The following is a 288,358-nucleotide window of genomic DNA, read 5'->3' on the forward strand; positions in this document are numbered from 1 at the left end:
GAACGGACTCTGACTTTCGCATCTGACAACAATAAAACAAACGATTGCTTCGTCGAGCGGAGGAAGGACCGTTTCGATTGTCCCTATTCTTGTTCCTCGACGGATTAGAATTTTCAAATAATAAATGTTTGCTTCTAGGATCTAAAAAACATGATATTGAATGTACACTTTCACAGTTGGCATATATATTAAATCTACGAATAATAAACTCTTTCAAAATTGTTTTAAATTCTTGAACTTCGTCCATATCACTATCATTTTGTTTTAAGTGATTATTTACCAAACTGTGAATTATAGGGAGGACTAATGATATTGTTACGTTTTTTTCCGCACATAATTCAGTTGTTGCCAAATCAAATATGAATGGTGATTAGCCTTTGAGTAATTTGTGATAGGGTCTTAGCTAGCGCGTGGTTGAATGATTGTGCAGGAGACTAAACAGTCCTGTTGGCGACTAATGGCTGATGGCTACATTGGGCCTCCCAGCTATCGAGTGTCGTATGACTGTTTAAAAGAAGAGCGAGTGTTTAGAGAAGACAAGCGGCCCGGCGCCGCATTGCTAAAGAATAAGAATATTGTTCCTAAAGGATCTGGCCACGGAGTGGGGAAGGCTATGTCTTTTGGTAAGAGGACTGTGATGAACCCCACAACACTTACCCCAGAACCGTTGTAGTAAGCGTGTCTCGAATCTTTTAAAACGTTAACTTCTAACATATATTTTAAAATGTAATATGTATTTCTGTATTTTTCAATAAAATAAAGATTTTAGAATAAAATTAATTCTCTATGCATTATTAACCTGTGTGACGTTGCGCGTAGCGCCGTCCCCGGGTATCGTAGTCGGTAACAATTAACAAGAAGGACCGTACGGCCCCCTTGCGAACACCTGCTGAAAGACGTCTCCTGGGGGAAATATCGCGTATTGAGAATCATCGCTAATTTCGGGTGCCTCCGTGCCGAGCGCGCACGACGTTTCAGGGCCGTAGAAGAGACCTGAGGGACCCTGAGGCCGTCCCGTCCCCTGGCCGTGCAGTTTCGGATTCAGGCGCAGTAACGATACCGGATGCTACAAGGGCCCTCCACCCTCGGAGTTGAGGGACTTGCCGCCTCCGCGGTGGATCAAGGAGTCGAGGAAGATAACCACCACCCGAAAGATGGTTCCGCGGCGCCGCCCTTCTCGAGAGGCTCAAACGGAAGGCGAGGGTGGAGGCGAGCCCGGAGATCGTTGCCCAGGCGGCCAGAGCCAGGAAGTCCTGGGGGAGTCTCCACATTGGCGGACAAATGCGGATCGTCACCGGAGAGGAGCGGGGCCTTGCTCCTCGCCTGGGCCAGAGCGAGTACGCGGAGGGGCTGCAGCGCTCTCGCGGGGGAGGGACGTGCCGCGAATCAAGGGGGGTCGCATGCGCGCGTGCCGAGTGTCTTCACTCGTTGTCGAAACGGCTTAGGAAAAGAGCGAAATTAGGGTAAGCCACTTGAATTATCTTGGTTCCAAATTTATTGGGCACGGAGTGCCGCTAGTGCGAGGTGCGACTCGGGTTTTCCTCCAGGGCGTCTGTAATACCGCGATAGAGTATTCACTTCTGATTTGTAACGCTAATCCGATCATTCCGATAGACAGCATTGTAACGGGCGAGTCCACGTGTGCCGAGGTGTTCGGACACGTGTTTGTTCAACACCGACCACCTGTGGTCTTCCTCCGTGCCGTCTGCACGGTGCCGAAATTATAATAAACATCTGTGGGAGACAAATTGCGTTTCGTTTCTGTTGTCGCGAAAGCCCGATTTTCCTGCGTTTCCGGACCACGACCCGTCCTCTTCCGCCGAGCTAGCCGAGAATAGCCGCCGTACCCGTTCTGCAAGTGTCGCATAGTGTCGTTCGATTTCGTATAATCGGCACGAAAGTGCCTGGCGCCCATCCGGACAATCGGTTCTTTAGTAGAGCAACTCGCAGGGCGGATACGGCGAAGTTGTCAGGTTGTTCTGCCTCGAGCTCACGACAGCTCGACGCAGGAAGATTTCTCGGATAATCATCCTAAGGAAATAAAACAGCTGATATCTGTTATGTAATGTACCGTGGATATCTTAACTTTCTATTATTGGTAGTGTTGCCAGTGTCGATTTGCACTTTAGTACATCTAGATATCTAAAATAGTAGGAAAATTAACGTAAAGGTAGGAAATAAAAAAAAGACAATAGAAAAAGGAAACCTTTACTACAGGAGGGTTCAAATACTATACTTTTAATCTTCTTACTTAGAAGAAATTTTAATTTTCAGTAAAGTACGATTTAGGTGTGATATCAAGCTAAGTACGTTAATAGTACGATAGTAGGTAATCAAACAGTATATGTTTCATACCTAAAAGTACGATCTGGCAACACTGATTATTGGCACTGATTGTTTTATTAATAAATATTTGCTATAAATGCTAAATACAAATACTTTTAGTTCATAACGAAGATTCAATTTCAGTTTATTCGAGTTCGGTACAATTCGGCTCAGTTCGGTTTACTTCGGTTCATTCCAATTCGATTCGGTTCAACTCGGCTTAATTCGGCACAACAGTCTTGTCTGTCTCGTGTGTCGGGTAGCCGTAAGATACACGGGTAGCACGGGTAATTTTGATATATCCGGGTATCACGGGTAATTTTGATATATCCGGGTATCACGGGTACTTTTGATATACCCGGGTATCTCACCCAGGTACCCGAGTATCTCACAATCAATAGCTCTAATACCAAGAAGAGAATGTAATATTAAATGGTGCTAAGCCTGAAGGAGTAACGGTGGGTGTAGGAGGAAATGGCAGACCGAAGAAAAGGAAAAGTCAATTCCCTGTTTCAGAGCGGGCCGAGTTCAATAAAAAAAATCTTTTACTTCTAAATGGCTGTTATTATTCCTATCTTTTATTACTATATTTTTCTGAAAAGTCGAAATTCTTGTTCCGAAAGGAACTGACATATATATTCATACTCCATATATGTTAACAAAAATTGAGTACCTACAAAAATTATATAATACATATGTATATTTATGAATAACTGAAAATACGTTACATGTTCCTTACTTTACTTACTATATCATCAATCTACTTAATAACTATTTAAAAATTACATATAAAGAGAGACAGGTAACAGTATACATAAATTTAAAGGAAGATTAATGCTGTTGAATTTGGAAAAATGTTTTACAGAAACGATACATGTTATTAATATAATATTTTTACAGTAATACCTCACAACAATACTTCACGCAATATGAATTATATTTACTTTTACACTGTGACAAAATAATAAAATTTAATATTACAATTGTTTTACTTCTGAAGGTATTGTTCTGTACCTTGTACTTTTGGTGTATACTCTTTCCATAATGAAAGATCTACCTTTGGAATGCGATTGCAGCTCACGATAGGATTACTGTAACGAACAGATACTTTTTAATGCATGGTATAAAGTCATTGAATAAAATAAAAACGGGGAACTTACGTTGCAGATACGCCGTTAAATGCTCTTAGCTGCATGTGAGTAATGTGATCGCCATTATCACATAATAGCCTGGCAAAACTGGATTTTCGTATTTCATTCAATTGTTCTGGAAAAAAAAAACAAAAAATGGAATTGAATAAATATGGATTATAATATTTTAGCTTGATTCAAGCCACTGACCGAGTCGGACATATTTATGATGTTCAGCGAGTCAATTCTGTATATGCCGCTCAGTCTTCATAAATAAAGTAATAAAAAATGATTTGTTAAACAAGTAGAAGTGCACAGTGTAGTATCGATGCCCTGGATAGGGGTCTGCAAGTAAATGTATCAACGAAACTGTGAATGCTCCTGACTTCAGGAATATAAATGATTCAAGAAATTGAACGATAGTAACACCAACAATGGAATCTCCAACACATACACTTGTGACACAGTTTATATCCTAGTAAAGAACAGGCAATTGTTATGAATGCGATCGAAAGTACTCCTGTTAAAGGTTACACTACACCTATTGCTAAAGTTATCTCACCGACAAACATCAGATTTATTTCAAGAATATCTAATAACAGTTTTTCATCTTTTTCTATAATCATTATTTAAGTATTTGTCCTCCTTTATGTTAGCGGCAATGCATTTCTTTTAGAAAGATAGAGTTGGAAGAAGGATGACCGAACGGTGCATGGTCTTTTATGGATTTATGATAGTGTCCTAGGATGCGTATGACCCGAAGGGTAAATTAGTGAGACTAAACAGTCCTGGCAACAAGCAACGGTTGATGACCATGTTGGGTCTCCTAGCTATCGAGTGTCATTATATTGACTGTTTATGCTTGGAAAGTGTGTCTAGTGATAGCAAGCGACCCGACGTCATACTGCTAAAAAAATAGGAACTCTGTTCCTGGAGGATCTAACCATGAAGTGGGGAAGACTATGCCTTTTGGTAAGAAAACTGTGATGAATCACATGGCACTTATCCTAGAACCTTGAACGAGGAACATTCTATCGAGTTTTCTAACATATATATTAGTAATTGTAAGACCTGTAAATATTCACCTACTTCTTATTTTATTATATATTATATATTTTCATTATAGCCTAGACAAACTCTAATGTATTCCTTTGTTATTAAATTAAAAACGAATGCAATTAGAATAAGTTCCACATTAATTACGAACTACCGCGCATGCCTTAAGGAGGTAACTGATAGACCTATCTAGTGCATCGAGACCGCTCCTTAGAAGCAGCGACCATCCTCAATGATTAAGGTGATTGATGCCCCTTTTAGATCCAAGCGCTTACGTAACCTATAGAACAAATATATTATCTTTATATTATCCAGATATACTATCCTTATAATCTTATAAGACAATTCTAACGAGGGATGATCACCAACCCGGAAATTAACGAAAATATGAGACTTTGGGGATACATAGAGCACATGCAGGTATGTAATATGCAATTTTTCCTGTGGAAATTCATTCTGAGGAGGTAACATCAATTCCTAAAAGTTCGCTAATTTTCGATTTTTTTTATAATTCGTAATTCATGGGAGATAGAAAAAAAATGTTTAAGACAAAATTTGCTGTATTTTATTAGATCTATCGACTAGTCAAATATTTTGCAAATGTTTAAATAATTAAAAAAAGGTTATATATAAAACTGGTAATAATTTGTTTTAGAATTCATTCTTTCAGAGGAACTGTTAGTTGATGGTACAGGTAATTACTTAACAACATAATTCATTTTTTAAATACAAATACAACTTCAATTGTGTGCGTTGTATTCCTCAATACAATCGAGGACCTCTGGATACCTTTGTATTATACGTAGGCTGAGCTCTTAATTTCATAGTAGGCACATATATCAGTTGGATATATAATATACAGGGTGTCCTAAACTAAGTGCGGGAGCCGGAAATGGGAGATTCCTGGAGTGATTCTAAATATCATTTTCCTTTGCAAAAATGTCCTCCGAAACTTTGTTAACGAGTTATTAACGAAAAACCCCGACCAATCAGAGAGCGCGAATAGAGAACGCTAAGCCGACCAGCAACAGGGTACAAGTCACGCGGAGCGTCTGCTACTCACCCTGCTTGAAGCTTGGACAAGAAACTCAAGATCTTTACGTTATTGCCCAATTTCTCCTAAACTATTGGATGAAAAATTATGAAAAAAATCAGAGACACGCTGGCTTTTCAAGTTCCTAGGTGGGTTTTGTCTCTGCTAACTGATTCTAGTTTTTGGTTCCAACTATCTTGTTTTATTTGAATAATTTTGTTTTGAATTAGTTTATTTAGACTATTTTTAATTTAGGCTCCCAGTTTTTTTAACTTTTCTTGTAAATCTATTTCTGGATTTATAGGTTGATTAGTTCCAAGTCTGGTGTTATTGTTTTAATATAAGCTTTTGTTGTGGTTGTGGATTTACTGACTGCTGAGTTTAGTGATTTAGTTAGACTATTAATTTCTTGATCTATCTGTTGCTCAGAGTTAATGATGTTATTAATTTTGTAAGTCGAGCAGATGGCTTTGTACATTTCCCAGTTTGTGTTTTTAACGGTGAAGTTGGAGAAGAAGACAGAGTTGCTTGTAATTTCTGTGAGAATTGGGAGATGGTTTGAGGAGAGTTGGTTGATAGTTTTTGTGTTTACTATGGATGGGATATTAGTTATATAGAAGTCAATATTTGTAGGTATTTTTCTGGGAGCTTGATGAGAGGAGGTGTCGCTGTAGATAATGTTGTAAGTATTATTTTGCATAAGATTATAAATTAAATTGCCTAACCTGTTATTTGTTCTGTTGTTCCATAAGGTATGCTGTGCATTAAAGTCTCTTCCTATAAGATATAGCGAGTTGTGGCTAGTTAAGTTATTTAAGTGATCGTTTGTTGGGATTGACTTAGGAGGGCAGTAAACTGCTCCAATAGTGATTGCTTGTTTAGTATGTAATTTAATGAATAAAGATTCTATTGGTCCAATCTCTGATTGAATTATGTTTTCATATTTTAAGTTCTTGTGTAGTACTATTGCTACTCCTCCTCTGGATTTATTTGTTGTATCTTTTCTAATTGTTTGATAGTTCCTTATTTTGAGAATGTCTGAATTAATAAGCCATGTTTCAGATATTAACATTGCTTCAATGTGGTGAGTTTCTAGAAACAGAGTTAATTCTTGGATTTTGTTTTTGACACTGGTGGCATTCCAGGTACAAACTGTGGTTAGTTTTGTATTATTTGTATTATACATTGTAATTCTTGATTATTTCTGCAAAAACTATTGTTTGTTCAAGAATTGAATTAGTATTTTTTAATCTATTATTAAATTCTTTGGCTAAAGCTAAAATTTTTCTTAGATTACAGATGTTTAGTTTTTGTATTTTACTAATTGTTTCTGTTAGTAGTTTGATGCTTTCATTAGAATTATTATTAGTGTCTGTGGGTTCTAGATTAGTAATATTATGATTTACCGCTTGTGCATAAGTCATTGTTGTTTTCATTGGTATTGGGTAGAGAGACGTGATTTGATTAATATGTCTGTTTGGTAAGTTTGGAAGTTGATGATTTTGCAATGTTTGTGTTTTTGCAATATGGCTGCTTGTTTGTGGCTCTATTGTTTTTTCTCTTTTGTTTAAATAATTGATTAAAGAGGGGCATTGATTGTAATTTGCAGGGTGATTGCCTTTACAGTTGTAGCATGTGGCAGGTGAGTCTGGAGTTTTTGTACAATCTTTTGTAAAGTAGTTTTTAGTACATTTGAGGCAGTTTGGTGCTTTGTTGCAGTTTTTTGCTAAATGTCTAAATGCTTGACATCTATAGCACTGGATATAATTTTTATTTGAATTATATTTTCCCCAATAAACTCTTGTATGGAATAAGTGACTTATTTTGTATACTTGTGCTAGGGTTCCTGGCATGAAAGAAATACGAAATATTAATTTATTGTTTTGTGAATTTTTAATTAGGTTAAAACAGTTAGTGGGATTTAGTCCTTTTTTCTTTACTTCTTCTATTACTTCTTCCGGAGTTACATCTTCTAGTCCCTTTATAACTAGTGTTAATGTCTTATTTTCAGGAAGAGAAAATGTATGAAATTCAATTTGATTGGATTCGCTGAGTCTATGAAATTTTGATATGTGTTAATATTTTCAAATTGAATTTTAGTTTGTTTTCTTTTACATTTGATTTCATATTTATCTCCAACTATTTTTTCTACAGATGAAACGAATGTTTTTAATCTTGTTTTTCTTTCTGAGTGTAAATAAATTGGTGGTGGTTTCCTAATTGTCGTTGATATTTGTTTTTCTGAAGTTGAATTGTATGAATTTGATTCTATAGATTGATTTGGTGGATTTGATGCATTATGATTAGTTTTGTTATTGAATTGTTGATTGTTTTTGCATTTGTCTAAGTCAAAGCATTTCATTAATAAACCGAATTTGTTCCTTACCGGAATCGTGTGAATAATGGTTTCTTCCAGTTTTTCTTTTGTTTTGAGATCTTCATCAGCTGAGAGTTTATTTGCGTTTAGGTTGTATAATAATAATGAATGGCTTCTACTTCTGTTGATAGAATATGGCTCTTGAGCCCTCCTCGCCTGATGGCGGAGGTTTTTTACTTTTGACGTTGAATACCCCACTGTTTCAGTGTCCTCTTTTCTAATTTCACTGATTTTCACTCAGGTATAGTGAACACCTCTACAATTCTGTACTAATATATTAGCACCAATGGATCGATGTCCTAACTACACAAATGCTCGATTCGCAATTTGTGTGCAAAATGTCGATTTTTTGTCCATAAAATCTTTCAATCCGCTCTGTCTACCTTGGCTGTCGCGGCTACTTATCAGTTCCGAGGCCTGCGAATCCTATTGCGAAATCGCAATTCGTCCGATGGCCGCCTTGCGGCCGCAACGGTAACTAACAGTGTCACGGTTCCGCAGGAGTGGGGAATTTACGGCCTTATAAGGATATGTTACAGTTTGCTTATGATAACATTCTAAATTGCTAACAATAATGAGACTCCTATTACCAATGCTGTTAATCATTGGAACAATGGGAAGAGAAAACGGCTTTAGAATGTGTCAAACGGAAATTTCAAAAAGTCACATATTTACAATTGGATGGGTGAGTTGTAAACGGTGTACTGTTATATTAAAAAATTGTTAAAAATTTCTGAATATGTTTACGATAATTGTGGGGCCACTATTGTAGCTCATGTCATTATTCATGATTTTGATCTTCAACAGTAAGTTGTAGAAGCTAATGAAAAAATAGGATTGAAAGATTTGAAGGCATCTCGACATTGGATCTGGAATTTTAAGAACACTTATAGAATAGTTTCAAGAAAAATAAACAAATTTATTACTCGATCATAGGATACCGATACCGTGCAACTAAACGAAATTGCTTTGACTTTTGCTGATAATGTAAAACCTCGTATTAGAGATATCGGAAAGGATGGTACATTCAATGACGATGAAAGTGATTTTATTCTAGAGTTACATTTCGTCCGTATTTTAGCTATACTAGGAACAAAAACTGGTGCAGCAGCAGTACCAGTACTACAGCTATACTATATTGCCTATAACATCATCTCCTGGAAAACTACTGTGAGTTATTAGTATTGGGTACTGATATGTTACATTTAGTATACCATATACAGGGTGTAACAAAAATGTTGCAGTTCCTTGAAAGAGGTGTTTCAGGGGGTGATTTGAAACAACTTTTTCCTTAGCGAAAATGTAAGATGAAGCTTCGATAACGAGTTATTAACGAAAAACACCGGCCAATGAGAGCGCGAGTTTGCCGCCCGAGCGGCCTTGGTAGTGTTGGGTACGCGCTAGACGCTACGGTTGTACTCCGAACAAGAAGATTGGCATACATCGAAGGAAATAGCATTAGTATGAAAATTGAAAGCGACATAACAAATAATACCGAGTCCTTTTTTTGTTTATCGTTTGAAATGAATAATTAATTAAAATCGAGGAAAACTACGTGCAACGTAAAAACACGAATACAGAGATTTTTGTTTAAAGAGAATCAAGAATAATTACAATTACTTGATGTGAGAGGATAAGGAATACGTAAATTTCCTAATCGCATAACGTATAAACGAAAACACAATGCAACAAAAAAATGAACGGAGAATTGGAGAATTAACGTTGAAGATAAAAACGTTCAAAGTAATTTATTTGATTTCTGCATTTCGCAGATCCGACCGATTATTATTCGTTATGATTCAACTGTTGATCGGACAAACTCTTGGCTCAGACTTGTAATATTTCACATTATGCACCTAAACAAAGTGCGCAGAGAAGTTTAGGTTCATACGATAGTAGAAAAAATACGTAATATTAAATATATTATCTTAGAAACACTTTTTAATATATCTGGAAAGCAAAGACCGACCGCTAGGTACATGTATAAGAAAAGGTTATTCAAAATGTGATTTCTACAACATGTTAAAAAATCGCCGAAATCAATGAGGAAGCAGATTTTGTTAGAACTTGACCCAAGTACATTAAAAAGAAATATTTGTCGCCTCAGTGAAGTAAATATTAAATGATGAGTTTTTTATCATTTCTATCTAATAACTATGTAACTAATTAACAATGTTGTACTGATGATAGCAAATGGCCCTTTTGCTACTTCTGGGACTCCAAATCAACAACAATAATCAAGGAAAAAGACACAATTTACTTCGTCACCAATATTAATTGATAATTTACCATAATATTTATCAGATTTTTCCGATTAAAATGACACCAAACATGATAATTTTAATTATATTTATTCATTTAGTAAGTGATAATAATTCAGTATCTTCTACTTTTTAAATAAGTAAATATGATCCAAATTTTGTCACGAGTAGTGTTCTTTTAATACAAAAAATCTCACAAAAGTGATGGTAAAAACTTGATAAAGAAATAATTAAAAACGAGAAAGTCAATTTTGCTCCTGCAATCGTAAATTTTTTATCTTTGTCATATGCTTCCACTCTCAGTCTCTTGTTCTCTTTTACTCGCTTTGGTTTTCGTCGTTTGTCGGAAACATCAAAACAAAAAATATTTTATCTGCTTTGACAAATCTGAAACTACAAATACGATGGTTTCATTTTTATACAGAGTGTTAAAAAAAACCATTCAATATTTATATGGTATATAGAATACACTGCACTGAATAAAAAAGCTTTAGTAAACATAGGTCGAAAGGTCAATCGGTTTTGAGATATAAACATTTTTGTTTGCTAGTATCATGATTGACTTACTTGCTTCCATCGCATGCGATGTTTACTTTAGTGTTTATAAACCGCGTTCTGAATGTTCTTATTCAAGTGCCGACAGTAGATTTCATTGAGAATCAGTCAGTTGTGGATCGGCAATTGTAGATATTACACAGTTACAAAGTATCGTGAAAAGTTCAGCGTATTATTGAATGAAGAAATGACAGATATGCATTTTATGTATGGCTGTGCAAATGGAAGTACTTTATCTGCACGACGTCTTTACGCGGAAGAATTTCCTAATCGAAGGATTCCCTCTCACATGCTATATCGGCACCTAATACGGAGAATCGTATTTTAAGGATTGTAGAAGAAAATCCCGGAACCAGCGTAAGAAGAATATTCGCTGCCACAGGAATCGGTACTACTCTGGTCTGGAGGACGCTTCATGAGCAGTTATTCTATGCATACCATATTCAACGGGTACAAGCCTCACTCTACCGGACTATCAGGCAAGAACAGAATTTTCACAGTGGCTACTCACAAAATGTGTTGTGAATTCGAATTTCGTATCTTGCGGTTTATTTACTGATGAAGCTGCATTTACGCGAAATGGAATTACAAATTTCCATAATAATCACGTATGTACGGAAGAGAATCCTCATGCATTTATTCAAACAAATCACCAACACCGTTTCTCGTTAAATGTTTGGATGGGAATTGTGGGAAATCACCTTATTGGCCCTGTAATACTCCCAAATCAGCTTTCAGGAGCTGCTTATTTCAACTTTTTGGTGAATACATTTCCTCAGTACTTGGATGATATACCTTTGGCAGAAAGATTATCGATGTGGTACATGCATGATGGGGCACCACCTCATTTTGTGTGTAATGTAAGAGACCACTTAAACATAGTGTTCGATTAAAGGTAGATTGGACGTGGTGAACCAGTTGCATGGCCTCCTCGATCCCCCGATTTAAACCCTTTGGACCTCTTTTTATGAGGATATTTAAAAAGCCTAGTGTATTCCTCGCCGATGAATGATTTAAAAGAATTACGTAATCAAATCCACCAAGCTTGTCAAACAATTCGACAGAAATGTGGAATTTTCGAGAGAGTTCGCGACTCTGTAAAACAAAGACGCTGTAAGCATCGAAAATTTAGTAGTAAATCAATTATGATAATAACAAACAAAAATGTTTATATCTCAGAAACGGTTGACGTTTCGACCTATGTTTACTAAAGCTTTTTTTAAATATTGAATGGCTTTTTTTGAACACCCTGTAGATGCATTATTGTAATTCCTGTTTCCCATTCTTTGATGTCTATCACGATCTTCATGCTAGTAATTGTATTTGGTAATTTTCCAAGTTTTAAACAGATTTGATCAATTTTCAAACTTTTATTGTTTACAATTTCATTATTCTTAATTTTTGTATCATTTTGATGTCAAGAAGCACCTTTTAAATTTTTTCCCATCTGCTATCAAACGCTCTATATTATAACGCTTTATATTGTTATTTTGAAACATCGATTTTTTAAAAGTTCGTATGACATTAAAATAATTGTAATTGCTTTTTTACTGGTTTATGTTACCAACAAAATAATAGTTATGTAAAAGTATCAAGTTTTTACTGAAAAATTGATCGTTATTAGTAGAGAGCAGTGTAATTAACAGTAATACTAATGTTAAAATTTCTATTGAACAGGTTTATAATATGGTTTCCTCAAGAATTCCGCTATTTTGGAGCAGTGTTTAGAATTGTTCTATTAGATATTACAGATGAGCGAGGAATTGGAGCCCTGAAATTGACGTCGGGCAGGGGACATCCTCGTTCTCTATAACGATGACCGTATCATAAACCGTTGTTACAGTATGCGCAACCGCTCAGGTTGATCGCGATACCATTATATCCTGAGTTTTTCGCGCTTCTGCAAAGTGGATATTTGATTCAATACGTTGGGTGCGGAGTCGGTTGTTGTGGGCTGACACTGATCTTTCCATTTGAGTCGGTGTTAGTCCCTAGAGACTGACATTGTACTTTCCGTTTAGGTGTCGGTCTCTGTGGACCGACAATATCAAACATATAAAATAAACTTATAAAAGAGAATAGACCAGAATGGCGTTAAGGAATGTTATTTGTTGTTTACCTCCGTATGTCGTAGCTTAGGCTGAGTTCTTTCTACCGGCCGAACTGGAAGCATAGCGAAATTATCTCCGCACCCAATGTATTAACTACGAGTGTATTTTGGGCAGAGTCGCACCCATAGGAAAAGTCGTATGTGATTGGTACACTGACACTGCCAGAATTTAGTATTTAAGGTCATAAAAGGCAACACCTAATTCAAACTAAAAACGAAACCTTAGATCTTAACCTTAAACCTTAGATCTTAGGTGCAAAATTAAATCGTCAACCCGACACTTATTGTGAAATCGCGAGTAATGCATCAACAACTTACCTAAAGTAAACGCTGATTCGTAATCACCTCTTTCAAACCAATAGCGATCACCTACACGTGTTCGATGAAATTGTTCCTGAAGTATACATAAAAATGTTGGCCCAGTAAGTGTGCCTGGAACATGGCTTTCTAATGAGCCACCAACAGCGAGATCCACGTCATCAGGGCTTGTATACAACATTGCCAGTTTTTCAATATGCTGTAAACAAACAACAAAATTTTCTAAATCGTATGGATATATGTACAGGGTATTTCCAAGCAGGACATTTTTTGGAGGGTAAATTCCAGACACGAAGACCATAAAAAAGTTTATATTCACATATGTCAGGAAACGTTTAGTTTTTTAATTATATGGTATTTTATATTGCGTACGGTGTGGTACTTTCCTTAAGACCTATTACTATCTATCACTCGTTCAAGGACCCGGAATATCCCTGCGCCTAGTAGGACCTTAAAGAGGTTATCACTCCATGCAGGCAAGAAATGGACAACACTTTACGCAATATAAAATAGCATGCAACTAAAGTAGTATAGATTTTCGAGCATATGTGCGTTCAAACTTTTTTCATTGCCTTTGTATCTCGAACCTATTGTGGAAAAGTGTCTTATGATTTTCTTAGTTTTTAGCGAATTTGAGTCGGCGTTCTACGCATCACACAATGGCGTATAACTAAAAAAATAAACGTCTCCGAACATATGTTCGTATGAACTTTTTTCATTGTGTAGGTATGTAGAAAAAGGTGTCTCTAGGTATGTAGAATCTACCCTCAAGAAATGATCCATATGTTTGGAAACGTATAAGTATACATAGTGTAACATGTATACGTATCAATATTTCGAGGGGTGCCAGGATACCCAGTTTGATTATAAAATATCCTATGACATAATGTCTGTTCTGCTTTCGTTTTGCAGTAATAATGCTTTAGAGTTAACATGTCCATAGGATAAACTAAGAGTCAGAGGATTCTGTTATTTTGCACATACATTAAAGGGGAACAACACTTTAACCGTCGAAAAAAAGCATGTTTTTTACGAAGTTTTTTAAAGACATATATGCTCTATTGAATATATTACTCAGTGGAAGGGTTAAAAGTACATATTTTAGCTACTAATTAAAAATTTTTTCATTACTAAATATACATAGTTACTCATGCTTTAGTTATTACTATAACACACTGGAGGCTGAATAGGACTTCATAATTTTGAAATTTTTTCGTATTCAATTCATCTGCGGGAAAAGATTCAAACAGTTGTTCGTAAGACTTAAATTTTGAACGTTCTAAAAATATTCGTCTCGTAAGTTTTACGATATGTTTTTGAGTCTTAAATTTCGAATGTTCTAAGAACATCCGTACTTCAGTATATTATAGATTATAAAATATTGTTTATACTGAAAATCTTATTTCATTAAAGCGACAAGTAATATACGATAGGCAAAACCTTACACTTTCCACCGGCAGAACTTTAATCTTTGTGGCTTATCTGTTGGCAATAAATCTTTTACTCGATGAATACGGTAAGACCGTTGACCATCTTCTGGTCGTATCCGGTCGGTGGTTGATTTTGAGATGGTATGTAGTTCTTCAATTTGTCTCACACTTGTATGTTTTTCTTGATTTTCTTGAACATACTGAAGGATGAGGTCCTCATTTTCAGTAGAACGCGCAGTTCTAGGTCTTCCTGCAGTAGAATGGTCTGACCGGAACGTTCTATTCTCTCGTAAGTTCCTTATAACCCGAGATAAGATCTTCCACGTGATGGATACCCTATTTGGGAATTTTCTGTTATATTTCCGTACTGTCCCAGAAACATTGCAGTTACACTGCGCGTATACGACAAACATGTCGTAATATTCGGCATTCGAATACATTTTGCGCGTTAATATTTATGGCTACACGTACACTTAATTATTTACACTTAAACTTAGTTTTATAATGTCTTGAAACTGTTTTTAAAATGTCTTTGGTGGCCGACGGGGAAATTTGGTGGAACGAATTGGAAATAATTCGCCACATATACAAAGAGATAACTAAAATTCGTTTACTCTTATTGTTTGTAAGTAAATTAATAGGAAATCATCATGAACTTTTTTTAATTGTTTTTAAAGGCTGGTATCAAGAACGTAGAAAGTGTAAAACTTGTAAGTACATCATCTTTTACATTCAAGTTATATAAATTCGAAAAGTAATTTTTATCAAACTGATTTACTTTTGCAGATCAAATCAAAGTTTACGCTCGAAATATTTCGTATGTGACTCGTGCCGCTCAATGCCGCTTGCGGGTGACTTGCACCAAACCATAATAGCATTTTAGAAACGCGAGAATAAGATATGACATTTGCCTTCTCTCTCGTCTTTCTAAAGCTATCCGAAGTGATCCGCAGGGCCGAATTCACGTATGTACGGTTCGTGTAGTAGTGTGTATAGTGGAGGGGGAATCACAGTGTGGCTCCATCTCGCATTCATGGCAACCACATGTCTGTGGATAATATTATTTCTGTAAAAAAAACTGTAACGGCAGATACCGACCACGACATCTCGTAAAGTCACCTGACTACCCTAGGCCCTTAAGGGCCTAGGATCAGATATGTCAGGGCGGTGACATTACCGACAAAATTAGGCAAAAACAGAGGTTTACGCGCTGTCGCTTTACGTCCTTATATTGGAAGGTTTTGAGATGGAAAAGGACTCATTCGATAGAGGAAGGTTCAATCTAGCCCGCTCTGGTCATTATTTAATCAGCTTCTGCTGATGTTCAGTAATATGAGTGTTCAAAGTAAAGCAAAAATCGACAAATTCACAGTCATGAAATCTAAGTATTTTTAGCTAATTTAGGGATTGTTCTGAGCGAAATCATGACCAGAGCGGGCTAGATTGAACCTTCCTCTATCGAATGAGTCCTTTTCCATCTCAAAACCTTCCAATATAAGGACGTAAAGCGACAGCGCGATTTTGCAGTGCTTTTTGCGAGGTTAGAGATAAAACAGAGTAAAAAAGTGACAAGTTTAGTTCCGCTTGAACAGACCAGGCGGCGCCTAATCAGGAGGCCCGTGCTGCCCTGAGTTGGCACGCGAGTTTCGAGAATTTGACGTACCACTACACATGCAACTATACGAGCTGCGTGTTTCGTTCATGTCCCACAAGAAGTCCCATGAAAACTCATTCCGAGTGACATTGTAAGGTTCGAACAGAAAGTGAGCTCGGCGGTTCGGACCGCTTCGGACGGCTTCGGAAAGATTCGGAAAGAAGCTTGAAACGCTTAGGTCCAAGTCACCGGCAAGCGCAACGAGGCACGCGCAATCTTTTTGATATAGATATTTTCACGTTTCGACTCGAATGGAGTTTCTTCGGTCAGATCTCCAAAAATTTTTATGAAATTTTGAGGGATGAGTTTAAAGATCAAACGATGACATTCTCTGTGTATTTTGTATGAAAAATTAAATTAAAACAAGTTGATATACAAGCTGATACAATCGAGAAAGAGCGATTCTACATGCAATAATAAACTAAAAATAAAGAATATAAATTGTTTATAATATTTATATGTTCTTAGGTCTGGGTTAGGTCTGGGTTAGGTCTGGGTTAGGTCTGGATATAAACAAAATAAAAGGAGTCATTGCTAAAAATACATTAATTTAATATGTTTACTTTTTAATTATAATAATTTATAATTAAATTTTTCCCTCCGTTACCGCCTCTTCCCCCAGGGCAGGATCGCAGTTGCTGCCGCGACCCCGACTGCGGCTTCTCCCATACTTCCGCTTGCAGATTTTCTTTTTAAAGTCCCGAAATTACAATATGAAAAATAGACACATGTTATTCACAAAGTTTACTTCGTTCTTGAACAAAAAATGAATAGATAAATTACTTAGCGCTTTAGCATAAGATCGCCTATGATCTACGTATCTTTTGTCGTCATGCCTCCTCTAAAGCTAGCGCCGACGCCGACGCCGACGCCGACGCCGACGCCGACGCCGACGCCCACACCAACGCCGACTCCGACGCCGACGCCGGAGTCAGTGCAAGCTTTAGAGGAGGCATGACGACAAAAGATACGTAGATCATAGGCGATCTTATGCTAAAGCGCTAAGTAATTTATCTATTCATTTTTTGTTCAAGAACGAAGTAAATTTCGTGAATAACATGTGTCTATTTTTCATATTACAGTTCTGGGATTTTAAAAAGAAAGTCCGTAAATGGAAGTATGGGAGAAGCCGCGGTCGGGGTCGCAGCGGCAACCGAGATTCTGATGATTATTATAAATATATTAAATTAATGTATTTTTAGCAACGTCTCCTCTTATTTTGTATATACCCAGAGCTAACCCTGACCTAACCCAGACCAAACCGGAAGGAGAAACGAATTGGAAATAATTCGCCACATATACAAAGAGATAACTAAAATTCGTTTACTGTTATTGTTTGTAAGTAAATTAATATGAAATCATTATGAACTTGTTTTAATTGTTTTTTAAAGGCTGGTATCAAGAACGTAGAAAGTGTAAAACTTGTAAGTATATCATCTTTTACATTCAAGTTACATAAACTCGAAAAGTAATTTTTATTAAACTGATTTAGTTTTGCAGATAAACCAGAGTTTCCACTCGAAATATTTTACGAGTGACTCGTGCCGCTCAATGCCGCTTGCGAGCGACTTGGACCAAACCACAATAGCGTTTCAGAAACGCGAGAGTAAGATTTGACATTTGCCTTCTCTCTCGTCTTTCCGAAGCTATCCGAAGTGATCCGAAGGGCCGAATTCACGTACATACGGCTCGTGTAGTAGTGTGTATGGTGGAGGGGGAATCATAGTGTGGCTCCATCTCGCATTCATTAGGCAGCCACATGTCTGTGGATAATTTTATTTCTGTAAAGAAAACTGTAACGGCAGATACCGACCAAGAAATCTCGTAAAGTCACGTGACTACCCTAAGCCCTTAAGGGGGTACGACGGTAGTCACGTGACTTTTCAAGATTGCCAGGTCGGTATCTGCTATTACAGTTTTCGTTACACAAATAGTATTACCTACAGACACGTGGCTGCCTGATAAACGTAAGGTGGAGCCTTTCTATGATTTCGAATTCGGGAGGTACCTTAGAAAATTTCCCCCTCTACTATACATACTACTATACGAGTTATGCGTACGTGAACTCGACGCTTCGCGACCGACTTCGGACATTTGCGGAAAGTAGAGAGAGTGCGAATATGAGTCTTACTCTCTCACTCTTGAAACGCCACATTCAACTGTTCAAATCCCTGCAAGCGGCACGAGCCACGCGCGATGTTTCCGATTGCTAAGATATTTTCTGTGATTCAATATAGCACTGAATCGTGTGAATGTAGTGGTATTTATCAAACGACACATGTTATTTGTATGTGTATAACTTTTACAAGTGTCACATTCTAAATACCACTACATTCATATTATTCATTGTTTGCCCACATCGATGCCTTTCTCGAGATAGACCCTTTTTCCAAATATCGTTTTTATATTAATATGAAGATCACGCAAATGTGTGCGTGTACATACGTATACGTATACATATACAGTAATGTGAGAGTCACGCTCGGGTCTGGTCGTGGCTCTCGTCCGTGACTGGTAGTCGATTTGGCTTCCTTTGCTGTCGGTCGAACAAGAGCTGCGATTAGACCCGAGCGCAGCGTCCGCATCATCACTGTAGTGGATTGGAGTACTTTTCGTAGCATTCTGCATATCTCGGCGACCGAGAGCAAAGGAACCCGAATCGTCTACCGGTCATGGACGAGAGCTGCACTCGGGTCTGGCCGCGACTATCGAATCGAATAGACTACCTGTAACATTACTGTATACGTGGATGAACGTGACCTTTCTTTCTGCAAATCAAGTTTCATGTATCTTTGAAAATAATAATCTAAAAGATAATTTGTTATAGCCAATAAATTTTCCCCCTTATACCATGCAAATTTCATGTAAACAGTTTTTTTTATATCTTAAACAGTTTAGGAAAGAATGGACTGTACAGTGTTACGCGGGACACCCTATATTCTATATGTATACATAGGTGGTAACGCGCTGGGCTACGAGCGAGCGATGCGATGCGCGACGCATGCCGAACATGACCAATTGCTACTCGAAATCGCGACAGCTAATCGACGATATTGAGATATTTCAATTCCCTACGCGTGGCTGGTAGTGTATCTAAATGCACACAACTGTCTTGAATATACATGTGATCTACTTTATTTGTTTCTTCAATATATATATAATCTAACTGCGACATCAGACGTGTATAGGATCTCAGTGATCTCACAATCTCACTGCCTAACCATAATGAAATGATGAACTTCAAAATGCACGGATCCTATACCTGTCATCTATGTCTTTACCATTGCTCGAGTTCGAATCCCGTTCAAATCTGCAACTTTCTTTTTATTCTACAAGTCATTTTAATATACAATTCCAATCTTTATGTAAATTTGATTTTATATTATTTTGGCTCAAATTATTATTTTATTCCATAAAAGACTGGTTGTAAAAATATGAGAACAGTGCAACTGTATTCTATGGCTATCTGTGTGGCTAAAATATGAATTATATTTTCTACAGTATTTTATAAAGCAAGTAATATATGAAACGAGGAATTCTAAAGTTAAAAAACTAAGAAGAAACGATGTATGAAATAAAAAAGTCACAGATTTGAACCCGCATAATAGCAAAAGACCGGCTCCGTATTCTTGTCTTCACGGGCTTTCATAAATATGTCTGGGCAAATGAAAATATTGCGCGCGGATTGTGTCGTTTGTCGGCAACTTGGACAGTATTTTAAGAGCGAGAGAGTAAGGGTCACTTTACATTCGCATTCTCTTTTGACTTTTCGAACATGTCCGGAGTGGCCCGAAACGCCGAGCTCACGTACACGTGACTCCTAAGGTGGTGTGTGTAGTGGAGGGGGAAATTTTCAGCATCCCGCATCGCCAATTTGGGTATCACAGATTCTGATTCCACTTCGGCAGCCTTTCAAATTAGACGTCGTCTGGTTCGCAAAAGCCCAACTAAATTTGTCACATTTTTTGCTCTGTTTTATCGATAACCCAACCGAAAGCAATAATGTGGTATGGTTTTATGGCCTGACACTTTTCGTCCTTGTATGAGGACATTTTGAACTGGGAAAGGGTTCATTCGATAGAAAAAAGTACAACGCAGCGCAGTCAACTCGCGATTTCGTTCAAAACACTCTCTAAATTACATAAAAATGCTTAAATTTCAATAGCTGTCAATGGTAGATTTTTGCTCTACTTTATAACACTCGTATTACTAAATATCAGTAGAATTTCGTTAAATCGCGAGTTGACTGCGCTGCATCCAACTTTTTTCTTTCGAATGAACCTATTCCCAGCTTAAAATCATCTCATATAAGGACGAAAAGTGTCAGGCCGTAAACCCCTGTTTTTGCGTAATTTTGTCGGTAATGTCGCCGCTCTGACATATCTGATCGTACCCCCTTAAGGAAGGGTGGTCTGGTGTGCTATGAGTGAAAAAACCATTAAATCGTGAGATATTTGCAAAACTGTCACTTCGGCAACCATGTTGCTAGTTTACAACAGCGTCTATTTCATGCTTACAGTTTGTAATTTTACATTTTTTTCAACGTATAGTGAAAGATGATAACCAACATATAGTGGTTATTGGAGTTTAAACGGACCAGACTACCCTGTGGTGAAGTCTACCCGTAGGTTCTGTACCCGCGAAAAATTAATTTATGCAAGCGTAGAGACGTAAAGCGTAATTTGTGAAACCGTTATGACTTTCTTTGCTTGTGTGAGCGCACGCACACAGCTCAAACCATAAGGAGTCAGCCCCCTTAACAACAGAACTAACACTGAAGGACTCGTGCCTACGAGCGCTTTAACATGTATTGAAGACCTTCTGAAACAAATACGTTTGAGTTGCTTACTTTCACAAGCAACTGAATTCTCTACGTCAATGGACTATATCTATGTGTTTGTCTCACTGATATGGACGAATTACTCTTCATTTTGAAACGTGGCGCTAATATGAAAGCATTATTAGTGCAAAATGAAATCAGATCGGATACTATGTTATAGGACATGTTGTGCTACAGCTAGGGTATCCTACCACCGCTTAAAATATTGAAACGTATTGTATATTTTACGCTACAGACGTAGAGGTAGACGTAGACGTAGACGTATATGTATACAGAAGCTGTTTCTGAACAGCACGGTATAACTTTAGGGGATGATTTTATACATCAAAATGAGATGAAAATTAAAAATAACATTTGAGGCTTCGTTTGTTAGTTATGAGCGTCTAAAAATCTGTTGGAAATCACGAGAAATGAGTACACGCGGAGGCCTGGAACAGTGGTTGCCTGGACGGTCGCATACCGTTGAACAGGTGATCTTTTCCAAGATTTTATTGCGGCGTCTCGTATATAAACGATTAGCTGTTCGACGGTGAATGACCTCTCTCCTCCCTTGCGACAGAGTTACATTGCCGTGCAGACAATCGCCGCGTCAGGTCTCACACACATAAACGTATACAATATGTGTTATGTGTTATGCGCATACAATGTAATACAATAATTAAAAGGTAAACCCTTAATGCAAATAATTGTCGTGACACATTCTAGCCAACATAATAGCCAATAAGTAGGATAATTCGAAAATCTTCCTGCTTGGAACGTAACAATACTGCAATTTGATTTAATACTTCATTGTCCTTTTTAACGCAAAATAATTTCGTTAGGCTGAACCAAAAATCCATTGAAATATGCTTGGCGATGAATACATTAAGACATGCATATGGGTAAATTAATAGTTTTTAAATTAAGTTTGTAAATTAATAGTTTAAATTAAATTAATATTTTTATTTCTATTTTTATTAATTTTTCATATATATCATTTTGTAACGAGATAGTATTGGCGTGTAAATAGTGATAAGTAAACTAACGTAAAGTCGCGCGGCGATACGACACGACGATGTGACAATCCAGGTAAAAAGGATCCGCTCGCGTACAAAGGTAGCGCGCTGCACCCTCATTGGTTGACACTAGGTGCGAAAATAGGTATAAACGGCGGCAATTAACACAAAAACGAGAGTCTTAACGGAGCAGACGTGGAGCATGGCACTCCGGTCAACTAAACAGGCCAAAATCAATCCTCCCTAGAGGAAGACTAGTCACTACGCACGACACCTCTAGGTTTCTGCAACCCAAAACCGTACAAGCAGATGTAGAGACGGCTCTTGTGCGATTTCCCTTCCATAAGCAACCTATCCTCAACCAAAATCGGGATCATATTTGTCGCGTCGCGGACGTTCTTTTACCTGGAAAAAGCGAAAGACTAAAAAATATTCTTTTCTGAATCGAACTCATTAAAGTTAAGTGATTTGTGTACCACCAAGTGTAAAATGTTTGTTTAGGTGTTTCTGTTTCTGTTTTTTTTTTAATAAACTAGGTTAAAAAGTGTTTACAATTTTTATTATATAAAAAGTCTTAATATATTATGTTGTATCTCTTATGATTTAATTTTTATAAAGTTTTAAAGATCGGAACTATTTGTGAGAAGGAACATAGATAAAACACACAGAAAAAGTGTAAACCAAAAGACTATTGCCAGTCAACTGTTCAAGATGATCGAATAACTAAAGAAGCAGGAACCGTTCACAGTAGAAGGATTTGTATTTATGAGGATCTCAAGACATGTTAATTAAATCAAATTGCAGTATTGTTATGTTCCGAGCAGTAAGATTTTTGGATTATCCTACTTTTTAACCATTACGTTGGCTAAAATGTGTCATGACAATTCTTTGCATTAGGAGTTTACCTAATTTAGCATATTCTGACCTTTGAAGTTCAAAATTCAAAATTATAACTATTGTACACAATTATATTGTATGTGTTTGTATGTATGAGACCGTGTGCGAGTGTTACGAGAGTGTGTATTCTCTTGAAGCTTCAAAAATATAAATGCAAACACCGTTGTTGAGCCAAAAAGCGTTATATTTCAAGATACGAAATTTACGAGTTCTTATGCACCAAACTGACTATGGTCATATCAGGCGATTAACATTTTCTATCGCGAATTGTACACTTTCTTGCCTGTAAAGCCTTTCATCTTTTACAAAGTGGACGTGCGAACTGGGGGCACCTGCATCTTGTCTTATTCGAGACAGAAATGGTTGAGTTCGGGAAGTGAATGTGATACATCGATATATTTTACAATCTAAAATGTAAACTTTTGTTGTGCTCGTTGGTGCTTAGTTTCGGTATCCATATACAGTATGTCCCACGAAATACTGGACAGTCGATTATTTCGTAACCTATTAAAGATACCAAAAAAGTTTTTATATGAAATTGAATGGCAAGAGGGGGCTGATTTATTGGCCGTAACAATTTTTTTTTATCATTATTGTTTACAGAGATATGAAAGTTAAGTTTGGTTTTTTAAATGGGATTATATATATTTTTTTTGATCAATAGATAGTACGTTTCAAGACGAATTCAGCAAACTTTAATGTATACACCTTTTTTCAAATACTTTTTAAGATATTACGCGTAAAAGTTTACTGATTTTCGGTAGAAGAAAATCAGCGAGACCAGGAAGCACAGTAGGGAGTCTCGACTCTCGACCACACTTAAGATGCTACTGGTTAACACGTTGCGTGCGGGGGTAAAAAAATGGTCGAAAAAGGTTTGTCCGATTGTATGCTAGCGCGCGGCAGCACCGCCGGATCAATAATTCTGCGGGGAAACGGGCTCAACTCGATAGATCTACCCTGTCGCGCGTCGAACGTGTTAAACGTGCCTCTTGAAACTGATACGAAGAGACTGTGCTAGGAACGGCAGGCCTAAATCTTCCACCGAAAATCAGTAAACTTTTATTCGTAATATCTTAAAAACTATTTGAAAAAAGGTGTATACATTAATGTTTGCTGAATTCGTCTTGAATCGTACTATCTATTAATCAAACAAAAAATATATAATCCCATTTAAAAAACCAAACTGAACTTTCATATCTCTGTAAACAATAATGATAAAAAAAAATTGTTACGGACAATAAATCAGCCCCCTCTTGCCATTCAATTTCATATAAAAACTTTTTTGGTATCTTTAATAGGTTACGAAATAATCGACTGTCCAGTATTTCGTGGGACATACTGTATAGGGTACCTGAGAATAAGTGTAAGTCCCTAAAAGGCGTGATTCTTGGTGTAATTCTAAGCAACTTTTTCCTTAGCGAAAATTTCCTCCGAGCGTTCGTTAACAAGTTATTAACGAAAAACATCGACTAATTCGGGAGTGCCAATAGCGGACGGACGGCCGTCCAGCGACAGGGCACAAGCTACGCGTAGCGTGGATTACTTGCTATGCCCGAGTTTTGTACAAGAAACTCAAGATCTCTACTTCATTGCTCAATTTCTCTTAAACTAATAGATGGAAAATTATGAAAAAAATCAGGGACACGTTAGCTACCGCGACAAATATTATAGAATTTTTTCAGATTTTTCAAAATGCCGATTTAGTGAAGTAATGCCATAGTAAAAAGAATAAAAATCAATGTTTTCGTAGTTTCTACGGATTGTACGTTATTTTACTGTGTATCAAAACATTGACAACTGTACAATAATACTTATTTCATAATGAATGAACGAAAATTGGACGTATTAGTTGCTGTAATCGATAAAAAGTATGGTGTTGGGTGGCGCGCACGCTCCTGTGCGACTTGGCCGCGGTTGGCGACACGTTCGCGAGTCTCATCATGGTGGCCTCCAAGCACGCACGCGACACGCGTACTGTATAATTATTTGTAGATGTTAATATACGGTTTGAGTGAATAAACAAGTGTGCATTAAATTAATCGGACCCTACTCCCGAACCTGCGGATACCCAACGTCCGGAAACATTGATTTTTATTTTTTTAAGTATGACAGACCAAGGCAAAAAATATTTAAATAAATTGAGATTAATAATATGACTCTAGTAATATGAGTAATTACAATCGGTAAAACACCCATTCGGAGAGGAATTTACCTGCTGCTTGAACACTTGCTCTATTGGGTCACTGTTCCGATCCCGATCATTGGGGGATGATGCCCAGGTAGCGCTGATCACAGGTATATAAGACCACAAGATGTCACCTTGTATTTACAACACTTCGCGATCACTACCCCTGATCACTTCACCAAACAAGCACTTGACCTTTTAATGACCGATAACCGATTATTTTGAAATGTTCTGCGGCATTTCATACATAAAAACAAGATGTTACACAGTTCGGCGGCGAAATTACGTTCGATACTGGCGATTTTTTTCAAAGTCTCTTTCTTTGTGCCCTCGCATCCCTCCAGCGCGACTTCTCGGGGTGGAGCTTCGTCGAAATACACGAATTTGATTTGTTAGTTGACGCTAACAAGGTTGGATATTCCTCGATTACTTTTTTTAGTGGAGGTGGAAGTCTCTTCTTCGGGTCGAAAAAGTCGCAAGCAAATTCATGGGGCAAAATTAAGGCACACCGGATTTGCGTAGGAGATCGTAACGAGTGTCTCGCAGATGTAGCCGTTTATGATCGCAAGCATTGCTCTGCCTAGTTCGAAGGAGCTATCCATACCCGAGACTGAAGGCCGTAAGGGTTGCGTCGCGCTTACTGTTGAAGTCCTTTCGATGCATGCGAGCGGATGAAATATGGAATTAACCATTGTTAAAAAGCAAATTGGGGAAACTCTTTTGCCCTTAAACTTTTGATCAACGAATGTGTGGCAGAGATTAACTCGTCACCGCATCAAGGGTTACAAATACATCATTTTTATTCGAATTCCTTTAACTGTTTAACTATTTCGGTGCCTGCGTTCTGCGACCGAGCCTTGCTTTTTATCACGCTGCACATGTAGTGACCGTACATTTATTCTTGTATTATTACTAGATAAACCTTCTAGTTTATTGTTTTTGTTTGCCCTGCTACCTTTCAAAGTATTTTTATGAAACAAAATCGAAAAAATAAGCAGATATTCGTTGAAATATTCCGAACGAAAAAAAATGTGGATAAAATTTTCTTATGGGAAGGCTAGGAAAATGATTTGGGGAAGATAGAAACAAGCATCGGATGATCACTGTGTGTATACAGGTCGCAGGACTCTGATATTGAAGTAACTAAAGAATGAGAATACAATTGCCGTATTTTCCCCTCATCGACGAGTTTGGCTGTGTGTCCGAGACATCCGTTGATCAAATGCTTAACATTGCGACTTTTTCGACCCGAAGAAGAGACTACCACCTCCACTAAAAAAAGTAACCGAGGAAGATTCAACCTGGTTGGCGTCAACTAACAAATCAAATTCGTGTATTTCGACGAAGCTACAGCCCGAGAAGTCCTGCTGGAGGGATGCGAGGGCACGATGAAAGTGACTTTGGAAAAAATCGTCATTATCGATCGTAATTTCGCCGCCGAACTGTGGAACATCTTGTTTTTATTTACGGAATGCCACGGCATTGCGAACATCGCGCCGCGAAACGTGTTAAAGTAATTCACTACCGTAGGGTTTTCAATTCGATACGTTTCGCGGTTGTCGGTCATTAAAAGGTCAAATGCTTGTTTGCTGAAGTGATCAGTGTTAGTGACCGCGAAGTGTCATAAATGCAAGTTGGCTTCGTGCGGTGTAGAATACCTGCGATTAGCAGAGCCTGTACTGTACGGTACCGGGCATCATCACTGAATGACCGGAATCGGCACAGTGACTCAGTGGAGAAAGTGTTCAAGCAGCAAGTTCGAATGAGGGAGTCATATTATTAACCTCAATTTATTTAAACATTTTATGGTTTGATTCCTCATAATTAAAAAACAGAAACCGGTGTTTCCGTAGTTTTTATCGATTACAGTAACTAATACATCCAATTTTCGTTCATTCCTTATGAAATAAGTATTTTTGTATAATTTTCAAGGTTTTGATGCGCAGTAAATGTACGATTCGTAGGAAGTACGAAAACATTGCTTTTTATTCTTTTACTATGGCGTGTCAAGTTAAAAACTGTGAAAAATATTTTGAACATTGGTAATAGTGACATTTATGTACTGAATTAATATGATCATAATCTGGTTTGCTACAATACTAAATCGGTATTTTTGAATTCTTTTTCCTCGTTTTTTATTTTTGACAACTTGGATAATTAATTTAAAAATCAGAAAAAATTTCATAATATGTGTCGCGATAGCTAACGTGTCCCTAAGTTTTTTTGTAATTTTTATTCCAATAGTTTAAAAGAAATTGGGCAATAACGTAAAGATCTTGAGTTTCTTATACAAGGCTCGAGCACGGCGAGTAGTTAACGCTACGCGTAGCTTGTGGCCTGCCACCGGACGGCCGTCCGTCCGCTATAGGCGCTCTCTGATTAGTCAATGTATTTCGTGAATAACTCGTTAACAAAGCTTCAGAGAACATTTTTGCAAAGGAAAAGGTTGTTTAGAATCATCCCAGGAAGTTCCCCTTTTCGGCTTCGCCACCTTACATGGGACACCCTGTATACGATATAAGAAATAGGATGTAATATTTTACTTTTTGAAATGTATCCACGTGTTGATTGATTTGAAATTTCGTTTATGTAGATATCGAAAAAATACCTTCAACGGTATATAAGTGTCTTTGTGCATTTACCTCTATCAGTTTTTGGTAGCATTTGCTCAGAAATGCATGGAGTGCTAGCGATTAGTGCAAGAAGCGTGAACGTCGAATAAGATTTAATTCACGTAGTCAGTACAATTCTATTTGTATAAATCATCGAAGCAGAGAATTTGAATATTAAACATGGAAGGATCTTCTTCACGCATTGACTCGGTTTCGAGAATCTACAGTAAAGGTGGAAGGCTTTGGGAGAAGATCTAGGTATTTAACAACACCAGATATTGTAGGATATCCTCGACGAGTTTTTCAAGAACCTATTATTCGTTTGTCAACAAATCTCCACATTGAACGTCTGTGTTAATGATCGTAACACAGACCCATATTTCTAAAAATCCAGTTCTTATTTTGTGATATTTCCGTTGTATTTGCGGTTTTCCTGTAAATTCTACGCGAAGATTTTCCAGTAGTGTATACAGTTTTTCATGTGTGGATTTATATGTTTACAAAATTGTCATTCTTGATTTTCGTCTTATTTACGTGTCCAGAATCATCCCCGAAAGTTACGCTGTATTGTTCAGAAACACCTTATATATGTATAATGACTAGGCTTACTTTGAACCGATTTTGGAGTTTGATTTGGAACTACATCTCAGGAATAACAACACAACGTCTTCGTATTAACTTCGATTTTGGTTAACGATCTGAATCCTTATATAGATTTCTTTGACTTGGGTTTTATTTTGTTATATAATTCACTATTTGATATTATGTTGAGTGCGTTATATTCAAGATGTCCCAGAACTGGTGACATAAGCAGAAGGTCAGTGATTCTACATGCAAAAATAAATAAAAAATATGCAATAAATTTTCTTGATATCGTGCTTCGTTTTCGAAAAATTGAGTTTGAATTATGGTACAAGCATATGGAAATAGTTTTAGGTTCTTGAAAGGTCCCTTTTTGATCCTTGACCCTTTCTATGTCTACTCCTCAAACGCCTGAAACTATAGTTCTTAGAACCAGTCGTCCTCCTTGAGCGATATTTTATAATCGTATCACTATCCCTTGCGCTCGTACATTGGGTCTCACTAGTACCAAGGCACGGTTTCCTACTGACAAAGGTTGTAACGTGACTCAGTAGTGTTTCCCACTATCGTGCTGTCAGTCTTCCCCTTTGTCTTTTGAGACTTGAGGCTCGGTATCTTCCACGGCCTGTTGTTTCGGCAACAATTTGATAAAGAGTGAGTTGATTTGTCTTCCAAAGAAGAGTTCGGCTGGAAACTTGCTCTCTGGTTTGGATGTACAAGGCGTAAAGCGGTAACTATACCAAAACTCATGTAGTTCCTTCCACCAGTTTGAAAAGTTCTTTGTAATCACTGTCTTCACCGTGTCAACCATTCATTCTGCCTGACGGCTAGATTGTGGGTGGTTTACTAGCGAGAATAGCTGGGAGATGTGAAGTTCCCTGCTGAGGTGGTAGGTAACAAAATAATAAGTCTTTCCGCAAGCGTACCACACTCTTTTAATACTCAAAATACACGACGTGAGCACACGTTACAAAAATGGGTAAACAGCTCGACATCGACGTTGAGCGTTCAAGTCTCGGTCAAGGAATGTCTGACACTCTATCCTTTCAAACTCTTGGAGGCTACCTACCCCCAGCAGGACCTCGTCCTTGCAATGCGCGCGGAAAAATTACTTGGCGTGAAAACGCAGGCTTATACGCATCTGGTTACCAGATGGGTAACCTCAGCAAAAACTCCTCGCTGCAAGCCTTCGGGAAAAACCCCGGTCGACACGCCGCTTCCCAATCTTATGCTAGGGAGAATGGTAGTGTCAGTCGCTACACTGTAAAAGCTTTCAAGGACAGTAGATGTGAACTGTGTTCTGTGATCGGTATAGAAAATTTCCAGTGGTCTTCGACGGATCTAAATTGCTCTAATAAAAGAGGACTAAGCATTACTTTTTTGATATTTTGTAACGTTCGCTCGTAATGAGTGCTCAAAATCCAATGATAATTCCTCCGTATTGAATCTTTCAGAGGTTGTTTAAGCCAACGTAAATGAGAAATGGATTTCCCGTAGTGATTCACCATCTCTAGCAAGCACTAGACTTTCCGATGTTCGAGGGTCTCGGCTCTCGGTTTCGGGATTGACTGAAGTACCGGTAGAATTTATAAAAAAAATTTTGGTGGTGCTGAAGGTGCATTTCTCCGATTGAAGTTTCCAATTCACTTCCTATAGTCGACTTAGAGTAACGCGTAGACGTTACTCAATACGTGTTCTGCACGTATTGACCATGATACAAGTATATGGTCGATATATGCGTGTATACCTTTCAACTCCGATATACTGCTATCAATAGCCTGCTGGAAAGTAGCTGGAGTTGTCATTATTATGGTCGCTGTTTCTTGATGTCCTTTTTCGATTTTGATTTGGAAAAAAACGTCGCTAAGATTCAACAAAGTGAAAAAATAATATCTATAGAATTTAGACATAATAATGTCAGCAGTTGGTAGTAGATATTGTTGTAAGAGCCGATTAATGCCAGTTGAAAAGTCAGAACATAGTCGTATTTTGCCATTGTGTTCCTCTACGATAATAATTGGAGATGCCCAGGTTGAACATTCATCACGTTCGATGATGTAAATTAAGCATTCGAGTTTTTCTTCTAAGTGTTTCTCCATTGCCAGAAGTATTTGCTGAGGTGGCAATTGTACAGGATGCACGTTGTCTACCAGGTTGAATTTTACTTTAAATGTACGACATATTTCTAATCCACTGGAAAAGAGCTCTCGGAATTTACCGTGGAACGCTGTCTGGTGTTCAAGGTTGTGAATTCGAATTATGGCGATGGCATGTTTTGGGTACGGAATGTTTCATCGGTGTGGTCGCTGCTGCAGTTTCTGTGCATGAGTTTCCCTACTATACTGCGTTCACTGATGCAGAATCATAGCATTAGTCCTGTGGTAGCAACCACAGATTCAGTTCGTGGATGGCATTCAAGCCCAGAAGATTCACAGCCGTGCGAACTGCGATGTGAATGTCCACTTGTGTCTGGCGATCAAAGAGGTGAATCGAGGTTCGGAATTTATCCACAATCTTGAGTTGACTGCCACAAGCGTACTTCATGAATTCACCTGCACGTAGATTTGGCGATCCCAATTGAATTCACAGTGAAATCTGTCCCATATAAAACTGCAAGCGTAGAGCTTTATTTAGTAAACGGCACAAAACATAAATTCAGCGGCAGCTATGCACAGATGTGGCTGATTGAATTAGTAAGTTATTATTTTTAAGGGTAGCTTCCTGGTTAATAAAGCTTAATTTGTATACCTAAATGAGATGACCAATCTTTTTGCATTTTCCTTGACGATTTGCAGAATTTCAGGTGAAGTTTACTAAATATTTAAACGTTTATAGTTAACAACCTTTAGTTTGAGTTAGCTCTAAGGTAAACATCGAAGTTTGCAAAACTAATGTAAATTGAAAGAAATGTTTGTGCATAATTTGGAATTTATTTACCAGATAGTTATATTAGAAAACTTCGATGAGACAGTCTGATAGTATATTCGAGCGTTTGCGAATAAACAAACGAATCGATAACAGGCCTGTCCAGCGTGACGCCAGGTTCGGTCGTAAATTAACGACAGGCCCTTGAAGGAGTACAGCTCGGGGGAGAACGAGGACTTTTCTCGAAGGAAAAGTCATTCCAGCGATATCCTCGAGTTCGAGCAGACCTCAAAATCATTGTACCCAGCGCCTTAAAAATACACTCATCGTAAAATTCCTTACATTTCTTATTTTCTTGCATTTATCAAGAAATTGTTAATAAAAGTTGTCTTTTTTTGTTAATAAAAGTACATCTTAACACAGTAGCATATGGCAAAGTCGAAAGAATAGTGCTTCTTAAATTTTTTTGTCTAAAACAGGAAAACTATATTTAAGAACCTTACTAAGATAGATACGAAGTTATATCGAAATATTGTGAAATGAATGTATTAGTTTTTCTGTAAAACTATTCTCATAGTTTTTCTTAATTATTAGTGAAAAAAGATATATGAAACAAATTTTTTAGAAGTTCTGCCGCTTTAGTTATTTACAAGAATATCCTATATTTATATTGCCGTTATCTGTATTAACATTTAGCTTTTCTTAAAAAAATTGTTTTTCTAATTTATAGACTATTATACTAACATATTGTCATTTATTAATGAACTTCCATTTGACTGATATAGGTAGTTACATTTTGAGTGTGGTGTCACTCCCTGTGGATTGACAATGACCTTTCTGTTTGGGCGGCGTCAATCCCTAAGGACTAACATTGTACTCTTCGTTTAGGTATTGACACCTGTACCGATAGTGTCGAACTTATAAGATAGACTTATGAAAGAGAACAGAATAGAATGGTTGCGTAGAGAATGTTATTTTCTGTTTATACTCTGTATGTTCTAGCTTGCGCTGGGTTCTCTCTGCTGGCCGAACAGAAAGTATACCAAAAGGAGCTCCACAACCAACTTATTAAGAACTATCTTAGCCACAGTTTTATTCTGCTTGTTTTTCGCCTTAATTTCGTCATATGGACATCCAAAACCTTCTTTTGCACATTACACAAACAGTGTAAAATCCCATTTAAAAAAGATTAATGACGTTTAAAATGTTCATAACGTTACTACTTCTATAAAAAGCATGCTTACTGTGTAATTAACGCTCACGATAATAATCCATTTTCGTCTGTAGGACATTTCACAGCACTCATGATTTCAACATTTGAAATAACAGTTGTATGCAATTATAATACTCTTCCTTGTACTTACCGAAGGAGAAATGTAGTCCAAGAAATCAGAGAAGCATTTTGCTCTAGGCAAACCGCAATATTCACGAGCATTATTGTAGGATGCTAGACCATGATCACGATTTCTTTGAATATCTAGTGCTCGTAAATCAGATCCATATTTCTTTTCACCTCTAAAGAGATATTTCGCAACCTGAAACAAATGAAAGATTCAGCATTTGTCATACATTTTTTTGACTAAAATTTATTTAAAACATATCACATACCTCCACATCAAAGAATATATCGCTAGCTTTTTGTGGTTGATAAGACATGCCTCTCATGAGATCATCCATGTTATTGAATTTTTCAATAATACCTGGCTTATTCAAATAATCACTCAGTCTCAAGGCACTCTGCACGAATCGGTTTTCATTCATTAGACTGAAACATATTTTGATTAATAATTAATTTGAAACTTTCATTCGTACATGTCTACAGTTAGTATTATAATTGTTTGTTGAACAATGACTAAACTTACTGAAGATGACCAGCAATAAGACTGTGGAAGTATCTGAAAGCTGCGGTCGTATGCTCGTTCAAGACACTTGGATCTACGTCTGGATCATAGTCATTTACGTAGTTCTTTGTCTGATATAGAATCCCATTTCCATAAGTAGTCTGAGTGCCTAAAACAACAAACAGTATCATTTAATATATCTTGTATTATTTTAATTTTTTTTACATCGATCATTTTTTTCACTCGATGTCTGGGATTTAATTCGTAGGATGCGATCCGTGTAATTTTAATGGGATAGTAGTCATCATTTTGCTGTTTTGGAATTTGTTTAAAAAATACAAAGCATTAAATTTTACAAATTTTGCCTCTTTTTGTGGAAGTGAATTATATTTAAGAATTTTTATCTACGCTATTTATCGTAATGTAAGTGGTTCAATTTTTTTTTAAATTGCAAAACAATCTTTCCGAATACATTTTGTCCTGGTTGAAAAATTATTTTCAGAACGTGGAGAATTACAACCTAGTACTTATTATTCAAATACGGTATCGACGTCGAGTTATAAAATATTCTATCGTGCAGGCCTGTAACGGTGCGCACTTTTTCTATATAACTGCGAGGGAGCCTAAAAAAAAAATCAAAAAGATTCATAGTGATTTGAATAATGTCATTTGTGTAATTCACGAGCACATGAATGTAAGGGATATCATGGTGCATAAATATAAGACGAGTATGAGGGAAAACATACGCATATAAATGTGTCGCGTGATTGATACTTAACGAATTCATGGGAGAGAACGTATGAAATCGGAGCGAAAGACGAATGAAAGAGATAGATGGATGATGTAAAGGCAAACAGAAAGTAGACGTCAAACGAACAATACATGTATAAATTATTTTTTACAAAAAAGGCGTATTATAAATTAAATCACGACACAGTGATTTAAAAACAGTAATATTAATAATTTTGTAAATACTACTAATATCTAAATAATGGTCTAAAATAATAAGTGCACATATATATGTACTATATCAATCAGTACATGTGAACATATAAATATTATTATTTTTAATATTCCAAATACAAATATACATATAACGATGTATAGTATTATATAAGTGCGGTAAACAAAAGTATGGTTTACTATCGTAGTCTTCACAAAGTGTCGTCACTTTTTATAAGAAAATTAACAGCGTCAACAAAAAGAAGGTTCGTGTATGAGAAAAAGGCTTGGCAAACGAATGTCGGTTTTGTTAACGTATAGAATCCCACTGCAGTTCAGAAATCCTACATATCGACCTGTTGCCACGTGTATTGTCCATGTTGGCTGAAAGATATGACGAAAATCAACACCGATCGCTGCCGAGAGTGAGGAAAACGTTTCTGACCCCTGTGCCTCCCCGTTAGCCTTTTTCTCGTATAGAGACAGTACATTACTGATTTAATCAGACGGATTGAGGATTGGGACCAATAATAGTTCTATATTAGGATCTGGCGATAATAAAACAGACTAATGGTTTTTAGATCTGTAAGATGAAAGAGAATTCATAGACATAATTCCTTTACTAGACGTTGAAGTGGATGCAAGCTTTAGCCATCGTGGAACTATTATGCACTTTAACATTTCAACATTTCATTCATAACAGCTTTTACAATATTTCTAGACTTTACATGCTCCTTCTTTTTCTCTGATTTCATGACGTAATCTGACGTACTCACTGACAATAAGTTAGATGCATAACTAGTTTTTTCCTAAATTCAACCATGTTAACTCAATTATTATGTGTTATATTTTTAAACAATACTAGTGCATTTACTGTTGATCTGTTAAATAAAAGTTCCAATGCAACTAAAATATTTTTACAGCGTCTCTTAGAGAGATTAATTGATATTAACATTAACAAATAGATGTTAACATTTATAATTTATCTTTCATTAATTGTTTTCTTTATAAATAAGTACTTTATTTATAAAGATTAATTAATAAATAAAAAAAAATTTTTTGAAAATTTATTCTAAAGTTAAATGCATTACCAACTTTTTAAAATAATTTTATTATGAATTTATACTATTTTATTTATTTGTTACAAATATAATAAAACGTGACAAAATTATTGTGTGAATCGTTTGGAAAAAGTTCGTGTAAGCCCGTATTTGAAAATGTCTGATTTATTAAAAGAATTTTCAGATAGTTAAAAATCATAATAACTAGAAGAATAGAGATTTTAGGCTTTACAGGAACAGTGTCGGCTTTTTGGCTCCCTAAATATGCTATCTATATGTCATAATCATAAGTATGTCATTATCATAAAGTATGTCATATGAAGTGGGGACTATACCAAGTTGTAATTAATAAACTTTCGGCACACTTTGTATTTAATTTCGGATCGGTATTGCCATACGCAGTGCTGCACTCTTATTTCATGTACAGCCTCTAACATGGAGCGTGACATGAAAATGGTAACGGAGTTCTAGAGCTCACGAGACATGAGGCAAAAAGAAGCATTGCATACGTCCAGTCTAAAATATAATAGAGTATAGAGTATAAAGCATAAGTGTCTATAAAAGTAGAAAATATAAAGTATAAACATCTATAATAATGATTTATATTTAGATACCCTCTTTACAGAACCAACGTACCCAAAATATCTACATGTTTTAATCTATATTACCGTTAAAAAAAAGCGCTTAAGCGTCTTCTGCGTTTGAACGAATGTTGCCAGTGCGAATGTGGCGTCGTAATCGCTTAATTTACCATTTCTAATTTACAGATCACAAGAGTATTAATATATGTTTCGACATGGATCGACATCTAGTTGCAATTACTTACTTCTAATTTTATAAAAGACACAAGTAAGAATGTTTAAAAGTGGAGCTATAACGAGCCTATGTCTCGTCCGCGAGAACGGTTGTCGGTTAGCATATGTGACCTACCAAAGGTGTCCTCGGTAGAAGATTCCGCTCATAACAGACACGGCAAAAACGGCGTATGACTCTTTTCGGTTATTACAGTTGAAGTCGATCGGGTGACGACCTGTATCAGCTATTCGAATTTCAGGCCCGACGTCGAGTGGGCATGGAAAGTAATAATACATCTACCGAAGACTTTTCTCTATCTGACAATATTAATTTAACTGATACTTCAGCTGCATCGACAACATTTCAAGGTGAATTGAACGACGTGGAAGATGTGAAAGTGGGTTTCCTGGATGGGACTTTTTTTCAAGAAGTTCTTGAAAAATCATCTAGCACAAACATTGTTGCTATATGTAAAAAATGTTCGCCAAACTACATCGAATTGGAAGAATTTAGAAACTGCTCGTCCAATTTTGTTGCATATTTAAAAAGGAAACACGGAAAAGATGTATTAGAAGAATATCAGGCTCGTTTAAAAAAAAGAAAGACTTGTGCAGCAACATCAAGACCATCTACATCGATACAAACATATTGTAAATCAGGAAGAAATTCCTACAATCAAGTGTTAGAAAATTCGGATACGCGCCGCAATATTCGAGAAGTTTCGAGGGCCTCAGCCAGCAGCGGTTTACCGCTTAGCTGGTTAGCAACAGTGACCAGGCCCCTCGCGGGGCAAAAACCCACAGAGGTCACGTCATCCCTTAACGGCGCATAGTGGGGCCAGTGCGGAAAAAACCCTAAAATCTGATAGTTCTATTTTAGTGTATCGATCACTATATTTTGATAAGCAATGGTCCAAAGTATCTATTTGTGCAAATAGATATGTCTTTTGTACATTAGTTATGAAATAAAATTAAGTAGAAGTTACCCTTCCGTATCATAATAGCATAAATTGCTATTTTCTTTATAATATATACTTTCATTTTGTAGTCATTACTGTGCATGTAACGTCGAACTATTAAGAAGTAACATAAAAAAAAAGTATCAAGAAATATTGAAAAACATCGAAGTTGTGAGGTTTTTTCCACGATTCTTATGTGAACGGACCCACTGTGCGGCGTCGCGGGAGGTATAGACGGACCTTCTTGCGAGGACTACTTCGAATCAACCCTTCAAGCTGAGCAGATCTATGTGGAAGCATTTCGCGTACTTTTGTATTTGCGTTCGATTGCATTATACTCCGAAACTGTTCCATTAAGTATCCGTTTGTGAATTCAATCTCGATCCGCTACGCCACATCCTCACCTCGTTTCGAATTATCTTACACAAGAAAGATTTAACGAAGATTTGATAAAATATTTTGCACATTCCATGATACCTTTACGATGTATTGATAACTTTATTAAAATATTTGAAAACCTCAAAATCAAAGACTATAATTTAAAAATGATAAGTCGTAGAACGCTAGGGCGTTACTTATCCGATTATTATAAGACTCAAATGCAGGAAATAAAAGAAGAGTTAGATAAGGCAAAATACGTATGCACCACAATAGACATATGGTCTAGCCGCAGACAAAGTTTCTTAGGAACAACGGTACATTGTATCGACTCGGAAAATTTGAAGAGGAAATCAAGGGCGCTAGCATGTCGTAGATTTACTGGGGTGCACGACAATGAGCGCATAACTGAACTATTGCAGGTAGATATCATAATTACCTTAAATAAATAAATTTTTTAAACTATGTTCAACATCTACCATTAAAAAATATTGGTCACGAATGACTATTATAAACATTCTGAAAAACTGAGGATCCTGGAAAAAATGGTTCGCAGATTCGTATTCATTACGTCGAAATCTATAAGAAATGTTCATTGAAGTTTACAAAATCGAAAAAAAGTCAAACTTTGTCAAACAGTGTTATTAATTACAGAAAATAATTCGTAAAATTAATTAAAAATTTTGCAGTAATTTCTAGTAACCAATATAAAATTTGCAGTAATTTCTAGTAACCAATATAAAAGATCACAATATTTTTGGTTACTAGTTATTATATAATTCTACTCTGGTTACTTATAACTATTACGTATGGAAAGCTTTTTTTATTCGCAATTCAGAAAAATTAAAAATTAATATTTTCAGTTAACGCTTCTAACAGGACGATAGTTGAAATGGCACGTACAATGGTGACGGAATCAAAATTACCAATAACGCTGTGGGCGGAGGCTGTAAATACAGCAGTCTTTCTGAGAAACAGATGTCCAACCAGAAAATTGAATGCAACACCATACCAGAAATGGACAGGTAAGAAACCATATTTTGGATTTTTACGAATTTTTGAAAGCACGGGGATCGCTCTGGAAAAGAAACCCAGAGTAAATAAATTTACACCAAGGGGTAAAGAGTATGTTCTAGTTGGATATGATCAAGAATCAAAAGCATACAGACTATGGGAACGTGGAACTAACTATATCGTAAAACGAAGAGACGTGAAATTTTACGAAGAAATGAAAACTGTTAAAGACAAGGAAAATGATTTATTTATATGCCCAATTCAGAACCAAATAGAGACGACGGAGATTGAACAAGAACAAGAAGAAAGGACTGAAGAAGAACAAGAAGAACGTACGGAAGAGGAACAAGAAGGATCATCTATTAGAAGAACGCGGGGTCGTCCTAAATTATTGCGAACCGCAAATCGAGGTAGGCCTAAGAAAATCTACCACCAGGCAGCCAACACAAGCGAAATAGAATACAAGGAACCAATGACACTTGCACAAGCAATGAAAAGGAGTTATGACTGACCGCCATAGAAGACGAATACAATTCCCTCAACGGCAATAAAACTTGGGAATTGGTAGACAAACCAAAAAATACTAGAATTCTCACGAATAGATGGGTATTTAAGCTGAAGAAAAATCAAGACGGCACAACTAACAAGTTCAAGACAAGATTAGTAGCCCGTGGAAACGAACAAAGGATAGGAGTGGATTTTAATGAGGTATTTGCACCAGTAGCACGGTACGAAATAATACGAACTCTCCTGGCGGGAGCAGTGGAAAATAAAATGCACGTGCATCACATAGACGTAGTTACCGCATACGTGCAAGGAGAATTAACAGACACCGTGTACATGCAACAGCCTGAAATGTTTGTGGAAGCAGGCAAAGAAAATAAAGTCTGTAAGCTCATGAAACTGCTCTACGGTCTCAAACAGGCAGGAAGAGACTGGTATCAGACTTTAGATAGCTTCCTAAAGGGAATCGGTCTAACCAAATCTTTAGTCAATCCGTGTGTTTATATAGATAACACTAAAAATATAGTATTAATCATACATGTCGACGACATATTAATAGCATTAAAAGATCTGCAAGAACTAATAAATATAAAACAGTTATTGAAAAGGAGATTTAAAATAAACGATTTGGGCAAGGTAACGAACATCCTTGGCACGTCCATTCAAAGGGAAGGTGATACTGGTCAGATCAAGATATGTCAACGGAAATATATAGAAGAAACCTTGAAGAAATTCGGCATGGAAGATTGCAAACCAGCAACCACGTCATTGATAGCGAACAAAGTGTTCAGGTAAGAAAATACGAACAGGGAAGACATGTCAAAGGTCCCATATAGGGAACTTGTAGGAGCATTAATATATCTGCCAAATGCCACTCGGCCGGATAGCATTTGCCGCAAACGTCCTCAGCCAGTTCAGCGGAAACCCGACTACTTACCATTGGAAAGCTGCGAAGCACGTTTTACGTTATCTAAAAGGTACGATAAACTACGGAATAACTTATTCAGTTGTAGGTTGTTACATCCGGCCTTCACCTGGTCCCCTTCCCGTTGTGAATAAGCGAGAAATGCTGATGCATTTCACAACATTGTTATGCGAGCGAGTATAACCGACACCGCCGATCTGATGTAACAAAATAACACATAAGCGTTTTCCTTTTGGGTATTACGAAGAATGACCCAAAAGGAATATTATAAAGAGCAGGCGAGCCAATCGATCGGGAGTCTTTTTTTGGAGTCATTTAGAGTCGTTAGAGTCCTGTAAATCAGGCTCAGCCACCCCGAGATCAGAGCGAATCTCTGACCATCGCCGCGACGCGAGAACTGTAACATCGTAACAGTGAGGGTGTTCGGTTCGCGGGTAATCAATATACTCGCGACACTCGTTTTGCCACTCGCCAAATTAATTTTGAGTGGCTGTTTCAAATTCCGGAGACCTCGTCAGTGAAAGGTTACAGCGTAAAGCAGTGAGTCCGTACGATGACTCTAATTGCGGTGAAGCTCAGACGGCTCTGACTTCTTGTCGAAGACTCGAATGTATCTCTTCGAAGATTCGAATGTTTCTCTTTTCGTTTTTTCCCGGAGTCCGTTCTTCATCACCCTACATTCCCCAAAACGCGCGACTTTTGAGGGCGTCACCGAATTTGCACGACGAAACAAATCGGCATTGATTGGCCTTTGGCCCAAAGAAGGGAGATCTTCCTAGTCACCCTGACGGGGCAAAGGAACCGCCCTGATTTCCTCGCGACGAAAGTGGAGGAAACGTTTCCTTCAGGTCGAAGGCCGCGAAAATTGGGAAGGAAGAACGAACCCCGGAATAGCGTGGCTCGAGCGGGCCCACGCGCGTATTTTCCGAATGTTTTTATGGCCGTATTGTCCCGCGAGTCAGCGTCAATCCTCTGAGTCCGAAAAGGATGAGCTGGCGAAGGCACCGATTACGGGGCAATACGGCCCTCGATGGTTATTGTTAGGGAAAAGAACATGCCGTTCGACGAAAGTCCCGAAATTATACTGTAAAAATATGCCAGATGTGGAACTTCGAAACGATGCGAAAAGAACCAAGATTTCCACATCTGGCAACAATAAAAAACAGAGTGTTGCTTCGTCGAACGGAACAGAGGGCGTAACGCGTAGCAACGGTAAATCGCGTAAAGAGTCGAAGGGAATAGTTAAGAATTCCGCGCAGTTCGAATCCGCCATCTCTTGACCGCGTAGAGTGACTCAGCGAAGTACAAAGTAGGGAAGTGCGTGAGACAAAGGAACTAGCAACGCGAAGCAACCCCGAGCGACCAGCGACCGGCTACACAGGCGAGGTGGCGTCCGCGACTTTATACACACAAACATAGAAGGAGTTGGTATGTAAACAACGAACCGCCAAATACATTTACAATTGTTAAACCCAAACAAGCGATACAATTCACTCTCCACCCTCTCCTTACATTATTTATAAGAGAAAGTTTACTCAAGGTGTGCTTTAGCACTTTAAAAGAGCAAGAACCCCTAAGGTTGATCTCTGCCGCTCGAGATGACCGCCGTCTAGTTAGGACGTAACAAGGTAAACCAATCGAGGTGTACGTTGGCGCTGATTGGGCAGGAGACGAAAACGGAAGGAGAAGTCGCTCTGCTTACGTAAGCATGTTGGCGGGAGTTCCCATCAGCTGGGAATCCAGAAAGCAGAGTCCGTCGCTTTGTCAACGATGGAGGCGGAATATGTTCGCTCTCAGAAGCAACAAAGGAGGCAGTATGTTTGAAAAGACTGTTAAAAAGTATGAACTTTAGTAATTTAGTGTACGATAAAGTTACCATATTTTGCGATAATCAAAATGCAATTCAGTTGTACAAAAACAGTATGTATCACCGCAGAAGTAAACACATTGAAATTCGCTTTCATTATTCTCGAGAGATGCAAGAACGCGGTGAAATAGATGTAAGATATATAAGTATAAACGAAATGATGGCAGATGTATTGACAAAGTCATTGCCAAAGAATAAGTTAGAAGTATGTGTCAATTTATTAAATGTAAGGAATTAAATTAAGCGTTACGTAAAGACTGAGCACGATATTTTGTATTAGAAGACATCTACTGCGTGAATCAATTGAACGGAGCACTTTGAAAGGGGGAGTGTCGGAGAATGCGATTCAAAGTGCGCGGTCAAACATTCCGTGCAGGGGCCTTGCAGCCGGTCTTTTGTTTTTCCTGAGCTTCTTCCGGTGTGGTTTCTCATCCGAGTCGCATGACTCTCATAAAGTGTGTTTTATTTCTATATTCTTTTAACTGCAATACATTCCAGTTATATTCCAAATGAGTTCACTTATTACCGCCTAAACCTCCCACAACCTCAACACTTGTTTTCATTTAAATTTGTTAAACTTGTTTTCTTTTTAACTAAAAATAAATTTTTACTGAATAACTGTTTTCTAAAAGATGTTTAAAATAAACATTACTTTGGATTCCTGGTTGCAAGAAATATATACCCAGCACATTGCAAATCCGTGTAAAATAGTTGCTACCACAACTGATAATGGAAGCAATTTCGTTAAAGCCTTTAAGAGATTTGGTGTTTATTCTGATTGCATTCAGGAATAAGACTGCATTGACTGTAGTAATAGTGACGCGGACAACTCCGACAATGAACTGGACTAAGCATATTTAAATACTGATAGTGACGAAGAGATGACAGTTCCTAATTCTCAGGAAGCAAGGTTACTCTTATATTTGTGATGCTGTTCGCATACATTAAGTTTAATTGCAACTGTAGACGCGAACAAAGTGCTACAAGGTAAACATGCACCATTATATAATATTTATCGACAGGTTTTGAAAAAATGCAATATTTTATGAAAAGAAGGAAGTCGACCGAAATTTACAGAAATAATTCAAGATATACTGGGACATGCACTTAGTAAGCCTGGTGAGACTCGTTGGAATAGTCTGTACGGTGCTTTAAGAGCGATTCTGCTCATCAAAGACAAATCTGCTGTACTGCACAAAGCCTTAGGCCTAAAAATTACATAAAGGAACAAGAATTTGACTACATTGAGTTTGACTACATTTGTCGTGTGCCAAATCTCTAGCTCACGCGTTAGACATTTTTGAAGGAGAAAACAATACATACTATGGTATTTTGATACCAACTTTATTGGCTCTTAGAAAAAATTTGCAGAGATTGAACAAAAAGAATTTCGTGTGTTGCAAAAACCTTCATGAGCTTTTTATAGAAAGTGCAGAAAAACGATTCAACCATTATTTTAATGTATCAAGCCATAAAGCAGAAAATGCAGTAATAGCAGCGTTATCGTATCCACGATTCAAATCTAAATAGCATTTGTGCATAGATCGCAGAGATCATGAAAAATTATAAAACTTATTTAGCATAGTTGTCTCCAAAGAATTTAATACAGAAACAACCAATATGGATAAAACTCAAAGTAAATCACTTGAAGATAAATTTTATAATCTTGATTCGGACTCAGATGGTTGCGACTACAACCAGTCAAGATCGAAAGCCAATCTTTCAATTGCTCGTTATTTTGCTGAGGAAGGTTGTGAATTACAGTTATTAGAAAGCTACCCAGAAATAAAAAATGTTTTTTTAAAATATAACACGCCACTACCTTCCTTGGCGCCCGTTGAACGACTTTTTTCGTATGCCACTATTACCAATAGTCCGGAAGCTAACAGAATATCAGATGCGATGTTTGAAAAAAGAGTAGTATTAAAAGCTAATTTAAATTCTGCAAATAAAGAAATAAGTACATAAATGTATTGTACAAGTTTGTTTCCGTTTTTTCTTTTTTTTTGAAGATCCTAATATTCTTTTTGTGGTAGTAAGTAATTGGCAGTAAGTAATAAAGTAATTGTACTTATTATAACAATTACAATGTATTTCTTAATTCAATTACTATTACAGTTAGAATGTAATTGTGCAAAGCAATTACTATTGCAATTACAATGTAATTTGTAATTGAAGTAACAATTACATTTTAATTCTAATTTATAATCTGTAATTAGATTACATTTCGCCCAACTCTGCCCTGTAGTCCCTTGGTTCTGAAGTCAATAAACGTCTGTCCTTTTCAGGACAGACAAAAGAAATTAAAGTCTTACGATTTCTTTGGTTAACCCGCCTTCTTACCCAATCCAGACCTACGTTAGATACCCTTGAGCGATCCTAACAAGGAAACATGATCTTTTGTTCTCCTAGATCAGTGATGGTCCTGATGAGAGCCCGTGGATATCTGGCAATGCCCGAATTCGCTCGGGAATGGCCTAGCCCGAATGAATGTATAATGAGAGGTGTAATTTATGTCTGATTACGCAAGTTAACTGTTTCGATTGCTTTGAAGTATTTACTTTAGTTGATGTTGTTCGTATATTTCGCGCATATTGTTCTCGAACGTTCTATGTTCGTGCGACCGATTCCGCAGCGCTGAAAATTTTTCGCGAACTAACGTTTCCGTGCTGATAGATCGCACTAACGGAGACCTATTATACGGAGTAGTAAACTTACTGTGTCTCTAATTATTACAAACCTCTTGCTTCATACCCAGAACGACTATCTGTTCTTCCTAGTACTGATTCCACGACCTTTGTACGTCTAACTGCTTCTATTCTGAACGACAATTGGCCCCGCTTTCGAGCCGTGCAACGAGGAGTTGCAAAATCGAACAGGAATAGATATAAAATTTTGTGATTGAACGTTTACATAATGTTATAAATTCTAATAGTCATGTAATTTATAACGATTCTATACGTATGTTATTTTAGTTAAACTTAATGAAGAAATCTTACCTAGAAATATTGGTAGCCACTCATAATATGTAATGTGTTGCATCTCCGCAATTGCGATTCGTCGTGCTTCTTGGAATATTGTTTCATCTGTCCAATGCGGATTTATACGAGCTAGGGCATCAGCAATGCGATTATGTTCTCTAAGGAGTATTATTTGTAAAATTATCAAGTGAGGGCTCTGATTAGCTCGGTTATCACCTGAAATAATAATAAGTTACATCACTGCAGATTCTTGTTAATTTGTAATGTTTGATTGAAGTATGCGGGTGGTCATATTTTCCATTAACCCCTATACTGCGTATTTAACTTTTCAGACGATTCCTAAAAAGTATGAATTTTAAACAAAAAAGCTTTTAATTTTCAATTTTTTTTTTTACATTTCACACAGTAGTATATATATTGTTTCAAAAATAAGGACGAGTGGATTAAAGTCGAGATTCACAGTATAAGGCTTAAAGCTATATTCAGAAAACACCTTTATCGTACGCAAAATACTTGTACATGAATGTTACTATCATCTCTTTAATTAAAGGACCTACCATGTTATACACTCCTTTCAGTAAATACTAGCAATTAGAACAATACATTGCATGAATTACTTTGTTTAAGTATTGTGAACTCGTAATATTCACTATACTCGTACTTTCGAAGTCTCTGAACTGTTTATTAGGTCTATTAATTAAATCTTCCTTAGGCTTGCTTTTAATTGCGATTGCAAGAGTACTTATAACGTATTATGTCTTTCAATTTTGTCATGATATTTAGTGCTTTTGTCTTTAATTACGTCTACGACTTGCAGTAAATTTTGATCGATGTGTAATATCTATTTCAAAACGTACCATAATGTGTTTCTGATTATGCATAAAATTATTTATTCTCTTCTCTATATTACATATATGCATCCTCATAATCACTGATAATTCTATTATACAATAGTATTTTGTTTTCCAAGGATGAGTTAATAATTTCAGTAAACCAATACCTTTCTTTTGTTTTTAAAATCTGTTTTCGTTTTCTAATATGTACACAGTGCGTAACAAGTATAGGTTGAAATGTTCTAAAGAGTGGTGGATTACGCCAATTGGATCACAAAATTATCCTATGATATATTGCCCGAACTGCCTTCATTTGAAGTACTAATCCTTCAAAGTTTACATGTCTTTTAGGTAAACTAATAGCCGAAGGATTTTGTAATACATTTTGTTGTATTTCTGACGGATTAAGTTTAAAAAAAGTTTTAAGAAGGTTTCACACATAGTCGTACCGTGACGACATGGCACAATGTCGCCGTAACAGTATTGTTCTCTAGTTTTGGAATGGATGGATTCACTCTGGGCCGTACTTTTTCCGTCAGTGTCGAATCCATGTCTGTATTGAGACATCGCGTTAAGCGCGTATGGTGGTCACGTGATTTTTCGAAATTGACAGGTCGGTATCTGTTGTTAGCGTTTTCGTTATAGGTATAGTATTACCTAGAGACACGTAGCTGTCTAATGATGACGAGATGGAGTCACTCTATAATTCCAAATTGGAAACGCGACTTAGAAAATTTCCCCCTTCGCTACACACATTACTACGCCAACCACGTGTACGTTAGCTCACCATTTCGGACAGTTGCAAAAAAATCGAACAGAAAGGAGATGTGACCCTTACGGTTTTGCTCCTGAAACGTTGAGGTTCAACTATTCAAGTTGCCAGCAAGTGTCACAAGCCAGGCACAATCTTTTCATTTTCCCAAAAATTTTCTCTTTTCAATTTGTAAAAGCGAGCAGTGGCGGATCCAGTCTTCAAGAGACCCGAGATGTTTCAAATTTCTCGAGCCCCATTAAAATAAATAGATTATGTAGAATATGTATTGCTTTATTTGTATGCAAAATTAAGTACACACAAAATTAAAAATATTTAGATCAAACATTTGAAAAGATATCTGTTTCACATTTATTGCGATAATAATCTAGCTATATAATCCACGCTCTAGGTATTGAAAGCTAACAATAATTCCGTAAATTGGCGTAAACTATCATCCGATTTGCTTTAAATTTTTGGCAGTGATTACTAATACTATTCTGTTCGTTTACGTATACGGAATTTCTGGTTAAATGACGTACATTTTTATTGTCACATGGGGGGTCCCTATCTTATAGGTCCCGAGACAATCACCTAGTGCTTTTGCGTAAATTCGCTACTGATGCGGTTCCCAGAGATTTTTACTACATTTTAAGGGATGAGTCTTGAGATCAAGCAATAGTATTCTGGGCCATATCTCTATGGTGTGTCTTTTTATTAGCAATTAAAACATTTTCCTTATACATGTACTTAGAAAATAATTATTGTTTCAAGGAAAGCTGTTAACTAGCTAATCATTTCTTTTTAAATTACAAATCCTGCGTTCGATACCTTGTATGGAAAGGATTTTTTTTTGTTTTTAATATTTCAATTGCATATAATATTACTTCACAAATGCTGCAACTGAGGTATACAAATTTTCTATGAGGTATACAAATATTTACAGAAAATTAAAATAACGTGGTGTTCTAGATTCATCCCTCAAAAATTTCATACAAGCCTCTGAGAATCACACCAGGGAGTTTTCTTTTAACTGTAAATTAAAAAGTGAAAACATTTGAACGATCGAAAAAATCGCGTGTGGCTTGTGTTGTATCCGCGATTTGGACAATGTTTTTGTTTTAAGATCAAGAGAATGAAGTTCAGTTTACATTCGCCTTTTCTTTTGACTTTCCGCAGTTGTCCGAAGTGGCTCGAAGCATCAAGCTCATATACACGTGACTCCTGTGGTGATGTGTGGAGCGGAGGGAGAAATTTTCAGTAAGTCACATCGCCAATTTGGGTATCACGGATTCCGATTTCACATCGACAGCCTGTGGCGACGTGAAACGCGATCGACGCGCCACGTAGCGTAGTTAGTAGTAAGTAGGCTTAGCTAGTAATAAGTGGAGTTAGTTAAAATCTAAGTCACTAGGATAATTTAGTTTTAAGTAGTTGGTAAGCCTTTTTGTAAGAACGCGCAAAAATACCCGCAAAGCGGCGTGACATTCCCGCTATTACGCTCGACACAAGTAGTCACAATAAAAAATGTTCAGCCTAGGAAAAAATTTATTACGTTTTCTTCTTCTATCCTCTCTGAGAACGTGTGCGTGTTCCATGTGCAAACTACTCTCCGAATTAAGGAACGCCACAAGCCTTCCTAATTAAGCGCCGCCTGGTTCGCAAAAGCCTAACTAAATTTGTCACATTTTTATTCTGTTTTATCGATAACTCACCATAAAGCAGTACTGTGGTAAGAGTTTACGCCTTGTAACTTTTCGTCCTGATATGAGAAGATTTTAAACTGGGAAAGGGTTCATTTGAAGGAAAAAAAAGGAGTTTAACACAGCACAGTCAACTCGTGATTTCGTCTAAAACACTAACAAGGAAGGGTTTTTAGGTGTCCGCCTCCGATTCTTTTGATTTTCAGATATGTTATAGAGGACCAAACAGTAAGAGACACGTATTTTTTTTATATCGGCCCGTTTTCTTATTTAGGGGGTGAAACTATCCCTCAAAGTTGATAAGATAAAATACGAGAAATAGCTTAAGTTAGTTACAAAATTATTATCACACCTGACATATATTTAATTTATGGCATATGCGGGTGGGTGAATAATGTCCCTGTTGTCAGTCACCCTTGTCACAAGGTAAACTACCCCTAATCGTTTAAATACACATTTAGGACTTAAAACCAGCAAGAAGATTATTAAAAGCTTTAAGAAACCTTGGATTTTATACTAATAAATTATTGCATGATATCAAATTACTGGTTTTATTACCTCCGACCCCTACTGAGGGGTGCACCACCCCTGACTGATGAACTACATTTGTCTTACTAGGAGCCGATCAAATTCAAGTAAAGATTATTTCTTGAAAATTTAATTCCAAATGCTAACGATTGTTAGATACAGTCTTGCTTATTGAGAAAATAAAATAAAATTACAAAACTGTAAACAATAAACACCAATAAGTATTCTGTTATTTGTTTTATTCAGTTGTCTTCACAAAGATATAAAAATCTATTTCAGTATGCTTGGTATAGAAGTGACTACACAGAAAATAAATTAGGCGATTTTGAGAATTCTGTAGATTTTGCTTTCGAACAGAATACGCAAATGAAGTGTGCACTATGTAATAATATGCCGATAGTTCGATGCTCCTGGTGTCAAAAAGCATTTTGTTTTAAACATTTTTATCATGAATACCACTTCTGTGACAAATATGAACCATAAAATTTCCAGTATATACTTAAACTGAATCATTTCGTGAACTGTATATGTACATCTTGCAAATAATTCAGAATAAAACAAATAACAGAATACTTATTGATGTTTATTGTTTACAGTTTTGTAATTTTATTTTATTTTCTCAATAAGCAAGACTGTATCTAACAATCGTTAGCATTTGGAATTAAATTTTCAAGAAATAATCTTTACTTGAATTTGATCGGCTCCTAGTAAGACAAATGTAGTTCATCAGTCAGGGGTGGTGCACCCCTCAGTAGGGGTCGGAGGTAATAAAACCAGTAATTTGATATCATGCAATAATTTATTAGTATAAAATCCAAGGTTTCTTAAAGCTTTTAATAATCTTCTTGCTGGTTTTAAGTCCTAAATGTGTATTTAAACGATTAGGGGTAGTTTACCTTGTGACAAGGGTGACTGACAACAGGGACATTATTCACCCACCCGGATATGCCATAAATTAAATATATGTCAGGTGTGATAATAATTTTGTAACTAACTTAAGCTATTTCTCGTATTTTATCTTATCAACTTTGAGGGATAGTTTCACCCCCTAAATAAGAAAACGGGCCGATATAAAAAAAATACGTGTCTCTTACTGTTTGGTCCTCTATAACATATCTCAATTCGATGTTTAAATTCTCTATCTCTTATCATTTCAGTACAAATTTAATCTTAATTATTATAAATTCACTGATAATAAAACCACTCTAAATAACACTGATAATCAAACACAATAATTAAACACTGAAACGCTAACAATATATTACACTATTCCATTGTAGTAGCCTAAAAAATGAAAACTCGTTGTTAAAACAATTCTGACTCTTCTGTAAGACTCATCCCAACATCAGTTAAAGTTACGTTTACTTTCTTTATTGTCCTCCCCTTCCTTGAAGAATGTCTCCAGAAGAATATGCAAGATTGGTAACTGCTTATCGTCAACTCAGCATTCAGAATTTTCGAAAAAACATGCGAAGAGCCTCCAAAGGTCAAAACTACATATTTTAACAAGAACACGTGTAAGCGACCGTTAATTTCGATCACGTCTTGTATGAATTTTTTATTGCATAGTCTACTATAGTGGAGCAGTGGTATTTATTGTTAATGCCTCAGTGCTTATCATTAGTGTTTGACTATGCATATTATTTAGAGCGACTCTATTATTAGTGAATTTGTAATAATTAAGACTAAATTTGTGCTGAATAGATCGTGTTCTGAAAAATAAGATAAAATATTTAAACATTGAATTAGTTAGTATATGTATTATCCTCCACAAAAACATTAAAAATGCAAAATTTATGCCAAGTACTTGAGCTGCCTTTAAACCTTACACCATTTAAATTTTATTTTATAAATTTATCTATTTTAGCTTACAGTGATGGAGCGTGCAATTTTTACACAATAAATATCGGTGTATCTACGCTGGATTTTGTTAAATAGTAGTAAATTAAGTATAAGTTTTTCTAAAATATTTAAACACTGACAACATAGTCAGATTTAATTAATTTGGGAATAGATATAACAGGGCATGCTGTAAGCTAAAATATTAGGTAATTGCGTACCATATCTATGATTTCATAAGTTTAAATGGCGCAAAGTTTTTTGAAAGTTCAATTCCTTCTATAATAATCTTTAAAAAGCTTAAAGTCACCTTAAATACTTGGCACAAACTTGACATTCTTAATATTTTTGAGAAGGATTTCACAAATTTTTGTAAAGATATCTACATACAGTGTGTGTGTTTTATCTATGAATGCTTCAATATCTGGATAAATATTGATGATACAGAAAAATAGTTACGATAAAACTTGCAGGGATCGAAGGGGCTCATACGGTCCTGTATCAATTTGACCCTGGGTCACCATGATGTACAAAGTCCGACCGAGCAACCACGCCGCGATATACATGTACATCGGGTAACCCTAATGCCAGCGGCGCATAAGATTTCTCATTTAATATCTCCAGATTGGTTAGCGCAAAATACATGTGTAAATACTGTTTTGAAAATGTTGTAACGTCAGCTATATGAATATAAAATAACAAATATAGTGTTCCATTAAAAAATGTACCCGCGACCTTCATACAGCTTTTCAAGGCCATCACAAGGTCAATTTGATATAGGTACCATATGTGCCCCTTCGAATCCTGCAAGTTTTGTTTTAACTATTTTTTTGTATCATCAATATTTCTCCAGATATTGAAACGTTCATAGGTAAAACAGACACACACAAAATTAGTTAAACATAGTCAATAGTAAGAAGAAGAACAAATTAAGATGAAGAAGTAATCTGTTATGGACTAGTCCTTCAAAAAGTCATAGCATGGTCATGGCACAGCCATGGCACGACTATGTGTGAACAAATCTTTAAAGGTCAAAAATGCTTGTGGAAAAGAGCGTAGGTAAATACCCTCAGATGAAGTGCAGACCAAAAGAATGCTGGCATTCAGCTGTTTAAAATTACCTAGCAATCAAGTAAGCAGAAACCGTTTACAGTAGGAGTCCCGGTGAAAAACTAATGTCTATGAGGATCTTAACACGTGTTAAGGTGAGATACCCCAATAGAAACAATCAAAACACGTGCATCTTAAAAAAAAGCTGTTAAACCTTATAGGGTAAACGTTTTTTTCTATATGTAGCATGTTTTAATGAATTTTTATACATTTTTCTCACACATAGAAAATAAGTAATATAACAAGTACCACCTCCGAGTAACAGTAGCCACTACAATACGCTTTTAATATAACGCCTTCTGGGGTATTAGCTGTATAAAGATTCATTTAAACGTGGTACATATGGAAAGAAACGTATACCTAAAGAGTTCAACAGCTTCTCTTTATAAAATTCCCGCAGATGCACGTGTTTTGAACACTTCTGTATAGGTATATTTACCCTTGTGGGCTTCCCTCTAGGTCAATGGACTCTTTCAATGTCTCACCGACATGCGTGAGCTACTCTTCATTTCGAAATATAGTGCTAACTTGAAAGCATTATTACAGCAAAACGAAAGCAGATCAGACACTATGTTACAAGACATTTTGTGCTTGAAATGGGGTAACCTACCACTCCTTAAAATACTTCAACGTACATTTGTTACACCCTGTCAATTCAAACGTTAATTAATTATTAAATATTAAGTATTGAATGTTAGATTGAAATAAGTTTTTATTTAAATAAATTATCGTATACATTTCAATACTCTTGAAATATATATCAAGGTCATTATTATGAACATTTTTCCTCTATCTTAGCCTTATCGTCTTAGCTTTTGAGCTATGGTACTACCATTACATCTTTGCGTGTTGAGTTTTACGATTCTTCCATTTTCAGTTTCTTACATTTGTACCTATTCTGCGTCTTAGCTTTAACGTTCACTTTACCAATTTCTTGTTTATTTTTTACTGTTCCTCAAGACTTGTTCAGACCTGATCATTATCAGGCACATTTGGCGATCAGGCTCGGACAGCCCTTGAGAATAGTTCTAGTTCACACTTTCTCTACACTTTTCTCTGTTTTCCGTTTTCCCCTTTCTTTCCGACCTTCTCCTATCTTTCTCTTTCACTATACCTTTTTCTCATTTTTCCTTATTGGCTAGAACAACCCACATCACCATTTTTGTTAATTCGCTTATTTTAGTCAATAAATTGAGCGGGTGATTATCTATGCATCGTCATTTATATATCAACTACATATTGTCTTTTGAACATTTGACATAAATTCAAATTAGGTTTAATACAAGTTTAGTTTATTTATCAGTTGCGTTCAAGTTAGATTCTTTATGTGCCAGCTATGATATTGCCATTACGCCTTTGCCGTAATATTTCTGTCAACAGAATGCACGTGTTTCTGAACTATTGATAGACCAACGCTGAACCGTCTTTCTTTCCCCATTAGGAGAATATTGAAATATCGCTAATCCATGAAATGTATGAAAACGTCTTGGAAAGTATAGAATGTATATTTCATTGAAGTTCGAATTGTATGGTTAATATATACATATATGACTCTTGCCCATGCGTTGAAGTTTTAAATTTCCTTATTAGCAAATATGTACTAATATTTCGGTAATCATTTAAATAAGGGTACATACTAGGCAAAATTTTAATTTACCGTTTTCTTTAGAAAGCAAAAGTACAGGGTGTCATAAAATTATATATCACGATCACCATAGCGTGATTCTACACCTACGATTTGGTGGAAATTTACATAAAAAACGCCCCGCAAAATTAACCTTGACCTTGAAAAATCAAGATCAAAGAAACAAAATTTTTTTGTTTAATCGTGTTCTACTGGTCATAAGGACCAACTTTGTGAAAGAAATCATAGGTCGCATCTCAACCGATCTCTTGTTACATCCGGCCTTCACCTGGTCCCCTTTTCCGTTGTCAATAAGCGAGAAATGCTGACGCATTTCACAACATTGTTATGCGAGCGAGTATAACCGACACCCCCGAGCTGATGTAAGAAAATAACAGATAAGCGTTTTCCTTTTGGCTATTACGAAGAATGACCCAAAAGGAATATTATAAAGAGCAGGCGAGCCAATCGATCGACGGTCTTTTGTTGGAGTCATTTAGAGTCGTTAGAGTCCTGTAAATCAGGCTCAGCCACCCGGAGATCAGAGCGAATCTCTGACTATCGCCGCGACGCGAGAATTGTAACATCGTAACAGTGAGGGCGTAACGCGTAGCAACGGTAAATAGCGTAATGAGTCGAGGGGAATAGTTAAGAATTCCGCGCAGTTCGAATCCGCCATCTCTTGACCGCGTAGAGTGACTCAGCGAAGTACAAAGTAGAGAAGTGCGTGAGACGAAGGAACTAGCAACGCGAAGCAACCCCGAGCGACCAGCAACCGGCTACCCAGGCGAGGTGGCGTCCGCGACTTTATACTCGCAAACCTAAGAAGAAGGGGTTGGTATGTAAACAACGAACCACCAAATACATTTACAATTGTTAAAACCAAACAAGCGATACAGTTCACTTTCCATCCTCCCCTTCCCTTATTTATAAGAGAAAGTTTACTCAAGGTGTGCTTTAGCACTTTAAAAGAGCAAGAACCCCTAAGGGTGATCTCTGCCGCTCGAGATCACCACCGTCTAGTTAGGACGTAACACTCTTAAAAAATGATGTTCCATTTCTTATAATTTTTGCAGCTTCCTTATTTGTAAAATTTTTACATCCAGCACCCATACATAAGTAAATAGCGTACTATTGACAAAACAGCGGTGAATTATGCGTTAGCTCGGGATATATAACGAAATGCTTCCCCTTGTTCAAACACTCATTTGGTCGTAGTCAATCAAAATATTTCGCATGACAACATTCGGCGGGTATCATTAGTAAGCTATCTCGTTGGATATGAAATTATCAGAATCATGATACTCCTATTTCCCTAACTACAGAATGAAAGAACATTATGAACAAAGAAGCTGCAAACATTATAAGAAATGCAACATCATTTTTTAAGAGAACGGTTGAGATGCGACCCATGGTTTCTTTCAGAAAGTTGGCCCTTATGACCAGTAGAACACGATTAAACAAAAAAAATTTTGTTTCTTTGATCTTGATTTTTCAAGGCCAAGGTCAATTTTGCGGGGAGATTTTTATGTCAATTTCCACTAAATCGTAAGTGTAGAATCACGCTATGGTGGTCGTGACATATAATTTTGTGACACCCTGTACATTGACCGCAATATGTTTATAGAACTAGTAGATAAGCTGCGACCATGGGGTAAGGCGTATATTCTCACAAATGTGTATGTGTAGATAGATTTCAGTGTAATAATACCGACAGTTTTTTGCAAACATCTCGAAAATTGAAACCGGGCAGTGATAATATGTATAGGAAAAATTATTCAAAATAGTGTCCTTGAGAATATATTTCAATATCATCGAAATCAGTTGGGCGGCACCTTTTCTATACCCTTTCCTTTTATATGATTACCCACTATACTAACAAGTGAAGTAGGTTCTTGAACGTGCCATTCAATTGAAATACGATAATTATTTTCAATGGAGTCAAACACAAGACTGATTGAAAACTTTTATATGTTTTATCGCATGTTTCTCAAAGAAGATTCTCAAATGTTTTGTCAAATGGACAAAAAAACCTATGGACTTCTAATGCCACAGGAAACAAAGTAAGAAACAAAGTTGTGGTGCTGGCATAATTAAATAATAAAGTAACATCTATTTGTAAATCAAGTTTTCAATATAACATCGCTGTTATGCAACATATACAGGGTGTTGCAGCGAACACCGTACAGTGCGTTAATTCCTAAAGTATTAGACATAAAAAAAAATAATTCATGCAGGATTGCATGCTTCGAAGGGGCCAATTTATTAGCGAAGGTGAATTTTTTATAACATTATTATTACATGAGATATGATAGTCAAATTTGGTTTCTTCAAATAGGACTACATATTATTTTACAGATCAGTTGACAATGTGTTTCAAGACGAATCCAGCGACGTCTAATTTATGTATTTTTTTCAATTAATTTTCGAGATATTGTGCCTACAAATTTAGTGATTTTTGTCGGAAGAGAACCTTTCTGACCAGCAGGTACTACGGGTGGTCTATTATTCCCTTCCGATGGCGCGTGTTAAGCATTATCCCTTGAAACCGATACTAAGGTTTTCTTCCGACGAAAATCACTAAATTTGTAGGCGTAATATCTTGAAAATTAATTTAAAAAAGTACATAAATTAGACGTCGCTGGATTCGTCTTGAAACACACTATCCACTGATCTGTAAAAAAATATATAGTTCCATTTTAAAAACCAAACTTGACCATCATATTTCATGTAATAATAATGTTACAAAAAATTCGCCTTCGCTAATACATTTGGCCCCGTCGAACCATGCAATCTTGTATAAACAATTTTTTTTATCTCTAATACTTTAGGAAATAACGTACTGTACAGTATTCGCTGGGCCACCCTGTATATTTATCATTTTAACACAAAACCAAGTCAGAAGAAAGATGTTCAATAGATATCTTAACTTAGAACCTTAACTTTGCATATTAATGTCTCTGGCATGAAGGGAGCGACATATTGTATACACAACGTACGTTTATCTATGATAAATTAGACTTACTAAAAGTTTATCGATAAATGAATCGCACAGATTTATTCAGTAGAATAAAACAAAAGAATATCAGTTATGTTAATATCTTAAAGCCTTACCAGTTTTATAGCAAATATCATTAGGAGTAGTAATATCACATAGCTGACTCTTGTTCACTGCCTGAGGTGGCCATTGTTTATTGCCTCGGATATCTACGTTTAAGCGACCTCCAAGTCCAGCTCTCAAGGACATTGTCATTTCATTACTAGATCCATATACAAGAGAGAGATCCAGGAAATGTGTAACGCCGTTTACCTGAAAGACAATTTAATATTATTTATAAGATACGTCATAGCACTACAACTATTATGTTTTTGTGTAGTTATTAAGAATATGAGTGTCACAAATATGGAATTAACGTGTTGTCGTTGTGTGTGATTCTTCTGAAATATTTATGTAAACTTTCTGTAGTTCTCTCCTACATTCAAAGCGCGTATGGATTGGACAGAAAATGAATGGGAAGATGAACACATTAATCCTTTCTATTCCAAAATCTTATAGCGAATATTTTGATTTGCCTTATGGATTATACAGGTTTGTTGCTATTCAACAATACGCTTCAATTTTCTACAAACTGCGTTGCAGAATCATCTAGTTAAGACAAGTTATCGTCGAATTTTGCTGCCTCCCTACCAGGTAAATCATTCGTTGTTCAGTGGCAATGATCACCACTGCGATTCGATCAGGTCTCATTTGCCGTACACCCCATGCGATCGTTATTATAAAACAGTTTGCCTGATTACAGGCGGACTTTACTAAATTTTTAATTTCTTTGTTCCATTCGATGAAGCAACAATCTGCTTTTATTGTCGCCAGATGTAGAATCTTATTTTTGAATCTTACAAGAGCTTCAAACATTTGTTAAGGACTAACTTCTACCGTCATAAATTCATTTTTTTTTTTTTTTTTTGACTAAGCGCAATTAAGTTATTGGCGCGTAGGTTAGGTTTTTCTGCGATCTGACAATTAGAAAACTGAAGCTAGGTCCGAACCCATAGGAATCGCCCTAGTCCCTGATTGGTTCGGCTAAACGACAGGAAAATATATATAAATTTGTACAAATATACCAAAAGGAGTCTACTTGAAACAGCGAAGCAGCTCTGTCCAAACATCACGATAAAGTCAAGATTCAATTAGCCTTCCTTTCTTAATTGAAACTAAGAAAGCGAGGATCAACGAACAAATCCAACGTCACACACTTCGTTGATTATATCGCAACATCTTATAAATCGTTAACGAAGACCTAAACACTAATTCATCATTCTTGATTTTCCTCTTATTTTTGGTAAATTTTTCACTTTTCTAATACTCGAAACGGGTGAAAATGAAAAAATTCTCAAGGTTGCCACAAACTTCTGTCGTTAAGATAGGAATAAGAATTAGGAAATTTGTTTTGAAACATTAGTCTTGTAAACATTTGCTGTCTAAAGTAAAGAATTTCCTATTGAACAAAGTTACAAGTGGAAAGGAGTAAAAGAAAAAAATATTTTGAATGTTATCATATACTAGAGTTGTGAAAATATGCATGATGTGATTTTGAATACTTGCGTTTTAGATATATGTAGAATAGAATTCAAGTATACTAAATGAATTACAGAAAGTGCAGTGTACAAGAAACACTTTTTTTGTCCACTTAATTGATTTTCGTAAAAATAAATAACATTGTTAGGAAATATCTGTGTAGGTACATTTGCATTGTACAGGCGTACAGTCGAACAGGTGTGTGAGGTACAGTGTATAATGTATGGTATACATACATGTAGTGTGTGTCGCGAGTCGCGAGCACAGTTACTATCCGTTAGTCGCACCAGTCCCCTTATCTTTCTGTCGCTCGCCCTAGTTGTGCTGCGGAGCCTACCTTCGGTTGTCTTACTTTTCTACCTAGGAGCAGGTAGGGAACCTAGCAGGTGTTCTTTTGTGCTATTCAACCCTACGGATGCTTTAGCTGGCATAAGTATACGGTTCTTTTGAAACACTCGCTAGCATTCCCCACGCGGTACGCATCAGCGTCAGTGGGACGAGTGGGGCAGGCTCCACAGCACAGCTCGGTGAGGGACGAAAAGGTAAGGGGACTGGCGCGATTAACGGATGGCAACTCTGGTCGCAAGCAAAGCACATCTGTACCTCGTTACCGAAAAGTATAGAAGTATATTAAGTTAGTTATTCGAGATCTACAAAAGGTCCTCATCATTTCGTTCCAAACTATTTAATAATTATTAACAAATATGATAGATATTGACCAGCAAGATCAACATTTTTCATATGCTGATTGTATTTTACTATGCACTTAGACCTCCAAACATTTTATCCAGTTTTTTTTATTTACTTTATCAGCCTTCATGAAATCACCATGGTGTATCGTTAGTACCATTCGGACATCCCGTTTATACTTCCATTTGAGAGCTACTACTTCACCTTTTGGCCAAAAATTAGATACACCTATTTTCGGTTTCAAATTATTTAGTTCCTTTGGAAAACCTCTATTTCTTCGTATTGTACTACAAATGCAAAAAGTTTTCTTCGGTAAGCTTCCAATAATTGTAATTATGTATTGTAATATAAATATTGTAAATATGGATTTACATGGATAACTGAAATTACATCTAATAGATTTACATGGAATTTACATCTTATAGATTTTCATGAAAACCGTCTTTTCTAGACATCATTTTATACACAGTACAGCTGAAAGTTGCAAACATATCCACTATTAGCCTCAGACATCACTCTAATTAATATTCAATATTTTGTAATTTTATCCAGACATCCGAAAAGGTCAGTTTTTCGCATTAAGATATCATGGTTTCATCAAAGGGGAGTTTCTGTTCAGGTTTGTACAGTGTTTGTTATGTACTGAACAGGAAATTTTTGATCCGAACTCAATTTTTAGACATTAGGTGTATGCTAGACCTTTGACGTTCCAAATTCAAAATTTTAATTAATATATCATGCGTTCTTTCCTTGGAATCGTTGTGTAGGGCAATAAATACATGGCGTGCGTACGCACGTGCGTGCAGGCATGCGTAAGTTCTTCTGAAGCCTCGGGAATGTAAACTTCAACATCCTTGTTCAAGCGAAAAGCGTTATACCTTGACATTCGAAACTATGCGTTCTCATAAGCCAAAATGAATGAATCCAACACGTGTGTGATTTACATCTCAACCACGAATTATACATGTCAATGCCTCCGATACTCGTTAACATATATTGTGAATTGTTCATGTAAGCTACGTCTGTATCTCACAACATTGGAGACCGTTATAGCTTCTTTCGAGAAGCGTTCTGTAATGCGTTGTTGTGTTTTTAAAGTCGAAAGAGAACCTTTCAGCGCTCAATTTTGAAACTCACATAAAAACTGTACACAGCGCACGACACGACAATCGCGTGAGTGACGATAATCACGCAACGAAAACGCCGAAATTTTGCCGTCGGATTATGGAGAACCATACGAATTGTTATATTATTTATAATAATTATTGACCGTCGATGGTTAATGGAGCAGTAGGAAGTTTTAACACATTGCGTACACTTTCATTAGTTTGCAATTTCTAAATAATTCTTATTCATCGACACCTTGACCTTGCCTGGCCACGCCAAGTTGAACACAGCATTTTAGCTGTGCATAGTGGTGTCATCTTAATAAGTGCAGTTGGAAAGTACCGAATCTTACATTGTGTTATACATTGTCACCGTTACACAGTGCTGGAAAGCACATTTATGTACTTGTAACACATTTTGATTTCACATCCTTTTTTATATTGTAATTATTATCTTCTATTTTTTTGTGATTCATATCATATGTACTTGCAGCTCGTTTTGATTTCACATATTTTTTTTATACTGTAATCTTTTATTTTTTGTGGGGATATGTACTTACAGCTCCTGTTGATTTCACATATTTTTTTTATATTGTAATTTTCTTTTCTTTTGCGGGGTCTTCTATTTTTTTGTGGTATTCCTTTTTATCCTCGACTTTTTCATGTACTTGGCGTAATTTTTGTACTTTTGTGAAGTTTTTTGTGAGGACTTAGAAATCTTGTAATACTTTTTTGAGTAGAGATTCACTCATAGAATAAGATGTACTAGGAGTGAATGGACGCATTGATTCTACGTAAAATCACGTAATTTATAACTTAACCTCGTAATGACCTAAAGGGCCTAGCCGAATAAGGAGGTCAAAAGTGACCATAAACCGAATTCCACTTGCATGAGTTATTCGATAACTTATTACAAAAAACTAATTTATACCAATTTTCAATCCTCTATCTCAATCTGTGATGTAGTAATGGGGGTAAACAGAAAATCACGTTTCCTGGAAATTACTCACACCTTATTGAATAAAAAATTCTTCCTGTCTTTTGATACCGATGGTTGTGTCGTAAACCCACGAGTACGACGGATACCTGGCATTGAATTAGTTCGAATTCTATTTTGTGACTATTTTTATTTTTAATCTTTATTTTTTAAGCTTGAGATTTTTATATACAAATACCTTTAGAGGGTGCAGAAACGACTAAAAAATATTTTTAAGGAATTATTAATCATAGTTATTATATGTATAGTAACCAGGAACAAGAGTTGAAATGACGTGAATCACGTCAGCGACAACCAGGAATAGAATTTAAAATGACCAGAATTCAGATCAGCTGTAATCAGGAACAGAATTTAAAGTAACATGAATTCACGTCAACGATGGTGAACATACACTTGTACCCAATATTTAGAATAAAAGTAGTATTATCATTGGATGTATTCTTATTTTTGGTTTGAAGAGTCAGATATCAACTGGAATGTGTACTCGAAGTTCCTATTTAACTCATTTTGATATATCTTTGAAGCAAGTGGATGTTTAAAAAAAGCCGTTTATATAGTTGCATCTGTCATTCAAACATATGCAATTGCCAAGTTTCGTACCTCGGGATGTTTCTTTATAATATGCAGTAATAATAATAATATTGTGAACATTTGTTTGTATATACATATTTATTAGATAATTAAATGAGCAAATAATTTTTGTATCTAGTGAGAACTAATGAAAGCTATGATTTTGGTAAAGAAGTATAATTTACATACCTACATTTAACTTTAATTTACATAACATTTATTTCAGACATTCTATTATGTACCTTCTGCGTTTAATAAAATATAAATTATTGATTTATGATTGTCGATTGAAAAATTGTCTATAATTACTGATTTATTTCAATAATAGTTAACCGATTAATGATTATAATTACCACGATTACTTCAATAATCGATCATAGAGATAATCGCAACATAATTCGATATACCTGAACTTTGGTCGTAAATTCTAGTTGACCGTATTTCTATCTTTGAAGAATGTCAGCTGACCGAACCAACGTGATGCTACTCCGAACCGTTTCTTCCTCTCACGAATGTCAGTTAAGACAAAGTACCTGATCAGTTATAACTGCTCACAAATTTCTGTTGACCAGAAATCTCGACCGTTTCTTCTAGTCAGAAAATACCTGTTGAGAGGAAACGCATAACCGCTCCCATCTTTCAACAACCCCGAGAGCAACCCATCGTATCATTTTCGTCTGCTCACTGACCTGACTGTGACCGTAACCGTAATTCTGTCGGTCTCAACTCCTGGATTTATCTGCATATTTTCATGCAGATTCAGCGAATACTGTCCATCTTTGTCGACTGCGAATGTAAACGAGAAGGACAATATAGCAATCTCCTAAGAGTAGTAAGTAATGTGAAGTATGAAAACCTCGTTTCGGCTGCTAACAGTAGCCGACTTAACTAACTGAAAGAAAGATGTATAAAATTCGTATAACCTTTCTCTGAAGCCGAAGTACGCGTTTAGCATTCGCTAAATGGCACGACTTAGCCACGTGCTTTGTTTTTTCTAAGACCGATCATAAAAATCGACCGTTTCGACTGATTTACGAGCCTGTGCGTGCCGCGCAGTTGCATGAATGTCCTACCGTAAGGATCGCCTTGTAAGTTTGTTATCGTGACAATCCGTTTCTTTAGAAGTTCTCTTATCAGCTTAGCCGTTATTAAATTTTAATCTTGTGCTTTTGGAATGTTGAGTCGTTTTATCTCTGATGCTACTTCACTTCGTTTAACAACTTCTATCGGTAAGCAAAGTTGCAGCAGAGCTTCCAAGAATTGCTCAATGATATTGTTATCCGTTACACTTGTTTCATCATCTGGTTTGAAGCCTCGACGAATTGGACTACATACATCTTTAAATATCTGTGTCTTTTCTGACCTAGAAATTATCTATTCCTCAAATCTGAGAAATGAATTGCTTTGGTTTTTTAGGTTTTTGATAAATTTCCGTAATGAGTATTTTCCGTACGATTGCGAATGCAGAGTTAGTTTTTTAATGTATTGTCGAATGTTTTCATTTAAATAACTGTACTGGAGCTTCTTTAATATTTTGCATAATCTATTGAGTTTGCTTTTATCATCAGGAAATCTAAACATTTTCCACCTTTTTCTTGCAACCCTCTTATTAGTTAGTTTCTTTTCTATTTTTTAGCGTATATTGAGACCTTATTTCTTGATCGTATATCAGGAGTAGATTGCTATGTTGAATCTTGAAAGGTTCTTGTTAGTTTGTGACGTTGCGCATAGCGCCGTCCCCGGTTTAGTGCATTTTGTGAAATCAGTGATAAGAAAGACCGTACGGCTCCCTTGCAGAACACGTGCCGAGAGACGCCTCCTGGAGGAAAATATCCTGAATTCAAATTGCGGCTAATTTCAGGTGTCTGCCTGCCGAATGCGCACGACGTTCCAGGGCCGTAGAAGAACCTGAAGGACCCCGAGGCCGTCCCCGTGCCCTGGCCGTGCAGTTTCCGGATTCAGGAGTCGTATCAACACCGGGTGGTAGAGGGGCTCTCCACCCCCGGAGTTGAGGGATTTGCCGTATCCGTGGCGAAACAGAGGAGCCGACTGAAAATCTGGGAACTACGAGTACATGAATGCTCCCGCGATGCTGCCCTTCTAGAGAGGCTTCAGAGGAAGGCGAGGGCGGAGGCAAGCCAGGAGATCGTTACCCGCGCGGCAGGAGCTTTAGGAAGTCTTCGGGAAGTCCACACGATACCAAAGAAATGCGGATCATCGCCGAAGAGGAGCGGGGCCCAGCTCCTCGCATACGTGCCTAGACCATAGCAAGTACGGCGGGGACTGAAGCACTTGCGCGAGGGACAACATCACAAGAAGCCACCTTGCATTTACAACACTTCGCGGTCACAAACACTGATCACTTCACGAAACGAGCACTTGACCTTTTAATGACCGACAACCGATTATTTTGAAACGTTCTACGGCATTCCGTAAATAAAAACAAGATGTTACACAGTACTGCGGCAAAATTGCGATCGATACTGACTATTTTTTCCGAGGTCTCTTTCCTCGTGCCCTCGCATTCCTCGAGCGTGTCTTCTCGGGGTGTACTTCGTCGAAATACTCGAATTTGATTTGTTATGGTAGAATTAATTTCAACAGGCGGCTCAGGGTCACTCAGCCCCTCACGAGCCTTTCTGGTGGGACAGAGGAGTGAGCTCACGGATATTGCTCACGCGCGGCAAGTGCGTCCGCGCGCACGGGAAATTGCCGCGGTTGGGGAACCCACCAGAAGGGCGCGTGAGGGGCTGAGTGGCCCTGAGCCGCCTGTTGAAATTAATTTTACCATAGTTGACATCAACGAGGTTGAATTTTCCTCGGTTACTTTTTTTAGTGGATATGGTAGTTTCTTCTTCGGGTCGAAAAAGTTGTAAACAAATTCATGAGGAGAAACAAAGACATATCGGATTAGTGTACGAGACCATAACCAGTGTCTCGCAGATGTGGCCGTTTATGATCACAGGTATTGCCCTCCAAGTTCCAAAGAGCCATCGGTACTCGAGACCGAAGGCCGCAAGGGTTGCATCGTGCTTACCGTTGAAGTCCTTTCGATGCATTCGGACAGATGAAATATGGAATTAGCCATTGTTAAAAAGCGAGTTTGGGAAACGTTTTTGCACTTAAACATTAGGTCAACGGATGTCTGGCAGAGACTAATTCGCCGCCACATCGGGGGTTAAATACATCAATTGTATTCGAATACCTTTAACTATTTCGATGTCTGCGTCCAGCGACCGAGCTTTGCTTTTTATCACGCTGTACATGTAGTGACCGTACATTTATTCTTATTGTTTGCCGTGCTATCTTTCAAAATATTTTTATGAAACAAAATCGAAAATATAAACAGATATTCGTTGAAATATTCCGAAGGAAAAATAGTATGGATCATATTTTCTTATGGGAAGGATAGGAAAATGATACGGAAAAGTAACTTATCTTATATTTTCAATTTAAACGGCAAAACCAGATAAACGGTTTGCCATTGTATTAAATTTAATTTCCAAGTGATTTATAAAGGAGATTCTGATTTTACATGTACCTAAATGCATTGACGTGCACGTAAAAGATCCGTCTAATCTTTAATACATAGGTAAGCCTCTCCTATAGGTCGAAAAGGTTTATAAAAATTGGGGAAGAGAGTAACAAACATCGGTAACTAAAGAATGTGAAACCAATTGCCGTATTTTCCCCTCATCGATGAGTTTGTCTGTCGGTGCGAGACATCCGTTGATCAAATGCTTAACATTCAGAAGCTTTCCCCAAATGACGTTTTAACAACGGCCAATTCCACATTTCATCCGTCCGAATGTATCAAGAGTATTTCCATAGTACACACGACGCGACCCTTGCGGACTTTAATCTCAGGTACGGATGGCTCCTTGGAACTTGCAGGGCAATACCTGTGATCATAAACGGCTACATCTGCGAGACACTCATTAAGGTCTCCTACGTTAATCCAATATACCTTTGCTTTTCCCCAAGAATTTGTTGGCGACTTTTTCGACCCGAAGAAGAGACTATCCCTTCCACTAAAAAAAGTAACCGAGGAAGGTCCAACCTCGTTGGTGTCAACTAACCGAGAAGTCGCGCTGGAGGGATGTGAAGGCACAAGGAAAGAGACTTCGGAAAAAATCGCCGCTGAACTGTGTAACATCTTGTTTTTATTTACGGAATGCCGCAGAACGTTTCAAAATAGTCGGTTGTCGGTCATTAAAGGGTCCAGTGCTCGTTTAGTGAAGTGATCAGTGTTAGTAACCGCGAAGTGTTGTAAATGCAAGGTGTCCTTTTGTGGTGTTGTACCTGCGATCAACGCTACCTGGGCGTCGTCCCCCAGTGACCGGGATCGGCACAGTGACCCAATGGAACAAGTGTTCAAACAGCAGGTGAATTCCTCTCCGAATAGGTGAGTTTTACCGATAGTAATTACTCATATTACTAGAGTAGTATTATTGATCCCAATTTATGTAAACTTTTTCTGCCTTGTCCGTCATAAATAAAAAAATAAAAATCAATATTTCCCTACTTTTTACCGATTGCAGCAACTAATACGTCCAATTTTCGTTCATTCATTATGAAATAAGTATTCTTGTACAGTTTTCAATGTTTTGATACACAATAAAATAACGTTCAATTCGTAGAAACTACGAAAACATTGCTTTTTATTTTTTTTACTATGGTATTACTTTACTAAATCGGCATTTTAAAATTCTTTTTCCCCGTTTTTTATTTTTTACAACTTGGATAATTAATTTAAAAATCTGAAAAAATTCTATAATATGTGTCTCAATAGTTAACGTGGTCCTAATTTTTTTCATAATTTTTCATCCAATAGTTTAGGATAAATTGAGCATTGACGTAAACATTTTGAGTTTCTTGTACAAGCCTGGAGCACGGTGAATAGCAGACGCTCCGCGTAGCTTGTGCCCTGCCGCTGGTCGGCCGAGCGCTCGCTATTTACGCTCTCTGATTTGTCCGTGTTTTTCGTTAATAACTCGTTAACAAAGCTTCGGAGGATATTTTTGCAAGGGAAAATGTTGTTTAGAGCAATACGATTGGTGCAATAGGCCCAAACGCAGAGCGCGATTTAAGTCATGTAGTTAGTTTAATTTTATTTACAGAAATCATTAAAGACAGAAATTTGAATGTCAAACGAAGAAGTTTCCTGGTGCATCGACTCGGTTTTCGGAGAGTCTACGCCTTCAGTAAAGTTAAGTTGAGTTTTTCAAGAAGTTGCAATTAGTTCTTCTACGAACCTTCACATCGAACGTTTGTGCGACTATTTGTGATACGTGCCGAGTTTTTCTACAAATTTAGTCCTTTTCTTGCGATATTGCCATTATGTATGCGGTTTTCCTCCAAATTCTACGCCAAGAGTTGTAGTAGTGTGAGCAGTTTTCTTGTGTGTGTATTTGTACCAGAAGATTAATTAGAGGATAGACGTATTAACCTTTTCTATCTCATAGTGAATATTTTGAAGTAGTCTATGGATTGTAACGAATAGACAAGATTATTGTTATTCACTGATATTCGTCAATTTTAACTCAACTTTGGATCCTGTAGTCTTGTCGAGTGTCGTAAAATTTCGGATCAGTTGTTCGACGGTGAGCAACTTTTCCCCTCTCTTACGCCAGTGCGATACTGCTGTTCGGACAAATACTGCCCAAGGCCTCCGCACAGGCTCATTTCTGGTGCTTTCCATCAGATTTTTAGACACTTATAATTAACAAAGGAAGCCTTAAACGCGAAATCGTTATTTTTTATATTCGTCTTATTTTGGTATCTAGAATCACCCCTTAAATTTATCTCGTGCTGTTCAGAAACATCCTGTATATTACATAAATGTCAGTATCATATTTGCAAAATTTCATAGTTCCAGTCAACAGTCTAAGCAATAATATTTTTTTAATACAGTAATGTTGCAGATGAGAGCCGCTCTCGGGTCTGGTCGCGACTCTCGTCCGCGACTGGTAGTCGATTCGGCTTCCTTTGCTCTCGGTCGTCGAGATAATTGATACACGACCGGAGAAGCAAAAAAAAGGGTCTCGCTCGACCGTGGATGCTCGAGCTCGATGCCCGAAATCAATAATGTCAGAAAAGACAAGGATAGCATTAGGGATTTAATAGGAAAGATTGAAGTTCTTTATTTGCAAACAGATTTTCACGCAACACCAATCGATTCCTCGTGCTCTCTCGATAAAAATGATATCAAATACATGATTCCTATTATTTATAATAAAGATATTTAAATAATAAAGGTTGGAACCCTGCGACGGTTACGGAGAATCGTCAAAGTTACTTTTCTATCAGTTCTTTACGAGCTAAAAATGACAGTAAATGAAGATTTGGCTAACAGAATTTATGTATATTATATTTAATCGATGCCGGAAAGAAGATATTGAAAATAAAAAAATAAAAATTTCTAAACATTTAAAACGGAACTTATATACGTTTTGTGTTACGCTTTCATTTTCTTAATAATTTCAGTCATTAAATAATTAAACACAAAAATATGAGGGAATACTAGGGAGTTAGCCCTACGACGAGAGCCGCGTTCGTCGAATCGACTACCACTCGCGAGCGAGAGTCGCGCTCGGGTCTAGTCGTGCCTTAGAATCGACTACCATTCACGGACGAGAGCAGCGCTCGGGACTGGTCGTGCTTAAAATCGACTACCACTCGCGGACGAGAGTCGCGCCCGGGTCTGTTTACGAGCATGACCTTTCGTTCTACAAACCAAGTTTTATGTATCTTTGTTAAAAATAATCGGAATCATGTCGTGTTTGACATCATTTTAATCGGGAGAGCACAAGGAATCGATTGGCGTTACTTGCGTGAAAATCCGTTTGCGAATAAGAAACTTCAATTTTTCCTATTTAAATCCCTAATGCTATCGTTGTTTTTTATGACGGCCTTGTTCTCGGGCGTCGAGCTCGAACGCGATGATTCCAAGAATTGGTTTCTCGGCGGGACGTATCAAACGAGGTAGTGGGGATAAACCACAGCTCTCGTCCGTGTAGACGAAACGGCGTACGTCCGCAACATTACTGTATTTGCAGACCTGTGTTGCAGCCCTCAATCGAATCATTACTCTAATTGAAAATATTTTACTTAATCCTAATTGTAGATAGGAGTATCAGAATCAATATATTGTAGCTTAATTAATGTACTTTCTGTACTTATACAATTGAGTGTTCGACTACTTATCTTAAAGCAATTGGAAAACCAACAGTTGAGTGTGAAAAGTATTAGATTCCCAATTGTTAAAACAAACTGCGTTTGTTTACTTAAATATCGGGTCGTTCCTTATGGCAGTGATTAGTGCATTAACTAACTTAGTATATAAGCAACACATATTGTTTGTCGTATACCAGAACTTGTTTAGACGTAATAAGTTACAATGATGGTCCAACCTAAATACTGATCCGAATTCGGCAGTCTTCTGTGTAAAATTTCTACACGAATATTTACATAAGGTAATTCTTTGTTCACATGCTTGGTATGTATTCGTAAATAATGTAATAAATGAATGAGTCAAGCTATCAAGAGCAAAAGGTAACAAACCTGTTCTGCTGGATTAGATCGTGGTGGACAGCCATGGTCCAAATCGGTTAAGGTACGAACGAAATTGAAACATTTTACATTAGTGCCACTATAGAAGGGATCATTTTGAGGAATGATTACGGGATAACACTGTCCGTGATGCAGATGCTCCTCCATTAATTGTCCCTCGTTCGTGCAGCACTGTGTTAAAGGTGACCCTATAATATAAAAATAAATACTTTATTGCAAGTTTGGATAGAAGTGAGTATACATACATATGCTATAGGTACTTCTTTCTTAACTCTTATGGCGGTATGACCTATAAGTGTGGCTGCGATCGACCGCAACGTCTAAACGCGCACAATGCTTTTTAATACAATTGTGACCTACTGTGTTTTTTCATCATTTTTACGATGTATGCATTGGCTGCAGTGATCAGTCGTAGATCATTACTTGAAAATAAAACTTAGTACAATTTCAAAACCTTTATTAGGTTTTGCCGTTTAAATAGACATTTTAAATAAATTATTTTTTCATATCATTTTCCTATCCTTCTTGTGGGGGAGGTATGATTCATATTTTTTCCATCATAATATTTCAATTAATAGGTACCTATTTTTTCAACCTAGTTACATTAAAATATTTAAAAACGTAACGAAATTCGTGTGATGGTTTAAACGGACTGGATGGTCACTATGTGTGGTACCATAATAAAATGCATGCCAATCGCAGGGCCCTGAAACTGAAGTAACTAAAGAATGAAAATGCAGTTGATGTATTTTTCCCTTATCAACGAGTTTGTCTGTGCAATACATCCGTTGACTAAACGTTTAACGTCGAGGAACTTTCCTCAATTCGTATTTTTACGACGGGAACTTTCATACTTTCACTCTTCCAATGAATGAAAAGGTCTATAGAAGTGATCGCGACGCAACTTTCGCGGCCTTCGGTCTCGCGTACCAGTGGCTCCTTCGAACTTCCAGGGCAATACCTGTGAACATAAACCGCCACATCTGCGAGACACTCATTATCGTCTCCTACACTAATCCGATATGCCTCTGCTTTCCCCCATGAAGTTGTCTGTAACTTTACAGCCTCTACGAAAAAAGTCTGACCGAGAAAAACCTTCCATCCATCAAGCCAGCTGACACAAGTCGAATTTGAATATTTTGAAGAAGTGGCACTCCTAAGAAGTCGCACCTAGAACGATGCAAGGGCAGGAGGAAAGAAACTTCGAAAAAAATCGTCAGTATCGATCATGATTTCCGCCGCCGAAGGATATAACCTTTTCTTTTCTTTTGCCATGGAGTACCGAGGCACCGCGATAGCCGCGGAACGGACGTGCCGCGAATAGTACCCGAACTGACCACCATATTGCAGGTCCACATTGTTTTCAAACGTAGGAACTATCTCGTTCCAAAATATTTTAGGACCGTGGGGGTTGTAATTAATGAAATGATCAGTATTGGTGACCGCGTAGTGTATTTCTATGGCGCTGTATACCTGCGATCAGCAAGTTCTACTCTACCGCTGCTTTATCCCTCAACGACCGGGATCGGCAGCGTGACGCAGTGGAGCAAGTATTCAAGCAGTAGGTGAATTCCTCTCCGAATGGATGAGTTTCAACGATAACAGTATCATGTCTACTTATCTATAGAGACGCGTTTATAGAGACGCGGCAGCGTTTCGACGCCAAGTCCATGAAAACCGAAAATCGATATATATATATGTCAACTGTCGCTGCCGTGTATCTTTATTCGTGAACCGGCAATTCTAACCTAACCTGAAACTTATTTCATTAATATCTCATCACGCCTGCAATAATTTCTACATTTAAAGGCACTTTTCTTATGTAAACGGCATATAAGCTTTCGAATAACACCAAATTCAATAAAATCGGTCACATATAACAGAGATATATTATCATGAGAGATATATTATCAGAGATATAATATCATGCTATGAGTTCTCCAGAAACGCTAACAAAATTTTTCTTTATCAGTCCCAAATTTTCGTCGACATAATATGTATACGCGTTGCACGCACACATTCAGCCAAAAGGAACTAACACATGACGTTTCCTTCGTCGACTCTTGGGATCATTTGGCAGAGCTCGGCAGCCGTCATTGGAAAGAGAACCTACCAAGTGTCGAATGCATTTCGGACGCATCGGCGTAGAGGTTATCTGTAGTAGAAGGTTATAGAACGGAGAAGCATCTTCATTTACATAAGTTTCTGGAAATTTGTGCCATGCTTGTGCGAAATATGTTGTAATAAATTGCAGCCAGAATTTTCAGTTAAAATATTATCATTTGATCGTTTTAACTGCTTTCAGGTTGTAATTAACTAGTTGATAAATTTTTCTTCTGTGATTCTTCATTACGTTTGTTGTCATATAAAGCAAAATTATCCGAAGGCTTTTTACACATTTAAATTTATACTCTGTAAATTTACAGTATGTAAATTTAAAGTAATGTTTATTAATGCATCACTTGCATGCATATATCTGGAAGAAACACCTATTAAATGAATTACCACATGTCTAAAAATGTTTTCCCAAAATTTCATTTCAATATCTCAACAATCTAGGTAATTTATAATATTCATTCAAAATAATCTGAAGTTATTCCCTATGCAAATTATCTTTGTAAAGAGAAGTGAGATCCTAATAAAAAACTTCAAAAAAGTAAAAAAATTGCGTCAAGTACATGAAAAAGTCGAAAATGAAAAACGTACCATCAAATATATATGTCGGCGCGAGTGGAATCAGCACTGTTGTTGTTCCCGGTCAATGGCAGGGAACCAGGTAGCTGATACCCAAAACAAAGAAGGACAGTAACGCACCGTACACCGAAGCAAACGGGACGTAAAGAGGCATCTAGTGCGCTGGATTTACAACGATTAGTGTTTAGGATTATTTTGTGCGTTTTTCGTGTTTTCCTCCAATAGTTCTGTTTCTTTTTCTAATTCGTTATTAAACTTATTTGTTATTAATTATTAAATTTGTTGGGTCAAATTATAAAGTGTTGAGTCTGTTTTGTCTTTATAATAATGGAACCTACTCAAGGACAATGTTCCCATGCATCAGCTCCTCGAGGTGAACCGGGAGTAGTCCCAATGCAATTTACTTCGACATATATAAAGAAAAAGATTATGAATCGCAAAAAAAAATGGAAGATAATAATCAATACAAAACAAGATGTGATATCGAAATGACCTGCGAATACATAAAGGTGGTTGCCAAGTCTCAAATGACATTTAAGACACAATATAAAATTCCGTGTTTTCCAACTACGCTTAGGATGACACAACTCTGCACAGCTAAAATGCTGTATTCAACTTGGCGTGGCCAGGCAAGATCAAGATGTTGATGAATAAGAATTATTTAAAAACCGCAAACTAATGAAAGTATACGCAATGTGTTAAAGCTTTATTTAAATTGATGAATTAACTGTACGTCTATCAAAGGCAAAGTATTGATGTCTATAAATGATCTTAGAATTATTTTAAAACGCAATATAGTGAAAATGTACTCATATCGTCAGAGTTTTAAATTGACAAATTATCTGAAAGCCTTCGAGAAAGAAGGTATGGATGTTGATGATCTGAGAATATCTTGCCTGGCCACGCCAAGTTGAACACAGCATTTTAGCTGTGCAGAGTTGTGTAATCTTAAGCGTAGTTGGAAAGCACGGAACCTTCCATTGTGTCTCAAATGTCATTTAAGGCTTGGAAAACACCTTTATGTATTGGTTTCACATCTTTTTTTATATTGTTTATTATCTTCTATTTTTTTGTGATTCATAATCTTTTTTATTTATATGTATTTGATGGTACTTTTTTTCATCCTCGACTTTTTCATGTATCTATCCTTACTCGGTGGAAACGGCCCCATATTATCTGCAGAGATTACCACCCAAGGTTTTGTGATACTTCGCATACTCATGAGGCCCATCGGAACTGTCTGCTGTACCTTTGTTTGTTGACACGTGAGGCATGCCCGAACGAAATTAACCACGGTTTTATTAGTCTTGGCCAGTAATATCGTACAGTGATTCTACGATAAAATTTTTCTACCCCTAGGTGTCCCGACTGTGACTCCTCGTGAGCCTCTCCTAATATTTCCTCTATTTGGGGAAGGAGTAGTACCAATTTCCACGCATTCAGATCTTTATAGAATGTTTGGTCTATTAATACATCCTGACGGTAGTAATATAGGCGATCCCATTCTAGTTTCCACCGAGGAAATCGATTTGGATGTTTCTGAATTTCTAATACGCGTTTTGGATGACCACTCCTTGGATGACCGCTGGTTAGCGGCGCACTCTCAAAGTACAATTATCGTAAGGCAACTTTTACTCCTCCGTGGTACGGGCTCTACTCCCGTGTCCACAAAAAACCCCCATGTGCCGAATAGGTGCACACGTAGACGCTGTGTTATGGGGCATAAACGATTATAGGCCGCCGTTATCAGCCATCGGGACTAGCACTGCATGGTTCTCCCACTAGCGAAACACAGTTTTCACTGCACTTCGTTCGAGGCAATCCGCTTGCCAGCCGACAGATTCTTCACTGTGAAGAACTGTCGGTAATACAATCCACTGATCTACCTTTCACTACACAGTGAGGTATTGTATCCTCCTCCCAAAAGGCACGACTGCTTGTATCCTAGAAATGGGTCAGTCGACTCTAGTGTGAGTTAATCATACTTAAATGGTGCGGTTCCGCTGATTTTTGTTCTAGGCGTTAGAGACATTAGGACTGCCGACGGACCATGTACCATCAGGAGGCCAAGGACGAGAACTTCAGCCCGCTTCATCCCCCCTGGCTCAAATTTTGAAGTTAATTCAATAATCGTGAAAAAAAAAATTAAAAGCGTAGGATTTCTTTTGATTAACCCCACCTTCTCAACCAATTCGGACCGACGTTAGATCACCTTTAACGATCCTAACAATGATTATAATGAGAATCTTAAAGGTTTGTGAATAATAGAATTGTGATTGTCTTTTGCTGGGGTCATATTAATATAAGATTCGAAGTTGTGCATTGGATATTGAATTTTTTTAAATTAACGCGAAATTCAGTGATGGAGAAGGTGCCTTCCAATTTACTGATTTGTATGCAAAGATATGTGAAAAAACTGAAGCATCATATGTACAAAAAATGGGGACCCAATTGGACGATACTATTGATTTGGATTCCGCGACGAGCGATAGTCGCGTGGCAGCAGACAGTGCACACGTTACCGATTGATATTTTCTCGATTTGTTTGAATCGAAATCTGTTCCGATACGTTTAATAGACGGTTTCCTCTACGAAAATGTTCATGGAATCTGATGCTGTGTAGTAAATTTGTCCTGGACGAAGGATTCTTTGTAAAATTACGAAAATATAGCGTAGAAAGTGCGCGCGACGGCTTTCTTTTAACTTTCATGGCTATTTGCAATCATTTGAAATAAGGAAAATTAAAAAGTGCCTGCACTAGTCGATTCAGGAAATTCTCTTCTATTTCTTAAGGCACTAAAATACTAACGACACAAACCTCACTAGTGCAACAATAAACCCAACAAATAACTGCTATGATAGAAGTACTAACAAAAATCGTTAACAATCACAAGTAAAATGAACCATCAAATCAAATTAGCTGTGTGGAATAATAATAGGCTACAAAAAAGACTACAAAAACTTAAAATTTTTATCTACACACATAATATTGATATCATGGCAATTTCAGAAACTCACTTTACAAATAAAAATTATATAAGCATTCCAAATTATACAATATACGATACTAAACATCCCTCTGGGAAAGCACACGGGGGAACTGCCATCATTATTAAAAATAATATCAAACACCACTTCTACAGTACGACCACATACGATTATCTACAAGCAACAACAGTAACAATAGAGACTAAAAATGGAGAGATGTAGATATCAGCTGTCTACTCACCATCAAAACATAAACTTACCCTAGAGCACTATGAAAACTTTTTTCAATCCTTAGGAAATAGGTCTCTAGCGGCAGGTGGCTATAACACAAAACATAGATACTGGGGATCGAAACGAACATCTCTCAGGGATAAAACATTGATGCACGCCATAGAGAAGATAACATTAACTCGACTATCTCCTGGCGAACCCATCTACTGGCCAGCAGCAATGGAAAAAACACCGAACCTCATAGACTTTGCAATAATCAAGGGCCTAAATAGGACGCACTTTAAACTACAGTCAAGTTTGGAGCTCAGTTCAGACCATACATCTATTCTAATAGACTACCTGCAGAAGCCACCTTACATAGAAAAACCACCCACACTATACAATAGCACTACAGACTGGAACATTATCAGATCAATAATTAACGAAAAACTAAATTTTAATATTCCACTTAAGCAACCAGAACACATAGAAAACGCAATAGATTGCCTAACACAAATAATTCAAGAAGCAGCTTGGTCATCTACTTTTCCCATTAACAAGAAAAATACCGGCCTGCCATACCCAGATTATGTGCTACAAAAAATAAAAGAAAAAAGAAAAGCAAAATCACAGTGGCAAAGAAGCAAAACCAAAGAAAATAAAAGACAGTTGAAGATATTCACTAAAAAAAGTTAAAAAGTTCATACAGGAACACTCTAACAAAGAATTGAACAAATAACTCTCCAACCATTCACTAAACGAAGAGACAAACTACTCACTATGGAGGGCGACGAAAACATTAAAAAGACCAACAGTATCGACTCCTACAATAAGGAAAAATTCTCTAGAACAAGCGTCGACGTTCGTAAATAATTTACACCAAACATCCCAACCAAATGTTTTTCCAACAATAGTAACAACACCAAGCTACATCATCCACGATTAGAGACAAAAGAACGCAATACTCAATACCACATAAGAAGAAATCAAACGTCTGATCTCAACCATAAAAATCAATAAAACCCCAGGCTTTGATTTGATCAACAATAAAATAACACTGTACAACAGCCATCTGGACTTGTAACATTCAATACTCGTTTCTTATAGATTTTTATGCGCTGAATACGAATCTGCAATCCGTTAGTCACCATCACCCTCAGTTTTCGAAAAAATCGATTTTGAAAATAAACGCAATTTTTAAACTTTGAACAATTATTGTGTTTAAACGGTAATAGTTATACAGTTGATTTTTATGTCAAATTATTCTATGAACATTCCCGAATAAAATAATATACATTATTACTGGCTTATAAACATTTAAATATGTTTAAACAAAGATCAAAGGCAAAAAGCCACCCGAAATGCACCATAAATTTTGTGTAATTTGAAATATTAATTTTAAATTAATCAAGACAGTGCTATCTATTTACAAGGTGTATTAGTTCCTAATGTATTAAACATACAGAGAAATCGTTTATGTAAAATTTATTATTTTAAGAAATTAAATGGAGTTACATCATATTTTATGATGCTTATTACACAGTCCGTTATTTTTTAGCATTTTGCAAATGGAATGGTGAAACGGAATAAATTTCGTTATGCGTTTATTAAGTTAAATTGTAATTAATTTGCATTAGATTAACACAAGTTTTTTTACACTTTTACAAATTTGTAATTAATACACCTTGTAAATAGATAGCACTGACTTGATTAATTTAAAATTAATATTTCAAATTACACAAAATTTATGGTGCATTTCGGGTAGCCTTTTGCCTTTGATCTTTGTTTAAACATATTTAAATGTTTATAACCCAGTAATAATGTATATTATTTTATTCATGAATGTTCATAAAATAATCTGACATAAAAATCAACTGTATAATTATTACCGTCTAAGCGTAATAATTGTTCAAAGTTTAAAAATTCCGTTTATTTTCAAAATCGATTTTTTCGAAAACTGAGGGTGATGGCGACTAACGGATTGCAGATTCGTATTCAGCGCATAAAAATCTATAAGAAACGAGTATTGAATGTTACAAGTCCGAAAAAAAGTTAAAACTTGTTGTACAGTGTAATTAAAGAATTCCCGGACAAGGTCATCAGAATGATTACGATAATTTTCAACGCCGTACTCAATATTTCCCAAGTACATGGATACTGGCTGAAATAATAATGATACCAAAACCAAACAAAAATATCCATGAACTGTCCTCGTACAGACCAATTTCCCGTCTACCTATATTATCAAAACTATTAGAAAAAATGTTGTTAACCAGAATTAAAGAGACAATCAACAGCAAACAACTAATACCAGATCACCAGTTCGGTTTCAGAGAAAAACACGCTTCAGTTGAACAAGTACATAGACTAATTAACCAAATTACATCTGCTTTGAAAGAGAAGAAATATTGTACATGCCTATTTCTAGACATAGAAAAAGCTTTTGACAAGGTCTGGCATGAAAGTTCGCTGAAAATCATAGAACAGCACTTCTTATATGCAACTTTCCAACTACTAAAATTCTATCTCCACAACAGAACATTCTACGTAAAAATAAAAGACTCATACTCAGACATACAAATAATAAACACTGGAACATCACAAGGAAGTATACTGGGACCAGTACTTTACAGTCTATACAGAGCCAACGACATCCCAACTACAGCACATAGCACAACATATACATTTGCAGATGACACCGTAATATTAGCAACACACGAAGACCCCCAAGAAGCAGTCAAGCACCTACAAAACCATATAACCTTACTAGAAAAATGGCTAATCAAACGCAAAATAAAAGTCAATAATAACAAATGTAATCATATTACTTTTATGCTCTGCAAAGGACAAACACCAAAAATCACACTTTACAATAACGAAATACCACAAACAAAAGTAGTCAAATACCTGGGACTCCAACTATACTCAAAATTAACTTGGAAACAGCATATACACAAAAAAATAGATCAAATCAGAATTAAAAAAAAGGAAATGCACTGGTTAACAAACCGACGATCAAACCTAAGTACAGAAAATAAATTACTAATCTACAAAGTAATAATAAAACCTATATGGACGTACGGCATCCAATTATGAGGCACAGTAGCCAAAAGTCACATCGCTAAAATGGAAGCAATGCAATCAGTCATCTTTAGACCAATAACAGATGCACCTTGGTATATAAAGAATGAAGAATTACGCAAAGATCTTCAAATACCTACTGTACAAGACGAAATCAGGCGATTATCCGACAGCTATAAAATGAGAACAGCTAAACACCCAAACCCGATAGCTAGTACACTGTACACTGACCGTACTGTTAGAAGACTAAGAAAGAAATGCCCGCAGGACTTACAAGGGAACTACCCGAAGTGATAATCTCCGATTTTGATGCAACTTTGTAGGTCGGTAGAGAAGCCAAAAATATTCGGCACCTATTTTTTTATTTCGGCTATATTCGATGTTAAAGGGGTGAAAACAGCCCCCAAAGTTGGGAGTAGAAAACATATTTGGTCTCCTATCTCGAAAACTATTAGCTATAAGAAAAAAGTGTAAATTGGGCGATTACGTATTTTTTAGCAACGAATCCATTTGCATAAATAGTTTTTAAAAATACCTATTTGTTTAAACAATATATTGAAAAATGTCATATTTCTATTAATTTTTCAGGTAAAATGTTAATCGATTTTCTCGCAAATTTATGTGTAGATACTATGTATCAAAATACAAGATACGGATATTTTGGAATTATGAATTTTTGCCTTATAAATAAAATAATTACATTCACAGTTTATCCGTGTTTTTTGTGGAAACGAGCTCTGAAACGAATTGTTCCGGGAAAATTATATATTTGTATGATGTTTTCACCATTATGTTGTAATATATGTTGTAAATATTTCATTAAAACGTTAGAAACCAATGCACAGCTGATGATGATCAGCACGAGCGCGGCGAAAAACTGTTGACTGAAGCAAAAATTATAAACTTATTTGCACTGCTGTTTACGTTAGCTTGAAAGGTTCCTATTATTTCTTGAAATGTTCAGATTTCTATCGTCGCTGAACTAATCATGGGGTCGGAGCAAGTAACTGTCATAAAAAGAATAGAAGGCTTAAAGCGTCAGTTATCTGTAACACGCTCAAGACTTTAAGCCTACAAGTATGAGGGCAATTGGACCATAATCAAAGGCTAAATTTGTTTGGGCCTAATATCGTTTACGTTTGTAAAAATCTCACAGGAGGACTGATTTCATTTTGGGATTTTTCAGTGTGAGCGATGTTATTTCCTAGCTTGTTTATTTCTCATTTATGAAGGTGGAAGGCCCAAATTACCTACTTCAAACATTTTTGACATATAAAAGTATACACTATGAATCCCTTTTTCACATTTCCTTGTTGGACTTCTTTTAATGAACTATTTACAACATATATTACTACATAATGGTGAAAATATCATACAAATATATAATTTTCCTAGAATAATTTGTTTCAGGGCTCGTTTCCACAGAAAACACGGATAAAATGTGAATGTAATTATTTTGTTTATAAGGCAAAAATTCAAAATTCCAAAATATTCGTATCTTGCATTATGATATATAGTATCTAAACATAAATTTGCGAGAAAATCGATTTACATTTTACCTGAAAAATTAACAAAAATATGACATTTTTCAATATATTGTTTAAACAAATAGGTATTTTTAAAAACTATTTATGCAGATGGATTCGTTGCTAAAAAATACGTAATTGCCCAATTTACACTTTTTTTCTATACCCAATAGTTTTCGAGATAGGAGACCAAATATATTTTCCACCCCCAACTTTGGGGGCTGTTTTCACCCCTTTAACATCGAATATAGCCGAAATAAAGAAATAGGTGCCGAATATTTTTGGCTTCTCTACCGACCTACAAAGTTGCATCAAAATCGGAGATTATCACTTCGGGTAGTTCCCTTGTTAGTAACACCAACATAAGTACTCACACAAATGTATACGCAGCTACAATGCTGCTATTTCAGCGGAAGTAGCGCCCGCACGTTATCCTAAATGGATCCAACCACTCGCTGAATGCTCAACAGGACAAATTGCGGGAGCTAATAGGGGTTATTAGAAAAAAAAAAATTTCTTAAGGCAAATCCGAACTTTCTAGCATTCCTAGTTTTTATGTAATATCTCATTTTTACCCATAATACTGCTATTTTACAAAAAATCGTGTTTTCGGAAACTGATGGTGATAAAGCAATTCCGCTTCCTGATTTGTATTTAGGATAAGGAATTGTACAAGGCTCACTGGATATTACAGATCCGAAAAAAGGTTTAAATTTGTTGAACAGTGTAACCACTACCACGCTGGTGACAAATGTTATATCAATCCTTGATGTCGCTACAATGTTTCATCAGACAGATCGCGATTAGTGCCTTTGGTATTTTCGAAGAAAAATGAAATAAACAAGTAAATAAAGTATTAAGAATCTGTCATAATACCAAACAAAATTCGTTCTCATAAAAAATCAAAAATTTACCTGATTGTGGTCCTACAATGCTCATAGACATATCGTGAGTAATAAATTGCCCCCATTGCATCGCAGCCAAGGTCCATCTTGGATCGTCGACATCAAAGTTAGGATCCAGTGTGTAGCTGATCAAACGGGGTAATGGTAAATCCGCTCCAGAAGACGACTTCGTAGGCGTTTGAATTCCTGTACAAATTAAATTAGACATTTAGTAGTACCTATATTAGAAGACGTATTAATTAATTAACTCACTCATGTTAAATATCTAAAAGGTAATCAAGAATATCTATCCACTATTGCGTTTATTTCACAAGACACAATCGCCCTTCCGTAGTTTTTAATTATTATCAAAGAAGACGCTGAAATCTTTCCGCTGTAGAGGTTTCGTTTCATACGCACTTAGTTTGGGACATCCTGTATATTATAAATGTCTAAAAATCAAGTGAAATTCGCCACAAATGAGCCCGCGTGGAGACCTCGAAAAGTAGTTGTCCGCACAGGAGTGTAGCCCTGACGTAATAGAGCGGAGAGATCAGCTATTCGACAGTGACCTCTTCCCTTCGTTGCGTTAGGATTACACTGACGTGCGGACAACCACAGCTCAAAGTCTCCATGCTGGATCATATTTGACGTTTTCCACCAGATTTTCAAACGTGAAATCATTATTCTTAATTTTCGTCTAATTGTGGTGTCTAGAATTACTCTTTAGAGTTATGCCGTTCTATTCAGGAATACCCTGCACGAAATATTCGAATATTTGCAACTTGGATAATTAATTTAAAAATCTGAAAAAATTCTATAATATATGTCTCAATAGTTAACGTGGTCCTAATTTTTTTCATAATTTTTCATCCAATAGTTTAGGAGGAATTGAGCATTAACGTAAACATTTTGAGTTTCTTGTACAATACTCGAGCACGGTGAATAGCAGACGCTCCGCGTAGCTTGTGCCCTCTCGTTGGTCGGCCGAGCGCTCGCTATTCGTGCTCTCTGATTGGTCGGGGTTTTTCGTTAATAACTCGTTAACAAAGCTTCGGAGGACATTTTTGCAAAGGAAAATGTTGTTTAGAATCACCCCGGGACTCTCCCATTTCCGGCTCCCGCACTTAGTTTAGGACACCCTGTATATTCATCTTACTTTGGTGTCTATAATCATCCCTTACAGTTATGCCTGTATTGTCGAGTTATAGAGATTGTATTCAATGACTAATAATTTGCAAACTTCAGAAGCTCAAAAAATGGCAAATAAAGCTTTTAGAGATCCATTATTTGTTGTACATATGAACATATACCAGCAATATGTATAAACGTAATAGTGAAACAAATTTGAAACAAGAAATAAATGGCAATTTGTGTTTTGTGTACCTGTGCTGTTATGCATTATTATTAAGAAAAACTATACTTTAATTTTGGACTAATGTATTAATGTTATACATATTTTCAGCGCAAGTTATATATGGGTATGTGCATATGTACAGGATGTAAAAAGAATCATGGTCACATCTTCTATGTATGAAAGTAGATCTCTGAATTGGTGGATATTTAAAAAAAAAAGTTGCCGCAAAATTGTTTACAACAATGAAAAAAATTGTTAAACTTTTTGCGTAAATATGTTCTACGTTCGAGCCATGGTCCGAGAACGCACCGTTTAGGCGCTATAAAATTGTTAACATATACGCAGGAATGAGAGTGCGCGGCGCCACTCACACAGAGCACAGCGCGTATTCGACGCACTCAGAAACAAAGGGATCAGCACGCTGTTCACTGACATGTGTTACGCATCGTTCTACACCAACACGTTACTGTGCGTAAGAGAGAAACAGACATTTCGGTAATTGCTTGATGCACACTTGCGTGACCCTGACAATGCACTCGAGGCATGGACGAATTAAGGTATCAAAGTCGTTGTTATATAACTATCAAGTATTTCATACTCAAATAAGTTCACCGATAAGCAGGCATTGCTGCTATTGTGTTGAATTAGTACGCGTGTATCTAAAACTATGAGAAATGTTCATTTGAAAAGAATTTTGAAGTCTCAACATTTTATTAACGGAGGTATCCACTTGCCTGACAATGAAGTGTGCTGCTTGCTCTTACTCTGTACAACATTTCCTCGATAAATGTGAAAACCTCGGATCCGGTGAGTCACATTTATCGCATAAGTACTGCATCTTTTATAGCTTCCCGAACGTAGAAAAAGACAGTTAGTCAGCGAGAGAGAGGGACTGAGAGTCGCGGTAGTTCGACGAAGATTAATGCATAAGCAACAATTTTTTAATTGTGGTTCTTCTCTGGGTTATATTTACTTATGTTATACAAATAATTCTAGGAAACCATACGTTTTACATACGCTTTCCACATTCCATAACTAAATGTGAGGTGATATACGTGAGTAATATTGCGTTTGCACATATATATATATATATCAAATAAAATAGTTTATATTCAAAAAGGTCTGTAACTTCACAGAAACAATGCTTGTATAAGAACAACTTAACACGTCGTTTCACAAGGACACTTATTATTGTCAGCGTTTTGTTAAAAGTTTCTTTGCCCGATATGTACATATTAGGACTTTAATTTTCAGAGGGGAAGTGGGACACAACATATAGAAAAACTAGGGGTCAGCAATACTTTATTGCATGGCCTGCTCAAGGGCCAACTCAACGTCGCAACTAGCCCAACATTTTCTCTGCGCATATCAAAAGTCGCCACTGTTATTTCAAGAACAGAGGTCTATCTATACTATTAAAACTGAGCTCTTTGTTTGTGTCGCATTTAACAACTCACGACACGATTTTTTGGTGAGAAAGCTACAAATTGCCTGTTTACATTTACAAAGTTAATTATCTTAGTGGTGACAATAAAATTTTCACATTTAACGCGTAGGACTTTTTCAGATTTATCGAGAGAATACTGTATTCCGCAAATTTTGGAGCATACTTATAAATAGATCAATTAGCTTTGATTTCAATACCTTCTTTAAATCAAATGAATTCATATTTTTAGGTGATTTTGTAATTATTGAGTTTTAGCGCACCCTGTATAAGCAGAACAACTACTTCTACTTTCAATACTTTATTCAAATCAAATGGACTCATGTTTTTGGAAATATTTCTTGTAGGTTTAATGCTTTTCGTACTCGAAAATCACTGTACGTTAACTGCTGCGTGTTCTAACATTTTATATCTTTTCTTGGAGATTTTCAATATCTACAAATCAGATCGTGAAACAACCGTTGATGGTAAGAGGCATTTGTGACTACACATTCACTGATCAAGGTTTAACGTATTTCAGCTGTTCGGTGTATTGATGATCATTACATATCTGTTCTTTTAAAGGACCAGAGAAACAAATATGCATGAATGTGTGTGTGTCGGGGAAATGCATACCAAAGAATTAGCGAAACGTCTGTTTCCCTCCTACGCACAGCAACGCACTAGTGTAGATCGATACGTAGTGTTCACTAGTGGACGGCACGGCGCGGCGCGGCTAGTCTCTACGCGTCCGTGTATGCTTGCGCGCGCTGAGCCGTGTGTAAGTAACGCCGCTCGCTATCATTTCTACGAATATGTTAACAATTTTATAGCGCCTAAACGATGCGTTTTCAGACTATGCTTGGTTTTAGACTTGTTTTCTTCTCGGCACATAGATCACATTTATGCAAAAAAATTTAACAATTCTTTTCATTCTTACAAACAATTTTACAGCAACTTTCTTTTTCAAACGTTTACCGATCCAGAGATCTACTTTCACCTCGTAAAGCAATGATCATTAATACTTTTACACCCTGTGCATCTGAGCCTTAAAGTCAAAATGAATAAGTGACATAGAAAACAAGTGGACTTAATGCACTCTATCTCTGGGGTCCAAATGTTTAGACATATACCTATGCACTGTGATATGGCACTAGTGCAAGTCACAAAGTGGAACCTTTCCTGGAGCAGGAGTGGCTTTTAGTGCGAACTATCAGGAGTATAATACGAGACTAACGTCTATTTTTAAATGCGAAAGGCACTTATCGGAAGAGATTCACAAAACTAGGAAAGAAGCCAGAAATTAGTGACCTCGACGTGATAAGGCTTACAATTAATTTGGAATGACAATTATTCACACCTCTTTTAAAGGAAACACTCGCAAAGGAGCAGAAGTCATAGATGATGAAGAAGTGATCTACTTTTCACCCTTGATTCCGAAAATCCTATCTGTAAATTCTACGACGATACAGAAGCACTGTCTTTCTGGAAAGAAAATCCCGTCCTATAGTTCGCCTAAGTGGAGGCTGCCTTCGAACTGGCAAGGATCAGAAGCTACGACACTAAATATCGACAAATCATGGCACAGCTAGACCAATCAGTTTTACCTTTTATCGCCAATGTATTAATAACTGCTCCACCCGAGAGAAAATACGAGACAATAACAGCGAGGATAATAAGTACATTCGACGAATCGGCAGAATCCAAACTAAGACGGTTACATTAAGGACGGAGTCTCGATGATGAGAAACCAACACACTGTCTTCAACGGTTAAAAAATCTAGCTGGGAACCAAGTAGTACTTCGATCCTTGTTCTTAGAACAGCTTTCCGAAAATATCCGGAAGATCCTGATAATTAACGACACATCGGACCTTACAAAATTGGCGCTGCAGGCCGATAAAATAGAGGAAACTTCTTCCCTGAATGTAGCAGCATGCAAGTATTAAGATCGCCAGTGGAATCGTCTAAGATCCAATTCATAAAACAGATCGAAGCCTTGCAACAGCAAGTCTCCAAGCTGACTACCATAGTGGAAGCCTTAACTATTCGAGGGAGACCGACCGAGAGAAGTTTCCGACCAAACTGATGAACACGATCGTGTTTTAGGGGTGGCAATCTCATCCAACGAAGATCCCAAGATGGCAGTAGTGACCAGAGCAATCTTTGTTACTTCCATCGGCACATCGCAGAAAAGTCCTATAGCTGTACTCCACCTTGTAGTTGGACAGGCAAAATCCGGCAAACAATTAACAGGAAAATTAACATCCCGCCTCTGAATCGTGACGGCTTCCGATAGCTGCATAGGAAACTGCCGTCTCGTAATTAAAGATAAGTGCGGTAATTTAAGTTTTTTAGTTGACACTGAAGCGGACATCTCCGTGTTACATCTAACAGAAGACTTATTGACGGACTGACCAACCTACAGACAATAGGACAAATCAGTACGTTGACATAACCGTCATTTACAACCGTTGACAAGAACAACTTGTACCAAGAACTACTCCACGAATTTATTAATGTAACACGGACAGTGTTCGGACCTGACAATTCAAAACATAATGTATGCCACCACATACTCATCAAAGGCACATCGCTTGCGGAAAGGGTTTGTAGATTGGCCCTCGAAAAACTAAAAACTGCACGGGCAGAATTTAACTATTTAATCGAACAAGATATATGTCAACTTTCTAACAGCCCGTGGACCAGTTCTCTGTATATGGTACCTAAAAAGAATAGTCAATATAGAGTATGTACCGATTACAGAAGACTGAATAATGCGACAATTCCAGACAAATACCCGAACATTCAAGATTTCTCGCAACGGCTATACGGTGCGACAATTTTCACAACATTAAATCTAGAAAAAGCTTATCATCAAATTCCCATTACACCTGAAGACCGTGAAAGAACTGCCGTTATCATCCCTTTTGGCCTGTTTAAATATCTAGTAATGCCATTCCAGCAGAGAAATGCAATGCAAAGTTTTCAACGATTCATACATGTCGTACTTTGAGGTTTGGACTTTGTATTCTACTATTGGGAAAATATAATCATTGCTTCTACCAATGAGGAACCACGTAAACAACACATAACAATTGTATTGGAGAAACTACAGAAATCCAGCATTTCAATCAATTTGAATAAATATGTTTTCGGAGCACAATCGGTACGGTATCTGGGGTATCTTATTGATGCCAAGGGAGCCAGACCCGTATCTGACAAGGTTCAAGCAATTCTTAATTACAAAGAACCGGAAAGTATCTCAGAATTACGCCGATTTTTGGGAATGATAAATTTCTATCGTAGATTCGTAAAAAATGCCGCCTCCATACAAGCACCACTTTACAAATACTTAATAGGAGCAACTAAAAAGGAGAAACATCCAATAGTTGGACAACAGAGGCGGAAGAAGCTTTTAATGAATGTAAAACCTCATTAGCGGAAGCAACGCTATTGGTACATCCAAGAGAAAACTTCAAGTTAACTCTGGTTACAGACGCTTCTGACCCTGTAATGGGTGTAGTGCTATGACAGGAAGTGAACGGAATGTGGGAACCTCTAAGTTTTTTCTGTAAGAAGTTCACACCTCAAGAGTTACGGTACAGTACCTATGACAGAGAGCTAACAACCATTCATAAAGCCATAAAATATTTTAAACACTTACTGGAAGGACGTAATTTTACGATTTAGATAGATCATATACCTTTGGTAAATGCATTTTTACAAAAATCAGACAAAGCATCACTGCGACAGTTACGTCAACTCGACTTTACCGGAAAGTTCACGACAGATATTACTCACATTCCGAAAATGAGTAATAATGTTAATGATGCTTTATTACGGCTGGACGTTGTCAGTATCCCAGTCGCGATAGGCTCGAAGGAACAAGCCGATCAACGAAAACTAGATCCCGAGTTAATACACATCTTAGAAGGAAAAACAACACTACACCTTAAACAGATAAGAGTTGACAAGTCTGAAGCTATCATATGGCATATATTGCCAGGCTTCGAGTGATAATATGCGACCACATGTTTCATCAATTTTAAGAAAACAGATTTTTAACAACGTACATAATTTAGCACATTCAAGCGGCAGCACAACCAAAAACTTAATTAGTAAAAAATTTGTAGGCTTAAAATGAACAAAGACATTCTGCACTGGGCCAGAACCTACATACAGTGCCAAAGAAGTAAAGTTGCTAAATATATCATCAATCCTCCCCAGAATATAAGTGTTCTAGAGGGTAGATTTCATCATGTACACATAGACATAATAGGACCACTTGAACCCACAGATGGATATAGGTACTATCTTACTATGACCGACAGATTTTCTCGATGGTCTGAGGCAGTTCCAACATAAAGAAGATTTGAAAACTACTACAGCAGAAATACTTTACGGAACTCCTATCAGGTTACCGGAAGAATTTTTCATTGACACACAGGCACTAGACGATTTTTGCATTCACACGTTCCGAAATTATATTACATGAGACAGATAAGACGTAAACACAGTAAAAAACAACATTTCATTTCCAAAAATTTATATGAATGTAGAGTTTTTTCAGTTTTCTGTATAGATCTTTTAAATGTTCCAAATTAGATACCAATTGAACCATATTAGAGTTGAGTCCAAAAGGTAAAAAACTGATAACCGACTTTTGCATGTATGGATGTGCGCGTGTGCATGCATATGTGCATGTGTGTATGTATGTTGACGTCTATTTTGCTGTATATCATCTATAGGATGCTACGTGCTCGTTCGGTCGCGCCGTGGTCAAACTGGAACGGCCGTACAAAGGTCTACACGCTTCTTACGCCTCGAATTTGAAATGAGCGCCAAGTATCTTTCGATACCGATGTGGAAGCGTGCCTCCCTGTTTCTTACCGCGGCCCGAACTATCTACTACTGCAGAGAAGGGTTAGGCTTTTCCAGGCGAAGAGTGAGGACCAGTTATGGGACTTCGGGTTCTTCACGCTGAGAACACTAGTCAACACTTGGTCTTTCTGGTTTAAATAAAATGATATATTTGAACGCGTAACGCACAGGGGCTGGTTCGCACTTTTCCACGCGGGTTGACCCGCGACTGAAATGTACATTGTCGGCATGTTTAGATAACCGTTCACGTGGCCGCAGGTACGATTGTTCGCAGCCTGCAGGCCGAAGGCTGCCGTTCGCGAAAACCGTCCGTCATCCTAACCTTGCACGTGGCCGCTAACTCGACATGCGTTGCAGTCCGCAGGCTAAAGATAATCCGCACGCAATGACCTTTCTCCTGCCACACGGTCTGTGGCGATCACCAGGAATCGACTTTTAAGCAGTATCGCACACGAAATTTCGGGTTCCGGATACGCAGGGGAAAGCAGGGAAGCTATTACCGTTTGTAGCCTCATTGGCGTCCAGCACAAGACGAAGGATGAGATCGCTGCTCGCTGTATAATCTCGCTACGCGGCACTTCCTTACTTTCTTTTGCATTTCTAGTTTTAAGTTAAAAATACATAAATTTGTAGTCTTACCGTCACCATAGTTTGGAGGCAACAAACGGCCGAATCTCGTATTTGCCATACCCCATGTAGGCTTTTTAAGATTGTTGCAAGAACCATCTATCGACCGATATCGCGAATTTTGACAAGCTTGTGGGTAAGAGTTGCCACATTGAATTAGTTCATCAATCGTGCTGGTTATGTTCTTCCCAATATTGGACCTTAAACATAATTCATAATACATGTGAAGATATGATAGAAATAATTATATAAATAAATGAAAACATAATTATTAATTAACTAACATAATATTAATCTTTCGTTAATTTCGAATGCTCTTTTATTTAAAACACAATATACACAAAGTGAACTATAAATGCTAAACGACTGCTGTCTTACTGTCGAAATCTTTTATCTATTTTCATTGCCATTATATTATTAACATAATATTAATTTTACTTCGTTAATAAGGTACATAAAACTATGTGGCACAATCTTATGATTAATTTTGTAAGCAGATCTACATAATCTAGTAATAACGTTTCTGGAATAATTAAATTGAAACTGTTTGTTTTGGAAGTTGGAACAGTAACAACATAATGATACGACTATTCTTTCCAATTTTTTTCAGATTTTTTGGCAGGGTGCGCCGTAGTTAAGTAGCTTAGTCTCTTTCAGTAACATGGGGGTTTTAGTGGGTAAAAATTCCACCCTACCCCGATCACCTCCCGAAGGTGGTGTCTTTGGAAGATTTCCCACACGTAAATAAAATAAATAAAAAAAAAAATTCGGAACTCTGTGGGGCGCGAAACCGCGTTAAAAAAGTATGCAACGGTTCCCCACTCAGACACTTTTTTTTTAAATGTTTATTGATTACATTGGTACAATCAGAGTTCAGAGATTACAACAAACATTTAAAAATAATCTTACAATAAAATTAAATTGCGTAAATTTAATTGATCGTGTGCAAATGATTCTCTTAGATTAACTAGACTATAGTTATATATAACTTATTATATAAACTTTAACAAATTGTAACAGATAAAAAAAATATATCAGTCAGTAACTTTTTATCATTAATAATAAAATAAAAACGTGGGGGAAAAAAGTATATAAAAAAAACCCTGTAACTTTCTGTATTGCTTTTATATCTATACTAAACTTAAAAACTACAACTTACAAAAAAAAAGAAAATTAAGACTAAGACTATTTACAATGGGATTCGCATTATCCTATAGTATATTGATTGACTTAAATAAGCTTGATTCTTTTTATTATTGAATATGAGCATTCGTTTGCCTTATTCTTCTCTCGTTTAAAGCCATGTTATGTATGCTATTAGGTGATAGCCACCAGTAACTTTTAAAATTCTTTGACTTGTTGGTACTATTGAAACCAAATAAATTAAGGAGATCGCTAGTGTAGATTGTGAACAGTATAGGGGAATTTACTGTACCCTGCCGTAAACCTTCTGTAATACTAAATTCTAAAGACGAAATTATACTACCGTCCCAAGTATAAAATAGTTTATCTTTAATCATATTCCAGATTAAATATATTAGCCATTTAGGGAATTTTTTTTAACTAATTTGTACAAAAGCCCATTCAGCCATACGGAATCGAATGCCTTTTCTATGTCTAGGAGTGTTGCACCTATAATTTTACTATTTCCTATTTGTAAATTGATATCTGATAACAGTTTGTGAATTGCATGTGTTGTGGAATGTTGGTTCCTGAAGCCAAATTGATAATCTGGTATTATATTGTTTTCATTACAATGATATACTATTTTGTTATTAATTACTGCTTCATATACTTTACTGAGGCTAGGGGTTAGACTGATTGGTCTATAACTGGAGGGGTCGTTAGGATTTTTATTCTTTTTTAGTATGGGTAATACTTTAGCTTTTTTCCATATTGAAGGGAAGAAGTTCATATTTAATGCATTATTGAAAAGAATAGTTATATCAGATATAATGTTTTTAGGGAGGTTTTTTAAAACTAGTGGAGGGATGTTATCCAAACCACTAGATGATTTGTTAGGAAGATTTCTAATTATATGCTCGACTGATGGTATAGTGCAGAAGGGGTTAAAAAGGGTGTCAGTTATTGGGTAGCTTGATTTATTATTATCATTAAATTGAGTAAATGTACTCAATTATGAGTAAATGTACTCTATTATTGTCTCTTGCAATAGCAAATTCTATTTTCAACTTTGTTGCTGTATTATCAACTATCTGTTTTAATTTTGTATTTGTATTTAAGAATCGAGGAGAATTAATTTGTTCGTAAAAAGCTCCAATTATATTTAATTTATCTTTAAGATTTGAAAAGATAAAGGTGTTGGAAGTTTCATGAGCATCTGAAATTTTACATTTACTTCTATTAATTAAGTTAATGTCGTTTTTTTGTATATGAAGGTCATTAATTCCATCAAAATGTTTATTTCTGAATATTCTGTTAATTCTTGGGAAAAAATTATTTGCATCACGGTGGTTAATTTTCTTAAGCATGTTGGTCCAGTGTTTTTCAATTGAAAGTTTGAATTCATTTTGTAAAGCTTTATTTGTTTTTTTATGAGCTTTTTTTGCTCTGTTACGTAATGGAATACAACTTGATGGATTCATTAAATGAATTTTATGTAATATGGAAACTAGCTCCCGTTTGGCTTTTTGTAATTTTTTGATTTTATTGTTAACATATTTTGATGTGTTATTTTCTGTTTTGAACTTTGGTATTACATTATTCATAGGATTCAAAATGATTGAATTGATTTTAAATAAGTAGTCTTCAATTTCGTATTTGGATAGATTGCGATTGTCAGGTATTTCCAGATTATATGAATTAGCTAATTTATCCGTAAATTTGTCCCAATTGGTGGCTTTAAAATTTAGTTTGTATGGATATATAACTGGTTTATATATAGGTAGCCATTCTTTACCAATATCAAATTTTAGAGAGATGGCGGAATGGTCACTGTCGTAAGGTAGTACTTTCGCTTTGAAATTGGGTTTATTCCTGTAAATTAATCTAGAATCCGCTAAGCATAAGTCTAGAAAAGTCTACCCACTCATACACTTTACTCACTGCGCCACGGCGACCGTTGAAAAAATGGTTGATGTTCCTGAATATGAGGCGCCCACATGTGTCATTAATTGAGCCATTTAAAAAATTCTCATACTTATCCATTATTCTTTACAATGTAAAATGTTAAAAATCACATAATACACTTACTATGTAAAGATGATGAAAAAATCAAATATATTTGTCACGGTTTTGCCCGAAATACCCCCAAAACTTCGGTTTTTGATTTTTTAATTACGGCGTACCCTGCCGAAAAATCTGAAAAAATTGAGAAGAATAGTCGTACCATTATGTTGTTACTGTAAAAATAAAAAAGTGGTCATTTTTAAAGATCACTACAAAATCTGCATTTTTCAGTATTTTTTCAGTTTTTCCTTCTTTTATGCGTAGCATTCGCAACCGAAAAATCTAAAAAAATTCTCCAACATGTATCACCATATCATCCATGTTATTGAATTTTTTCAGAATTTTCATATTGTGTTAAATAGGGAAAATGGGGCAAAAACGGTATTTCTAATTTTCCCTATAACTACCTCCCCGATTGAGGTAGAAGGTTGAAAATTGGCACAGAATGTTTTCTTTTGATACTCTATCGAATGCCACATTTCCGACAAAAATCGGTTCAAGGGCACTATTGACCCCCTTATCCTGCTAGACCCTTTTTATGAAATTTTGAGAGATGAGTCTAAAGATCAAACGATGACATTCTGTGCGTATTTTGTATGAAGAATTAAATTAAAACAAGTTTACGTACAAGCTGATACAATCGAGAAAAGGGATTCTACATACAATACTAAACCAAAAAAAGGATATAAATTGTTAATAACATATTTATTTTTAAATTAATTATAATAGTTAATAATTAAATCCCCCCCGGCCACGACAACGGTTGCCGCTGCGATCCCAACCGCGGCTTCTCGGGCACAGGCATACACAAAGCTGCAGAATACCGATTCAAGGAGAAGATAAGTCTCGTTGACCAAATAAAAAATTTAAAGGTAGATTTGAAAAATGTGCCGAGCCACGTTTTCGGTGAACACAAGGAGTGTCAGAAGTTGTCATATTTTTGCAACAAATACTTTGTCCCCAATAAAATCAATTACGTTTCGCAACTGAAAGAAGCGGGTATTTATCAAAGCATTGAGGAGGCGATGCAGCCACTCTTCGCTCAAGCTTAAAGTTTGTTATATGTATACGCTAAACAATAATGCTGTGGAAAGCTTCAATAACAATATTGCTAAATTCATCGGAAGCAAGAGGATTAACTTTGGACGAAAAGATTCGTACCAGGGTAGAGTCTCCCCTGCCGTCCTCCAATTTAATTCAAAAGAGACGAAGAGCCGTTTGAGTGCCGCAATGGGCAAGGAACCGAAAACCATCGTAAAGATACTAGAAGAACGACGTAAACGTGCATTGCAAATGGGAATGAAATATACACGAGAAGCGAAACTATACTCCTCGCGCTATAAAAATCAGTCGTACGACAAGGATTACGGCCTTAGTGCGGAAAAGCCAGACATGGAAGAGACAGTGTACTCTTCTGAGCGTGAGAGGCACATGGTAACACTCCGCGAATGGCAAAGGATGCGATACAAAATCGAAAGGAAACTCGCGATCAGACGAATAATAAAAAAATGGATGGCCTATAAAAAGAAATTATTAACTGCGTCTAATTTCGGCAAGATATACCGATTACGAAGGGACACGCCGCGAACAAATACTTTGAAAAGTATAATGTATCCGCAAGTACAGAATCTACGTTCCCTGGAATACGGAAAAGAGAACGAGGTGAATGCCTTGAGGCAACTAGAAGTAAAATCGAGAATCCCTATTCTATCGTGTGCCCTCTTTACCGATGCTATTGTGCCTTACTTGGGTGCGACGCCCGATGGTCTCATGGAAGATGATACTATCGTTGAAATTAAATGTTCAGAATCGGTAAAGGATTTATTGCCTACCGAAACAATACAGCAGCTTTCTGCGATACGACGGACTTATCGGGGTAATGAGATGAATAAAAATCATCATTATTATTATCAAGTGTAAGGACAATTGTACATAACGAATAAACTAAATGCTCTATTCTGTTTATGGACCTCGAATGGAATAAAAATAATAAAAGTACAAAGTGACGAAATTCTGGGAAACATAGGTAGAAGAAAAATTGAAAAGGTTCTACGAAGATTGTATGTTACCAGAAATTGTGGATACTAGGTACAATAGGAGCCAGCCGATAAGACAGCCTCTGTACGTAAAAGAAGGAACTACACGTACAACTGAACAACAAAGTACATTTAGCAATGGGTAAGAAAACGTATGAAAATATTATAATTAAAGGTTCATGTGGTATTGCGACTCCGCCACCGGACGAGTGAAAATCAGTACATATAAGATACTGTCCGATTGCAATTGAGAGTCGCAGTCGCACCCGCGAGTGCGAATCAGCGCGCATGAAGTATTGTTCCATGGCTTCAAGATATGATTGTACATATTTGCAGATAAATGTATATGGAGAGTAATGAGGACCGTTTTTGACGGGGGTGGTGGTGGGTTTTTTCACAGTTTCCTACTAATTTTTACTTTGAGCTGTTTCTTTCTTACTTTACTTGAAGGAAAAACGATTTGGAAATAATTCGCCACATATACAAAGAAATATGTAAAATTTACTTTCTTTCTAGTTTTATTGTTTGCAAGTGAGTTAATAGGAAATCATTATGAATTTGTTTTAATTGTTTTTTACAGGCTAGTATCGAAAACGTAGAAAGTGTAAAACTTGTCAGTATATTATCTTTTGTATGCAAGTTGTATAAACTCGAAAAGTAATATTTATTAAATTGATTTACTTTTGCAGATCAAACCAGAGTTTGCACTCGAAATATTTTGCAAGTGACTCGTGCCGCTCGTAACGCTACCGTATCATGATGCTTTAATTTAACCAATGCTAAGCTATTTATCGAATCATACGGAAGAATTAGTATACGCAGAAAGTACTCTAAATATTCTGCAATTAGAAGAAATAATTCAGGTTTTATAAAAATTGAAACATCAGAGCACCGTAATATTTGTACATGATTCTCTGATTGGAAGAAGAAAGATTTGAATGCATCAACAATGATGGCACTTTCAAAAATTCATTCTGTAATATAAATGGTAAATATAAAATACAATTATTAATAAATGTATTATCAGTACTTATTATGGCGTTGGCACTGCTTATTTTTCCACACGCATACCAAACAAATCTTTAAACTCAATTTTCTCAGAAACTAAGTATCTTATAAACAATTTGTATTTTTAATTTTGGGTTTACTATTACATGTAGAGTCGTCTCTTCTCGGTTGTATCATCTTGTACATAAACTTGTCTTAATCTAATTCTTTATAAAAAAATACTCATTGGCACGAGATATTCCACAGAATGTCATCGTTTGATCTTTAGACTCATCCCTCAAAATTTCATAAAAATTTTTGGAGAATTTTTCTCCAAAGAATTTTCTTCCGAGTCGAAAAGTGACAATATCTGTAATATCAAAAAGACTGTGTGTGGCATGTTCTGCTTGCCGGTAACTTGGAGCTAAGCGTTTCAAGCTTCTTTTCGAAACTGAACGAAGCGATCGGAGCTCACCTACTGTTGGTGTTACAACAGTATTTCTTGGAATGACTTTTCATGGGACTTTTTGTGGAACATGAACGATGCACGCAACTCGTACAGTGATGTGTGTAGTGGAGGGGCAAATTCTCAAAACTTGCGTGCCAAATTTGGGTATCACGGGCATCTTGATTAGGCGCCGCTTGATGTGCACAAGTCAAACTAAACTTGCCACTTTTTTACTCTGTTTTATCCCTAACCGGGCAAATAGCATTGCCAGAACGCCATGACACTTTTCATCCACATATTAGAAGATTTTAAGCGGGTAAAGAGCTCATTCGATAGAGGAAGGTTCAATCGAATGCGCTTTGGTCACGATTTCGCTCAGAACTATCTCTCAGAACATTACCTAAAAATGGCTGTGAATTTGTTGATTTTTGCTTTACTTGAAACACTTACATTACTAAACATCAGCAGAATTTGACTAAATCATGACCACAACGCTCTCGATTGAACCTTCCTCTATCGAATAGGCCCTTTCCCAACTCAAAATCGTCTAAGGACGAAAAATGTAATGGCGTAAACCTCTATTTTTGTCTAATTTTGTCGGTAGCACATTTCGGCAATCTCGCGATGACGAGATATCGTGAGAGTCTCGCCACATTCCCATGAATGCACCAACAGTATACATATTTATAATCTGCATTTTATATTATTTGGAATACTTTCGTGAAGTTCAGGCTTATTTGGTAAGTGGAACGCGTTAATTAAACGAACTTTTAATTGTTGGATCCTCCTATTTGTTGGCTCGATCTGTATACAAACATTTTCACTGCACCCCAAATACAAAAGTCAAGAGGATTTTAAATCGAATAGTAGCGGAGGTTACGACTTCGGTGCAGATCTTCAACCTATCCAACGTGATCCAAACATAATTATTTAAAAATTGTCAAAATTATCTACTGAAATATGGTAATACACCATCGTGCATAAAGTAAATGCAACGACGTCATCCACGAAGTATGATACGCCGCAATTTGCACTAAATAAGCAGTTCAGAAAAAAAGTGCGACCAATAATTTGATTTCTCACAATTTCAGCCCAAACATTGATTAGAAAGCGACCTTGGTTAAAGTTCTGTATTGCAGTGTAAGGCCCGCTGTAGACAAGCGTTCTTTTTGCCGCTGCGGCGACTTGCTGCAGCGTATTGTAACAATAAGGACAATTTCAAATTCTCAATTGTGGAAAACAATTGTGCAAAAAAACGTTTGTCTGCAACAGACCTTAGGATTCCGGTAACTTCATAACTGAGTGTTTTGCCAGCTGTGCAAAGCTTGGTGTGAAAAATTACTCTCATTTGTAAAAAGCACGTTTTCCAGAAAAGATGATATTTTCTGTAATTTTCGAAGAATCCAGCGGTGATACTTTCTCCTTGCAACATGATCGTTTGCACTCGAGACGATTTGCCGTATATTTGGAGTATTCCTTACAGATAACTTAAAATTAATTCACATATAAATTAACATACAAAACTATTATATTTTAGTATTTTACGTATCTTGTAGCCGGAGAGCAGGGAATTGAGAAACCCAAAAATCATATAACCGTGCATTTATTGGTCAACGATCCGCAACGGAATGCCTCGCCTTTGTCGTCGCGCTTGACTCCTGTGTTTATGTTTGACGCGCTTCTCTCTGACCTTCATCCAAAAAACAAGGATAGGCGTGCACAGTTGCCTTGTTCAACGTCGTCCCTACAATCTTTACATCTCAAAGAAGAACATTTCTTAAATATTAATCTCTATATTGTTGCTTAGTTTGATATTTTATAAAACAATTACCAAGGTGCATCCCTAGCTTGTCAAGGCAACTATCGCAATAATATGTTGTTTAATGTCTTTTTCTGGGCATATTTCGTAGAGAGATCTTGCAATGCTTCCTAATTCCTGTTAGAATGACATGCAGTTTTCCATTCAAACGGATATTATCGAAACTGAAGGTTGAAATAGAAGCTCGATCAGGAGTCAGTCGAAAATTTCTTCTCAATTGGTCAACTAAAGTTTTAACATACCGCAGATGACTAAGCGGTTGGTCTTTTGTCTGTTTGTTTACTATTTCATAAATAATATACGAATTAATTAAACATATTTCTAAGCTCCAAAAAATAGCTTACGCCATCATTTCGAGGATTGCGTTAGGAAACAGTATGTTGAGGCATATTGATCCGCACGATCAATACCGCCCATATATTTTATGTATCTTGTTATAACATTGGATTTTTTTACAGTAACTTCAACACCACTTAGTAGAATCCTTTTTACAGAAGTCATTCCTGCATTATTTCAAATGGTCAAACATGTGACGATCCTTTTGCCCTTCCATGCTAGAACTAAGGTATTACTTTTGCGATATGCTACTGTAGATTTCTTGTGAATTTGTGGTTTTTTAATCAGGTTTGGCAACTCTTTCGTATTTGTTAGAATCGCCCCAGCTCAATGACATTTCAGTTTGCGTAATTCTTAAGCCAAGGTATGTCTTGTATAATACCGATCCGTGAACATATGATGTTCCTAAGCACCAGGAATTTTATCCAATAACATCTTGTAAAGGTGTAGTGGAATTCTGGTTGATATTATAAAATCAGGCTTTATCAATTTCTCTGTTGTAAGAGCTCCGTAGTAGGACACCATATCACCAACATAGCCAGTATTTGAATCTGCTATCGTAAAAACTCTAATATCCCAATTGGTTGATTTCTTCGGGTTGTAGGTAATGAATGAAATCCGACCTTCGAATTTGATAGTGGACTCATCCCCACAAATCTATTCATCCGGTGTAAAATAATTCAAGAATTTTGAATTTATGTACTCAAGGAAGCAACTTACTGGCTGTAAACGTGTTCTTGGATATATATTTTGTGTCGAAATTATTTTCAAATGAAGCATCCAAAAAAATCTGGCTGAATTTATCTCCCGTAAATATATTTGAATAAAACAGAATATAACTTACATTATTCCTTGACCAATACTCTTCAAATTTGCCAACAGCATGGTTCCCATATTTATTATTACTCCAGTAAATGCCCACATTTCTTCGATAGTCACACTGTACCAAGTTCGCTATATCGAATACGATGATAGTGTCTTTCCTTGTAACTTTTTTCTAGAGCAATTATTTGTTTCAATAACTATTTCATCCATGAGTTTGGTAGTAAAAAACAGCTTTAAAAGATCCAATGGTTCTTTTATGTCTGAAAATACTTGCTGTTCTGCAGGTTTTTTGCCGGCTATGAACTGTATTCTCAAAGGTATTTCTTCGGATTTTGTACAACTAATCCATTCAGAACTGTATGATTGTACGTCTTCTGCGGTATCACATTCACTATCTATTATCCTGATTTTTCGTCTTCTTACACCACTTACTTTATCACTAGCTTCATCACTACTTTCCTTCTCTCTATCGTCAAATACTCTATGTATAGATATAATTTCGTTGTTTAACGGCGAAAAATCAAATTCATTTTCATTTGAGATGATTTCTTTACCACATTCGATGCTTATAGAGCTCAAAAAACTTGAAAAAAATATTCCTATTGCCACGACTGCCAAGCTTAGACTGATGCCGAAAACACAGCCCGATCCGTGATCACGGACTAACTTAAGATAAGAAAATCGAGTCATTCTTACCTCACCGACAATCATTTTACCAACACGATTTCACCGGCACGCAGAAACATAAATAATCTATAATACTGTATTGGTATCAACACTATGAGTTCCAAAGAAATCAAACCTAAATAAACATCGTCGATGCTTGACTTACTGCGTCAAACCTAGTAGTGACCGAGAGTCACCTCTCGAATTACTGTATCAAACCTAGTGGTGACTAAGAGTCTCCTCTCGAGTGCAAAGGATTAATTCGAAATGCCCGAACTGTTTAAATCCGATGCAGCCAAAGACCTTCTTCTCGAATTATGCGACACACTGTTTCATGTAAAATACCGACATAGCGAGCCATTGTGCGTATATCCATTAATGGATGGGATCATGCAAGTGTAATCACACATTCTTGTATTCGCCAATGTATACTCTTGGGTGCACCAGCCTCCAGATAATTCCTGAGACAATGTAATACAGATTCTTCATCTCTAAATCGACGACCTAATCTTTAAAAATCTCGTTGATAAGGAACTTGAACTTCTTTGCAATATCTTCCGCTACGTTTAAGCCAGTCTTTATATATTTGACGAGCCAAAGCATAGTTATTTAAAGATTTGTCAGTTGCACGAAGCATGCCAAATATTTCTATATCGCACCTTTATGAACACACACTGAATACTACAGCAATCACACATACACCAATCCCAAGTTGGATAAAGACCGAAATATATTTGCAAATATGAAGAACCATAAACTGATCGGGAAGGAGGAATAGATAAGCTAAACTGTGTTTATATGACTTCAATGCTTTAGCAAATTGTTTACATTTTCGCTGTGCAAGTTTCTACATCTAATGCACCGTAATGAAGTTAGCAATATGAGTCTATTGTGAACAAGATTCAATCCACAGATGCTAATAATTAAATATTAATTTCTGATGATATGGATGCAGGAGAACATACGGTTCTTTTGGCAAATTTGATGATTGTAATGAGTAAAACACGATACAATTAAAAAAAATTTTGGCTGCTACCCACGATAAAACACTTTTGACACCCTGTACGGTAACATTATATTCTTGTAAGATGTTAGGAGAGTAGAGTAGTCACGTGATATTCAATACTGATAGGTTGTCACAGAAATAGTATTACCTACAGACACATAGCTGTCTCATAAAGGCGAGATAGAGGCACTTTATGATTCTCAATTGGGAATACAATGTACAAGAAGAATACACTATGAGTCAATAACCGATTTCGATGAAATAGAACGTAGTATATCTACATATGTGGTATAAATAGACACATGTCTGAGCCTTTCAGCGAATAGATCCTAATAGTGAAGTTGTCAACGTTCAAAGTTTAACAATAATACTTTAATAATATTTCGGTAATATTTCAATAACATTTCGATAATATTAAAACTAACACAAATTTATACTAGGACAGTGAAACGAGAAGAATTGTAAATAGCGCCAAAATAAAGAAATGTGAGAAAACTCGGATACGCGCCGTAATATTCAAGAAGCTTCGAGAAGCTTCGAGGGCCTCAGCCAACAGCGGCCTACCGCTCAGCTGGTTAGCAACAGTGACCAGGACCCTCGCGGGAAAAACCCACGGAGGTCAGGTCATCCCTTAACGGCGCCGCGGGAAGATAGGCAGGCCTTTTTGCAAGACCCACTTGGAGTCAACCTTTCGAGCTGTGCAGATCTACGTGGAAGCCTTTCGCGTTCTTTGTATTTGCGTTCGATTGTATTACACTCCGAAACTGTTTCATTGAGTATCCGTCTGTGTATTCAATTTCGATCCGCTACGCCACGTCCTCACCTCGTTTTGTGAGATTCGTCTTACAGAAATAACTCTTCATTTCAATTTCAAAGCACGTATGTGGTGTGCATGAGTGGAACTGACTATTGGCCCTGGGACATATTCATTTTCTGAAGATGGTGTCCGTAAGGTGTCGTCTTTGGTTGTGCACACATTGCCGAAGTCAGAGAGCGAAGCAGCCCATAACGTTGCCTATCATTTCCAACAAAATGTTATTCACATCTTGTCAAATTCGCTCCTTCAAATCTTCTGTTATTCTTGGTGGGTTATCTTTGAAACGTAGCATTTCGTTGGAAATGCTACGCAACGTTATGGACTGCTTCGCTCTCCGACTCCAGCAATATGTGCGCAACCAAGGATGACATTTTACGAACACCATTTTGAGGAAATGAATATGTCCCAGAATCAATAGTAAGTTCCACTTATGCACACCACATATGTGCTTTGAAATTGAAATGAAGAGTTACTTCTCCACTTTTCTATTTTAGCGCTATTTACAATTCTTCTCGTTTCACTGTCCTAACCTCTATATAAATTTATACTAGTTTTAATATAAATGTCATTGAAATATTACCGAAACATTATAGAAATATTATTGCTAAACTTTGGACGACGAAATCTCCATTATTAAGACCTAGTTGTTAAAACACTCGGACACTTGTCGATTTATTTTTCACGTAGATACACTATGTTCAGTTTCATCGAAATCGGTTATTGGTTCATGGTATATTCTCCTTGTTAGAAAATTTCCCCCTCAACTACATATACTACTACATAAACCACGTGTACATCAGTTCAGCACATCAAACAGCTGCGAAAAGTCGAGAGAGAAACGCTGAGATTCAACTATTCAAATTGTTGGCAAGCGACACGAGTCATGCTCAATCTTATTAACTACCCAAATATTTTTATTTTTGGATTTATTAATAGGGGGCAGTAAGTCTTACCCGAGACGTTACTAATTTTTGGAACGCTATTAAAATAAATAAATTATGAGCAATATGTATTGTTTTATTTTTATGCAAAATTAAATATACATAAAATTAAAAATATTTAGATGAAATATTTGAAAAGACGTCTGTTTCACATTTATTGCGATAATAATTTAAGTATATAATCCATACTCTAAATGCTCAAAGCTAATAGTAACTCACTAAACTATCATTTGATTTGCTTCAAATATTTGATAATCGTTGCTAATACAATTCTGTTCAATTGCACCGTTGCACGTACGGAATTTTTGGTGAAATAATGCATACGTACTTTAGGATCTTGTCTTACAGGTCCCGAAGTGACCGTCTATGCGTGAATTCGCTTCTGATGAGACCCCCAAAGATTTTTATGAAATTTTGAAGGATAAGTCTAGAAGTGATGATGTTTTGTGGAATTTCTCTGTGCATATTTTTTATGAACAATTAAAACATGTCTATATACATATCTTTAAAAATTAATAATAGCATTCTCAATGAAGGGTACCTGCGGATGATAATTTCTTTCTAAGTGACAGATTCTGTGTTCAATACACCCAGTATGGAAAGAACTTCTTTGTCTTCTCAATATATATTAGTAAGAATCAAAATCTCGGCTGGAGTTGGATTCGTTCAAGTTTTCCTGATGGGCAGAATTGTAATATGTACATACATATATGTATGTGGCAACAGCGTGACGAAACTTTCAATACGTTTTGGCAACTAAGCCTTTCTTGCGTCTGTATTCGTGTATTCGATGAATACGCCATTCAGCTGTCAAATTCTATATTACATTTACCGACTGATCTGTATTTTTATCGATGCTGATGGTAATATGACCAAATTGATTGAGATATACCATTAACGCTTCTAACGGCAAATCGTTGAACTATTTTTGTGTCAAAACGGGTGCATAACGAAAATTACACTTTACGCCTTCAAGAAGTGTTAAATTGAGGAAAATCGCATTTCCACGATATTGTGCTAATTTAAGGAAGGGTGCTCTGGTGTGCTATGAGTGAAAAAACCATTGAATCGTGAAATATTTGCGAAAATGTCACTTCGGCAGCCATCTAGCTAGTTTACAACAGCATCAGTTTCATGCTTACAGTTTGTAATTTTACAGTTTTCTCAACGTATAGTGTTTATTGGAGTTTAAACGGACCAGAGCACCCTGTAGTGAAGTCTACTCGTGGGTTCTGTACCCGCGAAAAATTCATTTATGCAAGTATCGAGACGTAAAGCGTAATTTGCGAAACCGTTTGTCTCTCTCGCTCGTCGCGTATACGTGTATGACTTTCTTTGCTTGTGTGAGCGCACGCACACAGCTCAAAACACAAGGAGTCTGCCCCCTTAAGTAAGCAGTGGAAATTCCTTGATGAAACACAAGGAAAATAGTAGAAAAAATTCCAGTATTCATAGATATGTGTTGAATATGTATTTATGAAAAATATTAAAAATATTACAATGTTTGTAAAATACTGTTATGTGCAACATATGTACATACATAAAAAAAAGCAAATGTTCTTTCCAGACTGGGTATCGAATCTGGAAAGTGTCACTTACAATGAAACTATCATCCGCAACTACCCGACCGCTTGCTTTGTGGATTCTCTTAACTTTTCCACATATAGAATGTAGCAGGACGTGTGATACGATTATGCAGGGCGCGATTGTACATATAAAAATAAACAGAAGGTAAAGAATATAGTTTTCTTATGAGATACTTAATTTTTGGTAAAATTGAATTTAAAGATTCGACCGATGTATTGTGTCCTTGACTATCATCGAGTTACATATATATGTACATGTACCAAAGAACAAGCGGTGCTAATGTCATTATTATATGTATACCTTCCCAGTTGTAGCACGCGTCCTGCTACAGTCTTTGCACATGTTTGATTTAATTGATACTAAGAAATACGCATTAACATGAAATATTTCGCAATGCAACTCTCCGATGATCAAACCGAAGAGTCTCCTTCTAACTGTAAGTTGGAACGGAAAAATATTTGAGCAATCGAAAAGATCGCACGTGGCTCGTACCGCTTGCCCGTGTCGCCCGAACCAATTGGTTCGTTAAGGAAAAACTACTCCACCTGTGTGCCTTAGGCATAGGCTCTGCGCTCCTACCCTTATCCTGTTACACGCCATATCTACGAAACACCCTTTTCCACTAAGAAAAAAGGCCCCAACGATAATTCATGACTCCCCTGATCGTCCCACGATACCATTTCCTAGAAATCCCGTCCTTTCCCAATATTCCTGGACCCAAAGATAAATCATTCCCTTTTTTATAATCTCTTACACAATCTCTCAATATCAGTTCTCGAGAAACCCGTTTTCCCCGAACTACGAAGGTCCCAAAAGTTTCCACCCCTCCTAGCGCACACCCTTAAATACCGGCCCTCAACGAGGAGCAGGGCAGTCGTGAGCAGTCTGGAACATGGCACGAAAGTACCAAGAGCGCCTCTCTGTAAGAACCAACGAAATAAAATACTGAAAACGGTATCCAGTCCAGTTTTTTGGAGCACCTTGACGACACCCACGACTTAGACAACATTTCAGTTTCAGGAACGAGAGAGTAAGGTTAACTTTACATTCGCCTTCTCTCTCAACTTTCCCAAGCTATCTGCAGAAGTTCGAAATGCCGAGCTCATGTACACACGGCTTGTTCGATTGTGTGTAGTGGAAAGGGAAATTTTCAAAAACTTGCTTCGCTAATTTTATTATAGATTCCGATTCAACAGCCCTTGTGGCGTTCCTTAATTGGGAGAGGAGTTGCAGATGGAACGTGCACACGCTCTCAGAGAAGGTAGAAGGACAGAAGCAAACGTAATAATCTTTCTTCGAGGCTGAACACTTTTATTCGCTACTTCTTGCGTCGAGCGTAATGGCGGGAATGATCCCGCTTCACGAGTATCTTAGCGCATCCTTACAAAAAGCTTACCAACTACCTAAAAACTAACTTATCCTAGTGACTTAGTTTTTAACTAACTCTACTTAGTACTAGCCAAGCCTACTTACTATTAACTACGCTAGGTGGCGCGTCGATCGCGTTTCGCGTCGCCACACCCTAACTAGACGCCGCGCCGCCTCGTTCACACAAGCCCAACTAAAGTTATCATGTGTTTTGCTCTGTTTTATCGATAATCCGGCTAAAAGCAATGCCGAGACATTACAGGAGCTAACATTTCATCCTTATATGAGAACACTTTGAGCTAGTAAAGGATTCATTCAAAAGAAAAAAGTTCAATGCAGTATACTTTGATCATGATTTAGCAAGATTCTGCTGATATTTAGTAATACGAGTATTATAAAGTAGAGCAAAAATCAATCATTCACAGCTGTAAAACCCAGTTTTATGCAATTTAGAGAGTGTTCTAACCCGATCAGAGTGCGCTCTATTGAACTTTCTTCTTTCGAATGAATCCTTGCTCAGTTCAAAATCTTATCATATGAGGACGAAACGTTAACTCCTGTAAACCCATATTTTTCCCAAATTTTGTCGGTAGTGTCACCTCTCTGCCATATCCGATTCTATCCCTTTAAGGGCTTAGGGTAGTCACGTGACTTTACGAGATTTCTTGGTCGGTATCTGCCGTTACAGTTTTCTTTACAGAAATAAAAGTATCCACAGACATGTGGCTGCCTAATGAATGCGAGATGGAGCCACACTATGATTCCCCCTCCACTATACACACTACTATACGAGCCGTATGTACGTGAATTCGGCCCTTCGGATCACTTCAGATAGCTTCGGAAAGACGAGAGAGAAGGCAAATGTCAAATCTTACTCTCGCGTTTCTAAAACGCTATTGTGGTTTGGTCCAAGTCGCCCGCAAGCGGCATTGAGCGGCACGAGTCACTCGTAAAATATTTCGAGTGGAAACTCTGGTTTATCTGCAAAACTAAATCAGTTTAATAAAAATTACTTTTCGAGTTTATGTAACTTGAATGTAAAAGATGATATACTTATAAGTTTTACACTTTCTACGTTCTTGATACCAGCCTTTAAAAAACAATTAAAACAAGTTCATGATGATTTCATATTAATTTACTTACAAACAATAACAGTAAACGAATTTTAGTTATCTCTTTGTATATGTGGCGAATTATTTCCTATTCGTTTTTCCTTCCGGTTTGGTCTGGGTTAGGTCAGGGTTAGCTCTGGGTATATACAAAATAAGAGGAGACGTTGCTAAAAATACATTAATTTAATATATTTATCTTTAATATATTTATCTACCTATCTTTTGTCGTCATGCCTCCTCTAAAGCTTGCACCGACTCCGGCGTCGGCGTCGGAGTCGGCGTTGGTGTGGGCGTCGGCGTCGGCGTCGGCGTCGGCGCTAGCTTTAGAGGAGGCATGACGACAAAGCGTACGTAGATCATAGGCGATTTTATGCTAAAGCGCTAAGTAATTTATCTATTCATTTTTTGTTCAAGAACGAAGTAAATTTCGTGAATAACATGTGTCTATTTTTCATATTACAGTTCTGGGATTTTAAAAAGAAAGTCCGTAAATGAAAGTATGGGAGAAGCCGCGGTCGGGGTCGCAGCGGCAACCGTGATTCTGATGATTATAAATATATTTAGATATATTTAAATATATATAAATATATTTAAATATATTATAAATAATTAGATTATAAATAACGCACGTTCGCCCGCTGGAGTCGAGTAGGTTGCAAGCGACGACGCGCCCGCCACAGCAGTGCGACTCGACGCAGCGTCAACTTTCGGCAATTTTCACAGGGCCAATTTTAAAATGTCCATCTTTTTGAAAGTTTGTCCATCAAGGGGAAGGATCAAACTATATTCTCCTTTTTTTTTCAGATTTTTAAAATCGCGCATCATCTTAAAAACCTGCATTTGTTTAAAATAATTGCAAAAAAGATGATTAAAAAACAAGTTTTTTTAAACGAAATAATTTTTTTTACAAACTTCAATGTTTTCTCTATAAGCACCGTAAAGCTCATCTCCATCCGCTTACTAGTTCAATAGCTATAATTTATTAAAAAAAAGGTAGCACTTAACTTCAAACAGCTGTAAAATCGACAATTTTCAAAATTTTGAAAAATCCTTTAGGGTACGTTTAAATATCGTTAAAGACTACAACATATTCAAATTTGAGCAAATTACAAGAACTTGCTCCGAAACGTGCCCGATTTCGCGTGGAATGACCCATACGGGATATTCTATTATCTTATATACATATATTGTATAGTAAACCACTAAAATATAATATTAAAAAATAACGAAATTGTTGACGCCGGTAATAGACTTGAATGAATTAGGAACATAAAACATATAACGTATCTCATCAGTGACTAATGAATACTAAATACTGAGACCGAATACTAAACACCCAAAAACAAAAGAATATCTAATACAACTGCAATCTAGCTAGAATATCAGACGTGTCGATGTGCCATCGTGCCATCGTGCCGGCAGATAGAATACTCCAATACGATTCAATGACGACATTTGTTTACATTGTACCTTTCTTTCAACAAAGTAAAAGATTTAGTAAATCCACAAATTCTTACTTTATTATTCCATAACTGTATTACAATACAATTTCTTCAATATAATCACTCTAACAAATATTTGCTGGTAAAGTGAAAACATATAAAAGTGAAAATTGGAAAAAAAATAAATTACCGTCGTCCGTCAACTTCCACGTAAAATTCAACAGAAATAGTAGCACAAACTTTTGTAAATGACTGTGTTGAACTTGTTACAAAGAATGATTGACCGTTTAACATTTTCGCAAATTGAGATCTTGGAAAAATAATAGACTCCTCATTACAAACAATAGATCGTTCGATAGCAAGTAATCCTATTATATCAGAGTCTACTATAAATAGAGTAGTAAAAGTTAGAAATGAAATACAAAACGAAATAAGAAATAAATTAAACTATCTAAAAATTGATAGAGCAACTCGCCATAGCATATCATTTATAGGCATTAACACTCAGTAGGTACATGTTAACTGCTAAAATAACAATTCGCACATTTGGTTTTAAACAATGTTTGGGATGTAAAGCCGTACGTCGACGGCTCGTCGCCACAACAATATAATATCACTCTATGTACTATTTACACTAAAATGCAGGTGCAATTTTGCATTTAGTTCGTCAAAATTGAAAACGGATATTCTAATATAATTGAAATGTTTTTATCTATCTTTCCTTAATATTGAGAAACTAGCTGTAAATGCTCCTTATGATAATCGTGTAGCAAGTAATGTATGCAACTGAGATTTCTTTTTCTTAATATTTCTTATACAGCAATATATACGTAATAAAAACTTTTTCGTTTCATTACAAGTGTCTTGCTCTCGGGTTTTACGGGTCAACGTTACATGGGTGTCCTTACGTTGCACGTACCGCACTACTTTAAAAATCATTTACACGCGAGTAATCGCGCTGCAATCCGATTACATGCTGGCACTGGCTGTGCACGGGCATCCGCGCTTCTCCGCGTTTCTCTAAAAGCAGTCTTGTTATTTCTGATTTGTCGCCACTCATATACGAAATGTTTCAATCTACCCACTCTACCAATAGTCATCTGAACTTGCGTTCTGTGATTCTCTGATTCTGTGCCCTTAGATTGAGGAGTTGTTTGGTCTTTAACGCTATCCGAGGATGACTGTTGGTTTAAATATTTTATGTTCCTGCCTAATAAACGAGTGACCTCCTCGTCTGCAGGCTTTTTTAATTTCAAGTCTGTCTTGATCTAGGAGTGGTGTGATTCTTAGTGTGATTCAAAGGTAGCTGGCTGTTCTTTGATTTCTCTGGACATCTTTTCTAAAGTATTTGTCACCTTCTTTTCTAATAATTTGTTTCTAAATGGAAAGTTGTATGCCAATTGTGGCTCGACTATGTAGTTTGTGGCAATTTCTGTGTTTAGATTTGAGACATCCAACGACATTGATATATGTATACTGCTAGCATGTACAGGATGTCCCAGAACTGGTGGTATAAGCGGAAAGGGTGATCCTACCTCAAAAGAATAAGACTAAAATATAGGATACAATTTTTTAATATCATGCTTCATTTTCGAGAAAATTGACTCTAAATTTTAATCGAGTGCAAACGTGATGAAGTACAGTTTTAGACATTTGAGAGATAAAGGGAGAAAGGGTAATGCTTCTAGCTTACCGGAGAGCCAGTCACTAGTCAGACCGAAAATTTCCCCCTTACACTGTGTACCCGTCACGTACCCAAAACTGTATTTTCATATGCTTGTATTCGATCATAGTTCAAACTCATTTTTTTCGAAAACGGAGCATGATACGAACAAAATTTATTGTGTGTTTTCGACTTATTTCTTCATGTAGAATATGTATACATATTTATAATTCTATAGTCCCTATAAATTATTAGTTTTGTTACATCACATTCAAAGTATTGGAATGAAAGAAATGTTTGGAATACGAACACAACTGTATCGAATTTCACTGTTTAATAAATATTATTAAATGGCAGAGTAATAATAGGCTCATGCTCTTTCTGCAACTCTACACAGTTAAACTTTTGCCAAATCTGTAACAGTTCTTCCTAACTAAACGGTTCGCGTGCAACATATGGTGTGTTCCAAAACATTTTCTCTTCCCAGCAAGCATAATACGTTTATGTAAAAATAATTAACATTAATTTTCAATATTATGAACCATTTTGCAAACGGGTGTTTCCGCAGATGTTTCCCGATGCAGAAACGCAGATTCATTCCTGTAAGTCATGACGATTAATTTTTTCACACTGTTTGAAATCGTGGTTGTTCGAAAAGATCTTTCAGGTTTTAAGTAATTGCACGTCATGTAACAACTAATACTGTTCTCGATAGACCACTCTCTAATGAAGTGAACACAATTTTCAAACAATGAGTTTATTTAACTTAGAACAAATATTACAGAAAACAATATGTTATTGATACTACAGCTATGACTTTCTACCGAAGTATGTGTCTATCTGTCCATCTCCATCTGTCTATCTAATCTCTACGTTCTTGACATCTTGTCTTGTAGAACAACTTATAAAAAGAGCGAAAACATGGACTCTGAATCGGAGCATTGCTTCTTTGTGAGAGGTTAACGGCCATTTTAGGCAACACGCGCCTACTTCTAACTAGAACGTGCATACTGTACTCCGCTCAGAAAATGTTCTCCAGGATGGTAGAGAGACAGGAGGGGCCTCTCGGTCTCCATTGTATATGTATGTGTGGCTGCGTATGCGAGAGGCAAAAGTATATGTGAGACTTGTTATGTCTTCTTTTACTCTGACCAATTAGGTCTGCATATCTTCCGGGAATCATCTCTTGAGTGGAGTACAGTACTTCGGAATGATGCAGCTGCCATACCTCGTGGAAATGAACGCTAAGTCCTGTGGAAATAACCACTAAGGACCGTGAGGTGATGTCTCCAAGAGAAGGCCCAGAGTACTTATGTATCGCGAAGGTCGTTTAACTAAAGACTGCCCTCAGGTTTACAATACGTTTATCGCTATTATGTACGGCAGTGCCGTCCAAGCAAAGACTCGTGAGATCTGTGACCTCTCCTACTCCCGTTTCCGTCGTCAAGTAAACCACGCGACGTTATGAAGGCCAACATAGTATGTTAGTGTCCCTGCTTACAAGAAAGCTCAAATACTACGAATGTTAGTGGAGCAACAGAACGATTGGAAGGGGAAGCAGGCGAGTGAGGGATCCTCACGCTAGACAGAGCTGATTTACGGGGTTCAGGACTCTATAGAAGCACACGTGTTTGTCAGATCGAACAATAAGGCGACTTCTAGGGTTCCTAAATTACAGGATAAAGTAACTAAATAACTGCCAATAATGAATATTATTCCTTTTTCAAAAATAGTTTGCTTTGCTTGTCCACATTGTAAACTACATATGGAGATATCTTAGCAGTACCCTGTACATAAATATTTTCGATGAAGTGATTGACCTCAGTTCTCTAAACTTCAGTACCTCTATTGTCTGAGCTAATAAGAATAGATGGGTATGCAAATGGGCCTCTGTTATCGGAACTATTCAGTTATCCGACCTGCTTCGTCATCTCACATGTTCAAATAAACGAAGTTTTACTATATACGAAAAGGAAGTTGATATTTTTATACGTACACAGTACCCAATAAATTTGTTAGTAGTCCCGTTCCTTCCAAGTCCAATAACTGCTCGTTTGATCCTAAAACTAAAAAAAAAAAAAAAAACAATAAATATACATTAAATTTGATAACACATGATTTCAGGAAGATAAAACAAGAACATTATATAGGGGCAGCTAGCCGAATTTGGGCCGGCGCACAGTGATCTAAAATCCCGAAAATGTGGCGAAAATATGAAAGCGTCTTATGATTTTTGTGAAAATTAGTATATCAGGGTTTTTGAGGTTACTGATAACGAATCTAAAGTCAAAATGATAAAAAAACAAAATAGTGAACTCAAAATGCCGATCTAGTGTAATAAAGAAAATACTAGAATCAATAATAGTTGGTATTCTGGGGTTTTCGAAGTTACTGATAATAAATATAAAGTTAAAATGACAAGAAACAAAATAATGGACTCGAAATGACGGACAAATATGTTAAAAAATATCAAAATCATTAAAAACTATATCTAATTTTGATTTATATTATCATTTCACTAATTCAATAGAACACACATTTCAATAAATGAATCAAAAATTTATTGACGTTAACTTTTATTATTATTTGCATAATTATACATAATAAAAATGAAATTGTAAATTCTCATATGTGTGCATATAAATAATTTTATTTAACATGTTTACAGCATTTATACAAAGAAATCGAAAGTATCTCTGTCCCCATCGTTATTTTCGAGTAAATCATTTGCTACTGTTCTTTCACTACGGCTATTTATATTTCTGGATCATTTAATAATTCTCTAACTTGTACTGGGAGACATTTAATAGCCTTCTTGATTGTATGTCTATGTCTGGTGCTTGAAATAACAGGATCTGAAGAAAGTATCAATCTATGAAATACATCTTCCAATTTTTTTATCCTAGATGTCTTACGGGAAAAGTCTGCGCGATATTTTCTGATGTCCTTGTTACGGGCTTCCAGAGGTTCTTCTGAAAACTGCCTAATTGGAAGAAGTGCATTTTCGATGTACTTGAAATCCGTGTATCAAAATTTTGTGGACTGTTGTGGGCATTGGATACCACGCATATTTTTTTATATATAATTTTACCGTGTTTAGAGCATAAATGTTAAATTTAGAGGCATTTATTTTAAATCCACAGGATAGCGCAATAAGGATTATATGAAATCGCTCGATTAAATTTTTGTCGATTCTGACGCCTTTCCAGTGTAGCGACTAGCACTACCATTCACCCTATCATAAAATCGGGAAGCGACGAGTCGGCCGGGGTTTTTCCCGAAGGTTTGTAGCGAGGAGTTTTCGCCAAGGTTACCCATCTGGGAACCAGATGTATGTAGGCCTGCGTTTCGTGCCAGGTAATTTTTCCGCGCGTATTGAAGGGACATTCCTTGACCGAGACTCGAACCCGCCAGGTCGCTGTCGAGCTATCGCTCAGTTTTTTTTCTTGTACTTGTTTTTCACGTCGTAGGTTTGACGATTAAAAGAGTGTGGTATATATTTACGGAGTGAATTATTATTTTTGTTACCTACCACCTCACCAGCATTGGCAAAGAAACGGCGAGCAGTGTTACCGTCATTAGTGTTTCCGGGTCCTTGTTTCGGTTTATCAACTATAAGACCCAATTCTGATTTAAATAAAGATTGAATTAATTTCTTTCTCTCTTCTAGACGTATCTTATCTTCTTCTTTCCGCGCCTGCCAATTTCTTATTTCTAATTTATAAGAAAGATGTATAAGCTTTGTAAAAGTTAAACTGTAAGAAATACAACAAAATGTATTAAAACTTTTTGCTCTATTTCTGCTCGTCAATACATCTGTAAAATTACTGAGTGCTTTAATTACACTGTTCAACACGGGTCTGATTTTGTAAGCGTGAATAAACATTTCTTATAGATTTCGACGTGCTGATTACGAATCTGCAAACCGTTTTTTCACAGAACATACAGTTTTTGAAAAAATCAATTTTGAAAAAAATGACAAATTTTCAACTTTGGGATTTTTTTCTGCTTTTACCGTAGAAGTTATTTAGTTCCTCTTTGCACGAAATGATTCTGTGGACTCTCCCGAATAAAATAATATAAATAGTTATTAGATTATAAACATCGAAATAGGTTTAAATAACAATTAAAGTGAAAAGGACACCCAAAACGCACCCATTTTTGCTGATATTTTTCACTTTATTTTAAAAAGTAAGGGTCTAGGAGAAAATTTGACTATACCACGCGATAGAGCAAACCTTTCTACTAAGGAAAGCATCAGGCGAATGTCCAAAATTATTTTTGTTTTCAATATAGAAATAAAATAGTTTGGCGAAACGTGCGGCGGCGACAGTAGTACTCAATGACGTCAATGCGTATAGGGACCGCTGAACGGCAGGCGGTAGGCGAGACGTCCTCCGCGCGCTCCGCTGTCATTGAGTACCACTGTCGCCGCCACACGTTTCGCCAAACTTTTTGTTAGGTTAGAGATAAAACAGAGTAAAATACTGACAAGTTTAGTTCCGCTTGAACACAGCAGGCAGCGCCTAATCAGGAGGCCCGAGCTGCCCTGAGTTGGCACGCGAGTTTCGAGAATTTGACGCACCACTACACATGCAACTATACGAACTGCGTGTTTCGTTCATGTTCCACAAGAAGTCCCATGAAAAGTCATTCCGAGTGACATTGTAAGGTTCGAACATAAAGTGAGCTCGGCGGTTCGGACTGCTTCGGACGGCTTCGGAAAGATTCGGAAAGAAGCTTGAAACGCTTAGGTCCAAGTCACCGGCAAGCGCAACAAGGCACAAGCAGCCTTTTTGATATTATAGATATTTTTAATGAGATCTTCAAAAATTTTTATGAAATTTTGAGGGGTGAGTTTAAAGATCAAACGATGACATTCTCTGTGTATTTTGTACGAAAAATTAAATTAACACAAGTTTATGTACAAGCTGATACAATCGAGAAAGAGCGATTCTACATGCAATAATAAACTAAAAATAAAGAATATAAATTGTTTATAATATTTATATGTTCTTAGGTCTGGGTTAGGTCTGGGTATATACAAAATAAAAGGAGACATTGCTAAAAATACATTAATTTAATATATTTATTTTTTAATTGTAGTAATTAATAATTAAATTTTTGCCCCCGTTCCCCCTTCTTTCCCCCCGGCCAGGACCACGGTTGCCGCCGCGACCCCGACCACGGCTTCTCCTGTACTTCCATTTACGGATTTTCTTTTTAAATTCCCGGAATGCTAATATGAAAAATAGACATGTTATTCACGAAGTTTACTTCGTTCTTGAACAAAAAATGAATAGATGAATTACTTAGCGCTTTAGCACTTGAATGCCAAACAAGGCATTCAGTGCAAACAAGAGGCTAACGTGTCTCTATAAGGTGTCCCACATAAGGTGGCGAAGCCGTTAAGTGAAGATTCCTAGGGTGATTTTAAACAACCCTTTCCTTTGCAAACATGTACTCTGAAGCTTTGTTAACGAGTTATTAACGAAAAACATCGACCAATCCGTAAGCGCCTATAGCAGACAGAGCACAAGCTATGCATAGCGTTTACTCACACTGTGCTCGAGTCTTCTATAAAAAACTCAAGATCTCTATGTTATTGTCCAATTTCTCTTAAGCTATTAGATGAAAAGTTATGAAAAAAATCAGGGACACGTTAACTATTCCGATACATATTATGGAATTTTTTCAAATTTTTAAATTAATTATCCAATTTATAAAAAACAAAAAACGAGGAAAAAGAATTTAAAAATGCTGATTTAGTATTGTAACAAAACCGAATTCATGATCATATTAATTCAGTACATAAATATCACTAATACCATTGTGTAACATTTTTTTTCACATTTATTAATGTGATACGACATAATAAAAAATCAAAAGCAATGTTTTCGTAGTTGCTACAGATTGTACGCTACTTTACTGTGTATCAAAGTATTGAAAATTGTACAAGAATACTTATTTCATAAGGAATTAACAGATATTGGAAGTGTTAGTTGCTGTAATCGGTAAAAAGTACGGAAACATTGATTTTAATTTTTAATTATGACAGACCAAGGCCAAAAATGTTTAAATAAATTGAGATTAATAATATGACTGCAGTAATACGAGTAATGGCTGAACTTTACTTTGGGGAAACAAAAATTAATGGTTTTTTTTTATATATTTTAATAATATTGGACGAGCGGAATCCAAAAATGCAAATTTTAAGTTTAGGAATCCAGCGGTTGAAAAGTTATGCGTATTTAGAGGTGAGTATTTTTAAACTATTCACTAGCTATTTCGACGCCATATTGGCTTGTACAGGCAGCTTAGCCAATGAGCGGAGCCGTTGGATATGAGCAATTGCGCCACTGATATCATAATAGCGACCATTTAGGCAGGATAATTCAAATTTCGATGTTCAAAGTTTTACGAGTGATTTGATTTACGTGGTGATACCACAATATTCCCATGCGTTTGAGTTTAAGGTGTTCATTGCTAATTTCTTTGATTTTGTGTATTTTCGATTTTAATATAGAATTTCTTGTAGAATAGTAGTTTAGTATAGTATTTTAACATTTATAGTGTTGTAGTTTTTATAGTATTTCAGAATTATTTATAGTATTTTATGATTTATATTAGTTTTTATTTAGTATAGTAAATTAGTATAGCATTTTATTAACGTATTTTAAATATCTTATATATAGTATTCTAACGTTTCATTCATATATTTATAGTATTTTAACGATTCACTCATTTTATTTATAGCATTTTAACGTTTATATTAGCTTTTATTTAGTACATTCAAGTAGTATAGCATTAATTTTATTTTATTGTTACGTATTATTAACTTTTGCCTACTTTCCGTGTTTTTTTCTTTTTTATTAACTGTAGTATACTTTATATTTCTATTTTCTTGCAATTATTTATTTTTTTTCTTTTGTAATAATGAGTGTTGGTAAATGGAATTTATCGAATTTACCAAATTCAAAAGAAAGTGCGATCGCCTGGGCTCGAGAGCATGGATTGTTAAGGACAGATAAAAATTGTTCTGTCCATCGAAAGCCGATGAAATTATATAAGTCATCGCAACACGGTGCTGGGCGGTTCCTCTGTTCGGTTGGAAGGTCCAGATGCAAACAATTTACAGCCACAGTTGATTCCTTTTTTGAGGATGTCCGTTTGCCTTTTGATAAAGCGATAAAGTTAGAATTATTTTTCGTGATTTCATCAAATTAACGATTAAAAAATTTAGAAGATTCTTAAAAACGTTTTTTTGTTTTTGTAATGCTCGTTTTAGATTGATGTATTGTTTCACGCGAGATTTTTCGTACGAAGATACTGCCCACGAATTGTGCGACTTCACAGAAGAAGATAGTACCAATTTATCATCTGCCACTATTTCTGCGCGGTATCAATATTGCCGAGAAATGGTTGTAGATCATTTCTCAAAAATTCAAGCAGGAATGCCTAAATTGGGAGGCATTTCCGAATCTGGATCTCGTATCATTGTTCAGGTATCTTATATAACTGTTCTATAGTACTTTTTCCATTTCTTTTCTTAGTTTTTATTCTGTAGTGACACATTGTTAATTTTATATTATTGCATTTATAAAAGATTGACGAAGCCAAATTTTGAAAAAGAAAATACAATCGTGGCAGAAGAGTGGAAAGCCACTGGGTATTAGGTATAGTCGATACCAAAACGAACGATTGTCGAATGATAGTCGTTGAAAATCGAGAGGCATCGACTTTAATCGACATCATCGATAGACATGTAATTGCCGGCAGTGAAATACACACGGACAGTTTTAAAAGTTACGCGGGACTTACTGCCCGTGGATATATCCATAAAACGGTAAAACATAGTATTGAATTTGTAGGTAAGGGTTAAACTAAACTTCGTGTTGAGGATCAAAATTTTTGGTAATTATTTAGAATACGTGCCTCCTCACCGATTTCTTTGAAACTTTTTTATACCATGTATCTTGATACGTGGATTAATTTTTCTAAATGAAGTAATTGTCGCTCTCTTTTCGTTTTCGAGATATAAATTTGTATATGCTTGAAAATTATGGTGGCAGGCCGAGGGTAGGTAGCAAAAAGGGGATTTGAATTGGGTTAGAGCTAGGGCCAGTAAAAGAGATGTTTCGAGTTGGTTAGAGCTAGAATCAGGAAAAGAGATGTTTTAAGTTGGTTAGAGCTAGGGCCAAGAAAAGAGATATTTCGAGTTGTGTTACGTCCCCGTAACTTTTGACAGTAATTACCAGAGCCCATTATCTACGCATATATACAGGGTGTAACAAAAATGTCGCAGTTCCTTAAAAGGGGTGATTCAGGGGGTGATTTGAAACAACTTTTTCCTTAGCGAAAATGTAAGATGAGGCTTCGTTAACGAGTTATTAATGAAAAACACCGGCCAATGAGAGCGCGAGTTTGCCGTCCGAGCGACTGCGGTAGCGTTGGGTACGCGCTGGGTGCTACGGTTGTACTCCGAACAAGAAAATCGGCATGCGTCGAAGGAAATAGCATTAGTATGAAAATATTTGCATAACGTATAAACGAAAAAGCAATGCAACAAAAGAAATGAACGGAGAATTGGAGAATTAACGTTGAAGATAGAAACGTTGAAAGTAGTCTGCGTTAGATTTAAAAAATAATAATCATTAATGAATTAAATGCAATTGATCTGTAGTTTGTAAATCTGTGTCACTGGGTCACTGTACCGATACTGGTCATCGACCGTCGGAATGGTTTGGGTTAGGTTTGGGTAGAATTTTTCCAAAGAAGCTCCTTGTACCCCCCACGTAGTTTTAGCACCTCAGACCTTCCTTGTTCGGACACTCCGAGATCATGTCTCCTTCGAAACCAAAGCAATAAAGCCATAAATTACCTAAACGCGTGCCCTAGCATAAACCATTTCGACGGTCGATGACCAGGATCGGTACAGTGACCCAGTGACACAGGTTTACAAACTACAGGTGAAGTTTGTCCTCTTCTTCCTTTATTTTTCGTTGTATTGCTTTTTCGTTTATACGTTATGCGAATAAGAAATTTACATATTCGTGTTTTTACGTTGCACGTAGTTTTCCTCGATTTTAAGTAATTATTCACTTCAAGTGATACACAAAAAAAGAACTCGGTATTATTTATTATGTCGCTTTCAGTTTTCATACTAATGCTATTTTCTTCGATGTATGACGACTTTCTTGTTCGGAGTACAACCGTAGCATCTAGCGCGCGTACCCAACGCTACCGCGGTCGCTCGGGCGGCAAACTCGCGCTCTCATTGGCCGGTGTTTTTCGTTAATAACTCGTTAACGAAGCCTCATCTTACATTTTCGCTAAGGAAAAAGTTGTTTCAAATCACTCCCTGAATCACCCCTTTTAAGGAACTGCGACATTTTTGTTACACCCTGTATATATATATATATATATTTCGTTCCCTCATGAATTTGTTTACAACTTTCTCGATCGGAAGAAAAGATTACCACTTCCACTAAAAAAAGTAACCGAGGAAGACCCAACTTCCTTGGTGTCAACTACCAAATCACGTTCGAGTATTTTGACGAAGCTACACCCCGCGAAGTCGCGCTGGAGAGATGCGAGGGCACGAGGAAAGAAACTTCGGAAAGAATCGTCAGTATCGATCGTAATTTCGCCGCCGAACTGTGTAACATCTTGTTTTTATTTATGGAATGCCACGGCATTGCAGACGTTGCGCCGCAGAATGTTTCAAAATAATTCACGATCGTGGGATTTTTAGTTCAGTGTGTTTCGTGATTGTCGATCGTTAAAATGTCAAGTGCTTGTTTGGTAAAGTGATTAGTGTTAGTGACCGCGGAGGGTTATAAATGCAAGATGACTTCCTGAGGTATTGTATGCCTGCAATCAGCAGGACTTAGGCTGTAGACTACCTGTGCATCATCCCCTAAGGCCCAGAATCGGCACAGTGACCCAGTGAAGCACGTGTTTAATGGGTGTTGAATGGGTGAGTTGTACAGATAGTAATAACATGTCTGCTTACTGGAATGAGGGAGTCATAGTATTAATTTCAATTTATTTAAACATTTTTTGCTTTGAACCGTCATAATTAAACAAATAAAAATCAATGTTTTCGTACTTTTTGCCGATTACAGCAACTAATACGTCCAATTTTTGTTCATTCATTATGAAATAAGTATTCTTGTACAGTTTTCAATGTTTTAATACACAGTAAAATAACGTACAAACCGTAGGAATTACGAAAACACTGCTTTTTATTTTTTTTACTATGGCATTACTTTACTAAATCGGCATTTTTAAATTCTTTTTCCTCGTTTTTTATTTTTTACAACTTGGATAATTAATTTAAAAATTTGAAAAAATTCCATAATATGTGTCACGATAGCTAACGCGTCACTGATTTTTTTCGTAATTTTGCATCTAATAGTTTAGGAGAAATTGGGCAATAACGTAGTGATCTTGAGGCGTAGTGATCTTGAGGACTGGACGGCGTCCGTCCGCTATAGGCGCTCTCTGATTGGTTCATGTTTTTCGTTAATAACTCGTTAACAATGCTTCAGAAAACATTTTTGCAAGGGAAAAGGTTGTTTAGAATCACCCCAAGAATCTCCCCTTTACGGCTCCGCCACCTTATGTGGGACACCCTGTATACACACCTAATACATAAGCTTGGCATGGAATTATTGGTCGAGAAAGGAGATTACTGGTCGCATCAACGAGGATCCATGCGTCAGGGTTAGGAATAGGCCGATAATGATGTGAGATGCGTCAACCAAGCGAGAGGCTCGAAGGAAGCGCCGCGTAACGAAATTCTGATGAGCGCGGAAGTCTCGTTCTTTTTCCTACAAAAGACGCTGAGAGGCACCGGATATACGGTAAGCACTTCTTTTCAAACTTCCTCGAGAGTCCATTAGAATATCGTGCTCGTAAAGATAATCACTGGACTCCTGGTAGTCGTCACGGCCTAGTGGTAGGAAGCTAGTGAACAGGATTATCAACAACCTGCGGACGCAAACCATATCATGTTCGTGCTATTCACGATGTTCCTTTCGGGATTTTTGTCTACGAAACCTTGTCACGCGGATGTCGTACTTGACGTAACCACGTCGTAACTCGTACGTTTGAATTCGCGACCATTGAACGAGTAATGTTAAGTTTATCGTCCCCGCGGTCTAGGAGCCGCGGGCCCCGCGTGTAACCTACGTCGTATTTATTGCACAACGTTGCTGGAAATACACCATCTTCTATCAAATCAACTAAGTATTCACTGGCATTATCGCCGTGAGAGTATCCGAGATCCGTAATCGTTCCTAACCTTGCACTTGAAAAACACCCAGCCCCTCTCCGCGTCTTTACCTAACCCAGGCCGTACAAAATTTCGGAAACACACTTTTCTCTCTGGTATCACACAATACTTGGCGCCCCATAAAAATTAACGACGTGAGGAGCATGCGGTACGAGATCGCTGGATCGTCGGCTGTGAACACGACTTACAGCGGGCAATCACGTTACAATATATAACCGATGCTCGGTCTTAGTTGCAGAAATATTTAAAAAAAAAAAACTGTTGCTGCTACATTCACTTATACGTATGCATTAGCAAATAATTATTATTAGATTGTAATATTTATAAAATTTAAATAAAAAAAAAAGGGAGAGCTGAAAATGCTATTAATAGAAGAATGAAAGACTATTATCACATGATTATTTGATAAAAATTATTTTTAACATCCCCAAACGTTTACAAAAAGTTACTAGAAAAGAATATCTAACAAAGTATAAAAATTCATAATTTATAGTAGTAATTCCCTAACAATGATTCGAAAATCACAAGAATTATGCATTTGCGATGTTATCTTACATTTGTTTCACAATTTTTTTGCAAGTTTATGAATCACAATCCACAAACCAACTATGTTACGATAAAATAACAATTTCTACGTATGTATTTCCAAGTTTTACTACTACAGATATGGACTAGTGTACATAACTTTCGTATAACTTAAGAATTAAAGATTATGGCAATAAATGTAACATTCAGTGTATTTGCTTATCTTCGTGAAAACTTTGGCTCAAAGACACTCCTACTTGTTAGCATATAAAATTTAATTATTCTTACCATGACTTCCTGATGACTGGTATTCACCATTCACTGAGATTATTCCTTGTAGTACCAGTGTAACAAGGAATATTGGGATACAATGCTCCATTCGTCTTCTCATATTTCTGAAAACACAAATAATCCCATTAAAACATTTGCGAACTTTTTTTATATTTTAATATATATTTACTGTCACTAGTCAGAAAAGTTTCTAATACTTACTGAATTAACCTATTAAGATCCAAAGTTAAGTAAACATAGTGTTACTGATAAACATAGGTAAATATATATCTACATATTATATAGGTATTATTTTAATAAGACAAAAAAGGTATTTTATATCGATAGATATTATTTTATAGATGTCCATTATATGAAGATGATTTACAAAAAACTGGTGTATTCTATTGTTACAAATACTTCAATTTTTACAGTTTTCAAAACGATGTAAAATTTACAAGGCGATTTTCTCGCCAGTGAACTCAAAGGCAGTGGCACCGCCTAAACAGCGCCTAAAAATTTCATCTCTGATATCGAGTGTAACATACAATGCTGACATAAATTTGTTCTACTTGTTTTTATAACGATTTGAAAACAATTTTTATACTTCTCAGTCATGCAAGACTTCTTATAAATACAATACAGTAATGTTGCGGACGAGAGCCGTTTCGTTTACACGGACGAGAGCTGTGGTTTATCCCCACTACCTCGTTTGATACGTGCCGCCGAGAAACCAATTCTTGGAACCATCGCGTTCGAGCTCGACGCCCGAGAACAAGGACGTCATAAAAAACAACGATAGCATTAGGGATTTAAATAAGAAAAATTGAAGTTTCTTATACGCGAACGGATTTTCACGCAAGTAATACCAATCGATTCCTTGTGCTCTCCCGATTAAAATGATGTCAAACACGACATGATTCCGATTATTTTTAACAAAGATACATAAAACTTGGTTTGTAGAACGAAAGGTCATGCTCATCGCGTTACGTAAACAGACCCGGGCGCGACTCCCGTCCGTCAGTGGTAGTCGATTTTAAGCACGACCAGTCCCGAGCGCTGCTCTCGTCCGTGAATGGTAGTCGATTCTAAGGCACGACTAGACCCGAGCGCGATTCTCGTCCGTGAGTGGTAGTCGATTCGACGAGCGCGGCTCTCGTAGTAGGGCTAACTCCCTATTATTCCCTCATATTTTTCTGTTTAATTACTTAATGATTTAAATTATTAAGAAAATGAAAGCGTAACACAAAAAGTATATAAGTTTCGTTTTAAATGTTTAGAAATTTTTATTTTTTTATTTTCAATATCTTCTTTCCGACATCGATTAAATATAATATACATAAATTCTGTTAGCCAAATCTTCATTTACTGTCATTTGTAGCTCGTAAAGAACTGATGGAAAAGTAACTTTGACGATTTTCCGTAACCGTCGCAGGGTTCCAACCTTTATTATTTAAATATCTTTATTATAAATAATAGGAATCATGTCGTATTTGATATCATTTTTATCGGGATAATTCTATTAAATCCCTAGTGCTATCCTTGTCTTTTCTGACGTCTTGATTTCGGGCATCGAGCTCGAGCGAGACCCTTTTTTTTGCTTCTCCGGTCGTGTACCAATTATCTCGGCGACCGAGAGCAAAGGAAGTCGAATCGACTACCAGTCGCGGACGAGAGTCGCGACCAGACCCGAGAGCGGCTCTCGTCCATAACATTACTGGAGTAGCTCTAATAATATTCTACATATAGTAACTTTTTTAAAGAACTGGATGGCTAATAATTGAGTAGAGTTTCTTTTGATTCTGTAACTTCACCAAAAAATAAAAGTGTTTGAAAACATAAAAATCTTTAAAAAGCATACGATAGAACTAAAATATAGGGAAGTGTATGTTTTGTGACGTAATTTCAATTTCTGTTACTTTTTTAATTGCACATTATTGGTTTGTAACCTATCTACTAATAGAAAACGTAAATAAAAGTAAAAAATAATATCATTTATACTTTATATCATGCTATAAATACTATGAAAAAGAGAAAACTGTTAATTCGATCAGCTAGTAAATTATCTCAAGGAAGCAAAGTTAAAATCTAAAAACGGTTTCAGAAAGAAAAAAACAAGAAGATTAAGGCATAATTATTTTATATAAGGTTTACGACATGTTGTCCTCGACAAAACAACGACAGCGGGCCAGAGTGGCTATTCCATTGTCGACTTTCTTGGGTTGAACACTAAACCATTCGATTTCGCTACCCTCAACACGAGGGCAAGTTTACTGGAAGTAATTTTTACTTTCCATGATTCTATTTGAATCTATGTGAAAATGGTATAAATAAATATTAGTGTTAGACAGAGTGTATAGTCATTATCCTCCACGTGTATCACCTCAGTTTTAAAAGTTATCTTTAACTAAATTCAAGATAAAATGTTAATCTGATAGTTAAGATGACAATTATATTAATTTCATTTGTGTGTGATCCGTGACTGTACCTATATTTTTTATGTCGATGTATGTACTAAATTATGTGAGTATAGCAACGTAGAAGCCAATAGGTTTCTATGGGACGATTATTGATTTATATGACATTTACTACATACCATATACTATGGACCAAATAAATAATATAATATGTTGTAGTCACTTAAATGTAAGACGTTCCGAGAACGTCGTGTATACGTGTGCGTAAGCGATACCGTGAATCCATGGAACGACGAAGATTGCCGAAGTCGTTGACGACTATCGATTGGTAATCAAACACGAAATTTGTAACAAACTAACTGCGAAAACGGGAAGCATGGCGTAATTTGAAGCATGTGCCGTGACAGTTAATAAAACGATTCAATCTACTGAAGAGATCTCTCATCTTTTACTTCGTATCTCCATCAAACCTCCTACAACATACTCAGAAATGGGATCGATGCATGGAAGTTTATTCTAACGGAGTAATTAATGAAACAAAATTTCATCAGAACCGACGACATCAGGAGCTATCAACGAAAAGTGATCGGGTGACCTACTACACTTGTGCTGCACAAGGTCAACTGGTTAATGGTTGTCAACAGTCTAAACGCCAGCGAAGTGCGTGTTTTAGCTGTTGCGTCGTTGATCACCGTACGAAAAATCGTTTCCGAAAACAACAAACTGTCGATAATGTTGACAGTTAAAATCATCTGCGCCGCTGATCACTCCTTATCTTGTCTCGGTAAAATATGATGTTGAAGATAGAGGTGGTAACATCTGTATCTATGACGCCGTTGTGGTGGTAGATTTAGAGTCTAGTTAGCCTAATCAAAGTCAGTTTCATCCCTGTACATTTGCGTTTAGCTGTCCCTGTCGAAGAGACAGAGGATAATGGTGCACATGAGATTTTAAATATTGCTGTGATGAATGATACGTCGAAAGCGTCTGATCAATTGGATTTAGCAAACTCCCTAAACACGTCCGACATAGTTAGAGTACGAGAAGCATATGACAAGGTTTTAGAGGTGCACGTCAAGCCTGTTCCTATCGATTTCGAGACGCACATACAGTTAAAGCACGATAAATCGATTTGTTTCCGTCGAAAGAGATTAGCGTTCTCAAATCAGCAAAAGCTGCACGTGATGTTCGAGGATTTGTTAAAGAAATGGACCATTAGACCGGGTAAATCAGAATACGCTAGACCTATAGCGTTGGTTCATTAAAAAAATGAGGAGCTGAGACTATGCGTAGACTATCGCGAGATAAATAAGGTTACGATGAGGTGTAATTTCCTCACCCTTTCAGTTAAAGATCATTTAGACAAGGTAGGAAATAAAATATTTTATTTCAGTAAATTTATTTTAGTAAACTCGACCTAAAGGACTGGTTTCGTCGTGTCAAAGTAGGGGAGATGTCAATTAAATATACGCCTTTCGTAATGTCCTCAGGACATTTTAAATATCAGAGAATGCATTTCGATTTGACAAACGCTCCGCATGCATTTCAACGATACATTGAAAACATTTTTAAACCCCTCAACGAGCAAAACGAAATCTCGTTATATATCGACAACATTATAGTCGTCACCGAAAGAATCGGGGAGCACCTCCGAATGCTGTGCGAAATATTTTGGATTGGGCATCGATATAATTTAAGGAGTCTAAGGTTGAGTAAGTGTTCATTTTTACATCGAAAAATAAGCTGTCTTGGGTATTCTATAAGCAGAGAAGGCATACGGCCTAGCAGAGAATATGCGACGACGATAATGAATTATGCAACTCCGCATACTATGAGACCGGTACACCAATTCGTTAGACTAGTCCGCTGTACCTAATTTGTCGAGAATGGCTTGTGGTGACGCGTTAGACGATGGAAAAGCGATTTTCTCGGCGAGCTGGCAACGTCGGTTTGACTCGTAGGCCCTAGCGCAGGCCATGCAATAAACCGCGTGGGCCATGTGTTTTTCCTCCATCGCCACATCACTCTACGAACAGAAAATTCGAGGTCCCAAGTTTTGGGCACTGCTAATGAAAAGGCAGATTGCTACGAAGCGTCTCTTGGACGGTCGTTTTAGCTGTGGCTCGCTTGCCCTTCAACATCGAACAAAATAAAGTATTTTGTGCCTAATCTGTGTTGATTATTCCTCGCGTAGATCACCTCAGGCTAAACCACTGTATGACATCATAAAAAGCAATAAGTTCAAGTTTGAAAGCGAAGAATACGAGGCATTCAACCTGCTGAAGAAGCAGTTGGCTACCCAATCGGTCCTTGTCATATACTCAGCTAGTACAAGTAACTGAGTTACACTCTGACGCGTTCGCGAGCTGGTTTGGGACGATATTATTGCAGAGGCAAGTGGACAAAAGGTTGCAGACCGTGTCATAGTTTAGTCAACGGACGACACTGTCCGAATCAAAGTATCATAGCTTCGAATTGGAATATCTCGCAACCGTTTATACCTTCAAATGTTTTCACATTTATTTGTTGGGCAGATTATTTAAGGTTCTGACCGACTGCGATAGCTTCCGACTTACATTGAACAAACAGAACATAAACCCTCAAATTGCGCGGTAGACAAAGTTTCTGCAACAGTATGACTTTCAAATCGAATGTCGTACTGGATCCTGCATTAAACATGTAGACGCGTGGAATCAATGTCACATCATTTTGGTCTTAGAGGGTACTAATTTCGAATTCACCCCCTCAATAAAGCAGAACCAAGATACCGATATTAGTAGGATTCGGGAACGATTAAGGTCGGATTTCCTTTGCGCATTTAACTGCCGCGATTAAACGCGGCGAATAATCGCAGAGCACTGCTCAAATGGGAGAAGTATGGTGCTGTTTTCCATTAAGCGTTTGCAACCGATGCGTTTAGGTAAAAATGACCAGTCAGCCGTCCAAACGCTCGCCATAAGAACCCATGCTATTCCCAAACGTCAGCGACGCTGCGTTCCGCATCTGTTTTCATTTAACAGTTTGGGACTGGTGCCTTGGGACAGAATGGTTAGATTTCGTCAAACGCAATACGATTGGAGGCACACTGCTTGTAGGAGCAGTGTGGCGTTCAATCGCGCGGCGTTTCATCATCGCAGTGATGCAAAATCCCAAGTAATAACAAGAGACTTACAAATTCAAAGGATATCAGATTGTTTTTTATATTCTCTTTTCATAATAACACGGCTTATTTAAAAAAAAAAGAAGGTAAATATATCATAGCAGCTATTTCTGATGTGTGTGTAAATATTTGTCAAAGTTCGTACGTTTTATGTCGAATTTGCGAATCGATTTTGCAGAATGTTTACTCTAAAAAAAGAATAAAAGAAGTTTGTGTACCCGTAATTATAAGTAAGGGCAAATAATTAGTTACATATTGTTCTTTTCATTCAGCAACTTATTGAAAAAATATTAGTTAATTGTTGCATCCATTATTATAGTGAATCTATTATTATTGCGGAAAATTAAAATGAAAAGTGATATCATTGAATTAAATAAGAAAATAATTTAAAATCTGTACGTTAAAGAGTCAGTACGTAATTTAGAATTTACTTCTGATGCTTGAGACTTTATAATTTGTTACGTTATAAGTTTAAATATTCACATTCTACATACATATGTATATTATTGAAGAAGGGAAGAAAGAACGGAACAAGTGCAATACATATACATCTAGCACCTACAAAGGTACGCATTACAACCGGGTCATTCCACGCGAAATCGGGCACGTTTCGGAGCAAGTTCTTGTAATTTGCTCAAATTTGAATATGTTGTAGTCTTTAACGATATTTAAACGTGCCCTAAAGGATTTTTCAAAATTTTTAAAATTGTCGATTTTACAGCTGTTTGAAGTTAAGTGCTACCTTTTTTTTTTTAAATTATAGCTATTGAACTAGTAAGCGGATGGAGATGAGCTTTACGGTGCTTATAGAGAAAACATTGAAGTTTGTAAAAAAATTATTTCATTTAAAAAAACTTGTTTTTTAATCATCTTTTTTGCAATTATTTTAAACAAATGCAGGTTTTTAAGATGATGCGCGATTTTAAAAATCTGAAAAAAAAGGAGAATATAGTTTGATCCTTCCCCTTGATGGACAAACTTTCAAAAAGATGGACATTTTAAAATTGGCCCTGTGAAAATTGCCGAAAGTTGACGCTGCGTCGAGTCGCACTGCTGTGGCGGGCGCGTCGTCGCTAGCAGCCTACTCGACTCCAGCGGGCGAACGTGCGTTATTATTTGGAATCAAGGCGACTTCACCCAACATTACTCTACATTATCTCCGAGCATTTGCAAGGTTTAATGCAATCAATAAATATTGGTAACTCAATCTTCGTCTTATTCTTGAAAACATAAATATAATCTCTTAAATCCTAGCTTTCATTTCGAAGATTTTGGTATTAATGCAGAATGGCACTTTTTTGCAACTTCACATGGCAAAAATGAATGTGAACTCGTCAATAAGTATCATTGACAAAGAGTGAGTTACCAATATTTGCCGCCTTGATCGCAAATAATAACGCACGTTCGTCCGCTGGACACGAGTAGGCTGCCAGCGACGACGCGTCCGCCACAGCAGTGCGACTCGACGCAGCGTCAACTTTCAGCAATTTTCACAGGGCCAATTTTAAAATGTCCATCTTTCTGAAAGTTTGTCCATCAAGGGGAAGGATCAAACTATATTCTCCTTTTTTTTCAGATTTTTAAAATCGCGCATCATTTTAAAAACCTGCATTTGTTTAAAATAATTGCAAAAAAGATGATTAAAAAACAAGTTTTTTTAAATGAAATAATTTTTTTTACAAACTTCAATGTTTTCTCTATAAGCACCGTAAAGCTCATCTCCATCTGCTTACTAGTTCAATAGCTATAATTTTTTAAAAAAAAGGTAGCACTTAACTTCAAACAGCTGTAAAATCGACAATTTTCAAAATTTTGAAAAATCCTTTACGGTACGTTTAAATATCGTTAAAGACTACAACATATTCAGATTTGAGCAAATTACAAGAATTTGCTCCGAAACGTGCCCGATTTCGCGTCGAATGACCCGCTCGCAGGAGTCGTAGGGCCTGACCAGATGAAACGCTTGATCTGCGATTGACCTAGTGTAAGTGTACATATTGTTGTATTTAGATTTTAGATTATGTACATATTACTCAGACTTTGACCGAAGTCGGTCAATCAGTCAGACCGAACTGTAGACGTTTAAATGCGAGACATTTGCATTTAATGAAATGATGAAGATTGCCGACAGTTGTCGATCGTCAGTGGAACACAAAATTTGTAACAAGTTACAACGGCGAAAAGAGTCGTTAAAAACATGGCATAATTTAGAGCATGTGCCGTGCAGGTTAATAAAACGAGCCGAACTACTGAAGAGACCTCTCATCTTTCATTTCGCATCTCCACTAAACCTCTTACAATGTGATAATAACTGAAACGGTCGAGCAAACTGATAAATATTAATTAATTTATTAAATTGACCAGACATTATGTATAAAACTGTATTCCCTTTGAGCAATCTAATTGTCATGTAAATGCTGTACTTTTTTTATTATGATTTCTTTCTTTCTGTGAACTATTTCAAAGTATTGTAACACCTTCAGTACATGTTGATACATACATTGAAGAAAATATCGTCTTTCCTATTGACGCTGCACTCAACATGTTAAGAACAGCACGTTCATATTACACATCTATACGTTCTATGAATAAAATAATATGTGGTATGTGGAAGTGCAATTTTGCGGTGACAATGACAAAAAACGCGATGTTGCGACGCACGACGACACGCAGTGACAACCAATGAGCCGTTAGAGTTCTTTCACACGGTGATTCGTGAATCGCGCTTTAGATTATATATTCGTATTTCAAGAGTTCGAATTTTGAAGTGCTGTAAATAATGGGTTGCACCAGCAATATCTGGAAGAAAATTCAAACAGGCAGTAAAATTATCACTCAAAAATGCAATTTTAAAATTTCTATTCTGAAAGGTTCATGGTTTGAGCATTTCCACATCTTGCTAAACGTAGCATGCCAGTTCATATCAAGTTATTTATACCTTAATTCACCGTGTTATAATATATTAAAGAATCAGTTCGATATAGTTGATCATACCGTCGTCAATTGGGGCAATTTTATAGAAAAGCCATTTTTCTGTGATGTCTTGATCACCGTTTTCAGAAAATTGGAGAACCTGGTAAAATTGTAAAAATCGATGAGGCGAAATTCGGTAAAGGGAGGTATCATAAAAATCGATACATCGAATGTCAATGGTTATTTGACGGATTTGAATGAGAAATAAGAGAAATATTTATAGCTGTTGTACTAAATCGTAATAGCGAGACACTTCTGAATATTATTAAAGAAAGAGTATTAGAATATTCCACATCTTATGGTTAATCACAGTTATAATTTTGTAGATTCTCAGATCTAGTCGAGTAAAACTCTTTCTTGAACTAAATAATCGGCACGTTTCAAAGTCAACAACTTTTTTAACACTTGAACTGTCCTTTTTTGAAACAATTTAAAGATGGATAAAATAAATTGTTCAATAGTATACAATTGAATTTCTCGTAAACAAATTGAAGATCTCGCATCAGTGCCACGGTCGCGTACGTGTAAACAGAATTCACTGTAATAATAGCAATAGTTTCTTGCAATATCTCGAAAACTAAAACCGAGGGTTAATTATTTTTCAGATAAAAGTTGTTCAGACTCTCACTTTGTATAATGTACAACATACTCCAAAATCATTGGAATGGCTCCATGCATTCTGTAGTTGTTTTAAATTTTATGTTTTCTATCACAGAACTAGCAAAAACACTTTACTTTTCCAAGCTCCCCCAATTTATATCTCTTTCTAATGTTGAAAATAGCTTTTAAAAGAAAGGAAAAAATAAACGCACGTAGAGCCCAAAGTCACTAAACTGCAGAACCTAATACTCTATTTATAAAACATAATACTGTATTTATCATTTCGTTTGAGTGTTGCGTGCCTTAGAATTTTTATGCTTAATTTGTGAGTGACGGGAGTTTCGAGATTTGAGTGACAAATACACTTTTTAATATACTATACAAACATCAGACAATTGCAACATGAATGTCACAGTAAAGGTGCAGCGAAAATTAACCTTTGTTCGTAATTTTCACGTAATTTTCGCGTAATTTTCACTTTTTCAAATCTCAGGATTATCTTCCTTTCCACGACACTTTTATAAACGCCTACACATTTTTTAAACACCCAATCAGAGTTGATTTAAACCATCCCCTAAAGAAAGTTTCATCTAATAGAAAGTATTCTTCTTTTTAGTGGAGTTATATAATGTTACGGTCTCTAAGTCAGGTGTATAAAAAACATCTTCTCTTGATCACAATACAAAATTGTTACACATACAAATGTTGTTGTATACATTACATGAAATAAAAAATTATACGAAATTAAATTGACGTGTAATAGTGTATTATACATATGCAACATGTGGAATGTGAAAATAAAATACAGAACATTCCTTGGGTAATTGAAATATCAATGATAGTAATATCGGCCTCACACTTAGGTAACTATCTGTATCTGCTATTATAACTTCGATTATTGTAATTTTGGTCGCTGAAGGGATATTTCAAATTATACATCATTTCTTCTTCTGTTACTAAAAATTTCGATCCTATATTTGTGTAAAGTTTTATATTGTTCAGAATGTTGAGTTTTATAACATATTTTGTGACGAGATGTCAAGTAGAACAGAAGTGTATAAATAAAGTAGCTTTAAAATTCACTTTCTTTGAACGAATTCAGTTTAAAAACTTGATACAATTAAATTTGTTGAACAAGCTACTACAAAGGTATGAAATCACGCACTAGGGTGTTTTATATTAATAGATCATGCATTTAGTTGTTTGAGAATTTTATTGTATACAGGAATAGAATAAACTACTACACCAATAAAATATTAAAAAGAAATGATAGCTATACCTTTCATAAGTAAATTTTTTTCTACTAATTCAAATGTAAGTCAGTTGTTTTTTGATCAGTTTAATTTTTACAAGAGCAAGGCATATTTTTACAACCGTTTTCTTTAGGTTTCTTCATATATACATATAGATATATAGATATAGTATAGATTTAATACACGTTTTCTTGTGTTTTAACACAAGATGTTAAGAAAAAATAAAAAAAAAAAACAAGTTTTTTTAAAAACATCAAGTAGTTGAATTCGGTTTGGACTCTGGTTCCCACAAAAAATTTCCAAAGAAATTGATCCACAAAAAATCTTCAAAAACATTAATCCACCAACAAAAGCATCCAAAGGATTTTAATTCCCCCCAAAAGTAATGTAGGCACAGTTTTGATATTATACTTATAACTTTTTGATACGATTATTAATAATACCTGATTACTCATGGTGAACCTCTCCTCAATAATTTAACATTGCATTAATTTACTTTTTGTTGTGTAACAACTTCCCCCGTGATAGGACATGCTGTTATAGTAGTCCTCGATTTTTTAATTTATTGTTATATTATCGTTCTTACATGTATCAACTTTTATTATTAACATTTTTCTCCAAAACTTGACAGATTTGGACAACTTCCTCGCGGTGTAGCAGAAGCCGGCTCTGGCAGCTCATTTTTCGTGTATGGTGATACTTAACAATATGACAATCGTTAAAAGCCATTACACACTGCATCAAAAGAGTAAATCGCTATCAAAGTTTATGCACGTTTTTGGTCTGTACACTGCTACATCACGCGCCACTCAAATATTTGAAGCGAGACGCTACCGCATCTCCTGCTATTTGTGAAGATTACACTTCAATATCTGCTGTTACAATAGTGGATCAAAGTTAATTTTCTGAACTACAAATAGGGTAATCATACTTATTTGTGGCGCATTTATTATAAACTATATGTTTGTATGTTTATAAAGATTGAAATGGGACAATTTTTAATGTTTTCCAACATATTTTTCTTTATCCGTCTATTAAAAAATAAGTTCTAGTAGATATAGATATTTTACAATTGGTTCTAAGTATTTCAAACATATCAAAGCTGATTTATAGTTCTCATTAAAAAATCATGTTTCTTGAGTTGTGCAAATTTAAGATACATGTACAATATATGTACTACTTACATGATATGCAAGGGATATGCAAGGGAGAGGGATCGACTGTCATGCGATGCTTGCATCGGTGTTAAAGCCTCCTTCAGATCAGTTAAGTTACTTGAATTCAAGTCACTTGGATTCAAGTAGCTTGAATTCAAGTAGCTTGACGTCAAGTTTGTGTTCGTACAAGTCAAATAACTTCTTGTTAGAGTAGCAATAAAAAATATGTAAGTTTAGTTTTCTGTACACTTGGCGGCGCTGCCGAACCTGGGAGTTCACCCATCTTGTTTTAGTCTTTTCCGCGTGCTTGAGCTTCTTATGTTTTTTACAAACAATATGTGTATTATTGCCGGACCATGCTACGCATACAATAAAGTGATTTTGCTGGAAACCGTGTAATCGAGCTGCTCCCAGTACCATCCTTACCCATAAAATATAACACTTCTCAATTGTAACTTGAATTCAAACTGTCATCTAAAAATAATAAAAATGGCGTCGGAAGAGGTGGTGCATGCTGGTTATTTGATATTTTCCAAACGAGACATGCACTTTGGACAGCTTCTTTCATGTTCACATATTTGTCGATTTATTTGAAGTTTGCCCTGTATGGTACAGTACACATCATGGTATACATCAATTAATGTGTATTTTAAGGTAAGGAAAAGTTGAAAAAACGTCAACTTCACTTGAAACTTAAAAGGATATTTCAAGTCAAGTAATATAACACTGTTCCAAATCACTTATGTTCAAGCCACTTGAATTCAAATAACTTGAATGATCTGAACGTGCTTAGACAAAATAGAAACGTAAGGGGCTGTTTCAATAAGTAAAGTCAAATAACAGAGTCACATTGGACGAGCTACTTAAGGGCCTAGGATCAGATATGTCAGGGCGGTGACATTACCGACAAAATTAGGCAAAAACAGAGGTTTACGCGCTGACGCTTTACGTCCTTATATTGAAAGATTTTGAGATGGAAAAGGACTCATTCGATAGAGGAAGGTTCAATCTAGCCCGCGCTGGTCATTATTTAATCAGATTCTACTGATGTTCAGTAATATGAGTGTTCAAAGTAAAGCAAAAATCGACAAATTCACAGCCATGAAATCTAAGGATTTTTAGCTAATTTAGAGATTGTTCTGAGCGAAATCATGACCAGCGCGGGCTAGATTGATCCTTCCTCTATCGAATGAGCCCTTTTCCAGCTCAAAACCTTCCAATATAAGGACGTAAAGCGTCAGCGCAATTTGGCAGTGCTTTTTGCCAGGTTAGAGATAAAACAGAGTAAAAAACTGACAAGTTTAGTTCCGCTTGAACACACCAGGCAGCGCCTAATTAGGAGGCCCGTGCTGCCCTGAGTTGGCACGCGAGTTTCGAGAATTTGACGCACTACTACACATGCAACTATACGAGCTGCGTGTTTCGTTCATGTCCCACAAGAAGTCCCATGAAAAGTCATTCCGAGTGACATTGTAAGGTTTGAACAGAAAGTGAGCTCGGCGGTTCGGACTGCTTCGGACGGCTTCGGAAAGATTCGGAAAGAAGCTTGAAACGCTTCGGCAAGCGCAACACGGCACAAGCAGCCTTTTTGATATTATAGATATTTTCACGTTTCGACTCGGAAGGAGATTATTCGGTGAGATCTTCAAAAATTTTTATGAAATTTTGAGGGATGAGTTTAAAGATCAAACGATGACATTCTCTGTGTATTTTGTATGAAAAATTAAATTAAAACAAGTTTATGTACAGGCTGATACAATCGAGAAAGAGCGATTCTACATGCAATAATAAACTAAAAATAAAGAATATAAATTGTTTCGCGATATCGACCAACCTGACGCGAAATTACGAAGAAACAGTAATCATATCTATAGCCGATTTGAATAAACATTCAAACCTTCTCGGCGACATTGGCTCTGAATCTTAACATGACTTTCTCCTCCATGTCATAAGCTAACCTCATGTGGTGTACGAATCAAAAAGATCAGAGTCGAACCCCATCAGGGGTTCCAAGCCATCTAACGTACCATACCCTAGGTACCACCGGTCACCATGACCACATATCTCAAAGATATGACCCATCGTAGGGTTTTCTGAGCCAAACATGGCTCGTGCCTGGGGTATTTCCGGCTCGCTCTGATCAAATACTCAAAAAGCACGCTCAAACATGAGAATTGAAGTCGTCAACGTTGACGACTCATGCGTGCACCACAGCTGCTGGGTTTTCGGCTAGCCTACATGGGAAATGTCCAGCGAGCTGATTTGCTGAACAATTCAGTATATTTTCATTAGATAAACCCCAAACGTTTACTAATTGGTCACTTAGGTCAAGGCCTACCTCGCTGGAATATGCTCTGCGGCTCTTGCTGACGGTTTGATATGGAAGGAGAAAGGCGAAGTTATTCAAAAAGGATACTTCAGAGTATTCGTTCAATTATTATTCGGTTATCTTTTCTGAATCGACATCGTTGAAGTCGCGAGACGTCCTCAGCTTCAGTTTCAGTAAATTCTGTATAATAAGCCTTTGGAGCCTTACAAACAAAACTACAAATCCAATTGTACAACCAGTGAATTGAAATTATATACATTTGCAACTAATAATCGTGTTGGAACAATTTAACATCCTTCTAGCCCTAACCGGGAAGAAGGAATTTACGCAACTTCACAGTGGTGGTAACTCGCGTTACAATTTAAAATAACGCGAAGTTCAACGTGAAATTGTGCTAAAAAACATTGGTCCTTCGAGCCGGATTTCAGTGCAGTTCAGTGCATTAGAAACGAAGTTAGGTGCAAATTACTGCCATAAACTAGACTGAATATTACAGTGTGGACAATAAACACTGAATCTTAGTGGGTGATAGTACACGGATCACAGCTCATCCAGTACCAGTAGAAGTCATTTACAACTTATTTCGTCAGATATTCTACTACAAGGGTGGTCTCGATCCAACGGTTAGAAGGAGAACAGAGGACTTAGATACCGTTCAAACTACAACATTATCATCAACTTGACAACGACAAGGTAGGATCGTTACTTTATATTATCCTCCTTTTCTCGTCTCATTCAAATCACAATGCCGAACACTTCCGCAAGTTCAAGTCAAGCGCTAACCGCTACACGAGCGCCGAATATTGGTACCTTGCGACGAAAACGTGGTCACATCCTCGGGCAGATTTCATCACTATCGACCTTCCTCGATTACTATGAGGATTCAGATTCACGCGATATCTTTCTATTGCAAATGCATTTGAACGGCCTAAATGAGACATGGAAGAAATTCGACGATATTCAATTCAGCATCGAAGAACTAGACGAGTCTGAAGAGGCACGTCGATATGAAATCCAAAATAACTATTATGCCGCAGTAGCTAGGGCAAATCGGTTGTTACATAATGAGCAGTCAACGAGTGCCACGACATCTGGTACCAATCCTTCACCGGCATCGACTACACCGGCACCAATGGCCATTAAATTACCGGAAATGCGTTTGCCGACGTTCGACGGAACAATTGAAGGATGGTCATCATTCTACGATCTCTTCTCGTCAATGATTGACCGTAACGAAGATTTAACACCTGTACAAAAATTACAATACTTGCGATCAACCCTAACCGGCAAGGCCGCGGCTTGCATTCAGGCTTTGAGTACTACCGATGCAAATTACAGTGACGCTATCGAATTGTTACGTGAAAAATTCGATTGCCCGCGCCGTATTATTTTAGGACACTGCGACGCATTACGAGATATTCCAAAACTCACCAAGGATACACCGGAAGCATTGGGCGACGTAGTAGACACGGTGAATCAACACCTTCACGCGTTGATAAACTTGGGTGAAAATATAGCCTCGTGGAACAGCCTTCTGCTGTCGATTATTATATCAAAAATAAATGCAAACACCGTGTGGCATTGGGAATTAACTCTAAAGGATAAGAAGAAGGTACCAGCTTATACGGAGTTATTAGAAATTTTAGAAAAGCGAGCAAATTGTGCTCTCACATCGAGCACAAGAACACCTCCCTCATTCGAAAGAGTAGAAGCTGGATCTTCAGGAAAGTCTCGAATTCACAAACACCGACCATCGCGAGGCCACGCGTTTTTATCAGCACGATCCCATCATCACCCGTATGATAATCGTAGAGCAAAAGAGAGGCCACATATAGCAAAATCAAATAAACAATGTCATATTTGTAAGGACGATCATTATATTTGGGGCTGTGAACGATTTCATGGATTATCGGTCCAAGAGAGGATCACAGCGTTAAAAAGAGCATCATTATGTCAGAATTGCTTAAGGGATGGTCACAGTTTGATCAATTGTACAAGCAGTACCTCCCGCATCTGCCATCAGAAGCATCATACCCTACTCCATCAAGCAAATACAAATCAAGAACCCACACCTCGAAGATCCACAGATTCTTCTCGTCCTAGTGAAACACCACGACAAGCAGATTGACTAGCACTGGAATCGTCAGCACGACGAAGAATTCATAAGGCATTTATTGTCGATTCACTCACGCAAGATATCCTCGTGACCGCTCAAATTTACGTTTTAAACAAATATCACCAACCTGTTCCTTGTAGGACACTCATTGATACCTGTGCCTCAACAAATTTTATGACTGAAACTCTTGCCAAACGACTTGGCATTTCTTTAGGAAGTTGTTCAATCCCGATAGGAGTCCTGAACACCATGACGACCATGTCCAAACACACAATAACAACAATAATACAATCAAAAACCAGCAATTATAACCGGACATTGACGTTTCTGACAATACCAACCATATCCTCATTGATTCCGGACCAACCCATTGATCGCACGCACATAAAAATTCCTAAAAACTTACAACTGGCGGATCCAACATTCCACATACCAGCACCAATTGACTTATTATTAGGATCAGGAGTGGCACTTTCCTTATTAAGCGTCGGACAATTAAATCTATCACCTCCCTGCGGTCCAGACTTGTTTTTGCAAAAAACGAGATTGGGGTGGATTATCGGGGGGAGTGCCCCAGTTTCCAGACCCACGCGAGACATTGCTTGTCATACGGTCACTACTATATAAGACGATTTGGCGCGATTTTGGGAATTAGAAGACGGACCCCAGATTCAACGTCTTTCAGAAGCCGAACGGAGATGTGAGGAGCATTTTCAACGGAACGTACGAAGGAATGCCGACGGCAGATACGTAGTGGCACTTCCATTCAACGACAAATTGTCTCAACTTGGAGAGTCAAAATCAAGGGCCTTAAAACGTTTCACAGCATTGGAACGGAAGCTTCAGAACGATCAAAATCAGTTCCAGGAGTATCAATCGGTGCTAAAAGAATACTTGGACTTAGGACACATGTCGAAGCTGCAAGATATCGATGAGATAGGTGACGGTTACTATTTACCTCATCATGGGGTCACGAAGATTGCAAGTGACACCACGAAATTGCGGGTTGTATTTGATGGTTCCGCAGCAACAACAACAGGCATCTCACTCAACGACACTCTACACATCGGACCCAAAATTCAGCAAGATTTACTACATATTCTGCTTAGATTTCGAGGTCATCGTTATGCATTGATCGGCGACATTGAAAAAATGTACCGTCAATTTATTGTCCGTCCGGAAGATCGGAAATACCAAAGGATCATTTGGCGCGACTCTAATGGAAATTTAAAAACTTATGAATTAAATACAGTCACCTTCGGATTATCCGCAGCACCATATTTGGCTATTCGCTGCCTCTCACAATTGGCCCAGGATGAAGGACATCGATTTCCCAACGCGGCTCAGATTCTGAAACGAGACTTTTACGTGGACGATCTAATTACAGGAGCATCAACCACTGGAGAAGCGTTAGTCTTGCGCGACCAGATGATCCAACTATTGAAGTCAGCGGGATTACATATACGACAGTGGGCATCAAACCATAAATCACTCTTACATGGATTACCCGAAGAACACATTAACAAAACGCTTCACCTGGGGGAGTCGTCTACTATAAAGACTTTGGGAGTTTTTTGGGAATCCACCGATGACGCAATCCGATATTCCGTGAAGGATAGCAAATCAACAAGGTCCATCACCAAGCGATCCATTAGTTCGGTCATTGCTAGAATTTACGACCCATTAGGTCTCCTCGGACCTGTTATTATACTAGCTAAGATTCTGCTACAGAAGATCTGGACTATGAAGATCGACTGGGATGAGTCGTTGCCAATGACCATACATACCGAATGGTTGCAATATTGTACTCAGTTGCCGCTCCTAAACAATGTCACATTCAACAGAAAGACAATCATCAACAATCCTGTATATATCGAGCTACACGGTTTCTGCGATGCCAGCGAACGAGCATACGGAGCTTGTATCTACATCCGATCAAGAGATGCAAACGATCGCTACAGGTGGAACTCTTATTGGCAAAATCCAAAGTAACTCCACTGAAGACTCAGTCAATTCCTCGACTGGAATTATGCGGAGCATTAATACTCTCTTCATTGGTCGCTACAGCAGAGAAAGCTTTACCGTTCAACATAAACCGTACCGTGTATTGGACTGACTCCGCAATAGTCCTACATTGGTTACAGACATCCCCACATCTGTTGAAAACCTTTGTAGCTAACAGAGTATCCGAGATACAAAATAAAACGAACATCACTAATTGGCGACACGTTCCAACTGCAGACAACCCAGCAGACCTTATCTCCAGAGGTCAATCACCTGAAGAGTTCTTGCGACCATCGATATGGCACCATGGACCAAAATGGTTAAATAACGATGAAACACATTGGCCATCCGGAAATATACCGTGTCTAGCCAGTCTTCCCGAACAGAAAACCATCATATGTTTAACAACAACCATTCCCGATATTGGAATTATTGAACGATTCTCCTCATAGGGGAAATTAATTAGAATCGTCGCACGCTGCTTTCGATGGAAACGAAAGAATACAGCAACAGGAGAGCTCACAGCATCGGAGTTAAAATATGCTCATGATGTTATGATCAAGCTAATACAGCGAGTTCACTTTCCCGAAGAAGTGAAGAATCTATCTATAGGAAACGGCCATACCTTAAAAGGCAGAATACAACGTCTAAATCCATTTATAGATCCGGATGGGCTTCTGCGAGTCGGAGGCCGGTTAAAAAATTCATTAATGCCATTCAATCAACGGCATCCAATCATTCTTCCAAAAACGCGAGCCACCGCACTCATCATCGAAAATGAGCACCGTGCTCAATTACATGCAGGTACTCAGGCAACCCTGTATGCTATCAGACGACGGTATTGACCTATTGATGGCAGAAATCAGGTGTGGAAGGTTATCAAGAATTGCATCCGCTGCTGCCGGGCTCAACCGCCACCCGTGGATTATATTATGGGTGACCTACCGGTAGCTAGAGTCACAGAATCGCGGCCATTCACACATGTGGGAGTCGACTACTGCGGGCCATTCTACATTAAGGAGCGAAAACACCGAAACCGCAGTCGGGTCAAGGTATATGTGGCAGTTTTCGTTTGTCTTGCTGTAAAGGCCGTCCATTTGGAGCTTGTCAGCGATTTATCCACCGAGGCATTTATTGCCGCTCTTAAACGGTTCATCGCGAGAAGAGGGTTTTGTGCAAACCTGTATTCGGACAATGGTTCAAACTTCATTGGGGCAAATAATGAATTGCGTGAACTGCGTTCATTGCTACAATCAGACGATCATCAAAGAAAATTAACTACATTCCTCGCTGATCATTGCATCAATTGGAATTTCATTCCTCCATTGACACCTCATTTTGGAGGACTTTGGGAAGCAGCAGTAAAATCGTTTAAACATCATTTAAAACGTGTAGTAGGCCCGGAACTTTTCACATTCGAAAATTTCAATACCTTAATAATTGAAATTGAAGCCATTTTAAATTCTCGACCGCTTACTCCAATGTCCTCTGATCCAAATGACCTTCTGGTCCTCACTCCCGGTCATTTCTTAATCGGTGATTCGTTAACAAGTCTGCGTGAGCATGATTTCAGAGACGTTCCAGCGAATCGTTTATCCAGCTGGCAACACATCCAGAAGATGAAGCAGCACTTCTGGACTAGATGGCATCGAGAGTACCTGAATGAATTGACCACTCGCAGCAAATGGACCAAAGGAACTCATCCGATAAAGAAAGGCACAATCGTCCTGCTCAGGGAAGACAACGTTCCATCTCTACACTGGCCCCTTGGCAGAGTCATCAAGGTCTATCCAGGTGCTGATGGCATCGTTAGAGCTGTCACAGTTAAAACCGCAACCAGTACACTGGATCGAAGCGTAAAACGACTGGTACCCCTGCCCAATCATGCAGACCAGGCTGAGCAGAACGATTAACGATATAAATTACAAACATATAACAGTACACATATTCAGACATCTATATTTACAGAACAAATAGTTGATCGGTGCCCTCTCAACGGGGGGAGGATGTTTCGCGATATCGACCAACCTGACGCGAAATTACGAAGAAACAGTAATCATATCTATAGCCGATTTGAATAAACATTCAAACCTTCTCGGCGACATTGGCTCTGAATCTTAACATGACTTTCTCCTCCATGTCATAAGCTAACCTCAAGAATCAAAAAGATCAGAGTCGAACCCCATCAGGGGTTCCAAGCCATCTAACGTACCATACCCTAGGTACCACCGGTCACCATGACCACATATCTCAAAGATATGACCCATCGTAAGGTTTTCTGAGCCAAACATGGCTCGTGCCTGGGGTATTTCCGGCTCGCTCTGATCAAATACTCAAAAAGCACGCTCAAACATGAGAATTGAAGTCGTCAACGTTGACGACTCATGCGTGCACCACAGCTGCTGGGTTTTCGGCTAGCCTACATGGGAAATGTCCAGCGAGCTGATTTGCTGAACAATTCAGTATATTTCCATTAGATAAACCCCAAACGTTTACTAATTGGTCACTTAGGTCAAGGCCTACCTCGCTGGAATATGCTCTGCGGCTCTTGCTGACGGTTTGATATGGAAGGAGAAAAGCGAAGTTATTCAAAAAGGATACTTCAGAGTATTCGTTCAATTATTATTCGGTTATCTTTTCTGAATCGACATCGTTGAAGTCGCGAGACGTCCTCAGCTTCAGTTTCAGTAAATTCTGTATAATAAGCCTTTGGAGCCTTACAAACAAAACTACAAATCCAATTGTACAACCAGTAAATTGAAATTATATACATTTGTAACTAATAATCGTGTTGGAACAATTTAACATCCTTCTAACCCTAACCGGGAAGAAGGAATTTACGCAACTTCACGGTGGTGGTAACTCGCGTTACAATTTAAAATAACGCGAAGTTCAACGTGATATTGTGCTAAAAAACATAAATTGTTTATAATATTTATATGTTCTTAGGTCTGGGTTAGGTCTGGGTTAGGTCTGGATATATACAAAATAAAAGGAGACATTGCTAAAAATACATTAATTTAATATGTTTACTTTTTAATTATAATAATTTATAATTAAATTTTCCCCCCCGTTCCCGCCTCTTCCCCCCAGGCCAGTTCGCAGTTGCTGCCGCGACCCCGACTGCGGCTTCTCCCATACTTCCACTTGCGGATTTTCTTTTTAAAGTCCCAAAATTATAATATGAAAAATAGACACATCTTATTCACGAAATTTACTTCGTTCTTGAACAAAAAATGAATAGATAAATTACTGAGCGCTTTAGCATAAGATCGCCTATGATCTACGTATCTTTTGTCGTCATGCCTCCTCTAAAGCTTGCACCGACTCCGGTGTCGGCGTCGGAGTCGGCGTTGGTGTGGGCGTCGGCGTCGGCGTCGGCGTCGGCGTCGGCGCTAGCTTTAGAGGAGGCATGACGACAAAGCGTACGTAGATCATAGGCGATCTTATGCTAAAGCGCTAAGTAATTTATCTATTCATTTTTTGTTCAAGAACGAAGTAAATTTCGTGAATAACATGTGTCTATTTTTCATATTACAGTTCTGGGATTTTAAAAAGAAAGTCCGTAAATGAAAGTATGGGAGAAGCCGCGGTCGGGGTCGCAGCGGCAACCGAGATTCTGATGATTATTATAAATATATTAAATTAATGTATTTTTAGCAACGTCTCCTCTTATTTTGTATATACCCAGAGCTAACCCTGACCTAACCCAGACCAAACCGGAAGAAGAAACGAATTGGAAATAATTCGCCACATATACTAAGAGATAACTAAAATTCGTTTACTGTTATTGTTTGTAAGTAAATTAATATGAAATCATCATGAACTTGTTTTAATTGTTTTTTAAAGGCTGGTATCAAGAACGTAGAAAGTGTAAAACTTGTAAGTATATCATCTTTTACATTCAAGTTACATAAACTCGAAAAGTAATTTTTATTAAACTGATTTAGTTTTGCAGATAAACCAGAGTTTCCACTCGAAATATTTTACGAATGACTCGTGCCGCTCAATGTCGCTTGCGGGCGACTTGGGCCAAACCACAATAGCGTTTTAGAAACGCGAGAGTAAGATTTGACATTTGCCTTCTCTCTCGACTTTCCGAAGCTATCCGAAGTAATCCGAAGGGCCGAATTCACGTACATACGGCTCGTATAGTAGTGTGTATAGTGGAGGGGGAATCATAGTGTGGCTCCATCTCGCATTCATTAGGCAGCCACATGTCTGTGGATAATTTTATTTCTGTAAAGAAAACTGTAACGGCAGATACCGACCAGGAAATCTCGTAAAGTCATGTGACTACCCTAAGCCCTTAAGGACCTAGGATAGACTAGGCCTAGGCCTAGAGTGACTTTGCAAGACTTCTTGGTCGGTTTCAGTTGTTACAGCTTTCGTTACAGGAATAATAATACATAGAGACATGTGGCTGCTCAATGCATGCGAGATGGAGCCACTCTGCGCTTTCTACTCCACTACCATATGAGTCGCATATGTATGTATGTGAGCTCGTCCCCTCGGGCTACATCAGATAGTTCCGGAAAGTAGAGAGAGAATGTGAATGTTAGCCTTACTCTCTCACTCTTGAAACACTGCATTAAACTGTTCAAGTCCCTCGCAAGCGGCACGAGCCACAAGTCATAACCTTCACTGTCACTATTGTTCATATATTTTCGTTTTCAAACTAATGTTAGACGGGGATTTTTCATGAAACTCTCAGAGATTCTTATGAAATTTTGAGGGATAAGTCTGGAGAACATACGATGACATTCTGTGGAATATCTTGTACTCATACGCGTTTTTTATGATCAATTAAAACGAGTCTATAGACATATGTTTAAAAGATACTAGATTTCTCACGGAAGCCGATTAGATAACCGCGGGTGATAATTTATTTCTAAATGGCAGAGCCTGGATTCGATACTCAGTATGAGAAATAAATTTTTTCTGTCTTTTAAATATTTAAATTGTTGCACGTAAAATTATTTCATAAATACTGTAATTTTTCTATACAGATTTTCATTCATAAATACATATCTAATAAGTATATTTGAACATTTTTTACAACGAGTACATATTGCATGTATATATATGTACATACAGGGTGTTATACATACATCCGATGCGATCGATATCGTAAGACAGTTTGCCTGATTCCAGGTGGATTTTACCGAATTGATAATTGCTTATAAATAATTAACGAAGCCCTAAAACACTAAATGATTATTCTTGATTTTCGTCTTATTTTGACCTCTAGAATCGCATCTTAAAATTTCTTCTACCTGTAGCCAAACATCCTGTACACGTACGTGTAGATAGGTTTTACGGAGAACTAGAATTAGGTATAAGTATTTGAAATAAACACTAAACAATTTAGCAATGCAACAAGTAATATAAGTAACAACATTTTCGTAACGGTTATTACACTTTTAGATGAACCTGTCGATATATGACGACCTCACCCGATTTTGATGACCTTCAAATATGTTATAAAGGACAACGTTCTGAACAACTTTTTCTTGTATATACATATAATAAATACGCGATCGGCTTTAATTTCCAAGATATTCGCGAAAAACCACCGCTACTACCACACTGAATTTCGTCTTCACGTTTACGTGCGTGACAACGTATACGTGCGGGAAACGTATGCGTCAGTGCAACTCGAACACTCGACTGTTTTTTCCGAGAACACAGCGCGGCGCGACGCAGGCCAGCAGCCGACAAAGTTGAATGTAAGTGGTATACAGTAATGTTGCGGACGAGAGCCGTTTCGTCTACACGGACGAGAGCCGCGATTTATCCCCACTACCTCGTTTGATACGTGCCGCCGAGAAACCAATTCTTGGAACCATCGCGTTCGAGCTCGACGCCCGAGAACAAGGACGTCATAAAAAACAACGATAGCATTAGGGATTTAAATAGGAAAAATTGAAGTTTCTTATTCGCAAACGGATTTTCGCGCAAGTAACACCAATCGATTCCTTGTGCTCTCCCGATTAAAATCATGTCAAACACGACATGATTCCGATTATTTTTAACAAAGATACATAAAACTTGGTTTGTAGAACGAAAGGTCATGCTCGTAAACAGACCCGGGCGCGACTCTCGTCCGTGAGTGGTAGTCAATTCGACGAGCGCGGCTCTCGTCGTAGGGCTAACTCCCTATTATTCCCTCATATTTTTGTGTTTAATTATTTAATGACTGAAATTATTAAGAAAATGAAAGCATAATACAAAAAGTATGTATATAAGTTCCGTTTTAAATGTTTAGAAATTTTTATTTTTTTATTTTTCATATCTTCTTTCCGACATCGATTAAATATAATATACATAAATTCTGTTTATGTCATTTTTAGCTCGTAAAGAACTGATAGAAAAGTAACTTTGACGATTTTCCGTAACCGTCGCAGGGTTCCAACCTTTATTATTTAAATATCTTTATTATAAATAATAGGAATCATGTCGTATTTGATATCATTTTTATCGGGAGAGCACAAGGAATCGATTGGTGTTACTTGCGTGAAAATCTGTTTGCAAATAAGGAACTTCAGTTTTTCCTATTAAATCCCTAATGCTATCCTTGTCTTTTCTCACGTCATTGATTTCGGGCATCGAGCTCGAGCGAGACCCTTTTTTTTGCTTCTCCGGTCGTGTACCAATTATCTCGGCGACCGAGAGCAAAGGAAGCCGAATCGACTACCAGTCGCGGACGAGAGTCGCGACCAGACCCGAGAGCGGCTCTCGTCGGCAACATTACTGTATTCACGAAAAACGTACCTTAGAAAGGCAATTACATTTTACAGCGATTAAAGAGCTAGATCTGAATTAGATCTAGGTTAGTGGTAAATGTGCAAATTAGGGTATGATGCAAACGAATTTGTACCTGAGCTACTCTAAATATGTTGTGCCCTGCGTGGTGGCTTCGCAGGACGAGGGGCGGAATATAGCGGTTAAAGGATTAGAATCCACCGGGTGATTTCAACAAAACTTCGTTTATTGAGCAAAGAGCTGAACAGTTCAGGAGATTACAGTGGTCGCATCGACCTGTTCTCGGTCGTGGTTTGCTTCAAACTCCTCGATTTCCAACTGTCTCGAATTCTGCTCGGCGTTTTTTTGATGAGGTCGCACATTACCATATATGGTTCTGTTAGCAACAACGTTAGGATGTCGATGCTAATTTAGCGGAACGTGCTTAGCAGAACGCGTGTCTTCCTAGAGCGTTCTCGGGTGACGCAACTATGTTACATGGATGGACGTTGTCTGGTACAACAATATTGAAAGTTATAGCTCGACACTCATTTCTCCATAGCGCGCTTTGCGCCCAAAAATATATAACATCCCCCTTTTCCATGGCAAACCATCGAGCGTAAATAGTATTTTCCAAGTTGAACCTTTACTTTCCCAGCAATGGGGATGCTCCGTCCCTGGACCCTTGGCTACCGGAAACTAAGGCTGAGCGGCGGTTATATGTATAAGAAAAAGTTGCTCAGAATTTCATGTTTTATAACATATCTGAGTTTCGTTAAAATTGGTGGGGTGTACCTTAATCTGCACATTTACTGGGTTAGTTTCTTTGGAAAAGTCTGAGGAGTAATACATGGGAAAAATTACAACCTAATATTAAATTAATTAATAACTCGTTTCTAAAGTGATGACAGAAATGATGACAGGTGGCAGAACACCGAGAATTAACAATAATTTCTAAGTTGAACCCTTACTTTTATGTGTGCGTGTGTGTTTGGCGCGCAGGGACATCATTACTACTTTAACGTACTCGCATCATCGCCGATGTTACTGTATAATAACGTTTGAAATTTGATCACTTCTTCAAAAAATGCATCAATTCTTTCACGTCGGTTATATACCTTTTGAACAAATATTCGGCGAGATATGATGTTAAATCCTCTTCCTTGCTTCCATATTTTGCAATACTCTGACGTACATCATTCCATGTTCTCTGAATTGACTGTGTATCGGCATCTATATTAAAGCAACTAAATAAGTAATTTCTTAGTACTTACAAAGACTTCAAGCTGATACAGCAGTAATTAATTACTTGTTTCGGGATCCACAATATTGTACGAATGATTGACTGTTAACTGTTGATACCCGTCGTCAGTAAGCCACTTATAGGCTTTTCAACAATCTAAAATGATTGTAGTCACTGGAAGTATTCATTCCTTAATAAAACTTAACAGCCTATCAGCACTTCGATTGTCAACGCTGACAAGGAATACTTTTTTGACTCTCATGCGTATCCTCCGAAAACCTACTTTCCTTTTAAAAGGCGTCCTCGTAGGTATTTTCGTTTTTCAAATTTGGCTTCGCCAATTTCTACGATTTTTCCGGGCCCTCCGGTCTTTAAAGTGTTATTTTCTGACTACTTTACACAAACCTGTTGCCCAAATTGTTTATAAAAAGCGAGAAAGAACTACAAAAATGACACAATGCTTGTAACTTGTACTTTTGTTCACGACATATCCAATACACTAGAACTAACTATTCTGTGCGAACTACTCCAATCAACAATGGTGTTACGAGTCCAGACGAGTTACGTAAAGTAACTATGAAAAGGCTCGATTCAAAGCTCCTTCCGTTGACCTTTGACTTTGCCTGGAAGTCACCATGTAAGGGCCGATAGGCATTTCCGTTGCACCCAATTAATAGATTTCTTTGAAACTAATATCTTTCAACTTTTCTCGGAAACTCTGCGATGCAGCCGAGTCCCCACCATTTTTCCCATATATTTTTTACTATAAAAAGGCCAAGAAACTCGGTCTAGCGGGCTCATTCGTAATCCAGTTCGAGTTTAGTACGCGGCTTAGACTGGAAGCAAGATCGAGCATTAGTTCTCCTTCGAGCAGAATCATAGAGTACAGTACGTAAAGTAAATTCACTGTAACGTAGTCTTAACGACGCGTCCCCCGCATACCTGTGTGTAATCTAGAGAGAGAGGACTTAGTTCCGCGACACTTAAACTCATCAACACTTGTATTCCTTTAAGTTAAAATTAAACTTGTAACAATACATATTTTTATAAGGTTTGTTAAATTGGACTTAGTTCAATCAACACCTTTCCTAAATCCAATAAGAAGCGAACGCGTAACGATCTCACAAATATTATATCTTTATCGCTCGAGATATATTATAAATTTGAAAGTTACGAGGCTATACTAACATCTTCGCAATCCTTCCGGAGGTCCCTTTCGTAACCTACAAGTAGCACCCGGTGTTGGCCTTTGCGCACTGGTTCGTCCACATCCGTGAGGTGGCTCCCAACGAGTGCAAAGTTACCCGTTGGTTCGTCCACGAAAAAATAACAATATTCCAAAAAACCCTGACCCTCGGTCAGACTATCTAGCCCTCGGCTTATACAATGGTATGTGTTTCAATACCTAAATCGTGACTCATAAAACCAAACCGTGACGGTACAAGCCATAGTCAGTCCACAATAAATATTACTGCTGTAAGTAACGACAAACGTAAGTTCAAATCCACGTACTTACTTTTACATTTTGAACAAAGTTACATCGAATTTTTGTTCTTTTTTTCTTGTTCTTCGTCACATAAGATGCACAAAAACAGTGAAACAAACTTTCGCGATTTACTGTGCTTCTTTCCCACGTTGAAAACACTTTATAGTACTTTTGGAAATACCTTTTTCTAAAAGAAGATCTACACCCTTTCCTTCAGTATTCACTTCATGAATAAACTCTGTAAGCAATTTCATTTTGCTTCTACCAAACATAGTGCTATACGATAGACTAATGCATTCGACGCACTATTAAAAACAGTGAAACACAGTACGCACCATTCGAAATAGTAGAGCGACGTATCACAGAGAGTTTAAAAGCTAGTTTAGACACGTCCAGTAATTTAGTCGCATAGCAAATAGCAACAATGTTGTACTAAATTACTCGATTATATTAAATTTTTCACACGCGCAGATGGCTGGGGGTGACCTCGTCTCTAGACTTACTGCAAAAACTAACTCAGATCTACTTGAAATGTAACTACTATAAAATCTAATCACCTTAACAATGTACAGAAAAGATTTGTTCACGAGTTATATATGTATGTTGGTTTGTATCAGGTTTCCAAGTCGCGCTGACGCATACGTTGTCAAGCACTGACACGTGCAGACGAAATTCAGTGTAATAGTAGCCGCGGTTTTTTACGAATATCTCGGAAACTAAAGCCGACCGTTTAGTATATGCATAGGAAAAAGTTGTTCAGGATATTGTCCTTTATAACATATTTCAAGTTCATCGAAATCAGTGAGAGTGTCATACATCGACAGGTTGACCCACTTTTATTTTTCAAAGTTGCTTGTAAAAGTTCAAATATATTTTCTAAGCATTTGTATAAAAAAATTATAGCATTTGTGAAATCATGTTACATACTACCTAAATATTAAAAAAAAAAGAGAAAAGTTATTTTCATACTGTGTATCGAATATAGGACCTGTCATTCTTTAAAAAACTATAATCCGCAGCGTTTGTAACTTCAAACTGGGTATCTGACGATATGATAGAGATGATTGATAGCGATCCGAATTATGTCGTGTTTGGTATCGTTTTTATCGGCAGAATATAAGAAATTCATTCGTACTACTTTCAACAAAATTCAACTAAAATTAGAATTTTTAATAAGTAGCAATAAATATTTTTGCTAATAACAACAATCTGAAGGAGAGTTCCTTGAGTCCCCTTGCCTGTTGACGTCGAACGTATGTCGCGCGTCGGTTTATTGTCCGGCAAGCGAAGGTTTATGACTTTGCCTCAAAGTATCAATTTTGTTATTATGTGCGTTATGATTATATGAGTGATTCAGGTGAATTTCTTATGTTTTGCGGATTAAAATGATATCAAATTCTATGTAAATCGGATTATTTCTAATGAAATTAAGTTAAAATTGTGAAAATCGTTTTTTATATATAATTTCTTTATAAATCATCCAAACAGTGTTGTGTTTGCTACCATTTTCATCCAAAAAATATAAGGAATTGATTGGTAGTGCTTGCATCGAAATATTTTAAGAAATGTAAAGTTGCATACTTTGGGTTGCTAAGATCTATTCTGATCTTTAGCTTTTATGACTGCAGTGTTCCTCGAGTTTCGGGCTTTTACTGAGGTAGCTCCCCTAAGGTCAGCTAACCTCTGAAGTAGGAGGGATGTTGCAGGTGGAAATAGCTGTTACGATTAGGGTGCAGTTATGCGTTACACTATTGTACTAGTCACGTGATCTAACATTTAAAATTGCTTGGTAACGCGTACCGCCATTATTGTATATTGGTAGCATAAAACGTTACTGTGATATAAATTGCTTTAGTCTACGTTTCCTTTCTTTTTTTTGTTTTTGTTTTTGAATATCAATCAATTATTGTTTTAGGACACGTAATTATAGTATTAGAAATAAAGTATTATATAATATGAAAAACAAGTATTGGCCTATAAAAACACAGCGCAGTATAATCCCTATTAATTTAATACTTCTGTGCATTAAGTGTTAGTTTTTTCTCTTGTATTTTTTGGAAAGTAATATCTCTAAAGCATGAATAATGAGTAATCAAATTTATGTATGTATCTAATTTTATTGCTTCTTTCATTATACTTGAATTAGAAGAAGTCCGCGCGGCGTTCGAATTTTAAGCGGCACCACTTATCGTCCACAGGCAAATGGCGGCGACAATTATTCCGCCCTTCTCTCTGACTTCCCCCTCTCATTCAGAAGGCTTCTTCTTTCAGATACATGATCACTAATAACTGTCATACGTAACCAAATACATTTTAATTACTCACAGTGATTATTACTACTCAAAATAATCTAAATCAAAATATCAGTTCTTACACCTACTAAAACATTTTAGCTAGAATTATAATAATTTCAGAAAACTGGTTTATATAACACTAAAGGTAAAATACATTTACATACTCACTAATCCTAGAACGTATATTTTGAAACTGCTTTACGTTTATACAGGATGGACGGTAAATCGCAGTACAACCGGGGTGAATTCTACGTAAACAAATAAGGAAAAAATATGCTATACAATTTTTTACTTGAGGCTTCGTTTTCGAGAAAATCGAATTTGAAGTTTGCTCAACTACGCAATGCGATTTACTTATCGTGTATTCTATTACCTGTTGTCTCTGACCGTACTATAGTTTATAGAATGATAGGATAATGTAGGAAATACCCAGATAGTTCGATGTCTGACAGAAGTGATAGTTTATCAGATTCCGTAACAATTCATTTCGTTTCGTTTGTTGCAAATTATTAAAGCAAGGTATTTTTTCAAGGTATTTTTATCGAGAGTATGTTGACATGTGCAGCAAGCGACAGCTGAAAGTGACTTATTTGTATCGTGTTATGAAAATCGTAGTTGTAGCTGTCGATTGTCTAACAGCATTGAAAAAAGTGGCCTATCATCATTAACGTTTATGAAACACTAACATGGACAGAGATAACCAGTTGTAGAATACACGATAAGTAAATCGCATTGTGCAGTTCAGCAATCTTCAAACTTGATTTTCTCGAAAACAAAGCCTTAGATGAACAAATTGAACACCAAATTTCTTTCTTTTTTTTTTACGTAGAATTACCCTCTCGTCGGTTGTATTATGATTTTCTACCCACCTTGTATTCGTTCTACTTTATAAAGTATACATTTTAAGTTAACATTTTCACGTTACTTAAGACAATTACGTGTATTTTGTAGCCAGCGCAATGTTATGTGCCACCATATTTTAGTGCGCATTAGTAAAACTCTCCCTCCCCTTGTTGAATCCCAATAGTGCGGACTTATTACAACGAATACCTAGAATACTTGAAAGAACCGAACATAATTATAAAGAACATTGGCGAAATATCTTCTTTCATTTTCAATGAAAGTTATCAGGTGTGTAAGGAAGGAAAAAATATGGGACACGTTCTTTTTTAGCTGCGGTAGTTCAAATTTAAGTAATGAAAGTACCGTCCAAAGTAAAAACTTTAAAAAGTTATAAATAGCACCGCTATATTAAAAAAAATCACTTTTTCACATTTTTTTTGCACAGTGTATCTTCTTAAAAATTCGCCAAAAGTCTGAAATTCATTTCCTTTTACTTCATTTCTTTTACATCTGTAAAATTGTAAAGTCTTATTGTTAAGATTGTTAATTTAGAATATGAATATGTTAACTTTAAGACATTATTATTTCAATGATATTATGTTACAGAACATTCTGTGTTCCGTTTGAGCTCCTTTACCACTCTTTAAAATATTACGTACTACATATATTGTTTAACACCCTGTATGAGAGGTTTACGTAAGTAAGAGTACGTGTCACGGTGGTAAATATACATTTTGTACATAAGAACTTAGGTTCGATTGTATTCTCATGAAATATCAGTTGTCTCGAGTGTATTGCAACAACGTGAATAAACAGAGCATGCCACGGTTACACAGCTTAAGGTCAGAACACTCGGGGCGCCAAGTTGCCGCATTTGTATGTTTTTCCTTGTTTCCCACAATTAAAAATTGGGAATTATCCTTGTTGCTACAACGCACTGCGGCAAAAAAAACGCTCGTCTGCAGCGGGCCTTAAATCGTTTTAAATTTTCGTTACCAGTATCACACGATGTCAAACTTTGCTAAAATTCTACATGCATGCGTAATGAACTTTCTTCAATAACTAATGTAACAATAAATCGGCATTAACTCGTTCGCGACGTGGCCGCACCGTGGGGCGGGCCTGTATGCGGGACATTTCTGTATGTACCACCGGTGGCTCATCCCGTCCCATGGGACAGACAAGAATGTACCACCGGTGATACACCACATCGCGAACGTGTTAACAAGTGCTGCATATTCAATATCACATTGTAAATTTAATAAGATACTCTCGTGTACACGCATTCGCAGACAGTATGTTCGGTTTAAATGTCTACACGCGATTAATTCTCTAAGTATTAAAAATACAAATAAATGTTTTAGACAAAAATTATATGGTATTAAAGGGCGTATATGGTGATAACATTAATTTGACCTTGACATAATTTTGGGAGAACTCTGTGGAAGTCACATTTAAATTTTTATACGGAACTCTATATTTTTCACTGCATATTCTTGTAGATGATATCGAAACGTTTTTAAAACACTACCTACTCATGTATTTTGCTTAAACTATTGTTAAGTTATTAATTTTTAAACTTGACGTGCGAGCGGCATTAGCGTTTCCCGATACAGGTAGGCTGCTCGGTTCGACTTTGTACATTATAGTGGCCTTAAAAAAAGCCGATTGAGAGAAAAAAGTGATAGAGGATATATGTACACATTAAAATAACGACCGTAAGGTGGTTAATCCGACCGAGTAACATTCCCATGGTGTACATCTAGTAATAGCAATGCCGGCGGCGTGTCAACTTTAAAAATTAATAACTTAACAGTGGTTTACGCAAAATACATGTCCAGGTAGTATTTTGAAAACGTTTCGATGCCAGCTATAATAATATTCTATTTAAACAATGAAATGTAAACTTTACAGGACTCTTCAAGGTCAGCTCAAGGTCAAATCATTGTCATCACCATATTTGCCCCTTAATGTCATACAATTTGTCTGAAACATATCTCTGTGTTCTTAATACTTAAGGAACTAATCGCGCATAGACACTTAAATCGGACATGCTATATACACTAAGTAAACCAACGCTGTTTACAAGCAATTCGTCAATATATGTATGTTACTTATTCATCTGACTAATTGTGAGAGTTTTTTACAATAGTTGTTCACGAAAGTAGATATACTCACTACTGTATGGCATCAGGAAAAAGATACCTTATGCTTTAACATACACATATCCATATATCCGTCACCGTTCCGTTGTTTAAAGAAATCATTGCAAAAAATATTTTTCATTTTTTTCGGAGTTTACATTTCATGGCCTCGAAATGATCTTCCAAAAGTAAAAAGAAACAAAAAATTGTTGTCTGTCAAGATTTTAGAGACGAAGATAATGCACGGGAACTAGTAAGGGTAAATAAACATGTTTACTAACACGTTAGGAGTGATTTTTGGCACCACAGAGGTCTAATCGTCGTCAAATAATGTGTCAGTTTGTTTATGTTATCGTTAGCGATGAGTTACTCAAAGCAAGAGAAAATCGATATGATTCTGATTTATGGCAAAAGTGATCAATGTTTAAGGCAAGTTCTTCGATTGTACCAAGAGAAATTGCCTGAACGCAATTGTCCATCAAGTAGTACATATGAAAAGATGGTTAAACATTTTTGTGAAAAGTGTGATATCAATACAAAGAAGCGTATGAGAACTCACAGCGTTACAAATGAATTAAATGAATTGAATGAATTGAATACGAGATTTGTTCTGGAAAAAGTTGCCGAAAGTTCGCATCTTAGTAAACGACAATTGGAACGTCAAACTACTATTTTTAAAACAAAATACTTTACCACCAATACTTCAAATAAAAATTACATTCGTATTATGTGTCTCTTTATCAGGATCTTTATGAACAAAATTTTGAAAATTGCATGAATTTTTGTTAATGGAGTTTGTAGTAGTACGAAAATGATGAATCGTTTTTTGAAAGGTTGTTCTTTACTGACGAAGCATCTTTCACCAATCATAATCAATTAAATTTGAAAAACAATGTATTATTGGTCATTGCGAGATCCACGGTGGTTAAGACAAGTGGTTAGACATAGACCTTAGACTAGAAATGTCTGGTAAGGTACCTTGAAAAATCAAATAATTGGTCTTTATAATTCAATGGACAAAAATATTCTTGCAAGATGAGCTATAGATGCTTGTACATGATCTATCATTAAACATTCTTGGAAGAATGTAGTATCAGCACGACAGTTGTCCGGTTCATTCTACACGCGTTGTAAGACAAATTTTAGATATAAAATTTTCAAATTGTTAGATTGGCCATAGTGACGTGTAGCGTAGCCACCACGTTCACCGGATCAAGATCAGACAACAATTTTTCGTTTGCTTCTAATTTTCTACGTCAAAGGTCATTCCAAGGTCATGTACTGCACATATCTTAACGTATTTTTACATCAGCTATACGACGCAATAAAAAAAGTTATACAATTATATGTAAGAAAACATCGATAACCTTGTAAACTCCGAAAAAAATGACCTTGGACACAAATATTTTTACGATATAATAGTACTTTCAAACCATTCAAATAGTATATAAAATATTTTTTATACCGCCATAATTGAAGGAGATATTTAGGTGGCCTTATTTAGGCGGACCACACTGTATAAAAGAGTCTGGAGTTAAGTGCAAAATACAAAATGTAAGCATATTCGATGCTTTATCCTATGCAACAACTAAATACAAGTATTTTATAACTTGATAATGCATTCGTCATTAGAATAGTTTTTGATATGGTTTTTATCCTTCACTGATCTAGAAGATACATATGAAATGGGATCACTCAATTCAATAATGTTGTTAAGTCCTTTTCAAAAAGAGATTAAACTAACTGTAGGTATATCATTTTAACGTAAAAAAGTTTTTTATTTATCTGATTGATATACAGGGTGTTTCTGTTAAGTTATGCCACCATTTCTTAGGCATTTCCGGTAGTGCAATTCAAAAATGTTTCAGACAAAAATTTATCAGTACTCTGTTGACTACATGTTCGCATATTCTGAAATCTCAAAAAATGCTTTTTTACGTAAAAAAATCAAGCAATATGTATTGTCTAATCTACCAAAGAATATAGGTTTCCTTATATACTATTCACTTTTTAATGTTTACTATATTAGGAGTTCAATTTAAACCTGTAAATCAAAATTATTTGTTAACTACCCGCTCTAAAAAAATGCTTCCGACAGGAATTGAATATGATTACATTTAAAAAGTAAATTTGACCTTCATCTGTCCTCTATTTTAATAGTTTCAGAAATATAAATTCTAACGTGAAGGCAGTTGTCATAAAAATCGGCAGAAACTGTAAACTTTAGAGGCTTGTGTTTCTTGACATGGCTTGAAAAGTAATTTCAAAATTATCAAAATGATGACTTAACCCCTCTTTAATTGCACATGGATTACAGTATATTTTAATATTATCAAAATCCCTAGCATCGAGGTACAAAGCGATTGAATTAGTGTGAGATGGCTCTTACCCATTTTTCAGAATAATCCTATCTGATTTCAAAATTAAAACTACGTCACTCAGTTCAATTTGACAAGACAGTTTCAATGCATAAATAACCATACGATTTAATATTATTTTGACAGTTGTTTCCATAATTCACAGTCACATGTGAGATACTTTAAGATATTTTATTTAAAAAGAAACTAAGATGATCATGAAACTTTAAAAAACCTGAAATTCTTAAAAAATTAAATTTAAGTATCATGAAAAGTTAGAAATTCATTTGAGTAATAAGTTGTAGATAAACCCATTCTGCATTTCTCCACTGCCCATATCACTCGGGTCATTCCACGCGAAATCGGGCACGTTTCGGAGCAAGTTCTTGTAATTTGCTCAAATTTGAATATGTTGTAGTCTTTAACGATATTTAAACGTACCCTAAAGGATTTTTCAAAATTTTGAAAATTGTCGATTTTACAGCTGTTTGAAGTTAAGTGCTACCTTTTTTTAAATAAATTATAGCTATTGAACTAGTAAGCGGATGGAGATGAGCTTTACGGTGCTTATAGAGAAAACATTGAAGTTTGTAAAAAAAATTATTTCGTTTAAAAAAAATTGTTTTTTAATCATCTTTTTTGCAATTATTTTAAACAAATGCAGGTTTTTAAGATGATGCGCGATTTTAAAAATCTGAAAAAAAAGGAGAATATAGTTTGATCCTTCCCCTTGATGGACAAACTTTCAAAAAGATGGACATTTTAAAATTGGCCCTGTGAAAATTGCCGAAAGTTGACGCTGCGTCGAGTCGCACTGCTGTGGCGGGCGCATCGTCGCTTGCAACCTACTCGACTCCAGCGGGCGAACGTGCCTTATTATTTGGAATCAAGGCGACTTCACCCAACATTACTCTACATTATCTCCGAGCATTTGCAAGGTTTAATGCAATCAATAAATATTGGTAACACAATCTTCGTCTTATTCTTGAAAACATAAATATAATCTCTTAAATCCTAGCTTTCATTTCGAAGATTTTGGTATTAATGCAGAATGGCACTTTTTTGCAACTTCACATGGCAAAAATGAATGTGAACTTGTCAATAAGAATCATTGACAAAGAGTGAGTTACCAATATTTGCCGCCTTGATCGCAAATAATAACGCACGTTCGTCCGCTGGACACGAGTAGGCTGCCAGCGACGACATGCCCGCCACAGCAGTGCGACTCGACGCAGCGTCAACTTTCGGCAATTTTCACAGGGCCAATTTTAAAATGTCCATCTTTTTGAAAGTTTGTCCATCAAGGGGAAGGATCAAACTATATTCTCCTTTTTTTTCAGATTTTTAAAATCGCGCATCATCTTAAAAACCTGCATTTGTTTAAAATAATTGCAAAAAAGATGATTAAAAAACAAGTTTTTTTAAACGAAATAATTTTTTTTACAAACTTCAATGTTTTCTCTATAAGCACCGTAAAGCTCATCTCCATCCGCTTACTAGTTCAATAGCTATAATTTTTAAAAAAAAAGGTAGCACTTAACTTCAAACAGCTGTAAAATCGACAATTTTCAAAATTTTGAAAAATCCTTTAGGGCACGTTTAAATATCGTTAAAGACTACAACATATTCAAATTTGAGCAAATTACAAGAACTTGCTCCGAAACGTGCCCGATTTCGCGTGGAATGACCCACTCAAAATATTAAAATTGAATAGAAAACGTTTTTACGTACTTGATTTTTTCATAACAAAATACCAAAATTTTATCAAAATTTTAATTCACCAATACTATACATCAAGTTTGTATACTTTTAGTTACTTACATTTGTAGACTTTAATTAATAACTGCACAGAAGTACGAATTATGAAAGTCCTGAGAAAAATATCACAAATTCGAAAGAAATAACTGTATGGTAAAGGAACTGGATAACTACTCTGAGTCCCTATTTAATGCTTGAGTCATTATATACGATACATGTTTTACGTCAAACTTCTATTCAGACATTTAGTCTGCCATAAATTTCTCGAAGTCTTTGTACATCTATTTGTCTTCTGAACATTTGTAAAAATTCAAAAAAATTGACAAGGTGATTATAGACGTTAAAATAGGACAAGAACGAGGAATAATAAACTTGTAACAGAAGACTTGTTAATAAGCGAACTGTAAATATTAACTACAAATATTTAAAGAAGCAATGGTTGACATAACTACTAATGTAAAGGCACTCGGTCTCATACAGCTGCGATGAAATTCTATGACACAAACAGTAGTTCTGACAATACCGAGTGTTCAGAGCAGCTCAGCATAACTTTAAGGGGTGATTCTAGACACAAAAATAAGACGAAAATCAAGAATAACGATTTCGCGTTTGCATTTAAGGCTTCATTTGTTAGTTACAAGCAGTTATAACTATTTAGTTATAAATAATATTACGTTGGTAATTCGTTTTTTAAAAGTAGAAGCTGAGTTTACAGAAAAAATCAATGTCATTACTGAAATATTAACCAATGCGCATAGGCAGTCGATGGAGTAACTTATTTGAATTGGTATGTGCTCAAGGCGAAGAAACTTAACTATTGCAGACGAGTCGATGTATGACTAACATCAGGAGCTGCAAGAGATTTTAACCACAGACTTCTATATAATACTCTAGACTATTAGCTTCTGCTGTGAGACGTCCCATTCGCAGCGGAAAGTTGCAAAAGAAACGCTAAAATTTAAGCGCCCATTCAAGTATGTATTTATGCTTAAAGTCAATTTTTTACAACCTGGTAAAATGTTGAATTGGATTAGATCTGAGTTCACAGTCATAAAAAAGATCTTCGCCCAATTTCAAGATAGCTTCCATGAAGAAACAAAATATCGTGGCTAATAAAGTTTAACTTTCACTGTACGGGTATAAATCGAGCGTTAAAGGAAAAAGATTGTCAAGTATAAACTACTTCATTCCAAAATAATTAATATGTAATATGTGCGAGCTTAAGATAACTGATAAAAATTGATGCCGTACCAATGTCGAGTCGGAAGGGTTAATACTGCTATCGTGTTGTTCTCATATGTGGTCACCATGCCGAACCCATGAATGCTAAACATTATTTTATACGCTTACAAATTTTTCTTTACTTGTTGCAATATATAGAATAAAAAACACGCAACCAGCTCGAAGTAGCTTGGTGAGTATGGATACTAATTTCGAATATAGTTTCTTGACCTCCTCAAGGATTTCTATAAGCGACGAAAGTAGACTTACGTTTTTCCGAAAAAAATGGTACGAAATGCGATATAACTTGAATTATTTATGAAGAAATTATATGAATAACTTCATAAAAAATAATTTGATTTGCATAATGTTTGCTGTTATTGTAAAATAGAGAGCAAAAAGAATTAATCTCTGTTACTTCCGTAAGAATACAACGCATAATAACAAAGTTGATATTTTGTAACGAAGTTATAAATCTTCGCCTGCACGGCCCTGAACTCTGAACCCGCCTGATGCTCGACATCGACGAGTGAAGAATCTCACAGTATCCTTGGGCCTGGGATCATTAGTGTAACGATCTAGCTCATCATACACAGAATGTTCACAGTTAAAGCGGCTTACCTGTGAACACAGAATGAGATTCGTGTGAAGCGTGGGTCACTTAGTCCTGATCAGCCGAGTCGAAAACGTTTAGAGATTCTTGTATACATCTTTCTGTGTTATAAAATAAAATAATTTGAGAGCGAAGTTAAATGGAGTAATTTTCTATCATACGCCTCACTGACAATGAGCAAAATCTACAATGTCCATATCCTGAGAGTCCAGTTTACTTTTTCGCTGTCCTTCGTGAAGTACTCTAACAAAATAATTAGTGCAGCCTTTACGGTGCTGGACTTTACTATCAAATCTTCCCTCAAATTCAAGAACCTTACCTTATGCCTTATATTATATTTCGCTCTGGTGCTCCCACACCATACATTAGTTTTTCAATAGACCTTCGCATCGAACATTTATGCAAATATCCGTGATACGTGCCGAGTTTTCCTACAAATCCAGTCCCTTTCTCGCAATATTCCCATTGTGTGTGCGGTTTTCCTCCAAATTCGACGGCAAGACTTCTAGTACTGTGTACAGTACTTTCGTGTGTGGATTGGGACTTAAAGATTAATCGAAAGATGGACATGTTGACCCTTTCTACTCCAAAATTTCATAGGGCGTGTTTTGACTTGTTTTCTGAATTGTAAAGAGTACACAGGTTTGATGTTATTCAACGATATCCTCGTATGGTATTTCAATATTTGCGGATGAAAGAATCGTGAATTGTGGATATGTGAAGTGAATAGACAATTTACATGAGGGTGGACATATTAACCTTTTATATCTTATAACGTATGTTTTAAGTTGACCCATAGGTTGCAATAAATAGACAAAATTATTGTTATTCAATGATATTCATCAATTTTAACTGAATTTTAAATCCTGTAGCCTTGTCGAGTGTTGTCAAATTTCCGATCAGCTATTTGACGGTGAGTGACTTCTGCCCTTCCTTGCGTCAGTGCGACACTGCTGTTCGGACAATCACTCTTCGAGACCAGATTTTTAGACGCTTATAGCTAACAATTTCAAATGCCAAATCATTATTCTTGATTTTTGTCCTATTTTGGTCTCTAAAATCGTCCCTTAAATTTATCTTGTGCTGTTTAGAAACACCCTGTATACTAAACTAACAGTCGAAGGATTCTATAATTTTGCAGATGCATTGAAACGCAAGATTGAGGAAAAACTTATAAAATATGTTATAACTGTTAAACCGTAACAGATACAATAAAACGTAGTAATACTTCTTTGCTCTGTTTTTGCTCGTTAATACAAATCCTCTGACCCTCTGAATCCTCTGATCTTTAATTTAGCACAGATGCAAAATGAAGAAAGTTTAAACATTGTGGCACAGGACATTTTGTGTTCCGTTTGAGTTCCCCTGCCACCCTTTAAAAATTACTATGTACAGTACTTTCTCAATACATGTGAATTTCTCGGGTCTGGGAAATCACATTTATCGCATAGGTGCTACATCCTTTATAGTTTTCCAAACGTAAAAAGAAACTGTTCGTCGGCTGGAGAGAGGGACTAAGAGTCGAGGTAGTTCGGCGAAGATTAAAGGTCGCATATCGGTATTATTAATGCATGAGCAAAAATTTTGTTGTTATGGTTTTTTTTACGTAATTTTTTTAATCATATTCGCGATATTTTTCAGATTAAAATAATACCAAACACGATATAATTTATGTTATATTTACTTATGTTATACGTATAATTTTAGAAAACCATATACTTCATGAACGCCTTCCCCATTCCATAACCAGATGGAGATCTGCTTCAATACGAAATCGGCATTTTTTTACAATTTTTTGGGTTTTTTATTTTTCACAAATAGAATTTTTAATCTAAAAATCTCAAATAATTCTGAAATATGTGTATTGACAACTAGCATATCTCTGATTTTTTTCAGAATTTTTTATCCAATACCATTGGCGTAATTGGCCAAAAACATGAATTTCGATTTCCCCATTACTACCCCCCCGGATGAGATACAGGGTTAAAACTTGGTATAAATCATTTTTTTTACATAACCTATCGAATAGCTCATCGCAAGTTGAATTTGGTTTGGGGGCACTTTTGACCTCCTTATTCGGCTATACCCTTTTCATTTATAAATAGATATCTAAAAAATATATTAGAATTTTTCTCTAAAATAAGTAACATTACATGTATATACATATACATACGTATATAGGTTTTACGGAGAATTAAAAGATTGCGCGTGGCTCTCGCCGCTTGCTCGAGACTTAGACAGCGTTTGAGTTTTAAAGGCGAGAGAGTAAATTTCACTTTAAATTCGTCTTCTCTTTTGACTTTCCAAAGCTGTCTGAAGTGGTCCGAAATACCGAGTTCACGTACACGCAGCTGGTTTGGTAGTATGTGTAATAGAGAGGAACATTTTCAATAATTCACGTCTCCAATTTAGGTATCACAAATTCCCATTTCACATCGGCAGCCTTCTTCTTAATTAGGCCCTGCCTCGTTTACATAAGCCCAACTAAACTTGTCACGCACTTTACTCTGTTTTATCGATAACCCAGCAAAAAGTAATGATGAGACGTGGGTTTACGAAAGCAAACTTTTTGTTCTTACATAAGAAGCTTTTGAGCTGGGAAAGAGTTCATTCGAAAGAAAAAGAATTCAATAGAGCGCTCGTTAACTCGTGAGTTAACTCGTGATTTCGTTCAAAACGCTCTCTAAATTACTTAAAATTGCTTGGATTCTACGACTGTGAACTGTCGATTTTTACTCTACTTTATAACACTCGTATTAATAAATATCAGCAGAATCTCGTTAAATCACGAGTTGACTGCGCTCGTGAGCCCTTTCCCAGTTCGAAAGGTTCTTATATAACGATGTAAAATTAGCTCCCGTAAACCCATATTTTTTCCGAACTTTGTCGTTAATGTCACCTCCCTGCCACATCCTAGTCTACCCCTTTAAGCTCTCTGTTTGTGTCGCATTTCATAATTCATGACCGATTGTTGGTGAGAAAGCTACAAATTTCCTACTTACACTAACATTCATCGTATTGAAGACACGAATTTTACGCCACATTACATACGTTCCAGGCATAATATTATTTTAAACTTTATTAACTTTATTAACTTCTATGTTTCTAATTTATTAACAGCAATAGTAAAAGATAATAAGTTATGTCTTTATAAGTAAATCTAATCCGAATTATAACATATTTGATATCATTTTAATCAGAAAAATACCAATTTTTCTGAAAAAACATGTTAAACGTTGATTAAATGTCAATTTGTAACTGCGATTTCCAGAAAAATGTTATTAAAAACTGCGTGCAAAAAAAAATAAGAAAAATTTTGCCTAATCAGAGATTTGAAGCTTTCACGGCCCGGCGTCATACAATTCTCACTGTTGAAGCTTTCGAGTGTAAGCCGTGTGCAATAAACAAGACACTGTGTCTTTCGACCCTCTGAAGAAGCCAACTGCAATGCTAGCGAAACGTCGGGAAATCTCTTCCTCTTGAACACGACTTACACCCGAAAGCTTCAACAGTGAGAATTGTAAAAATGTTGCCGTTGCATTAGTATTGTCTCACACGGATATTCGTTCCCGGACTCTATTTATATTGTTCGGCGGTTGAACTTTTGTGCCGTCACTGCCGCCGCATTAATCGCTTCACTGGTTTCAAAGTTAATTATGTTAAGGGGGCAGACTCCTTGTGTTTTGAGCTGTGTGCGTGCGCTCACACAAGCAACGAAAGTCATACACGTATACGCGATAAGCGAGAGAGACAAACGGTTTCGCAAATTACGCTTTACGTCTCGATACTTGCATAAATGAATTTTTCGCGTGTACAGAACCCACGAGTAGACTTCACTACAGGGTGCTCTGGTCCGTTTAAAGTCCAATAAACACTATACGTTGAGAAAACTGTAAAATTACAAACTGTAAGCATGAAACAGACGCTGTTGTAAACTAGCAAGATGGCTGCCGAAGTGACATTTTCGCAAATATCTCACGATTTAATGGTTTTTTCACTCATAGCACACCAGAGCACCCTTCCTTGAATTAGCACAATATCGTGGAAATGCGATTTTCCTCAATTTAACACTTCTTGAAGGCGTAAAGCGTAATTTTCGTTGTGCACCCGTTTTGACACAAAAATAGTTCAACGATTTGCCGTTAGAAGCGTTAATGGTATATCTCAATCAATTGGGTCATATTACCATCAGCATCGATAAAAATACAGATCAGTCGGTAAATGTAATCTAGAATTTGACAGCTGAATGGCGTGTTCATCAAATACACGAATACAGACGCAAGAAAGGCTTAGTTGCCAAAACGTATTGAAAGTTTCGTCACGCTGTTGCCACATATATGTATGTACATATTACAATTCTGCCCATCAGGAAAACTTGAACGAATCCAACTCCAGCCGACATTCTGATTCTTACTAATAAGGGAACATCGCGAGGTGAAAGTCTCCGATTTTGATGAAACTTTGTAGGATTGTAGAATAGCAGAAAATATTCGACACGTATTTTTTTTTATTGCTTCTAATTCATCTAAAGGGTGTTAAAACCACCCCCAAAGTTGGGGGTGGAAAACATATTTCGTTTAATATCTCCAAAACTAGTGCGTATAGCAAAATGATATAAATGGGGCGATTGTGTATTTTTGAACGACGAATCCATTTATTTAAAAAATATATTAAAAAATAGTATATTGTCGTTGTTTTCACTGACAACATGCTGATCGAACGTTTTGCAAATTTATATGCAAATACTATGAACCAAAACACAAAATACGGCTAAAATAGAATTTTGAATTTTTACGTTATGAACAAAATAATAACATTCCTAGTTAAACTGCATTTTGTGCGAAATTGGGCCCTGAAACGAGTGGTTTTACGAAAAATATATACCCCTATAATGTTTTTGTCATTATATTATGATACATGTTGTTTATTGTTCACTAAATATATAAATTATAACATTGCTAATGAATACTCGCAACGTCTTGCACTCGTTGCAAACAGTACGAGAGGTTCAGTGTGAGTGACTCTTGATCGATGAAAATGTAGCAAGTACAGGTGATTTACAAATCATTATTCTTCAATAATTATTATTTACTATAAACAAACAATTGGAATTGTTCCAGAAGGTATAGTTTAATCCACTAATTTTACAAGAAAGTACCCTAGTTGAGTGTGAATTAGGCATACTCTCATAATCTGTAGATGCCTGGTTCGAATCTCGTAGTAGCTTTTAATTTTTTTTGTTTTCAATTTTTATTTTAAATAATTCTAATTTTTGTATACCTTTTCACAGATTACAATTATACCACTCATAACATTTTTATTTTTAAATAAAAAAAAATTAAAATAATTTCGTTTGTTTATTTCTTAAAAAGTATGAATGAATGATTGAATGAATAGCATGAATTTAATGAATTATTTATTCTATATATATAAGTTTTAGGATTTCACATATTAGTATATATATATGCCCATAATTATGAAAGTGGTCTAAATTGTATATTTCTTATTTTGGGATATTGAAAGGATTACATTTAAATAAATTAGAAAATATTTTTATATTACGTAACATTATAATTAGTCTTGATTAATGATAATTAATTATAAATGTGAATTTTGTGTGAATCTCATACGAAAATGTTGTTTCTTAGACCACTTTCATAATTTTGGGCACATATGTATTGCTTCATTCGTGATACTCTTTCTTTCTCGTTCGCACCGTCCTTTTCTATATTCCGTATGAAGCAAAATATCGGCTCAAGGCGTATTCAGTAGAGATTTACTGATGCATAAAATTGTAATTGATGTGGCAACAGCGTGACAGAACTTTCCTACGATGCGATTTGGCAATTATATCTTCGCACTTCTCATTTGTAATTGAACAGGATAACGCTAGATGCCACATTATCAAATGTCGCATCTATAAATTATATGTTTTCACTAATGCCCGTTTTTTCGCAACAGCGCTTCGATCGATTCGGAGTAGGCTCCGAAGGAGTCTGCCCCCTTAATGGTGGAGATAAAAGTTTCACATTTAACGCATAGAACTTTTTTACATTTATCGAGAGAATACTGTACATTATTTGCACCTTGTATAGAGTTAGTATTTATTTTGATCTCTGTAAATTCAAGCATGAATTAAATTAAATTAATGGATAATAGTACAAATGGCGTTAATGTAGTAATATAGTTTCTTCTAACGTATTTATCTTTTGTCCCATGAATTCGCATCTGTTCAAAACTCTCTATTCATGGTTGTAGCATTGGTGTGCTCACCAGCACTCGTGCAAACTACAAACTTCTATAGAAGTGCACATTCACTACTGCAAAGAAAGTAACTAACTGCTGTTACAAAGACAATTCTAGGATATGCGCTTTGTTGACTTGCAGTCTTTTTATCAAATGATATTCTCGCATTCTCCACTTACTCGCAGTGTAGGCCAGAATACATACACAAATGTATTTATGTGAAGTAATGAAATGTTGAATATATCCCTTGATTCTTTACTTGTTATTTAAAAAAAAGATCGACAAGATGGATACATGTATGTACAGTATATCACTCTATTTCCCTCTAAAAGTAGGTGTTTTTATCCACGCAAAATAGCATAATGGTAGCTAAAGAAATATTTAGAAAATGTATAATTACTAATAATCTTGTATTTCTTACTGTACAATATGGCTGGGCCCACTGGAACATAAAATGGATCGTATTGAACGCATGTGTATCTACATGTACAATTAATTCTAGTCACATACAAAATATACAACAATGTTATCCTCTCCTTAGAAACTAATCAGTCATACTCCGTACTTTAGTAATAGTTTAATCATAATCATATAAACAGATTTGTAGAACGGTGAGTAAAATAGAGTTAAAATTGACCTTAAACAAAATAATTTGTCACTTTTTTCATTTAGTATCTGCTTTCAGATGTAATTTGAAATTTTAACAATTGATATCCCACAACTTCGACAAATCATCTTAAATGAAGATCTTATTTCCCAACTTTGAAAATATCCTAGTCACGTCATAAACAAAATTTTACACTTAAGAACTAATACAACACTAGTAATATAACCTTAAAAAAACATACTACCTAAAAGTAGTCTTTGTTTAACGATTAAATTTTTATCACAACTGTTTTTATTTTAGCCTGAACAGGTCTAGTATTCTTTGCAAGTGAGAAAAATATATCTACCAAATGTATTGCTGTTTTTTTATAAGTACATATAAAATCATTTCTCAGATAGTTTCTGACATTCTTGTTCACAATGCGCTAAAAATTTTCAAACTTATCTAATATGTTATTTCAAGCAAATCTGTTTTAACATCCATTATAACTTATTGCTCGATATGTCCAATTTTTTTGAATTCAATCTCTCAAATTCACTTTTGCCGCTTCGTTCACCACTCATTTCACATGTTTGCACGTACCTTCAACTCTTTCATTTTTAAAAGAAATAAACGTTTCATTTAACAAATAGCTAAATGTTATTACAGAAGATTTTGTTTTTCAATTTACTGCATTAAAACATTTTAACCCAACGTTGTGATTTCTTCATTTATTGTAAATATAATAGTCTCACGGCAATAATAATTTGTGCAAAATTTAATATCAATAACGATAAGATAGATTGCTTACTATGAAAACTTGATTTATCCTTTTTAACATCTAATTTGCTTACAAAAATGTAATGCTTATGGAACAGTTTGTTGCTTTGTATTGTGTGGATTGAAGTTAGCACTGAACTAATTGTTAAGACGTCTAAAAGTCTGATATAATTTCGTTGTATTCATTGTTCAATACACAAAATTATACCTTACCGCACATTAATAGCATTTGAATAGCGTAGCACTAAATGTAAAATAAAAAACATATTTACCTATTAAATTTAAAAAACATGAAGATACTCACGCACTAATTCACGCACTAATTTATGAAAACAAACTCAGTAACCTTTCCTTTGTAATAACAGAAAAAAAATGGATGAAGAAAAAAAGCTAAAATATAAAAGATATCAACGTTCACTGTATGAAGGGGCAAGAAATAAAAGAACGGTGAAATAGATTAATAGCCTCTTTTAGTTGCATGATTTCATGAATGTTTGCTAAAAAACATGTTAAACGTTGATTAAATGTCAATTTGTAACTGTGATTTCCAGCTTCATTAAGCATACGTTTTTGCATAAAAGAAACGATTTCATTGTTCACGACACAACACTGATTACTTTAAAAAAGACTTCATTTCGCATGTAATTGTCTATCTTCTTAAGACCCTTTTTTTGAATTTGTTCGTTTTCCTCTGTAATCGACTATGTATAGTACGCCTAGTTCCATAGCATGGCGTTTAATCGACTAGTCACGTTTGTACATGCACCTCTTTATCCTTATTTTCATACGTACAGTGCATACTATTGTCTTTGAATTCCTCTTCATCATGCCCATGCATCATCCGTACTAGCATACGCACATTCTCAGCAAGAACCTCTGTTCTTCTCTCGGCAATAAAAGACACTATCAGAACTTGAGTTAACTCGAGTCGACTACTACCATTTCGTGTGAATATGGTGTTTTGTCGACCTCCTACGACTTTTATCACGCCCATACTGCGACCTGGGCGAACCGATGCGGCAATGTGACCAGCCAATTAGAAAGGAAAGACAGTTCAACGATAAGCTTTGGCCCTTTCTGCCCAGGCAAATAAATCCACACTAGGGATGGCTTCAAAGTCTGTGCAGGAACTTAGCTCATTCCTGTAAGAAAATTTAACATTTGTATGAAACCTTTTCATTATTATTATTATTATTATTAGTAGTAGTAGTAGTTGTAGTAGTATTATTATTTGAAAAAAGATAAAAGAAAGACTACAAAATTACTACACTATATTTACTGAGCTTTTTTCGACATATGTGTAGACATCTTAATTCTGTTTAAACCGTCGAAAACAGCTCCAATTACAATACAAAAGACATCTACTCTGCTTGCGTTTTACAGGAGCCCAGTTTCATATCAATACGTGATATATTAAATGCATATTGCAGTCCAATTCATTTTCTAACAAAAAACAACAAAATTGTATAGGAACACAAAATCTAGTTACCTATTAAGATTCGCATAATACACATTTTATTATAATAGTATGCGACTAGTAATCAATTACAGATAAGTTGTATTTATAAATAACTTCGATTTGACAATAAATCGTATTTTGTAAGATGCGTAGAATTGTATAAAATAAGTAAGAAATAAATAAATTTTACTTAATATTAAACACGTTTCTTTCGAAATAAATTGAACAGTGTTATGCGTCAATCACATGATACGTTACCACGAAGTTGGATTCCCATAAAACGTAAACGAACTAAGTGCTCTTAAATATACAATATTACAGGAATATAGAATACAGACGATAACTCTGAATGAAGTATAGAAATACTGTAACATCTATTCGTACTTGTTTTTTACGTTTCAAATACCAAATGTAAACGTTACATCATAAATAATTTGAATATGTATAAATGGCATTAACTACAACTCTATCATATTTCTATTATACCACGCAATGAAGTTATGTATTTTAAATTGAAATAAGAATTTCACATATATTAATTTACCCTATTTGTGGTCTGAGGAAAACATTTGGCTGCATGTGTGTAATATGATTTCCATTATCACAAAATAGTCTTGCCAATGTTACATTACGAATTGCTGCCAATTGCTCTGCAATAGAAAATAAAATAATAGCGATTAATGACTTAGAAAATAAAAGAAATAAATAATTGGTAAAAAAAGAAAAACAACACAGCGATTACTAATAAAATTGTAATGAATTCACTAAACTAAGCTTTAAATTAATAAATCATATCAAATACTAATAATACATGAGTAAGTGCTTACAATTATTAATTCTAGAGATAATTAAAAGTTAAATTAATGTTAGAAGAAATACTAAAATTCTGTACTGAAATATAACATAAGTTAAAATTATTCAAAATTCTTCTCTTACCTGGTGCGAAGGGATATGGTTGATATGCAGAATCATAGAAAAATCTATCAGTCCGACGAGTTCTTGAAAATTGCTCAAACATCAAACAACGGAAAGTGGGTCCGAGTAATCCATCGTCTAGTGGTCTCTCGGCCATACCGCCAATAATCAGATCAACGTCATCAGGATGAGCATAAATTTCACGCAATTTTTTGATTATCTATTGATAAACATAAAATTATCATATAAAAATATAATAAGTAAAAGTTATTAAGAGTTCTATATGATTATTTCGGTAAGTTAGGAAATGTTAAAAACTTATCGTTTATATATTCACCTCTAGGGGAATGTAATCTAAGAAGTCGTCAAAGTTATTTGCAGGTACAAGACCACAATATTTACGATAGTTATTGTAACCAGGTAAACCATGATCGCGGCCTCGTTGGATATCTAAACTGATAGCATCTAAGCCTAGACTATTTCGATCTGCTGCATATAATTTGCTTGTTATCTAAACGTAAATAATTAGTTTTACATTAATTTTTTTTATCATGTTTCTATTTACTCTTAAGACTAATATAATTGTTCCTCATATTGTCTTCAAAAGATAAATATAACGAGTGCTTACATCCGAAATTATGCTAGTATCCATCTTCTGACTGGTTTGTGTGGCCATACCACGAAGCAATCCGTCGAATATTTCATCCGTTTCAATTACGTTCGGTTTAAAGAAGTACTGTGCTAAGAGAAGCGTACTATTTGTCTGACGTGCATTATCTGTCAATCTATAAAAAGGAAAACTTATCACATTTTACAACCTAAATAAGTATTTAATGCTACTAAACTAAAAGAATTCTAAATTTCTTTAATTGATACAGTACACGTGTATGTATATTATCTCTATAACAATAAAACCCGATGCATACAAGCGATATTTCGACGCGCGATCTCGTTGCGATTATGTTTTACTTTATTTTCCCATTGACAAACAACGAAAACAGGCATCCGATTACGAAATCACGCGTCAAAATATTGCTCGTGTGCATCGGCCCTAAGCCCTAACCTGTGGAATCATTTTATGTGTTGCTGTATTCTCAAAATTTACAAAGATTAAATTAATCACTATTTTTATCTTACTAATAATATACGCAAAACATAAAACATTAATAGTTTCTTAAGATTCACAATTAAGTTTCTTTTTTCGTTCTTTGTTATCAATTCTATAAAATCATTCAAAAACATTGCCTATTTGTCTAGAGTAGTATGTTCTAACTTTTTAATTTTCAGTGGCAGTATAAAACGGATATTTTATAAATTACCTTAACTTTCCTTGCATCAACGAAGTCAAGAAACGTATGGCTGCTGTTGCGACCTCATTGCTAACTGCTGGATCATCCTCAGAATTGTAATTACGACTATAACTACTTCCAATAGTGAGTCCAACAGCTCGAGCGTACGTTTTGCCCAGTAATATAGGCAACCATTCTTTATAAGTAATATGTTGAATTTCAGCAATTACTATACGCCTGGCTTCTTGAAATAGTGTTTCATCCGACCAATGAAGATTCAATTTAGCAAGTTTATCAGCGATGCGATTATGCTCGCGATGCCAAATAGTGTGTATCACAGCCAGTTGAGGTTGTGTGTTTACACGATGATCGCCTGTGAACATTTTATTAAAATAATTTATATTATTGCAACCAAATTTGGACAAGGCACACTCCAATAAGTTAAAAAAAAAAACATGTAATTACCTGAATTGTAACAATTTTCCATACACATAGACGAGGTTTCCAAGCCGTCAATAAGTAAGTAGTGTTGTTCATTCTCATCACCCTTAGCCTTAAATGAACGAACCTTTAAACGACCTCCTTCAAATTCACGAAGCTCGCGTGATTTCTTTAAAGTTGATCCATAAATCATTGAACCATCCAGAAAGTGGCTCACCTGATTCATCTGTGGATTAAAGATTACAATGACGTCTTCTTCATTGTACATATGGAACTATCAAAGAACCTCACTGTATATGATCATTTTCTATTAATTTATAGGTACAATTTATTCATACATAAATCTGATAAACTATATTACTACTTAATTAGTACTACTTAATAAGTAGCGCTTAAGCTACTTAAGCTGTAGCGCTTTGCAATATTGTACATAATCAAGAAGTTATATTTAAAGCATCGGGTAAATTTACTAACTTGTTCTGCTGGTCCAAAAGTACACTCAGATCTGAGAACTGGCAACGATCTCACATAATTCATACAACGAACATAATGTTCACCATAAACAGGATCTTGATCAGATACTATAATAGCAGCACAATCCGGGTGGATATGTCGGGGAGATAGAGGGTTTCCATCTGATCGACAACATGTAATTGGCTTTCCAGATGACACTACAAATAAAAACGGAATCAATTTCTTGTTATTCTATATCTCTAGTATTTGCACGTGCAATTTTCATCTCTTATATATCAGAGGATATTCACTTAACTAATACTCAAAAGTGGTTTTATTATACAGTAAAATCTCGATTATTCGAACCAAAACCTAACGAAGCTGTTCTTATAATTAAACTGCGATTTGTGTACAAAAGGGTCGTTTATTGTGAAATTATTGTGAAATGTATCATATTGCACTAAACATTAATATTTTGACATTAATATTAAGCAAATACGAAGTCTCTAGAATCAACATTTAACAATTTTCTTTAGTATCTCTTCTTATCATTGTGATATTTTCTACAAATGTTCTAATCCAAAAAGTACGGAGGATTAATCGAATCGATTGATTAGGGTTCTGATAATCATTTTGTATTTTACAGACAAAGTTAGAGACCAATAAGGTAAAAACTAATTTAAATTAAAATTATTTTTCAGAAATTTAATCAGTGTACTTAAAACCTTAATTTATATCTAGTCCTAATAAATAACTGCTCAAATTTCCAATCTTCTATTAACAGGAATGTATTACTATACTACTACTTTTATGTTTCTGTTTAACGAATACGCTTGAATAATGTTTCTGATTATATAGAATTTGTTAAATTTATCCATGTATACCTAACAGCAACAGAAAATAATTCTTACCTTGAAACCCAGTATTTCATATAAAGAATTACACATTATATAATTATCGAAATAATCAATTAACTAGTTCCTGTTCTAAAATCTGTGTTGCCTCTTCTACATTCAATTATTTATTGGTTTTCATAATTAAGACGAATTTATCTGATTGCATTTCTTAATCTAATTTAACAAATAAGATTTGATTGCATGGTTTTATGCTTTGTTTTCATGTAAACATTAGTAAAGACTTACCCATTTTACGCATTGGAGTGTAAGAGAGATCATTTGCAATGAATTGACCCCACTGCATTAGCGTCAACGTTCTACTGATATCTGACTTATCATTAGGCATTGACAAAGCCACACTTACACTCCTGGCACCTGGTAGCGGCTTTTTCGTTTGCCCGATGCGTCTCGGCTCTTGAATTCCTAGTCATTGAACGAAACATTAAACATTTGAATGCTATACTATTTCACATTGTCAAATCGGAGTAAATTTTTACTACATTTCATGAAATATACATTGAAAAACATGTCCAATTGATCATCTATTTCGCTCTACATAGACAACTTCATTCGTTTATTTCTATTGAAGTAATATTCAAACGATGAAATGTGAAACAAGAAACACAAAAATTTCATTTCGCGTTATGAACATTACATATTTACATCTTATTTGTAGTATTTAGAGACTCAATAAGTGACAAAAATACTACTGCGAACTCGATTACTCCGATTTGCACGAGACATTTGTGCGTATAAATAATATCCGTGCAGCGCGAGAGCAAGAAACAATTCGCGTGTTCTAATCGTGAATGCTTGATTTGAAGTATCCCTGATACGAATTTCTAGCCTAACGGTACCTAAACCTGCCTCAATATGTCAGATACCAATCAATAACTACTTTCTACCTAGCATCCAACAACGATTGATTTTTAGCCCCGAAAGAGAATCTTCGATCGGACTTTAGACGACCTTTCTGATGTTGATTGAATTCTAGATCGATCAGAAAATGACAAGTGACTCTCGCACTGCAACGCAGGAGTATAAAATGCTTTCTGTTCTACTTCAATATAACGTTCTGATGCGTTTTCGACGGAACATACAGAGGACATATTGGCAAATTAAATCTCATGTCATGGATTTATGCTTGCTTAAACGATCACGTCGAGAACGCTCGCAGAAAGAATTAAATGACTTATCTAAGTGGCTGATGAAGGTGCCCAAGTGAGAGAATCGAAATGGGAAATCACTGTCTCACTGTTTCTTGTTCTATTCTGTGTATATTGTAAAATCCACTTTCTGATCTCGAACATTTTATTATATTTCAACTTCGTTCAAATCAAAATTTGATATATTTATATATTAATCTGACAAGAAATCTACGTATCGTGAGTTGTAATTGGGATCACCGACCGACTCCCAATATCTATTCGCCTCGGCTCGGACACCTTTAACGAGACCCGTATACCGCAATCAACAGAAAATAGCTGAACTAGTGTTACAATAATAAATATGATACGTTATTAGGTATATCCGAATTAGTTTACATACACATTCTACTGCTGGATAGAATCTCCCAACCGGGGCACCCTATTGTAGGCAGTATTATTCACTGCTACACTCAGGCATTTTATGCTCTATGTGCCTTATCGCACAACAACTGTAATGCAAATCACAGAATATAATTTGTTAAGCCAATCAACGGACGTTTTTAATTTTTTTTATCCATTAGCGCCCAGGGATCAGAGTGTGTTCGTCTTCGTACATATTTTAATTGTTTTGCTTGAGTATGTGTAACGTGTGTACATAAATAATCTGATTCTAATGTTTTAAATATGTGTCATTGCATTTGCTTACAAGGTATCAATGTGAGTGGATTAGGTAGGTTAGTAGGTTGAGGTTTATAACCCGTTTGCAGCTTTAAGCAAAATCGGAATTATTCTGAATTCAGAAGAAGAAGCAATAGTTTTTCTGTACGCATCTGGCCGAGTCTGTGAAGACTTTAAGAAAACATGATCGACATATGAATAAGGTAACCAGAGTTCTCAGTTCAAAATTTAGGATGGGCACCTAGGTCCAAGAGCCGATAAATTTTGTATAAGAAAATAATGATTTAAGTATAATTGTATCCTCATATCTATACAATAGTATGTATGTATATACACATACACATATACGCGAAACTATAAATATAAACTATATAAATATAAATATAAACTATTATTATTACATATAATAAATATAATAATACAATAAACTAAATTGAGCATACTCTTTATTTTTGAAATCACAATGATATAGGAATTTTGTTTACCTGTTGATCTAAAAATTCATTTATGATGAAATATTTTCTATAATTCATAATAAACCTTAACAGAATGCATATGTAATCCTATTTAAAAAATAGGTGCCCCATTTATCGGTCGAAGAAGTTAAGAAAGAAGATCAAAACTAAGGACATCTGTTCATTTTACATAGAAAACTTGATGAGGAAGTATTTTCGAGAACTCTGTCTGACTGTAAAAATAGATGATTGCTGAAGATTTCTTTCGAAAAAGGCTTGTTTTATTACGAGGAAACAATTAAGGAAAGTCAAAATTATTAACCAACATTATTGTGAACAGTAAAAAGTAATTAAAGTTTCAGGTTAAACCTAATGAAAATTGTATAAACAGACACAAATAAAATGTGCAAGGTGTCCTAGAATCATAAATTGAAATGAAATAATAGAATTTGTAGAAAGAAGAATCTTAATATTCTTTGTAAATGTGACACTGCTTTGAGGTCTAGAAGATGAGCTGTTTCTTAATTTCTTATGTCACTTGTAAATAAATATCTACATACGTGTATCTCGTATACACATACACTTCCTACAATATACGGAATATAATCAATGTCAAGTAATTTAAATCTATCACCTTAGAAGATTTAGATTATTGTAATATGTCTTATGTCAAATTTTCTGTTGGGATAGATACAAATTCTTATGCGAATGTCTCACACCAAAGATCATTGGACACGGTTCTTCTACATGTATGTTTAGTGTCTTTCATTCCCCTAAAATACGTTGTATTTGACTGTGACATCCCAATCTGAGTTTACATAGGAACTTAATCTCTATTTCAGTCGAAACCGTTTGCGTAACAAATATTCAAAATAATTCAATATGAAATACTAAACCTCTATGAATACTATTTACATTAGCAAATCAGGCTTGGGCATTATTTAAATAAAATATGAATTTAATCAATCATTGTGGTGAACTAGAAGTTAATTCATTTAAATAAAATAGCAGGTAATTTCACCATAAAAAAGTACGTTAACTTTTATTTGATCTTAACTCAAGAGTAAAATTACTTTTTCTACGTTATTTTGGAAATTAAAATAAGAGAGTAGTCGAAATAATTCTTTATTTCAACCTCCTGTTTTTTTTTGTTTTTATTTCAAATAAAATTCACCCAAACCTGCAACAAACTAAATAATCTGAATAGTAATGAATATAATTTAGGACACTTTACACATATTTCACGCTGATATTATAACAATATCATTAGTATGCTGTACAATTGTGGCAGATCTAATATATCCAATTTACGTGAGAACATGATTTGAATAAAAAATAATATCGCGCTAATGTAGAAAAACACTGCAAGCCAATGTTAAAAAGCAACTGTATCAAGCATAATCAGAAAATACTACGTATCCATGATGTTCTCGACAATTGGTCGCGTGTGCTTCAGATAGAGAGAAGAGTTAGGTAGGGAAAGTAGAATCACCAAAAATATGAGAAAATGAGTAACCCAACAAATAGAAGGAGCAGGATGCATGAGAGGACGAAAGGGTAGCGCCAAACGTTTCGAGGCTGCAAATAATTGTACGATTATTATTCCATATATGTATACAACCACAGAACGCGGTACATATCGGGCCAATATGACTTGGATTTCTTGTTTTATTTTCGCTTGTTCGAAAGCCCGTGAACGGAATGTTAGACTGTAGACCTGACAAGCGACCGTCGTCGTAATGGGTCGATGTAAACCGGTCACGAGTTAAGCAGGAAATCGAAAGTTTTTCGACCGCGCCCAGGCAAAACGAAACTAACCGACAAAGAAGAAACTCGGATGACAGAAACAGATGATCGCGAGTTTAGAAAAACTGGGACAAAATGAAGAAATTGAATCCTCTCATTTAGCGGTCACACGGTAGGAAGAATCCTTACCGTCGAAATACTGGGGGAAGAGAATTCTCGTGTATGCGGTCATCGCACTACCCCAGCTTGGATTTTCGATGTTATTACAACTGCCATCGATGCTCCGATACTTGGCTCTAGGGTTGCAGATTGTACTTTGTGATGACGAACAGGCCGAGCTCAACGGTGTACCCTGAAGAGGCAAAGTTGATATATAACGAGCACAGTCGTCCTTCTCCAGGCCGAATCTGTAAAAAACAACAATCATCATTCGAAATATTGTTAAATTTACGGTCTATTGTTCACCATGCGTACATTATGCACTCCGAAAATTTGAAAGTACTGAATATATTTGAGAAAAAACACTACCATCGGATCATAGAACATAGTTTATTTTGAAATTTATGTTATTTTTAATTTATGTTAAATTATTCAACGCTTTTGAATCTAATAGACATATTTAAAAAGCTTAAGATGTATAATTGCAAACTACCTTCTTTTTAGTCTATCACATATTGTATAACTAATAATGAATTTCTTTTCTATTTCTTTGTAACTAAAAAATATGAAAACTGTCCAGAGCTAACTATGAACACTTGAAATGATTAACCTATGAAGTGTTACTGAGTATCTTGCCACAAATGAATGTCACACATGTGTGACCTTTGTTCTGGAAAGAAGTTATTAATTGACAAGACATATACTCTAGTGGATATACAACTTTATCGTTTATTTTCTATGTATAAAATATATGATGGAAAGTGTTGAATTTTCACTTATTACGAGACTTACTAAAAAGGAAAGATGAAGTTAAAGAAGACTAAGGTGAAATTAACGAATTTATAATTGTAATAAAAATATGAGTTAAATGAGTTAATTGTTATAGTACTGTATTTAGTACTATAAATATATTATTATAGTACTATATTTAGTACTATATTTAGTACTATAACAATTAATTAGTATTGTAAAGGTAGTATAATTACACATATATAATACGCTTTTTATAACAGTACTAATAAAAAGAATACTATATTCAAATAACTTGATTACTACTATGATTCTCCTTTCACAAGAGTTTCAACTTAAGAAATTATTTTGTTATATATAAACAAAGGCATCTTACTTATCACAGAAAGATGATTTATTTCATAGATTAATAATTAAACGTTATTACATTAATACATTCGACCCTTTAATAATAAATATTTATAAGTCAATTGTATTCTAAATTGATCATCATCAACTATATAATAACCCCTATCGTTTTTTTACAGTGTTAAAATCAAATTTCAAGTTTCCAAGTAAAAAGAAAGAAATTTTTCAAATTTCAAAATATGTGCTTTAGTAGGTAATCAAAAGGTTAAATGCAAATAGACTATGCTTTACCACTTTAAATGGGTTTTAAATGTTAATAAACGAATGAAATGATATTAATTTATTGATATCTACTTGAATTTTAAAACTTCTTTCATAGTACTTATTTACTTTCTTGAACAGGATCTAAGAAAAAATGAAGCATTTGCTGTAATGATGTAGGACTAACATCATCTGTTCAATGAGTACTGTTATTGCTGTTCCGATTACTAATGTATGATTGAGCATCAGTCTACCTTTCGGGTGCCCAATACTGATATCCCAATAGTACATGAAAACTTCAATAAATTCTCGTCTATTATGCAAAAAAGCATTTATATTCGATTAAATGCTGCAAATAAAGAATAACGAAAAAAAACTCAATTGATATACGCAATTACAGAAAATTAATTTGTTACATAGTTTCTGTTAAAATTCACAGGAATTCCACAAAACTAGATATCAAGCTTAATTTCGTTAAAATAATCAAATACAAATTCATTGTTTTAAAATATATTTCTCTAAATTATTCAAAGTAATTGTATTTTTATATATTTATATCGAAAAGCACTTCATTATTTTCTTTAATAATATTCAAAATGAAAACAGTATATTTACGACATTGAAATGATAGAAATATTACTTATTACTTTGTAAAAGACATTGTAAGAAGATATTCTGGAGTAACGTATACAATCTTTACGCAGACACAGTAAAGGGATTTAGCCAACTTCGTATTTCAAATACTTCGTATCTACTTTACATACCAAAAAAATGTTGAGACATTTAATGCTGTTGCATAATACAAATAAGTAAATAATTTTCCTTTCGTACAATTTCCATTTTGCTTCCTTTTTTCGGAATCGATCAAATGATGGTAAGTAGAAGGCATTCCTTCTCTGAGAGCTCATTTTGGAAAAAACATTAAGCGCTTAAAAGCAATGAAAAATGTTCATATAAATAAATTTACTATTATATTTTAACTTTGTTTTCATTCGCTTTAGCAATCTATTAGCTTATATTTACCAACTTTTAATATTAATAATCTGAAGGGTGCAAATTCATTACAATTAATCATAAATATAAATAACAGATTCTGAGTGTTTGAAGATAAATAGTAGAACTAATACATCTAATATCTATTTATATGATACCTCTAGATCGTTCCTAAATACTAAACACACTTCTAAAATGGGCTCTTCCGTTAAAGGAACATCCTGTACCGTTAAGTCAATTAATCCTTTCAGACGTTTTATTCATCAATGTTTTAAGTTTTGTCATTCCATCTATTAATTCTATTATAGTGAATAATCTATTTCTGAAAGATACTGATATGTTTCTATAATATGTCCTAAGATTAATTTGTTAATAAAGCATAAAGTTTCAACGTTTTAAACATTAAGTCAGTTCCGTTTACTGATTTTCATATAAATTTATACTTTGAGTATTCTACTACGAAGATACTTCATTGAATGTTTTGACTTCTATATAATAAATCAATTACTCTTATTATACCTTTTATTTTCGTCCAAGTTGATGTTGCGAAACAACCATGGAAAATTATTATTTGTCTTCTATTTATATTTCAGATGAAATTAATATTTAAAAAAAAAATTGCATTTTTTCTTTTTGCAAAGCTACGATTGATGTGAAAGGATTAAAAAGACCAGTAGGTTCGACTGATACCTGCAGACCTAACTGTATTACCTGCGGCAGCTCTGGTGAAGAAGATAGGACGAAGCTTTCATCGCCACAATGGCATCAAGGCTTCTCTCAAAAGCATCCTCGGAAGGATAAGAATCAAGGAATTGCTTTCCAGCCGGCGTGTGAGCCTTCAATTCGACGCCAGCATTCACGATATTCCTTTCGAGGGTGCTCATACGAGCGACCAAGTTTCGCGCGAATGTGATTGAGTTGTTCAAGACTGCCTCGTCAATGTGAGGGAAACGCCGATTTTGGAAATGACCTGTGTCTACGACGACCTCATAAGGGTAGTTTGACATCGGCAAACCTGAAAGGATACCTTTAAAAACGTCGGTAAAAAGGATTCAATAAAATCACTTCATCGCGTTGATGATTCATAACTTTAACTAAGAACGGGGTATTTCAATACAAGTGATACTAAGTAATTCATGGGAGACGAACAGTATTGTAATATTAAAAAATATAGTTATAAATTGAAAAAAAAAATAGAAGTACTGATTGTTTAAAGTTGAGATACGATATAATATATCTTAGTATAGAGGTTTTATTTGTGAAATATGCATGTCTCCTCTACTAATTTCTTATTTCGTTTAACCTTCTGAAATAGGCAACTGGAGCCTTTTACAACCTAAGCAAACGGCTAATGTTAACCATTATCAGACGTCAGATCCTTAGACCTGAATTGCATAGTGTCATGTGGTGACATATGTCCGATAAAGATTAAGTGTAATGTATGAAAAAAACATGGATTATGATTCTTCATAATTATTTGTACCACCGATTAAGTTTTCACGTGAAAAACTAATTTTATTAAAAGTTATCATCATTTTTGTTTATGACGTTTTTCTAATTGTTTAAACAATTGATTAATATTTTACCATTTGTTAGATATAATCGAAAGAAATAACTTTCGTCTCAAAAGTTTTTTCCTATCTCGCATAGTTCACGAGTTATAAAATAAAATCGAAAAACAGCCAAATTTTCGAAGGGTAGTTTCAACCCCTTAGAATGAATTTGGGCAGCAAAAAAAAATTGCGTAATAGATATCTACACATGCTGTACATATACCCGAAGTTGCATAATTTTTTTAATTTCCGGGTTCAGAAATAATTTTAGTTTAATTGAGCTTACTCGAAAAAAGTAGCAAACCGAAAATAATAATATTTAATAAACACGCAACAGGTGACATTGGTCAGTTTAATCAGACGTGCAAAAATTATATTACTTTGTAAGATTACTAGACAATAACCTCTAAGAATTCTTTATGGGATGACAGATGAAGATGGGATAAATACTACAATTTTAATATTTTACACAATTTGCAAACAAGTAACAACGTTCTAGAAATTCTTTTACGTTACTGTAGAAATTCTTACTATAAAGTATTAAAAACTGAGAAAAATGATAAATTTGATAACTACAGACGATGTTTGCTACATTCATCGAGAATGAATGGGAAAATTGTTGTTTTCATTATGTGAGATGGTTTTGTGTGAAGATGATCTGTATTGCGACGTAATAGAGACTTCAATAAGTATCCCAAAATTTTTTCAAATATTTTGGAAGTCTGGAAGAGTCAAAAATTAGACGTGGACGTAAGCAACCCAGGTTGTCCACGGAAGGTGCAAAAACATTTTCGCCCATTTTTAATAATAAAAGTCTATAAACGATAAGTGTAAATCTTGGTATCAAGAAATTGAAGTATAAGTTAAACGAGGAATATCAGGGATTTTATCTTCTTGAAACTTGAGTACCTTTAACTTGAAACTTGAATACCTTCAAGTTGAAGTTAAGTCATTTATCTCAATCACTAGGCTTGCTATTAAAAGTACCTATATTAAATAACAGTAGTACTTTGAGAGCACTAGATTATAAAAGAACTTTCAAATGTAGTAGAACGTCGATTACCTGAATATTGTTTAATTGAACAGAGTCATCTAATAAGGGTTGAAACTAAGTTTAAAAAATAAACATGTAACATTGAAAGGAAAAATATGTTTTAAGATTCTCTTCAGATCTATTCTGATATGTATTTACTTCTAAATGAAAGATCAATGAAGATGCATAATACATAGTTATACTTCATTTTAAAATGTATTTATTCGATTATCCAAACACCGCATTTGCCAATAAATTCAAATAATCGAGGTTCTACTGTGTAGAAATGGTTATGGTTAAGTGTCTTTTTCATCAATAATGGAAAAAAAGAGGAAGACGATGTATAACTTACCTGTGTAACTTGTGAGGTAGTTTTGCAGGGTCACCGGCAACTTATAGGCTCCAATAGAGTGCGAATTTCCAAGAAACCCCATGGTCTGCAGGGAAACCCAAAGAATTGCTATAGTAGCTACGGAACCCGCCATTAAGCCTCCAGCTACACAGAACAAAATGATTACTCTTCGTTTGTAGTCCATGGAAAAATATTTCTGGGGAATGATTTAACGCATACATTTCGACGTCCCTCAGCTGTTTACAAAAGTGATTAAAGGGAGCACACTTTTCTTCTTTTATCGTGGAAAGATATGATGAAACAGTCATGTTTTGGATTCGTCGGTCCAATCGCATTTCAGATAATGCATGATACAAGAGTGAACCCATAAAAATATTTCTTAAAAATAACTTTTCTGCGTTGTAAACTGTGTAGTGTTTTATTCGGTATAGATTTTTACAAACTGTGTCCTGTGATCTAACAGCAGAGTATGACGAGTCTTAAAAATTTTTTTCTTAAGAAAATAAAATAGGCAATGTCGAATCCCATAAATAGGTGTGATAAGTGGTAAACCCTAGTAGTATGCAGTAGTAGTCTAGTAGTATGTACAGATGTGTCAGTAGTTCTACTTAGATTTTTAAGGTAAAAACATATTATAGAACAGAATACTTTTCTAAAACGAACCAAATAGTTTTATGGATAACGTCATTAAACTTTATTTATCTACATAATTGACTTTATTTTCTACTTTTTTAAACTCATCGGGCTTTTGTTTTTTGGCACAACTTTTGTTTTTGACAAAACAAAAAGATTATCCGTTTATGATTGTGGAGGGATATCCATTTTCAAATTGTATGGGAGGAATGATCCACTTTTAAAAGTTTTATTTCACCAGTTAAATTTATAATGTTTATCGAAAAAATGTTAATGCAATATAAATTAAATTCATAGTAAATATGTCAAATACATTAAACTAATTAATACCGAATAAGATACAAAAATATTGGACTGTTTATTTTTATATTTATTAAAATGAAGTTCGTGTTAGTTTATTCATTTTGTTTATTACTCTGCGTATACACTTGTTTTACTCTCTATATTCATTTTTTATAAGATATAACAGCTGTTCTGAATACCTTAAATTAGATTTTTTATTATAAGTCACAAAAGAAAAATTCAACAAGTTCAGTTTCAGGCAAATTTATCATCCATACTATACATGAAAACACTGACTATTAAAAGTGATTAATCTATTAAGCTAATGGTGACAATAAGTTTTTTCTATTGCGCTGAAACTAATATTTACTAATATTTAATAAATTTGAAATCGTAAAATGAACTTAATATATATGTTAAATATTTGTTCAAGATGTACTATTATATTGTATGGATAGGGAGACAGTTTTATCATTTAAAAACTGACTTTCGTTCTGACATCTAGCAATGAAAACCAGTGATATGAAGTGGTGAAAAATCAAAAAAGGAAAATAATGTACAGAATAACAGAAACCCTTACAAACTTTGAATCCAGGAATTCAAATCTTAACTCTTAGCCAGCGAACGTTGGTCGAAAGTGACTGTATAATATTAGAACTGTAGAATATTATCCCGAATTCCTGATTTAAATAAAAGTGTATAAAAATTTTGAAGCCGGTAACAACATCCTTTTTATATTGTTTTGCTCTGTTTGATAATAATTGACCAATGTTCACAGTAAACAACGCAGTTGCATGAATGCGTAATAACTTCTGTGCGCCTGCGCAGTGTATATGCGCACGCGCGCGCGCGTGTTGAACTTCATAAATATATCATGAACACTTTCAAATACTTATATTTTCTTAAACAGATTAATATGAATTATTACTGTGAACAGAAATACGATATATGTGAACGTGTTTAAATAAATATGTATATTAGCTATATATAAAATTCGCATTTAGGGGTGCCAACTTCACCAGCCTTATAGCTAAGCACTTAAAAACGAAAAGCGTTTTATTAACAAGTAAAGTATTCTCTGTAATAAAAACTGTTCTATATACTCCCATTTATTTAAAAAAATCACGTAATATAGCGTTCAAAACAGATCGCTTTTTTATTGTTTATAAACAAATCAATAATGTGTATAACATGAAAATATAATGATTACTTTTCGAGAATCATAACATCAAACAATTAATTATAATAAGAATAGGAAATAAGTAGGTATACATGTATAAACGTCAACCATGTTTTCTAATTTTTCAACACAATCTATATAATTTTTTGGAAGTTTTAAACATCACTCAGTAATAATGATAAAGCTGTAATATCAACAAATCGTGACCTGGACTGGGTTTACTACGTCGTTATCGCCAGTGACGTATCCAATCGTTGTAATTCTTATTGAAATAGAAACAGGAGTAAAAAATAATGTTATTTCTTTTTTGAAAGAATATAAATGTTTCAAGTGCTAAAAGTAAGTATACTCAAAAAATAACTTCTGATATGCCAACATGGTGGACGAATAAAAATATCCAAGAAGACATTCAAGATTTCTGAAAAATATTATGTTTTGACGATCTTACAATATTTCACTTAAAAAATTTCAAAATATTAATAAACACTGAAGTTTTAAAATAACTAAGCATTTCTCATATCCATTAAACGAACTACTGACTGTAATTTTAATATTTATAGCAACCACTGTTGGGCCACTTTTTAAAAATTATTTCGTTTAATCACGACTTGAAGACTGAAATATTTAAATATATTTTAATATTTTATCAATCATGTTTATCAATCTTTTCATGATCTGATTTTCAGATCAAGTACCATAGAAGAGTGCTATATGTGAACGGACCGGAAGCCAAATTGCGGAGCTACTAGAAAACGTTCTGAAGAAAACGCAGACGAATTCAGTTTAAAGTCGAAAAGCTAACTACTAAAAGAATGGAGGTAAACACGGATGAATGGAAATGAATCTGATACAAAATCAGGGGGCTGTAAAATGAAGGTGAAACTCATATAAATTCAGGAAACCACAGAATAGATTAGATTTTGTGGACGAATCCAATGTTAAATCAATGTTACTAATTGAAACGTGCAGATGAACTCGATGCAAAATCAAAGTATCACACGAAATGTAAAGCCTTGTTATACCCCTTCAATTTAAAATACGTACAACTCAAGCGGTAAAATTGTATAAGTAGTATGGAAACGGTTGATTGCAACTGTAAAAATTATTGGTCATAATTATAAACTTAAAATAATTTACTTGATTTTATAATTGAATACTATCAGGTATATTACAAAATCAGTTGTTCATATCACTGTAAATTGTCACAGAAAATAATTAAATGTAAATTTAGCACTTATGAGCGAACTCGTGAATTCTGGAAGACTAGGTAAAAGTTGAAAGAGAACTTTAACTCGATCTCACTGAACACAACCAGCTCCCAACAATATAATTCTACTTTAAATAAGATTCAAGTCAACGGGCTTGTATATTCCACAATACGAATGGAGATTGGATACAGTTTTCATATAAGAAAATTTTCTATAAGTAGGAAAGTTACGTGTGATAATTAGCTCTTATTACTTAAGAGAAAATGACTAAAAGGAGCCCTGAAACAGTTTTCTTTGCTAGACGCACGCTCGAAAATTATTTGAGGAAGAAAATAAAAAATATTCTCCATATTTAACAGGGAAGTATATCATGTTGAGAAACCGCAGATTGCAAATAGCGCTATCGTTCACGCGTTCTTTCTGCCTTGTACCACGACCTTTGTGCATGTTCTCCACGAGTTATTTATAGCTGAGCTAATAGTTCCCGTAAAATATGGTAGACTACAATTTCCGCACGTAATCGGATAGATCGTTATGGTCAAAACCTTAACATATGTTACGGCATGATGTGTCTCGTTTAATAACGAGATATAGTTTAGCCGGTCAAGTTGTATCAATTAATAATTAACAAGTTACGAGACTTACTAACATTTCCTGCGGCTCTCTGATTCCGCATCAGATTCGTCCGTATGCTCTTACTTTCAAAGAAAACTATATTCTACCTAGTGGCTCCTCGATTTATTCAAGTTCGTCCACGAAAGTTAACCTATCCAGCAGCTATTTAATTTTACATCAGATTCGTGTGCATCCTACAGCTACCTGTAATACAAAGTTCATCTGTACATTATCCAACCTCCTTACAGGATCCTGGTTTTGCATCAAGTTTATCTGTTTGAACTCGCCAACCTCCTCGACAGCACCTCCTATATGTTGAGCTTATATGTAAAACTGAACCTGGTGACTTCCTGATTTCGCTTCAGATGCGTTCACGAAACTCACACTCCTGCGGCTCACTAATCACAGGTCAGTTTCGTCCGCAAGCACATCCATCCTCAGAGGCTTCCTGATTTTACATCAGGTTCGTCCTCGTCTACAATAATCCCAACGGCTCACTGATCTCGCATCAGTTTCGTCCGTTGTATTGCCTGTTACTTCAATTACTATATTCTTTGGAAATATATCTATCTTCACCGGCCTCTCGCGCTGCTCGCGTCCCATTTCGCAACAAGAATCCCATGGACAGATTCAGATTTCTCCAAATTCAACGAATGGTATGTAATTTACATTATTTTAGTAATAGATGTTATTCTACATATAGATGTTATTTATTTGTTTCTGTATTTCAAATCCTACAGTCATAATTAACATAGGATTAAAGTGGATCAAGAGTATACGAGCTAACGAAAAGGGCAGACAATCAGCCTTGAAGGAGAAACAAATAAAGACTTTTGACAGAAACTCTCTGTAATTTTGTTAAATAGTTCATACAGCTACAGTTTGTAACTAATCCTAGAACCGTTCGACGTCTTCTTCAGACACATACGAATGTTAAGCAAATAATACTGAACCGGAAACCTTCATTGGCAGCAACATGTAAGTAGCACCGACTAAGCTTTGCAAAACGATATGTATTTACACTGAAAGAAGTAACAGAGAATTATATTGTTGCAGATGAGAGTCTAAACAGTTTCGACTATTACTACCACCACACACAAAAAGAGAAACTGATAAAAGTGCGACGTCGAATGAATGGGTGTTGAAGTAACACCGTATTCGTTCAAGGTCAAATAAATGTCATCGTTTACCGTTATTTAATACCAGAATAAATGAAGAAATATGCGGTACGAATTGTTAACACTGATTTTATTTCTCAGCAGGACAAAACTGCAGTAAATCTTTAATAATTTTGACAGTATACATTTTTAATCTTTAACAAGTTTATCATTATAAATTTTTCAGCCAGAAATATCATATTTTTGCACTGGTCAGCATACACTCCTGATTTGAATATGACTAAAACCTATTTGGAACGCCGTGTCTGAGCAGTTTATAAAGACAATTAACATTTTCAGAATATCAATGACTTCAAAAAGTATTTTAAAACTAACAATTGAGGCAATCGAAAGTAGGAGAATATCCACACACTACTAAACAACAAAGAGTACTGTAATTTCTTTGAATTTGTTAGCAAATAAACATTTCTTTTTTGAAAATATACTATCATTTCGCCAACCTTATCTCACATATTTTGTTGATACATATAAAAGTTAACAATAAAGCTCAAGTTTACAACAAAATATTATATTTTGTCAAATTTAAAGAATTATGAATTCATACATGAGTACCTAATAGTAGCATATGTACGTTATATTTTTGTCCATGAGTTTACATATTCCAGCATGTACTAGAGCCGGACAGCTTCAAGTGAAGCTGACGTCCTTTCAACTTTTCCTTGCCTTGAAACACACATTAATTGATACATATCATTACGTATACTGTACCACACAGGGCAAGTTTCAAGTAAATCGACAAACATGTGAATGTCAAGAAAGCTGTCAAAACTACATGTCTCCTTCGGAAAATACATAACCAAATAACCAGTATGGATTACCTCTTCCGACGCCATTTTTATTATTTTTGCTTGACAGCTTGAATTCAAGTAACTTGATTAATTTGAACAAAGCTTTAAGTACAAAATTCTAGAAATAACGATGTTCGGAGACTATACGTCTTTATTTCTTAATTCATATTTACGGATTTCATTCCAAATTATCAAAATTTATCAATTTGAGAGAATAGAAAATGCATTCTTACACTCATTGCCAGTGAAAAAATTTCGATGAGGAAAACACTTAACCATACTTTATGCATACATACATAGCGTCGAATAACGTTACAAATACTCATGTGAATTGGCCAACTTTGATATAACCAAGACAGCGAACTAGATTGTTAGTAACAAACTGTAAGGGATATTTTTACAATGAAACAATAAAATGTGGATATTTAAATTATTTCTTGTAATAAAACTGATTGATCAAACATATTTAACATAACAGAATCAAAATTTTTCTTTCATCGAACAAATATTTTCTTCTTTCTTATCAGGCAAAATTATTTGCATGTTAAAAATAGAAAAGCAAACGACTTACTCAAGTAAATAATAAGCTAAATTAGAGAAAACTTTTTTAAATTCTCGTCTCTTGCTTGTTTCGTAATATATCTGGAATAATTTATAATTAAATTAAGTCTGTTCTCTTGGAACTAAAGAAGAAACTTCTTATCGTTTCATTAACAATATTCAAGACTATTACTATTTTTTTTTAATTAAAAAGAAAAAGTTAATGAAGCTTAATACTTTTTGAATAATTTATTAATGTTCAATTTGTTTGAATAATTCTGAATAACTTCAACTCTCTAAAAAGAACTAAATTCCGGGGCTATAAATTATGTACGCTCTGATTTAGAAGCAATGATTAAGGTTATACGTATTATGTATATGTTATGGATTAAATCATCAACGCATTGTAAATAATAACAAAAGAAATCGGCCAAGAATTATAAATAATGACCTATCAACCACCTGATGTCTACACTACATACCGTGTATAAGTATGTAGACATTTTCACGTTAATGCAATATAAGCAAAATTCTATAATATAGTTTCAACTACAAATCTCATCTCAGACGATCACATAAAATTTACAAATACTGATGAGAATAATATTTGACACGAGTTAATATAAATAAAAAAGTGTAGGTATTTCATACATTTCAATAATATTAAACTATCTAAATATTTATGCGCGGTAGTGTGTATACATATATCAGTTATAATTAAATTTATTATGTTAGACTGGACACATCTCATAAAATTGAATACTTGTTACGACGAAGAAATAACTTTAAAAATATTACAATACTAGCACTGATAACGGATAACAAGTAGCATTTATTTTGCATGCGCATGTTGCATAACCGTTTAAAGCATTTAAAAGTCTTCAAAAACAAGTCATGACTCAGCTTTAAGATTACCAATCTTCGTAAACAAGTTTTTTTTCCAGAAAGTAGATGTGTACACAATCATATTGTAGTTCGTTACAAAGACCATACAAATAAATTGGGAGTTAATGTTAATGTAAATTGTAGAATTTTATCTTAATAAAATTAACACATCATTTAAAACTTAATTTTAAATATAATCCCTCATACTTTCATAATTATACAATGTTTATGTTTAATCTTTGCATTTATTTTTAACTGTGTCAATAAAATAAATTAAAAGAAAGACATTAGATGGTTCCTTAACTATTTTGTATCATTTGGTGATAAGTGGACTTTTCCAATAATTTTGTATCTGTCAGTGCATAATATATTTTATTATTTCGCATAACATACCGTATCTATTTATTTTCGTTATAAAAGCCCATATTCTTTTCTTATACAAAAAGAATGAAAAAATAATTTTAAAACATTTAATATACCTATACATGTTACATGTACTGTAATGTAATTTATCAAATATCAAAACTATTCCACCTTGTGACTCAGGGTAAGCAATACGACATTTAAAGAACCGTTTTAAATATCAGTATACAATATTTTTACTTAAAAAGTTGTACGTTTGTAAAACTTAGTATTCTTAGTTTACTTGACATATTATTTTAATACCATATTAGCTTCTGTCCGTAATCTGAATATTACTTCCATTTAATGAAATCTGTAGGTACAAGTAGATAATTTTTTAAAATCGAGAAAAGTAATTGAAAATTCAGTACCTTTCCGCTTGTATCACCAATTTTGGGACACCGTATACGTATATGTAAATGAAACTGCTCAAAATATTGACTCTGATAAAATTGTATTTACAAATTTTGTAAATAATTAGGCCAAATTAATTGATTCAGCCTAAAAATTATTGTGATTTTTTTTTATATATTTTATTAGCTTGAGTTAAAGCACATCCAGATACTGTGCACAAATGTACAGTTATGAAAATATTAAAAGTGTCTATTTCTTCTGTAGTAACCTTGTGTTTATTTGATTTGTCCATGTGGATTTGTTTGCCCTAATATCTTAAACTGGTTTTTTCAAACGATTAATGCTTTGTCGGAGACTGAATTCTATAGGGTAGTTTTTCCAAAGTAATGCATATACTTGACGTGCTTTTGTTTACCTTTTCAAGGTTTGGGGGGGGGGGGGGGGGGGGGGGGGGATTTAACGTCTTTTTGTGACACTGAATAAAGGTTTGATTATTGTTAATTAAGCTGATTTTAGTCTAGAGGAAAAATTCTACGCACCTTCTTGAATTAAAACAGCTTATTTAATAATGTAAGGAATTGTGTAATTTGATTCATGAAATTTCGTAATACAATATATTCTTGAATAAGAAAAGGATCCAATGTTGCTAGTCATTAAAGAGAACATAAATTGAAGAGTTGCAAAGTACGCAGTTGTCAGTAACTTATTAATTTCGTAAATGGCTGCAAATTAAGTACATTTTTCTTTTTCCTTATGTGTAAATGGATTAAGCATTGATTTGTGTTAAAGTAATACATATGCTAAAACACTGAAAGTATACAACTGGTTTACGATGAAAAAGTGATTATTATTGCCATAAAAGTAATACATAATTTACTGAATATTATTATTCTGTTTAAGCCTATACACAAGTAGGAAGAACGACTCTTATTCTTTACCGATGCGCACATATATATATGTATATATATATATATATATATATATATATATATATGATACAATATGTTCAATATGATAGTTATTATTATTTAAACTACTAAGAGTGATGCAGTGCTATCTGTTATCAGTGTTTCAGTGTTTGATCGTTAATGTTAAACTATCAGTGTCATTTAGAGGGTTTTCATTATTAGTGAATTTGTAACAATTAAAATTAAATTTGTGCTGAATAGAACGTGTTCCAAAAATAGGATAAAACAAAAGAAGATAGAAGGTTTAAACATTAAATAAGTAAGTAAATACGTTATCATCATATCTAATATTGTAGTTCACGATTGTTAATTATACCATATGATATTGGAAATATTGGAAAGAAAAAAAAGCTACTCGAGTTATAGACTTGTTAGGTCAATGCACCTTACTAAGCTTCCTGTATTGGAGGCTTAGAGATGTCCTGTATTTGGATAGTATGAATAGGCTTCGAATGCCTATTCGTGCTGTTCGTGGTATTTGCAAGTATGAATGGTTCTCATATGATACTCTAGTTCCAGAAGGCCCTGCCTTTGTCGCTCAGCACGTGATATGTCTTTCACATAATATTTTCTGTACTTTCAAAATGTTGGTAGTTCGAGGGGATCGTGTTTATTTAACTAGCGATACGACAAATGATACTATGTCTTGAGGATTATAATGGTTACTCTATTCCTGTCATTTATTAAAAACAATGTGTTCTTTGCATACCACAAAACTAAATGAGTTAAAAGTAAATATTGATACATTTTGCTATTGCATCGTAACGATGTTCAGTGACATCTGTAATGCCAGTTACATATTAGCTAGACGCAAGTTTAAGTACTCGATTTTCAAATACATTTTTTCCGAAAACCAAGTCGCCAAAGGGGATATGTTATTCTTGAATTTGGTTTTATTTCGAGTCATAGAATTTCTCTAATTTTATTTCTACCATGAACTATAACCTATCCTACATAATCGATAAAATTGAATAGCAGATTATAGAGATATAAGTCATCGTTATGACATAATTTATATATACATATGTGTATACAGGGTGGATCAACTAAATGAGATCATTTTAATATCTGCTTTATTTACTGTTGTACTGGAAATCTACGAGTATTAACATGTACAATTGTATTTTTAACTAAGTAATATATTTAAGATGGGTACAACAATAAAAAAGACTATGAAGACTGACTAATACATGTTCTATGTACTATCGAGAGTACATGTTCTCTCTCGCGTTTCGTATTTCCGGGTGTATATTGATTGGTTTTTTTATGGGAAGATGATAACTTAGCCCTTGGCTTATGAGGGAAATGTCAATACTAATCCTCATCACCGATTTTTATGAAAGGCAGAATTATGAATCTACATATACAACAATCATAGCCAGAATTATAGCCATAAATGACCAGCCAGTTATGAAAAAAATAAATGTAAAGTTTGGAAAAACCGCTTAGGCAGGTATACTTGAGTAATAGAGCAACCGAAGCAACAGCAATAGTAGAAATTCCTGTATCCATTATTTTTTTCATAACTGCCTATAATTCCGGTTACGAATGTTGTACATGTGAATCTAGTTCTGACAGTATTACATCAATACTGACATTTCCCTCATTAGTTGCGAGCTGAAACTAGAATTTGAACTCTAATTTAGAAAGTGTGCACAACCACTGACCTCAGTTGTTTTAAATGGACATCTCTTATCATATTTATTCTTTATGAATCAAGACTAACGCTAATTACACTGTTCGACAAATTTTGACTTTTTTTCGATTTTGGAAACGTGAATAAACATTTCTTATAGATTTCGACGTGCTGATTACGAATCTGCAAACCGTTTTTTCCCCAGAACGTACAGTTTTTGAAAAAATCAATTTTGAAAAAAATGACAAATTTTCAACTTTAGGATTTTTTTGCGCTTTTGCCGTAGTAGTTATTTAGTTGCTCTTTGCACGAAATGATTCTGTGGACTCTCCCGAATAAAATAATATAAATAGTTATTAGATTATAAACATCGAAATAGGTTTAAATAACAATTAAAGTGAAAAGGACACCCAAAACACACCCATTTTTGTTGATATTTTTCTATTTATTTCAAAAAGTACGAGTCTAGGAGAAAATTTGACTATACCACGCAATAGAGCAAACCTTTCTACTAAGGAAAGCATCAAGCGAATGTCCAAAATTATTTTTGTTTTCAATATAGAAATAAAATAGTTTGACGAAACGGGCGGCGGCGACAGTGGTACTCAATGACTGCGGAGCGTGCCGGTGGACGCCTCGCCTACCGCTGCCATTCAGCGGTCCCTATACGCATTGACGTTATTGAGTACCACTGTCTCCGCCGCGCGTTTTGCCAAACTATTTTATTTCTATATTGAAAACAAAAATAATTTTGGACATTCGCTTGATGCTTTCCTTAGTAGAAAGGTTTGCTCTATGGCGTGGTATAGTCAAATTTTCTCCTAGATCCTTACTTTTTGAAATAAAGTGAAAAATATCAGCAAAAATGGGTGTGTTTTGGGTGTCCTTTTCACTTTAATTGTTATTTAAACCTATTTCGATGTTTATAATCTAATAACTATTTATATTATTTTATTCGGGAGAGTCCACAGAATCATTTCGTACAAAGAGGAACTAAATAACTACTACGGTAGAAGCATAAAAAAATCCCAAAGTTGAAAATTTATCATTTTTTTCAAAATTGATTTTTTCAGAAACTGTACGTTCTGGGAAAAAACGGTTTGCAGATTCGTAATCAGCACGTCGAAATCTATAAGAAATGTTTATTCACGCTTACAAAATCAGACCCGTGTTGAACAGTGTTATCCAACAGTTGTATGAAAGAACTTTTCCGGACAAAGTTGCATTGTTTTAAAGGCCACTATCGAAACAACTTTTTGTCAAATATATCATAAAGGAAGCGATTTTGAATAACTTCTTCCTTTGCACATTATAGGTCGACCTTAGTTTCCGAGATACTTGCAAAAAACTTTTTGTACTGCACAGTTGAATTGTACCTTACATGTATACCTTATCGACAGCGCATACGTGAGCTCGACGCTGCCGCTTATCTATTGTTTCTATAAAGACATCGTGGTAGTGGGCAGGCAATATATGCAACGGGTGTTCAACTCCTTTGTCAATCGACATATCGTACCAAACACATTGCCTTCGGAGAAATTCACCATTTTGGAAGCGCAGGCTTTGCTTCCCTCTGCACCCCCGCCCCGTAAAAGGGCCTAAACCCAGACCAATTCTGATCCGTCTTTCTTTTTGAGTTAGGAGAATACTGACATGTATGGAAACATTATGGAAAATATGGAATGAACATTTCGTTGAAATTCAACATTAAAATTGGCAAAGTTTAATCTTTTGGTTTATCCGTTACATAAATTGCCTGCCAGCTGCTGCGACGTGTTCACAGAAATAATAAATAAACGGAGGCATTGAACTTACGCATACGTTGTCAATAACGTATCCATATAGGGTACAATTCGACTGTGTAAAACAAAGTTTCTTGCAAATATCTTGGAAACTAAAGCCGATCGTTTATTATGAGCAAAGGAAAAAGTTGTTCAAAATCACCTCCCTTATGACATATTTGAAAATCATCAAAATCATTGAGGAATCAGTACATCGAGATCTTGACCTAATTTTTTTTACGAAATTTTATCAGTAATTTTTTAAATGGAACCGTATATGTTTCGGATATCCTTGTAAAGCTTGAAAAAACAAATTCAATAACCATGGTGACCATACCATTTAATCATTGTACTTCAAGATATATGCTTCAGAAAGTTAAAATCTCTTAAAGATTCTCAACAGACGAGGGATTATGGATTGGAAATGTTCATCTGACCTTATTTTATTAGATTTTTATTTATCAGATAACCTAAAAAATGTAGTTTACCATAAAACATCAACAACTGCGCAGAACATGAAAGAAAGAATTGTACCTGGATGTGCATTAATAACGATATATAAAATAACAAATGTGCGTGAAGAAATAGTTCCAACAATGCATTAAAGCCAACTGCCACCACTTTCAGCATCTGTAGCCTTACAAATTGCTAACAAAATATAAAAATAAGTATGTTCGCTTCTAATAATAGCTAATCTAAAGTTTACGTTTGAATACGAAAGTGTGACTCGATATGCCGTGTAAATCCTTACGAAATTTTAATACTTAGATGAAAATATCTCGAGATAAAATGATTAAACTAGTATGACTAATATGGTCGTTGATTTCGTTTTTTCATGTTCTAGAAGGATATAAAAAAAATACACGGTTCCGTTTAAGAAACACTGACGATTTTGATTCTCGTAAAAAATTGACCTTGATAAAAAATTCTTTCCAGAATTATGTGTCGCTTAAAACAGTGCAACTTTGTCCTGAAAAGTTGTTTTATATAATACATACGGGTCATTCCACGCGAAATCGGGCACGTTTCGGAGCAAGTTCTTGTAATTTGCTCAAATTTGAATATGTTGTAGTCTTTAACAATATTTAAACGTGCCCTAAAGGATTTTTCAAAATTTTGAAAATTGTCGATTTTACAGCTGTTTGAAGTTAAGTGCTACCTTTTTTTTAAAAAATTATAGTTATTGAACTAGTAAGCGGATGGAGATGAGCTTTACGGTGCTTATAGAGAAAACATTGAAGTTTGTAAAAAAAATTATTTCATTTAAAAAAACTTGTTTTTTAATCATCTTTTTTGCAATTATTTTAAACAAATGCAGGTTTTTAAGATGATGCGCGATTTTAAAAATCTGAAAAAAAAGGAGAATATAGTTTGATCCTTCCCCTTGATGGACAAACTTTCAAAAAGATGGACATTTTAAAATTGGCCCTGTGAAAATTGCCGAAAGTTGACGCTGCGTCGAGTCGCACTGCTGTGGCGGGCGCGTCGTCGCTAGCAGCCTACTCGACTCCAGCGGGCGAACGTGCGTTATTATTTGGAATCAAGACGACTTCACCCAACATTACTCTACATTATCTCCGAGCATTTGCAAGGTTTAATGCAATCAATAAATATTGGTAACTCAATCTTCGTCTTATGCTTGAAAACATAAATATAATCTCTTAAATTCTAGTTTTCATTTCGAAGATTTTGGTATTAATGCAGAATGGCACTTTTTTGCAACTTCACATGGCAAAAATGAATGTGAACTTGTCAATAAGTATCATTGACAAAGAGTGAGTTACCAATATTTGCCGCCTTGATCGCAAATAATAACGCACGTTCGTCCGCTGGACACGAGTAGGCTGCCAGCGACGACGCGCCCGCCACAGCAGTGCGACTCGACGCAGCGTCAACTTTCAGCAATTTTCACAGGGCCAATTTTAAAATGTCCATCTTTTTGAAAGTTTGTCCATCAAGGGGAAGGATCAAACTATATTCTCCTTTTTTTCAGATTTTTAAAATCGCGCATCATTTTAGAAACCTGCATTTGTTTAAAATAATTGCAAAAAAGATGATTAAAAAACAAGTTTTTTTAAATGAAATAATTTTTTTTACAAACTTCAATGTTTTCTCTATAAGCACCATAAAACTCATCTCCATCTGCTTACTAGTTCAATAGCTATAATTTTTTAAAAAAAAGGTAGCACTTAACTTCAAACAGCTGTAAAATCGACAATTTTCAGAATTTTGAAAAATCCTTTAGGGTACGTTTAAATATCGTTAAAGAGTACAACATATTCAAATTTGAGCAAATTACAAGAACTTGCTCCGAAACGTGCCCGATTTCGCGTGGAATGACCCATACAGCAGATATTTAGATGATCCTATTTAGTTGGTCCACTCTCTACATGTATTTTACAATAACGAACAGATAATGCAGTACGCAAAAATGTAGATATTCAATAAATATTTCAACCTTCAAATTCATATTATGTTTCTAAATACATACTTTAATTACTCTAATAGTAAACGACTATTTTCTAAGATTACTAAAAACAAATTCAACATTTAAGAAAAAAAGAAATATTACGTAGCTAAATATTTATTTTCTATTTTGAAGCTTTCATCAAATTAATTAGATTTTCTTATTTCATTCAGGGAACATTATATTTGTCGAACAAATTACGTTTTTAAAAAATAATAGTATAAGATTTGGAACAATTTCCCCCCAAAATGTTGAGTAAATTATTTACGTGGGGAAATTTTATCGTAGTATTTATGAACTATACTCATTGAGTTCTTACAGATTTTGTGATATCTTTCCAAACCAATATAATTTTTTCTGTAATTTTGTGCGACCACTACTACTCCATTTACGCGCTAAGCTATATAAATATATACATATTTAGTTGAGGGGTTAGGACGCTTTGACGCGTTCAAAAAATACTTCTACTTTAAGATAACAGCAGAAAAAGGTACACATTTGATTAATATAAGTTTTCTTGGGTTATTTTACAGTTGTATGAATTATAAGAAAAAACAATATTAATTTTGTTTTAAGTACTATTAGATTTTTAACGGCATCGTTCTGAATCACTTTGTTTTAAGATAGCCTGACGGTGTGCAAAATTCCTGCCAAACAGAATTACCTGGAACAAAAATTCAAAAATGCTTGAAACTAGAGTATATTCTCTAAGCATTGACGATTGAACATTTCCATTTTTGTCAAAAATATCAAAATGGTAGCTATTTGTATTTGACCTATTGAATTTGTACAAAAAATTTGTATGTTTTTTGTTTACATTTCCCGAAATTATTAAAAATTTTTAAATAGCGATCGTCAATACCTAGAGAATATACTCTAGTTTCAAGCATTTTTTGAATTTTTCGTTCCAAGTAATTCCGTTTGACTGGAATCTGCACGCCGTCAGACAATCTTAAAAAAGAGCGATTCAAAGCGATGCCGTTAAAAACCTAATAGTACTTAAAACAAAATTAATATTGTTTTTTCTTATAATTCATACAACTGTAAAATAACCCAAGAAAACTTATATCAATCAAATGTGTACTTCTCTTCTACTGTTGTTTTAAAATAAAAGTAATTTTTGGAACGCATCAGTGCCCTAACCTCTTAATCCACTTACAAATTTAGCTTAAACAGATAAAAAAATATTTTAACTTTCATTTCGAAGTTTTTGTACCTTTTAGTTAAGATTCCTCAGAGAATTTGTTCATAGAGAAAATATTACAGGTACGTAGGATATAATCTTATACAAACAAAATGAAGAAAGCTAATATTACAGGTATTTACCGGACACGTGATCCATAGGCTTCTCCAATCCGTGCATAGTATAGGCCCAGCGATTGTTGTCGACTGGCGCAACAAGGAACATTCTATATTCGTAAAGGCGAATTATCTGCGTTTGCAGTAGAACAGTATAGTTTTGGTCATTTACTGGCACATTTACAGTAAATTTCGATCGACCTTAACACGTGAACACGAATTCCCGACTAGTTACTTTACAAACCGAGTTTTCCTTTCTGTAACCTAACTTTCAAGATCGAGAAGCTCAACCACAGTAGGAGTTTCTCTTCACGTGACGATAAGAATTTTATTGAAGGCTATTTGATATAAATGCAATCACTTCTGCCAACACATCTAAGCGAGAAAACAAATACGTTCACACGCATATGAATCGCGAAATCTGTTGACTAAACGATCCAAAAGAACACGTTGAAGATAGCAGGGACAACTGAACGCTGAGCAGGCAGCCGTGGTATGGCCTGCCCCCCCCCCCCCCCCCCCCCCCCCCAGTAGACCGTCTACTGCCCCTCTTCCTTCGCGCTCTCCACTGCCGTCCCACTCTTACGATGTTCCATCTCTTTCCTTTCAATGCACCACACACATCTTCGTACACTAAACCCGGTACATACATGCACATTTTGGATGTATATTAATTACGCTGTACTCAAATAGCATTTTGAAATAATACAAATTAGATGGGGCACTACACGTTATACTACTATGCGTTGTTGATAAATTCTTTTATTTTGATATTTAATGATTGTGCAGACGTAAATACGAAATTTGGGATTCGTCATTAACTCATAGGTTATACTGCACATTCAGAAACACGCAGAGCATGCAAAATACTCTTCTAAACCCTATGCCATCCTAAGTACTACTTACGTATATCTATGTATATGTATAAGTATATGTAAATACTTCGATGGCAATACGATTTAGCGGCACTGCATAAAAGTTGTGCATGTATTGTGCGTAAAGCCTGCTACACACATCCGTTTTTTGAACGTATAGTAGCTGTGCGGTGTCGTAATGGTATCTACAAGGTATTGAAGAATTAAAATTGTGATAAATGCACGCAAGAAAGATATGCGTTGCCACGATGTTGCCAGAGACAAACCGCAATTCCAGTACTGCATGACTGCACTTTCAAAAAGACGAATGTATTTAGTGGGTCTAACAATAAGGCTCCTTGCAGATGAGCGACTTTTTGGCGCACAATCGTATGTCTTTTCTTGTTTTCAAATCAATGCACATAGTTCAGAATGTATCGCAAAATGTCATTTCGATACCGCATTGAAATCGTGCGTCGGAGAAACGAATGTGTGTATCCAGCCTAAAGCTACGCCGTGATGTTCGATATATGTTGATTCCCCCATTCGTTTTCTTTCTCCCTCTCTTTCACACAGTCATACGCATGTTTGCTCTGATATTCTTAGATTTCTTCGTTCTTTTTGCGCTCTAACGTTTCGTATACATACAATAAACTCACATTATGAATTTCTTGCTGTTAAGTGTAAGATTTTCACCGGTGTTTATTCAAATACAATTATAATAAACCTATCATATACATATTACGTATCGTATCATTTGTTACAAAATAATATAACATATAAGCTACTCGTTATTTGTTACGCATTACGTACAGTACCGTTGTCTCTAATATGTACTGGTTCTTTCTCTTCATTTTTAACCTCCTTTTACCCTCTTGCTTATTTGTATACTCATTTATCTTCTCTTCTTTTTTAATCTTTATATTTTCAGATTATTTAATCATATCCTATATTTAAATAAGTCTCGCTTTTTTTATGACAATATTTATTTTATTTAATTCACGTTGTGAATATCTTTTTCACTTGCTCAGTCACGGTATCTTATAACATTTTTCTCTCTCTCTCTGCTTCACTCAACATTCACGTCTCTTTCCGCTTCAATACTAGCGTACCCCTCCTTTAGATGTGCTACTTCTTTTGCTCCTGGTCAGTTACATATACTTGTCCTTCTTGTTATGCTCGCAGAGTAACTCCTTACACATTCGCACTTTACTTCAGCCCCACTATTGCGTTTGCTACGGACTCATATATTGCTATCTTTATTTAACTAGTAGTCTCATCGTCATTCCCATTTTTACCTAGTGAATCTTGCATCAAAGGCGCAAAATCTCCCAGCTCTGTTACCAGACCGCAATTCCTTGGATTTTGCGCGTTTCCCCACTCGCGCATCTCGCTTATACATTCACGGGTCCTAGTGTCAGGGAAGGGGGTTTACCTTATTTCGCCGAGAGAAAAAAATATTCTATCACGCAGTGAGCACGTGCTCACACAGGCGCCTCACCCCTCAGTTCCCGCTATGTGTCACATATGGCAAGCGTGTTCTAGAATATCTCCAACCGATTAATCGTTGTATGATTGTCGTACGATTGTCGTACGATTTTTTATTTATTATAAATAGACTTGATAGGTTAAAAATATGTTGAAAACTGTAAACTTAAGAAATTTTATTAGATGTTGAATTGAATGCTTCCTCCTTATATTTCTGTATGTTAGAAATTTAGATTTATTTAAAATATTAAGCGATGCTATACATTTCATATGTTCTTATTAATGGAACCTACAGTACAATTTCTTTATATTGTAATAAAATGCAGAAAGATTGAAAAAGTGCATTCACTAGTCCAGTCAAAGATATAAGTTTCTACTTACAAACACTATAGAATTACACTTCCTGGTTGTCCTAATCAACTAATAAATACAAATGCGTAAAACTATTTCTAGGTTATGCATCATTCGATAGTATTTAATCTTATCTTATGACATTTTGATCTAACTCTAAAACTTTTGAAGATACATACAGTTTGTCCCAGCTCTATCGAACACACAATAAAATAACAATGTGAGAAACTAAGCTCCACCTTTGAATGTTTGTTGAATAAGAATACTTTAGTTTTAAGGAGTAAACTTACTAATGAAGTTATTAATAAATTATATATATATATTATATTATATATAATATATAATATATTATATTATATATATATTATAAATTTGAATACAAAATGAAAATTAGAATAAATAAGACAAGATTACTTAGAACGTTGGCCTTGACAACATACGTTAAGTATCCCTCTATTAAAGATATTTGATACTATACTCAAATATTCGTTAAGTGTTTTAAACTATATTTAAGAAAAAATATAAATTATTAAACACTGTGCTAATAAATTAAACGTATTTATAAAACGTGACCTTATTAAGTGTTTGAGTTTGCTTGATTATCAATTCAATGGAAATGCTTTTCCAGTTTGTTGTTGGAAAAAAGCGACTTTTTTTGCTTCTTTTAAACAACATCAATTTAAAAATGTTTTGACTCTATGAAACTATCAAAAATGATGGGAATATAAATTTTTGTCGAGAAATGTACACAACCGTAAAACAATCATATTTCGTAAGCGTTCATCAACTGCCACATAAATTCAACCATCATTATGTGAATACTTCATCTTTGAAACTGAACTATAATGGTACAATGAGTATCGGGCACGTTATTAAGTAACATTTCGGATCTTGTTAAAATTTAAGTATGTTATAGTTTTTAGCGGTATTTAATCCTTAAGATAAACTATGAAACATATGCTGAAAATTGAGCCTCTGTGGCAATATTGACCCGCGACCCTTGTAGGGTTAAAAATTCTACTTCTACTACTAATTGTAAAATAGATAAGTGTTAATATTCTTTTTTAACCTTACGGAAGTCATAGTTCAATATTTTTTGTGTTCGTAACGTTTTGTAGCTCGATATTAAATAGTAACATCACAGAAATTGTTCGATTAAGTGACTGTTAATATTAAAAAAATAATTTTAAATCCTACTCAGTAAATACCATTACCTAAATAAGTAGTAAAGACTACAATACTATTCAAATTTCTGTGAAATCCGAAATGTAACTCTAGAAAGTATGATTTCGAGTGGAATAACCCTACGGTAAAGTACATTAACAATAAAGACTGGAATATCTCTGACTGTAACAAAACCTTAAACAAAGTAAAATACTGTTATTATAGTATACAAACAAGAACAGAAATTATGTTAAACTTTACCCCTCAAATGTTACAGTTAATCAGTGAAAATGTAATCCACAATGGCATGAATTTTCTGCTATTAGTATTAGCATATACATATACCTACAATACGTCATAATCAGTACACGAAAACAGACCGTACAGCATAACCATTATTTACTAGCAAAAAATGTTGCAGTTTCGCGAAATTATATCAGTCTAATATAATCAGGGAGTCGAAAGGCTGGAATTGTAACCGGCATTCTTGATCAGTTCTAACCTCTCAGCGACTAGTAACTGTAATAAGATACAACTGAAATTCTGACCGTAAAAGCGTTAGAAGGTTGATTGGAAATGCTAACTGATTAAGTTTTGCTCAGGAGTTTGTGACCGCTTGGTGAAAGACCAATTCTGAGATTTTGAGAGGTTACAAGAGAAACATTCACGGTCAGGGTTTGGACCTGGAGTCGACCTTTATAATCGACACAGCTGGGCTAGGCCGTTTACATTTCAGCTCGATACAGTGGGGGTCATAAAAGACAAAAGAAAGATGTAGTCAAAAAAAGCAAGTTCTTTATTTACTATCGTATTTTCTCACAAATAACACCAATCAATCCTTGTGTTATCCTGATGAAAATGGTATCAAATACGACATAATTTCGATTTATAATAATGATATCTAAAATCTGATTTATAGAAAGATTTGTGGTAGGGCGAGTAAGACTTTTCCTTCTGCAAATAAAGTTTTATGTATCTTTATTATAAATAATCGGATTCGTGTCGTGTTTGGTACCATTTTCATCAGGAGAAGACAAGGGATCGGTTGATGGTACTTACATACAAATCTGATAACAAATACGAAATTTGCCTTTCTACATTTCTTAATCCCTATTCCTATCCTTGTCTTTTATAGGCGTACAGTTCGAGTTCGAAGATTCTTATTATTTGTTTACTTCATGGCACAGAAAGAAGGAAGTGGTAAGGATATATGTATATCATAATACAATAATGAAAATCCAAGAATATATGTATTTTTTCAAAACTACTCATTGCATGTCTCAATTTCGCATAAAATGTGAACCGATTGTTTTATTTTGTTTACAACGTTAAAATCTAAACTTTTATTTCATCCGTATTTAAAGTTTCAGCTTATAGAAAAGACCAATCAATATTTATTTGGAAAAAAGTACGAAAATATGCTATTTTTAATGTACCATTTAAACAAATAAATATTTTTTAAAAACTGCTTACATAGTTACATTTGCCGCTCAAAAATATGCAATTGCCGAGTTTCGTAAAAACTGGAGATTCACACCTGAGGGTGTTCCTTTATGATATGTAGTAACAATAATAATATTGTGAACATTTGTTTGAAAATACATATTTATTAGATAATTAAATGAACAAATAATTTTTTTATGTAGTGAGAACTGATGAAAACTATAATTTTAGTATAGAAGTATAATTTACATATCTATCTTTAACTTTAATTTACCTAATTCTCATTTCGAACATTTTATTATGTACCTACTACAGTTAATAAAATATAAATTATTCGTTTATGATAATAGATTAAAAAAATTATCTATAATTACTGATTTATTTCAATAATGGTTAATCGGCGAATGATTGCAATTACCATGATTTTTTCAATAATCGATCACAGAAATAATCATAAGATAATTAGATACAGCTGAATTCTGGTTGAGCGAATTTCTATGTTTGAAGAATGTCAGTTGATCAAATTAACTCGATGCTGGTTGAGAGGAAACTCCTCATCTGACTATTTCTTCCTCTCCCGAAAGACGGTCTAGACCGGAGACCCGACAAGAGTTTTGACCAGTTATAACCGCTTACGAATTCCGGTTGTCGAAAAATCCTAACCGTTTCTTTTGGTCAGGACACACGGTTCAGACGAAACCCGTAACCCCTTAAACCTTTCAATAACCCCCAGAGCGAACCGTCGTGTCATTTTAGCCGGCACACTGACCTGACCGTGTCTCGACTCCCTGAGTATACTATAAGCTTAGAAGTCGATATATTTAACATAAACATTAGGATACCCAAAAACTCTCATAATCTAGTTACATGTCTACACTTCATTCCCGCGGTGAATTGACTTTAGTTATGATGTACATATACGACATAATCGATTGAGGGATAAAGTACTCATAAGCGCTCGATGCAAGTTACAGCATTTCCATGCTCGGCCATAAGTTCAGATATTAACGCCCAAAGAATCAATACTTTCAAGGACAGTAACGTATTAAATTCATACATATTGTGTATGCACATATTCGTGTTTCAAATTTAACATCATTTTTCATACGTGTAGCTTTAGACTTGTTCATGACGGAATATTTAACTTATTTTTTGAAGATTCAGATTCTTTTCAAAACAATCAGTATAGAAAATACATCTACTTAAACTAGAAATCAAATTGGCTTTCTTCGATTTAAGAAATTCGAAGTGCGGAATGTTATGGATTCATTCGTCTACCTACTTGAAAATACGAAATTTCGTAGATTGTATTTCAAATCCTGTCTACCTATGAAACTCTTAACACCTCAGTCTGCAGAAGAGCAGTATCATATTTGACTGCTATTGTCGGCCTGGAAAAGTATTGTCATACTGGAGAACCATTAAAGTCTATTCGCACATATCCGTCCGTTTGCTTTTGAAGCTTGATACAGACAAGCGTCTTTCGCTGCATAATTGTACGCCTGTCTTTGTTATTTTATACAAGAAAAATAAAGATACAAGTCCCTTGTCTGCATCGGGCTTGAATCCGGTGCACACCGCAATATATATTCTGTTCTGACTAAAATTTTTGAATGTTATAAATTGATGGAAACATTATCCATTTTTGGACAAACTCAACTTGATGTTTGATATGTGAAAATAGAAGATTCACCATTTAAAATGACTCTAAAGAGGTTAATGTACGACTTTCTTTCAAGAAGTGACAGTAATTAAAAAATGGATAATATTTTGATCTAGTATTTGATCAATTTCGTGAATCATTGTTTTCATTACACTTATGTTATGAAAATCTCATTTGTAATTCACGAAGAATTTATTCTCAGAAATCTAAAATTCATTTAAGAAACATGCATGATTAAAAAGAAAAGTCAAAGTTAGTTTTTTTAATGGTTTTGGAGATAATTCATTTATGAACGCATTTTGCATAAATATTAATGAAAGCTGCAATATTTTAAGGGTTTGTACTTTTTAAGTAATTTTGAAAGTAGAAAACTGATACTTGAACTTCCCTCTCTTAATTGCACGTGTACTACAACGCGTTTTAATATTGTTGAAATCATTAACATTGTAGAGCAAAAGTAATCGAGTTGACGTGAAAATGTCCAAAATTATATTATATAAAATCGTTCGCAATCGGTCGCATTGAAATCGTACGAAATTGAAATACCTACATATGCATATATGTTTTTCAATACAATTATTAAAAATATTTTGAATTATGTCGTGTTTGGTATCATTTTCACCAGGAAGACACAAAAAATATAGTAGTGATATTTTCATAAAGATCTAATGAGAAATATATGTAGGTACCTACATATTTATTAGAAGATAGCCCTCTGCTTCTTTTTATAACAGTCCCCCGTAATGTGTCTTTCGAGACATTCGATTTGAGAACCTATCAAGGTCATAAAAAAGGGTCTACTTCACCCAATTTCATGAGGCTTTTCGTAGGTCTGCGGTAGAAAGTAAAAGTATCGTTACCAACAATATTTAGCTTTTCCGAGCGGGAACGGACGGACAGGTGTAGAACGGAACGAACCAAGTGTAAACTGCTCCATTTAAAAATAAGCCAACGGTATTTCTGTTTGCTGGATAGCACCGGATGGAACGGAAGAGAACTGATGTGCAAATGGAACCACCCGTCCTTTTTGCCGGACGGACACTAAACGTCAAGTGCGAACCGCTCTATTTACAAACGAGGAAATGATATTTTTTCACCAATGGAGTGGGACGAACCAGATGGTGACAAATAGGTGCGAATCACGCTTTAGTCGTCTCGTAAAACGTTGGGCCCAACGGTTTTCAATACGCCTTCGCTTTAAGTACCTTGACAAGCAGACTCGCTATTTCGTGTACGGAGTCCGGAGCTACTTTTTCTGTGACGAGTAAGACTCATCACTCCACGTTGAAGAGTTAATAGTTTTATAGCACTCTTTCCAAGTATCTCAGTACTTTTCCACGGTTTTAATCAACATTTCTATTGTATGCAGAAATTATTTACCAATACATACAGGATGCCCCACTTTAATCTCCCCAAACAAATATCTCGAAAGATACGAGAAATATGTAAAAGTGTTTCAGACGAAAGTTGTTATTGTCATACATTTGACCTTGCGATGTTGCTGAACGGGTATGCAAAGGCCAGTGCCGAATTTTCAAATTAACAGCTTTATTGCATATTATTGTAGTTGATATTGAAACGTTTTCAAAATACTGCCTAAATAAGTCTTTAGTATAACCTCTGACAAAAAGTTTCCGATCATATACACTAATATAAAATTCACAAAAATATTCGCATTTTAGAGTTATAAAACATTCTCACATACAAACAAAATAACTGGGGAACGGAGATGGGATCTAAATAAAGTAAACAAGTAAAATAAAATAATGCAATGTTTTGTTTATTATTAAAAAGAAACAAGAGAGAAAACAAAGTGTTATGTGGAAAAAGTTTCCGATCAGTGCAAATCTTGATGAAAGTTTCCAGTCATAGTTACATTAATATTTTGTTACATTACCACGTGCTCATATAACACTTTTAATATGTTAGAGCGTTGACCTTCCCTCTTGTTTCTTTTTAATAATAAATGAAACATTGCATTATTTCGTGCTTATTTACTTATCGTATTCTATGTAACATACAAAGACATAACCACAGAACAGATGTAGCCAATGCGATAGTCACTTCGTTCGCCGTTTGACGACGACTTATTCTGAAAAGAATGTAAAATTCGAAATATGTATTGGTAAATTTGTCAAAGTTGATCGTGTTAATGTGTACCATGCTTGCGCGTCCTTCAGATCAGCGGAGTGTGCAATAACATATAAGACATCCACCACCCTATAAGGATCCAATGAGTTGACCCAATGAACAATGGTAATCTAAACGTAACTATCTTACATTGTATGTTTTTAGGATAGTTACGTTTAATTATTTTTGTCCACTTGATCAACTTACAAGAGGGTCGCACAGTCGTGGAAATCACTTTTTAAATGACAATACTATACTTATAGCAAGTTATAGTATATACCTAGTATTAAATGACAATACTATACTTATAGCAAATTATAGTATATACCTAGTATTAAATGACAATACTATACTTATAGCAAGTTATAGTATATACCTAGTACTAAAAAAGTCTATTTGGTTTCTGTCCACGGTGCCTTCGTTTCTGAGATAATTTGGTTTAAAGTTTCTTAAGCTTGATACAAGTCATTCTGTTATACTCAGTATTCAGGTGTATGATGGATAAGTGGGTATAGTCATTGGTTATAATGTTATAAAATCAGTGGTGCTGGCATCGTTTCCTTCTGGATGAATGGTTTTTTTTCCTTCAATAAGGTTGTTATAAGAGGAAAATGTGTTTTATATTTTTCATTTAATTTTAATTGCCTTACACGTGAATTTTATAATAATTAAACTAATTATCAAAATAATAAAAACCGGTAACTACGGTTACCAGGTAATGATGGGAGTTCGAATCTCAATTTCAACGCGATTTGAAGCTTTTCAAGACAGTAAAGATTTAAATCACTTTGAACATGATTCGAAGCTTAAAGTTCTTGAATGTCTTAAAAGTCTTAAATCTTGAGTCTATAAAATTTCAATACGTCTAGAAAGTCTTGGATGTCTTGAAAGTTTCGATTAGTTTAAAAATCTTGAAACTTTCAATTAATTTTGAGAGTTTAGAGAGTACTTATTCATTATTTTACATATATTTTCGACATATAAGAAGAATCAAAGTTATTTCCTATACCGCCTACAGCTATTGTTGTGAAATAATTTCTCCTCAATGTTTGCTAAATCGATTGAAGTATTATTACATAAACTTACTTTAAGATGAGTTATTTTAGGATAATGAAGATGTGTCACAAAAGAATGTATCGGAGATTACCTAACATTATGTAACTACACCCTTCTTTTTCTTAGCTCGGATTTTTAGGATTAATAGAAAAATATAGGAAATAAGAAAAAATGGGTGTGGTAATTGTGGACTGTGAGGCATGGCTTGCTTACTGATTAAACAGCAAATATAGTTCTCAGAAACTATTGAATTTCTTAAAACACTGAAAGGTATCAGGACTTTCGAGATATCTAGACCTTTCAGGACTATCAAAACATTCAGGACTGAGGCTATTCAAGATTCAAGGCTTATCAAGACTTTCAAGAGTTCTAAGCTTTGAAACATGTTTGAAGTGATTCGAAGTTTTCGTCATATATACAAATTTGAAACGACACGAAGCACTTCAATTACTATGACTGTCACCGGATTTGTACCACGGACGCTTACGTATACCCAGTTTAAACGAATCTGGCAGCACCGACAATCTCTGTTTCTTACTTTCTTTCTTTCTATAAGAAAGCAAGAAGGAGAGAGAGAATACAGTGCGACCAGAATAATTTGAGTTGGCTGTACAAGCAGAATTCAATGTAGTAGTGTCAACAATTTTTTGTGAATATGTCGAAAACTAAAATTAACCACTGCGCCGGTTATATGTATAGGAAAAAGTTGTTCATAATGTTCTCCCTTATAACATACTTCAAATCCAGGAATAAATATCTTTTCGACAAATTCACCGAAAGTTCTGTGCAATACATTTATATTAACAAAACTAAACAAAATTACACAGTAAAGCGAACTTTTAAATAAAAAGGTTTCCATTTTCTTTGGCCCCTCTTCTCATTTCTCAATCTTTCTCAGTTGTTATCTGAGCAATACTTTTTAATTCATCAGATGAGTAAGGATAATGCCTACAATACGCTTTCGTTTCACCGATATTTCAACATAGGCAGCATAAAATTTACTAATAGACTGTGGTCTGTAAATGCTAAGTAATAGGTAATTAAAAAATTTGTAAGAATTGAAAACAACATTTTTGCATTTGAGGCTACGTTTTTGACAAAATTAAGTTTGCCGATTGGGCAAGTGTAAGTACCCATATTCGATTAAATTGTGTCCAAATACATTCAGTCAAATTCAACGTGGATGTTGACAACATTTAAATATATGTCAATACTGCATTAATATGTTTTCAAGGATAATATTTTGCGTATTCAAAATTATTGATTCATTTAATAAAAATCCTGCTATAATAAATACAGGTTCACACGTAATTACTTCAGTCACATCTTAGGAGATGGCCCTTGGAAAAAAAATGGATCAGATTGGTTCCAGAGACTATCTCGTGAGCTCTGAACAATACACGGTAGTGTATACCTTTACGTCACACTGAATTTGTTAGCGAATATGAGTACCCGCAATAACATTAATATTATAACTATAACATTAGAACATTTAATATTGGTTTGGAAAATCAAGGACAAGAAATCCAGGTTGGCAGTTGTTCGTAAATCACTCTGTATACTTTTAGAATACAACATATTTCGATAACATTTTAATGACCAATGCCGATTACGATTTAGTAACAATGTGTGTAGTAAAAGAGGAGACGAAAATCATTTAAGTACGACTGAGATACAATACTAACTACTCTGCAAGAATGAAATGGGTACATGGAAAGTGTTTTCTAGAAAAATGTTTTTTGTTGCCTTAGGTTTTAAATACACTACGTATTGTGTGAAAAGACGACGCGACGGCCAGAATTTTTATGTAACTATACAAATGACTAACTGTAAGTTAAGTTTTGCACGAATTTATAATTTCGAATAAAAAACTTGATGAACAAATTCTTTTGCACGGAGCTATTATCACAAAGTCATTATCAAGCAGATAATTAATGATTAACAAAATGTTATTAGAAAGCTAGTCATCTAATATTATTACTTGTAAGCTGACTTCATTTGCTGACTTTTGACATGTTTGATATATTAAACAAAGTTATTTGTATTCATAGTAGAACTCTTTTCATAATATTGCAAATAAAATCCTAACAAGAAATATAATTCAATTGATGCCAAAATCTCACGGATATTTTTTATATAGGCTAAAAATATATATACAAAGATCATAAGTATATAAATTAAAAATGTTAATAAAAGTCGATCTAATCTTGAGAGGTCAACAAAGGAGGAAAAAAGAAAGAAAGAAAATAAGGGCAAGAGAATAAGAAAACCTTCTATTTAAATAATACAAAATGAATGGTAATAAATTAATCCTCGCCTAGTCAACGCCGGGTTATTTTTTACCCGGCTGTGGCTTGGAGTTGTAACAGTCTCAAACAGTCGGCTTTCTGCTGGTTAATGGTAGATAACAATTGCAAAAAAATTATGATAATGATGAAATTATAAGCGAAAACAGTTACCCATTACGTTTATGACAATTTCATCGATTATACGAAATAAAAAAATAATTGAAGCAATAACTTTTACAATGACCAACCAGCAAACGCTGTTTCCTTGCATTGATTACTTTCCTCTCCACTGCAAGGCACTCATAATCTGGCAGCGTTATGAAACAGAACATGGTTGATGTTTCCAAAATAATATCTCTTTTTACTGTATATTTAGTTTTAAACCAAATATATTTCATCATATTTTTGTATTTTTCAGTCGAAAATTAATAGTGAATCAGGGACTGAAATTTTATAATACTATTACGTTGTTAAAGCGAAATGGTAATGCCCATGAAAACTATATGGTGAGAGATCTGGCAGAAACTTTTTAGAGTTAGAAGAAAATATTAAGAGATTGGGTGATTCCTGTAATCCTTAGAGGAATTTGTTACATAACAATGTTCAGCCTTTCCTTCATTTCTAGGAAGTAGAATTCAGGCTAGACATCATGAATCATCATTGCAGATTTTACACCGTATCAAATGCAAAGTACGCCAAATACCCTACTCATTCCAAAGGTCAGGATTAAGTGATTTCTCGATCGCTTTTCGCAATGATATCACAGTGACTATGTATGTGAAATGAAAACAAGAATGTGAAAAGTCGACGGATTACGCATATACTAGCATAAATCAGGAAGCTCAAGAAAACATTTTTAATAACTCTGAACTTTCGAACTATCGCTTTCGCATTAGAATTTTAACATACGCGTGTAATGTCTACAATCATGGATGCCGACACTATTTCTTACCTAAATACGATTTCTTAAATCGCTCCACACGCAAGTTCTCGTACAGGAATGTAAATACGTCCACGCCCATTTTTCCGTTAAAAATTGAACGGATGGACTGTTGAAGCCCTTACGCCAATGAGTTCAGCTTTCAGTAAAATCAGCGGACGGCTCCGAGGAAGCGTATTTTCCGTGGGATCGATACTTAATGCTTTTTGATGTGGTTTAAGCAATTTTAACTTCTACCGACTCCGTTTTCGCTTTTCATCGACCAGTTGGTATAGAAACCGAACAATATATCGGAAGATAAAAACAAACTGATAATCGATAATCAATGAAACGAACTCGAAAAGTAGGCGTAAGAACGAAGATTCACAAACTGAGCGAACTTCTTACGCCATCAACCACCCGAATTCAACTCTCCCTGTGAGATTCTCTCTTCTCTGCCTAAATATTCTTTCGTTGTACGCATGCGCATGTTCCTATAGAACTACACTGCTATGCCCTTAGACCATATGTACTACTAGACACGGTATGTATACAGGGTGTAACAAAAATGTTGTAGTTCCTTGAAACGGGTGATTTGAAACAACTTTTTCCTTAGCGAAAATGTTAGATGAGGCTTGGTTAACGAGTTATTAACGAAAAACACCGGCCAATGAGAGCGCGAGTTTGCCGCCCGAGCGACCGCGGTAGTGTTGGGTAGGCGCGTTAGATGCTACGGTTGTACTCCGAACAAGGAAGTCGTCATACATCGAAGGAAATAGCATTAGTATGAAAACTGCAAGCGACATAACAAATAATACCGAATCCTTTTCTTGTTTATCAGTTGAAATGAATAATTAATTAAAATCAAGGAAAACTACGTGCAACGTAAAAACACGAATAGAGTCTTTTTGTTTAAGGAGAATCAGGAATAATAATTACTTGATGTGAGAGGACAAGGAATATGTAAATTTTCTATTCACATAATGTAGAAACGAAAAACCAATGCAACAAAAAATGAACGAAGAATTGGAGAACTAACGTTGAAGATAAAAACGTTGAAAGTAGTCTGCGTTAGATTTAAGAAATAATAATCATGAATGAATTAAATACTATTCACCTGTAGTTTGTAAACCTGTGTCACTGGGTTACTGTACCGATACTGGTCATCGATCGTCGAAATGGTGGTTTATGCTAGGGTAGAATTTTTCCACAGAAGCTCCTTCTATCCCCACGTAGTTTCCTATCGTTCTATTATGAGTTAACTCTCACTATAACAACAAGGTTGAGAGAGGAAAAAATCAGTATCCGCCAAGAAAACACGAGCTTTGCAGAAGTGCACAATGAACGGACCATCAAGCAGTTTTACAAAAGCGCTCACTCCAGTCTTTTACTCCCTACGTATCCAATGCTTCGAGACAGAAAACAGACACATCGTGCATCGGTCCAAAAGGGTTCCTGAAGAAGAGAAAGTCTTTTCCGTCCCCGAAGAATAAAAAAAAAAATTTTAGCACCATGTGTCGAGTTGTCGCTGCTAGGACCAGTCTAACCACCTTAGCAGAGATCAGGGGCACGCGTTTAGGTAATTTATGGCTTTATTGCTTTGGTTTCGAAGGAGACGTGATCTCAGAGTGCCCGACCAAGGAAGGTCTGAGATGCTTGAAGTACGAGGGGGTTGAAGGAGCTTCTTTCGAAAAATTCTACTCTAGCATAAATCATTTCGATGGTCGATGACCAGGATCGGTACAGTGACCCAGTGACACAGGTAAATTGCATTTAATTCAATGATTATTATTTTTTAAATCAAACGCAGACTACTTTCAACGTTTCTATTTTCAACATTAATTCTCCAATTCTCCGTTCATTTTTTTATTACATTGCTTTTTCGTTTATACGTTATGCGAATATTTTCATACTAATGCTATTTCCTTCGATGCATGCCGACTTTCTTGTTCGGAGTACAATCGTAGCGCCTAGCGCGTACTCAACACTACCGCGGCCGCTCGGGCGGCAAACTCGCGCTCTCATTAGCCGGTGTTTTTCGTTAATAACTCGTTAACAAAGCTTCATCTAACATTTTCGCTAAGGAAAAAGTGGTTTCAAATCACTCCCTGGATCACCCCTTTCAAGAAACTACAACATTTTTGTTACACCCTGTATAGTGTGTGTATTGAAAATCCACGATCTCGGCTAAACAAAGATAACTGCCTAAGTGTGACGTCACACTGGGCAAAAGATAATCATTCAAAATGGCTGACACGGCATCAGATGCTTACACGCTACTGGACGCTATCGACCCTCGCAATCCACGTGAAGCTACGAGCAGCTTATGTGAATCTAGTTTTGAAATAATTATTAATAATGGTTCGAAACTATTATCTTATCAATACATGTATGTATTGTTTTTATTACTACTTTCAACTAAAATAAATTATAAGAAAATAATTACAGATTGAACATTATCAACATCTCAATTAAACTTTAAATGCATTTTGCGAAATTATAATTCCCAAAATGTGCGTATTTCATATTTAATCAATTCAATATGTTTTCTGAAAGTTAAACATTTTCACATTCTCATTAATGTCGAACAGTAAGACAGTTTAACATCTTCGGAACATCAGTGTGTCACTCTTTCGAAATTACACATATGTCATGCTAGCATACCTTATATATCTTGCCACTGTATGACGTCATGTATATAATTTTATCTTTGTCTAAAGAAAGTTATCTGAAATCGTGTCTATAAGTATACATGGTCTAAAGCAATGTGTACACGAGAGGCAAAATATGGTAGAGTTCTACAGGAAAGAGAGATTTGCTCTACCACACGCGTTTACACGAGACTGTATCTCTACCATAAATTCGCTCTACGTGAGAGTCTGTAGAGAGTCTGCATTCTACCAGCTTACACAGCCTACTCTATTTTCTTGTCTGGTAGATATATGGTAGAGTGTTAAACGACATTCATTTATTGATTTATATAATAAATCAGTTTGATGTCAGTTTTTCTTGAGTAAAGAACCGTTTAAAATGAGTTCCCAAGAAATGGAAGTTGCAGCTGCTACTATTGTGTATTTGTTAATACTTAGCCGACCACGCGCGGGCAACGAACTGTACGATTTCCACCACGCTCGAGCAAACCAAACTGCCAAACGGGTAGATCTCTGCGATTGGTCGGCTAAGTGTTAAGTGAAGACGAGGAAAAGAAGCGAAGTCGAAAGTGTTTGGTTCGCGAATGGATTCAGAGACGAAAACATTGTGAGTTTTATGAACAATCATTAAACGAATTGAAGGCTGAGGATTCGAAGACTTATAAAAACTTTTTTCGTATGTCGCATTTGGGTTTAACACATCCCATAACTCTGGTTGTGATTCAAATAACTCAATCTTGTCTGATCCAGGATGTCTGATCTTGCGACCAAACATATTCACTGCATCCCCGACCTCTTTTTAAAGACATTCTTTTCGATTAATTAACAAAACTACTGAATGTTAGCAGTGTTGTCAAGAAAAAAAACACGTAAAACGAATTAGAGCCCTACCGAATTATGCATCGAGATGTAGAGCCGATGTAGAGACAAAATTCCTCTTCTGAAAGGTGTTTACACGGTAGAGAAATCTCTTAAAGAAGACTGTCGTGTAGAGACAGTGTAGAGCTCGACGACGGTGCATCTCTACATGGTGTTTACACATCTCTACACGTCTCTGCCGAGATTTTTCTCTAAATTCTACCATTTTTTGTTTCTCGTGAACACGTAGCTTAAGGCTGCGCCGATGCACATCAGTAACTAAGTAATCAATGATGTATTAAAATAACAACGGCATTCAATTGCTATTTTATGCATACACAGGATGAGAATTATAAAGTGTTACAGACGAATATAAAGATATAAAGTTATTCAACACCGAGGGGAATATCATGTGGTGGGACTTTTATTTTTCTTGGTGGACAAAGGTGCGGTGAAGGTCACGACTATATATACTTTTATTTTTTTCTAGTATTGTAGCTTATATTAAGACGAATTTGAAAACTATCTACAGAAGACCATTCAAGGTCAAACTTGCAGGGAAATGCCGAAAAGGTGATGGATGATGATACATATATATATTTCTATCTTTCTTAGAAGTCAGGGAATATATTATCATCGAGCATGCTCAACGATAATCGCGTATTTCACTTTTTGTTACTCACAGTTTCTAACTTATCTCTGTCCTTTCGATGAAAACGTAAAGCGGAAAATCCAAATTGCCTTTTACATGCCTGTACACTACGTTCAACGAGATGCAAGAGAGAGAGCTATATATCTCCATCCTTTCATTTTGGTTTTACTGCATATTTCTTAGGCCCCATATAGTCTTATATATATATGTATATGTATATATATATATGGTTTCATATTTTCTCAATTGATATAATACGAAATTAATTATTTGTTTCTAAAACTTTCAGAATAGGTGCGTACTTGCAATTTTGATTGTACTATTACATATTTAGATTTCTGGAATAAGTCACGTTATTTCGTATGGAAAAGCGTAGATTCTTTAGCAAGCGACTTTTTAATTCCGACTACTGTCCTATGAATAGGGGAAACCGGGGCATAGTAAGTTTTGGGACAAACAGAACTGTGTGGAAAACTTGTTGACTTCGTTAAAATTTATGTACGAACAGATATATAATAAACTGATTTATTATTATGATAATTACATACGTTAAATTATAATACTACTTTTATTTTATAACTAAATAAAATAATAAATTTTCAATACCTCCAAATGGTAATTTTCTGGAAATCCGTTTTTTGATAAATAAGTTTCTTATTTAAAATTTCTTTTATGTATGTAAAACAGCTAAAAAATTGTAAAGTTAATCAATTTATAATAAACATGTACATATTCAGGAAAAACTGAGGAACCTACTGAAAAATGCATGAATAAAATATGCAGTAACTTAACCTCTGAGAAAAAGCATTGTGTTTTATGTGGAAGCATTTGCAAATCAGTAAAGTTTTTCACAGTATAATTAAAAACATTGCCAAAGTGTAGATATAATTTTGAATGAACAGTGTAATAGTTTTTTATTTCATTTATTTAATATACACGGAGTAAAACCTTTAATGTACATGACAAAATAAAGTAATACAGTCTCGGAGTAGGTTATGGTATTAGAATAATTTGATCTTTCTTTGTTTTAAAATTTATATAACGTATACATAACCTTAAATTATAATCAAACATAATCTCTGTTTAGCTTGTCAAAAGCTTTATAACGAATCAACTTCTAATATGAATTGAATTCAATAGCAAGATTCAATGGCTAGCCATGTAATCTGGATCGGGCAATTGAAAAATGATCTAATCAAAGTTGTTAATACAAACATATCTTTTAGTAAGAGATATCATCAAATTCTGTATTAACACTTTGTTAGAGGTCTAGCTTTCTGCTAACGTGCTTTTAGATATTAAATATCTAAATAAACGTAATTTGTAACAACTCCATCCAAAACAACTTATTCATCATCACCATCCTAAATTACAAATTCGTATAGAACCAGATTTATAATTAATCATCTGTATAGTAATTTAAAAACTCTGGTCTTGTTATAACCATTAAACAGTTAATCCATTTAAAAACGAACAGCTTTGTTACGAGCTGGAATTTCTAAGAGACATTGTACATCTGTTTCATTCTTACTACACAAAGTATTCGGTCTCGTATTTTTTAAGTTTTTAAATTATTTTTTGAGAGTTTTAAAATTATTATACAGGTGATTTATATATATAAATCATATTTAAATTTTATATTTAAAAAATTGGTTATAATAATCGATAGTTAAACTTAACACTTGTGCGAGTGATAGACTGACAGTTCACATAAGCTATTAACATTTAATTTCACTGATTGCTCAATTAATTCCTGTGAAATATTATTTTTTTATATCAAAGACTATCCTACATATATTTTCTAATGTCTCCTGTTACTCTTTGTTCGATTAAAATATAAGGAGCAACAAAAGTAACAGCTTTCATTGACGTAAGTACTATCTATATTACATGACCAATATGTATCAATTCAATTAATATAAGTAACACAAAAAGTAAGAATTCTGGAAACATCTGTGTGCTAAATAGTACGGTGTAAGTAGAACTTCTGACTAACAAAAAATGTATCTACTTTTAATTTGCGCGCTAGAGTTCCATGCATGCAATACGGTAGCAGAGTTAAAAATATTATTTCATTAATACCTGTTGGCTTGCTTTGTACTTCACGGTAGTGCAAGGAATAGAATGAGAACGAATATCATCACTTTGTCTGTTACTCGTCAATCTGTTTCAACATGAAAGTCAAAAACCTAGTAGTGGGGATAAATCTTCTCCTGCCAGAGGAAAAGGGACGGGGGCGACTCGTAGTAAGATTATACAAAATGGTTATGTCACGCATGTATCACGTGCTTGCTCCACCAGTCAGCATCTTTCCATCTTTACCATTTCTCACTTTAAAGTAATTGTGTTTCTACCTCGCTGTTTTTTTCAATGTCTGTACTGCGTAACTACAATTCACACACGAAAAATGTAAAGTTATGATAAATTATAATGTCAGAGGAAAATCTCGCTACTTTAGAAATATAAGCAAAATTTATATTCTATCTATATGCGGATGTTGTAAATACACATATATATATGTATGTATGTAATGTGATATGTCATTAGCACATGCAACTAGACGCATATATTTTTTAATACGCGGGCATCGCATTTGGAATTAATGCGTTTTTATAATGTGAATCTAACTTAACTAAGTAATTAAAAAATATGTCCTAGGATGTAAATTAAATTTTTAAAATGGAACATAATTTATAGTTACTACTTTTGCAGGAAAAAAATAAAATGTTTTGATAGCATTTTTGAACAAAGAAATAAGAAAACAGTGACCAATATATCCATAAACATGAAAATAACGGGCGACATTTCCAATTAGGTAATATTTGATTTTTTTCTATGGAAAAATGAGGTGTAGAAGCTTATTTGTGTTTATCGTTTCGAATAAGGGTTAAGTACATTTGTTTTCTGTGTGACTTACTATTAGTACCAGAGACAAGAATAACAATCATTTCAACAACTCCGTTATTAATTCATTAATTCATGTGAACGGTTGTTATCATTAGATTTTAAAAAAATTTTTTAAAAAATGCAACGATGAAAAAATTTTAATTTTTTAACTGTATTAGTTATACATAACCGTTATAAACGACTAAACCTTTTTTTGTTCCGAATAATCATTATAAATGATAGATATTTTTTTGATTATAAATAATTATTAAGCATGGTGAAAATAATTCTTGATTACGAATAACTATTACGGAAATTATTTTTGGTTACCAATAACCATTACCGCTGGCCAGAATTTAATATTAGTTGCGAATAACTGTTATTCTACTCATCCATAACTGTTATTCGTCACCAAAAACAATTTTCGTTATCTACGTATAATGATTATTTGGAATCAAACAAATTTTAATCGTTTATAATGGCTAAGCTTGATCATTATCACTTAAAGAAACATATAATTGTTATACTGTAACTCTCTAAAATTTTGATTATAACAATTGTGATTTCTGCTTAATATACTTTGGGTCTGAACTCTGGAGTTCTGATGTAGTGCAGTTAGAGATTATCTGTCATAAAACGATATAAATATGATACAGAGGTATGTAAGAAAATACGGCTTTTTCAATAATCGTCAAGTCATGAGCGATGGCTTGGCGCTCCATGGCGACAGCGACGGCCGGTTGTTCTACCGTGGTAGCGACAGCATGGCCTTTTGCAGGGAAAACCCCGGGAAAAACCCACGGTAGGACCTGACCTGGCAACACCGACCCGTAGGCTCAACGCTGGGTTTTCTGCAACCAGGACGCGTCCCATTCTTGTGCGACCTTGCGAACAAGTCAGTTCATCAGGAAGCCCTTCGCGAATTGTATTTGCGCTACCTTTGCGAAATATAATTAGTGCGCATCATCCTCTCACACAAACTGGTGAAAAAAGGAAGGAAAACCACTAGCATGACGAATCGAGAGACTGTCCTAGCATCGTCTTCCTCATTTCGTATTCTGGGTCTGTTTGTACGTTTCAGAAGCGTTTGCTTGACATTTTAACTCTGAGTTAAAGTCATGAACAGGACTTGCGTATTGTCTCAACCGGCAGGCGGTCTGCATCATTGAAAGTTAGTTTTTTAAACGGGAATATATAGTTTCTGCACTCCTTTCACCCGTTTATTTTGCCGCATCATTTACACCTTCTGAGCTTCCAATACTACGAGTATGACCTTTCTCCCAATGTAACGACAATCTTCAATTCATTATGGAACGGAAATTAATTATAACAAGTGTAAAAGGTTTGCATGTAGAATCACTTTAACTGCTTAATGTGAAGATATAGAGGGTGTTTACACAACTGGAACTGGCTACAGCTCTTAAAAGGTAAAAGATAGAAAAAAATTTCATTAGATAAACTTAAACAGTATTGGATGATGCCTGTTTCGGCGTATATGTTTATTCCGAAAGTAGAAGCATTTCAAAGATTCTAAGGTCGTCTATATTTTTTTCTAGGAAACTATACATTCTTTGTACATCATCGGATGCCTCTCTTTATCCTCTATAAAAAAGGACACTTAGGTCGAAACTTAATTCGTTCAGACGATATTCTAACTTTGTTGTCCTTATTTCACATTCGACAATTACCGTCTTCATCATACTTATGAACGTCATTTGTTGACATACAGAGAGTTTGATATTATGTATTTACGTTAGACACTTGATTTTTTTTAGACCCCGTGACTTTCTGTAAACTTAAACTTTCTGACATGTGTTGTTATTAACAATTTCGTCATGCCTGTAACATCGACTGACTCGATACTATTTGGAATAGTTGCTTTTAAGAAAATGTAGGAAATGGTCTGTTTTCTTTTTAAAAAATTGAAAGGTTGGAAGTTTCAATAAATTTTTATTAATTTCAGTTTCAATTAGAACAAATGACGTTCATGAGTATGACCAAGACGGCAATTGTCGTACGTAAACTAAAAAAAATTAAGTTAAAATATCGTCTGAACGATTTAATTTTCAACATAAGTGCTCTAATACTTTTTTATAGAGGATAAAGAGAGGCGCACGATGGTATGCAAAAAATGTATAGTTTCCTAGAAAAAAATATAGACGACCTTAGAATCTTTGAAATGCTTCCACTTTTGGAATCTAGAGACGCGGTAGCGTCTTGACGCCAAGTACATGAAGAAGAACACCCTGTATATATATATCGACTGTCGCTGCCGTGTATCTTTACCCGAGAATCGGCAATTTCAACCTTACCTGACACTTATTTCATTAATATCTCATCACACGGGCAATATTTTCTAAATTTAAAAGCATTTATCTTATGTAAACCGCATATGAGCTTTCCAATAAGACTAAATTCAATAAAATCAGTCAACCTATGACAGAGATATCGTAATATCATGTCATGGATCAGTCGAAAATTGTATGATTTTTCTTCCGATTCTTCTTATGATTCATATTCTTTAGGCAAATTTTCAACATAATACGTATACGCGTTACACGCACACATTCAGCCAAAAGGAACTAACACATGTTTCGTTCGTCGACTCTCGGCATTATTCGGCATGGCTCGGCGGCCGTCATTGGAAAGAGAACCTGCCAAGTGTCGAATGACATTTCGGACGCACAAGCAGAGAGGTTATCTGTAGTAGAAGATTATAGAACGGAGAAGCATCTTCATCCGCACAAATTTTCGAAAATTTGTGCCATGCTTGTGCGAAATATGTTCTAACAAATTGCAGCCAGAATTCTCATTTAAAACATTATCATTTCATTGTTTTAACTGCTTTCAATTTCTAATTAACAAATTGATAAATTTCTCTGCTGTAATGCAACAGAAATTTCAAATATTGATATAATAAATATTTGAAGAAAAATTACGATATAAATGTATGGTTGTTACAACAAATATAATTATACAAGTACTACTATCAGTATAAATTGTGTGGTACACCTTGCACTGCCCAAGATGTTAAAAAAATCATTTAAATTTCAAGACATAATAAAACATAATTTCACAGGATGGGTAAATCTGACAGATGCTTGCAATAATTGTGATAGCTCAAATACAAACATAATGAAGAAAGTCAATACAACTGCTTCCAAACAAATTCTTATTGCAAAATTACTTTTGTTCGATCACAATAGTAGTGGAACAACAAAAGTGGAAAATTTCTACATCAAAGCAATACCTACTATTAAAATACAAATGGAAGATCACTGTTATAAACTTAAGGCAGCGATTTTCCATCGTGGTAAAAGTATTGTCGATGGTCATTACACGAATAAGGTAAGGGGTAAGGGCACAACGTGGGTATCCGTTGATGATTTACGAATAGAAAAGCAAGCTTGGCCATGAAATGCTAAAGATAAATACATATTTTACTTCGAAAAGTGTTCATTGTGGTTGTTATTACTAAACTGCGGATGTTTATGCACGATAAATATGCAAAAAGCGTTTTGTATATTTTACTGTATAAAGTATAATATTAAAAATTATCTGAGGTCATTCCCTATTGAAATTATCTTTGTAAAAAGAAGTGAAATCCTAACAAAAAACTTCAAAATAGTAAAACAACTACGCCCAGTATATGAAAAAGTCGGTACTGTATCACAAAAAGATGTGAAATCGAAATGAGCTACAAATACATAAAGGTGCTTTCCAGCAATGTGCAAAGGCGACACTATGTAACGTAATGTAAGATTCGGTGCTTTCCAACTAAACTTAAGATGACACTAGCTAAAATGCTGTGTTCAACTTGGCGTGGCCAGGCAAGGTATTCTCAGATCATCAATACCATATCTTCTCTCGCAGGCTTTGTTGGATGACCAACTTAGGTAACTATTTAGTATTACTGACTCACTTGAAAGATAACTGCGATCGGGCCCAAAACAACTGCGTCAGCCCTGTATTGACTGACAATATCAGAGTCCAAACTCCTGGAGAAAACTGAATTAGTCATCATGTAACTAAGGGCTAGGGTCATCCTTTCCCCACCGCAACACTGAGATATAAGGCGTCGTGAAATTGTAAAAAGGGCTCATTCCGAACTCACCAGCTAATTAAGACAGTTCTCATTTCTAATCCTGTACCTACGGTGTACTCACACGTGTCCGAGTCTAAGTTCCTTGTAATTGTAGGTCCGTGCAAGTCCCGAAATATATTTATTATAATATTATTAGAGTATTTTACTCGCCGGGTTCCCAACAACTCTGACAATATGAGTAGATTTTCATTGTGTTGCATTTAAAAATATTTCTAAGGTCATTTATCGACATCAATACCTTGCCTTTCACAGATGTGCAACTAACTCATCAATTTAATTAAAGTTTGAACACATTGCGTGCACTTTCATTAGTTTGCAATTTCTAAATAATTCTTATTCATCGACCCCTTAAACTTGCCTGGCCACACCAAGTTGAACACAGCATTTTAGCTGTGCATAGTTGTGTCATCTTAAGTGTAGTTGGGAAACACCGAATCTTACATTACGTTACGTAGTGTCGCCTTTACACATTGCTGGAAAGCACCTTTATGTACTTGTAGTTCATTTCGATTTCATATCTTTTAGTGATACAATACAGACTTTTTTATGTACTGGGCGTAGTTCTTTTACTATTTTGAAGTTTTTTGTTAGTAAACATATACGCCGAAATACGCATCATCCATTACTGTTTAAGTTTGTCTCATGAAAATCTTTTCTACCTCTTACTGTTTAAGAGTTACAGCCTGGCCCAGTTGCATAAAACACCCTGTATTATTTTACAGCCATATCTGATTCTGGAAAGAATTTAATTGGTTGAAACTGGATTGCTATGCCGCCTCCTAAACGCAATAGGTACTGCAGCACAGGTCGGAACGACCTGTATCATTTTTCGTGTCGCCAAATGAATGAAACTACAAAAAGTATTTGTGAAAGACCCACCAAGTGTCAAATGACAAAAGTGGAGCCCCCAGGAGTTAAGGGATTTTCAAGGGACTTTTACACTTGCAAGTACTATAAAAAACACGAATGGACTGTGAATGTCCATTCATGAGATGTGATCGTTCGAATAAATATTGTGAAAATTCAAAACGCAAGAGTAAAGTCCAGTACATCAAAGCATGATAAGACCCGTCCTTGAGATCGTCGATCCAAAAGTCGATCAAGAAGACGGAGTCCGAGCCGTGAACGGAGCAGTATGAGAAGTGGGGGTTCGGATCTTGCACGTCTCGCAGACGTATTGTCAGGAATGGTCAATGCTGGACCTAGACGACTAAGCAATAACCATTATCTGAACGAGCAATTTCTACTAGAATTTGATCCAGTCGGGAAGACTCTGACAGCTTCGGACTGAATTGACAAAATCAACGACTGTGGTCAGGTATACGATTGGAACAATAACGTAAAGTTGTATTTAACGGGATGTAGATTGAGAGGCAATGCGAAGCTGTGATACGACTCACGTAATCGTATTTGAATTAGGATGTGTTTTAACTCTTTAAAGTACACGATTTTAAAGAAAATAAAAACCCAAGTTGCGCCTTGATGACAACAGTGATAACAACTTACTAATGCGTTTTGACTTGTATAAATTTTTGTTTTCACTTATTCACATATTTACCGTTGGTTCATAGCATTGTCGACTGAATGAAAAACTTTAAATATTAAACTGCATGACTATGAATAACTTTAATTTTTCGAAGTGGGTTAAAATATATCCCATCATGCATAAAAAGATAAGCAAAAGATGGGACATGTTTTAATCCACCTAACCCTAAAGAGTTAATTAAGCAGTTTCCGGGTGAAGAGAGCTTCGGTCGTCTATTTCACAAGGTAGTCGCGTATAAAAGTAAACTCGGTCAAGATTTGTAAAAGTATTGTTTCAATAAGCTCAAAAAGATAAATAGATTGAAATTAGACGTTACCGAGAGTTAAATAGTTGATATAATTCCAGACGATATCCACGATGAAATCATTCAGATGACGATATTAATAGCTAAATTAGGTACTATAGCTGCACTTAATCAAAGACTTAGCATTTTTCCGACAATGAAAAATAAGAACTTGAAGGAATCACGGAATACCGACGCAACTAGGGGCGTTAAATAGTCTAATTCTCAGAAGGCAAACGATCGTGATTCATTAAAAAGAGATATACCAAAAGTGTCACGTTTTTAAGAAAATGGGTCATTTCTGACTGATCCACAAAAAGATAATAAACCAGTTCTTAAATGTTCATATTGTAAAGACATCGGACATAGGCATGACAGATGTTTCAAAACACAAAAGGAGGAAGTAGTGTCGAAAAAGCATTGACTAGGAAAAGCCGAAACGCCACATTTGTTGAAGGTTGCTCAGGTGACGAAGTTGTTGATAGAAAAACTGATTAGAAAATGCAACATAAGTGACGTGTTAAAGGAAAGGAAATTACAGTTCGGTCAATGCAACTTGAAACTGAACAAACCGACAGTATCATGTCAGCGTTTAATAATACTGCCGGAATACCAATAAGTCAATCACGAACAAGGGTAGATATACAGAACATTCAGTATGAAACTCTTATTTACATTAGACCAGATGAGCAACTTAGTAAGGAGATTCTACTAGGTCGCAAAATATTGAGGGTGCCAGGTGTGGAATCAGTATGTAACGCGACCAAGATTAGCTTTTTCAAGAAGCCAGAATCAAATACGGAAATAAAGCAGGTGAATTTAGTTATGCGAAAACGTAAACCGATACAACGGGATGATGTAGATTGTGAATGGCTATCATTGGACGATGAAACCTGTTGATTAGAGGTATTGAACCAATACCGACCATGTGTTGCCCTTAATGTCAATGAGTTGGGACCTGCAGAGGTAGCGGGAATGAAGATAGATCTTACAAGCGGCGAACCAATCATCCGCCGGTCGTACCGACTGCCCTACATGGAACACGAAGGAGTTAAATCAATTGTAACGGAATTAGAGGCTGTATTATACGTGAAAGCACGTTACCCTACGCGAGCCCTATGTTGCTTGTTAAAAAAAAACGGGAAACAATCGTATGTGCGTAGATTATAAAGCCTAAAAATAAGGTCACAAAACGTATGAAATATCCACTACCTACATATCACTGACGACCAGATTTATCACTTAGATGGAAAAAAATATTTCGTAGCCCTTGATCTGAAATCCGGATTTTACAGATCCCATTATATCTTGATGCGGTTGAGCAAACTGCTTTTATGACTTTCGATAGGCATTACGAATTTTTACGTGTTACGTTCGGCTTTGTTAATGCCCCGGAATATTTTCAGAAGACAATGATTTCAATTTTTCGCGGAATGAATGCCAACATTTATATAGACGACATCCGTCGCGTGTGATACGATAGTAGAGGGGTTTGAATCCTTAATTAAGGTATTAGAGATATTATGAACAAAAAAATTCGCGATAAATGTCTCCAAATGTAAGTTTTTAAGGCGCAAATAGATTACTTAGGTAGGGAAATTTCTAAAGACAGAGTGAGACCGGGGCTACGAAAGGTCGAGGCAGTTACGAAAGCAGAAGCACCCAGGGACGTGACATGAGTACAATTCCTTGATTTTTCGGGTTTCTTTAGAAAATCGATTAAGAACTATTCGAAAAAAGTAGCACTCCTGACTCAACTACTGTGTAAAAACAACTTGTGGATATAGGATGAGGAGCAAGAGGATTCGATCGCAGACATAAAAAAAGCGTTATCATTACAGCCGATTTTAGTTATTTGTAATCCATTATTAGAAACGGAAGTGCATACCGTTGCGAATAAAATTGAGCTGGGGCCTATCTTAATTCAGAGGTTAGGGGAAAGACATCAGGTAGTGGTATACCATAGTCGAAAGATGAATTCTGCCGAACAGAGATATCATTCATATAATTTAGAAACGCTAGCGGTGGTCGACGCAATGAAAAAGTTTAGGGTATATCTGACAAATATCAAGTTTACTATCGTTACTGATTATAACATAATTCGAACCACCGCATCGAAGAAAGACCTCAATGATAGAGTTGCTCGATAGTGGAACTATTTGCAGGACTTCGACTTTGATATTGATTATCAGCCGGGGTCTCAGGTACCTCATGTAGATTACCTGAATGTTTAGCTAAATTATTTGTGTTAATTTAGTCAAGGTTCCTGAGTTTAAGGGGGCAGACTCCTTGTGTTTTGAGCTGTGTGCGTGCGCTCACACAAGCAAAGAAAGTCATACACGTATACGCGATGAGCGAGAGAGACAAACGGTTTCGCAAATTACGCTTTACGTCTCGATACTTGCATAAATGAATTTTTCGCGTGTACAGAACCCACGAGTAGACTTCACTACAGGGTGCTCTGGTCCGTTTAAAGTCCAATAAACACTATACGTTGAGAAAACTGTAAAATTACAAACTGTAAGCATGAAACAGACGCTGTTGTAAACTAGCAAGATGGCTGCCGAAGTGACATTTTCGCAAATATCTCACGATTTAATGGTTTTTTCACTCATAGCACACCAGAGCACCCTTCCTTGAATTAGCACAATATCGTGGAAATGCGATTTTCCTCAATTTAACACTTCTTGAAGGCGTAAAGCGTAATTTTCGTTGTGCACCCGTTTTGACACAAAAATAGTTCAACGATTTGCCGTTAGAAGCGTTAATGGTATATCTCAATCAATTGGGTCATATTACCATCAGCATCGATAAAAATACAGATCAGTCGGTAAATGTAATCTAGAATTTGACAGCTGAATGGCGTGTTCATCAAATACACGAATACAGACGCAAGAAAGGCTTAGTTGCCAAAACGTATTGAAAGTTTCGTCACGCTGTTGCCACATATATGTATGTACATATTACAATTCTGCCCATCAGGAAAACTTGAACGAATCCAACTCCAGCCGACATTTTGATTCTTACTAATAAGGGAACATCGCGAGGTGAAAGTCTCCGATTTTGATGAAACTTTGTAGGATTGTAGAATAGCAGAAAATATTCGACACGTATTTTTTTTTATTGCTTCTAATTCATCTAAAGGGTGTTAAAACCACCCCCAAAGTTGGGGGTGGAAAACATATTTCGTTTAATATCTCCAAAACTAGTGCGTATAGCAAAATGATATAAATGGGGCGATTGTGTATTTTTGAACGACGAATCCATTTATTTAAAAAATATATTAAAAAATAGTATATTGTCGTTGTTTTCACTGACAACATGCTGATCGAACGTTTTGCAAATTTATATGCAAATACTATGAACCAAAACACAAAATACGGCTAAAATAGAATTTTGAATTTTTACGTTATAAACAAAATAATAACATTCCTAGTTAAACTGCATTTTGTGCGAAATTGGGCCCTGAAACGAGTGGTTTTACGAAAAATATATACCCCTATAATGTTATTGTCATTATATTATGATACATGTTGTTTATTGTTCACTAAATATATAAATTATAACATTGCTAATGAATACTCGCAACGTCTTGCACTCGTTGGAACCAGTACGAGAGGTTCAGTGTGAGTGACTCTTGATCGATGAAAATGTAGCAAGTACAGGTGATTTACAAATCATTATTCTTCAATAATTATTATTTACTATAAACAAACAATTGGAATTGTTCCAGAAGGTATAGTTTAATCCACTAATTTTACAAGAAAGTACCGTAGTTGAGTGTGAATTAGGCATTCCCTCATAATCTGTAGGTGCCTGGTTCGAATCTCGTAGTAGCTTTTAATTTTTTTAGTTTTCAATTTTTATTTTAAATAATTCTAATTTTTGTATACCTTTTCACAGATTACAATTATACCACTCATAACATTTTTATTTTTAAATAAAAAAAATTAAAATAATTTCGTTTGTTTATTTCTTAAAAAGTATGAATGAATGATTGAATGAATAGCATGAATTTAATGAATTATTTATTCTATATATATAAGTTTTAGGATTTCACATATTAGTATATATATATGCCCATAATTATGAAAGTGGTCTAAATTGTATATTTCTTATTTTGGGATATTGAAAGGATTACATTTAAATAAATTAGAAAATATTTTTATATTACGTAACATTATAATTAGTCTTGATTAATGAACATTTATTATAAATGTGAAATTTTGTGTGAATCTCATACGAAAATGTTGTTTCTTAGACCACTTTCATAATTTTGGGCACATATGTATTGCTTCATTCGTGATACTCTTTCTTTCTCGTTCGCACCGTCCTTTTCTATATTCCGTATGAAGCAAAATATCGGCTCAAGGCGTATTCAGTAGAGATTTACTGATGCATAAAATTGTAATTGATGTGGCAACAGTGTGACAGAACTTTCCTACGATGCGATTTGGCAATTATATCTTCGCACTTCTCATTTGTAATTCAACAGGATAACGCTAGATGCCACATTATCAAATGTCGCATGTATAAATTATATGTTTTCACTAATGCCCGTTTTTTCGCAACAGCGCTTCGATCGATTCGGAGTAGGCCCCGAAGGAGTCTGCCCCCTTAACGTAATTTCGAATCTTAATAATAAACACAAGTTGTTATCACCCATTCAAGCAGATTGTCATTTTTTGTCGAAATTTTCATTTCCTTGCCTTCAAGATCATCCGAAAGTCATGATATACTAGATTGTTAAATTCGTCTTGAAACGGGTTATAAGACTGTTAAGTTAAAAATACGAAGTGCCATTTAAGAAAATGGTGGTCTTGACAATAATAATACAAAAAAAATTTTTCGAACTTTTTTTATTGCAACGTATAGCCAATCAAAGACTGATCTACTTTTGCTTAAAACATTTTTTTGTCAGATTATCGCAAGTACTTGAAAAATCCTGAAAAGTGTTACGTAGGACACCCTCTATATTGTAAACGTAGCTTAAGGCACATACGACGACACTTAGTGTAACGCGCTCGGTTTAGTAACAGTTTTTTCTTTTCCTTTTCTTCTGGGTCCAGCGCTCGAAGTGGCTAGACGTATTTGGATAAAGTTTAAAAACCTGTGGCACTTTTATTTAATCGAACAGTTTGATTTCCGATTATTTCATTTTAGTTTATTAATCTTGTACCTCTGTAAATAGTTGAGCAAATATATTGTAAATAGTAAAACGAAGAAGCTCAGTATAATTTTTCTGCATATCTGGAATTCTCATATGTAGGAACACGCAAGTACTATTGACACACACACTAACTGTGTAGCTGAAGCCATCTAACGACAAAACTATGAAAAAACAATTTGATGATTGAAATTCCAATAGATTTGAAAACCGATTGATGATTTGAAATTCCGTTTATTAAAAGATCAAGAAAATACCTCTACCTGTATCAAATTTTGATAACACTCCGTCAGGAAAGCAAAGACTGCTGGCGATTAGTGCAATAAGCGTAAATGCCGAGCGCGATTCAAAAACCAGGAATTTGAATGTCAACCAGAGCATTGAAGAACTTTCTTCGCGGATGGACTCGGTTTTCGGAGAGTCTAAGCCTTCAGTAAAGCTAAGGACCTTTGGAGGAAGACTCAGGTATCAAACAACACCAGATGTTGTGGGGGCTCCGGATGATCCTGTAAGAAGGTGACGGTGCGGGTTTTTCTAGGCTCGGCGCCTGCAGATCCAGATGCAGGCGCACCCCTTGATAGTGGTTTGAGGGTCCCAACACCGTTAGAGTAGGCTCTGCCTGGACTAATTGAGTGAGTTTAGCTCCTGTTCTCAAATTCACACTAGATGTTGTGGGGGGTCCTCGACGAATTTTTCAAGAAGCCGCAGTTTGTTTTCTGGCAGACCTTCGCATCGAACGTCTGCGCGAATATTCGTGATATGTGCTGAGTTTTCCTATAAATATAGTTCTTTCCTTACGGTATCCCGTCGTGTGCGTGGTTTTCCTCCAAATTCTACGCCAAGACTTCTAATCGTGTGTGGATTTGGATCAGAAGATTAATCGGAGAGTAGGCACATTTACCCTTTCTACTTAGAAACTTCATAGGGCGTGTTTTGACTTATCCTCTGGATTGTAAAGAGTAGGCAGGTTTAGTGTTATTCAACGATACCCTCGTATGATGTTTCAATGTTCGCGGATGAGAGAATTGTGATGTGTGAATGTGTGGATGTGTGAAATGAACACATAGGTTAGATAAAGGTGGACATATTTTAACTCTTTCTATCTCATATTGAGTGTTTTGAGTTGGCCTATGGATTGCAATGAATAGACAAAATTAACGTTATTCTATGATACCCATCAATTTTAACTGAATTTTGGATTCTGTAGCCTTGATGAGCGTCGTGAATTTTCCGATTGGCTGGTCGACATTGAGTGATCTCTTCCCTCCCTTACGTCAGTCCTCCGCACGGGCTCGTTCCTAGTGCTTTCCACCAAATTTTTAGACGCTTATAACTAACAAACGAAGCCTAAAACGCGCAATCGTTATTCTTGAGTTTCGTCTTTTTTTGGTTTCTAGAATCGCCCCTTAAATTTATCCCGTGCTGTTCAGAAACAACCCCTCAGGTTGCTTGAATTCAAGCCATTTGTATTCAAATAGCAAGGACGTTAAGTTTGTGTTCACACAAATCAAGTTACTTGGATTCAAGTGGTTTGAATTCAAAAGTAACTTACATTTAAGCTGTCAGGTAAAAATAATAAAAATGACTTCGGAAGACGTAGTGCTTCCTGATTATTTGATTATGTATTTTTCAAAAGAGACATGCATTTTTGACAGGTATAGTATACACCATGTACAGTACACCATGTATTGTACAGTATACACCATGGCATACATCAATCGGTAATTATTTAGAATAAGGACCTTCTCACCGATTTCTTTGAAACCTTTTTATATCATGTATCTTAATACGTGGATTAATTTTTCTAAATGAAATAATTGTCGCTCTCTTTTCCGGTTCGGTTCGAAAAGGTCTTAACAGAATCATTCTCGCGCGACCGAATTCGAATTCTTTCTAGCCCTAGCTCTAATCTAACTTAAATCATCTCTTTTTCTGGCTCTAGCTCTAACCCAATTCGAAATATCTCTTTTCCTGGCCCTAGCTCTAACCAACTCGAAACATCTCTTTTACTGGCCCTAGCTCTAACCCAACTCGAAATATCTCTTTTCCTGGCCCTAGCTCTAACCAACTCAAATCCCCTTTTTGCTACCTACCCTCGGCCTGCCACCATAATTTTCAAGCAAATAAAAATTTTTATCTCGAAAACGAAAAGAGAGCGACAATTATTTCATTTAGAAAAATTGATCCACGTTTCAAGATACATGATACAAAAAAGTTTCAAAGAAATCGGTGAGGAAACCCTTATTCTAAATAATTACCCATCAATCAATATGTATTTCATGGCAGGGAAAAGATGAAAAAATGTCAACTTCGCTTGAAGTTTGAAAGGATATTTCAAGTCAAGTAATATAACACGTTCACATTGTTTACATTGTCTCCAATAACTTGCATTCAAGTAACTTGACTAATCTGAACAAGACAAGTTTTCATTCAAGTGGCTTGAATACAAGTGACTTGGGGCAATTCGACCAATGTGAATATGTTATATTGCTTGAATTGAAATATGCTCTGAAACTTCAAGTGAAGTTGACATCCTTTCACCTTTTCCTGGCCTTGAAATACACATTAATTGATGTGTTCCATAATGTATATTGTACCATACAGGATAAATTTTAAGTAAATCAGTAAATATGTGAACGTCAAGGAAACTGTCAAAAGTGCATGTCTCGTTTGGAAAATACATAACTAAATAACCAGCATGCACCACCTCCCTTGACGCCATTTTTATTATTTTTGCATGACGGCTTGAATTCAAGTTATATTTGAATTCAAACCACTTGAATCAATATAATTTGATTTAATAAACATAAACTAAACATCAAGCTACTTGAATCCAGGTGGCTTGAATTCAAGTACTTTGGTTAATCTAAACAAGGTTTAAAATTTCGCTCTGCGTATCTTTAACTCTAGTTTGTGTAACATCTTCTATGTTCATAGATGCGTATACTCCTATACCTCGCCTATGGTAATAACTTAAATTCTTTCGAAGGAAGTACAACAAATAGAGCGCTTATTATTCGTAATGCAAAACATTATATGATTCTAGTTTTTCGATACTCGTAATCGTACTTCTAGCGGAAATATTGAATTCAAATGTGAAAAACAAACGTTTGACTGAACACAACAGTGTTATATAAATTTAAAATTTTTGTGTGATGGAGATTGAGAATGGAATTAAAATAAGTAAATAGGATAAAAGAAACATAATCAAAATAAAATAGAAAACTAGAAAAATGAATATTGTACACCTTGTACTAAAATAATAAAATTCGATAAAATCTAAGGAGTATGCCATAAAGAGGTTTTTGTAACAAATAATATTCTATTATTTTGTAACAAATAGTATTCTTGCAAAAAAAACTAACTGCAACTTTCTTCATAATTTTTGTATTCTACTATAAACAGCACAAATAATTATACTTTCAATGACACTTAGAGGATCAGTATCGTAGATAAAATTTTCATTCGCAAAGAAATCGTGATATACAGTAACGTCGTTATCAGCGGTCACTGTTGTTACGGGGTGTTTTAAAAATAACTATCGAATCTAGGTCAGTCCGTAGCCATTGCAAAATTTATCATCATATTTGCACTAATACGTCATTAGTATCATTATTTTGACTCATTCTTTACCGACTAAATCAACCTACAAAATAGTCATTCATTTAGATTCTTTGACTATGAAAAAGTTTTAAAATATATTTTCTACTATAAATCATTAAAAAAGTTGTGCCAGGAATAAGTAATGCAACACAAAAATTATTTGACCCTTTATGCAAGAAGTATGATCTAAAATTTTAACTCATCATAGCTCATACACGTTTATAGCCTCATATAGCCTCATATATCTCATATACCCTAATATAGCTTATACCCAGTAATAACATAAAACATAATGTACTCATACGCAATGCAAGAAAAGAAATTGTTTCTTTAAAAGTGATACAGATGAGTATGATTCTGAAAAGTTACTCTTGGATTTTTCCATCAAAAACACTATTAATTCGGAGAAAACTTTGTAAGGAAATCTCAGATAAATTAAAAAGAAATAACTGAAACAGAACGTTTCCAGATTAGGAACTTGAAGTGTTATGATATAGCACTGATATAGACAACATCAATTCTGAATTATCCTAAATCACGATGTGCTTCAGTCATTGTTAGGTACCATTTTTTAAAGCATAAGCACGCAGACATTATGTGAATCGTCGAGATTACCCAGTTACACTAAACCGATTCCGGAAAAAAAGAAATGAATAATAATAGAATCGCAACAAATTGAATAAAGATAAAGGTTACTCACGATAACAGATGAAAATAGTTCGAGTGTAAATGCGTTAAACTAGCCTATGATCTAAGGCACCTTGGCCAGTTTATATTAGACTACAGTTCGTATTTGTGCCACTTCGACCGCGCTTCTGACTGATCTTCGCTTTTCAACTGCACTATATATGAAGAGTTGCTCTATCAGCCAACAGGCGATTCTAGATAGAGGCTATGCCTGGCACTCTTATTGGTTACTCGATCATCTCTTCGTCTCTTGGCATTTCTTGGTATGTGCTCGGGGTCGTTCCGGGTCAGTCTTCACCCTGGATGAAAAGTTCAATGCATCGGAAAATTCATCGTTTTACTATGACTGTTATGTGGAACCAAGTTCGAACTTGCTTATAATTATTTGGACAGTAATAAACTTGAATTCTATTCTCCAAGGCTAATTATTGCTTACAACTCGTTAAATTTCTTGACTTTATTGTTAACACATAATTTCATGTATTATTATTGACTTTGACTGAATAGCATGCATTTAGTCTACGTAACACGCTTTCTACTATAAATTGTTAATTTTTATTTACACACTTTTTTCACATAGATATATGTAAATATACATGTACATTTACATAGGTTGGAATTAATATTATGCATAAAAAGAACAGAAGATATATCAGTTGCAACTGCTTTCTTATAGTTTTGAATTTATTTGATTTCCTTTGACTCTATTTTAATTTTCTAGATGTAATAATTTTGCACAGATTTATGCGATCTTAATTTTATTTTTTACTTCATAAAATATACATAATCTGTGTTCATTAAAATATTGACTTAATAATGTATATTTCCTATATTTTAAACTACTACTTAAATGATTTTATATATTTTATGGAAGTTACGTATATAACATTATACGAATTTACTTACTAGAATGTAAAGACAATTAGTAGAGAAACTTCATTTTATTTTTATTGAATTCAATTTGAAAAAGCATATTTAAATGTTATGAAGCTAAACTTAATATTACATTGATTCATAAAAAGTGTAGTATTTATTCTACAACATTAATCAGTAATGTTAATATCTTTTTATATATGAAAATAGTCAAACAGTTATCATGATTGTACGCAAATGATTAAAGACAGAATATCTTAATTATTGTAAAGCTTTCTTTATAAAATCATGTATGCTTAGTATTATATTTTTATTTGAAAGACCTATATTTAAAAAAAGAGATTTTCTTAAAATATTTCATATTTCCAATTTTGTCCATAACATATTTTTATGTTATACAGGATATTCTAGGTTTTTCGGCCAAACGGTGTCAGTATATTCTACGAGCGAAAATAAAGAAAAAATGTCATATAAACATAGGCTCCAAAATGCTTTATTAAAAAATGATAAGAAAAATATGAAATAACAACGGACTAATTTTCGTTCAACGTAGAAATATTAGTAGTGTTTCTCTTGGTAATTATACCTCTTTCTTATCTGTGTTTACTTATCCAAGCTATGTTAGCTAATTCAAATCGTCTTAATCTGCATGGTAATAGGACTAATATTGTTTAGTAAGTTGTACGATATCGCAGTAGTCACGTACCACGAAGGTTTACGAATGGAGAATATGTGGAAATTTACTTTATTTACGATTTCATAAATGAAAGGAAACGAAGGAGAAATTCGTAACGTAGTACGGTCAATTTTTCATAGATATCAATGCTGTATTTTCAAAAACGAGCGACACATTGAAATGGAACTAATGTAGATAAATATTTCCAATCAATCCATTGTTATTTCGATCTCTTTTTTGTAATTTTTTAATAAAACATTTTTTAATCTATGTTTATAGAACATTTTTTTATTATTTTTGCTTGTAGAACATACTAACATCGTTTGGCCGAAAAAATCTGGGACACTCTGTATGTAATACAAAATCTCTACCTCACCTCAATTTTTCTTTCAGTTAAATAAGTTTTTTTAAGAAATTAGAAAATACAATAAGTGAAAAAAATAATATATTAAGAAACAACTTTTTATAGAAAATATGTTTTATTAATATTACACAGTATATGCATTACTATACATTATTAACATGGTATTACATTACTATATATTACTAATATTAATATGACATTGTTTCATATTATGTAAATCTCGGTTAAAAGCTTATAGTACAGGATTCTTACAAATACATTAAAAAATTCAATTATATGGATGAAATCAATGCACATACATATTTTGAATTATTATGATTCGTATTACTCTAAGTAAAAACCACCAATATAAAATACTGAACCATATAAATATTTTGCTTTCAATATACTATATTTTAATATATTAGATATTTCAGTCTCTCTGAACAAATATTAAAGAATCAAATCTGATTCAAATATTCAAAGAATTTGAATACTAATAATGAATATTAGTATTCATTATTAATTCAATACCTGTAAGTAACAAATATACTTCTGTATAAATACAACTTTTAAAGTATAAAAGAATTTGAGAATAATTGGCATCGTTAGATATTTACTTGTTTAAGCGCAGATATCATTTTACAGTGTTATAGATGCTTCTTCATTTTAGTGTTGCGACTAATGTCTAGATGTTCCTTTCTAGTAAATATTTCTTTATAGAGTCTCATGTTTTACAACTTATTCAGCAATATATATAATATATTGTGTATATTATGTAAATATTATTATTAATTAATGTTATATATAGAATCTATACTGTGTTGAATTTACACAGTAATAATTACAAATAACTATAAATAACTTCTATAATAATCCTGTATTATTTCAATATTGTATTATCTTCTACGAAAACAGAGGGCAATACTTTCGACTCTCGCTTCTTCCTTGGACATCCCGAACTATTTCATTAACAATATTATATACTTGTTTTAACTCAAACAGATTCAGTATTCTCTCGATAAATGTAAAATCTTCGGGCTCGGAGAGTCACATTTATCGCATCGGTACTACATTCTTTATAGTTTACTCAACGTAGAAAGACAGTTAGTTAGTGAGAGAGAAGAACTGAGAGTCGAGGTAGTTCGGCGAAGATTAAAGATTGCGTATCGGTTAGACAATACTAATGCATAAGTAAAAATTTTGTATTTGTAGATCTTTTTTACGCAACTTTTTTATCACATTCGTGACATATTTCTGATTAAAATGGTACCAAACACGATATAATTTGAGTTATATTTACTTATGTTATACATATACTTTTAGAAAACCATACATTTCACGTACGCCTTCCCTATTCCATAACCATATGTGAGGTGATATACGTGGGGAATAATGCGTTTATATACGTATAGAATAAAATAGTTTATATTCAGAAAGGTATGTAGCTTTTACATGAATAATGCTCGTACAAGAACGACTCGCAATCCGTTACCAGATGCCGTAGAGAGCAGCATATGTCTCCTTACCGGTGTAACGTCCCTAAAACGATGCTACGTTGTCCATGGAAGAGCGGCTTTTCAATGGACGAAAAGGTGGGGGTTCGTGTGGCGTGCGGTTAAGGAGTTGAAATCCAAGGCTTATATCTTTCTTAACAATAATTTATTCAACAAACACTTATTCTAATCCTAACTTTAATACAATATTGATATCTATTCTAATCTAGCTAAATATTAATAAAATCATAAGATATGAGGTTATATGTATTATGTGTGATTATATGAATGTGAAGTTATATTGAACGTGATTATAATTATTTATCTCGATAACGCAAGAGTTATGTTATATATCGTTGAACGAGAGTTAGGTTAAGTGATATCATTCGCGGTAGAGGATCGTCTATACAAGGCGCAGTGTATTGTGTATGTGTCTGCAACAGATCTTGTCTCGTATGCCCTAGTCGCTGCCAAAGTTATAGGTGGCTATAACCTCAGAGCGGTCTCAACGTTCCATGAAACATATAATCTTTGCTTAATTACCTAAGGCCTAAGCATCCGTAAGCACTTCGTTATCTTTTCTACATCAGTCGCTACCCTGGATAAAAGACTCTTCAGGAGCGGTCTTAGAAATGTGTCCGATTAGGAATGGCTTCTAGCGCTTGTTGGCAGGCGATTCGTCTGCTTCCGGCGAGCATGAACTCTATATTAAAGGAGTAACAATTACTATTTGGTAGAACGGTCGCTGTCTCTAAAGGTAAAGGAGCGGTCTCGATCTTTTAGTATATCAGCTTCCTCTAAGATGTCGCCCGTACTGCACTTAACAGGAATCGTCGTGGTGCACTGTATAGTCATAAGGACTGATCCGGAATAAAGATTTAATTTCTCTGTCTGTCTCTCTTTTTATTCCAGATTTTCAATAAGAAATAATTTTTTTCGTATTGGTACCCTTCTTTCTCTTCATTTTTAGTAAACTTTTCAACAAATTATGACTTTCTGGTTTTCACCATATGACAGAGTGTCTTAAGGGCCTAGGATCACCGACTAGGTAATAATAGACCTAACATCCTATGTATTTTTCTGTCCCTGATTTTCGGGGTGCTAGCACCCCATTATCATTTTAGTGTCACCGCCAATATTACCGGCGAAGTCTCAAAGTAGATTGCAACGCTACGAATTTTCGGAATTACAATTAAAATGGAGTAGGCAGGTTATATTAAGCCCGCAATTTTTGAATGTTTATGTAAGAGTAATAGTTAATAACTATATTGCGAATTTCATTCATTTCTGCCAAAATATAGAAAATATGAAGAATATAAATCAAGTTGCAATATTTAGAAAATAAGACATACTACTTACATAAATAATAACTATACTCTACGTATCAGCCATTGAGATATTAAAGTTTAACATTTTGTAATGTATTAAGCTATTAAACAGTACAATTTTCTAACGATTTGAACTATTAAACTATAAAAACTTCTTAATGTATATATATTAATGTATATAACTAAAAAAAAATCATGGTACTAAGAAACAATATTTGTTATATGTTGTAATAGTTGTATAATAACTTACTTTAACTTGCAATCTTTGTAAAGTTTCAAAGTATAAAGTAGTAAAGTTTCAAAGTTTCAAAGTATTTCGAAGTAAATAGTAATAATAAATAAACATAATAATTATAGTATATAAACAAGCTAAATGAGAGCACCTACATACTTGTCCTGTTTATTATTACACAATGTAATTTAACAATGGAAAGAATTTTTCCCAGTCATTCTTTTTACGAGATTTCAAGGTCACTGATATTTTTGAAACGAGATTCTATATTTTTTTCTATATTCTTCTGGAGGATATCTATAAGAATATATTTAACTTTCTTAATACTCGTAACGTTTCAATTATTATTTCGCAAGATCACTTGCTATAAATAACGCTCTGATCTTTTAAATAGAACTGGAAAAAATCCGTTAAATTATTGTTTATAATAATAAACAATTTTAAAATTTAGATATGGTTCTCTGATTCAATTTGTTTGGATAAATTTGTAAGAAATTGTATTGAAATTTATTTGTCAGAAAAATACGAAGAATAAGAAATCTGTTCCTTAGACAATGGTTGGAGTAAGTGCTGTGGGGTTCATCACAGTCCTGTTACCGAAAGGCATAGCCTTCCCCACTCCGTGGTCAGATCCTTTAGGAACAATATTCCCATTCTTTAGCAATACGGTGTCGGGCCGCTTGCCTTCTTTAAACACTCGCTCTTCTTTCAAACAGTCACACAACACCCAATAACTGGAAGGCCAAACGTAGCCATCAGCCATAGGTCGCCAACGGGACTGTTTAGTCTCATGCACCCTCAATCAGCCTTTCGTAAACTAAGACCCTGTCATAAATTCATCAAAGGCTAATCACCATTCGGCCATCCGTCCCAAACTCTCTCTTAAAAATACGTTGACGCTAAAAAGGATTCATCGACTGAATATCTGTCAATGTTAACAAACAAAACACCATCAAACGAAATATGGAGAAAAATTAAACGAATTACAAGAACTCACCGACAAATTATTGTTAACACCTTAATTGAAAATAATGAATATGCTACAGACTCCATAGAAATGGCTAACATACTGGTTAAAACTTATGCTAGCAATTCTAGCGATATGAATTACGATCCACAATTTTTAAATTATAAATTACAAATAGAAAGCGATTTCACTAACACGGAACAAAATCCAGCAGAAAATGGAATAATATCATCATTTAATGAACTGATTACCACAGAAGAACTTGAAACCATCCTCAAAAATACAAGTCCCGAACCAGATGGTATTCCTAACAAATTAATAGCAGAACTACCACCAATTGCAAAAGAACTATTACTAAACCTACACAACTATATATGGAACAAACAAGTTTTCCCAAATCAATGGAGAAATGCAATAGTGATACCCATTCTTAAACTAAACAAGAATAGAACTAAACCTGAACGTTATCGGCCAATCTCCCTTATTTGCACATTATGCAAAATTCTAGAAAAAATAATTAACCGTAGACTGAGATGGTATCTTGAGACGTCTGATATATTAACACCAATTCAAAGTGAATTTTGACAACTTTACTCAACGGTGAACCACCTAATTAATCTAGAAACATATGTATGCTGGTCGAACATTTTTCTTTTCGTGCTCGAGTGATCCTCACTCATTCTTTTGAATTCACCCAGAAAGAACTTCCGCTCATAAAATTAAGGAAACGAATAGCGAATCTGTGGGCCGCTGAACGTGTGCTCTGATCTCGTCGGTCTGTTCACCAAACCAGCCCCTTTTTTCTCGTCCTCTCGTCCTTTCTAGCCTCACAAAAACTGCCTTCACGACCCACGGCTACGCTCGGTAACAATCACCCATCACCCCGTTTCCTAGAATACTTAAAAACACAATGTTCGCGTACGCAAAATGATCGCTGCCGGAAGGACGTGAGTCAAAACCGTGCACCTTCGTCAAATAATGCGTCGTCATGTATATGATGCCTTTTCAAATAATGAAAAAGCCATAGCAGTTTGTATTGACATAGAGAAAGCATACGATATGGTATGGAAAACAAAAATTCTATATCAACTGAAAAAATATAACATCTATGAAAACTTGTACTAATTCGTCAAAAATTTTCTTCAAAAAAGATTCATACAAGTAAGACTAAATAATGTACTTTCAGAATCAGTAGAGCTCCAAAACCAAGGTTTGGTATTTCCCAAGGTTCAGTATTGAATGTAACGCTCTTCCTACTAACGATTAATGATATTGCATAAGATCTTAAAAGCCCAATAAAAGCCTTATTATTTGCTGATGACTTGACAGTACCATGTAAAGGTAAAAGTTTAAATACTATCAAGGAGCTTTTACAAGAAAGCCTTAACTCTTTACAAAGTTGGTCGAATAAAACCGGCCTTAAATTTTCGACCAAAAAAACAGAATGCATCCTTTTCAACAAAAAGGCAAACAAACTGGAACCTCCCGATCTATATCTAGACAACAGAAAACTTAATTATACTCAAAATATCAAATTACTTGAAGTATTTTTCGACCAGAGGCTAAAGTACACAATACACCTTAAAAACGTGAGTGATAACTGCAAAGAAAGGATGAATATATTAAAAGTTCTAGCTCACAAAAACTGTGGTGCAGACAAAAAAGTGTTATTAAATACTTACAAAGTTATTATAAGTTCCAAAATTGACTATGGCCCTATTGCGTATTGTTCAGCGAAATATAATACTTTACCAATGTTGGATCCAATACAAAATGCAGCACTACGAATAATTACAGAAGCCTTTCGTTCTAGCCCAATACCAAGCATTCAATATGGATAAGCAGAAATGTTCTTACGCCAAAGAAGAAACTAATTAAACTTGAGATATGCTATTGCCATACAGTCCACGCCTAAAAATCCAGTCTTTAATAACACAAATAAGAACACTAAGTCTACTCTATCTATACCATTTTATAAAAGAATTAACAAATATCTAGACAAACTGAACATCAAAATACCCTGTATAGCAGAACGAAAATTTCATCAGAACTCTCCATGGATTATTAAAACTCCATAAATAAATGTATTTGACTCCTATGACGGAAGAAATTTAACAGAGAATAGTATGAATACCAAACACGTATATATTATAACAAAGAAACAATGGAGTATTATTCTATATAATTATCGATTAAACTACGGCTATTAAATATGCAGTTCCAAAAGAATTTAATAAATTCACAGGAGATATATGTTCTATTCTCATATCAATAAATCAAACTATTAGAAATAATTATATAAATATCATAATATATGTAAATTCGTTAAACGCATTAAAAGCTGTCACAAATAAAGAAACATCTAACCAATTTATAAAACAAATTCAAGATTTGATTCACGAAAATCATAACAAAAATATCATCACATTAGAACATTCAGCACCAGAAATTGATAACAACAGAAAAGTAATTCCTCCACAAATTCTAATATTCCACATAAAACTATAATTTTTGTACCAAGACTATAGACAAGTAATTAGCAAAACTATCAAGGAAGAATGGAATGCCATGTGGAATATGAAACGCACAAAAATCCACGACATAATTCAAGATTTCAACCACAACATATAGGATGATACATGGACACCTAATGGACAAATCACCGTCAAAATTATGCGAAGAATGTAATATTTCAATAACAATTAAACATCTTCTATGTATAGAATGTTTTTCAAAATTTTGAAAATTGTCGATTTTACAGCTGTTTAAAGTGCTACCTTTTTTTAAAAAAAAATTATAGCTATGGAACTAGTAAGCGGATTGAGATGAGCTTTACGATGCTTATAGATAAAACATTGAAGTTTGTAAAAGAAATTATTTTAATTAAAAAAATTGTTTTTTAACGATTTTTTTGCAATTATTATAAACAAATGTAGGTTTTTAAAATAGTACGCGATTTTAAAAATCTGAAAAAAAGAAGAATATAGTTTGATCCTTCCCCTTGATGGACAAACTTTCAAAAATATGGACATTTTAAAATTGGCCCTGTGCAAAATTGCCGAAAGTTCACGCGCCGCGGCGGGCGCATCGTCGCTGGCAGCTTGGACCTGGACGACTCCAGCGGGTGAACGTGCGTTATTATTTGCTATCAAGGCGGCTTCATCAGACATTATTCTACATTATCTCCGAGCATTTGCAAGGTTTAATGCGATGAATAAATATTGGTAACTTACTCTTTGTCAATGGTACTTATTGATTGAAAACATTTCAGTTACCATAGTCTAATGGAAACCACGAGAAGGTAGTCAGTTTTTTTCCATCGGGATGGGATGGGATATTGTTGGGCATATAAGTTGGTAACGCTCTCGATACGTTTTATTTCGCTTTTACTTGACTTCCGGTTTCCGGTTGATCGTATCAGTCTTTTGCGGTAGACATGTGCGTCCGACTACTGTAAGGAACTGTATAGTTCCTACTAGATCTAATAATGTAGACCTTAAGTTAGTTCTATTGCTATAATGTTACCAATTGCTTATATTATCTTATCTCGTCCTAATAGGTTATGGATCCAGGTTACATAATTAAAATATATTTCCAAGTATATTCTATGTTACAAGAAAAGTGAAGTTAGGCCAACACGTGCTTCGATGGCGTTTGGTATAAATGTAACACGCATCGAGCCGTTAACACAGCATAATTATGATACGTGTAAGATACAAGCTGAAGCCTTACTAATTAAAAATGACGAGTGGATGTACGTCAGTGGAGAATGTGTAAAACCTGATGTCGGAACTGGAGAGATGGAACCTACAGCCGCCCAATTGGACTGGGCATGCAAGGATAAAAAGGCAAGATCGGATTTAATTTTATCTATTAGTTCGTCACAATTACTACATGTTAACACTACACTCCTCAACAAAATAGTATCGCGGTCGAGATGGCTCGTTGCTTAATGTTACAGTCAGCGCTGGGACCCTCGTTTTGGGCAGAGGCAATAGCAACTGCGAATTTCATACGCAACAGGTGCATCACAAAAGCGTTAAATGGTAGTATACCTTACGAAGTTTGGAAGATTCAAAGGTGCGTTTAAATTTCTTGAAAACTTTTGGATGTAAGGTATATGTTTTGGATAAGTCCCCTGCGAAAGACAAGTTTGCTCAAAGGGGCCAGGAAGGAATTTTTATGGGATATGCAGATGAAGCAAAAGGATTTAGAATATGGTTGACACATGAAAAACGAGTCATTGTTGCCAGAGATGTCAGATTTCTAAATGAGTTCACTGAAGACATAGAATATAAAGCATGGATCGATATCATTCCAATTCCTCAGTTAGTCGATGGAGAAGAACTGCAACAGAATAAAGAAGAATTGCACTCACAAATTCGAGAAGAATTGGAACTACAAATGAAGCAGAGTCACAAACACATGAAGAATTGGTAAATGGAGACACTGCACAAGTTAGGACAGAGCTGAAAGACCTGCAGAGTGAATTGAGAAGAGGCCTTGGCAGACCAAGAAAAATCCTTACGGGACAGAGGGGACGTTCTGAGCTAGCGTATAACTACGTCCCAAATTCTGTCTAGTTTAATTTCGAAGGAACTGCGATTGACAACATTAGAAGGGACATGAATTCTTTAGCGGATGATGAAACGTTCTATGAAGCTAATTCTCAATTTCTGGAGGTGAATGCAAATGAAGTCGACCCAAGACATGCTTTACAAGGAAGTAATAGTAAGGAATGGCAAGAAGCAATATGTGAAGAAATGAAGAATTTAGTTAATATTGATACATGGGAAATTGTTGAAAGGGCAGCAAATAGAAATATAGTTGGATGTCGAATAGTACTAACAAACAAATACAGCTCTGATGGCACTTTAGCACGAAGAAAGGCGAGATTGGTTGCTAAAGGATATTCGCAAAAACCAGGAACTGATTTCAAGGAAACATTTGCTCCAGTAGCAAGGCTCAGTTCTATGAGATTAATGACTGCATTGGCTGCAAAGCACAATCTCAGACTGTTGGAATCGCTTAAAATAAGAGATCCAACGGGGGTCCGGATAAGGTGAGATGGAGGGAATACGAAAGAAACGAATACACAAGTTTACTCTTTGTCGGCCCTGAAAAGGGCTTTTCAACGATGTTTATTTGAACTTGTAAATCTCGTGGGGGGGGGGGGGGGGGGTTTGGTCTGGCTCCGGTCCTCGGCGGCTCCTGGGGTCGGCGGTGGATCGGAGGGCCCTTGGTGGTGACGCCGGTGCTCCCTTTACCGACGTTGGCGTCTGAAAAAGAGAGATAGCGGCGGAACCGCGGCGGTAAGCGAGAGTGGAAGTCTAGCTATACCGAAGATTCCCGACTCCAGGCTTCGCTCACGAGCCTATGTGGAGGGGATGGCAATACCTTGCCTGTAACGCAAAGGTAATGCAGTGGACTGTATTATCGACTCTTCTTCTGGTGCGAAGAAGAAGTCGATGAGCGAGTGGCTAGAGAGGAGGAGGGACCTCTTCTCTTCGCCTTGCACCTTTTGGAAAGGTTCGTTTCGTACGAATCCAAATAACTTAGGGATTCGTGAGCGGAGGGACACGCTATAACCAGCGAATTGCTGGTCCTGGAGGCTGAGGACGGCCAGAGGCTCCGCGACTCCGTTCACCTCACCGTGTGCTTCTATTCGTCACACAGGGGTTGCTTCTAAACGGAGTGGCAGAGCACGAGTAACGCAGAGGTGATAGGCACGTACGTTATCTCTCTCTGTTGTAACCCGTTTCTCAGGGATCCAACAGGCAGCGGCCTTTGTTGCTCCGAGACGAAGACGAGACTCAGAGAATCAGGGGAGGCCCCGATTCCAAGAGTGCAAATCTCGCTGCGTTGTCCCCTTGGACGAACTGGGTGCTCTGTCGTGCGTATTATACGTAGGAATCGAGCAGAGCAGCTTCCTTGTCGCAGGAGACAACGTTTCAGCTGTGAAAGCGAGTGAGACTTCAAGCGTCTGGTAACCAAACTACTTAAAATCTTGAGACTGGCTAAGCTGAGAGATGCTTGACGATCGGTCGCACTGACTGTCGCAAGCTAGGCTGTCGTAAGACGACTGGGGCGAGAGCCGCGCGTGTCTCCGCGAAGCGGAAAACGTGCTAAATTTTGCCACTACGCGGCGCTCACAAATTATCTTTTATTTCGTGCTAATGTAGTACGATGTACTCTCTCTCTCCTTCAGGCTCCGATGTCCCCACTCGACATCGAGCCTGGAGTTCAAAACCGTTGCTCGACAACGCTTACTTTGTTTGAACTTCAATTTTGACGATAAAAACAAGTCATACGACAGCTGATCGTGTTTTGCTGCTAGGACAACGGATGCTCCAACCAAAGGCAACCTTCGGTCGGTCACGTATACCAACAAATTACGAATCTCGCGGACGAGCCAAATGCCCGTTATATAACCGCTTTTTAAACACAGACTATATCAACTAGATATTGAAACTGCATTTTTAAATGGGGAAATTGAAGAAGAAATTCTTATGAATAAACCTGATTTCCTATATGAGATGCATACGTTAATAATTAAAAGAGAAGACAGGGATGATCCCATTGTACAGAAAGCTAAAGAAATGCTGAATAAATTAGAATGCAAGAATACTGTGTGTCGCCTACAAAAGGCAATTTATGGTTTGCGTCAAACAAGCCGACAGTGCCATTTAAAGTTAGACAAACTTGGATTCGTGCCGATCAGCTCGGATCCATGTGTATACATAGCAAGAAGAGGCCAATACGTAATAATTGTTCTAACCTACATCGATGATGGCTTAATAGGGTCTAACAATCAAGATTGGACTAAGTACCTTAAGAAGGAGTTGATGAAAGACTTCAAAGTTTGTGACTTGGGTTTTGCCAGTTATTGTCTTGGCATACAAATAGGACAAAAGGAGGGAGGAGAAATTAAACTCTCTCAAGAAAATTACATTAAGGAAATTTTGAATATGTTTGGCATGAATGAGGCTAATTCGGTCTCTACCCCTATGGATGCTGGAACTCAACTACTAAAAGGGAAGAAAACTGAGGATGGTTCTAAAATAAATAAGCCTTACAGTGAGTTAATAGGCTCGTTGATGTACATTGCGGTTGGAACTAGACCGGATATCGCTTATTCTGTGAGCGTCTTAAGCCAATTTAATATTTGTTTTGAGAATTCACACTGGATTGTCGCAAAAAAAGTTCTGCGATACCTCAAAGGTACAATTGTCTTAGGTCTTTGCTTTGGGGGTTCTGTTTCACGAAACATAGAAGGATATGTAGACGCCAATTGGGGGAGTTGTCCGATAGACCGTAGATCATACACTGGATATGTATTTTTGTTGGCTGGGTCTGCAATTAATTGGGAATCCCGTAAGCAACGAACAGTTGCTCTCTCGTCTACAGAGGCCGAATATATGCGTATCGCTGAAGCGGTGAAAGAGTCCATTTATTTGCAAAATTTTGTTGCAGAGTTGGGCTTTCATGAACTAAGTAGTATAAAACTTTGGAGTGATAATCAAGGAGCATGCTTGCTCGCCAAAAATGCTGTATTTCGTCAAAGGAGCAAACATATTGATATCCGTTTTCATTTCATTCAAGAAGTTTTGAAGACTGATAAGCTGCAATTAGGACATAAAAGTACCGTTGAAATGGCAGCTGACCAAAGGCTTACAGCGTGCGAAACACTATAAATGTTTAAGTTTAATAGGGATTTGTTAAGTTAGCATACTTATATTGTGTATAGTTAGTACGTTCGCGTTAAGGAGGAGGCATATAAGTTGGTAACGCTCTCTATACGTTTTGTTTCGCTTTTACTTGACTTCCGGTTTCCGGTTGGTCGTATCACTCTTATGCGGTAGACATGTGCGCATGTCTATATAGTTCCTACTAGATCTAATAATGTAGACCTTAAGTTAGTTCTATTGTTATAAAGTTACCAATTGCTTGTATTATCTTATCTCACCCTAATAGATATCGTGGGAAATTGGGTTAAGGATTCTACCATATCAATGAGTATGTAACGGAATGAATAACCAGATCTACAAGTAATTAATTCGTAACTTTTATAATTTCTGACTTTGAACTATAAGAATAGACTCTGGCGGATAAATCAGACACTATGTCTGTTGGAATGAATGAATGAAACTGTTGCGTTTCACGAATTGTTTTAGCGAGTTCACGTCTCGTTACTGATATTGCTAAATGTTTGTTATATTCTTCTACCGTACTGAATGTAAAATTAATATTTTTCATATTAGCAGTTGCCTAGTCGAATACTTTCTGTGGTATGGTTATCTGGTCTTTTAATGACCTATGCAAACTTGCTCGAGTTGCAAGACGTTCCACAGACCCACCAACACAATCGCATACATTTTTGCCATGTAAAAATGTAAAAAAGTGCCATTCTGCATTAATACCAAAATCTTTGGAATGAAAGCTAAGAGTTGACGGGGAAGACTCCTTGTGTTTTGAGCTGTGTGCGTGCGCTCACACGAGCAAAGAAAGTCATACACGTATACGCGATGAGAGAGAGAGAGAAACGGTTTCGCAAATTACACTTTACGTCTCGACACTTGCATAAATGAATTTTTCGCGGGTACAGAACCTACGAGTAGACTTCACTACAGGGTGCTCTGGTTCGTTTAAACTCCAATAAACACTATACGTTGAGAAAACTGTAAAATTACAAACTGTAAGCATGAAACAGACGCTGTTGTAAACTAGCAAGATGGCTGCCGAAGTGACATTTTTGCAAATATCTCACGATTTAATGGTTTTTTCACCCTTCCTTGAATTAGCACAATACCGTGGAAATGCGATTTTCCTCAATTTAACACTTCTTGAAGGCGTAAAGTGTAATTTTCGTTGTGCACCCGTTTTGATACAAAAATAGTTCAACGATTTGCCGTTAGAAGCGTTGAAAAATAATTTCTTTTACAAACTTTAATGTTTTATCTATAAGCATCGTAAAGCTCATCTCAATCCGCTTACTAGTTCCATAGCTATAATTTTTTTTTAAAAAGGTAGCACTTCAAACAGCTGTAAAATCGACAATTTTCAAAATTTTGAAAAATCCTTTGGGGTATGTTTAAAAATCGTTAAAGGCTACAGCATATTCAAATTTGAGCAATCTACAAAAGCTTACTCCATAACGTGCCCGATTTCGCGTGGAATGACCCTTACATAATTCAAGAGTGTCATCAAAGAAAATTTTCTAAATGTTGGCAGGCGCAGGTATAAATCACAAAACACGGGTATTCTTTGTTAGGATTTATTAAGCATTGCGTATCACGTGACGTCTCGGCTGGCACAAGTCCTCGAAAGGTTACAAAAGAAAAAAAACAAATGATCGCCAGCGACATGGTCAGTAAAGCAGGGGTTTCCCCATAATATATCACGATATCCTCACACTAAATGGTACCGTGGTCCATACAAAATCATTACTTGTCAAAATGATTAGAAACCGAAACTGGTTTTAGATTTAAAAAACATGGGAACAAACTGAAATTTACATATTCTTAATACGTATATGCAACTTTTTAAGAATGGTGACCGTGCTAATCGTTGGGATTGTGTGGGGCATATGTTTAATCGTTCCTGAAAATAACTATATACCGACGCAGTTACAAGAATAATAACCTGCGCTTACAAGGCTACAACATCTCGAGAGAGCCTACGATGAATGCGTGACGCACCTTAACGCTCAATGTGAGGGTATTCTTTCACTGCATTACGTACTTAAAACGAGTCGAATAAGCGATTCTGGAGGAACTCGATGCATGAATCCTAAAAATTGTCCGTACATATCTCGAAAACGGCATGCACTCCTGGCCACATCCGCAACAACACTAGCAGAGTTTGTATGTTGCAGCTTCAATATGGGTGTATAGCTCGTTCGTCCGGCAAGAAGCACGCAGAATTTATTCGGTCCGTAACAGTGCCATAGGAATAAGGTATGGATCAACCGAATATTAGCAAAAGTTGATCCTGGGAACTCATTGTCTAATATTGAAAAAGACATTGAACGAACAACACCTTTAAAACACATCCGTGTACACTAGCATTGACAGTTGACGATGCCTACATTGAGCAAGGAAAAGTACCAACACAACGAAGAAACCTCTTTTCTCAAAACATCTGAACAACGATATTCAGAGAACCAAATCAAACACCTCATCAAATGCATCCACAGTCCGTACGATTAGCGTGAGTTTTCATAGTTGTTTGCTTATTTTTTTAAAAAAAATTAAGGGATTCCAAAATCTGTGTATCAATTAACGTCATAAAATTTTTCGTGAAACACAATTTAGACTAAGTAATTAAGTACTGAATCAATTGTCAATACATAATTTGAGCATTATTTGACAAATTTTAACATTTAGATTTCATCGTTCATCTAACAAAATGGCTGAGACTGGCCTGTGTTCGTTGAAATAAGATGCTATTGGTAGTTACTGTCGATACGTTCGGGAATTACTGTCAGTGGTGGTACCACTGAAAATATCATTCGTTTATGTATTTTCAGTGCACTGTGACCAATAGCTGGCAAAAGCTATGACGTTAGAAACTCCAGCCCAGAAATGCCAGAACCGTGGGCGCTGGGCGCTTGACGGGTCCCTCACTATGACCTACCGGCGTCTCCCACTTTGCTTCCATCGACGTGCGCACAAGTTACGCGCATCCTGTACGTGTGCGGTCCGCGTTACGCGTTGCTTTCAGGCAATGTTCCATGTTTCACGTTGCAAGAGGCGAAAGTTCAAGCAGAGGCACAGAGGGAGGCAGAATGAATCGGCGATCGCCGTTGCCGCCGTTAATCGTAGCGTGAGCGGTGACTTGCGACTAGGCGACACCCTTCAAATCCCGATACTGTAGATTTTAAATAACCCATAATTTTATGTTATAACTTCACGATACAGTAAAATACTACATTATACGCAGTCTGACACTTTCATTGCTAAGAGGTTACTACGTTCTTGGCGTCAAAAAAGTTACGAATTTTGGGAATTCTTTGAGGAGGGAGTGAAATAAATCAAAAATCTTATTATTATGTCTTATTTACGGAACTTTTATTCAAATAAAAAAAATTTTTTTACAAACATTTTCCCTATTTTACTTCTATTTTCTGTGGCTGCAGTAACCTCTATACCAAAAATAACGCCTCCTAATCAATACGATATTTGCCTAGTAAATAAGCACACAGTAATAAAATATGGACGACGATGTTATAAAATGGTATTTTAACAATAGTCCACTAAGCCAAGATTTGAAATCTTGCAGAAATTATGAAAATTATGCCATTTTGTAGGAAAGAATCAATTTTTTGTTTGAAATTTCAACTTTGAAGTAAGAAAAAAAATATCGATAAAAACGCATTTAAAGCGCGCGGTGTTAACAGCGTTCCATTTCCACATAACCGCCTAAAACGAAAGAACGTTGATTTGTGCAGGAATCAGGAGTCTCGGTAGAGACTCGCGCCAAGTACATTCACACCACGACTGGTGGGGATGAACTGTTGAGAGGTTTTCATCGAGACTATCTATACACGAGTGAAAAATGAGGAGATGTTGAAACTTTGAGCTTTTTTAAAAGTATCTTAGAAGATGTTTTTCCGTGGAAATTGATTAATTATAACTCTGTGAACCTTCATCTACATACTGATGCAAGTATTAGTGAAATTAATGTATGGATTATCGAAGAAATAGCATATTAAGCGGCTCGTGTGCTGAAAAACATTTAGTAAATTCTGGTAAGATATCTGTGAGAACTATATTACTAGCATTGTTAGAGGGAGAAAGATAAATTTATGTAAATTTGCGCGAACGAGGAAGATGCCAAATGCGATTTTTGTAGTTTTAAATCAATTTAACAGTATGGCGACATTGTTCAATTGAAGTGATTGGCAACACATCAGAAATCTCGGCAGACATTCGCGCCAAATATGAATTATGTCACGAAACTTCTTCTCAATAAATGCAATTTTATTGGACTTGTGTAAATAAAAATGTTTATAAACCACTAATGCTATTTTTAGGAGTTGCGTACCGATTGTCGGTTTCTTTTGAAATTGCTGTCATCATTTTGAATGTGACATTACTTTCGTTTGTCGTGCATGACGTTTGACAGTTTGTGGAGATAGAGTATGTATCTGGGTTTTTTTGTTTTTAACTGTTTATTTTAAATGAAAGTAATAAAGTACTTTATATATTTTTAGTTTAATTTGTTATAAATTTATTTCATAATTTCAATTATTTAGGCATAGACATTATTTATGCGCTCATCAGTTATTACATATATAGATATGGTGAAGTAGAAACTTTTGTAAATCAAGCACCAATTAGTAATCAAATTATTAGAAGTTTCCGTGAAATATAGTTAAAACGGAGGTAATCTTGTGAAGTTGTATATGAATTTTGAATGTGGTATTTGAAAACAGGTAAGTGCAATAATAGACTTTATAAAATGGTATAACTAAATTTTTATGTTGCAATCACGGCATCAAAGCTAATGGTTTGTTTTTTAATCAAATTTATTTTTATTGGACTATTAGATATTTATTAGGTAAGCTTAATAATTAATAGCAAGAGAGGAAAATAGTAGAAGATGTTGAAGTTATATTGGATAACAGGAATGATGTTCGCATCGTTGACTTGAAGAATGGCTGTGTTCTCATAAAAAAAGGAGTTTTTCGCTTTTGAAGTATTATTATTGCATTTAGTTTTGGAATTTGTATACCACTAGATTTATATTTATTTCTTTATATCATAAGTTATTGAAGACAGTACATAAGTTATAATAGAGATCGTTACTCAAATCAATAATCACATTAGAAGTTTCTTGTACTTATGATTTATAAATATATAAGCTATGTTATACGATACATATAAACTACTGAACATCACATAGAGATATTTTGTAAGATGTTTTCTCATAATTTTGAATTTCTAAATTCTGAATGTTGTGTTTTGAAATTAAAATGTTATCACTGTCCTTGGAGGTATCTATATTTAATGTTATGTTAGTCTAGGTGCATATTCGATTGACAGAAATTTATAATACTTTTGAATTAGAGAATGGTTGGTTCCGTGAAAAACATATTTTGTTTTTCGGTGACTTGCTTCAACTTCCGCCCGTACATGAAAAAGCGATTTTCGCGCATTTAACGAAAGAAAAGGTCGAAAGAATTCTTGGTTATTTAGGGTCTATTAATTTGTGGACTTTGTTTGCTTACGATGAATTAATTATAAATGTGCGACTACAGTCTGATACGCGATATCGTGAAATACTTTCTAGGATTCGCGTTGGTGCATTGCTAGTTCGATGAAATGTTTGATGTCCAGAAAACTAGAATTTACTTCTCCGAATTGTACCGGACGTTTGCAAGAATTATGCGATTATATAAAGAAACTGCCGTTCGATACAGTTTGTTTATTGCCTACCTGTTGCATGTGTAAATACAGAAATGCTTAAGACAATATCGTCGGACGAAATTGTGCTCGAAGCTAAAGAAGATACGGTAGATTGTGTACCTTATTTGAAGCGAAAAGTGTGGCGACTCTTGGCTAAAACTGACGAAGACGCTTCTTGCACGGCTAGGCTTTCTAGGCGTATAGTTGTGAAAATTGGACCGAAGCTGATGTTCAGACGAAACATCGACGTTACCAAAGGTCTTATTAATAGCACTATTGGCGTAGTGTCGTCTGTTTCCAGATCTATTGACGATACGAACAAGGTTAAATCGATAAAAATTGTTCTGCCTTCGGGATTGGAATGCACGATCGAAAGGATTACTGTGAAATTTGAAGCAATAGATACGGCTTTTATATTTCGAAAACAGTTTCCCATATCGCTCAGTTATGGAATTACTATTCATAAGAGTCAAGGACTTAGTCTTGATAATGCTATTGTGGATGTTGGAAACAGCGTTTTTCCTAGAAGCAGTAAACACGCCTTCTCGCGTTACGTCGTCGAATGGTCTTGATCTGATTAATTTCGACCCTCACGCTGTATAAGCCAGCCAATTGGCAATTCTGGAGTATAATCGAATGAGACGAAATTGCAAACCTAATATACCGGTTCTGAAGGTTACGAAAAAACGAAAATCCAAAGTTGAATCTGATGAAAAGAACATTGATAACGGTATGATGTGGAATGTACGTAGATTTTTGAATCTGGATAAAGTGTCTTGTTGTGCAAATGCGATTGTTGGAATCGCTTAAAATAAGGGATCCAACGGAGGTCCGGATGAGGTGAGATGAAGGGAATTCGAAAGAAACGAAAACACAAGTTTTATATTTTGTCGGCCCTGAAAAGGGCTTTTAAGCGACGTTTATTTAACTTTATCTTGTCTTGGGGGCTGGGTGCTGCTCCGGTCCTCGTCGGCTCGGGTGGTCGTCGGCGGATCGGAGGGCCTGGTTGGTGGTGACGCCGGTGCTCCCCTTAGCGACGTTGGCGTCTGAAAAAGAGATAGCGGCGGAACCGCGGCGGTAAGCAAGAGTGTAAGTCTGGCTATACCAAAGATTCCCAACTCCAGGCTGCGCTCGCGAGCCTATTTGGAGGGGATAGCAAAACCTTGCCAGTAACGCAAAGGTAATGCAGTGGACTGTATTATCGACTCTTCTTCTGGCGCGAAGAAGAAGTCGATGAACGAGTGGCTTGAGAGGAGGAGGGACCTCTTCTCTTCGCCTTGCACCTTTTGGAAAGGTTCGTTCCGTACGAATCCAAGTAACTTAGGGATTCGTGAGCGGAGGGACACGCTATAACCAGCGAATTGCTGGTCCTGGAGGCTGAGGACGGCCAGAGGCTCCGCGACTCCGTTCACCTTACCGTGTGCTTCTATTCGTCACACGGGGGTTGCTACTAAACGGGGTGGCAGAGCACGAGTAACGCAGAGGTGATAGGCACGTACGTTATCTCTCTCTGTTGTAACCCGTCTCTCAGGGATCCAACAGGCAGCGGCCTTTGTTGCTCCGAGACGAAACGAGACTCAGAGAATCAGGGCAGGCCCCGATTCCAAGAGTGCAAATCTCGATCAATTGTCTCCTAAAACAAACCAGGTGCTCTTTCGTACGTATTATACGTACGAATCGAGCAGAGCTTCCTAGTCTGTCGGCGACAGAGGTTCAGCTTTTGAGAGCTAGTGAGATTTCAAGTGTCTGGTAACCAAACTACTTGAAATCTGGAAACTGGCGAGCTGAGATGCGCTTGACGAACGGTCGCACTGACTGCGTCAAGCTTGATTGTCGTAAGACGACTGGGTAGTGATGCCAAAATCGTGGGCGCTGGGCGCTCGACGGTTCCCTCACTGTGACCTACCGGCGTCCCCCACTATGTCTCTATCGATGCGCACACAAGCTACGCGTCCCCTGTACGTGTGCGGTCCGCGTTACTTGTTGCTTTCAGGCAATGTTCCATGTTTCACGTTGCCAGAGGAGAAAGCTCGAGCAGAGGCACAGAGGAAGGCAAAATGAATCGCCGATCGCCGTCGCCGTCGTCGGTCGCTAACGTGAACGGCGACTCCCGACTAGGCGACACTCTTCAAATCCCAATACTGCAGATTTTAATGAATTCCATAATTTTATGTTATGACTTCACGATAAAAATAAACTGAAATCAGAATTATAAGTTGAACAAATTTACCTAAAATACTACATTTCCATTAACTTACCTTTTTTTTCTCTTAATTTTATATCATTTGATGTTCAAGTTTCGAGAGAAAATCCTGGCTTACTAAAAACTTCAACTGATTCACACACGTTGCCAAAACCACTTCTGTTGCTCTACATACATATAAAGAAAAAATATACACAATTAAAATCTTGTTTGCAATAAAAATATAGAACAAAGTATTAATGTTACTATAAACTTATTTTTTTTTTTTTAATGTTCCGGAGTCCTAATTTGAGAATGAATATTGGTGTCTCCGAAAACTATACCTTGTTTAATCGCCTATAAGAAGAGAGAAATAAATAATTGAAATCATAATCAAAATTTTAATAACATAATAACAAATATTAACGTTACAATAAACTTTTTTTAAATATTCTGTAATTTACCTAAAACTCCTTTAACTGATTCGTGCACGTTGTTCAGTCCTTTCTCCGTTGTAGCACTAGAAATAAACCGCTCATTTGTCAAATCGAAAAATACAGTTTATCGATGTGACAAATGGGCGGTTCATGCATAAAAAAAAACAAACACAATTAAAACTGTAATTCTGATACATTAAAACAAATTATAAATATAATTGTAATAAGTTACCTTTTTGAAATTTTTCTGATGAAAGGATAGGTGACAGATCTATGATACGGAGGACCCTGTTTCTGGGAATTGCAACTGTTTAAAAACTTCGAATTCCGTCCATCAATGGTACACACAGAAAGATGAATTATCTATTTTCGACAGCGTTTAGAGTCAACTGTTTAAAGGTCTCTAAACGCGTCAAATTTTTGTACAAATGCTACCCTGACATGAGCTCTAGATGTCGGTCATCGACAGACATGGTGCGACTAGTCTCATGCCTAGCTTTTAAGGATGTGCGCACCACACAGATTGAATCTAGGAGATCGGCTCCTATTTTATTTCTTTTTTTTGATTTAATATCGGGCGGCGTAGAAAATATTCGTTCCGCAGTTGAATTAGAGTGGGGCAGACATCTGACTGTGTTTATTAGAGATTTGAGGTACGGAAAGAGAGATATGTTTTCGGGAGTTTCTAATTTGCAAATGTCTGCCCACATGTCGTCGAAGATCATTTTTGCCCAGTCATCTTTTTGGGCTTGCGTTGTACCGTTATACAAAAAGTTCCATTCTTTTTGTAGTTCATCGGTACTAGAAACTCCGAATTGTCGAGCAACAGCAGCAACATCAGCAAAAGTGGAAACTCTGTCGCTGCTGAACAAAGCATTGACTGGTTTAAAAACAGTCAACTGTTTAAGAAAAATATCGTCATGAGGAAGACCATTCCGAATTTCATTACTTACGGTAACGTAAAACCGTAAGCAATTTTCGCGGAAGGATCGTACCTCAACTTCCGACATTCCATTTTGAGTTGCCTCTTCCAAAAAATCTGTGCACTCGGGACCAAGATTCACCTCATTGAGTGAAACTTGGTTGCACGGTAAAGAAAAATCGACCTGTCTAATTAAATCAGTGTGCCTTAGAAGAGCCGGCTTTAAAAATTTATTTAAAAAAAATAGGAGTAGCCTGACTGAAGAGGGCTGTAACTCCTGAACCATTGTTTCGCTTTTTTGGAACGAGGCATTAAAAGAATTTAGAATATTGAGGGTAAATTCCATAAAATAGAAATACCCTTTAATGTCATATCTGCTAAGAGAAGACAGAAATTCTGTAGCAGCTTTCGACTTTTCAGAAAATTTTTGCTCCGAGAAAAATCGGACTAAATCGTCCCAGATAAATAAAAATCTGTGAACACATTGGTGCCTTGCGAGCCAACGTGTATCAGAGAATTTGAGAACTTTTACAGGAGACTTCTCGAAGCTCTCCTGGAATTGACGGAAAATAGCAGCTCGTTTAGGGCTGCTGTTTATGTAAGAAACGACGCCTCGGAGCAATTTGTCACATTCGTCGGGAATTGTAGCATAAGCAGTACTTGCTACCAATGCTACAGAATGGCATACACATGGCAATGTTACGGCATTTGGATGTTTTTCAAGTAACTTGGACTTGAATGAAGAATATCTACCCGTCATTACCGAAGCATTGTCACAACTAAGGGCTGCGATATTTTGCAAAGGAATTTGCATTTTCAGCAACTGATTTTCGAAAGATTTGAAAATCTTTTCTGCTGAACAATCGCTGGCATCCAGATGAATTAATTGTAACAATTCGGTTCTAATTGACAAACGACATGGTTCAACATACTTAACTGCTAGGGTGAGCCATTTATCGTTTGTCGAATCCGAGGTTTCATCCTCGTAAACTGAAAATTTAGTATACCGTACATTGTCAATAATGCGTTCCCTTTCGCGAACGCCTGAAACATTGGCAATAACTTTGCTACATTTACTGCGACTGATTTTGATGCCTTGTAACACTTTAGGCTCCTTGCCTATGTCTTGCATGAGATGAAGAAAATCAGACGCGACCGAAAGGGGAACATTATGTTCAGCGAAGAAAGCGGCATATTTTATCTCCGCTATTTTTATTTTTTCATCGAGTGTCGATGAAGAAGAGGACGCGACGAACTCCTCGGTTTGGTTTTCTGTTGGTAACGGTTCTTCTCCGGTTGTGGTAGAACCGATACCTCCAGTATTATTATTACACATTTGCTGCATATTTTTAATATGCAGCTGTGTAAACGAGTGCCTGCGTATTTCTGAAAGCCCGCAATCGAAGACTTTGTTGCAGGCTTTGCAGAAGCATTTTGACTCGTCCGTGGAAATAGTTTGCAACCAAACCTTTAACGAGTCGTCAGTATCAAACCAATGTTGCTGGAATCTTTTTTTGTACCTTTTAGCTGGTCCAGAATCCATCGTTGAAGCAGTTGCAATTCCTCTTTAGTTGAATGTTTAGTCCTCCGGAACCACTTACGCGCACTCGCACTATTCTAATATATATAAAAACTACACACGCTGTTTACGTCGGGATGCACGTGTCGCGGACGCGGGCTTTAAGGAGGCAGACTCCTTCGGGGCCTACTCCGAATCGATCGAAGCGCTGTTGCGAAAAAACGGGCATTAGTGAAAACATATAATTTATACATGCGACATTTGATAATGTGGCATCTAGCGTTATCCTGTTGAATTACAAAAGAGAAGTGCGAAGGTATAATTGCCAAATCGCATCGTAGGAAAGTTCTGTCACACTGTTGCCACATCAATTACAATTTTATGCATCAGTAAATCTCTACTGAATACGCCTTGAGCCGATATTTTGCTTCATACGGAATATAGAAAAGGACGGTGCGAGCGAGAAACAAAGAGTATCACGAATGAAACAATACATATGTGCCCAAAATTATGAAAGTGGTCTAAGAAACAACATTTTCGTATGAGATTCACACAAAATTTCACATTTATAATAAATATTCATTAATCAAGACTAATTATAATGTTACGTAATATAAAAATATTTTCTAATTTATTTAAATGTAATCCTTTCAATATCCCAAAATAAGAAATATACAATTTAGACCACTTTCATAATTACGGGCATATATATATACTAATATGTGAAATCCTAGAACTTATATATATATATAGAATAAATAATTCATTAAATTCATGCTATTCATTCAACCATTCATTCATACTTTTTAAGAAATAAACAAACGAAATTATTTTAATTTTTTTTTATTTAAAAATAAAAATGTTATGAGTGGTATAATTGTAATCTGTGAAAAGGTATACAAAAATTAGAATTATTTAAAATAAAAATTGAAAACAAAAAAAATTAAAAGCTACCACGAGATTCGAACAAGGCACCTACAGATTATGAGGGAATTCCTAATTCACACTCAACTAAGATACTTTCCTGTAAAATTAGTGGATTAAACTATAACTTCTGGAACAATTCCAATTGTTTGTTTATAGTAAATAATAACTATTGAAGAATAATGATTTGTAAATCACCTTTACTTGCTACATTTTCATCGATGCAAGGGTCACTCACACTGAACCTCTCGTACTGTTTGCAACGAGTGCAAGACGTTGCGAGTATTCATTAGCAATGTTATAATTTATACATTTAGTGAACAATAAACAACATGTATCATAATATAATGACAAAAACATTATAGGGGTATATATTTTTCGTAAAACCACTCGTTTCAGGGCCCAATTTTGCACAAAATGCAGTTTAACTAGGAATGCTATTATTTTGTTTATAACGTAAAAATTCAAAATTCTATTTTAGCCGTCTTTTGTGTTTTGGTTCATAGTATCTGCATACAAATTTGCAAAATGATCGATCAGCATGTTGTCAGTGAAAACAACGACAATATACTATTTTTTAATATATTTTTTAAATAATTGATACTTTTAAAAACTATTTACATAGGTGGATTCGTCGTTCAAAAATACACAATCGCCCCATGCATATCATTTTGCTATACGCACTAGTTTTGGAGATATTAAACGAACTATGTTTCCCACCCCCAACTTTGGGGGTGGTTTTCATACCCTTTAGATGAATTAGAAGCAATAAAAAAAAATACGTGTTGAATATTTTCGGCTATTCTACAATCCTACAAAGTTTCATCAAAATCGGAGACTTTCACCTAGCGATGTTCCCTTATTAGTAAGAATCAAAATCTCGGCTGGAGTTGGATTCGTTCGAGTTTTCCTGATGGGCAGAATTGTAATATGTACATACATATATGTGGCAACAGCGTGACCAAACTTTCAATACGTTTTGGCAACTAAGCCTTTCTGGCATCTGTATTCGTGTATTCGATGAATACGCCATTTAGCTGTCAAATTCTAGATTACTTTTTTCGACTGATTTGTATTTTCATCGATGCTGATGGTAATATGACCAAATAGATTGAGATATATCATTAACGCTTCTAACGGCAAATCGTTGAACTATTTTTGTATCAAAACGGGTGCACAATGAAAATTACACTTTACTCCTTCAAGAAGTGTTAAATTGAGGAAAATCGCATTTCCACGATATTGTGCTAATTCGAGGAAGGGTGCTCTGGTGTGCTATGAGTGAAAAAACCATTAAATCGTGAGATATTTGCAAAAATGTCACTTCGGCAGCCATCTTGCTAGTTTACAACAGTGTCTGTTTCATGCTTACAGTTTGTAATTTTACAGTTTTCTCAACGTATAGTGTTTATTGGAGTTTAAACGGACCAGAGCACCCTGTAGTGAAGTCTACTCGTAGGTTCTGTACCCACGAAAAATTCATTTATGCAAGTGTCGAGACGTAAAGTGTAATTTGCGAAACCGTTTGTCTCTCTCGCTCATCGCGTATACGTGTATGTCTTTCTTTGCTTATGTGAGCGCACGCACACAGCTTAAAACACAAGGAGTCTGCCCCCTTAAATGACCAATGTCAATACTGACGCGCGTAGCATCTATTCCCGCTCAAATCAACGTTCTTTTGATTTAGGCGGTTGCGTGGAAACGTAACGCTGTTGACACCGCGCGCTTTAAATGCGTTTTTACAATTTATCATTATCGATATTTTTCTTCCTATTTCAGAGTTGAAATTTCAAACAAAAAATTGGTTCTTTCCCACAAAATAGCATAATTTTCATAATTTCTGCAAGATTCCAAACCTTGGCTCAATGGACTATTCTTAAAATACCATTTTATAACATCGTCGTCCATATTTTATTACTGTGTGCCTTTTTAGTAGGCAAATATTGTATTGATTAGGAGTCGTCGTTTTTGGTACAGAGATTACTGCAGTCACAGAAAATAGAGGTCAAATAGGGAAAATGTCTGCGAAAAAACTTTTTTTATTTAAATAAAGGTTCCGAAAATAAGACACAATAATAACATTTTCGATTTATTTCACTCCCTCCTTAAAAAATTCCCAAAAATCATCAATTTTTTGACGCCAAGAACGTAGTAACCCCTTAGCAATGAAAGTGTCAGACTATGTATAATGTGTAGTACTTTACTTTATCGTGAAGTCATAACGTAAAATTATGGGTTAATTAAAATCTGCAGTATTGGGATTTGAAGAGTGTCGCCTAGTCACGAGTCGCCGTTCACGATAGCGACCGACGACGGCGACGGCGATCGGCGATTCATTTTGCCTTCCTCTGTGCCTCTGCTCGAGCTTTCGCCTCTGGCGACGTGAAACATGGAACATTGCCTGAAAGCAACGAGTAACGCGGACCGCACACGTACAGGGGACGCGTAGCTTGTGTGCGCATCGATGGAAGCATAGTGGGGGACGCCGGTAGGTCATAGTGAGGGAACCGTCGAGCGCCCAGCGCCCACGATTCTGGCATCACTGCGACTGGGGCGAGAGCCGCGCGTGTCTCCGCGAAGCGGAAGACGTGCCAAATTTTACCACTACGCGGCGCTCACAAATTATCTTTTGTCTCGTGCTAATGTAGTACGATGTACTCTCTCTCTCCTTCAGGCTCCGATGTCCCCACTCGACATCGAGCCTGGAGTTCAAAACCGTTGCTCGACAACGCTTACTTTGTTTGAACTTTAATTTTGACGACAAAAACAAGTCATACGACAGCTGATCGTGTTTTGCTGCTAGGACAACGTATGCTCCGACCGAAGGCCACCTTCGGTCGGTCACGTATACCAACAAATTACGAATCTCGCGGACGAGCCAAATGCCCGTTATATAACCGCTTTTTAAACAGCGATAGTGCAATGAATGTTACGATGTGTATCGATAAGGACGTTGTTAGGGCGAGTACGTGGTTCCGATCCATTGAGTGAATTGGCTATTTCGTATTTAGCGATAAATAAAAGTTTAGATACTACGAATATAAGATATTTCGTCGGAAGACAATTTTCTCGAAATGTACAGCAAGATGCTTCTGAATTTTTTGTGGCTTTATGTACTAAATTGGAATACCCTAAAAGTAAGGTAGAGCATGAGATATTCGTAACTGCCCTGTGTAAAAATTGCGTTTGTACTGATGTCACTTTGCAACGTAATTGCACAATTCAGCTTCCTATAATTTCTTGTACTAACAAAACAAATTTAACTTTACTAAAATTGCTTGAAGAAGAATTTTCAGACTGGCGTAAATTTGATGACAAATGTTATAGTTGCAAAGAATTTCAAAGAATTGTAAAAATGGAAATAATTTCACCTACAGATATATTAGTCGTTCAACTGTTGCTATTCGACAATAAAGATTCTGATTTTATCAAACTTAAGAGTTACAGTATAGATGCTGTGCCTACTACCAAAATACATATAAACAAAAAACCTTATAAAGTTGTAGGTGCTGTGTTTTATCACGGAAACGATGCTCGTAAACGTCATTATACGTGTATGTTAAGAATCGGGATTTCTACTTGGTTACATATTGACGATGCCCTTGTAACTGAAGAAAAATGGCCTAGAGGTGCTAAGAACGCTTATATATTTTTCTTGGAGAGTTGTTCGAAGTAGAAGAGTTGCATATTTTAACAGCGTTATAATAAATATGCCACTATGAAATTTATCATGAGATAACATATCAGAAATTATTAAATTTAAGTATGATCGCATTAAATACCTATACTTATATGTATAAGTAAGTAGTAGCGACAAATTTATATGTACATATATTAGCCACACACATATTAGCACGTTCGTGTAGAGTAGAAAAAGGGGGTAAACTTCGCAAAAAGTAACTAAATCCCAACAAAAACACTGTTTTATTCGAAATTCCTTACATTTCTAGATCTAATTTTAATGACATTCATGGGAGTGTGTATACACGTGTAATGAATGCACACACACATATTTCGTTTTGCAACAATATAACTGATATACAGGTACTATTTAAATTTGTTCAAAAACTTGCTTACTCTTAATTAAACTATTGTGGACTATGATTTCAATGTAAAAGGGCCCGCCAAGTACATTTTAAGTTTAATTTTCCAATTTGTGCATGACTCCTAAAGCGATGCTAGTCTCGCAAACTTTTTAGAGCGCACATTCTGTATGATTCCTAAAGTGATACTTATGTGGCAAATTTTTTAGAGCGTACATTGAAGAATTCACATAAACTATAAAAAACTAATGTACTTTGCTTTGTTATTTGATTTCGATACCTTGTAAGATTGGAATAATCACGATTTCTGCAAATGTACAGGGTGTACATTTTTACACTGCCGATGTTTTTGCTGGGATATACTGATAGTGTTTTTGTTAGGATACATTGGCAACGTTTTTGTTGGGGTCGAAATAATCACGATTTTTGTAGATATATTTGGCGCATATTTTTACACAGACAGTGTTTTTGTTGGGATAGATGCTACGCGGCTGTTTAAAGCCCGCGTCCGCGACACGAATATCTCCGCGAGTACACAGCGTGTTTTAGTTCTATACAGGGTGTAACAAAAATGTCGCAGTTCCTTAAAAGGGGTGATTCAGGCGGTGATTTGAAACAACTTTTTCCTTAGCGAAAATGTAAGATGAGGCTTCGTTTACGAGTTATTTACGAAAAACACCGGCCAATGAGAGCGCGAGTTTGCCGTCCGAGCGACTACGGTAGCGTTGGGTACGCGCTGGGCGCTACGGTTGTACTCCGAACAAGAAAGTCGGCATGCGTCGAAGGAAATAGCATTCGTATGAAAATATTTGCATAACGTATAAACGAAAAAGCAATGCAACAAAAGAAATGAACGGAGACTTGGAGAATTAACGTTGAAGATAGAAACGTTGAAAGTAGTCTGCGTTAGATTTAAAAAATAATAATCATTAATGAATTAAATGCAATTCACCTGTAGTTTGTAAACCTGTCTCACTGGATCACTGTACCGATACTGGTCATCGACCGTCGAAATGGTTTATGGTAGGGTAGAATTTTTCCAAAGAAGCTCCTTGTACCCCCCACATAGTTTAAGCACCTCAGACTTTCCTTGTTCGGACACTCCGAGATCATGTCTCCTTCGAAACCATAGCAATAAAGCCTTAAATTACATAAACGCGTGCCCTAACATAAACCATTTCGACGGTCGATGACCAGGATCGGTACAGTGACCCAGTGACACAGGTTTACAAACTACAGGTGAAGTTTGTCCTCTTCTTCCTTTATTTTTCGTTGTATTGCTTTTTCGTTTATACGTTATGCGAATAAGAAATTTACATATTCGTGTTTTTACGTTGCACGTAGTTTTCCTCGATTTTAAGTAATTATTCGCTTCAAGTGATACACAAAAAAAGGACTCGGTATTATTTATTATGTCGCTTTCAGTTTTCGTACTAATGCTATTTTCTTCGATGTATGACGACTTTCTTGTTCGGAGTACAACCGTAGCATCTAGCGCGCGTACCCAACGCTACCGCAGTCGCTCGGGCGGCAAACTCGCGCTCTCATTGGCCGGTGTTTTTCGTAAATAACTCGTTAACGAAGCCTCATCTTACATTTTCGCTAAGAAAAAAGTTGTTTCAAATCACCCCCTGAATCACCCCTTTTAAGGAACTGCGACATTTTTGTTACACCCTGTATACAGGGTCATTCTCTCGCTAGTGTAACGACCCACGGTCTTCCCTCTCACTCTATCTATTACCCTCTCACTCTATCTATTGCTATCTCTCTCTATCTATCACCATCTCTCTTTACATTTGTATCTTTCTAATACTTTATTACTATATTACGGCATATTATATTATCCTAACATTAACTAATACTTTTGTACCTTATTTTTATACCATATATTATAACTTTCAATTATATGTTACATAAAAACAACGTATATCGTCCGATTTCATTCTCGATTAGAATAAGACCGTCATTAGAAACTAAGACATTACGCATGCGCGAACTCCGACTAGCGGGTATATAAGGAGCTGCGAAAGCAGCAGGAGACACACTTCTCTCTGGCATCGGGTTCCGAACAGACGAAGATGTTGAAGGCAGCTGATATACTCGTCCAGTGAGATCGACACCGCTCCTCTAAAGGTAGCGACCGTTTTCCAGCGATCAAGAGTATTTGATGCTCCTTTACAGGTTCAGTCTGAAGTAACCTTGTGACAGGTGCACTACGACGATTCCTGTGAAGAGCAGTGCAGGCGACATTTTAGAGGAAGCTGATATACTAATAGATCGAGACCGCTCCTTTAAGGGTAGCGACCGTTCTAACCAATAGTAGTTGATGCTCCTTTAATATAGAGTTCATACTCGCCAGAAGCAGACGAATCGCCTGCCAACAAGCGCTAGAAGCCATTCCTAATCGGGCACATTTCTAAGACCGCTCCTGAAGAGTCTTTTCTCGAAGGCAGCGACTGATGTAGGAAAGACAACGAAGGGCTTACGGATGCTTAGGCAATTAAGGCAACGATTATATGTTTCATGAAACCTTGAGACCGCTCTGAGGTTATAGGCACCTATAGCTTTGGCAGCGACCAGGGCGTGCGAGACAAGATCTATTGCAGACACACACACGCACACACATACACTTCACTTTGTACAGAGGATCCTCTACCGCGAATAGTATAAATAGTTACGTAACCTAACTCTCGTTCAACGACATATATATATCGTATTTGCATAACTCTTGCGTTATCGAGATAATTGATAGATAATTATAATCACGTTCAATATAACCTCACAAATAGATAATCACATATAATATAACCTCATATCATCTTATGATTTTAATTAACCAGATTAGAATAGTTATTATTGTTGTATTAACGTTAGGATTAGAATAAGTATTATTGAATAAATTATTGTTAAGAACGATATAAGCCTTGGATTTTAACTCCTTAACCGCACGCCACACGGACCCCCACCTTTTCGTCCATTGGAAAGTCGCTCTTCCATGCACAACGTAGCATAGGTTTAGGGACGTTACACTAGGGTAGACAAAGGTCGTGCCGCCGTCTAAACATTGCACCCAAAACCCATAGTACTGTAGCCGCTGTGCCATCGGGAGGTCGAGGATGGATGGCTATTGCGACGAAGACGATTGTGTGCGTACATGTGTGAGCTAAAGTCAAGAATCTCGCAGTTGAGACATGTGTGAGCTAAAGTCAAGAATCTCGCAGTTGAGACTTTAGCTCATAGTATTTACGTATGCTCTGCATGTGGCAGTGTTTCGAAATATGCATGATGCGCCGGAGGTATATAAGGTAATAACTGCCTGATGTCTTTATATTTTTCATAAGTAATAGGCCTTGCATCTTGGTACAAATGCGCCAGGGCGATTTTTTCAAATTTTAGCGGTCTTCCAGGACGTGTAGGTAATAAATTTATAGTTTTAAATTCTTTGTCCTTCATCGATGTTTTATATAAAATAGTGTATGGTGCACTTTTGAGAAACCTCATCCAACATATTTGCAACCAATGTACCTGTTCTCCATTAGTGTTTTTTCTTATCTGTTTTTTAATTGCATTTTGAAGATTTTTTATTGAAACGAAATTCTCTCGTTTCATTTCATGTAAAATGAATTTATCATGTTTTCTACATGATACATGCTACTGATCGGCAACTATCTGCTAAGCCATCTACCTCTGTTAATTGTACTTACACCACTTTCATAATCAATGATTATGTAATTTCATTTACCGACCAATTTTAAATTGTACAAAACATGGAAATTTAAAAAAAAATTAAACACGGACTAGTTATACATAAAAAATTTACATTAAATTAAGCATGAATTACGTGATATCTCATTTTTTTCAAAAATGGACTTACACCACTTTCAAAATAAACGGTCCATATATTCCCCGATTCTGATATTCTCTGATATATTCGGCTAAAGAGGAATTGCAACTGCTTTAACTATGGATTCTCGACCAACTAATAGGTACAAAAAAAGATTCCAGTAACATTGGTTTGATGCTGACGACTATTTACAGGTTTGGTTGCAAACTGTTTCAATGAACAAATCAAAATGCTTCTGCAAAGCCTGCAACAAAGTTTTCGATTACGGGCTTTCGGAAATACGCAGGCACTCGTTTACACAGCTGCATATTAAGAATATGCAGCAAATGTGTAGTAATAATACTGAAGATATCGGTTCTACCATAACCGGAAAAGAACCGTTACCAATAGAAAACCAAACTGAGGAGTTCGTCGCGTCTTCTTCTTCGTCGACACTCAATGAAAAAATAAAAATAGCGGAAATAAAATATGCCGCTTTTTTCGTCGAACATAATGTTCCCCTTTCGGTCGCGTCTGATTTCCTGCATCTCATGCAAGACATAGACAAGGAGCCTAAAGTATTACAAGGCGTGAAAATCAGTCGCAGTAAATGTACTAAAATTATGACGCCCGCGCCAGAGAAGCTATTTTTGAGTAAGCTGTCAAAACCGTTTGGGTCGAACAATTAAGTGTTCTTTAGGAATTTTCTACGACAGCCTCAATAGCGTTCGTAAGTGTCATAAATCTTGGGTCTCGGGAAAACCGAAGCCTGGATTGCCGAGGGCCTGCGAAGCATCACGTGGTGACACGTAACTTCCAGGGTCTGACGGGTTGTTTAGGTTTGACCCTGATGAGACCCCGCTGCATCACCAATATTTACGTTAGGAAATTGGCCTTCGACGGTTCGCCCCACTCTGATGAAGCGCGCTAAGGGCGCAAAGAGTGGGCGGATTGTCAGAGGACATTTTCATTGGTTAAGAGATGATTTGTCTTGACCAATGAAAATTAGTTGAACAGCTCCTCCAAGGAACCGAGCCTAGGGTGAAGACGAATGTAGAGTTGGAAGAGACAGAGTCTCGCACCACCGAGAGTTAAAAGCAACTCGCGAATAAAGCCTGGAATCGTCACGCATAGTGGAAATAGTATTATTTCACCTAACAACCATTCCTTCAGCATTATTGACAGTGTACGGCACACAAAATTTTCTGTTTACGAGGATGAAACCTCGGATTCAACAAACAATAAATGACTCACCCTAGCGGTTAAGTATGTTGAGCTATGTCGTTTGTCAATTACAACAGAATTGTTACAATTGATTCATCTGGATGCCAGCGATTGTTCAGCAGAAGAGATTTTCAAATCTTTCGAAAATCAGTTGCTGAAAATGCAAATTCCTTTGCAGAATATCGCAGCTCTTAGTTGTGACAATGCCTCGGTAATGGCGGGTAGATATTCTTCATTCAAGTCCAAGTTACTTGAAAAACATCCCAATGCCGTAACATTGCCATGCGTATACCATTCTGTAGCATTGGTAGCAAGTACTGCTTATGCTACAATTCCCAACAAATGTGACAAATTGCTCCGAGGCGTCGCTTCTTACATAAACAGCAACCCTAAACGAGCTGCTTTTTTCCGTCAATTCCAGGAGAGCTTCGAGAATTCTCCTGTAAAAGTTCTCAAATTCTCTGATACACGTTGGCTCGCAAGGCACCAATATGTTCAGAGATTTTTACTTATCTGGGACGATTTAGTCCGATTTTTCTCGGAGCAAAAATTTTCTGAAAAGTCAAAAGCTGCTACAGAATTTCTGTCTTCTCTTAGCAGATATGACATTAAAGGGTATTTCTGTTTTATGGAATTTACCCTCAATATTTTAAATTCTTTCAATGCCTCTTTCTAAAGTAGCAGAACGATGATTCAGGAGTTAGAGCCCTCTTCAGTCAGACTACTCCTATTTTTTTTAAATAAATTTTTAAAGCCGTCTCTTCTAAGGCACATTGATTTAATTAGACAGGTCGATTTTTCTTTACCGAGCAACCAAGTTTCACTTAATGAGGTGAATCTTGGTCCCGAGTGCACAGATTTTTTGGAAGAGGCAACGCGAAATGGAATGTCGGAAGTTGAGGTACGCTCCTTCCGCGAAAATTGCTTACGGTTTTACGTTACCGTAAGTAATGAAATTCGGAATCGTTTTCCTCATGGCGATATTTTGCTCAAACAGTTGACTGTTTTTAAACCAGTCAATGCTTTGTTCAGTAGCGACAGAGTTTCCACTTTTGTTGTTGCTGCTGTTGCTCGACAATTCGGAATTTCTAGTACCGACGAACTACAAAAAGAATGGAACTTTTTGTATAGCGGTACAACGCAAGCCCAAAACGATGACTGGGCAAAAATGATCTTCGACGACATGTGGGCAGACATTTGTAAATTAGAAACTTCCGAAAAAATATCTCTCTTTCCCTACCTCACATCTCTGGTAAATACCGTCGGATGTCTGCCCCACTCTAACGGAATGGCCGAAAGGATATTTTCTATGGTGCCCGATATTAAATCTAAAAAAAGAAATAAAATAAGAGCCGATCTGCAAAGGAGAAAGAACTGAACAACGTGCACGAATCAGCTAATGGAGTTTTAAGTAAATTACAGAATAGTTAAAAAAAAGTATACTGTAATGTTAATATTTGTTACTATATTATTAAAATTTTGATTATGGTTTCAATTATTTATTTCTCTTTTTTTATAAGCGATTAAGCAAGGTACATGAAGTTTTCGGAGACACCAATATTCATTCTCAAATTAGGACTCCGGAACATTAAAAAAAAAAGACAAGTTTGTAATAACATTAATATTTTGTTCTATATTTTTAGAATTGCAAACAAGATTTTAATTGTGTTTATTTTCTCTTTATAGGTATGTAGAGCAGCAGAAGCGGTTTTGGCAACGTGTGTGAATCAGTTGAAGTTTTTAGTAATCCAAGGATTTTCTCCCGAAACTTGAACATTAAATTATGTAAAATTAAGAAAAAGAAAAGGTGAGTTAATGGCAATGTTAATATTTTAGGTAAATTTTTTCAACTTATAATTTTGATTATTTGCGCCTCAAGTACAAATAGACAAAGAGAAACAATGTCCATTGAGGATCAGGAAAAGGGTGGATTATGGAGAATAGAGTTGTTAACATGTTGCATATCTAATTAGTTATTTTTATTATTTAGATTGAGTTTTTTCCCGCGGAATACTAAAGCACTTTTCTAATGAATGCGCAAAATGATTTACTCGAAAAAAAGACTTTATATTGAAATTTTCTTATAAAATCTATATTTCAAACACATCTTTCTAGTCCACTTCAGAATTTATGTGTTCATCTTTAATTGTTAAGTTGTTAATATAATTAATACATATGTTTCTTCTTTTAACAAGCGTTTTCACATACTTCCAATAAATAAAGCGAAAATCACAACTGTATTGAACATATAATTAGTTGCCTATGAATATTATTCATTTTTACATTAAATGAATTTGTAACGTAATTCTAAATTTAAATTTCCCTTCAGAAGCGAACGCAGAACTATTATTAGCTTACGGTACTGCAAAGGCGCTGTATGCAACCAAGTTCAAGGAGTAATTGTCAGATAGCGCTGACACCACATACTTTGTAGCGGATAAAATGTAAAGGTATATATTAACTTTTTGCGTCGTACTCGTAGCCACGTGTTCTCTCAATATATTTCTTTGTCCAACTACAATATATATGCTCTGTGTCTTAAACCTTAAACCTTAAAACTTAATCTAGAATGTAAACCTACTGACTTATGCTATACCTATTTCTAGTAACAATATTTCGCCGGTAGAGTGCCGCTACAACTTCTGTATAATACACTACCCAATCAACACAAAGCATCTTAAACACAGAACTTTCTTATAGAGGCGAAATTTCTGTCGGAACTTTTGGTGTTCGTATCCCCGAAATCCGTATAGATCGTAAACATCATAGGGACAGCGTTGTCAGTTCTCGAAAGAAATATGTCGTCACACACATGTGGAGTTAGCTTTTGGCAGACCTCTAGGGGATTTATTTCTAGGGTCTCCAATAAATATGTGAGACTGAAGTTAATTCTTCAAAACAACAACTTTAGTAAAAACTTTGTAAAATATAAATATAAGGAAGTGATTAACAATTCTTAGTAATGCAAACTTTTTGATCCTTCTTCCTAGAATTCCAAGTATCGATTAAACATTTTGTATCTTGTTAACTAATAAAACAATAACGTTCTTTTAACATTTGAATCTTCAATAACTGCAAATTCGTATCAAGGAGTGTCGCCACCGTCGGCACAAGCTCACGGTAGTAACCAATCTTAATAAAACATAGGTAAAAAAATTGCTCTTTAATTGTCCATAATTTCACATTAATTAGTTTTAATTGTTCACTTCTGGTTTCGAAATATTTCCAAAAATCTTTTTTGGGAATATAGGGACTTTTATTGTATATTGACAACGAACATTCAATATCACGAAACTTCTAAAATAACATACAGAACGAGCTATACATGCTACCAAAAAATTGCTCATTGTTTATAATTAACTGCTCAACCCTTAATAAGCAGTAATTAGGTCAATAAACAACAAATGTTATAAATAGAAGTATGAAACAGAAGTCTAGGAACTTATGCATATTAGGTTCTATGCACATGCATAGATCCCCAGTTACTTTAATATGATCACAAGTTCACATTTACATGAAAACTCAGAAACTTGCTCTATTTTATTGTACAGTGGCTTAAATAATTGCTCTTTAATTGCCCTTTATTGCCCTGTAATTACTTTTAATTGCTCACTCCTAGTTTCAGAGAAATTTGTGAAAATCGTCGTGCTACATGCGCCAACGCGAAGCTGCTCGCACATCAGATTGCTAGGTTATACCGACGTATAAAACTTGTCGTATTTCAATAAGTGATGGCTTAAACAATTGCTTGTTAATTGCTCCTTAGTGTCCTATAATTAATTTTAGTTGCTCAGCTGTGTTTTTGCAAGGAATGCCCAAAAAAGTGTCACGCGGTTATGACCAAATGAAGTCGATCGACGATGTAAGTCTGGTATTTTCAAGAATTTCACGCTGCATGCACATATATATATGGTTTACTATTAATTATTCAATGTATACAATAATTTAAACTGATTGAGAAAGGTAACGTTCACTACTGGAAAAATTATGTGCATTATTTTGCATTTTTAATGTTGTTTTAAATAAACAAGGTTATATGGAAAGATAATGTTTATGTATGGTACAAGATATTATCAAAAACAAATAAAACAATGGCATGTATTAGGTTTGCAATGTAAGCAAATAATAAAGGTTTATCTTATTATGGAAAAGCAGGAAACTTTGGACTTTTTGTTAGTATCAATATTTTGTCTGATCGCAATAAATTATCTAAAGTAGCCAAATCTTTTGAATGGAAAGGAAAGGAACAGACAGAATTTAGAAGTGCTTGAGAGTAGTAACACAGCATTTGTTACGTAAACAGAAGGAATGTTTTATTACTATTGAGAGGCATACTTTTGGCAGAAGTCATATAACAAAATTGTACCGGACCGCATCACCGTAGGGTTACAATGCCAGGCATTCCCACTACGGCATGGTACGACCGAATTTCGAATGGAGGGGTTATACTCTCAGACACCATTTCTTAGGATTCTTATAGTACACTTTCACTGGTTATGACCGATTTATTAAACGTTGAACAGAGACAGGAGTGACCCGATGGAACTCTAATTTTCATAGGTCATACCCGCGCTTAGTTATAAACGGTCGTCTTAACTCTTTCCCGCTTACGGTAAGATCAGCGGACAGTGGCTGCACCCATTTTATCCATTGGAACCTTTCCCAGTTGCTTGTCTTTCCTAGGGACCCTTGCCATCGGGTAGCTGGTTGCTGAGACGCGTTTGTTGGCACCATTTGCTCCTAACCGAGCATAAACGCGCCTCAGGAGAAGACCCTGAATGTCCTCCCAAGATATGAGCTCTTGCCATCGAGCGATTACACCGAGTCGTGTTACTTGGCACAAGGTTGCTCTGATCGGAGCATTAACACGACTCTGCTATGTTCAACCACTGTCCACGCCCGAAAAACGTCAAGAAGACACGAGCCCCCGTTTCCAGACCGTTCCGTCAGTCACCCGTGCCTCTCTCAAAGTAAAAACCCCTATTCTGACACCGCGGTGCGCCTTATTCTACTTCCCCTACCCCGGGTCAGACTTCAATAATACTATACAATTATAGGGCTGAACATAACGCAACCATTGGCACAACGCAACGCAGTGTTAATAATAACGACAACAATGATTACATATATATCGTAACAATCTCAGAACTTAACACAAAATATAAACTAATCATAACGATACAGATAATTAACACAAACGAAACTTGTAATAATCACACAAAATATAAACTAATCATAACGATATAGCTAATTAACACAAACGACACTTGTAATAATCACACAAAATAAAACTAGTCCTTAGACCTCTGTGTCGTCAACAAAAATGTTCCATGATAAATAAAAGTTTATGTAAAAAATTAAATAAAAACTTATATAGTTTAAGTCTAACATACAAATAAAATTATCAAAAAAAGTTTTACAGGTATTTCACTTAGATACTATTACTTGTAAGTTAATGTTAAATGGACTTAACATTCTAAAGTATTTAGAAAATGTTATACTTCAGGTCATATCAACAGATACAAACATAGATCTGTCACTAATTGATCTTGTATTAATTGAAAATTTAATGTCATTTCTATGTGAAGGAGTATGGTAAATTTCATTGCTTGTTTCTCTTTACTAATATTTTTAAGTTACTTTATTATAACGCTGAACATGTGTACTTTTGTTCTTTTAGTTATGGAATATCTATAGGTGCTTGCAGTATGATCGCTGATGATATGAGTTCAGGAAAAATTATTCAACCATTAAGGATTGCTCATTATTTTGAAAAGTATTGGTCTCTCCTTATCATTGTACCATCTTCAGTCAGGTTTAGTGATCAAGATAGTACCACTTGGCAACAATATGTGCAGCAGAATATGTAGTAATATTTTTATACATTCACACAAATAAATTTAGTTCTTTTGTGTTTCGGTATTAAATGCAAAAAATTTTATTGATAATAATAAAATTGTTATCACATCTTATGAACTCTTAGCGAGATCTATAAATATATTCGAACGTATGGCTTTTGGTTTTATTTGGTACACGTTAAAGAAACTTAATTTTTGAACGACATTTTTGTGTTCGTTCTATTGTATGATAAGAATTGAATTTATTTGTAGGACAAGTATCGTGTTTTAGAAAGTGTTAAAACTGCAAGAGTTTAGGTTGCACGACGTGTGGTTAAACAAGCTTGTCATGTTACTTTACTTACTGAAATTCCAGCTTTATCAAGACCAATAGAACTGTAGTCTCAAATAAAGAGCAATCGTTTAAGCCATTATTTATTGTGATACAAGTTTTATGCATCGGTGTAACCTAGGAGGAACTCTGAAACTAGGAGGAAGCAATTAAAAATAATTATAGAGCAATAAAGAGGAAGGAAGAAACAATTATTTAAGCCATTGGGGAATGAAATAGATCAAGTTTTTGTCGCGATAGCGTGATATTTTTTTAGCAATTTTTCATTAAAATAGGAATGAGTAATTAAAAGTAATTACAGAGCAGTAAAGAGCAAGGAACGAATAATTATTTAAGCCATTCTGCAATGTAATAGAGCAATTTTATGAATCGATGTAAAATATTAGACTTGATGTGGTGCCAACTTAATGCAGTTGAAGCGGCATGACCATTTTTTGGAAATTTCTCGAAAAATAAAAGTGAGCAATTAAAAGTAATTGATATTGTTGTGTGACAACGTGTGACACTAACTTCAAGGCGCGAAGTTCAAATTGAATGTAATAGAGAAGGCGTCAAAGGTGAAGTTGGAATAAGTTTATATGCTTGAAACTAGTTATAAACATTACTCTACAGAATATTTCAGAGTAAAGAATAAATCAATATCTCCTTAGAAACACTTATTTAAACATTCAAATCTCACCTTTTTCCCCTTCTCTAAGGAATTATCTCCAGCGCCAAGATGTAAAAGACTCGAAAGCTAGAAATCGATAAATGCTGACGATAGTTTTAACGAATTGGAGTTTATTAATTATAATATAATTATGTAATTGGTTCCTTGTTACTAAGATACCAAAAATTAACAAACATTATAAAATTTAGCGAGAAACCATTTTTGGTACGCGCTCTTCGCCTCAGTCCTTTGAACGGATAAGACGTGTTTTCTCTTGGTTCAAATATAACAGTTTAGTTTGAGTTTAAATTTGTTCATTTCTTTACGAGCAGAGTGCTTTAGCGCTCCACGGGCACGAACCCTCCTCGGGTTCAAATAAAAATCCCTGAAGGCCACGCAACAATATGCAATCATGGGCAATTAAAGAGCAATTTTTTTACTTACGTCTTATTAAAGTTGGTTACTACCGTGTGCTAACTTCGCATGGGCTGAAGTAAGAGCGTGACGGTGTTAGGTTGTCTATCATGTTCGATCCATCGTCAAATTTATTTCAAACTATTTCAATTTGTTTTAAACGGTCATACTAAAATTATGTAAAATGTAATCTGATTACTAACTATATTTCCAGCTTCTGTATCAAGATTATACAATAGCCTCCCGTAACATTGGACTCTCATTGTTCTGCCTCTCATTTCCGAAGTCCGCTTCCTCCTCAGTTCGTCTTCCCCCGATTCGCGCGTTCGGGAGTGTCAACGTTTTTTTGGGCGTTGACGGAAGCTCGCGATCGATTTGTATATCGACCTGAGGAAGGGGGATCCCCAGTCACTCCGATAGGGGTGGAACGGGCCTTCCCTGGTCACTCCGCGGCGGTGGTGGTGGAACCTCTCCCTCAGATCGAAGGTCGCGAAAATTGGGGAGGAAGATCTAACCCCGGAATAGCGCGACTCGAACGGGCCCCCACGCGAATGTTTTCCAGATGTTTTATGGCTGCATTATCCCACGAGTCGGCGTCAACCCTCCAAAAGTCCGAACGGAGGATAAACTGGCGTAACGGTATTGACTGCGGGGCAATACAGCCTTCGATGTTTATTGCTCGGGAGGAATATACCGCTCGATGAAAGCACGAAATTGTTTTATGAATTGCCAGATGCGGAACTTTTGTGGAAAGGACGACTGAATAGACAAATTGTCTGAATGAATCTCTGATTCTCACATCTGGCAACAATAAACAACGATTGTTTCGTCGAGCGGAACACCAAGGAGCTGGTTAAAGCTGCCTCGATGTGGAGGAACCCAGGAACCAGTTAAAGCTGCCTCGATCGTTAGGAACCAAGGAGCTGGTTAATGCTGCCTCGGAGCGGTTTAGGATCAGTGGGATTGCGTGATTTTCAGAACCTCGAACTCCAGAACGCCTTGCTGTTGCTGACGTCGCCATATTTATCTTCGGAAGTTGCCTCTTTTCCTTTAGACGTAGTGATTCCCTTCAGTGGAAAAGAAGTGTATTGCGCATGCATGCTTGGGAACCATCGCAGAATACTCGCTCCTAATAGGCTCCTGATTAGCCCTAATAGGCTGCTTGGCGCATGCGTGTGATAGTGCTTGCGCAGGCATACCTAGAGCAGTAAAGAGATGAGTATACGCGACCGCCATTTTTAGGCTCGTGGAATGATGGTGGGAAGAATACATCGCAATTTGAAGTTTGCATTTGGTTAGATTTGGTTAGAGTACCAAAGAGGGTTATGAATATTTACATTTAATTTTAATTTTATATACAACACACAAAATGCCGTGCTGCTGTGCTCCTGATTGTAGTAGAAAATCAAGTATGGGCTTCCGAATGTTTACATTTCCGAGAGATAAACAACGACGTTGTAAATGGCTGGAAAATGTGAAACGATGAAATAATTGGGAGTGCACTGATTACTCTTGTTTATACGAAGTATATTGTATAATGCTATATATGCACAAGATACTTTCTGTAACAAGTTAATTCTTTTTAAAGATACATTTCGAAAAATTAAAATTAAAACCTAATGCCATCTCTACACTTTTTGACATTCCAAATGTAATTAGGGTAAGACTGTAAAGGATTGAAAATAATTTTTATCATAAGTTTAACGTTTTAACTTGCATCTTACTCTGAATTAGTCTCTAACATGATCACTATTTTACAGTTTATACAGATTTTATTATAAAAAATGAAAACGTTGATTTAATTATTAGTTTAGAGGCAAATGTTGATATCAATTTCTCTCAATGTTGTACTATTAAATATAAGATTATCAAACATTATATTAATGTCCGTTAATATAATTTAAAGTACTATTCAGAAAATTGTAAGAAACGTTGCAATGTTTATGGAACTGCAACTTCGAAAAAATAAAGAAAGCAATAAAATATGCTTGTAAAAACCACACTTCTATCATATATTTCTAAAATAAACTTTATTATTATTCTTAAGTTGCACTGTTAATACGTTCCGTGCGTAGCCTTAAAAATGGTTTAAAAAGTTTAGTCCCATCGTCCGGCGAGCCCGTGCAATGTAAGTTTTGTCAGATTTAGCAGACTTTTCCTCTCCACGGGAGATCCTTTTACGATCGAGTGAATACTTCTCCGGGGAACCAGGGTCAACTCAATAGATCTATCGAGTCCTACACAAAACATGTTGAACAAAACGTGGAGGAAATAGATTTATAAGAATATACGTACATACTTTTGGACTTTTTCTACAATATGACGTTGCATTGTTACAATCCTTTTTTTGTGACATGATCCATCAACTTATCATATCCAACTGTTGAGTGTCGACTACTATAGAATAAGGACTTTGTCCTGAAGAATCTGTCACGGAGTGGGGAAGACTTTGCCTTTTGGTAAAAAGTGGTAAAAGGCCTGTGATGAAACCCACAGTACTTATTCTATTTTACGTTCCGGTTAAATCATACCTTAATATGTATAACATTTCAACAGAAGTATTGCTTCAAACCGAGTGTCCCTGTAACCTGGTATTTTGACAACCTCAGCATTACACCAACCGAGCAGGTGTCAAACGTGTGTCGATGACCGACTTAGTATATAATTCGCGTTTTGAGAATAGATTTCGCCAGAGTAAGCATCAATTGCGTCAGGATATTCGGCTCTACCATTCGAACAAAATTCCAATTAACTCTGTTGTTTATGGTAATGTAACGTCCCTAAACCGAAAAGGTGGGGGTTCGTGTGGCGTGCGGTTAAGGGGGTACGGTAGTCACGTGACATTTCGAGATTGCCAGGTCGGTATCTGCTATTACAGTTTTCGTTACAGAAATAGTATTATCCACAGACACGTCGCTGCCTGATGAACGCAAGATGGAGCCTTTCTAAGATTTCGAATTCGAGAGGTACCTTAGAAAATTTCCCCCTCTACTGTACATACTACTATACGAGTTATCTGTACGTGAACTCGACACTTCGCGACCGACTTCGGACATTTACGGAAAGTAGAGAGAGTGCAAATATGAGTCTTACTCTCTCACTCTTGAAACGCCATATTCAACTATTCAAATCCCTACAAGCGGCACGAGCCACGAGCGATATTTCCGATTGCTGAGATTTTTCAGTGATTCAATATAGCATTGAATCGTGCGAATGTAGTGGTATTTATCAAACGATACATGATATTTGTATGTGTATAACTTTTACACGTGTCACATTCTAAATACCAGTACATTCATATTATTCATTGTTTGCCCACATCGATGCCTTTCTCGAGATAGACCCTTTTTCCAAATATCGTTTTTATATTAATATGAAGATCACACAAATGTGTGCGTGTACATACGTATGAGTATACATGTACAGTAATGTGAGAATCACGCTCGGGTTTGGTCGTGGCTCTCGTCCGTGACTGGTAGTCGATTTCGCTTCCTTTGCTCTCGGTCGAACAAGAGCTGCGATTAGACCCGAGCGCAGCGTCCGCATCATCACTGTAGTGGATTGGAGTACTTTTCGTAGCATTCTGCATATCTCGGCGACCGAGAGCAAAGGAACCCGAATCGTCTACCAGTCATGGACGAGAGCTGCACTCTGGTCTGGCGGCGGCTATCGAATCGACTACCAATCAATCGACTACTCAATAGACTACCTGTAACATTACTGTATACGTGGATGAACGTGACCTTTCTTTCTGCAAATCAAGTTTCATGTATCTTTGAAAATAATAATCTAAAAGATAATTTGTTATAGCCAATAAATTTTCCCCCTTATACCATGCAAATTTCATGTAAACAGTTTTTTTATATCTTAAACAGTTTAGGAAAGAATGGATTGTACAGTGTTACGCGGGACACCCTGTATGAATACATACGTGGTAACGCGCTAGGCTAATGAGCGAGCGATGCGATGCGCGACGCATGCCGAACATGACCGATTGTTACTCGAAATCGCGACAGCTAATCGACGATATTGAGATATTTCAATTCCCTACGCGTGGCTGGTAGTGTATCCAAACGCACACAACTGTTTTGAATATACATGTGATCTACTGCATTTGTTTCTTCAATATATATATAATCTAACTGCGACATCAGACGTGTATAGGATCTCAGTGATCTCACAATCTCACTGCCTAACCATAATGAAATGAACCTCAAAATGCACGGATCCTATACCTGTCATCTATGTCTTTACCATTGCTCGAGTTCGAATCCCGTTCAAATCTGCAACTTTCTTTTTATTCTACAAGTAATTTTAATATACAATTCCAATCTTTATATAAATTTGATTTTATATTATTTTGGCTCAAATTATTATTTTATTCCATAAAAGACTGGTTGTAAAAATATGAGAACAGTGCAACTGTGTTCTATGGCTATCTGTGTGGCTAAAATATGAATTATATTTTCTACAGTATTTTATAAATGAAGTAATATATGAAGCGAGGAATTCTAAAGTTAAAAAGCTAAAAAAAAATTATGTATGAAATAAAAATGTTACAGATTTGAACCTGCATGATAGCAAAAAACGGGCTCAGTATTATTGTCTTCAGGGGCTTTCGTAAATATGTCTGGGCAAATGAAAATATCGCGCGCGGTTTGTGGCGTTTGTCGGCAACTTGGACAGTATTTCAAGAGCAAGAGAATAAGGTTCACTTTACATTCGCGTTCTCTTTTGACTTTTCGAAGCTGTCCGGAGTGGCCCGAAGCGCCGAGCTCACATAATTTTCAGTAACTCGCATCATCAATTTGGGTATCATAGATTCCGATTCCACATCAGCAGCCTTTCAAATTAGGCGTCGCCTGGTTCGCAAAAGCCCAACTAAATTTGTCACATTTTTTGTTCTGTTTTATCGATAGCCCAGCCGAAAGCAATACTGTGGTATGGTTTTACGGCCTGACACTTTTTGTCCTTATATGAAAACATTTTGAACTGGGAAAGGCTTCATTCGATAGAAAAAAGTACAACGCAGCGCAGTCAACTCGCGATTTAACGACATTCTACTTATATTTAGAAATACGAGTGCTATAAAGTAGAGCAAAAATCTACCATTGACAGCTATAGAAATTTAAGCATTTTTATGTAATTTAGAGAGTGTTTTGAACGAAATCGCGAGTTGACTGCGCTGCATTGAAATTTTTTGTTTCGAATGAACCTATTCCTAGCTTAAAATCATCTCATATAAAGACGAAAAGTGTCAGGCCGTAAACCCCTGATTTTGCCTAATTTTGTAGGTAATGTCGCCGCTCTGACATATCTGATCGTACCCCCTTAAGGAGTTAACATTCACAGGCTTATACCTCTCTTAACAATAATTTATTCAATAATAATTGAATAAATTAATCAAATTAATATTAATTAAATTAATAATAATTATTCTAATCCTAACGTTAATACAACATTGATAACTGTTCTAATCTGGTTAAATAAAATCATAAGATGATATGAGGTTATATTATGTGTGATTATCTATATGTGAGGTTATATTATAATTATCTATCAATTACCTTGATAACGCAAGAATTATGCAAATACGATATATATGTCGTTGAACGAGAGCTAGGTTATGTGATTATTTATATTATTCGCGGTAGAGGATCCTCTATTCAAGGTGACGTGGATTATGTGTGTGTCTGCAATAGATCTTGTCTCGTATGCCCTGATCGCTGCCAAAGTTATAGGTGGCTATAACCTCAGAGCAGTCTCAAAGTTCTATGAAGCATATAATCTTTGCCTTAATTGCCTAAGCATCCGTAGGCCCTTCGTTGTCTTTTCTACATCAGTCGCTACCCTGGAGAAAAGACTCTTCGGGAGCGGTCATAGAAATGTGTCCGACTAGGAATGGCTTCTAGCACTTGTTGGCAGGCGATTCGTCTGCTTCTGGCGAGTACGAACTCTATATTATAGGAGCATCAACTACTATTTGCCAGAACGGTCGCTACCTCTGAAGGAGTGGTCTCGATCTTTTAGTATATCAGCTTCCTCCAAGATGTCGCCCGTACTGCACTTCACAGGAATCGTCGTAGTACACCTGTCATAAGGTTACTTCAAACTGAACCTGTAAAGGAACATCAAATACTCTTGATCGCTGGAAAACGGTTGCTACCTCTAGAGGAGCGGTGTCGATCTCACTGGACCAGTATATCAGCTGCCTTCAAGATCTTCGTCTATTCGGAACCTGATGCCAGGAGGAAGTGTCTCTCGATTTTTTTTTTTTTTTTTTTTTTGTTTAGGGGTGAAGCTTGAGTTCGTTCCTGTGGCTGGGAGGCGGGGATGCCTACTGCGCACAATCCTAGGAGTGTACTCGTCCGAGATCTTGAAGATGGCGTCCCAATGGGATACTTGAAGTTGCTCAGGAAAAATTTGCAAAAAAACCTGAAACATATTTAGCAGGAGAAGTTAGACGTTTATTGGGGTCTGGTGTGAGCTTGAGAGAGCATTCATTCACAAGTCTGGTAGTTAAGTGCGGAGATGTAGGATTTAAGGCTTTGAGGTTAGTTTGGCTGGGAGTGATTTGCCATGCGGAAATAGATTGAGAAATAACAGAGTTAATTTGCTTTGGGGGGGATTGGGTCAATTTTCATGTGACAAGAAAGAGGGAATCTGAATTTGATTTTATAAGGTACTAGATTAGGTGGAATGGGGTTGGTAGATTTTACTAGTGGATTGCTGTGGCTGGAGGTGTCGTATCTTGCTTTGATTTTTAGTATTTGTTCTATGATTTTAGGTAGATTAGCCCTGCTGTGGAGTTTGTTGGTGGAGAAATCTCTAGGTAGGCCAAGAATGACTTTTAGTACTTTATTTTGCAGTGTCTGGAGTGATTTGATGTGGGTTGGTGCAGCTGCACACCATATCTGGGAGCCGTATAGTAGGACTGGTCGGATACAGTGGGTGTAGATGCTGATTCGAAGATCTTGCTTTAGACCTGAACTAGCGTTGAGGAGTTTGCATGCAGCGCCAATTGCTCTGTTAGCCTTGTTGTGTCTGTCCATGACGGAGTGTCTCCAGGTTAGTTTGGAGTCGAAGATTAAACCTAAGTACTTTACTGTGTTGGTCCAGTGAATGACCGTCCCCTGTAAAGTCAGAGGAGGTGGGATTGTGAATTTGATTCTACGTGTGAAGTATATCGTCTGTGTTTTGTAGGGTTAATCGTGAGTTTCCAGTTTGTAAAGTAATTGTTTAGCATTAATAGGGCTTTTTGAAGTCTTGTTTGTAGGAGAGAGAGGCTCCATGATGCTGATATGATGGAGGTGTCGTCGGCATATAAGGCTATAATGGTATTGTTTGGGGTAGGTATGTCTGCTATGAAGATAGAGAATAGAAGGGGCCCTAGTATGGAGCCTTGGGGTACGCCTGCTGTTATGGGTTGTAATGCAGATTTATTCAGGCCGATTTGTACAAAGAACTTTCTGTTGTTTAGATAACTGCGTAGAAGATGAATGATCCAGTTGGGGAAACCGAATGAAATGAGTTTGACTAGAAGTCCCTCGTGCCAGACTGAGTCAAACGCTCTTTCCAGGTCTAGGAGGACCATGGCTGCAAATCTATTAATGTTTACCTCCTGGGTAATGAACTGCGAAACTCTGATGATTTGGTGTATGGTGGAGTGGTTGGTTCTGAAGCCGAATTGGAATTGGGGGATAATATTGTGGGTATCGGTGTGTGTGAGAATGGCCTTGGCGATTATCTTTTCAAATATTTTAGATAGTGTAGACAGGAGACAGATAGGTCTGTAACTGGAGGTTAGAGTCTTGTCTTTGCCAGGTTTTGGTATTGGGACTACTTTTGCAGTCTTCCAACAAGAGGGGAAATAATTGAGTTGTATGGATGCTCTGAAGATGTAGTAAATTTGAACGTGAATTTTTCTGGAAGCTTTTTTGAGTGTTTCGGCGGAGAGACCGTCCATACCCACTGCTTTTTTGTGATCTAATTTATTGATGTGAGTGGCTATGATTTCAGGTGTTAGGAAGGTGTTAATGTTTTCAGGCAGTAAGTTAGATACCGGGTTTTCTTCAAGGAAGGTGCTGAGCTGGTTATGTGTGATTGACTCTATGTTGGATGATTTTTGGGAGGCAATGTTATGTATCGTTTGAAATTGTACAGCGAGAGCATTTGCTTTGTCTTTATCTGTGATAGAAGTGGAACCTGTGGGGTCTGTTAGTTGAGGGATGATTGTCTTTTTCTTTGTGATTTTTCTATAAATTGGCCAGAAGGTGTGGTCTTGATGAGATGCATTTTTAATTTGGGTGTGTATTTCCTGTGCCTTTAATGCTATGACTTTTCTATTCAATTTGGCTGCCAGTGATTTGTAGAATTGTTTGTATAATGGGTTGCCAGTTCTATACCAGGAACGACGGGCTGAGTTACGGAGGGCTTTAATGGTTTTAAATTCAGTGTCTGGAGTGTAGTCTAATGATGCGGCTTGGACGGGGGTAGAGGCTACTGTTTTGCATTTATTAATGTGGCGACCTAGATTGTTTATAGTAATATCAATGTCCTCGGTAGAGGAGAGTGAGGAGGTGATAGTAAAATTATTAGTTTGAGTTTTGTATCTATCCCAGTCCATTATATTTGCGTAGGTGGCAGGGGGAGAATTGTTGTTGTGTTTTTGAGTCAGGGTAACCGGCCTGTGGTTGGAGCTGAGATCTTCTATGGAAGTACATGAGAATCGGAGTTGGGAGTTTGAAAGAAACAGATCTATGGTGGATGGTGTGCATTTGGGAGTGAGGAAAGTCGGTGTGGGAGGGAAGATTATGTTATATGGGGCACTGTCTGAATGAGACTTTAAAAGGCCCCCGTTGAGGTTCCGTGAGGCGTTGTTCCAATATGGGTGTTTGGCGTTTAGGTCCGCGCCTAGTATGAATGGGATGCGGAAAGAGGTTAGGTTGTCAAGCAAGGCGTGCGTCAGTTTAACAGTGGGGGGACAATACGCAGAGATAAAAATTAGGTTAGGACTTCTGATTCTGATTGCAACGGCTTCAATCAAGCCGGTGTTTGGTAGAGGGTATGGGGTGTAGGAGATATTTTTGTGAATTATGATACAGACTCCGCCATAACCCGAGCCATCCGGACGGTCTGCTCTTATGATTGAATAGTCTCTCAAGAATGGGGAAGTGTTGGGTGTTAGCCAGGTTTCTTGAATGGCGGCTACTGAAATGTTACGCTGGTGTAGGAAGAGCTCCAGCTCTTGGAGTTTTGGGGTGATGGAACAAGCGTTCCATGTCATGAAATTAAACGACCTTTTTGTAGAATTAGTCATCAATTAGATGAGCGAATTCTTGAATAACAAGGAGTTTCTCCATGTTATTATGGCAATTAGCTAACTTGTGAGTGAGGGTTATGATTAGTGAAGTCATCTTTCTGATATCAATTACTTTCTCGAGATTATTAACCGCGTTTGTTAGGTTTTTGAGGTCGTCCATGATAGATAAGGGAGATTCCTGGGGGGGGGGGGTGTAATTGGGGTTTGTTGTTAGTGAGGGCCTTAGCATAAGTCATATGCTGTGTGGCGTTTTTGACTGTTATGGGTTCGTTTGTTGAATATACCCTGGACGTGTTTGTAGGGATAGTGGGCCGATTCAGGGGTTCGCTAGGAAGAACGTGGCTTGTTCTAGTTAGAGGGGAGTTTGGTAGTGAATTAATTGTATTCCTCGTGAGAGGTTGGTGGGAAGACTTTTTGTCCAGAAATCTTTGAAGAGCAGGGCACCCCGAGTAGTTTGCCGTATGAGCGTCCCCACAATTCGCGCATTTAGGCGGCAACTCAGGAGATTTTGTACAGGAGCGAGTCGCGTGGGTGTCTCCACATTTCACGCATTTCTCCAACCTATTACAATTAGCCGAGGCATGACCAAAAGATTGGCATCGGTAGCACTGAGTATATCTCTTGTTATTAAAATATTTTTCCCAGTAAACCCTGAGATAGAAGAGATGGCTGACTTTGGTCACCTGTGTGAATGTAATTGAGGGCGGGAATGAGAGTTTGTATATTGAGAATTTAGAGGAGGATTTACCTTTGACCTGTGTGCAACTATTGGGGTTTAGACCTAATGTTACTAGTTCGTCGAGTATTTCGGACTGATGTATGGAGGGGAGTCCTTTTAGAACTACTACTAGGGGTTTTTCTGATTTTAAGGAATACGTATGGAATTGTAGTTTTTTATCGATTAAAGTTTTCTTGAAGTCAGAATAGTCCTGTTTATCGACGAAATTTAGTCTAACCTGATCTCCTAGGAATTTTAAATTGAATTTATCTCCAATCGTGTTTTTGAGTTGTTTGGCTAGAGAGATGACGCTGTGAGCTCCAGCATCGATAAATAGGGGGGGAGGTCGTTCTTGAATGTTAGGTGAATTTTTGTCTTTCATGGGAGTAGTGCCAGAGGTGCTTGTTTTTGGAGGGATGGTATTGATAAGTATTTGATCACCGACCTGTTTCCTGAAGAATTCGGAGTTAATGAACTCAAACCTATTTTTAGTAGGGATATTGGCCTGGATCTCAATATCCATTTGGTTAATCTTGCTGGTGGGGTTGTCCGATGTTTTTCCCTTTTTTGGGTGGACGTCATGGGTGTTAGCTGCGAGGGTTGAGTTTGGAGTGTTGGCAGCCAGTGTTACTTCTGAGCTGCATGAAGTTGAGCTGTCCCCGGATCTTTTGGGCATCGTCGTCGTTATTTTGGAGGAATTGGAGAGAAAAATGCCCCTGTGGCATTTAATTCTCTTGTAGATTGGGTTGTTCGGTGCGCATAGCGCACGGGGCCTGGCTGGTTCCTTTGGCGTAAGGCCAATTGTTGCTATTATCCCATGCACCAGTGGTAGGTTATTGGGAACATATGCGGACTCGAATACTATACTGCACGGACCCCGCAAGGCGGCACTCGCGGAGCTAACTCGCGATTCGTTTAAGGCCGTGAAAAAACGGCAGCGTCTCGCGCGGATCGGCTACTCACTGTTATTAACGGCTGCTTGTTGTCTCGAAATGATTCAGAGCGACCTGCTCGCGTCAGCGGTCAACACCAAAGAGGAAGACAAAAGTGCGAGAGAAATTGAAAGGTAGAATGTGACTGTCGAATGATGAAGACAAAAGTGCAACTCAGCAATAAAAATGCTATCCAAAGTGATCAGAGAATGGAAGGTAGAATGAGGAGGAAGTGTGTCTCTCGATGCTTTCGTAGCTCCTTATATACCCGCTAGTCGGAGTTTGCGCATGCGTAATGTCTTAGTTTCTAATGACGGTCTTATTATAATCGAGAATGAAATCGGACGATATACGTTGTTTTTATGTTAACATGTAATTGAAACTTATAATACAGTAATGTTGCGGACGAGAGCCGCTCTCGGGTCTGGTTGCGACTCTCGTCCGCGACTGGTAGTCGATTCGGCTTCCTTTGCTCTCGGTCGCCGAGATAATTGGTACACGACTGGAGAAGCAAAAAAAAAGGGTCTCGCTCGAGCTCGATGCCCGAAATCAATGACGTCAGAAAAGACAAGGATAGCATTAGGGATTTAATAGGAAAAATTGAAGTTCCTTATTTGCAAACAGATTTTCACGCAAGTAACACCAATCGATTCCTTGTGCTCTCCCGATAAAAATGATATCAAATACGACATGATTCCTATTATTTATAATAAAGATATTTAAATAATAAAGGTTGGAACCCTGCGACGGTTACGGAGAATCGTCAAAGTTACTTTTCTATCAGTTCTTTACGAGCTAAAAATGACATAAACAGAATTTATGTATATTATATTTAATCGATGTCGGAAAGAAGATATTAAAAATAAAAAAATAAAAATTTCTAAACATTTAAAACGGAACTTATATACATACTTTTTGTATTACGCTTTCATTTTCTTAATAATTTCAGTCATTAAATAATTAAACACAAAAATATGAGGGAATACATAATAGGGAGTTAGCCCTACGACGAGAGCCGCGTTCGTCGAATCGACTACCACTCGCGAGCGAGAGTCGCGCTCGGGTCTAGTCGTGCCTTAGAATCGACTACCATTCACGGACGAGAGCAGCGCTCGGGACTGGTCGTGCTTAAAATCGACTACCACTCACGGACGAGAGTCGCGCCCGGGTCTGTTTACGAGCATGACCTTTCGTTCTACAAACTGAGTTTTATGTACCTTTGTTAAAAATAATCGGAATCATGACGTGTTTGACATCATTTTAATCGGGAGAGCACAAGGAATCGATTGGTGTTACTTGCGTGAAAATCCGTTTGCGAATAAGAAACTTCAATTTTTCCTATTTAAATCCCTAATGCTATCGTTTTTTATGACGTCCTTGTTCTCGGGCGTCGAGCTCGAACGCGATGGTTCCAAGAATTGGTTTCTCGGCGGCACGTATCAAACGAGGTAGTGGGGATAAACCACGGCTCTCGTCCGTGTAGACGATACGGCTCTCGTCCGCAACATTACTGTATATGGTATAAAAATAAGGTACAAAAATATTGATTAGTGTTAGGATAATAGAATACGCAGTAATATAATAATAAAGTATTAGAAAGATACAAATATAGAGAGAGAGATTGGTGATAGATAGAGAGAGATAGCAATAGATAGAGAGAGATAGTAATAGATAGAGGGAGATAGTAGTAGACAGAGTGAGAGGGAAGACCGTGGGTCGTTACACTACCGGTAATGTAATATAGTTTTTGTGTACATATGACTTGTATATGGAATAGCAACTTGGACAGTATTTCAAGAGCGAGAGAGTAAGGTTCACTTTACATTCGCTTTCTTTTTTGACTTTTCGAACATGTCCGGAGTGGCCTGAAACACCGAGCTCACGTATACGCGACTCCTAAGGTGGTGTGTGTAGTGGAGGGGGAAACTTTCAGTAACTCGCATCGCCAATTTGGGTATCGCAGATTCCGATTTCACATCGGCAGCCTTTCAAATTAAGTGTCGCCTGGTTCGCAAAAGCCCAACTAAATTTGTCACATTTTTTGCTCTGTTTTATCAATAACCCAGCCGAA

At 35.9% G+C, this 288,358-nt stretch overlaps 2 protein-coding genes and 1 long non-coding RNA gene across 6 annotated transcripts; 1 reads left to right on the top strand and 2 right to left on the bottom strand.

The window, feature by feature from the left end:
* Positions 1-3,160: 3,160 nt before the first annotated feature.
* On the bottom strand, positions 3,161-157,445 carry LOC143188789 (peroxidase). The gene is made up of 14 exons (XM_076393232.1): positions 157,344-157,445; positions 120,421-120,527; positions 110,305-110,374; positions 88,079-88,266; positions 79,807-79,983; positions 68,385-68,581; positions 55,997-56,192; positions 44,513-44,710; positions 33,091-33,238; positions 32,837-32,993; positions 32,593-32,763; positions 13,166-13,364; positions 3,486-3,591; positions 3,161-3,416 (listed from the first exon to the last, which is right to left on the bottom strand). The coding sequence occupies exons 2-14, from the start codon at positions 120,521-120,523 to the stop codon at positions 3,314-3,316; spliced, it is 2,013 nt and encodes a 670-aa protein (XP_076249347.1). The 5' UTR covers positions 120,524-120,527; positions 157,344-157,445; the 3' UTR covers positions 3,161-3,313.
* Positions 133,453-142,401, top strand: LOC143177515 (uncharacterized). The gene is made up of 3 exons (XR_013001580.1): positions 133,453-133,598; positions 142,261-142,293; positions 142,370-142,401. It is a non-coding gene; the product is annotated as an uncharacterized LOC143177515 (long non-coding RNA).
* A 7,748-nt stretch (positions 157,446-165,193) lies between the features above and the next one.
* Positions 165,194-233,764, bottom strand: LOC143176963 (peroxidase). 4 transcript variants are annotated; one of them, XM_076374650.1, is made up of 13 exons: positions 233,679-233,764; positions 181,656-181,799; positions 179,429-179,744; positions 176,396-176,613; positions 172,426-172,602; positions 171,305-171,501; positions 170,855-171,056; positions 170,420-170,762; positions 169,729-169,885; positions 169,438-169,611; positions 169,122-169,320; positions 168,730-168,835; positions 165,194-167,868 (listed from the first exon to the last, which is right to left on the bottom strand). In XM_076374650.1, exons 2-13 carry the CDS (start codon positions 181,786-181,788, stop codon positions 167,781-167,783), a joined length of 2,310 nt encoding a protein of 769 aa, XP_076230765.1. In that variant the 5' UTR covers positions 181,789-181,799; positions 233,679-233,764; the 3' UTR covers positions 165,194-167,780. The 4 variants fall into 4 exon arrangements, with proteins under 4 accessions (XP_076230765.1, XP_076230763.1, XP_076230764.1 ...); XM_076374648.1 differs by lacking the exon at positions 233,679-233,764 and adding an exon at positions 211,261-211,661; XM_076374649.1 differs by lacking the exon at positions 233,679-233,764 and adding an exon at positions 197,899-198,321 and having other exon boundaries at positions 179,429-179,732.
* Between the last annotated feature and the right edge of the window lie 54,594 nt (positions 233,765-288,358).

The sequence above is a fragment of the Calliopsis andreniformis genome, chromosome 3 (genome assembly GCF_051401765.1).
Source record: "Calliopsis andreniformis isolate RMS-2024a chromosome 3, iyCalAndr_principal, whole genome shotgun sequence".
In the NCBI taxonomy this organism is placed as follows: Eukaryota; Metazoa; Arthropoda; class Insecta; order Hymenoptera; family Andrenidae; genus Calliopsis; species Calliopsis andreniformis.

What these genes read in the sequence shown, in the direction of transcription:
- LOC143176963 (XM_076374647.1), bottom strand. Translation starts at nt 197,980, where the DNA reads ATGTTCCTTGTTGCGCCAGTCGACAACAATCGCTGGGCCTATACTATG. An exon ending in GCCTATGGATCACGTGTCCG is followed by an intron (nt 181,800 to 197,898) that starts GTAAATACCTGT and finishes TGTTCTGTGTAG; the next exon opens with CTGGAGGCTTAATGGCGGGT. An exon ending in CTTCCCCCAGTATTTCGACG is followed by an intron (nt 172,603 to 176,395) that starts GTAAGGATTCTT and finishes TTCAATGACTAG; the next exon opens with GAATTCAAGAGCCGAGACGC.
- LOC143188789 (XM_076393232.1), bottom strand. Translation starts at nt 120,523, where the DNA reads ATGAGAAGACGAATGGAGCATTGTATCCCAATATTCCTTGTTACACTG. An exon ending in GATCTAATCCAGCAGAACAG is followed by an intron (nt 56,193 to 68,384) that starts GTTTGTTACCTT and finishes ATTGTCTTTCAG; the next exon opens with GTAAACGGCGTTACACATTT. An exon ending in CGAATCAGCGTTTACTTTAG is followed by an intron (nt 3,592 to 13,165) that starts GTAAGTTGTTGA and finishes TTTTTTTTCCAG; the next exon opens with AACAATTGAATGAAATACGA.